Source organism: Asterias amurensis, chromosome 7 (assembly GCF_032118995.1).
Source record: "Asterias amurensis chromosome 7, ASM3211899v1".
Taxonomy (NCBI): Eukaryota; Metazoa; Echinodermata; class Asteroidea; order Forcipulatida; family Asteriidae; genus Asterias; species Asterias amurensis.
This window is the reverse complement of record NC_092654.1, coordinates 5,580,401-5,809,424: the sequence shown is the minus strand read 5'-3', so window position 1 is coordinate 5,809,424 and position 229,024 is coordinate 5,580,401. Positions and strand designations below refer to the sequence as shown.

General features: G+C 39.7%; 3 protein-coding genes, 1 long non-coding RNA gene, 1 other non-coding gene and 1 pseudogene across 7 annotated transcripts; 4 read left to right on the top strand and 2 right to left on the bottom strand.

Annotated features, from left to right (window-relative positions):
• Positions 1-440: 440 nt before the first annotated feature.
• Positions 441-116,498, bottom strand: LOC139939454 (tubulin delta chain-like). Of its 3 annotated transcripts, none has more exons than XM_071935384.1 (12): positions 116,084-116,498; positions 99,111-99,231; positions 96,623-96,718; positions 79,600-79,658; positions 67,250-67,384; positions 62,318-62,459; positions 57,878-58,048; positions 56,382-56,480; positions 23,490-23,562; positions 20,059-20,200; positions 15,728-15,891; positions 441-4,419 (listed from the first exon to the last, which is right to left on the bottom strand). In XM_071935384.1, exons 2-12 carry the CDS (start codon positions 99,197-99,199, stop codon positions 4,336-4,338), a joined length of 1,254 nt encoding a protein of 417 aa, XP_071791485.1. In that variant the 5' UTR covers positions 99,200-99,231; positions 116,084-116,498; the 3' UTR covers positions 441-4,335. The 3 variants fall into 3 exon arrangements, with proteins under 3 accessions (XP_071791485.1, XP_071791484.1, XP_071791486.1); XM_071935383.1 differs by lacking the exon at positions 441-4,419 and adding an exon at positions 7,171-9,575; XM_071935385.1 differs by lacking the exon at positions 441-4,419 and adding an exon at positions 9,584-10,059.
• On the top strand, positions 81,065-81,559 carry LOC139939510 (uncharacterized; annotated as a pseudogene).
• Positions 116,499-116,662: 164 nt separating the features above from the next.
• Positions 116,663-195,382, top strand: LOC139939500 (sialidase-3-like). Its single transcript, XM_071935465.1, has 11 exons — positions 116,663-117,215; positions 121,239-121,440; positions 144,520-144,660; positions 147,835-147,889; positions 156,994-157,164; positions 168,605-168,743; positions 175,691-175,784; positions 184,304-184,381; positions 190,049-190,194; positions 190,814-191,005; positions 192,815-195,382. The coding sequence occupies exons 2-11, from the start codon at positions 121,251-121,253 to the stop codon at positions 193,163-193,165; spliced, it is 1,557 nt and encodes a 518-aa protein (XP_071791566.1). The 5' UTR covers positions 116,663-117,215; positions 121,239-121,250; the 3' UTR covers positions 193,166-195,382.
• A 1,003-nt stretch (positions 195,383-196,385) lies between these two features.
• On the top strand, positions 196,386-202,243 carry LOC139939501 (uncharacterized). Its single transcript, XR_011786316.1, has 4 exons — positions 196,386-196,967; positions 197,823-197,878; positions 198,769-198,829; positions 201,396-202,243. It is a non-coding gene; the product is annotated as an uncharacterized lncRNA (long non-coding RNA).
• A 6,398-nt stretch (positions 202,244-208,641) lies between these two features.
• Positions 208,642-213,213, top strand: LOC139940127 (uncharacterized). The gene has a single exon (XM_071936373.1). The coding sequence runs from the start codon at positions 210,114-210,116 to the stop codon at positions 211,368-211,370; it is 1,257 nt and encodes a 418-aa protein (XP_071792474.1). The 5' UTR covers positions 208,642-210,113; the 3' UTR covers positions 211,371-213,213.
• Positions 213,214-226,074: 12,861 nt separating this feature from the next.
• On the bottom strand, positions 226,075-226,191 carry LOC139940212 (U5 spliceosomal RNA). The gene has a single exon (XR_011786429.1). It is a non-coding gene; the product is annotated as a U5 spliceosomal RNA (small nuclear RNA).
• Positions 226,192-229,024: the final 2,833 nt, after the last annotated feature.

The window sequence follows — 229,024 nt, the reverse complement described above, 5'->3', positions numbered from 1 at the left end:
CATCTGTTTGTCGCAGTCCAAAGACTGAATTAAAATACAGATTTACATTTTTTATATAAAAATTTTAAACACTAACATACATATAAAATATTTATACACTAGAACTATTAGAAATTTAAAAGCGAACGACAAAAGAGATGTTATGAGAACTAAAATTAGATAAAACAAAGAATCAACTTTAACAAGCACACTCAACTAACAAACCCAACTGAGACCAACCAAAGATCCTCAAACACCCAAACAAAACAAAGGAAAAAAGAAAAATTAAACCCGGCATAAAACAAACAAACAAAACAAACAAACAAAAAAACAAACAAACAAACAAACAAACAAACAAACAATAAACAAACAAACAAACAAACAAAACAAAACAAACGCCCCAACATTCCAACAAACAAACCAAAAAACAACCACCCCAACAAACGACCCCCCCCCCCCCCCCTGCCCACAACCACCACGACAAACAAACAACCAAACACTTACATGTAACACACACTTACAAAAACCAAACACACATACAAAAAAAGGTAAGGAAGACAAATCAAACAAACAAACATGAATAAACTGGGAATAAAAAACGGTGGTAAAAACTGGAGGCCTGTTAAAATGTGTTACATGTTCAAAATACTGGTGAGGTATGGAATGGGGCTAGACCTGTATCGGTTGGTTCTGCACCTGATACTAGACAAAGAGTCAGAATTCCTTGCAGGTGGCAGCCACTTTCTATGCTTGGTTGAAGACAGGAGCGAGTTACCAAAATTCAAAGAGAGCTGGGCCCAATTTCATGGCTCTGTTTACCGCCGAATTCTGCGCTTACGATCACAATTCCCCGCTTACGTGCAAGCGCCGAATTTCTGCGCTAGCCTTGTAAGCATAGAATGCTTGGTAACGTGGAGTACGCATGCGCAGAAGCCAAATTTTGCCGCTAACCCGTGAAATACGCTTGCCGTAAGCACAGAATTCCCTGCTTCCGTAAGCCCCGATTCTGTAAGCAGAGCCATGAAATTGGGCCCCATTCAAGCCTTCATCAGCCTTTATATTTGTTTACATTCTTTCAACAACTTTGAACATGGGGTCATGTATCCAAGCAGTCGCATATGAGGGCGTAGTTTAAGTTTTCATGAAATCAAAAGCATTCGTGTTTAAACTAAAATTACACTTACAATGTACAATGTTAAAAATACGGTTTTTCCAACCACATACTTACACTTTACCAGAGCCATTGTGTTTGTGCACATATACTAAATGTGCAATAAATGATGTCTAAAGCAAACTTAACCCCATTACAAAAAACAGGGCCTAGCTTTATGGCTCTGCTTACCACCAAACTCTGCGCTTACCACCACACATTCTTTGCTTACTGTGCGAGCCCTGAATATCTGCGCAGGCTTTCAAGCAAAGAATACAAAGTAACAATAAGTTTGCAAATAAGCAAACAATTCCCTGCTAAGCTGTGAAATACACCTCATGTAAGCGCAGGTTTCCCCGCTAAAGGTAAGCAGAGCCTTTGCTAAAAGTAAGCAGAGCCATGAAATTTGGCCCAGGGGTTGATTTAAATCATTCACAAACAGCCAATATCGATGGATCGCAAATCACAAAATCAGTTGCAAGTTTGCAACCGAAATTTGGCCCAGGGGTTGATTTAAATCATTCACAAACAGCCAATATCGATGGATCGCAAATCACAAAATCAGTTGCAAGTTTGCAACCGATTTAAAAATCTGAATTCACTTAAGTGATACGATTTGAAATCCAACGAAGCCTGTCGCCAGCCTGTAGCAAATTGGCGATTGATTTTTGCGAGGCGCTCTTGAGTGGACACAAAACTAAAATCTATCGTAAAAACGACGTTGCACCCGCTGTATGTGAATATTGCTCATGGAACGTGGATAGGCCTACTTATTGTAATGCAGGCTCATTTTGTGTAGTTGTTTATGATGGCCCAGTTAATTATTGAACTTCAGTGGTTTGCTTATTAGATTAGATTAGATTTATTGTCCACGTTAAAAAACATAGAAATTTGGCATCCACTGGCCAAATACAAGTATACACAATCAATTTCAAAACTATATAAATTACAAAATAAGATATTAGAAATACAAACAACAAAAGACCCGCAAACTTAAATAACTGCACCAGCCAAAACAACACCAACCGGTCACATGGGACATCATGACATCATAGGCTTGAAGACACACCAAGCCTTCCTACTTGAATGTAAAACAATTGAATGTAAAACAACTGTTAAGTGGATGAGAGATGTCTTGCATTATTTTGTGTACATTACTTTAAGCATGAGTCTTTTTCATACAGTGAACCAATTGAATCCAGATCAGTTCCAATTAACAATGAGCGATTTTCCTTGGTCTCTCCAGTTTCTTTGCATTTTGTTTAGACAGATTACCAAAGTTACAGATCAAACAAAAAGTGAGAATACTTTGAATCAGTGACTGGTAAAAAAGATTTGAGATCCTATTGTCAACGTGGAACTCTTTTAGTTTTCTCAAGAAGTGCAACCTTTGGTTACATGTAGCTTTACTAGAAAGTAATTGTGAATTAGTGTTCCAATTGAGTTTATTGTCAATAACTGTGCCTAAATACTTGTACTCTAAAACCTGCTCAATAGGATGATTAAAGAGCCAATAAAGGATGATCTCGATATTTCAACTATTACCTTTTTATGGTTAAATAGACATCGTAGATACGGGTTAATAACTATTTTACTCTCAAATTTGCATTTAGTAATGAATAACTCAAGTCAAAAATGCACACGGCCGCGTGGCTTTTTCAGCCGAGAGTCAAAAACAGCTTATCTATTATAATGACCTTTGACGCCAGTGACGATATTCCCCTAATAGGGTTTGAACACAGTCTCCAGCTTTGGCAAACTGAGGGCGCTATTTTTCACACCAAATAGCCGCCACTGATGTCACGATTCCTTTGTCACGCAGGTTTGTTTGACCCCGCGTTTTTCAGAAATTTGGCTAGAAGCGTTCTGTAGAAAAAACAGTTTTACCATGTTTGAACGTGCAGCTATTAGAAAACTGTAATATCTACATGTATATATTTGAGATAATCCTTTATTGGCTGTTTAAGAATGACCAGGGATTCATCGACTGCAGCTGAGCGACGGAAGTCGAAGATCATTTCCTTGGTTTTCTTGACGTTAAAGACAGTGGACACTATTGGTAATTGTCAAAGACCAGTCTTCTCACTTGGTGTACAGTATCTCAACATATGCATAAAATAACAAACCTGTGAAAACTTTAGCGCGATCGGTCGTCGGTTGTCACACGAAGTTGTGTGCTTTCAGATGCTTGATTTCGAGACCTCAAGTTCTAAACTTGAGGTCTTGAAATCAAATTCGTGGAAAATTACTTCTTTCTCGAAAACTACGTCACTTCAGAGGGTGCCATTTCTCACAATGTTTTATACTATCAACCTCTCCCCATTACTCTTTACCAAGTAAGGTTTTATGCCAATAATTATTTTGAGTAATTACCAATAGTGTCCACTGACTTTAAGCACTAAATGGTGGCGCTCACACCAGTCGACAAACTTTTTGGCAGCACTAATGTATTCAGTGGAACCATTGGTCCAGTAACCGCTAATACTTTATGATCGCAAAAGAAAGTTAAGTGAAATCGGCCCCAGGTCTCACAACATTTGTACACATAAAGCTAACTTCCCCTTCACTATCAACAAGAAATTTCATAAGTTCATAAGTAGAGGCTAAACTAAACCAACTTACCATCAATGGGTGACAACACAACACCTACACAATTTTACTACAATTTTTACAAGGCTCACATAATCATGGTAGTTCACCTTCACCCACCTACACTGTACACTGTGCCTGATTTGTCATCCATTTCAATTGTTTCATAGAACTTACAGTATTTATTTGATAAATATCGATATGGATGGATACGCACATTCCCCCAAAAGTATCATGTTGAGACATATTTTGTTCTTTCCTGTGTCCATGCACTTAAATATTTTCCAGAGACTTTTTACACAAACAATTCATGTGGAGCACCCCAGTCTTTAGAATTCCCCAAATGGAGACCTTTTACTTCTTCTTTTTGTTTTGTCACTGATCTCCATGCTACCAATTAGAAGAAAGGACAGAAGTACATGTACATGTAGTACAATGTATGTATGCTCAAACACATTGCATACATGTTTCCTTGAAAACAGTGCAACTTCTAAGTAAAGATAACGTCTGTTCTGGTCATTACCACGAAGTGAAGACCGGGACCGAACACTGCTTTGCTTTCCCTAGTTAATTACCAATCATCTTACATCCTTGCATAATAAAGTGCTGCAGCGTACTTAACTGTGGTAAAGCTGCAGTGATGCTGCTGAATAATCTTCAATAACATTACTCATGTTTTCGAATGACTCCAAAAACAAGCTCTGCAGTGGATAAAAAGAAGTGTGTAAAACAAACTATTTTATATTTCACAAGGTCTGTACAAAATCAATGGAGAGGTTGTCAATTTGCTATTAAGTTGCTATAAAACTTTTAACCGTCATTCAACAGTAAAACTTGTTTTTTTTACACAGTAACTTGATTAGACTGATGCTTCTAAGAAATTCATATTTGGTCAGAAAGGACGAACCCCTTGGTGCATATATTAATTTTTTTTAAAGCAAAAAAAGGAGATGTTCAACCATGTTTTTATCAAAGAATTTCATTAGAGGGCGGTATATTTGGGAATTATAGATTTTAAGTTACACTAGGGGTACAGGGGAGGGCTACTTGGCAGGGTCACAATACAAATCACTGTGGCAAACAACCCATCCTAAGTTAAGACGAATCTTAATGCTTTGTGAAATCGTACACTTGTCCGTCTTTTTTCCGTTTCGGCATTGTCGATCCCATCCATATTTTCCAGTTTCCAGAGAACCCAATAGTGACTCTTTCCCAGTCCCGTTTATATCCCGTTTTGTTTATTTTGTTCCCGTTCAGTTTATTATTTTCTGTTCTGTATAGTTTTCAAACCCCTTTGCTTCCCCCCCCCCTCACCAGCCTCGTTCATTTCCCCCCCCCCAACTCCCTGTCCAACCGTGTGCCCCATAACCCTATGATCCCGTCCCATATCTAACCCACGCCTCCGTGCCTCTCCCGTCCCCGCGATCCCCTGCATTGGCATTGTTCTTTGCTTGCCACTGTTTGCCCATAACTCATATTTTCCAGTTTCGGGCGGGTTCCGTTTTGTTTCCCGTTTAATGGGCTTGATTTCCCCCCACTCAGTTTAATATTTTCCTGTCCCATGTCCCATATCATGATAGTCCCTTTTAATTTTGTTCAATCCCTACCTCAGCCCTGTTCATTTTCCCCGTCATTTCTATTTTTGCCGTTTCCCCATCCCTCGTTCCACAGACGTACTACTTTGTGCCCCTACATCCTTTCCCCGTCCAGAATCTAACCCGTGCCTCCTTCCCGTCATCCCGCCCGTGAATTGTTCTTTGCACTTTTTGCCGTACCATAACTTTCTTGTTCCCCGCGCGCGGGTCTCGCCAGTCAGGTGGTTCTCCGTTTCGTGTATTTTTCTCTGTCCAGTTTTTTTTCTTCCCTGTGTCCAATGTCATCATTAGTCCCTTTTTCTTTTTCCTCTTTCCGTATTATTTTTCCAGCCCCTTTACTAATGTTCCCTACAATTTTTGCCGTTCCCCCGCCCTCTTCCAACAGACAGACCACACTACATGCCACATCCATCTCCCTGTCCCCACAACGTGCTCTAATAACCCCCACCAGCCTTCGTCACAAAGGACGCTTGCCCTCAACCACAAAGTTATACACGCTCGCGCTTTGACTGTGACGTCACAAACAACACATGCCCCAACCCACGGGTACCCCGAAATTTACCCAGGACGCATCATTTCAGCAGGGTGCGGGCACCACTTGCCAAACAACAATGGCGGCGCCCATGCGATTTAAGCGCTTTTATAATATAGATGTATGACTGTTTATATAGTTCCAAATTTGACATGTTTTTGGTGGTCCTAGCTACCGCCTTGTGCACCAATGGGTTAATGCACTCAATATTGTAAATTTAAAGTAATTCAATACACAATACATAAAAATTGTATTGTTTTTCAAAGAGGTCAACAAAATTTAAATATTTCCTGAATTTAAAACATTTTCTGAACAACAGAAACATTTACAATGCAAGCCCCACATGAGAACAGCTGATACAAAATGTGAAATGGCATGAAATGGATTATTAAATCAATCGAGTGTCTTTGTGAAAGGTATACTTTTATAAAAGCCTTCACTGATATTTATTCTGAGAAAATTGTCATTGGCTGTAAATGCTTATATCTTACAACAAGATAATTTAAAGGAACGTTACAGAATTGGTAAGAAACAAAATTCCCTTTTTTTTTTTAGGTGATTAAGCTAGCAACCGCTTGTGAAATAGGTTTACTCTTAAGCAAATGTTTTTGCTACGTCATAAGCAAACAAATTTTGACCTAGGTGTCCGTCGCAAAATAATGCCATGGATCGTAAACTTCCTGACGGCACGCCGCCACAGAGTTTGATACCCTTCTGCCCTATCAGAATGGGAAACCATCTCCTGTGGAGTACCACAGGGTACGAAGTTTGGACCCATCGCATTCATTGGCGTTATAAATGATGCTTCTGAAAGTACCGACTCTTCTAGTTTTAAGTATGTCGATGATCTAAGCCTTGCTGAGGTCCGTCCTGCCAATATGCCTACTCGGATTGACTTAGACCTTCAGGACCTTGAAGATTGGGCTGACAGTAACCACCTTAAAGGAACACGTTGCCTTGGACCGGTCGAGTTGGTCTTTGAAAAGCGTTTGTAACAGTTTGTTATAAAAATTGATATGGTTAGAAAGATGTTGTAAGTATAATACAAAGATCTACACAAATATGCCTCAAAATTGCGTGGTTTTCGTTTTACCTCGTCGACTATTACGGTCGGCCATTTATGGGAGTCAAAAAGTTGACTTCCATAAATGGCTGACTGTGTTAATTCACGACGTAAAATGAAAACCAGGCAACTTTGAGTGATACTTGTGTGGATCATTATATTCTACTTTTAAAACATCTTTCCAACCATATACACTTCATAACAAACGGTTTCAAACGCTTTTTTATAGACCAACTCGTCCGATCCAAGGCAACGTGTCCCTTTAAGCTCAATCCCTCTAAATGTAGGGTTATGCAAGTGTGATTCAATAGAAACCCTCCATGTCCTCCTGATATGAAGATTGCTGACAAGGGGCTTGAGCTGGTTACTGAAACCAAGCTTCTCGGTCTTACTGTTCAATCAGATCTTAAATGGGACTCTCAGGTCAATGATATGGTGTGTAAGAGCAGTCGCAGACTTTACATGCTTGGTCGTCTCAAGCGTTTTGGTGTACCCATTGAGGACTTGGTATCTGTGTATGTTGGCTATATGTGCGTCCTTCAGTTGAGTATGCGTCCCCTGTGTGGCATGGTTGCATCAGTAAACAGCAAACTCATCAAATTGAAAGAATTCAAAAAGAGCGTGTCACGTGATCCTTGGGAACAACTATACTACATACACAGATGCTCTTGACCTCATGGGTCTCCAGACGCTTGAAGATAGACGTGATCAATTATGTAATAACTTTGCTGTAAAATGTAGTACCTCTGAAAGATATGCTGGTTCCCTCATAACAACAACACTCACAGTATGGGACTTCGCAATGCTACTAAATATATGGTGCCTAAACATAGGACTAAGCGTTATGGCAATAGTGCAATCCCATTCCTTACTCAACTTTTAAACCAATCTTCTTAGACTGGAGCTTCCACATTGGCTTTTGTTTTAGTGGTGTAACTGTGGGCTGTAAATTTTATTTTCAATGCTATAGTATGCCCTCATAAATGAGGGTCTCCCACATCTTGTACTTGTTTGTTTATATAATTTTTTTTAATCAAATTTGTCTTCCCATTTTTGCCATCATTGTTTTTGTCCTCTGTTCAGTTTTTAACTGCTGGGGTTACCCTTTTTTAACTGGTTTATTCCATAGTGGGGTTTCAATGTACATGTATAAGAGGGTTCCCACAACACCCTGTGCATCTGTTTATAGTGTCTTTTAGTGGTTTATCTAATATATATTTTTATTTATTGTTGTCTTCTTTTATAATGTTCCTATGTACCCCGTGGTGGTGCAATTTTATGTCTTTTATCTGTGCAATTTTATCAATATTTTTACCTTGTAATGCCACATTATTCAGCTTCGTGTTGCCAGTTGGTTCTTTAATAAAAATGAATGAATGAATGAATGAATGAATGAAAATTTGCTTACCGTTAAGCAGCCCTATGAAATTGGGCAATGCACACAGTGCAACATCATTGCAATACGTTGTAAGTGTGACGGCGCAGCTGTGTGTATTTTACGTGTGTGCTTGTGTGTGCGGTAGGTGTAACGAAGTATACGAGTGTCTAAAATGCTTCAGAAATGTTGAACAATGTATCTTCTTCTTCTTAACTCTCAAGTTAGTGCATAACCTATTAAAGCCATTGGACCCTTTCGGTAAACAGTATTGTCCAAGGCCCACACTTCGTGTATCACAACTTCTATATCAAATAACAAACCTGTGAAAATTTAGGTTCAATCGGTCATCGGAGTCGGGAGAAAATAACGGGAAAACCCACCCTTGTATCCGCGCGTTTCGCCGTGTTATGACATGTGTTTAAAATAAATCCGTAATTCGATATTGTTTTACTGTTTTCTCAAAAAGTAAAGCATTTCATGGAATAATATTTAAAGAGAAGTATTTCACCACTACCTTCTGTAAACCCTGTAAGTTATTTGTAAATCTGTGAACTTTTTTTTTTTCTTTCTGTACCGAAAGGTTCCAATGGCTTTAAGGGGCGCTTTGAACCATTACAAATAGGAAATATCAGACAGACAAGGTGATGATTTTTTTTATTGCCAATCTGCATTTATATCGCCCGCCATTTTATCGGTACCTTCTTCTTTTTTGCTTCAGCGCAAACAATCTAAAATGTTGCAATGTGATGTACATACATGTGCTAAATAATAATAATAAGACTTGTATAATGCGCACATATCCACCCTGCTGGGTGTTCAAGGCGCAGTAAAACCAAAAACAAAACAAAGAAAAACAGACACAACAAAATTAGTCCTTAAATACCTGTGACATAAGATAAGTTTTGAGAAGAGATTTGAATTTTGTGGTACAAAGACAAGATCTAAGATTAAGTGGTAGAGAGTTCCAGATGCGTGGCGCAGCTGAAGAAAAAGACCCGTCACCCCACGAGTGTTGAGACTTGGGTTCAATGAGGAGAAGCATGGAACTTGATCGAAGATTTCTTGATGAAGTGTAGACTTGAAGCAGTTCAGAAATAAAGTGGGGAGCCTTGCCATTAAGAGCTTTGTGGACAATGAGCATCAGCTTGAAGATGATTCGTTGAGAGATAGGGAGCCAGTGTAGTTGTTTCAGAATGGGGGTGATAGAACAGGATTTTCTTGACAGTGTCACAATGCGGGCAGCAGTATTTTGGAGCCGTTGAAGTCGGGAAATCTGGTTGTAAGGAAGACTGTAGAGAAGAGCATTGCCGTTTTCAAGACCAGAAGTAACAAATGCATGAATGACCTTTTCAGTGGCACTTTTGTCCAAGTACTTGCGAATCTTACCTATATTCTTGAGTGATGTGATATGATGATAGACGAACAATGTTGTTCATGTGTGGCTGAAGTGTCATCGTTCATACAAAATTAACCCCTAAGTTCCGAGCTTTCAGCGAGGGAGCTATCCGAGCATCACCGATGGAAATGTATGGCAGTGAAACCTTTGTTGACGTGACCCAAATAGAAGGAACTCTGTCTTATCATCATTTAACTTCAGGAAGTTTTGTTGTGTCCAACGTTGAATCTTTTGGATGCATTTGTCAAGTCTTGCAATAGATGCGTTGGCGTTTTCTTGAGAAGATTTATCAGTGGTGTATAGCTGAGAGTTGTCTGCGTACACATGGTAATTCAGATTAAATTTCAGGATGATTACTCGAATCGGTAATCTGTGTGCTGTGAGAGATCATGTCAAGAGATTAAGTCATTGAATCTTCTTGCGCCAAGGTAAGGAGATTACTAAAAGCCATTAAATAATGCCTTTTCAAAGCATTTTACAGTCACTTCCAGTTTAGACAGATCAAAAGGTCAAAAAAGGGTCACCAACATATCCATTTTTGTGAAGTTAGTAAAGCCCTTTCATAATGTATAGATTGTCAATATAGCTTATGTGGTTGAGGAAATATGAGCTAATGAAATATTTATGACTGTAGAAGAGACTAACTACATGTAACAGTAAGGGACATATATGGTTTAAACGGCTTGAACGAAGACTATTGTGCGCGCTCTAGGGATGATCACTGAAGCGTGACTCTGCTGCGCTGCTAATACTACAGGTGGTGTAGGCCTAGGTGTAAAATGGTTATGCACATACCAATGGGGGATTTACGTAGTTCTTTAGACATGAATTTTGAAATTTGCAACCTCTCTTTTGAGCCGGAAGACAAAATCAAAATGGGGTCATGTCTGTGAGGCGTTTACGTAGTTTTTAATGCCCTTTCCTATGATGTATTGATTGTAAAAAACCCTCATGAAGATCAAAAGTTATGATTTTTTGAAATAAAAACTTTGAATTAGTGTATCTCGTCAATTGATGACGTCATCGTGACGTAACAACTTTTGTATCATCTACTGGTTATTGTCTACCTGTGTGCAAAGTTTCAACTTAATGCAAGCTTCGCATCTATGCTTTTTCTTGCGGACAATCGACAGCGAGAAGAATAAGAAAAACAAACTAGATATAGTGTTTGTAAAAACAAACACTAGGTGTTCGGCTATTGTTGGGTCAGTGTTTGAATAAATGAAACGAGTATTGTAAGTATCCCGTCAAATTACAAAGAAATCAAAACCAAACAGTTTTCTTGATGTGTAATAATTTTATGGAAAAAGCATCAAAAAGTGTACAGTTCAACCTAAAAGCCTTAAAATAATGCCTTTTCAAAGCATTGTACAGGCTCTTCCAGTTTAAAAAGGTCAAAAAGTCAAGAGAAGGTCACCAACATACCCATTTTTGTGGAATACGTGAGGCCCTTTCATATGATGCATAGATTGTCAAAATAGCTTTTGTGTTGGAGGAAAAGTGAACTGATGAATAATGACGACTGGAGAAGAGACTAACTAACCAGAAGGGAAATGTTTGTTGAAAACGCCTTGAAAACAGACTACGTACGTAAAGCCCTTTCATATGATGTATAGATTGTCAAAATAGCTTTTGTGGTTGAGGAAATGTGAACTGATGAATAATGACGACTGGAGAAGAGACTAACTAACCGGAAGGGAAATGTTTGTTGAAAACGCCTTGAAAACAGACTACGTACGTAAAGCCCTTTCATATGATGTATAGATTGTCAAAATAGCTTTTGTGGTTGAGGAAATGTGAACTGATGAATAATGACGACTGGAGAAGAGACGTACTAACCGGAATGGAAATGTTTGTTGAAAAGCCTTGAAAACGGACTACGTACGTAGAGCCCTTTCATATCATGTACAGATTGTCAAAATAGCTTTTGTGGTTTAGGACATAGGAACTATGCATAATGACGACTGGAGAAGAGACTAACTATCCGGAAGGGAAATGTTTGTTGAAAACGCCTTGAAAACAGACTAAAAACGAGGCTATTTATAGGAGAAAACAAAATTAAATACAAAAATAAACAGTACAAATTTTGGTCGCCACGTGGTCTCCCATCGAAATACTGACTGGGCCCGATTTTGCTTAACCTCAGTGACCGGACGAGAACCGGTGTGGCGGTTTCAGTCTTCCGCCGTGTTAAGTTTTCCGGGTGACGTAGTCGGACATATCAGCATGTGGTTCGAACGGTTTTAGCTTTCCGGCGTGTTCAGTTTTCCGGGTGACTTATCAGATACCTCCGCGAGTACCCTGGCGAGTACTGTAGTTCTCTCAGCAGTGACCCCAAATTGTTTATATTACGATTCTTTTCTGTATAATCTCTTGCCGCATGGGTACAACTTTAAGCAGGTCACAGTCTGCTTGCATAAAAAACAACTCATACGATCCACGAGTTTGCCGCTAGTTGTACTCAACTCGTGGACGCCGCCATGACAGCTACTGGAGGGTAACGAATGACTCAATATGGCACTAAAAATGGACTACTTTCGCTTGCTGTGCGCAGGCATCGCATGACGTAATGCTACCGTATTTGGTCATTCGGAAAACTGAACACAGCGGAAAGTTGAAACCGCCACACCGGTGTTATCGTAGATAAAACTAATTAATTACTTTGGAAGAAACTGACATTATGTTGAGAACGCCTCGAACGCAGACTAAAACGATCAAAACGTGGTGCAGAGCATGACTATGCTCCTCAATGCACCGCATACTTACACGTGGTGACCCCAATGCACCGCATGCTTACACGTGGTGACAAAGTACGTGTACATATAATCGTAAAATCTTTACGCGCAATCAATGGGGAATTTTGTAGTTCTTTATACATGAATTTTTAAATTTTAAACCTCTCTTTTGAGCCGGAAGACAAAATCAAAATGGGGTCATGTCTGTGAGGTGTTTACAGAGTTTTTAATGCCCTTTCCGATGATGTATTGATTGTAAAAATCCCTCATGTACATCTAAAGTTATGATTATGGTTTTAAGTGAGGAAATATCATGCAGTGGTGCACAATTCAGACCGTTTCGAGACTCCTTAAGTTTTGAATTCGGTTGGTGTAATTACGCTTGTCGAAATTATCTTTGAACAAGATTTCCGCAAAACGTAAGGGATAAAGAAATAGCTTAGCTTTGGCCCATATCGTAGGAATTTGTTTTTACTGAAACAGCAACTTTTGCACATGCAGGGAAAGTGTCCGACCAAAGAGCTACAAGAGCAAACATTACGACTCGATGACACATGGTGCAGGAGATAATCTTTGGTTACCTATAAGCATTGAATTCGCGTGACCTGACATCTAATGATGTCATGATGAAAAAAATGAACGAAAATTATAATTAGGTCTCCGTTCTACAAACTGGAGTTAATTCAAATTTCATCTTGCACTGCTGTTTGACATAATTATTCCACTTACTGCAAGTACTGATTTGTACTTTTCAGATTGATATGCTTGCGAAGATAATATTATTAAAATTTCCACCTTAGTTTGTATTTGTGAATTATTCATGTTTGGAGCATTATTAAGGTTCCAACAGCCAGTGTGGATGTTTTTTATTGTCATTTATGAGCTAGCAACTATTAGTGCAACTTTCGACATGGCAACAATGTTAGCTCACCATTTAACTGTTTACATCTGTTTTCATAAATATAAAAGTCATAAAAAAACTTAGCTTAATAATTTTTTTTTAATGACTTTTATATTTATGAAAACAGATGTAAACAGTATAATGGGGAGCTAACATTGTTTGTTATGTCAAAAGTTGCACTAATAGTTGCTAGCTAATAAATGACAAAAAACAACTTCCACACCGGCTGTTGGAACCCTTAATAATGCTCCAAACATGAATAATTCACAAATACAAACTAAGGTGAAAATTTTAGCATGTGAACTTTTAGTGCACCCCAGTTAAAATCTAGGGACGAAGGCTTGAATCGTGTGGACTAATTGTTCAGACCCTACGTGATTGTTTGGGGTTTCCCTCTTTAATGGTTGCCTATACCACATCTAAAACTGAAATTTCTTAACCACTACACGAGTATCTTCAGGTATATGGTTCTTTCGAAAAAGATTTATAAAGAAAAACTTTACATGTAGTGGTTGTATATTTACAAACACTAATTGTTCGGTGTACACATCTAATTTTTTAAATCAGAACTTAACCCCTTTAATCCTAACCCAATGTGTTTTATAAAATGGGTGGGATTCGAACCTACAAGGTTTGCACTGCTGGAGCAGATCTCTTACCGCTGCTAGAGCAGGGCCCCATAGAGCTGCTTAACGGTCGATTTTGTGCTTATTGGGCGCAACTAGCAAACTTTTCATTTCATAACCTCGCTTAAGACATGTCAAAAGGTCAAGAGAAGGTCACCAACATATCCATTTTTATGAAGTACGTAAAGCTCTTTCATATGATGTAAAGATTGTCAAAATAGCTTATGTGGTTGAGGAAAACATGAACTTATTAAATACTGATGACTGTAGAAGAGACTAACTTATTGAAAGGGGGGAAATGTATTTTGAAAACTCCTTGAACGCAGACTGTACACGAAGCTGGGGTGTTTATGGATGAGCACTGGAGCGTGGCAAGCCATATGCCCAATAATTCGATAAACACTGTTTATTGCCGATAAACACTGTTTATCGCCGATAAACTATGTTTTTCGATCGATTAACACTGTTTTTTCGAGAAAAACTATGTTTATCACGTGATAAACATTGTTAATCTCGATAAACACTGTTTATCGAAAAACTATGGAGGAAGAAAAAAAAGAGAAAAAAAATAGAATTTAGTGTTTGTAGAAACAAACACTAGGTGTTCGGCTATTGTTGGGTCAGTGTTTGAATCAATAAAAAAGTGTTGTTAATAGCTCGTCAAAGTTCAAAGAAATCAAACGAAAATGTTTTCTCGATATGTGATATGGTAAAGCATCAATGTCTGGTTTAGAAAGGTCAAAAGGGCAGGAGAAGGTCACCAACATACCCATTTTTGTGAAGTACGTAAGGCACTTTCATATGATGTATAGATTGTCAAAATTGCTCTAGTGGTTGAGGAAATGTGAACTGATGAATAATGACGACTGGAGAAGAGACTAACTAACCGGAAGGGAAATTTTTGTTGAAAACGCCTTGAAAACAGACTAAAACGAAGCTATTTATATAGGAGAAGAAAAAAATTTAACAAAAAAATAAATAATACAAAATTTGGTCGCCAATTGGTCTCCCATCCAAGAACTGACCAGGCCCGATTTTGCTTAACTTTAGTAATCGGACGGGAACCGGTGTTATCAATGCAGTACGGTCGTAGATAAACCACAAAATGTACGTTTGAAGCAAATATACAATAAACTCGATTTGAACCAGAAGACAAGGTAAAAAAGGGGTCATGTCTGTGAGGCGTTTACGGAGTTTTTAATGACTCAATGACTCAAATCACTCATGTATATCAAAAGTTATGATTTTTTGAAATAATAAACTTTGAATTAGTGTACCTCGTCAACTGATGACGTCACCGTGACGTAACAACTTTATTATAATCTACTGGTCGTTGTCAACCTGCATGCAAAGTTTCAACTCTATGCAACCTTCACAACTTTGCTTTATCTGGCGGACAATCGACTCTGAGAAGAAGACAATAAACTAAAAAAAAAAAAAAAACGAACAATAACAAAGAGTTGTTCGGGCTGTTGCCCGAACACCTAATAAGAGGTGTTCTGGGCTTTTGGCCCAAACACCTAAAAACCAAACAATAACAATGAGTTGTTCGGGCTGTTGCCTGAACACCTAAGAAGAAGAAGTATCAATAAAATAAAATAAAACGAACAAAAATAAGAGGTGTTCCTGGCTGTTGCCCGAACACCTAATTATGTGGTGAAAAGCATAACACATCATACAAGATATAACTTCAGTACAGAAACACATTTAAAGAAGAGCAGTTATTAGAGGGCAAGCCTGAAGTGCACACGTCTTGGCAAAAGCATTTAATTTACATACATACCTCATCACAACCCCATCGTTGGTACCAGTGTAGATATGCTTTCGCACCAAACATCACTTTTGCTTTAGACAATACATTCTGGGCAAACTGAGAAAAGCTGCTGCTGTTGGCACATACAGTCAGGGAATTTTCATCTGCTGCAGGACCATTGGGGTTTTCTGTCCCTAAGAAAAACAAAATGAACATTATTGGGATTAAGTACAACAAATAACAGAATAAATCACATCCTACAATACACAAAGTTAGATTGTTATCCTTTTGAGTTGCTGTATGGACCACAAGGAAAAGTCAAAGTGGGTTGAGTTTATAGAGCGCACCAAATGTGTAAGATTATCATGTTCTAGATAAGTTTACTTAATAATAATAATAACAATAATAATCATGACTAGAAATTTAGAGTTTGTTTTAAAACAAACTCTAGGTGATCGGTTTTCGGGAGTAAAAACCTGGTGTAAAACAATATTCCACTTTGCTTTGTTCTCAAGATTTGCACTCAAGTTTCACCTCAGTCGAACATTGGTTTGGCATACACACAGCTTTGAAAAGTGCACCTTTAAAGCAGTACCACCTGACACATGATAACCCCATCAAGCTAAGATTGCACGGATACGTTGCCATTATGAAGGAGATTATGTATACCAATTTTGAAACAATTGTCATAAACTCTGACACAAACATCTAGTAAAAACGTATTTTTAGATGTTTATAATCTGCCGCTAGAGGGCGCACTTATTTTTGGTGACATCATCAGTAGTGTTTTTTTAAACCTGACCTTTGCCAGACTTGTTTGCTGTGATGGTAAAGCAACAAAGGATGTATATTTCAACCTAATAGCCCTTAAATAACGCCCTTTCAAATCATTTTTACAGTAATTTCCGGTTTGACAAGGTCAAAAGGTCAAGAAAAATTCACCAACATGTCCATTTTTGTTAAGTACGTAAAGCCCTTTCATATGATGTATAGATTGTCAAAATGGCTGATGTGGTTGAGGAAATATGAACTTACGAAAAATTTATGACTGTAGAAGAGACTAAATAACCGAAAGGCAAATGTACCTGACATTATGTTGAAAACCCCTTTGAACGCAGACTAAAACGATCAACACGTGGCCCAGAGCGTGACTATGCTCCTCAATGCACCGCATACTTACACGTGGTGACCGCAATGCACCGCATACTTACACGTGGTGACAAAGTACATGTACATGTAATTGTAAAATCTTTACGCGCAATCAATGGGGGAATTTTGTAGCTGTTTATACATGAATTTTAGAATGTTCAACCTCGATTTTGAACCGGAAGACAAGATCCAAATGAGGTCACGTCTGCGGGGCGTTTACGGAGTTTTTAACGACCTTTCCGTTGATGTGTCGATTGTAGGAATCCATCATGTAGATCAAAAGTTATGATTTTTTGAAATAATAAACTTTGAATATTTATAACTCAAGAACGGATGACGTCATCATGACGTAACCAACACAGTATTCCACTCCTAATGCATATCTAACTAAAAAAAAAACTAACAATAACAAAAGGTGTTCGGAGCTATGCTCTGCTCCGAACACCTAAGAAGAAGAAGTATGAAGAAAAAGAAGAAAACAAAAACGAACAAAAATAAGAGGTGTTCCGGGCCGTTGCCCCGAACACCTAATTATATTAAAGACTTGTAATGCGCACATACATGTATCCACCCTGTTGGGTGTTCAAGTAAGGCGCAGTTAAACCAAACACAAAACCAAAACAGGCACAACTGTTTAGTTGAGAAGAGATTTGAATTTTGTGGTACAAAGAAAAGATCTACATGTAAGACCAAGTGGTAGATAATTCCAGATGCGTGGCGCAGCTGAACAAAACGACCCGTCACCCCAGGAGTGTCGAGACTTGGGTTAACTGAGGAGAAGCATGGAACTGGATTGAAGATTCCTTGATGGAGTGTAAACCTGTAGAACTTCCAAGATATAGTTAGGAGCCTTGCCATTGAGTGCTTTGTGGACAACGGGCATGAGTTTGAAGTTGATTCGTTGTGAGATAGGGAGTCAGTGAAGTTAGTTGATAGAACAGGATTTTCTAGACAGTGTCTCGATGCCGGCTGCTGTGTTTTGGAGACGTTGGAAATCTGGTTGTTTAGAAGAAATACTGATGATGGTTGGAACAGAATTTCAGGTCTTTGGGGTACTATTTCCGGGCGGGCTACTAGCAGTTACTCTTGCAAGAGTTGTCAAGCCAAAAGGGGCTATCAGCACAACCTTGCAGTCATCGCCTTCTCTCTCTGATAGCACTCTCGACAACAGGGAAAATGGGGTATTAAAGGCATATGCCAGCAATATACATGTATCCCAAGCCATCGACAATGCATCGATGTGCCATGAAGGCGGGTAGGGTCCCTGGAGCAGTATACCAGGAGTTCCACGTTTGCTGTTGATGAAAATAGTTTTCTGTGCGGACAGTCCATCTGGTTGAACAGCAGCTAGACGACGCTGGGGAGTAAGGTCCACTCCATATAGGTACAATTCTTCCCCGTGACAGTGCGTCAACGAGGATCGCTAAGACCACTATCCTGTTTGTCTGGCACCACTCGAAAATTTTCACACAAGGAGACACAGGCTTGCGAACCGAGTGCCCCCCTGGTGGCTGATGTACATGTATGCAACTACGATCTTGTTGTTACATCTGATGGGGACATGGCGTACCCTGAACAGTCGACATTCTAGGGCCTTCTAAACTGTCCACATCTCCAACAGGATGATGTGAAATCCCTGCGATTTGGCAGGGAGGGGGGTCAATGATGCACCCCAGCCAGTCAGTGAGGCATCGGTTGTGATCGTGGTCATGGGTTGGTGCTGTATAAAAAACATGCCCTAGGCCATATTTACCTCTAGTAGCCACCAGCGGACTCATGGGAGTGTATGGTGGCCGATACAAACCCGATGGCTTATTGGTTGCCGTTTGGGTGGATGGAAGACTAGGAGGTGAAGCTGAATCAGGCACATATGGACCCTGCAAAAGGGTATTAAATCCACCATACTGGCGATAAGTCCAAGTAATCCTAGCCACGCCACTGCTGGTTTCGTCGACTCCAGTAAGAAGAGACAAACACATACGACAGACACTCTTTGGAGGTCGATCCAAATTAAGTCAGACATTGTGTCGTGACTTGTCCTTGATGATAACGAACCCTATGGCTTTAAGTGCGCTGCATGCCTCCATTTGAGACAAACTTACAGTGAGCCAGTTGTCGAGGTACAGGAAAATTGTATAACCTTGTCTATGGAGCCTTGCCCCCAGTTGAAAACCAAAGGGAAGGGTTACAAACTCATAAGCCCTTTGCGCGTTTGATAGGGGTGGACCGTTGCGTGAAGTTTAAACATCCTTTAGATTTACATGTATAGATGCTGCCCATGAAGGTGTTGGTACCTAGACGGTGTGTCCATTCGAAAGATTCAAAATGGGCGGCCATGAGCCGGTCTCCTACTTTGGTATCAGAAAGAAACTTGACATGAAGTCTGAAAATTATTGACTCGGGAGTGCTACGCGGATGGCTTGCTTTTGTAAGAGGGATTGGATCTCTCCCTCAAGGGCTTTGCATTGTGCCCCAAGTGTGGGAACAGGTTTCTGGCGGATAAGTTTGCCTGACGTGGGGGTGGGCAGGTGGGTGGTGCTTGCGAATTCTAGGAGGTAGTCTTCACTGACTGTTCTAAGCACACGGGATAAGTTTCGTCCGAGACCCCTAAAAAATGATCAGGAGGGGGCCACATCAAATGTTTGGACTAGCTCGCTTATGCCAACCTTCAAAATGAAATACTGGCGGCCTGGCCACCTGGGCTGTCGGCTGCTGTGGCCTGCTGGTCTGAAAGGCAGCTTGTGCTTCGCAGGTCACTGTCTGAGACGCAGTTCGTCCTCAATGGCCACGAATAGCTTTAACGGGCAGCGTTTGGGGATACGAAACCCTGTTCCAGGTGTCTGGGGTTTGCTCCCACTCTGTGGTGTCTTTTTTTACAGAGATTAATTTTCTCTGTGGTATCAAGACGTTTTGCTTTGCCCATGGCCTCCTTGAATTTCTTTTTTGATACTGGAGGTGCGACACCAAGAGGACTCTAAGCAGGTCACTGTGGCACCCTGGCGTCTCCACCTGACAAACCCCAGAACAATTTCAAGAGGCTTTTGAGCACTTGATGCACGAACACCAACAAAATGATGTTCAAAAAAGAAAGTAATACACCCTTGAGTAGTAACATGGTTATAGTCTTACTTTGAGAGGGATACTCAGTAAAAACAAGATATGTTGAAATCAAAGATCTTTAGGTTTATAACAAGTCTTTTCATAATACCTACCTGTCCAAAAATCTACCGGAAATGGATTCCATTTGACGCAGTTGTAGGCAACCTTCAGCTGGTTTTCTACTGCTTGAAGAGTATGTGGAAAAGTATTACTTGCATTACCTCGTATCACAGCTAAGCAAGCCAATGACGAGAACTATGCAAAAAAAATTAAGGACCAATAAATGATTAATAGGAACTACAATTGTGCACTGTGACAAAGCCTATGCAACAAGTTGTCACAATGTTTATTGGATACGTACATGCATGTACATGTAGCTGAAATAGGCATTCCTAATGCAAACAACTACATGTAGTATATACATGTACTACATGTAGGTCAGCAGCCGATTTCACGAAACTTTACTCAACTGCGTAAGTCCACGTTCGAACGTTTATGGAACAACTTGCGCCAAAAAAGTTGTGCAAGTGGACTTACATGTACGCAGTTGTGTAAAGTTTTGTGAAATCGGCTGCAGGACTTTATAAAATGTGAATGGTAAAAACTATGTAAACTGCGCCAATAAAGTATCTAAACACTTACAAATGGTCAGATTTATCGGAACCTGAAATAGTATACAAAAAAATAATTATTCATTTCTATTCACCGTTAACTTCTGCACATTTTGACACATCTTGTATTGCGCTACGATGTTGTTGGGTGGATTTATGGGCACTTGAGTGGCTTAAGGTCGAATTTCGAAAGTTGCAAAAGCCCCTATTCACCACAATTCCAGAAGGGAACTCGCACAAGCACCACACACAGACAAAATCAAAAGACACAAACTCATTTCGTTTACTTGACCATGAAATTTATTGCCGTATCTTTAACTTTAAAACTGCTGATATCCTGTCCTCAGTTCTTAGTGTGTCCTCCATCACTGTCCTGAACGCCAAGGAGTCGTCTTCTCATACTCCCAATGAGACCTCTGATCTGTACCTGGTCAATCCCCTGCCATTTCCTGATCAGGATGCGTCGCAATGCCTCGAGAGTGGTGTCAGGCTTTATGGACTTGTTCACTTTCTCACTTTCTTCTGCTGCAGAAGTCACCCTCGGACGGCCACTCCTTGACAGGTCGTCCCCATTTCCCTGAGCTTGGTAGCCATTTCATCATTTACTGACCGTTGCTGGTGACGTTGTAACCATGAGCTGCAGCTCGCATCGACGTACCGGCTTCTATCAAACCAACGATCCGTCCTCTTTCCTGTTTGGTCATTTGAGCCATCTTTCCTGTTATCTTGAACCACCTTTCCCTATCTCATCATAATCAGGGATTCTGGCTCTTAACCCGTATTGTTGTATGCCTCCCATCTTTGACCCCTTTGCTTGGTTACTGACAATTATTGCTGATGTTCATCACAACCGATTTATCAAACAAGCGACCAAAAAAATCGTTTATAAAAGGTGGGCAAAAGAAACGCTGATCTTACTCGTCACAATACAACGATTTAGCTTGAATAGGGGCTTTTACAACTTTTGAAATTCGACCTTAAGCCACTCAAGTGTCCATAAATCCACTAAACAACATCAGAGCGTAACACAAGATGTGTCAAAATGTGCAGAAATTAACGGTGACTCGAAATGAATAGTTATTTTTTGGCATACTATTTCAGGTTCCGATATATCTGACAATTTGCAAGTGTTTAGATACTTTATTGGCGCAGTTTATATTGATGTCACAAACTCTTCTCTCAAAGCTAAAAATTCCCAGAAATTATTTGTGTATTTGGTTTATCGGGTAAGTATTGAGTATACGGTGCTAAAACACATCGGTGTATATATGGGTAAAACCAAAATGATATGCTTTATCCATGATGCAAATTTAACATCTTTAAATCGTTTGCAGTACCTGCTGCTAAAACATAGGATTCGAACTGTATCTAGCCACCGGGCAATCTCTGTGGTCTAGTTGGTATTACACTGATCTAGAGTTGCAAAGGTTGCAGGGTCGAATCCAACCCGAGTAATTATATGCCTGTGATTTTTTTCCCGCCGAACTCGGGTAAGTACTCAGTATATACAGTGCTATCACACATCGATGTATATGGGTAAAAGTCAAAATGATATGGTTTATTTTAAAGCAAAATGCGATTTTTTGCATTTGTGTCAATGTTAACAAGCACATTTCTCAATTACATATGTACACTGACCATGTTAGCACTACTGACAGTCTTGTTGAGCAGTTTAGGCAAAGTAATGGTTCACCTAAAATCTGGCTATGCTTAGCTGTGATTCAGTGATCTGCATGGCCTTTTGTAGTTGACATTTGGGTTGTGTCCATGAATATCAATGAACAGTTCATCATTGTTCATTAACATCAGTTCATGAACTGACCAGCAAAGTTCTTCACGATGATCATGAACAGTTCATGAATGACATGAAGAGTATGATGAAAAATTCAAATGACAATTTCTTGATTCTGCCCAGTGGCAGGCAGTTAATAACTTATAATTCAGATTGGTAGGCTCATAAACATGTGTATGTCAACATTAACAATCATTACTTTTCAATATTGTTGTACCAAGATCATGCTATATGCACACATAAACACGGCTTTGGTATACAATATATAGTAACATCAGTTTCCTATTTAAGTGCTTAATCCATTTATTTTTTATTTTTTGGGTAATTTTTGTAATTTTACTCTTGACTCAAAAAGTTAAGCACAATTAAAGTGGACTGACCAAAAAACCTTATACTTTTTGGACATCAAATTAAACCCAAGTTTTGGCAGTCATACATTTATGAATTAAAAAAAGTGTTGATGAACCTCGTTCACGATCATTATCATTAAAACCATGAACGTCCATCAAACATTCTTGATTAGTTCAATAACCTGTTTATCTGCAGTTGAGTTGAGCTGCAAAATAAGTTTAGATGGACTTTCTTTAAAATTCATGAAGTTCATAAAAGTCCACTTAATGTTCATTAATTTAATGGGTGAACAGTTCATGAATTTGGTTCATTAACTTCTGTGATGGTCAGTGGACTGATCATGAACGTTCTTTAAGTTCATTCTTGAAATGTATGCATATACACCAGGGTGCATACAACCTTATCAAATCAAACCTGTCGGTTAGGGGAAATGCTTTAGTAGTAGCTCGACAGATAAATATAGTGAAGTAGACAACAACAAAGTAAAAATAAAAATAGTACTAATAAAACTACGGTTTAGTCATGCGTGTTTGTAACATAACTAAAAACTGGGGTTTTGGTTGTTGGAACAAGAATAGAAAATGGCATGGATAATCAATCATTTTGTCATGTTTGGTCGTAATACCTGAAGGAACTCTGTGAAATTGCTGTACAACTGTAAGGAAAGATCAAAGAGGGGTCATATCTTGACTTAAACGTCAAACGTGTAGTAAGGTATAAGACGCTAAAAGGAATTATAATTTTTTGAAATTATACTATTAAATTCTGTTTGCCAATTAAAAAAGGATACCAAGTTTCCATGCTGATCATGTCTCTTGAGTGAGTTGACTAAACCACTTGCAACTGTGCTCCAAGAAGGAGATCTGTAAAATAATGTGTAAAAGTAGAGCAGAAAAAGGCAGTGAATAAATTTCATCTGACCATGGAAAACTCAAATCTAGAGAACGTTGGCCCATTGTATTTGGAAGACTTCAGAGATATTCATCACATGTTTGCTTCTGGCCAGAGACAAACAATGTGTTGTTCAGCATTTTTATAACCCTATAAACTAAATAGTCCAAAAAACATTCTCTTTTAACAAATGTCACTCTCCATCATGTCCATCATTCACTCTTTCAGATTGATCCACCTGAAAATTCAGATGTTCTGAATTTGAACAAAGATCAAATACAGAACTAATTAATGTTCACACCAAGTATTACATGTAATTAAAACACTCAGGTTTCCTAAATGATAACGATTTATATGACCAGCATCAATCTGACTTCTGTGACAACCATAACAACGATTTTGCTATCCAAAATGACCAACTGAAAGGGATGGACAACCACATTTTGATGTTTACTATTTTTGATTGTCGGCAGCATTTGATACAGTTGACCATGCCACATTCAATTGCTTCCAAATTACGATTGTGCTGCTTTAAACTGGTTCAAGTCCTACCTGATTGAGTCAGTTTTCCCACATCAAAGATTCAACCTCTTCCACTGTCTCTCTTTATTTCTCTGTCTCACCTTGCTGTATGCAACACCACTTTGAGAAATAATTCAGCTAGTCTATCAAAATTTTGTTGTGTAGAAGACATCCAACTATTTGTCTGTACATGTATATCTACATGTACGTCACTCTTGGCAAAATAAATTAAGCTATGCACAGATCCAGTAAAGTGGTGGATGATACAAAACTGGCTCCCATATTCAACAGACCACAAAACCGTTGTGTACATAAGAGTGACCATGACATTCCAGGACCTTTTCTGGCAGGCAAGATACTAACTGGCCATCTGTAAAAGAACTACATGTACCTTGACAGTTGTGCCTACATGTACTTCTTCTAGATGTTTCCCCAGTGCATTTGGAATGGTGGCAAGTGCTTCAATCACCAGAAGCATGACCAGACAGGGATTGCTTTTACTTTTACTGCTAGATCTTTTCCTTCTCCTTGCAAGCCACCCTTATATCACGCGGCACAGCCGTGTCAATGAGATAACACATCTTAAATGGTGTTTGAAGCTTTGCATGGTGTGGAGAATAAGAGTAACTATAAATACTAGCGGGATAAGCGCGGCAACCCCGCTAGAAAGCTCAACGTAAAAATGCTGCAAGTGTAGCGTTGTGTACAGGGGAGGGCTAAAGTGGCTGGGCAGGGTCACAATACAAATCACTGTGGCAAACAACCCATCCTAAGTTAAGACGAATCTTAGTGCTTTGTGAAATTGTACACTTGTCCGTCTTTTTTCCTCGGCATTGTCGATCCCATCCATATTTTCCAGTTTCCAGCGGATCCCGATAGTGGTTCTTTCCCAGTCTATATCCCGTTTCGTTTATTTTGTTCCCGTTCAGTTGGTAATTTTCTGTCCTGTTTAGTTTTCAAACCCCTTTGCTTTCCCCCCCCCCCCTCACCAGCCTGGTTCATCCCCCCCTCCCAACTCCCTGTCCCACCGTGTGCCCCTTCCCTATCCCGTCCCATATCTAACCCACGCCTCCGTGCCTCTCCCGTCCCTGCGATCCCCTGCATTGGCATTGTTCTTTGCTTGCTTGCCACTGTTTGCCCATAACTCATATTTTCCAGTTTCGCGCGGGTCCCGTGTGGGTTTTTCCCGTTTTATGGGCTTGATTCCCCCCCCATTCAGTTTAATATTTTCCTGTCCCATGTCCCATATCACGATAGTCCCTTTTAATTTTGTTCAATCCCTACCCCAGCCCTGTTCATTTTCCCCCTCATTTCTATTTTTGCCGTTCCCCGTCCCCCGTTCCACAGACGTACCACTATGTGCCCCTACCTCCTACCCCCGTCCAAAATCTAACCCGTGCCTCCTTCCCGTCATCCCGCCCGTGAATTGTTCTTTGCACTTTTTGCCGTCCCATAACTTTCCCTGTTCCCCGCGGGTCCCGCCAGTCCGCCAGTCAGGTGGTTCTCCGTTTCGTGTATTTTTCCATGTCCAATTTATTTTTTCCCTGTCCAATGTCATCATTAGTCCCTTTTTCTTTTTCCCCTTTCCGTATTATTTTTCCAGCCCTTTTACTAATGTTCCCTACATTTTTTGCTGTTCCCCCGCCCTCTTCCAACAGACGTTCCACACTACATGCCCCTTCCATCTCCCTGTCCCCACAACGTGCTCTAATAACCCCCACCAGTCTTCGTCCTGTCGTAGTGCCCCCCCCCCCCATGCATTGTTCTGTACTGTATGTACGCGCGAAGTTACTGGACGCTCGCGCCGTGCTGTGACATCACAAAGGACGCCTGCACTCAACCCCAAAGTTACTACACGCTCACGCTTTGACTGTGACGTCACAAACAACACATGCCCCAACCCACGGGTACCCCGAAATTTACCCCACGAGGCATCATTTTAGCAGGGTGCGGGTACCACTTGCCAAACAACAATGGCGGTGCCCATGCGATTTAAGCGCTTTTATAATATAGATAACTAATAATAGTAAACTTGCTGGTACAACCATAAGTAAAATCTCTTCTGAAGGAGTGGTGGCTCTGAAAAGAGCCAGTTTGGTCTCGACGTTTCAAACCGTATACTCTGCTCGTCTTCAGAAGAATGCTGGACTACTGGTGGTGGTGGAGCTTGTGTAAGGCTGGAGGGATGCACTTTAGGGCGGGAAGGATCGAAGCTGCTCTTGTCTGGTGAAGCGTGCGAGTTGGTTGTTTGCTGGATGTGTGTGCGTTGGAGTGTGTCAGTGTTGTGGTGAGCTGCTGCTGGAAGTGTGGGCTTGAGAAGTGGTGACCAGATGTCATTGATGAAGAATCCGATGTCTTGTGGAACTGTGTTGTGAGCCTTGATTTCGATTGCCTCCCTCACTCTGTGATGATGACAGAACTTGACTGGTGCGATGAGCTTGGCTTGTTTCCATTTGATGTGTCTAGGTGTCCTAGTCTGCCGTAATTGCTTGATGTTCCTTGATTCTGGTGGATATGTTGCGGCCGGTCTCCACGATGTAGACTTTACCACATTCGTAGGGAATGTGGTAAACGCGTAAAGACGAGCAGAGTATACTGTTCGAAACGTCAATTGACCAAACCGGCTCTTTTCAGAGCCACCACTCCTTCAAAAGAGATTTTACTCATGGTTGTACCCGCAAGTTTATTATTCATATTTATATTTATATTTATAGTTACTCTTATAGCACATCTTGTTTGTCTTATCTAAGACTACAACATCTGGAAGCCTATGTTCTTTATCTTCCAGTACGCGCTAATTCTCCCTAAGGCGCCTTGTCAAAACCTCCAGAGCGTTCCTCTGCTGACAAGCTGCGGACTGGACAGCAAATAGCGCCGTTAATTAAGGACCTCAGACAGTCCGTTGAAGAATGGCCATGTGCGTTGAAGCACGGCAAAGTTTAATCAGCTGCCCATGTCAGGCGCTATTGTTGGTGTAACAATAAGTTTCATGAATAAACAGGTTGTATTTTCAGGTCATGAATATCAGCAGCTTAGACACGGACATGCCGTCAGCTCATAAATACCATCGTCCTGGAAGCGGACATGACATCCTTGTTCGAGCTTTTGTACGAAGTAGCAACCAGTTGAGGGGGTGTGTTCCTTGCCTAGGTACTAGGGACACCTGTGGTTTGGCCGAGTGTGAACCTGGGGGGCTATTAAGTGCTCCCGTCAACAGTTCACCTGGTAAATCTGGTTGAACTGCAGAACCAGGCAGAGACCCCCGTTGCTGGGCAGTAGAGATTGTAGCTGGTAGTATAACTTTAACAATCCACCCAGAAACAGTACCAGTTGAGGTTGGGTTGAACGGTCAAAGCGTTGTGTGTTCCCGTGTAGCTCCTTGGTGTGTAAAATTCAAGTATGCTATAACAAGGCACAACAATTTTACTTCTTGGCAGTTGAGAAAGAAGTCAAGCTCAGGACAAAATATTTCTGGAAGGGAAAAACCTCAGTGGTTGATTCTAGGTTTGGGAAGTTGATAAGTGCGGCAAAACGAACACCTTCATGTTCCCACGAAAAGAGACCAGGTTCGGTTGAAAGAGCATGGACCTCAGATTCTGTGGTGAGCTGTGGAGGCTGCTAAAGGAAGACTGTCTTGACCAAGAGATCAAGTAGATATGGAGAATAAGAAGATCCAGCCAGTTCGGAGGGAGGCTTCATCAACATGCGAAGGACAGTGCTGATATCCCAAGAAGAAGTGAGTATCTTAATAGGTGGCCCCTCTAAGAACAATCCTTTTGGTCAGTAGAGGTATAGCAGTATTATGGAACAGAGTAGAATCATCATCGTACCTATGATGTACTGCTGATGAGGTTGATCTGTAGTCTGGAGGCCAGAATTAAAGGGGGAGAGTAAACAATCCCCTATGACAGTTACAGATGCAGAAGAGGGAACAAAAACCTTCCTTGGTACACCATCAGGAAAAGAGTGGTAGGTGATTGTCATACTTTGTTCTACAGGACAGTCGTCTATAGTTTGCTGCAAGGGAAGCAGCGTCTTAAGCAAGGCCAGCCGTTTGGAGGGAAGACCTGAAAGCATCTGCACACAAGGATGAAGACAGATTAGATCATGGTGAAGAAGCTTGAACACGGTCTGAGTGCGATGATATGGTTGCTTTGGTAAAGTAAGGGGGATCGAAAGAGGAGATCCAGGATGTCTATAGGGCTGAAGATCTGTTCGGCCACCAGACGATAAAGGGACCATTTCGTGGGGGTTGTTCTCCCTAGCAAAAAGGGCATCCTACAAGATGATCTTCTTCCCGGAGAGGAGGCTTTTCTGTAGAGATAATTGATGGAGAAGGCACCAAGTGAGTAGGCTCTAGGTTAGCAAAGGGAAGAGGAGAAAGTCCCTCCCCAAAGTTTTATGTAGGACACAAAGGTGGAGCTGCTGACTTCACAAGGACTAAGTGATTCTTCACCCGGCTGGAGGGCCTTTTGAACGGTCAGGAGTTCCGTAGATAGATGTGATGATACTGAACTGAGAAAGATCAAGAACCCCTAAATCCGAAGCATCAATAAGAAAAATATCACTGAAGGGAAAGGGCAGGGAAAGTTGTTCTGCAGGAAAAGGTTCCATACATAATGGAGTACCCTGGAACCAGACTTGAAAAGGGGATCCTTTCTCCAGCAGTAGTGTTAAAAACAGGAGAAATTGAAGAGGTCGTAAGTTTGATCTGCACCGTGGCAAAAGATCCGTAAGGCGTGCCATGAATCCCTGGAGACCAAGCCAAGCTCCAGCTGGTAGCAATGCTGAAGAGAGGGAGAGTTATACCTTCCTCCAAAACTTTGTGACGCTTCAGTGAAGGAGAGGCTCTTTCCTAGTCAAGTTGAGGGAGGCACAGAGGAGCATCGGAATCTGAGAAGGGGCTAGGGAAGACTAGCCCTGGAAGATGATGAAACCCATTTTGGGGTGGGAAAATGTCCTAGACAAGAATAGAAGGGACCACACTGAGAGAGAGTCTAAAGTCATTGATATTTAATAATATTAAGAAGGACGTACCTCAATTATTTCTGGGAATGAATGAAGTAAAGACTTCATAATAAGTAACTCAAACGAATGGAAATAAAGGAAAGAGAGCCACAGGCCCAGAAATTAAGCCAATTTGTTCTATAAGGTCAAGGTTAGTCCAGTAGTCCAAAAACATTGATATAAGTAAGATAGAATAAGGTTATGGGAAAGAACCTACAACATAGATTTCTGCAGAAGAATGATGTAAAGACTTCATAAAATAACCATAGAAAGGAAAATAGCAGAAAAACAAGTATAAGGTGAACAATAGACCTTGGAAATGAGTCATTTTCCTCCAAAAAAGCCACGTAAAGGCTGTGAAAGGTGGAAAAACTAATAAAGGCAACTGAAGAGTTGCTTCAAAGAGCTCTTAACCACTTGTAAAGGCTAAAGGGTAGGGTAAGAGACATAAAGAATTACGAAGACCCTGGTTTCTCTAAGCTGTAGATCAAGTAAAGGAAGGAGAAGCTGACTCGATGAAGGGGCGTAGAAAGTAAAAAACTTTCCTCAGGAAAATTACACAGCAGAAGCACAAGCAGGACGGATGTATTCAAGTCCAAGGGTATTGGTGATGGTGATGGTTATAAAGGATTTGGTTTTAGCCATATCGTGTCGGAAATAGGATCTTAAGGCCCTACCACACCTTGACATTTAAGCCAGCGTATGACGACTTATGAAACTTTGCGAAAACATTGGCATACGTCAAATAAGTTATGGGTAAGTTTTGTATAAGTTATGAGCACGCTGAAACACGCTGAGATACGTCGTTGCATACACAAAAATTCTCAATGTATGCCAGCCAGCGTGTGGCTCATAAGTTCTGCATAAGTTGTAGGTAAGTTATACGATCGTTGACACACGTTCATACACATTACATTTTAGTAAAAAATACATGAACTGTACGTTGAGATAGTGCCTAGCGTACGAAAAAATTATTTCTAACCTATGTGTAACGTGCTTTGAACCGATGTTGAACGTCTTTGTCATGTTCCGAACGACCACAGAACTTACTGAACGTGTTTCTAACTTACAGCTACCGTATAAGCATAGTGGCAGCGTTTATGGGAATCAGTGTGTACAAATTGGGTTCGCAGGAGGATAGTATGATGTCAAGTGTAGTTACTATTTCAATTGTCGAGAGGCACCCTCTTTATAGGCAACTACATGTTGACAAACTAGTTCCCTCGGCTTCGCCTCGTGAACTAGTTAGTCAACTTCCAATACCTCGGGGAGCTAAAATCAGCTAGTCACCCTCAAACCATGTTTATATTGGTATAATAAAACAAAATAGGTGTATATAACGGGTGTCTCCAAAAAATAAAAACTTTTGAAATGGCTGCCGAATAAAGAAATATACAATTATGGGGCAAAATGTTGATGTGTATGTATAGCTAAATGTCTCAACTTTCATATGACACCAACAAGTCAGGAAAAAAGTTTATGCCTGGATGAGCACTGCTCACTTTTGTGAAGGGTATGAAAACAGGCTGCACAGGAATTAGCCTTCCTTGATAAATTCATGATCAAATGCGATCAGTTTGGGTTTGCTGAGTGAATTTTATGGTTTATTAAACCTTTTTTGTTATAATTCATGAGTGAACAGGACTTGTATTTTTGTTGTTGTAGCATTGTAACTTTCCGTGGTAGACTCAGTGGTGTAATCACGGGATTCAGGATGGGGTGATGGTACATGTTGCAACTTCCATGTTACAAACTGTGTTTTTTTTCTTCACATCTGTGACTTTGAATAAAAACCTTCACCCCACATTTCAGTTATTGTAAGATGAGTTGGACATTTCATTGTTTTTTCTTAATGACCAGATGGGGATTTAAGTTAATTGATTATTCAAATACAGCTTGTTGAAAACAGGAATGTCACAGATGTTGGCTACTTATTCTTCAGGTTACCCATTGACCTGAAGTAGCCGAAATCTTGGATTGAATTTTGTAAGCTACAAAAGACTATCTCTCACAGAGGTAAGGCTAATTCCTGCGCAGCCTAATTTTCAACCCTTCACAAAAGTGAGCAGTGTTTACCAAATAATCAATTACTTTCGGACTTTTTGGTGTCATGTGAAATTTGAGACCATTAGCTATCTATACACCTAAACCTTTTCCTCCAGAATCATATACTTTTTATTTGGCAGCCATTTCAAAAGTGTATAGGTTTTTTTGAGACACACGGTATAAAATGAAATAATAAATATACTTAGACATAGAATTTTTGTTTATTACAAAAACACGGTGTTCGGTTGAACGTAACATGATGACGTAGTGCAAAAACATTGAACCATAAAGATTACTTTTTCTACAGTGTGTCATTATTTTATAGTTAAACTTGTATTACATTTTTTAACAACTCCTTCTTTCTTCACAAATGCAATATTTTTGTGTGAGATTGGCATCAGGTTTTATTTTGTAACTTATGGAAACCCCTTCACCCTGCACGGGATGCTGAGCACAGATTTGATAATCAACAGCGCCCTCTTTTGTTGGACAAAAACGTTTGCACCATTTGATTTTTACAAATTTTAAACGTTGTTTTATTTATTATTTAATACCCAATGACATCATTATGACGTAATTAGACCTGGGGTTTCTTGATACTAAGGTTCAACTATCTGTTGAGTTTCAAGTTTCAAATCGATCTTAATCTTGAGTTATGCCGTAGATAAGCTCAAATGTTGTTTTTTGATGAAAAATCATGAAGGGGATGCGACTTTTTATATCAGATATCAAATAATAAACCACAAGGGAAACTGACTGGGTACATTTTATAAATGATTTTGGGTTGAACAAAGAAAAATTTACTAGAGCGGGATATGAACCAACGACCTCCAGTTTAACGTGTCGGCGCTCTACCAACTGAGCTATCTAGCCCTATGTTGGCGGTCTCCCTATTTAGTCAATATCTTTGTTTGGGGGGTGCCTGTCAGAAGCCATTCAACCGCAAACTGCCGTGTAACCAGGGATCACACCCAGGGTAACGATATTGATTAAATAGGGAGACAGCCAACATAGGGCTAGATAGCTCAGTTGGAAGAGCGCCGACACGTTAAACCGGAGGTCGTTGGTTCAAATCCCGCTCTAGTCAATTTTTCTTTGTTCAACCCAAAATCATTCATTAAATGTACCCAGTCAGTTTCCCTTGTGGTTTATTGTTTGATATCTGATAAAAAAAGTCGCATCCCCTTAAGGTGATCCCCTGTCTGCCGCTTCCCAGGTTGTATCGTTACCTGGGTATGATCCCTGGCTACACGGCAGTTTGCGGTTGAATGGCTTCTGACAGGCACCCCCCGAACAAAGATATTGACTAAAAAGGGAGATGGCCAACACAGGGCTAGATAGCTCAGTTGGTAGAGCGCCGACACGTTAAACCGGAGGTCGTTGGTTCAAATCCCGCTCTAGTCAATTTTTCTTTGTTCAACCCAAAATCATTTATAAAATGTACCCAGTCAGTTTCCCTTGTGGTTTATTATTTGATATATATAATATACATAGAACTAAACCGAAATATATAGAACGAAACAGAAATATATTGAACGAAGAGCCCCCTTTGACGAATAAGGGCCAGGCTGCACTTTAGAACCACGGAGCTATATAACATTAGCATAATAGCACGCACACTAGAATAATGGCACAAACATTAGCGTAATTGCAGGAAGCGTCGCTCATGACGGACCAGTATGCTAGAATTGAAATCAAGTCGTTAGATAAAAGAGACGTTGTGCGCATTACTGCATAAACGTTGAACTATCGATCGCATTGCCACACGACTGGACACCTTAACTTTCTTTCCCGGTCACCACGGCATGCAGCATACGTTAAGCACACAACTGTGTAGTATGGGAATCCAACTTTCAGAGTATTATGTAACCTTTTCAATAATGATTTAAATACAACTAACACTACATGTAGTGGAACTCACTTGCAGCCAGCAAAATCTAGACCAATATTACTATATGAATACTAAACCATGACCCAAACACCTAACTATTAACTAAACCGAGAACACAGTGCCAATGTTTTTTTTAACAGATCACAAATCAAAAGCCATAATACCTCGAAGCAGGCAATACTTTCTGCTACATGTAGGGCCGGGGTTGACAAATAAACATGCAAGAGGTTCATTAAATAGTATTCATAAATACCTCAGACAGTTTCGCTATTCCTATTGGTGGAGAGCGCGTCACGTGGGTGTGCATAAACCTTTATTCATAAATACCTCAGACAGTTTCGCTATTCCTATTGGTGGAGAGCGCGTCACGTGAGTGTGTTTAAACTGTTGATAATGACCAGTGTTTATAACCGGTTGTCCGCGCTAGTCTTGATACAAGATGTTTCTTGTTACGGGCGATGCAGGCGCTGTCGGTGAGTTGGCCGCGCTGTGTGTGAAAGGAAAACCAGCGAATATGCACCAAGACTATACACGCATGCGCACGAACAGAACCGGAAAACACACGGGTACGGACTCCGTACATGTACATTCAACATGTATACTGAACATACCATGGAATGGAATTATACAAAGCTCAAGCACTCGGAAACGGACAAGTTTTACAGAGTTTCTTACTTTATTACGCCTTTTAACCAAACAGGTATTTATGAAAGGGAATCAAAGTGTGTTGAATCGGTTTTTAACTAGTGGTTTAAACCCGCCGAGGCCTGGTTCTTGATAATTTACCTCGACTTCGTCTCGGTAAAATTATCAAAAACCAGGCCTCGTTGGGATTAAACCACTAGTTGAAAACCTCTTCAACACACATTGATTCCCTTGTTTATGACCAGTAAAAAGTATTGAAACATGGGCGTGACATGGGAGCTTGAAGACAGTTTCTTCATTCCTATTGGTCGAGAGCAACGGCTGAAACCAGTGTGCCACATCACGCGATACGCGCGATGCGCACAGCATTCCCTTATAAGGAGTTGTTTACCCGAGGGCCTTAGCATTTCATAGCTGGAGGGGTGTTGTGTTGAAAGAAATCATTGAACTATTATATTATAATTTGTGCATTTATTTTACTTTTTGACCAAAAAGTGTTGATGTTTTTTGGCTGAAAAGGTATTTATGAATGGGAATCAAAGTGTGTTGAATTGGTTTTTTAATTAGTGGCTTAAACCCGCACTTTAACTGGTGGGCCCTGGTATGTGAACAATTTTTTAAAGCATCTTGGGGGGAGGGAATCTTAAAGGGATTCAAAAGTGTCCTTGAGAGTGTATCTTGAAATATAAACGTACAATATCTGCGTAACTTGAAACGTAACGTAGCTTGACTCAGGATTGAAAGCGTACTTATTTTATGGAATTAAAGTGTAACTTGAAGAAATATAAGTGATCTTGGAATGTAAGCGTAGCTTTGTATCTTGAAACGTAAGCGTACCTACATATCTTGAAACGTAAGCCTCGCTGCGTATCTTGAAACGTAAGCGTACATGTAGCTTGACTCAGGATTGAAAGCGCACCTTTTGAGAAAATTAAGCGTACTTGAAGAAACGTAAATGATCTTGGAACGTAGTGTAGCTTCGTATCTTGGAACGTAAGCGTAGCTTGACTTGGGATAGAAAGCGTACCTTTTGATTGAAAAGGTACCTGGACGAAACGTTAGCGCATCTTCGGACGTAAGCGTAGCTTTGTATCTTGGAACATAAGTGTAGCTTGACCCGCAATTGAAAGTGTACCTTTTGGTGAAATTATAGCGTAACTGCCAGTTATTAACTGGAAGGACTTAAGCGTATCTTGGAATGTAAGTCTAGCTTGAAACGTAGCCATATCTTTTGGAATAACTCATGGGAAACTGCGACTTTTGATTGCTTAGTCGAGTCGCGACTATCACTATTCAACTCACTTATTAACCATGCTGCTACGACTACGTACTAAGATAAAAGTAGTCGCGATCAAATTCCTGCTCACAAATATTCCCGACAATTTGAAATTTTGAAACACAACCAGACATCGGTGACCGTCCTTCAGCACAAGTTTTACTTTATTGCGCTTCGCAAACAATTGTTTTGATGCATATTGGGCAATGGGAGTTAAAGTTTTGCGACTAGTATCAAAGTCGCAGCTATTTGAGAACGACTAGTAGACATTACGTGTCCGGCCCTCTAAAACCCGACCCGACCAAACCTTGTATCTGGTCGGGTCAGGACGCATTCTTTTGGAGGTTTTTAAAGTGAGAAAAATCAGCTGGGAGTTGGGGGATTAAGATCGTTATCACCACTAATCCGATAAGGTTTGACAAAGCCATCCTGCCTGAAGGAGTCCATGTGGATTTATTTCAATTGAAGACTAAGATATTGATTGTTACAATATTTAAAATGATTAAAATTGTAAAAAGTTAATTGGTTTTCTTTTTTGAATGGTAAAAATCCATCCATGAATAGCAAAGAACGGTTATTGTTTGTGTCGACTTTCATTCCGCCGGCTGCGCCGTACGTGCACACTAATACTGTTTATAGATAAAGTAGTGCTGCTAGGCCCTGTCCGTGACAAACATGCATGCGAACGTTTTTTAAAGGCAAACTTGTTCTTTCAATTAATTTTACAAAACAAAACATCTGGAAGAAGTTCTATGAGTGACAAATAACTTGTCTTTTTAACCGCTGCACTGGCCCTCGAACGTCAGCAAACATGCATAGAAATAGCACCAGATTTCACGCACAACAGCAGATTTCAAGCCCACTAGTCGTTGTTCTTTGCGTGCGACACAAAAATACAAGAAACTTTGAACGCTAGAGGGCGCTTCAGAACAATGCGATAGCATAGACCTTTTCGCAAATACTGGGGCGCGCGCGTAAAGCTTGGAATTAGGTGCATTGTGGTCCAGCTGGTATCCAAATTTGATCCATATCTATCCCACAATGCACCTCATTCAACAGTCTGCGCTTGCGCATTGGTATTTGCGATAAGGTCTATGAGATTAAACGCCCTCTATTGGTAAAATTACGCGAACTAGAAACACACACGCCTTGAGAAAACGACTTGACGTGTCTATGCTCCCCCACGATGCATGCATAATAGTATACCGTACATAACGTACATACATACATCATGTACAGCATAGTCGTCGCGCACATGGATATACATGTATATCTTTCTGTCAACATCGCCCAAAACCGAGCAGTTGCGTGGGAATTTTAGCGTCTCTACGACAAACTACACAACCAGCATGACCAATAGTAGCCGTATGAACAAAAATATTATTTCATTGTGTATTGTAAGATTTGTTCTTTATTTTGTTTATTTTGTTCAGTTAGATGAATGCTTTCTTTTTCTGTGGGTTAGTTTTTAGTGCATATTGGGTATAATAAATACCATAGTTAGGAGGCAATCAATTGAAAATTGAAATGGACAAATTGGAAGAACTGATTTTTGTCTTTTTTTTCCAAATAGCCGTCAGGCCCTTCGCAACTTTTTTTATGATTGCCTTGATGCCCTTTGAAATTTTTGAAAATTGCCTTGGTGCCCTAAATTTTTACACACAAAAAAGGCAAAAAAACGACTAAAGTTACTATAGGCTGTACTGTATTTGCCCTAACACTTTAGCCCGCTTCGCAAATTTATGTGTCTGCAGTTTAAGCGATTTTTAAAATTTTGCTGTTAGATACAAAATTTATGGACTGCTATGCAAAATTTTGATTTTGCCATACAAAAAAAAATTGCGTAACGGTCCATGCAGAAATACTGGACGAAATCGTTCCCTGGTAAACTTAGAATGCTTTTAATAAAAGCTGGCCAAGAGCGCATGGATCTTGTAACGTTGTTTTGCGTCATTTCCCTTTGAATATTAAATACTGTAAGTACAAAGTAGTCACAGTTTGCAAAGAAAGCTGCAATTATAGCTTCCATACTGGGCTTTGAACTGCTTACAATATCTTTTGCCAAAAAAGAAAAGAAAAAAAAAACACTTTTGTTCATGTATATAATGTATAATGCCTGATCAAAATCTAGAAGCAATGTACAATAAGCTTAATTTACCCATTAATGACAGAATTACGTAAAAAGTACTAATTTTAAAATACACATACTGCTCAGTTATTGCCATTGCCATTGCCAATGGCCATTTCATGTAGCTTTTAAAAGTAGTTCCAGAAATCATCCATCCAAAGCAGGTTGTTTGTTTAAGGGATTAGAGGGATTATCACAGTTGGATGTCAGGACAGTGTGTTTACTTAAGGATCCTCCAAAAGTAAGTGTGAAACCAGCAATATTTTTTAAAGGGCTTGACACGTCATGAGTAATAAATTACATTATAACACACCTCTTGCTTGTTCTGTATTCTGGTTAGCTGAAATTCGGTCACGTACGATTTACTAATTAGTCTATAGTGATCGTGCGCGCATGTTTTGCGGGAATAGTACCCAGTAAGCACTGCCACTAATCTTTGAAAATAGTGCCTGGTTACAGCGCCCTCTCTTTACTTGAACCGTAAACAGCAACTACAAAACTTCCTTTCTTATCCAGATTTCTGTTCTTATTTCACAAAAGACCAAGGTGTGTTATAAAACACATATTGACTGGCATAATTCGGTAACTAGTGTAAGTCTATTCCCAGGAGAGGGCCTTACATGTATATTTCCCTCGGCCTTTGGCTTCGGGAAATAGATCCCTCTTCGCCTAGTCACTCAAAGTCCCTCAGGGGAATAGACGTACTAGTTACCTCATTGCCAGTCAATATTGTAATAGTATTTTCTCTAACTACATGTAAATACTATCAGAAATAACTCACTAGGAAACCCCGGGCTTCTCAAATCGTGTTGTCATAAACTCTCCGTGTGTAAGTAACATAACCATAACATGTGAGACTGTGTACAGCTAGCTAGAAACCATCCAGTTGCAGGAGCTGCCAACTGAGGGCGCTAGACATAGACAAGATGATTCACTTGTCAAATCTTTCCTCCAATAAAGAAATAAGAGTCATACAGTTCAAATAATATTGTTCATCCAATAGAATCTTAAAGAAATAGATCCAGTTCCAATGTTAGGTCCATCCATAGAATATTGTGGCTCCATTGTGGTTCAGTTTCAAATAATGTTGTGTCTTCAAATCAAACAATCCACGAGTAGCCTTTTCAATGCATAACTAAATAAACACTAACTCTACTTTCTAACTTTTGTTATTTTCACAAGCCTGTTCTTTTCTCAGTCCTGTACTTTTAGTAGGTTACAAAGTCAGTGAGATGTGTGGGTTGTTTCACTGTGCGTCCTGATCTAGTTGTGACCAAAGGTTGTCGTTGTCCTGCGTCTTGTGGTGGTTCTATGTTCGCGTCAATGGTTGTTTCCTTTGTTGTGACATTGGCATCAAAGTTTGGGTTGATTGGACTGTAATCCTCTTTGGTGCTGCGGAGATCTCTGCGATTTCTTCGGTATGTTTTGCCGGTTTGGGTCATTACTTCATATGATCGCAGTTAGGTTTTCTTGCGGGTTACAATCGCTTTCTTCCACTCTACCTCGTCTTTCATTGGTTTGACTCGAACTGTTTCACCGACTGTCAGTGGAGGGAGGTCTTTCGCTCTTTTGTCATAGTGATATGCCTGTCGTTTCTTGTTGTCAGCGAGTTGTTGGGGAACCTTTGTGATAATCTTTGGCTTGAGCAGCTTGTTTGTTGAAGGCAGCAGTGTCTTGGTTCTGCGATTCATCAGTCGTTGAACAGGACTGCTGGACAGTCCTTGAGATGGCTTGTTACAAAAATCAAGTACCGCCAGGTACAGGTCAGCTTTGGCTTTTGAGGCTTGAGCATTGTTTAAGCCATCTTTACTGCTTGCTCTCCTTTTCCATTGCTTTGCGGATAGTATGGAGATATTGTTGTATGGGTAAACTCCCAGGTTGAAGTGAATGCTTTAAATTGATTGAATGTAAACTGTGGTCCATTGTCTGTGATTAAATTATCAGGGATACCATGTCGAGCGAAGTTAGCTTTGAGCTTCCTGATGACTGAGTTAGCCTTGGTATCTTCTAGGTAGTCGATTTCCCAGAAGTTGGAGTAGTAGTCGACTGTGATGAGGTAATTCTTTTCCCCTTGAAAAGAATGTACAGACATTCTCGTGCACGACGGAGACACCCTTCAATTCTGAAGACAAGTGTATGCGTTGAAGCATACTACTACGGAGGGATTTTGGTAAGATTACTCTTTCCCCTTTGAAGAGAAGTCCATTCTGGATGCTTAGCTCATCTCTGATGTCAAAGTACGGGTTGAGCAAGTTGGGGACGTCACGTTTCATTTCAGTCCATCCATTTAATATGGAATCTTTGAGCAACATCAGCGTTTGATCATTTGCTGTGTGCTGTTGTATGTCATTTAATCTCTGTGGAGTGATAGGCAGATGTTGACTGTTTCTAATCCCTTTGGAAGCAATCTTGCAGTTTCTCGAGTAGGTATGCTCTGCTAAGTGTATCCGCCAGATACACTTCTTTACCCTGGTGGTACGAGACCTTTACATCATAGGTCTGTAGTCTCATCAGCATCCTCTGCAGACGCTTAGGTGCACGATGTAGAGGTTTATAAGAACAATCATATCAAGTGGCTTGTGATCTGTCTGCACATTAACTTGGCGTCCATATGTGAACTGATGAAATCGTTCCAGGCCAAAGATGACTGAAAGTAGCTCTTTCTCAATTTGAGCATATCTAGTTTCACAGTCAGTGAGGGCTCTGCTTGCATATGTAACAGGCTGACCTTTCTGCATCAACGCTGCCCCTAGCCCGGTCTGTGATGCATCGGACTGCAGAGTGAGCTCCTCCTTTGGATCATAGTACTTCAGTACTGGTGCCGTGGTTACCATCTTAGTAATGGCATCTACTGCTTTGTCATGGCTATCTAGCCAGTCTGCGTCCTTCTATGTCAACTTTCTCAGTGGCTCACAGGTAGCGCTCAGCTGTGAAAGAAACTTGCTAAGATAATTGACAAAGCCAATGAATCTTTGTAGCTCTGTCTTGTTGGATGGCTTAGGCATCTCTTGCACAGCTTTCACCTTTGCTGGGTCAGGTTTCAGTCCATCTACTGTGATGAGATGTCCCATGAATGGCACCTGCTTCATTGTGAGCTTCAATTTGGCTTTGTTTAGCTTCCCATTTCTCTGAGGGCATCTTTCTAGCAGAGCTTTAAGCTTCATGTCATGGTCGGCTGTTGCTTCAGCCACTGTATCCCCTTTTCCGAATACAAGTATATCATCAGCTTTGGTTTGAACTCCCTCAAGATCTTCTATAACTTGGTCTTGTCGTCGTTGGAATTCCTCTGGCGCCGTGCTGATTCCAAATGGCATACGCAGCCATCTGTATCTGCCAAATGGTGTGTTGAACGTTGTCAGGTATGAGCTTTCTTCATCTAGCTCAACATGCCAGTAACCATTCTTCGCATCTAGAACGGAGAACACTTTGGCATTGTTCAAGTCGGGAAGGATATCATCAATCGTCTTCATTGGGTAGTGACTTCTGTTGAGTGCTTCGTTCAGATCTTTGGGATCAAGACAAATTCGCAGTTTGTGTGGTTTGATCAGACTTGATACCCATGGAGTAGATGTATTAACTGGTTTGACAATTTGTGTTTCAGTCAGTTTGTCTAACTCTCCCTTCAGCTTCTGCTTCAAAGCGATTGGTACACGTCTCGGTGGATGCACCACGGGTGTGACGGTTGAATCCACATCAAGGTGATATTTGTTCTCGAGGCATCCTGTTCCTTCAAAAACATCTGCAAACTGGGTGATCAGTTGCTCTGATGACTTCACCGTCTGCATTGGTGGGGCAACATAGGCAATATTCTTATAATGAACTTCTATCATGCCCATCTGTTGTGCTGCTTTACTCCCCAGTATCGGTGTCACTCCTTCATCTTGTACAACAACAAAATCTACCTTGTACTTCTTCTGGTTCTTGAGGTTGATCATCTTTAGTTTGCATCGCCCAAGTGGAATCAGTGTTGTCTTGTTGTACATGGACAACCCTTGCTTAGTCTCTGTGAGCTGTGCATCTCCTATCAGATGTTTAGGGATCACATTACAAGTTGCTCCTGAGTCGATTTGAAGAAGAACTTGTTTTTTCGCTATCATCATTTTTCGCGAATGATTTCTCCACTGTGTGGATTGTCTCTGGTACGAGCTCCATGGTCATGAGTTCCTCGTACGATGAGTCATCGGAACTGTCGTCATCTGCAACTGCATAAACTCTGGTGCCTTTCGAAAGGCATTGTTTGGCAAAGTGGTTCGCATCTTGTGACACTTTGTGCATTCCTTTCCATATGCCGGGCAATTCTCTTTCACAAATTCGTGCTGTAGCCCACAGAATTTGCAGACTCTTCCATGTGTGGCCGCTTTCTGTCGTGCCCCATCACTGCGTGCTGGTTTTCGTTGCCTTTGTTTGTATACAGCATGTACTTCTGTGGCTACAGGTTCTTCCAAGGTTTTAACTCTTTCCTTGGATAGCTCTGATGCTCGACTTATGACTAGACATTTCACAAGGTCAAGGCTACTTTCTCGTAAGAGCCTTTCACGTAGATTGGAATCTTGTATTCCACATATTATACGATCTCTCAGAAGCGAGTCACGAAGTGTTTCGAAGTTGCAAGTCTCGGCCAGTAGTTTCAGCTCAGTAAGATATTTCTCTATGGACTCTCCACCCTCTTGATTTCTAGTGAAAAATCTGTATCTCTCTACTGTTTCGCTCTTTTTCGGATCACAGTGTGCATCAAAAGCCTCCAGGACATCGGCAAGCTTTGATTCATTTGTTAGCCCAAGTGTCTTGAACAACTCTCGTCCTATAGTACCAACAAGATACTGAAACATCTTCACTGTGATTTGGTCTTCTCGACTCCACCTTTTCCATGTACGAGAAAGGTCTCTGACCTCCATGTCAAGGTTTGCGGGTGGCCTGATTCTGTCCATTTTCTTTCTTTGCCATTTCATTTGTTTAACCATTTTAAGTTAATGGGAATGCTACATATATTTAAACAAGTTTAAGACTGGGTTGCTGTAAAAATCAAAGATATTTTTAAAATGTTGGCAGACTTCAAAAAATGGATTTTGGCAAAACTCCATGTATGAGTAGGTATGGGTACACAATACACAAAAATAAGCCAAAATAAGTTTTTCAGCAAATTTTCCAAGTTTTTACCTTTTTTAAGAGTTAAAATATAGGTAAATTGAAAGCACTGGTACGTCTAAAGGGGAAAACGTTGAAGTTTTTCTTTCACACATGTTGCACAACCATGTTTACTCTTTTTAGAAAATGTTTTTAAAAATTAAGTGTGCGATCAACTTTGGATCAAACCACTATTTCAAATAGGGGTGTTTTTGTCATATTTTCTTATAGCGAAAAATAGGGGTATCGAATGAGGCCATAAGTCCGAAAGTGGCACTTTGTTGATTGTGACACTTTTATAGTTGGAAGATAAGGTACCAACCTACATAAAAATGCAATAAAATGATTTGGTATTTTAAGTGCGCGAACACAGTTTTGCAGGAAAGTTAGCACTTTGTCAGGGCAAAAACGCAACAAATGGCAAAAAATTATACATTATTATTGGGTAAAAATATCAGGATTTTTTTGTTTTTGTTTTAAACCTTATGGGTTAAAGGGACTTGAGGTGCATTCAAACAAACTAAACTTTTGAAATCACTATATAGCCCGTTGCCATGGTAACAGCTCATTTGTGTTTTGGCTATTTTTGCCAATTTTGGGGTCTAAAAAAATGTATTTTAGCATACATTTGCAACTCCACCTAGCCAATGTGCATTCTTTTTTTCATAAAACCTTTCACATCAATACATTGAGTCGTCCTATGCTTAACTTGAGACAAAAAAATTATTGCTTTAACTTTTACCCTAATGCTATTTTTAGAACATCATTAGCGCATGTTTTTAGAAATTTGCAAAATCAACATTTTTACCCTATTTTTGGCCCTCAAAATTACAATTTGCCAGGGGTCTCAGAATGTTTTCCTTTCGGTTGTATTTTGGGCCAACATTGGTCCTTCCATTTTGATAAAAACGTTTGAGAAAAACTTGGGCAATTGTATCCTGTTGTAACAGTACTGCCTAAAAAAAAATGCATTTTTAACTTGTTTTCTTTAGATTGAATAAATAACATTAATAAAATAATACTTTTAAGTCTCCCATCAATCCGGCACCTTTCATGAGCACCCTGTAGCCTTGTGGACTACCCAACATTGATCAAGAATATTTTTAATGACCTAAGTTTTGGATTTTATACTTTTTTTCAATCAACATCATTGTTCAGCGTGTAAAAAGTAATTAGAGAGCATTATTTTTTCATGTGATTATGAAATTTGCAAAATACACCCTTTTTTGTTAAAGGCATGAAGTTTCTGGCAACACTGCTCCACAGTTCAAAAAATACAAAAACTTTCTTTTTTAATTATGTGATGCCTGTTTATACAACTGGGAGTTATGTTGTCATAAGATGCTTTATTATATTTTGTCATGATATTTTGTCAGTCTTCATCATTGTTAAGCATGTAGAAAGTCATAAAAAGAGCATTATTTTATAACTTTAAATCTATACAATCGCCAAAAAGCATGAAGCTTCTGACAACACTGCTCACCAGTTCAACAAATACCAAAACATTTTTTTGAAATTCCTACACACCAGTATCTTATCTTTCAAGCCTGGTAACCCAACTTTCCTAAATATGCTACTTTCGGACTTCTGACAAACTTAGCAACCCCCTCTATTTCCCAAATTGAACTTTGTTCAAAACACCCCTTTTTGGAAATAATGGATTATTCCATTCACAATTGACTGTACCTGTGTCAGGTGCACTTTTGGAAAGACCAAGGGTGTATATTTACCATATTCAGTTGAAAGGCAGGTAATATATTTGGTCTTTAACAGTGAAGCCTTCAACTTTGGGTAATTTTCAGAAAAGAGCTAAATTAGGTGAAATATGGCAAATTTCTTATTTTTAACCGTTGTCATGGCAACCAAAGTGCAATGCAAAAACTATGCTTTCTTTTTACACTTTGGTCGAAGGAATTAACATGTGCAAAGAGTAAACAAAATCCATTAAAACAAAAATTCATATTTTTTTGTTTTTTTTTCAAAAAAAGGACGAAGTTTATTGCAGCACTGCTCCCCACCACAACAAATACCAAAACTTTTTTTTTGAAATTCTTACAGACCAGTATCTTATCTTTCATGCCTGGAAGCAAAACTTTCCTAAATATGCCACTTTGGGACTTCTGACAATTTTAGCAACCCCCTGTATTTCCCAAATTGACTTTTCCTCAAAACACCCCTTTTTGAAATAATGGAATCTTCCATTCACCATTCACAATTAACTGTACTTTTGTCAAACACATTTTTGGAAAGATTAAGGATGCATATTAATCATATCCAGCTGAGAGGTAGGTCCACTATTTGGTTTTTACACAGTGGAGCCCTCAACTTTGGGTAATTTTTACTCATGAAAAGAGCTACATTATGTGAAATATGGTAATTTTCTACTTTTGACTGTTGCCATGGCAACGAAGGTGTAAATGCAAAACTTATGCTTTATTTTGACATTTTGGTTGATGGCCTTCACTTGTGCAAAGTTTAAACGAAATCCATTTTTGAAAGTCTGCCACCACTTCTTTGATTTTTAGAGCAACCCAGTCTTAAAGGCCTAATGTTTTGTTTATCATTTAAATGTAACTTTTTTCGTAATTATTGATTACAAAAATAGGCCCCCAATTCAATGTTTTGAAAAACTTCCTATACTTCTGCCGCTTGTTTTCATGAAAAAGCGGGATATCGGTAAAATGCTTTCAATAAATATTATTGATTGAAAGCATTTTTTTCATTCAATCATTCATTTCTTTACTTTCTACCACACACAAGGAAAGTGATATAATTTACATGATATTACAATGATTAAGGAAAACATAAGTACAATAGGATTTTGTGTGGGGATGGAGGTCTCCAAGAGCATCAGCTTGTTGAGTAGAGACCCCACTCATACAATAACAAAACAAAGAACAATACAATGTCGGGAAATGGAATTACCCTCAAAATATTTTATAGAACTACAAAATCTTTTCTTTCTAGATGAAGTTCATTACAGAACTTCACCCAAAATCCTCACAAAAAGAGTATCAAAACTGATAACCAAAAGTTATTTTATCCACTTGTTTCCACTAGGGTAACATAAATATATAATATTGTAATACAAAGTGACCACCTAAAGGCAAGTTAATCATAATGATTTCTATACAAACCCACTGCTTAGAGACTTTTTCCATATGTTCCCACCACGGTGACTTAAATGTATGGAAATACAGAGTGACAAGCTACATGTAATTATAACAATTTCTATCAATTTCTATTTAAACTCATTGTTTTAAGGGAGTTTCAGAGAAAACGCACTTCCTTATTGCTATATATTCTCTTGGTCGACTGGAAGGGTTTAGTGTCCCTCAAGGACTGCTAGTCCTGAGCCATGGCCTTTACAGTGACTTTGTGGGTCAAGTTGAGGTAAATTGATACAAGGAGAAATTCCTTTGTCAGCGATTAGTTGACCAATAGCAAACATCAAATTCAAACTTAATTGTATACATATTCAGTGAACTTTTAAACTAACCAATCGGAAATTGGTCTGGCGTCAGTGACTAGTAAAGTTAGGGGTTAAAAGGTGATGCACAGAGGATCATGAGTCATTCCGAATTGATAAGCACAGTGGTGAATTGAAACCTGTGAGATGGAAGATTTTGGTTATCATAGCCATAGATCAGGGTGAGTTTTTGATCTTAGATGTTTTAAGTTGTAGTTTTAACAGTTAGTAATTTTGGAGTCGATATTTTATTGTACTGATTTTGTTGTATTTCTTGTGGTTAAATGCGAGTTAATTCTAGTACAAATGTATAACTCTTCCTCAAGAAACTTGTGTTCAATCCAAATATCTAGAATATTGTGACTGTGATTACGTTAACTTTTCTTACAATAAGGAGAAACAATGTTAGGTTTTACTGAGATGGAACTGATTGTTTTTGTTGTCTCACGCTTCAATTGTACCGAGAGTTACTCCATTTTATTCTTATATAGCTTCCATATCAGCCTGAGTATGGTCGTGCTGATGATGATGTGTTAAAAGAGAAGCATTGGCTGAAAGTGTTCAGGTTAGCTTCTAACTTCTTGTATTAACTTGATTATTCATATTTTTGTCTTGCATTTCTGCTAATTTAAAGTGGTTTACAGTCAAACTCTACTTTTAGAGAAATGGTTTTGATTGAGATACATGTATGTCAAACCAAATTACTTTATTTTGTGGTTATAGTGTTGTTAACGTTTATTGTATCACACTGCACCATAGTTCAAAGAGTTGTCACCATTAACATCACAATGTCCCGCTACTGCCAGGCCAGGCAGGGCACTTGTTTTTTGTACATCCCCGGCTATACACTTGCCCTGTTATGCAGGGCATATTATCACATCTTCAGCACGATCCCGGCGGGAAATTTATAACAAACCCCGCACGATCCCGGCCTCGACATGCGGGGCATTTGTTACAAACCTTGCACTATCCCGGCCCTGATATATGGGGCATTTGTTACAAACCTTGCACTATCCCGGCCCTGACATGCGGGGCATTTGTTACAAACCTTGCACTATCCCGGCCCCGACATACGGGGCATTTGTTACAAACCTTGCACTATCCCGGCCCTGGCATACGGGGCATTTGTTACAAACCTTGCACTATCCCGGTCCCGACATACGGGGCATTTGTTACCAATCCTTGCACTATCCCGGCCCCGACATACGGGGCATTTGTTACAAACCTTGCACTATCCCGGCCCCGACATACAAGGCATTTGTTACAAACCTTGCACTATCCCGGCCCGACATGCGGGGCATTTGTTACAAACCTTGCACTATCCCGGCCCTGACATGCGGGGCATTTGTTACAAACCTTGCACTATCCCGGTCCTGACATGCGGGGCATTTGTTACAAACCTTGCACTATCCCGGCCCTGACATGCGGGGCATTTGTTACAAACCTTGCACTATCCCGGCCCCGACATACGGGGCATTTGTTACAAACCTTGCACTATCCCGGTCCCGACATACGGGGCATTTGTTACAAATCCTTGCACTATCCCGGCCCCGACATACGGGGCATTTGTTACAAACCTTGCACTATCCCGGCCCCGACATACAAGGCATTTGTTACAAACCTTGCACTATCCCGACCCTGACATGCGGGGCATTTGTTACAAACCTTGCACTATCCCGGCCCTGGCATACGGGGCATTTGTTACAAACCTTGCACTATCCCGGCCCTGACATGGGGGGCATTTGTTACAAACCTTGCACTATCCCGGTCCCGACATGCGGGGCATTTGTTACAAACCTTGCACTATCCCGGCCCTGACATGCGGGGCATTTGTTACAAACCTTGCACTATCCCGACCCTGACATGCGGGGCATTTGTTACAAACCTTGCACTATCCCGGCCCTGACATGGGGGGCATTTGTTACAAACCTTGCACTATCCCGGTCCCGACATGCGGGGCATTTGTTACAAACCTTGCACTATCCCGGCCCTGGCATACGGGGCATTTGTTACAAACCTTGCACTATCCCGGCCCTGACATGCGGGGCATTTGTTACAAACCTTGCACTATCCCGACCCTGACATGCGGGGCATTTGTTACAAACCTTGCACTATCCCGGCCCTGACATGCGGGGCATTTGTTACAAACCTTGCACTATCCCGGTCCTGACATGCGGGGCATTTGTTACAAACCTTGCACTATCCCGACCCTGACATGGGGGGCATTTGTTACAAACCTTGCACTATCCCGGTCCCGACATGCGGGGCATTTGTTACAAACCTTGCACTATCCCGGCCCTGACATGCGGGGCATTTGTTACAAACCTTGCACTATCCCGACCCTGACATGCGGGGCATTTGTTACAAACCTTGCACTATCCCGGCCCTGACATGGGGGGCATTTGTTACAAACCTTGCACTATCCCGGTCCCGACATGCGGGGCATTTGTTACAAACCTTGCACTTTCCCGGCCCTGGCATACGGGGCATTTGTTACAAACCTTGCACTATCCCGGCCCTGACATGCGGGGCATTTGTTACAAACCTTGCACTATCCCGACCCTGACATGGGGGGCATTTGTTACAAACCTTGCACTATCCCGGTCCTGACATGCGGGGCATTTGTTACAAACCTTGCACTATCCCGGCCCTGACATGCGGGGCATTTGTTACAAACCTTGCACTATCCCGACCCTGACATGCGGGGCATTTGTTACAAACCTTGCACTATCCCGGCCCTGACATGGGGGGCATTTGTTACAAACCTTGCACTATCCCGGTCCCGACATGCGGGGCATTTGTTACAAACCTTGCACTATCCCGGCCCTGACATGCGGGGCATTTGTTACAAACCTTGCACTATCCCGGCCCTGACATGCGGGGCATTTGTTACAAACCTTGCACTATCCCGGCCCTGACATACAGGGCATTTGTTACAAACCTTGCACTATCCTGGCCCCAACATGCGGGGCATTTGTTCTGACTGATGTCTATTTACCCCTTGCTTGCAGCAGATAGCCGCTGATCAGAACGCTCAGCTGCAAATTATTGTGTGTCTACCATTTCCACTGTTTTTTAGGTCGTTGGTTCGAATCCCACTTTAGTCAATTCTTTGTTCAACCCCAAAAATCATTTCAAAATTTACCCAGCCAGTTTCCCTTGTGGTTTATATTGATATCTGAAACAAAAAGTCGGATCCCCTTAAGGTGATCCCCCTGGCTGCCGCTTCCCAGGTTGTATTGTAGTTTACAATTTAATTTATAATTTAACAAATTATACAGCCTCGCCAAAGACCCGCTATTGTCCCGGCAGGGCGGGGAAACAAATTATACAACCTCGCCAAAGACCCCGCTAATGTCCCTGTAGGGCGGGGAAACAAATTATACAACCTCGCCAAAGACCCCGCTATTTCCCCTGTAGGGCGGGGAAACAAATTATACAACCTCGCCAAAGACCCCGCTATTGTCCTGGTAGGGCGGGGAAACAAATTATACAACCTCGCCAAAGACCCCCCTATTGTCCCGGTAGGGCGGGGAAACAAATTATACAACCTCGCCAAAGACCCCGCTATTGTCCCGATAGGGCGGGGAAACAAATTATACAACCTCGCCAAAGACCCCGCTAATGTCCCTGTAGGACGGGGAAACAAATTATACAACCTCGCCAAAGACCCCGCTATTGTCCCGGTAGGGCGGGGAAACAAATTATACAGCCGATTGCCAAAGACCCCGCTATTGTCCTGGTAGGGCGGGGAAACAAATTATACAACCTCGCCAAAGACCCCGCTATTGTCCCGGTAGGGCGGGGAAACAAATTATACAGCCGATCGCCAAAGACCCCGCTATTGTCCTGGTAGGGCGGGGAAACAAATTATACAACCTGGCCAAAGACCCCGCTATTGTCCCAGTAGGGCGGGGAAACAAATTATACAACCTCGCCAAAGACCCCGCTATTGTCCCGGTAGGGCGGGGCACGGTTTTTGCACATCCCCGTTTATGTCCCGGCTACCTCTGCCAAAATCCCGGGTCCCCCGGGCTGGGACTACAATTGATACGTGCATAATTTATCATGTATAAGTAAAAGTGACTGTTTTATGGTTTGTTTTGGTTTTCAGTGAAGAATGTTCTCAAAGTGACCTTTGAACTACTGGTGTACTGTGTTTAGCTCAGTTTATAATAATGTAATAATGATATGTATTCTAAACCCTTTTTTATTATTTTTTTTTACTCTCTATTTACAGGGGTCTGTTTTTAAGGTCTGTTTTTACACTAAGGTCTGTTTTTACACTAAGGTTTGTTTTCTGTTTGAGTTTGTAAAAGTGACTGTTTTATGGTTTGTTTTGGTTTTCAGTGAAGAATATTCTCAAAGTGACCTTTGAACTACTGGTGTACTGTGTTTAGCTCAGTTTATAATAATGTAATAATGATATGTATTCTAAACCCTTTTTTATTATTTTGTTTTACTCTCTATTTACAGGGGTCTGTTTTTAAGGTCTGTTTTTACACTAAGGTCTGTTTTTACACTAAGGTTTGTTTTCTGTTTGAGTTTGTGTTCTTTATTAAGTTGTTTTGAATATCGTTTTCGAATCTAGTTCAGATCCAAGTTTAGGTCTGTATATCAGTTTAAGTCTATTTGAATAAAGTCTTTGAACAGTTGTAAATCAGAACAACTCTTTTGTGTGCATCTGTAGAGTCGTATTGAGTTTACCCATTGAAACCCTGTGTGAAACCACACTAAACCAATAATCTGAGGTTTGATTATTATACGACAACAACAATATGAAAACACTATTACAACTAAATTACAACTTAGATAATGGTATACCTAGTAATAAATAAGTATTGTTTGAAGCTTTGCATGGTGTGGAGACATAAGAAGAACCTATAAACATATAGTGTTAGGCAGTTTTTTTTATTGTGAAGCTGATGCATGAAGGTCCCAAGCTGCACAAGATAAATGTCATTGACTTGAAGTGTTTTGTGTTTATGAAATAAAGGATTGCTGTGAGCCCGGTAATCAGCATGGTTGATAATTTTAATAAATTTCATTTTTGTTGTTACTGTTTTCGTTAAAACTGGTTATATATTCAACATCATTATATCATGTTTTCCTGTCAGAGACATTGTGTCAATCGTTGAGGATGCATCAAAAGTGTAAAAAAAAAAGAAAAAAGGTTTTCTCATGCGCTGCCAGCGTTTAGGGCGGCGCGGCGTACAGCACTTTTGTGTATTTTTTATAAAAAGACTGATCGATTCCGCAGTTAGTAATCTTCAGTTATTGAAGCAGTGACTTGAAAAGGATGAAGAAGATATCATGTTTTATTCTTCAGTCACGGTATTGCTAACAACGTTACGTATTTTCGTTTTAAAAAATGACAGTAAATCACCCAGTCGAAATAGTAAATCACCCGCGCAATGAAACCGTGAATTTGTTGCAGCAATGTCCTAAAAAATTGGGAAAATTCTCTATGGCTGTGTGATGATCTAAGATCATTGAAGAATTTTGAGTTAACATGTTCAGTCATGTAGCCGTCCTTACAGCGATCGATAATTCGACGTTAATAATCAGCAGTAAGTAAGTGTGCACGACAACTCCGTTATCTAACGACTTGATTTCAAGTCTAGCATACTGGTCCGCCGCGCGGGCGGTGCTTCCTGCTATTATGCTAATGTATGTGCTATTATTTCATTCTATATAAACTGCTCACAAAAAGTAAGGAAACTTTTTTCAATCCAGTATATTTGTTATTATTTAATACTCTCTTTGTATATGGTATATATCATTGCAAAGCTGAACTGTTCCTCTTCAAAATGATACCACAATTGCAATGATTACATGTTGCTGGACTTGACCACGTTAATGAGAATGAGACAAAGTCACAAATCAAATGTGCCAAAATTAGCAATTTTGTGTTACCGTGTGAACAATCAAATTGACACTGTAATTCAAACAAGCAAGACTACTTACTGATCTTAATCCACTTTATTGATACAAGAAGTTTAGTAACGTGTGGATGATCCGAAGGCGTTGATGACAGCCTGGCACCTTCTCCTCAAGGCCAGTTTAAAGTCGGTCGCGCGACGGTCGCGCGATGGAAATCGTCGGTCGCTGAGGATCGCTGGACGCTGGCATTTTTTGCACAGTTTATAGTCATCGCGCGATGGGATGCAGTTTGTACAGTATACACATACCCAATTAATTATGTTAAAAAGAAAACCATCTTTCTCAAATTGTTATCCTTTAGACTGGACTCACTCGGGGTTAAACAAAAACACATCATTTTCACTTTGTTTTCCATGTTTTTACATTCAACCAATTTAATAAAATTAAAAAAAACTCATTAAGTTAAGTTTGTGAAAAAAAATCTCAATAATGTCACTTAACCAGATCAGATATCAAATTATTAAGTCTGCGAGCATACAAAGAGTTGTTTTCGAAGTTGTATCAATGAATTTTGAAATTAAGTGTTTACTTAATATTCTGGAAACAGCATAGTATTATTTGAAAAACATGTTTGGGTTCCTTTCTCTGAAAGAGAACATCGATGGGAAGCGTTATATATTGTAAAGCAACAATTCCGTTACTTTTTCTCAACCATTGCTGTTCTGAAGTGTACCAAACATAATGACAGGCATTCAATCGTTCGGTTTTAAAAATACAATTCCCACACTTCGAATCAGCAGGGCAATCAGCAGGGAGGGGGGGGGGAGTGGCTACCCCAAACAAATAAAATACACCCCCCCCCCCCCTCTAAAAAAAAAAGGGAAAATGGACACGCAGCCACAAAATGCCATAAGCACCCCCCTCCGCACAGCATACTCCTTCCCGACTAACAAAGCAACCCCTGCCTACATGTTAAAACTACTAACCCCTAGCCCTCCCCATGAAAAGTCATAGCCATACCACTGCTTCCGAATCACTTTGTGTCAATATTGGTATGAAAAAGATACAAGCCACACAAATCAATAAAGTGTCCAGAATTTAACTAGTTTGAACTTTGTGAACTCAACAAGAGAAAAGAAACAGACTACTGTTTTTTGACTTGTTCATTTATTTATTTCAAATCAACTTATAATGAAATTAAAGGTACAATTTACTTATAAAACATAGCGAGCAAGAGAGTGATCAGTATGTACAGAAGAGGACAACGAACATTAAGCTATAATTTTGCATAATTAATGCAGCGGCAAATTTATCAATTTTTACCGATTATATTTTAAATAATGTTTTTTTTTTTAGAAAAGCAAGTGCATAAATCATCAGGAATGACTTGAGTAGCTGTAGAATGTTTGTAGTAAATACAATGCAAAGGAAATTTAAATTGATGGGCTATCATTGTTAAAGTAAAGTTTTAAAGTTAAGGATTTCATCGCAGCTTTTCTTCAACATTATTATCATTGATGTATCAGATGTCTGTGTCAAAGGATTTCCTTCTTGTGTCCATTTGTTTTTATCACAGATGCTGCAAGTGTAGCTGGCAAACTGGAGGTTTTGTTTTGTGTAGAAAGTATGCCCACTGTTCTAATACAGGGAGACAAAAAAACAAACAAAAACATTGTAACAAAATCCTTCAATTGTTAACATAATACTCTTTTTCAATTTGACCTAAGATTTGGACTTTAACAAAATACAAACTTCACCTGCAAACCTGCAAAAAAAAAAATTCATTATGTTACATAGCCCTATCTTCATGAAGAGTTTTCCAACAGTTTGTTTACATGGTTAATACAACCAGGGCTCGATTTGGGGGAAAAAAATCACAAGACTTTTACTGGACCAGAGAATTTGACAAGACTGGGATCGATATGAGGAGAACACTTTCTACACACTACATTGAAACTGCTGTTGGAACAAGCACTAAAAGAAGATATATTGGCATTCAATAGATATGTGTACTAAAATGCAATGAGGTGTTACTATTCAAATTAAAAAACACAATACCACTGGACTTGTACGGTCGTAAGTTTACTGGCCCAACGCTATAACCACTGGACTTGGCCTGTGGTCCAGTGTTGATTTCGAGCCCTGAAAACCGACACAATCATGATTTGGAATTGTTTTATGCATATTCTACTAATTGTGTGTCAAGAATACATCAAGCAATGCCATTGTCCCTGGATGTAACCATCATACCTGTTTCTATATGATGCTGATCAGTTGGCAACTCAATACTTGTTGGTTTTCCCTGAACCTCTGATGGCCTGCTCCTTTTCACAAAGGGATGTGTACATCAATCTCCCATAGCATTTGCCACTTTATGCTGTTCAAAATACAAAAGTTAACAATTGAACATGTAAAATTTAGCTTTATATTAATTTGAAAAATACAAGTATCCATAATACCTAACAATCTGCAAACGAACTAGAATCGGTAAACATGAGATCCAAGTCATATTCAGTATAACAAACTTTATAAAAACAGCCCACTGTTTTTTGTTCCACTGTTGGGGACCTTTTAACTTTCTAAAAACACTAGTTTTTCCTCACTAAACTGAGAAAATAATAATAATAATAATAATGTGCAGTTTCACTCCAAAAAGGGCTCTAGTCTTGGTATGGGCAACAAGAAGAAAACAGTTCAAGAGTCTGACGAAAGTTATTCGGGGGAGTTGCGGTGAGGAATTAAATTAGTAAAATTTATTCATACAATCAAACTGGGTACTACCCTAAGTAGACCAATGGACCGAAAAACCAGTATATCAAATGTATGTAGCATTTTTAATAAACATTTACCTGTTTACTAAAATCTTACTACTACTTAGCAGTAAAGTACCAAGAGTTGTTTTGACTTGGGTTGGAACGGAACAATTTTTTTTATGTAACATAACATTTTGCAGCATATGTATTTGTCTTCGTCTGCTTACACTTCTACAGGAAATAAAATGGTGCACCGATTGTAAAGATAACAACTTGCCGTTAGCCTCTCTATCCTTTACGACTCTTAGTATTTGAGAGGGTCACATATATATATATAAATGTTTCAAAATACCGTCCGACCGTCTGTGTGTTCAATTGTAAATTTGGATTACATGACTGTTTCTCCTATGTTAAAAAACAACCTACTCGTGTTTATTATCAAAAAACTAAGTTGTACTGCTGTTGCTAAGTTAAAGTAATGTCAAGTGATGAGTCGTGAGATCAGTCAAGTCAACTCGACCCAAGAAAGTTTAATTAAGCTAAGATACTAAGAAGGGTAAAACAAGAACATGCAGCATGCAGCTGTCATATGACATACAGTAACACCCAGTTTTGTTCGATGAAAAACAATGTATTACAATACATTTTAATAGTAGTAGTGGGGGTACGTGTGTGTTTGTATCAAGGTATTTTGTTTTTGGTGTGATCTGTATTCTTTGTGCATACATACGGCTACGCATTCACAAAAAAACTGCCCCACTCGGTAGACGTTTTTTCGTTAATTTTACTGTTTAAAATACTCACACATTGACTGCAATGTTACTGTAATGATTTCCCATGCAGTTTCCTTCCTGTCGACATGTTCATAACTTTTACCAGCTCCAAAAATCGAACGTAAACAAGAAAAAACTAACTTTTTAGGACACCGCTCAGCGAACAAAGTTACGGTCGTTCATTTTGTTTTATTTGTAAGCGGCCTCTTGATAAATTTGCATATTCATCGTTTCTCGGTAATCCAACGATTCTATTGGTTCACGGATGAAAAGTGAGGTCAGCGATCGTGTCAAAGTTCAATTAGTTGAACTCTGTAGCGACGTCGCCAGCGCCTTTCAGCGACGCATCGCTGAGCATCGCTGAGGTCTCGACGATGACTATAAACTGTGTTTTTTAGGATCGCGCGTCAAGATTTCCATCGCGCGACCGTCGCGCGACCGACTATAAACCGGCCTTCATGCTGCACAAAAGTCTTGTGATGCGCTGATGATGAGGGATGGCGTTCCATTCTTCATTAAGGAACCTGGTTAGGTCAGCCACAGTTATGTGTTGGTGGTTCTGGCGCGGACAGCGAGGCCAAGCTGGTCCCACAGATGTTCCATGGGATTCAGGTCTGGACTGTTGGCGGGCCAATCCATCCGGTGCACCCCAACATTGTTCAGGTAGTCAGTCACCAGTCGGGGCTCGATGGGGGCGAGCGTTGTCATCTTGAAAGATGGCATTTTGGTCCAAGAGTCTGCAAGTATGGGACTGCAATCTGCTGTAGAATATCGTCTTGCAAATACCCATCAAACAAGGTGTTTTTCAAGAGATGAGGGTTAATGGTGTAAACCATTAACGGTTCTGAAAATCTTGATCGGTTTGATTATTGAGCATTACCTATTGACCATTTAGCACAGACAACGGTAATTTTGGCACATTTGATTTGTGACTTTGCTTCATTGTTATTCGTGTAGCCAAGTTCAGCAACATGTAATCATTGCAAATGTGGTATCATTTTAAACAGGAACAATTCAGCTTTGCATTGATATATATATACCATGTACAAACAGAGTATTAAATAATAACAAATATACCGGATTGAAAAAAGTTTCCTTACTTTTTGTGAGCAGTTTATATTGGTTTCGTTCTATTGGTTTCATAAAAAAGGCATAAACGTTGCCCCATAGAACACCATATTTTTGTAATAAACAAAACTCTACATGTGTTTGTCTAGTTTTTAGTAATATTATTTTTCTCAGGAATGTAATGTTTATATGATAACAGACTGTACCTTTTCTTGAAACAGCTGGTATGTGCAAACTTATAGGCTGGCATTGGAAAAATGGACCGCAGTATCTCCCATGGTTCACTTCCAGGCAAAATTACAACACTGCAACAACAAACAAACAGACAAAACATTGTTATACATGTACCTCTGTACAAATTGTGAAGTATGATTGGTCGAGAACCAATCACGTGCCGTGCAACAAATAATTAGAAATATACTGCAATATGTATCATGTCATGACTTAGTTTGCAGGACCTATTGTAGCTGTACAAATTTATTGCATCAACAACCTTACTAGTCAAGTACACATTTCATAAATAGCTTAAATTTGTGTTTTTATTATGCAGCTAAGTGTCAAAACCTCCCGACCGTTCCTCGGCAGACAGGCTGCGGACTGGTCGGCAAATACTGTGTTGCTAAGAACCTTAGACAGTCTGCAGGAGAACGACCATGTGCGTGAACAAGCAAGTTGTATTTTCTGGTCATTAATGTTAGTGGCTTGGATATGAACCGGCCGTATGATAATAAAATTCATGTCTCTGCCTTAAGATTCTGTATTAAACACATTCCCGATTTTATCCCGGCCCGTCAGATATTCCCATAAATAAAAACATTTCAGCTAAATTGGCAACGATTATGATTTTTTAAATTAAGAGAGATTCGTATCAAGAAATGTATTTTGTTTTATTCACTAAATACACTGCGTCTGATCCAGGTCATATTAAACAATTTTGTACCAAGTAGTGTGTGAGATGTCACAGTATCGCAGCCAGGCAGTGCATGTTTATAGGAAGGAGGATGCTTGATCAATTCATGGGTCAGCTGCGAGAAACGTTTTCAGATCGTTTTGATTATGTTCTCAAACAATCCAAAAGTGGCCGATTATTACGTCTTCAAATAGACATACTATGTTATAAGTATGATGTTACTATCACAAGGAATAAAGACGATGTTAACCTAATTGTAAAACTTGAAGATGTTGGCGCGAGTGAGGAGAAAAGTATATACATGGAGGCCTACGTGCAACTTCACCATCAGAGTAAAAATGAATGGCGACTTGTAACATTGAGCTAAATCGCTGTTTTACAGAGCTGAGGTCAGTTGAATTCCACACAAAAAAATGCTTTTTGCCCTGCAAAAGTGAAACCTTTGTTTACCACCTGCATTCCTCCGCAGTTCTGCTAGTCAGCGAATCCACAGAGCCGCCGTGGCAATCACGAATAATAGTCAGATAAGCTGGACCTCACAGCAGCTGACTGGTCTCTCCGCAGAGCCACCAGAATATTAATGTTTATCGACATGTAAATGAGCCGTTCTGGTCGCATACCTGCCTGGTTGCTACGAATCCTTTCGTTATCAAATTCTGCAGAATCCTGCAGAAAGGATGCGGAAATGGCACAGCTTGGAGGTTTTGACAAGGCGCCTTACATGGTCATGGAATGGTGTATGGAGAACTATTTTAAGATTAATGTGCATAAAATTTTCATATGGCAACATACCTGTTTTCCTTCTTCCGTTGTGAATTATTCCCGAGAGGCAGAAGTAGTCCGGCAAGGCAATCACTAATGTAACCGTTCATCTTCCCGAAAGATACATCTTTAGAATTTTTAATGGCAATCATTCGTTGTAATACTTCATCATTTTGAAAGAGAAGAGTTCCATCTGAAAACCTGTGAGATATAAATGAGTGTAGTTTAGGCATCTTCTTTGAAAAACGGACCATTTTGCAACCTCAAAGTGTCATTTTTCAAAAATTTTTTTTTGACCTTTTCAGATATTTTAAATAATTGTATACATATTAAGGTTTACTAAATTAATGTTCATAGAGGGATAATTCAGTTAGCTTTGATCTTGCTGTGGTCATTTTTAAAAAGTAGAGTCTCCAGCAGTGAAACATGTGGTCATATATTTAATTTAAAAATAACACAAGTAAATCACAAGGAACATTCATTGTTTACTATGATGAGGCCCAACCGATGTACATGTACTTTCAAATAAAATCTGTAAAAAATCAACAAACACCAAACACAGAAAATATAAGCCTGACAGAGGAGGGCAAAAAGTTGACAGAAAAACAAAGCAAATGTTGTCTGTAGTTAATTTTTTTCGGGCACAGCACTACTGTAAATTCTCTGATTGTTGGAGCCTCTTATATACCTAAAATCTTTTTAAAATAAAAACTTTGTCAGGCGTCCATATTTTTCTTTTTAGGTCAAAAGCGTTCGTTACGTAGTAATTTTTGCCGGATTTTAAATGACAAAATTTACAGCTTTGCGTGATGTTCCACAAAATAGACAGACTTTTTCGCAAAATGATGTGTCAGACTTTATTACCTTCCACAATCCACATCAAACGTACTTGAACAGAAGTTGATTTAGTTTCCAAAACCTAGCATTCGGAAGAAAGTATTTCCATTGTAAATCATCTGAAAGACATTTTGGTTTTTCATCTGGAGCTATCCAATGGATTCTCGAACATTAGTAAATGCCTCACGTTATTTTCTTGACAGGTATATTTTGTACGAGTATATAAGGTTGCGCAGAAAAACATGTGCTCATAGCGGATTCCGTGAAAACACCGAGGGTGTCTGACTGCAAGCGGATGACTGAGGGGGTACGTCTCGTGTCGAAGGTTAGGAAAACATTAACAGCCAAGGAAAAATTACACCGCTGGAGATTTGAAACATCGATTACTCTGGTAGTTTACCAGGTATCGCAGCAATCATTGTTACAAAATAATTATTATTTAAAGCCATTGGACATTTTCTGAACAGAACAAAAATTAAAAGTTCACAGATTTACAAATAACTTACAGGGTTTACAGAAGGTAATGGTGAAAGACTTCCCTTGAAATATTATTCCATGAAATGCTTTACTTTTTGAGAAATTATTAAACAATTATCAATTCTCGATATCGAGAATAGCGGATTTATTTTAAACACATGTCATGACACGGCGAAACGTGCGGAAACAAGGGTGGGTTTTCCCGTTATTTTCTCCCAACTCCGATGACCGATTGAGCCTAAATTTTCACAGGTTTGTTATTTCATATATAAGTAAGTTGTGATACACAAAGTGTGGGACGGTGGACAGTACTGTTTACCGATGTTGTGCGATTGCTTTAAACATGTTTCACTGTATTTTTTTCTAACTTATTGAAGGTTTAACAATTTGTTAGTTCATGTGTTTCTTCTTGTTGATATTTTTGACAGAGAAAAATAAAGAAAGAAAAATTACAGATTTTTTTAAATTTTTTAATTTTGTTTTAATTGTTAGACTTTGATTGTCTTTTGCTGTTAAATTATTTGTCAACATCACCAACCACCTGTCAATATTGTTTAGAATTGTTTGTAAATGTATAAGTTATTTCCCGTTGCTTCACATTACTACATGTAAGGGAATAAATGTGTAGCGACGAGTTCTTTCACAGCCGTTTAAAACAGGCAGGGTCCAATTGCCGTGTGATAAAGGCCCGAGCTGAAGGCAATTGCATTTATCACATGGCAATTCGACCCTACAAGGTTTTTTAAACGGCCGTTAAAGAACTAGTCGCTTTTATTCCCATTCATAAATATCTTTTTGGTTAAAAGGCGTAATAAAGTAAGAAACTCTGTAAAACTTATCTGTTTCCGATGTGCTTGATCTCTGTATGTTTCTACCTCCATGGTACATGTACGACCTCCGTGTGTTGCATGCCTATTTCCGATAGTTTCTGGTTCCGTTCGTGCGCATGCGCATATAGTCTTGGTGCAACATGTTCTGGTTTTCCTTTCACACACAGTGCGGCCAACTCACCGACAGCGCCTGCATCGCACTAAACAAGAAACGTCTTGCATCAAGACTAGCGCGGAGTATCCGCTCACAACCGGTTATAAACACTGGTCATTGTCAAAGGTTTAAACACCCCCGTGTGACGCGCTCTCCAACAATAGGAATAGCAAAACTGTCTGAGGTATTTATGAATGTTGGTTTATGGAATGTCCATACAGCACCCCAAGAACCCCGCAGTAGCCATAGAATGCCACATTAAAGACAGTGGACACTATTGGTAATTGTCAAAGACCAGTCTTCTCTTCTCACTGCGAGATAACTATAAAAGAAAAAAACACCCTTGTCACACGAAGTTGTGTGCGTTTAGATGCTTGATTTCGAGACCTCAAATTCTGAACTTGAGGTCTCAAAATCAAATTCGTGGAAAATTACTTCTTTCTCGAAAACTATGTCACTTCAGAGGGAGCTGTTTCTCACATTGTTTTATACTATCAACCTCTCCCCATTACTCTTTACCAAGTAAGATTTTATGCTAATAATTATTTTGAGTAATTACCAATAGTGTCCACTGCCTTTAAGCCCCAGAATGCTGCAGAATGATGCTAATGTGTTTGAACAAAGTATAATGAGTTCTCCCGGCAACTATTGTCACTTTATTACATTAGTAATTTCCCTGATGTGATCTAATGCTGGATTTGTCATGAAGTGTTTAATGTTTAAGTTTCACCCTTTCAGTTTTCAATAATTACTCTGTATCTCGCTTTGCATTTAAAGCTATTTTATTTGATTGATGCGTTTCACTTTTGTCTCCCCCCCCCATGAGTGTTTAATAATGTGTATTTTTTAGTATTTAATGAGGTATCTACAAGTTTGTTATTCATAAATACCTCAGACAGTTTTGCTATTCCTATTGGTGGAAAGCGCGTCACGTGGGGATGTTTAACGGTTGATAATGACCAGCTGGAGCTGTGTTTATAACCGGTTGTTTTTGGAAAGTACGCGCTAGTCTTGGTGCAAGACGTTTCTGTTACGGGTGATGCGGGCGCTGTCAGTGAGTTGGCCGCTCTGTGTGTGAAAGGAAAACGAGAACGTCTTGCTCCAAGACTATACGCACAAGAACGGATCCGGAAACTGTCGTCTCAGTCATAACAATGAAACACAAACGGTTGTACAGAGCTCAAGCACGTCCCAAACGGATAAGTTTTACAGAGTTTCTTACTTTATTACGCTTTTAACCAAAAAGGCATTTATGAATGGGAATAAAGGAGTAGTGACTCGTTCTGAAAACGGACGTTTTAAACCTTGCAGGGTCCTATAAATAAGTAGATACCTTTTCTTGTACTTGTTTGCTGTTTCTCCTTTTTTTTCTGAACTTTCTCCAAAATGATGAAAGAAGTAACTTTCTGGGAAAAAATGGTTTTCTTCACACACTTTACAAAAACGTAAAAGTTTTCATTAAAAAAAATTAATAAACAATCGGCCTGATCGAAAATGTAAACCTTTAAGATCCACAAAACTAACTAGTTTATTAAAAAAAAATTGAGGTTTAGATATTATTTAATTTTAAAAAGGGACACCCAAATCTATTAAAAACAAATTTTGATGCGTGCGTACCATGAATATTTGCAAAGAAACTAAAGCACTTTTGAGAAGTTGCGCACGGACTGCCTTAGTGCGTGTACAATGGGATGTTAGCGCTCTAGTCAAAATATAGAGCTCTATGGAAATAATGCAGACCCCCTGACAACCCAAGGGTAGCCCCAACCCTGAAGTTACTACACGCACGCGCTTTGACTACGACGTCACCCAAAACCCACGGGTACCCCAAAATTGACCCCAGGACGCATCAATTCAGTAGGGTATGCACCACTTGACGTGAAAACAACATGGCGGCGCCCGTACTATTAAGATATCATTACTGTATAGGTAACCAAGTATAATTTGTACATTTCATAACATTAATGATTGTGGTAAAACCCCAGAAAGCCAGGGTTCTTTGAAAGTACAATGTATGTGTTCTACAGTTTAATCATGCATATTGGGTCATGTGCAGTTTCCCCATTTACATTTTCCTTTTCCAAAATTATCACCAAAAGCCAGACACATGAGTGCTTGTATTTTATAGCCGTGTTATGTATATGTTTCTGTGTTTAAAAAAAATTAACTTACTTCTGCATCCAAGTCAAAGATAGCAGTGAGTTGTAATGCTGAAGAGGACTTTCTCCTGAAGCATGAGGACCAACAGCTACCGACAGAATATAAGTCATGGGATACTCATCTCTTATCTTCTCATACAGATACGAACCTAATCCTTAAAAAAAAAAAACGAAAAACCATAGACATACAATTTTGTTATATATAACAAAAATAATATGATCAGCATGACATTCAAATTATGGATGTTACACATCCCAGCTTGAATACAAGCTAAAGGTTTCAGTTGACTACATAAATCAAGAAAGAAACTAGAACTAGATGGTTCCATGTACAAGTTAATGTAGCCATTTTTGCCGGGGGGGGGGGGGGGGGGGGTTACATGTAAATGTTATGAGCAAAACTCAGGTCTCAGATTCTTTACAAGTTTTTCTGCATGTAGGATATCTTGTTTATCAAACCTGGTTCATGCAAGGGTTACTTTTACTTGTGGGTTGCTATGTAACAGCCCCAAATCTTGTAAACTGCATGTTAGATTCTCTGACATTCCACACAAATAAACTTCCCAACAGCAGTGTGGAAGGGGTCTACGAATAAATACTTACCTTGTAGAGTAACAACTAGTGCACATTTTCCTTTTGAGGCAGAACAAAATGCTAAGAATTGCACACATACCATCCTCTCTGCCCAGACTACCCCCCGGACACGTGGTTCTTCCTCTTTTTCTTCATTGCCCCATAGAAATCCCCAAATCAAGGTTGATTTGGGAGTGTGCGAAAAGTGACACTTTCTATTATAAACCTCGAATGCACAATTCCCTAGCCTCACTTGAATTTTGAATTTAGTTTACCACATAGCCTGCATTAGCGCCCTCAAGCATCCGCACCTTCCTTCATGCCACCTCATGTAAGACATCTCGTCCCCTTTTTCTCCAGTGTGAGTAAACAAAAAGGAGAAACAGAGCCCAAGTGAGGAAGGAGGGTGGGAGGTTTAACCGGTAAGTATCGTCTTTCATGGACTCCCAAATCACCTTGATTTGGGAGAGTACTTCACAAACTCATGTACCTGTTGAACATACGAATGCACAAATTAGCACCGAAAAACAGAGGAGGGCAGGGCGAGGCATTTAGCTAAGGAGACATTAAAGGGATCAAACTAAAGACGCTGTAAGCTCGTCTCTTGATGTCCTTCCATATCATGAAAATTTAAACATCAAAAGGAACAAAAAGTTGGTACTAAGGACAGAGTTCCAAGGGCCTTGAGGTCTGACATATTATCACTGCTGAGGGGTACAATCACTGATGAGGTGTAACTAAACTTAAAGAGACCTGAGCAACCTCCCCATGTGTTCGTATGACGCAAGAAGTGAAGGTTGTGGGAGACTTTGAAGCTGCATGCTGCTTGGAGAATGTCCTGCAGTGGGACTCCTTTCGTGAAGGACAAGGAAGATGATACAGACCTAGTCTCATGGGCATGGATACGACTGTCAGGATTGGTGGGCCAGTCAGAGCTAGATGACTTGATTGCTTTCATAATCCAGAGTGAGATGGTGTCTGGTTAGACTAGACCACGTTGTTGGAGAAACCATTTGAGTGCCCGAACTGTACACCACAATTTATCCTCTGACACGGTAAAAACTGATTTGATAAAAATATCTGGTGGCTGATAGGATGGCAATTGGTTTTTCGTAAGAAAGGATATATGAGGGATCAGACGTATCTGATTCAGTTCCCACCTGATGTGACCTTGGTCAAGAGTTAATGCCCTGAGTTCACTACAACGTCTTGCTGTAGCTACAGCCACCAGAAAAAAACGTCTTAACAGAAAGGTTAAGCAAAGAACTGTGACCCATAGGCTCAAAGGGTGCTTGTGAAAGTGATTGCAAGACCTGACTGAGATCACAAGAGGGAAATAGTTTCCAGCGGGCAGGACGTGCTATGATCATATTTGCAGTTGCTGGACCAAGGCCTTAATTACTGAATAGATGGTTGACCCATCCCATCCTGGAAACTATCATGAACAGCCCAAAAAGCTGCTCAATATCCCTAAGCAGTAGCCACAATTAGGCCTTGTTGGAACAGTTTGCAGAGAAAATCACCTATCTGTCAAACAGATGCTTGGCAGGGATCAATAGATCTGTCCTGGCACCTATTGTGATTATGTCGTAATTGGCTGTAATACGTATGCCGGGTTGACAATCGCCGAACCTTTGCTGCCAAGAATGCAGCGATTGTTGAAAGGCCAGCTGAGCAGGGAGATTGCTCAACAGCAAACGTTCTGCCCAAATAGTCCCTGCAATATTTAGTTTTTAATCGTGCACCAGCGCGCTGGTATAGAGTAAAAGTTAAAGGCTTGTAGTTCCTTGCAACAGAGGACAGGCTTTTCTTTTCTTTTTTTGCCACTTTAGAAACAATAAAAGAGAGCATCATTCTACTATTCTCGAGGCACTTTCTTTGACCAATGCAGAAAGAGACAAAATGCATCGGCAATAGGGAAATCTAAAACAAAACTCCTGCCGCATTAGTATTAACCATACTTTCTCTGTAGATTGACATACGATGAGCCAGTGGGATGGCATCTTTTATTTAACTGTTGCTATGACGGGATCATGGAGAACGGAGTCAGACATTAGAGCACGTGGGACGGGGATAGGGAAGAGGCAGGGGGATGAGGGAACGGCACCTTTTATTTAACTGTCGCTATGGGACTGGATCATGGAGAACGGAGGCAGGCTTTAGAGCACGTGGGACGGGGAGAGGGAAGGGGCAGGGGGATGGGGGAACGGCACCTTTTATTTAACTGTCGCTATGGGACTGGATCATGGAGAACGGAGGCAGACTTTAGAGCACGTGGGACGGGGAGAGGGAAGGGGCAGGGGGACAGGGGGACAGGGGGACGGGGGAACGGCACCTTTTATTTAACTGTCGCTGTGGGACTGGATCATGGAGAACGGAGGCAGGCTTTAGAGCATGTGGGACGGGGAGAGGGAAGGGGCAGGGGGACGAGGGAACGGCACCTTTTATTTAACTTTTGCTGTGGGTGTGTGTGCAATTGTGTGTGTATGTTATTGGATCTCCTCTTTGGATTCCGCATAAAACCTCGCCAAATTTACACGGAAGAAAGGAGCTGACTTTGTCTGGACACTCATCTATTTTTGTAACAAAATCCGTTTAGAATTGAGTCCGGTATAGTATTATCATCCTGACGAGAAAAATAATGGCCTTATTACCACTCCCGTTTCAATCCAGTAGCAGATCGAGTCTTTATTTAATAAATAAAGGCTTAAATAACTTAGTGGTATTCCTAGGCCTAAAACATGGGGGTTTAACATTGAAAGTAAGCATTTGGCCCGTTTTCTTTTGGCCCGTTGAGGCCGAGTATGGCGCGGCTAGGTGAGCAGGGACACACTCGCATCGCACAACAAACCAGCGCACTGCTGACCTGCCGGTCTTGCACTATACAGCGGGCTGGTGTCTGGAGATGGCAATTAACGCGCCTACGACTAGCAAAATTGCTGGAGTTTTTTGTTATATAAAAAAGATTATTTTGAGAAATATAAAGGTGTGATTATAATTAAAGAACAGGTTGTCAGCAAAGCCTTGTTACTTTTGGTTTTTTTAAGCTCAAAAGTGTGGGGGGGGGGGTAAAATCTACACTTTTCAAAAGTGGGAGAAGGGGAACGTGTGATGGGCTAAAGTAGAAGCTTGGCCCACAAGCGTAATTCCTTTTTGGACGATCTTTCCCCTTAGTTTTTGCCCTAAATAAATGTCTTTTTATCAACAGCACATTAATTGCTTAGTAATTTGAGGATTGGCTTAATGGCCAGGCATGAGAATCTTCCGGTTTAAACTGGAACTCCTGTGTTTTCTCTTTCAAATTTGTGGTCTTCAAGTCCAGTCAGAATTTGATATCAAACAAAATTGGGGGGGGGGAGGGGGGTTGGTTGTATTGAATTTGTAAGTCTGCCCCAAACAAATTCTGATGTCGATGAAATTTAACCTAACAATGCTGTTTTTATTGGAAACTATTCGGGAAGTGGATAAGCTGTTGAAATTTAGGAGTTAGTGTTGATAATAATAGTAAAATTGTTCTATAAACCTGATGATTACATGTGCGAATTTGAAAGATACTGTAAAAAGAATAAATTTGTATTAACACTCATCTAAACAGATACATGTAATTCCTCTATCGTAGAAGAGAAAACGTTTGATTGAACTGAGTGAACACTTATTTTCTGTCGGTATTATAGGTACACTGCATTTGTTAAAGTTGGACTGTGATGCAAATACTAATAGTGGTACATTTGTACTTGTAATTTGACCTAACAATGCTGTTTTTATTGTCAAATTACTTTTGGCACTGTTTTGGAATGTCTGCTCTAGTGCTACTAAGATCTCTGATGTCTCTAGAATGATTCTCTTTCTTCGGCAATAGTCTCAGGACAAAAACATGGATTTCACAAAGCACTCTTAACTTAAGATCATCAGTTGCTTGCCACAGTTATTTGTATTGTACTATTATTGCATCCCTCAACTTATCCCCCCCCCCCCCTCCCTTCACCCCTTTACACCACGCTGTAGCAAATATAGCATGCAGCAAACCTAGCCTGAATATCTGACTTCAAGGCGCGTGTTCTATTGTGGACTTAACAGATTGTACTAATTGGGCATATCCTTCAAAAAAAGGGCGCAAAATAATTCAAATTTTGAAATACGAAGAAACTATTAAAAAAAATTGAAACCCATTAGTATGATCACCGGACCTTACAAATGCCACAAGAAAATTTAAAAAATTAAAAATCTTTTTGTTTTCACCCTCCCATCACTAAACAGCTCTATTATATACTAGAAAATGGGTTGTGCGACAAGCGACTCATTTTTGTAGAGCCCATCACATTTGCTTGCTAACATTAGAATGCATGCCAATTATACTCAAACATACAAATACCTGATCCTGTCCCGCCACTTAAACTATGGACCATGACAGCACCACAATAGCAATCACAGAGTTCCACTTCCCTTCGCAGAGCCTCAATTGTTTGTGTCATCATCTCACTTTCACGATCTCCATAGCCATGGTAACCTTTAAAAACAGAGACAATCATTTGACCTCTTAGTTAATGCAATGAAGGATATTTGCACTGATAAAATAAGTGTTGGGGCATTTTTTTTTTACTCCACTTGGCTCGTATTCACCATCATATAAATTTTGGAGCAGTGTACATTTTGGATGGTGTTCCCAACATCAAGTTGTCAAACTGAGTCTGGAAACACAGCCAAAGCCAAGTCATGGGGGTTGTTCTAAGAACCCCTACAACCAACGACTTTTCGACATCCGCCCCATAATCGAAACCTGTCCCAATTCCAAATTCATAAAACATGGCTTTACGGCCAAGTAAAAATAAAGTCCCCAATTCAGAACTCACAGCGTGCGATCAAGCACAGAGCAGGGCGACCAATAGGTTACACACCTATATTCCGACACCCCTATGTTCCGACAACTCAGCCTATATTCCGACATCCCTATGTTCCGACACCCCTATATTCCGACACCTCTATATTTCGACACCCCTATATTCCGACAACTGAACCTATATTCCGACACCCCTATCTTCCCACACCCCTATACATGTATTCCGACACCCCTACATGTATGTTCCGACACCCCTATGTTCCGAAAAGTTATTTTCGCAAATTATTACTCTGTTGACTATTAACAAAAACACAACTTGTATTACGGGTTTCCTGGCGAATTTCAGCCAGTAATAAGTTTGAACATTCATAAGTTGAATTTGTACTATTTTTAAAAAGTAATTGAATCAAATTAAGAAGATCGAATCACTCATGAATTTGGTGCTTGTGTTTCATTTGCTTTGTGGTTATAATTCATTTTATCAACTAAATGATCAAATGCTTTATACTCAGCATAAGGCTGGCTGGTGCATGTTGTTGTGCATAAATGGTGGGGTGACTGGTGGCCAGTCTATGTGAGTTAAGCAATGCTGAGCATTAACAGGTCATGTGACTGGTTGGGTGTCCTCTGAGGGCTATTCGCATGGATACAAGGGATCCACCAGTGTGGGTTGTTAACCAATCAGCAAGCAGCTGTGGTCAGTATCGGGTTTTTGATTGGGTAAGGGCATTGGCCAATGATAGGTTTAGATTTCAACTTCTAACCAACGGGGTTAAATTATCTAAGAGGGTCTTTTTGGAGGGAAAAGGGTTAAACATCACTTTTGTCACAGTTTTTGTTAGGGATAAAAAAAAAATTCCCACCACCTCCCCTTTGCTCCGCCAGTTTGGTATGGAATTTTTTGGCTGAAAAATGACAGGAATATCAGTGATGGGGGATAAATAGGCTGTCGGGGGAAAGTTACTTGTCATTCTAATCATAAACCAAATATTATAATATTCATTATTAATAGTGCCTTTCAGTTCCCAAAGGCTATTTTACATTTCCCCTCGGGCGTTCCAACTTGGGGAATTAGAATTATGCCATGGGTACAATACAGTAGGTAATTCATCAATTGGCATTTTATTAGTAAATAGCGCCTTTCGTTTTTGTTAGGGCTAGTTTATCCCCTCGGGCGTTCCAACGTGGGGAAACTTTTAATTGTTAACTTTGTATAGTTAATAGGGGTGCAATCTGTACCAACTTACATGTAGATTGATAATAAGTCAAGTTTATCCCCTCAGGCGTTCCACATTGGGGGAATTTAGGGTATATATATATTTGAATTGTTTGTTGGTACTTTTAGGCAAGGTGCGTTATGTGTGTGTGGTTTTCTGTGGAGGTCATGTAATGTTCAGTCTAATATGGTCATGTGACCTATCGTGGTATGTTTTGTTAATGGGATATGGAAAATTAAATCCATATTGGAAGGACAAGGTTTGTCCTTTGGATGGCCACAATTTTGGGTGGTTGGATGGGCGAAGGCATCCATTTTAAATGTTTTTCTTGAAAAAATGGCTAACACAAAATGTTGGTGCAGGTTGTCGGAACATAGGGGTGTCGGAATATAGGGGTGTCGGAATATAGGGGTGTCGGAACATAGGGGTGTCGGAACAATAGGTTGAGTTGTCGGAACAAAGGGGTGTCGGAACATAGGCGTGTCGGAATATAGGGGTGTCGGAACATAGGGATGTCGGAATATAGAGCAGTCACCGACCAACAGACATCGCGTTTCTGTCAGATGTACAAACATGTACAGTAGCAATTTTGTGTTTCGTTGTCAATGAGTTATGTGCCAGTCTGTGTAGATTTTTATAATAATAATAGTATTTGGTTTTTACATAGCGCTTTATACAACATGTCTCAAAGCGCTTCCAACATTATTACCCTGATCACTGGGGCATTTCATTCCTTAAATGGTCTCATCTCCCTGGGGAGTTTACAGCCTGTGCCCTACCCTGATCACTGGGGCATTTCATTCCTTGAACCATCTCAGCTCCTTTGGGAGTATCAGCCTGTGCCGCCAAATAGGTAGCGTCGTAAGCTAAACCAACCACAAGAACAATCTCTGCCCTCACTGGTACCCATTTACCCCTGGGTGGAGCGAAAGCAATTACAGTAAAGTGTCTTGCTCAGGGACACGACCGGGATTTGAACCCACACTCTGCTGAACAGAAACACCAGAGCTTGAGTTCAGTGCTCTTATCCGTTTGATTTTTGTCCTTTATAGGGTCCAATAAAAACTACAAACAACATTATAGTGCAGTTGCACTTGGAAACGGGGCATGCAGTTGCACTTGGAAACGGGGCTGCCTCGTTATCATGTTGAGTTGGCCATAATCTAGTCGGGCGATTTGCACATTATCTTATTGCACATTATCTTATTGCACATTATTTTGTTGCACATTATCTTATTGCACATTATCTTATTGCACATTATCTTATTGCACATTATCTTATTCTTATTGGGTCGGCTTAAAGATATGCGCGGATATGCCACAATTTTTTCTGTGCACCAAACTTGCCACAGGACCTGTTCTCAGCAAATCAACCGTAGTTTGCTTTGTGATGTATAGGAGGCGCAACAAGCAATTGGGTACACTAGGGGAAGATGTGACACGGGGTAAGATGGGACATTGCCTATTTAAAGCGTTATTAAAATGAACCAGATCATGTCTGGCAAACCCATCCTATGCATAATTGTTTTGTCCATATCTGGCCTGTCTCTACAGAGGTTGCCCTTTTGCCGTTTTCTTTTTATATTACATTAGCAAACATATGCAGCAAACATATGACTAGTCCGTTTTCAAGCACAAGATTATAAGTGGGGGTTAAAATTGTCCATTGGTATATTTTAAAGACTGTCATGATCTACTTACAACATGAATTAAACCCATTATCAGGGCAAAATTTTATTCAGAAATGTTACCAGTGTTGGTTAAAAGCAACACGGATCAACTGCATGAGTGCAGAAATATTTTATATCTAGGTGTTTCTTGTGATCTGTCCCATTTCACCCCAGGCGGTTAATTTGCGAGGGTAAAACGTGACAATTTTTCAACAGGTTATTTAATATGAATAATGAACAGTTGGGGTAAATTGGGACGCTTTCACTATTAAAGGAACATTATACAGACTTGGTTTTGCTTGCACTGTAAGCACTTTATGTAATCCACCATATACATTAACTGACAAACCTGTAGAAGTTTGAGATCGATCAGCCATCTGGGTCACGAGAGAATAATGAGAGAATTACAAATTTTGCATTGCATCGATGCCAAAACCAAAATGATTAAATAACGCTCCCTGAGCGACGCGAAATTAGATTATTTATTTTTAATAAAAAATGAAATTTCAAAAAGAAATATTTCAGGGGGTGTTTTCTACTATCATCTTTGTAAGACTGTCTAAGTTGTATGTAAATCTGTGATCTTCGCGATTTTTGTTTCTTACCAATTATGTAACGTTCCTTTAAAATACAATTGTTAAAATGGCTATTTCCAAAAAATTTAAAACTGCAAACGAAATTGTGAGTAATAAACTTAGGTTTAAAACCAATTTTGATTCCCTATCTCTTCACACTTAAGATTGACGGTTTTGGTAATGGTCATACATTTCTTGTCCCATCTTGCCCCAATTCGCTGACCCGTCATTGGTACAATGAATGCGTCCCATCTCGCCCCAAGTAGTGGGGGGAAATGGGACATCATTTTTTTCTATAAAGTCAAGTTTTAGTATCTGAAAAGTGTCCAAAACCATTGAAACTTCATTAAAAAGTGAAAATAACATGTATTAACCATGGAGGAAGGAAATACAAGGAGTTTGAATGGCCCACTACGCCCCCACAGGGTGATTACCGATCGATGGACTGCTGTTGTCACCATGGATGATTAAGTTCCCTTTGTGCACACAGGGTCTGTTATTGCTTCAGACTGCACAGTGGAGAAATTACTCGTTTGTGTTTTTTAATAGTACATATAATTCTGAATAAACGAACAAGTAATTGCATAAACAGTAGCTCTATACCACATGTACATGTTAGCTTTATTGTCCGTCCGATGTGCAGTGAGATTCTGATTCTGCTGATGTTTCCTTCTTTAAAATCCGACTGTCAGAAGGAAAATTATGTTGATATTCCGGTAATACAATTATTGACATATGAATGAAATAATGCTTAAATATTTCTGTGATTTTGATAACTTTTGGCCGAGTTTGGCCGGTTAAATGACGGTCTTTTCTCAGTAAACCCTTGTCTATGCATTCATGCAGACCTTTACGTGTTGCGTTGTGGTGCCTTTTGGGGGGGGAAGGAATGGAAATCTGACTTTTTCAAAAACATTGTACAACGCCGCTATCTGATGCACGCAATGCATGACATAATCTTTTTTTACCTCGGGTCCATACTGCAAGCGCACACAGAGAGACAGCTTTTGTCGCGTGTGGTTAAGAAATCTGTGGCGGTACCAGACCTGGGACGTTTGATCTCCTGTTCGTTGTAACTCCTTGTATTCCTTCCTCCATGATATAACCAAACTTTAGCATCAGTTAGCCCATGTAAAAAAAAATTTGTATACTTTTACTGTACCCTATACATGCAATTTAAACCTGCATTCATTCAACTTAAACCTGCATTCATAAATACCTCAGACAGTTTAGCTATTCCTATTGGTGGAGAGCGCGTCACGTGGGTGTGTATAAACCTTTGTTTGTGACCGGTAAAAAGTGTTAATTCATGGGCGTTACACGCGAGCTTGCACCTGTTCTTTTAAGACAGTTTCTTCATTCCTATTGGTCGAGAACAACGGCTGAAACAGTTGTGCAACAGCACAAGATATTCGCGACGCGCACAGCATTCCCTTATAAAGAGTTGTTTACCCGATGGCGGTGGAGGGCTTTACCATTTCATAGCTGGAGGGGTGTTGCGTTGAAAGAAATCATTTAACAATTATAATTTTTGCATTTATTTTTACTTTTTTACCAAAAAGTGATGATGGTTTTGACCGAAAAGGTATTTATAAATGGGAATCAAAGTGTGTTGAATCGGTTTTCAACTAGTGGTTTAAACCCGCCGAGGCCTGGTTCTTGATAATTTACCTCGACATCGTCTCGGTAAAGTTATCAAGAACAAGGCCTCGTTGGGTTTAAACCACTAGTTGAAAACCTCTTCACCACAAATTGATTCCCTTGTTTTTTTAATCCATTTTAACGATTAAACATGACTTTTAAAACCTGAAATATTTTTTTATCTTTTTTATTAAATGCGCAAGTATTTTAAAAATGGTTTTCAATGGCTGTGTGCATATAGAGACGTGTGCACTGTGTGGCCTGGTACCTAGGCGCGTGTAGTTAGGGACCAGACTCTTTTTGCCGACGATATGTTTGAATTCCTGATGTGAAGTTGATGGTAGGGGGCGGTAACAATCCACAAAAGAGGGGGCATGACTTATTCGCTAACTATGCAAGTCAGATATGTCGGGAATAAACAAAAAACATTTTCTTGATGTTCAATACATATGTCAGAAATAAATGACAGCAAAATTAACTATTTTATTTTAAAACTTGCACGGTCGATGGTACAAAACTATTCTTTAAACGGTTAATTTTGGCACAAATTGATCTGATCCTTCTTCCTGGAAGGCATTAACAAAAATAAAAATAATAATAATAACTAGACATGATTGCATTTGTGCACAAATGCATAGCTGTTTCGTTTATAACATTTGAAATTCAACTAAATTTGAAATTCTTTTTGTATTCAAAGCAGTTATGACCAATTACTCTTTTAAAATAAGAAAATTGAAGTTATACCATGTTCGGTTAGCAATGTATGACTTAAAGGTGCAAAAATTGAAAAAATCATAACAAATCATGCGATGACGCCAACATAACGTCATTTGCCAATATCTGACAACCTACCAAGTTTCAACATGATTACATCATTACTTCGGGAGTTATGAGAGTTTAAAAAGTGCACCTTTCATGCCATGTCACGTGACCCCCAATGACGTCATCGATCTGAAACTTCACACATATGATGGATGCCTGACAATCAACATGTGTGTAAATTTTGAAGTGATTACAAAAAACTTCACCACACACATCTTCAAAAAGTCCATTTTGAAGAGTTTTCAACCTGCCGCTAGAGGGCGCTGTTGTAATTTGTGACATCATCAATATTTTTTTGAATTGCCCACCCTTTCTAGACACTAGCATCGTTGATAAAGCAACTTCATAACATTTGCCACTTTTGAATTAGAGGTTCTTCCGGTTTCGACAGGAAGTAGAGGTCATGTGAGGTCACGCACACAAAACAAAATGAAGACCTAATTTATCCCTACCCGATCCCCAAAACAGAAACCTACGGTCTCTTATGGCTGATTTGATATAGATTTTCAAACATTTAAAATAAAACACCTTTAAGATGACATCACGTGACAGCTGATGACGTCATCATGACATCATTGCTTTAGGATCATTATAGGACCAATACCTTTCATCCCAGAAAGTTTAATTGCAATTGCTCTTTAGGAACTATGCAAAACATTGCGAGTACTTAAGATGACAAATAAATAAAAAAATAATAATAATAAATACAACTTTAACAAAAACAAGATTGTTTCGCTGCGCTGCGCTACAAAACAGCTAATAATAAGCTGTTTTGTAATAAGATCAATATGAACAAGATTTTCTCCACTCACCACTGTGTGACACTGACAGTTACACAATGACTTGCACACAGTTGCAAACGTTTGGTTGTTTCATGGTATTGCTCTAGTTTATTCACACCAGGACACACAGTCCAACTGCATGCAGAGGCACACGAAGAACTGACAGAGTTTATCGCAACACAGACCGTCAGCAGGGGCACTAACTGGTATATTTTGACATACATGTAGTCGTCATTGCCTTCTAGATAGCAGATCAATATAGCTTCAGCTTACTTTTTCATCTTTAGCACTCACAACTGTGAACATAAAAATTCCTATTTTTCCAATGATTCTTCCTCCACGACAAACACGGAGCTGCCAATGCTGTGTAATCATAACATGAATGACCCTGGGTCACAGAACACATTATGCTAATTCATTACTACGATCGCACGCTGATTGGTTCGATTGGTTCCGTCGGAAAGCTGAAGCAGAAAACAGTGAAAAAGTTAACACAGCGCTGCAGAATGTACAAGACGATATAGCTTGCCAGACTACGCTGGAGACTAGTCTTGCCCGACAAACCAGTCATAGGAGGGTACGGTTTAGCGAGTTACAACTGAACCCACAATGACAAACATGTACTTTGATGTCTGGCTCCCAACCCCTACCAACCTCACAGCGTGACCCGCAAGCTGGGAGTTCATAGCACCCGGGATTACACCTCAAGCCCCCACGAGACACGGCATGGGCGGTACGTAAAATGCCCCACGGCTTACATTCCGATTGCTCCATGCCGTGGGGCCATATAACAAGCTTCCGTTACACACTCTCTGAATGGTAATGTTACGTTTGATTTTTGACCATTATGTACCATTTGTATCCCTAATCTGAATATGTAGTCTTTTTTGTCATATACTCATGAATAATTGTAAACAAAAATATTAAAATTTGGTTCAGCGAATTAGCTTTTCTACGGCTGGAAGGAAAACTACCTCAAAAAGATCACGTGAATTTGATGATTTTTTATTAGGGACTGCTCTTCTCCATTCCTGGAAGACCTTTGAACCTTTGAAGTCCATGAACTCCTTTTTTTCTTTTTTTCTTTCTTTTTCAACCTTTTGGGAGGGCAGGTATAAGAGGTGGGTATTTTCTTATAATATAAAAAGTTAGGAAACTTTTTTCAATCAAGTAAATTTTTATAATTTATTACTCTGTTTGTATTAAGTTATATATCAAAGCAAAGCTGAGGTGTTTCTCTTTAGAATGATACGCGACATTTGCAATGATGACATGTTGCTGAAATTGGCTACATGAATGACAATCAGGCAAAGTCAGGAATCAGATGTGCCAAAATTACTGGTCCTATGTCAGAGGCAGGAAACAATCGCCCCCGCCTCCTTCATTTTATCATAATAACTGTAAAATAACCAGCCCTGACATAATTTCATCTGCATTCAGTGGTTACTTCTGTTCTGTTTGTAAACAATCAGGTCCTGTTCGCAACCTCCACCCGCCTTGCTCACTGCATATTCCTGAGTTGTCTCACATTTCAGTTTCTGCCAACCAAATTGCTGCGTTGCTTAAAAAGCTCCCCACTAATAAATCTCCTGGACCTGATTGTATCTTGCCTAGTGTTCTGAACAAAATCTCCTCCGAAATAGCTCATCCTCTTGGCTTATTGTGTAACGCATCGCTGAGCATCGGTCAACTGACACCAGTTCACAAGAAAGCGGATAAGGTATTGTTAACTAATTATAGGCCTGTTGCTCTGACTTCTGTGTTTATGTAACGTTCTTGAATGCATTATAACTGTTGCCTTAAATAATCACTTAAACACCTTTGCTCTCCTAAATCCCCATCAGCACGGCTTTGTAAAACACAGGAGTTGTGTTACCCAACTGGTGAACATTATTCAACATTGGTCATCCACCCTTGATAGACGCCGCCCCCCCCCCCCCCCAAGAGTTTTCTTGGACATGACAAAAGCCTTTGACACAATGCCACACCACATCCTACTTGAAAAACTTGCTACCTCTTTCAATGTTCGCGGCAAGTTGTGGTGTTGGGTTCGGTCTTTCCTGACATACCGCAAGCAACGGGTTCTCTTTAGGGGCGGAGTCTTCTCATGGGTTAACATTACTTCTGGTGTACCTCAAGGCAGTGTATTAGGGCCGTTACTATTCAATCTTTTTGTTAATGACATATCTCATTCAACTTCATCCAGTTGTGTGTTATTTGCCGATGATATTCTTCTGTACCGCACAATAGAAAACGCCGATGACAACTTGTGCTCCAATCTGACTTAGATAAGCTTGCTAACTGGTCCAATGTCAATGAAATGACATTCAACATTAGTAAAACCAAGGTCATGCATGTCACAAGATGCAGGAACCTTGACCCAATATTGTACAACCTAGGTACTCTTCCAATAGAATCTACCAAGTCGTTTCAGTACCTAGGGCTTACACTTGATTCCAAACTTTCATGGGCTACTCATACCTCCTCAGTAGTTGCCAGAGCCAACCGCATGTTAGGTTTCATCAGAACAGTTGCTATAGGGTCCTCCACTAACGCAATTTTCTCACTGTACAAATCTCTTGTTCTCCCAATTTTAGAGTATGGTCTCCCAGCATGGCATCCGTTTACATTATCACAACAAAATCAGCTTGAAAGGGTCCAAAGAACTGCTACCCGGCTTGCTCTTAAACAAAGGCGTGGAGAATGTCTTATGAGGACAGATTGCAGCATCTTCACTGGTGTCCTCTAACTAACAGGCGTAATTACTTGCTCAGTGCCTTTGTGTTCAAGGTTTTACATGGCACTGCTCATACACTGCGAATCTATTCTTACTGGAGTTTTCATTAATCCTCGTCATCTTGACTCACTCACATTCCGCCATCTTTCAGCTCGTACCGACTGATTGTTCCATTCACCCTCCCATAGATTTCCCAGATTGTGGGACACGATACCACCCGTCATTCGTGAAGCTGCTGTAATTTGTCCTCTTATGACATTTCTTCGCCTCCTTAAGGATCATTGTTTAAACCACACAGCGTAATAGATGTTCAATTTGTTTGCATGTAGGTCGTGAACAATCCCCTGTTTGGTTTCCCTTCCCTATTGTTGTTTCTGAGTTCATTGTGTTTGTTGGTCATGCGTGGGGCAGCATGCTTCCGAGCAACAGTAATTTTGGTTTACTTTTGTTACCCCTGACCCGCATGATTTGTCCTTGGTTTTTTATCCCTTCTGGTTGTCGTCCCATTTGGTTTTGTTTTCCTCCTGCATGCTCCGCCCTCAGCCACCCTCTTAATGTGTTTATTTTTTGCTTTTGTTTTCTTTTTCAAATAATTTATTTAAGTTATTTTAATTTATTTTAACCTTATTTATTCTTTTGTTTAATTCTGTATTTATTTTCCTTATTTCTTGCTTTTTTATAATTGTTCTTCCGTTAATGTTCTGTCTTGTGTTATTGTAACTTGGCTGTTGTAACTTGTATTGGTCGAATAAATAATAATAATAATAATAATAAAAGCAATTATAGTAAAGTATCTTGCTCAAAGACACAAGTGTCACGACCAGGATTCGAACCCACACTCCGGTGACTTAGCATCAGAACTTGAATTCGATGCTCTTAACCACTCGGCTGTGATCTTAACTTGTCACTGCGGTATGGCGTTTTTTTACGGGATTCACACAGTGTTTCTGTTTTAGGGGGTTATAGTTGCAAGTAAATGTACTTTGTCAAAATGTTTCTTAAACTTTGTACACCTTGTTCAAGGAACTTACACGCCCATTCTTCATATTAAGATAAAGTATTGTAACAATAAGTTGTGTAAGCGCTCTGAGGTTCTGTTTTGTTTTTCACAAATAATCTTAGCCAGTGTTTTGCTGATACTCTGCCATGTAGGTGGGAAAGACCAATGGGTGAAAACACTCATACACACTACAACTACCCCCCCCCCCCCCCCGCAAAGTTAAGCTTACAATTGTCCGAAACAATTTCATGTTTTAGTTGATAATTTACTGAAGGTTTTAGTACACCATTCGCTTGCAAGACGTAATATGTAAGACGCATGAATTCTTGGTCACCGTATCTTGACACGCAAACACAACGCAATATTTGCGCATTGTGCGTTTTGCGTCTTGCGTACACACGGCATCCTGTGAGAATACAAACAAAAATGGGAATTTCTTAACGTTGGGAGCTGCATTATTTCATGAAAATGACGGATTTGTGAAGAATATATAGGGACCAAAACCCACTGCAGAAATATATATATGCTGCCATGGAATGTGAATCTGTTGAAATTAGTGGTTTCTTGCAGGTAAGATTTGAGTTATAACGCTTTGAAAACTTTCCGCCCCAGGAATGGACCCTGATATCCAGGACGTCACTGTAGTATAATACGAAAGTGTAAGGCCACCAGGGCTAGCTTGCCGTATGACAATTTTTCATTTCTGGTAATACATGTAGGATCCCATTCATTGCTTTTACATCAACACATACGGAGGTCACAGAGATGCCAAGTCCAGAGGCCAGCTTTGCGTGAGATCTTTCAAGCTAATTTTGTTATCACGATGTTAAATAAAACATCACTTCCATTGTCTAATTTTGAACTTTTTCATTTTCTTTTTAAAGATTTTTTTCTAAAAACAAGCTGTTAGCTAAAAGAGACAAGATCGCTAGAGGGCGCTTTGCGCAATCTTTAAAGATGGACTCAATATGGGCATTTTTGAATTTGATAAACAATTTGCGGCGTAAAAAAATGGCAGCTTGCGCAAAAGAGTAAATCTTTTCAAAGATTGCGGCCACCACTTATTTTGTATAACTAGTGGGTAGCAGTCAGCATGGCAGTGATTTAGTTTTTTTGGTCGGTACTTTCGTCCATGGTTCATCTAAGCTTGTTAAAACTACATAACGATGTTCGATGCAGGTTTTATTTGAAGAAAAATTATATCAAGTAGATTTACAATGTACCCTGGTCCCTGGACAAAGTAAAGGTGTTTATTTACAGTATAAACATAGACTTCACGCAGTGATCATCAAAATAACATCAAACAATAGTAGACGAGGCACCCCGGAAGATAAGACGCAACAATGTTTTGGGGGTCTAAAAGGTCAGATAAGATGCGTCTTAACCGCAGGAAATTCACAACAAAATATCAATACATACATCTGTATCCCCACTTACTCACCCATAGCCCAGTTTGTTCCTCTTCCATGTTTTCCAGTAATAACATTGGACTCCCGTAAACTGCAAATAAAAGGAAACATTTTTTAAGGTTTGTGAATGATTCAGGAAGCACTGATGAGTATACATTTGCTTTACACATCAATGTAAGGGTAAAATCATAATATCTTATCTAGTATGTCTACATCGGAGTGAAGGGAAAAAAACACAATTATTTCTCAACCCTGATAGAAAATTTACATACTAAAAAAAATTGTTGATTTTACGCTGGTGTGACTTTAGCAGGTTCGACTGTCACCATAATGATACTAGTCCAGGAGCTAAACCCCAAATTTAGGTAAAGCGTGACATTGAGTACAATTAAGATTTTTTTTTGCAGAAATATGTTTTTCAAGGTGTCTACATGTAGTATGCAATTCCAATGCATGTCCAGCTGGCAGGGTTGAGCATTTTTTGTTATTGCAAAAAAATCACTTTTCCCATATGTTTGTGTACAAACGCTCATCAATGTGTTTTATATGATAGCGACAAAACTCTTCACATGTTTTCTCGACAAGGAATACTTTTAGAAGTGTACTAACCAGATATTTCACGTAGATATTAGTTCAGACATGTGGTTAATAATATTATTTGTTTACTTTTACCTTTGGTGAAATTACGTACTCAATAGTTTGTTTCTGATCTGACCTTTGGCCTGGTGCCACATTTCGCCACATTTCTATAAATTTATAACAAACGCTCATCAGAATGTCCTCTGACCATGGCATCAATATCTCATCGGTGAGGAACAGTCACAGTTGAATGGTAATTTTGGCTAGAGTTGATGGCATTTGGTTGAGACTAAATTTGTTTATTGAGATAGTTGCATCACTGTATAATCATAGTTAAATATGACACCACAACACTTTGTTTTAGGTACACACACCCCAAAAACGGCAAGTAATGGTTTGATACATTGGCATGTATCTTGTTTTACTGAGAAGCAGGACACCTGGTATATTATGAAGGTCAATTATAACATGATTTTGTCCCCTTTAGAATTTATTTTATTTTAAGGGTAAACCACTCATGTTGGCCTATTTCTTTTAGTTTACTCATGTTATAAATACATAGAAATGTTGCGAAATGTTGCACCCAGGTCATAGGTTAGATCAGAAACAAAGTAACCTATTGATTACGAAATTTCACCAAAGTAAGGTAAAAGTAAATTAACAATAGAAAAAACATGTGAAGAGTTCTGTCGTTATCATATAAAACACATTTATGAGCGTTTGAACACAAACAAATATGGGAAAAGTGATTTTTTGCAATAACAAAAAATGCTCAACCCTGCCAGCTGGGCATGCATCAGATTCTTAAAAGGGACCCCCTGGAGTACTCATTTCAGCAAAAAAATTATAGTTGTACTCAATGTCACGGTTCATGCTCAGTTCTCCTGGACTATACGCACAAGCTTAGTAACCAGCTAGATGAACAGGAACAGGAGAAATAACATTGTCATCCATGGTGTCCCAGAGGGATCTGAGAAAGATCAAAAGTCCTGCGAGGAGCTTGTGGCGGGCTTTCTAGATTTCCACATGAAGCTGGAGGGAGGTTAAGATTTTGAAATCCAACGGGCCCACCGCACTCCAAGAAACCAACTATCTCGCTCCGGGTCCGGTGGTCAGACTCGCCCACATCTTATTCACGTCAAGCTACTCAGATACGGACAGAAAGTTCATTCTCAAAAACGCCGCCCGAACAATCCCTACAGAGGAGCTAACATTTACATCACCAATGACGTCACCTCAAGGATTCGGGCAGGCAGAAAATGTCTCAGAGATGATCATCTCCAATCCATGCGTGATGACTCAAGGGTCCAGTTTGCCTACATCCCCATGTCCGTCCCAGCAGTAATTTCATACAAACTGAAAAGCGGTCCGTTCAAGACCTTTCGGCTCCGGGAAGCAACCCCCATCTCCTAGCTTGTTATCTTCATAGTGCTACTAGCGTCAGCTGAGTATTTTTTTCTTCCGAGTGTTATCATAAGATTTCTTTCAATTTAATTGTGTATTTCACAAATCAATCTTATTGGAATGTACCTGTGTTGTTTTCTTGTAAATCAAGTTACCCCATGTTGCTATATATTGTGGTGCAATTTTGTTCCCTTTGCATTCATCAGTATGTACACAGTGCATCTTCTTATTCTTAGCTTGATACATGTAATCACCTCATTGTACTTAATCAGTCTGCTTGTCCGTCGTCACCAATTTGAATTCCTTTCACACAATGAGTGATAACAATAGCACAAGTCACGACAATAGCTCTGAACCATTGAATGACACTACTCTTCATTTCAATGATTGTGTTTTTAACCCGACAATTCTGAATTCAACGGATCCTAGTCAGCTTTTATTTAATTCGTGTGGTGCTCAATACCTTTCAGAAAGATAACTCAGAGACAAAACAAAGGAATTTGAAAATGACTCCTTTTCAATCTTCCGCGCCAATATCAGAAGTGTAAACTAAAATTTTGAAGATCTCACTTTTACTCTAAATAAAATACAACAAAAGTCCCACATTATCGGTCATACTGAAAAACAAATGGCTCAAAAGCACCCCGCATTCAATGTTATCCATTCCTGGAGATAAATGTGAGCACAAAAATAGACCTACATGTATGCAAAAAATTGTGGTGGTGTCATGTTATATGTAAAAGACTCATTGCAGTACACGATTCGGCCCGACATTGTTTGTGCTTCAGGATGTTTTATATCCATTTTTGTTAGAAATCCGTACAAATACAAAGAAAACTATCATCATAGGTTTAATTTACAGACCTCCTGGTCATGCTGTTTCTAACTTTTCCGAAGAAATGGATGAAACTCTTAACAAATTAACGACTGAAAACAAAGTCTGCTATATTTTAGGGGATCTCAATATAAACTTTCTTAAAAGTGATTCCCATAACCCAACTCGCGAGTTTTTGGATATCTTATATTCACACTCCTTTCGCCCAACTGTAGACAAACCAACAAGAATAATGTGTAATACAGCTACTCTTATTGACAACATTTTCACCAACAGCGTAGATTCTCATCAGGCAAAAATTATTACTTCAGGTCTTAGTGATCATTTGCCAATTGTATTGTTTGGTCCCAGTTTTGTTAAAGCTAAAAACTCAAATAATTTGAAACGGGATACCAGAGATCGAACGTCTCTTTAATGAAACGTGAACTGGACACGGGATATATAATGATGCGATAACGTGTGGACGCACTTACATTGAGCTCTCAGAAATTTCATGTTTTAAGCTCAAAATCCTACCTTCCGACCTGCTGAACCCATCCAATCTTGTTAAATATCATCATCGAACAGCAGTGAGCCTACATCCAGAACCAATAATGCCTGGTGGACGAAGAAAATTGCCAAAGTCTACATCACCGGATCGGGAGACACCCATTTTGTCACCCCAGTCGGGCCCCTCCACTGAGCCCCTGGAACCCCATGGGGACTTCCAGCAGTTTGTCCGGGGTGCCCTGCAAGAGATCCGTCGGGGACAAGTCGACCTTAACAGGCGCATCGACACCATTGAGGCAAGCTTCAATACAGCCATTGAGTACCAAACTAAACGCGTGGATGAACTTGAAGTAAAGATCAACGAGCTTGAGAAAATGGCTACCAAGTGGGCTCAAGCTGAAGAACAGTTAGCTGAACATGCTGAAAAATTTAACAAGTTGGAGCGGTTTAGCCGTCGGAGCAACATTCGAGTAATTGGTTTCCCTCAAAACAAGGATGAAGACTGCCTGGACATCTGCAAGCAAATGCTCAAGGACAAGTTTGGCCTCCATGACGTCAAGCTTGAAAGAGCCCATCGGGATGGCCCCAAAACACCGGGTCGTCCACAACATCTCTTGTTTAAACTTAACTGTTACCAGGACAAAGTTACCATTCTTCGTCAACAGCGACAGGTCTTGGCCGACACCCCCTACTTTTGCACCGAGGATCTGAACCGGCAAGATCTGCAAGAGGAACGCAGTTGGAGTTTGGAGGTGTCCAAGGCCTACAAGGAAGGACACAAGTACAGGTTTGTTGCTGGCAAGTGGTAGAACAACACAGGGGATCTCGCTGCATTCTACCAAGTTTGATACTCCCCCTGCCCGCACCAGTAGCAACGCCATACTCTTTTCATCACGCTTCCATCGCATTACACCTTCATCAACATTTCATATCTTTGCTGTCGTCACCTGCTGGAGAGCACTGTGCTTGCTACCTCCATGTTGCTAGTAATTATCACTTTCATTTGGTTCTCCATTGGACACTTTTGTTTAAACTCAGTTGTTTGTTTGAGGTTCCATTGCCAGAATTGTACTCATTTATTTGAGTGTGATTTAACATGTATATGTTTTGCTTTTCTTGCTTGCATTTGCTCGATTTCATTTCTGCTTTTTATTTTATTTTATTTTGAGCTTTATAGTTATTTATTTAGTTAATTGTCTTCATTTCTTATATATTCTATTATTTTTATATAGGTTCTTATGGTTGGAGGGAGATGTGTGGATTCATGAAATAATGTCTTATTGAATGAATTTACTTGTGTGTTTCCCTGTAATTATGAGAATTTATATTTGTTCATTTTTTTTCTTTCTGTGCTCCATGTAATTTGATGTACGTTCCTTGATACTCCATCTCCTTTGATCGTACTTCATTTGCGACTAAGTTTTCTGTTGTTTCTGTTTATATTTGTTTGCATTTATGTTTGCTAATTTAACCACTGATAACTCATTTGTTGCTGATGGTGCTAGCTACAATACCTGTTCTTACTTTGATCGCAATGATTTTTGTAATCTAAATGTTTCTACCCCTGATAATTTCTCAATTTTTTATATGAACTCCAGGAGCCTCTGTAGACATTTTTACGATATTCATGACTTTGTGCTCTCACTCAATCATTCTTTTTCTATCTACGGCTTTTCAGAAACATGGTTTAAAGAAGCTCCTCCTCAATATGTCCACATGGACAATTACCAACTCATTCATTCCTCTCGTTCCGTTAAAACAGGGGGAGGAGCTGCCATGTTTGTGAAAAACTCGCTCAATTTCCACGTTCGTGAGGACCTCATGTCATCTTGTGAAGATTTTGAATGTGTCTTCATAGAAATTGAACGAGTCCACGCTGTTAATTTGATTGTCGGTAATGTCTACACGGCTCCTGGGGCTTCCCCGGATAACTTTATCAGGTCGTTTGATTCTTGTCTCAATACTGTCACCAACGAAAACAAGCTTGGTTACATAATGGGAGACTTCAATCTAAATTTGCTTAATTGCTCTAACCATCGACCTACAGATGATTTTGTAAATACCTTTTATACGCTTATGGCTTCCGCCCTTTGTTTGACAAACCGACCCGTATCACCCCTCACAGTGCCACTCTAATAGACAACATCCTTACTAACAATGATAAAGATATGTCTGCAGGGATCCTTTATTCGGATATCACCGATCACCTACCACTTTTCAGGTGACTCCCTTTTGTCTTGACAACTCAGCCTCTGCTCGAAATACCTATGTCACACGGGACATTAATGCAGCTACAATCCGTTCTTTCACTGCAGACATTGTCAATTTGAACTGGGGCGAAGTCTATGCGGCGGACCAAGCCGATTCTGCCTACAATGCTTTTCTTTCTACCTTTAACTCTCTTTACAATCTTCATTTCCCCTCTTCAGTAAAATCTAGGGGTCATTCTGTAAGAAATCAGCCTTGGATAAATCACTCTATTGCCAACTCTGCTGATCACAAAAACAGGTTGTACCGGCGTTTCTTACGTAATCCAAGTGCTGCTAACGAGCGTCTGTATAAGGATTACCGTAATCGTCTCACCTCAGTCATTCGTGCTGCTAAAAAGAATTACTTTGCCCAGAAGCTGGATCACAACAAAACAAGCTTAAAAAATATCTTGCGTGAAATTAACAGCATTCTGGCAAAAATAAAAGGGCTGACCTCCCTTGTGAATTCACCAACGGCGAAGAAACTCTTCGAGACCCTCCTGAAATCGCTAACTCGTTTAACACACATTTCTCTAACATTGGTGCTTCATTGGCTAATAACATCCCTAGTACTAATTCACACTATACAGACTTTTCTTCATAACCCGAACAGCTTTTCTTTTTTTCTGACTCCTACTAACTTTCTTGAAGTCATTAAAATAAGCAATGATTTAAAAAGCAGCTCCAGCTGCGGATTCAATGGCATAAATTCTTCTGTGATTAAATCTGTCATTTCCTTTATATCTCGCCCTCTTGCTTACATATTCAACCTTACTTTTACTACTGGTTCCTTTTCTTCTAATCTAAAGGTTGCTAAAGTCATTCCCGTCTTCAAAAACGGTGATAAACATAACATCAGCAATTACAGACCTATCTCCAGTCTTCCTTGCTTTTCCAAAATTCTTGAGAGACTTTTCTACAACAGACTCAATACTTTTATTTCTCGCTTCCATCTTCTTTCTGACTCTCAGTACGGGTTTCGAGCTAAACACTCTACAGACATGGCGTTTATTCAATTTGTTGATAAAGTGTCCACTGCTTTAAATAATAAATTGAGCACTGTCGGTGTCTTTGTTGATCTTTCGAAAGCATTTGACACCATTGATCACTCCATTCTCCCTGACAAACTTAATTTCTACGGCATAAGAGGTGTTGCTCTCAAATGGCTTTCTTCGTATCTTGACAATAGACAACAGTTCACTTCTTTTAAAAATCACAACTCTCCTTGGCAAGAAATTCATCATGGCGTTCCACAGGGTTCTATTCTTGGCCCACTCCTCTTTCTGCTCTATATTAATGATCTGCATTCTTCTTCTTCCCTTCTGTCTTTTACGCTCTTTGCAGATGACACAACTATTGCTTTCTCTGACTCCAATCCGGCTAAATCCTTAAATATTATGAATGCCGAACTTCTTAAAGTCTCTTCCTGGTTTAAAGCCAACAAACTTTCCCTCAATAATAATAATAATAATAATAAGACATTTGTAAAGCGCCTAAATGCAAAAGCCTCTAAGCGCATAAAAGAAACAATAAAATAAACAATTAGAGAAAGATACAAGATACAAATAGGCAAATTACAAAAAAGAAGCTTTAAACAAATGAGTTTTCAACAGGGACTTAAAACATTGTAAAGTATTAGCTTGGCGAACATGCACAGGAAGACTATTCCAAAGAAACGGTGCGGCGTAAGAAAAAGATCTGTGGCCATAAAAAATGGAAGAAGCTCTAGTAGCAGAAAGCAATGACTGTTGAGATGATCGTAAAGTCCGAGTAGGGGAATAATGATGAACAAGTTCAGATAAATAAGCAGGAGATTGACATGTTTGAGCCTTGAAAGTTAACAGAAGAATTTTGTAAACTGTTCGAAACTTAACTGGGAGCCAATGCAACTGCATTAGTACAGGTGTAATATGGTGAGAATGAGGTAGACAAGTAACGAGGCGAGCAGCAGTGTTCTGTACACGATGAATTTTAGCAAGATCTTTATCGGGGAGTCCATACAGAAGTGAATTGCAGGAATCAAGTCTAGTAGTGACGAAGGCATGAACAAGACGAAATGAACACAAAACTAAGTTCATGCTCTTCAGTAAATCCTTTCATCTCTCAGAAGATATTCCTATTCTTCGTATCGACAATAATCCTATCCTTCAAGTTCACTCCACTAATTTTCTAGGTGTCATTATTGATGATCAACTCTCCTGGTCTGAACACATCTCTTCCATTACTAAAACCATTTCCCGCAACACTGGTGTTATGTCTAGACTTCGTGCTTTTCTTCCTCCCAAATCTTTGGTATTACTTTATAATGTAATACCCTCATTCTGCCATATCTTAACTATTGTAATATCATCTGGGCACAAGTTTCTAAAAACAAACTCCATTCACTATTAACCACTCAAAAAAGGGCCATCAGGATATGCACCTTATCGCATCCCCGGGACCACACCGCACCTCTTTTCGCACAGTTACACTCACTAGCACTTGCAGACAGTAATAAACTTCATACGGGTATCTTCATGTACAAATTCACCCACAACCTTTTACCCACCTCCTTTCGTTCATTCTTTACCTTTGTCCGTGACACTCATGGGTACTCTACCAGAACACATAACAAATCACACCTTTATGTGCCATTCACCCGCTCATCATTCCACTTAAAAACACCAGTTTGTTACATATGTAGTAATGTACATTATTATGTTGTAGACATTACGTATTGAATATAATAAAGTCACCCAAGCGTGTCAGTGGCTGGACTGTGCGAGCGGGCCAGCCACGAGGCAGTCTTGAGTCAGCTGTTAACCGAGTAAGACGTCTGCCTCTACACCTTTATTCAGCCTAGACTCAGGACCCAACCCATAGCCAAGCGCTATACTACATTGGTGACGATGATAAATTTCCAGATTAAAGTATTCTACCAAATTGAGGTATTTATAGGTTTTATTGAAAAGAGCCGAACCGTCACCTTTTGCAGTTGACATAAAATGTAAAAAAAACATCAGCTTGTATCATTATACAAGCTAATTATGACAAGTTTTCTGAATTTGTCAAAATTTATTTAGTGTACTTATTAAATTTGCTCTTTTCAATTAATATATTAGTGACATTTTCCACAAAATATTTGTCTATTAACAGTGGGGTGGGGACAGCTTTACTTTATATGCACATTCTCGGTTCTGCTGAATTTGTCGATGCCAAAATCTGTATATCGACATCCTCTGTTGTGCTGAATTTGTTGATGCCAAGATTTCAAGTAGAGCAAGTAATTCAGTTGCCCCCTAGACTTAAATATAATATTGTGCCAATATTAAGCTTATTTGTGAATGAATTTGTCCTAATTTGTGCTTGTTGCTTGTATTGCTTTGCGTGGTGCGTTTTATGCCGAAAAGAAAAAGGCAGAACGGCAACGTTCATTTTTGGCTAAATATAAAATTTAACTACTGTTATCCTGGTCAAACTGCTGAGCGTCACTCCCAGCAGAAGGCATTAACAGTGGAAGCAAGTGACTGCCGCAAATATTTATTTATTTGTCATAGTGTAGCTGACTTTCAGCTTAGCCACGCTATACTTTAATTATTATCACAATTAAATAATTGAATAATTGAACAAATTTGCTTGAAGGTACTTGAGCAAATTTTCAAAATTTACACTTATTTTTGTTGTTACGCCTAATAATTTAGCTTCCTACCAATCCGGTCAAACTGTTGAGCGACACTTCAACAGGGGCGTTGGTAGAAAGATTCCAATCAGTGACTATCACAATTGTAGCGATACTAAAACAGCTTTCAGTGTTTGATCTGTAATCGTAAATATAAAAAATAATGCCCCGGTGAAAGAACTCACCGCCCTTCCTGGGATCGGTGTAAAATTTGCCCAGGCAATTGTAGCAGTCAGGGAAATCAAGGGCGTGGTCAAATTAGGGGATTTTCATGAAACCCCCAGTTGCAAACAAAATTAAATGAGTTGTTGGACAAGAACTTAATAACAATGGACACCCCCATACCTCAAAATGAACCGGTAGAAACAGACAAACTAGATAAAATAATAACTTCATTGGATGTCCTATCACAGCATATTGGTAACATGACAAGTTACGCATTCCGTTCATTCAAGCATAGGGGGAATGGCCGCAATTGTTGAAAAAATGTACGACAATAATGCTGCGTTCCAGAAGACAAATGCAGATCTGTTTTTACAACAGGGAAACCTGTAGAAAAAACGGGGGATAAATTGATTGATGCAACGTTGAAAGTAATCGATGATAAAGCGCCACCTTTGCCAACACACATAATGGGGTCTATTCAAAGTGACAAAGGAGCAAGTGCATTTCGTCCTTTAAAATGCCGAATCTCTGGGTGCCCAAATTCCATTCGCTGACACAATAGAACAAAAACCTTAGGTCCTTGGCCTAGAAGTAGAACTTAGCCACAATTAATTACACAAAAGCAAGCTCCCCCACAAAAGGCGAGCGCAGACAAAGCCTACATGTATGTAGAACAAAAAGCCAAGCATTCCGTTAGCCCGCCCCAACACGTGACCTCGCCAGTAATACCAAAACAATCAAACTCAACCCACCCTCTGTCATCCTGGCCTAAAATTTCATAGTACGATGGGTCCAGTGATTTACATGCACTCCTGACTAAATTTGAAATTATAGCTGGTTGTTGTAATTGGGATGATGATATTAGAACTCTTGCAGTTAGTCGGGGCACTGACAGGCAAGGCACTTGGTGCTTTTGCTTGGTTGAAAGCGGACATTAAGGGAATCTACGACCAAAGTAGGGAACACCTTCTAACAATGTTTGGGAAAACAAAAGACCCTATAATAAGCCGTTCAGAACTGTCGTCCATAAGACAAAGAGATGAAGAATCCCTTGAAGCATTTGGGCAGCGAGTGCGTCAGTTAACAATGCGGGCGTTCCCCACAGCGCAAACAGACGTATTCGAAACATCAGCTAGGGAAGCATTTTTGCAGGGATGTTTAGACGCCGACGTTGCTGAAATATCTCTCTTTAGGGACCCCAAAACACTCAATCAGGCGGTCCAATATACTCAAACTGCGACCCATAACCATAAACTGCTAGCCCGTCAGGGAAGGTCAAGAGTAAGACATGTCTCTTTCGGCCCGACAGAACCACCTGCGGTTAAACAAATTCAAGTAAAACAAACCGGGCCGGATCAATTGGATGTTCATCTTGATTGGTCAGATCTTTTTTGAATATCGTAGAATGCCCTTTGGCTTATGCAATGCCCCTGCTACTTTTCAACGTGCCATGTCCCCAATATTGAGAGGTTTGGAATGGGGAGAGGTTTTGGCCTATTTAGATGATATTATCATTCTCGGCAAGAGTTTTGAAGACTCTATGAAAAATCTCATGACTGTTTTTGAGCGGTTTCGTTCACATAACCTAAAGTTGAAATCAAAAAAGTGTCAGCTTTTCAAACGAAAGGTGATATTTCTTGAAAAACAAATTAGCAGTGAGGGCGTTTCCCCAAACCCAAATAGCATAGAGACCCTGCGAAATTGGCCTGTACCCACCTGTCGTAAAGATGTTGAGAGGTTCTTAGGAATTGTTAATTACCATCGTGCACATGTTGTCAGTCCACTTTATGACTTAACTAAGAAAAACTCGAGATGGGTGTGGCATGAAGGACATATGAAAGTTTTTCATAAGCTTATTAATATACTCACCACTAGTCCAGTGTTAGCATTCCCTCGTAGTAATTATGGTGAACCATTCATTCTAGACACAGATGCGTCAGACATAGCTACATGTATTGGAGCAGAACTGCTCCAGGTACAGGTTGGGACAGAACGTGTGATTGGTTATGGCAGTTATGTGCTTTCCCCCGCGCAACGAAAATACTGCACAACGCACAAGGAATTGTTAGCTACTGTTCGCTTTATCAGACAGTTTCGTCATTATCTGCTTGGTAAAAAGTTTTACATTAGTACAGATCACGGAAGCCTTGCATGGCTGATGCGCTTCAAACTTACAATGTATATCAGGCATGTTAGCGCGATGGATTGAAGAACTCAGCCAGTACGATATGGTGATTTTGCATAGAAGAGGGAAAACACATACTAATGCTGACGCACTGTCACGAATCCCCTCAAATGACGCATTCTGCGATTGCTACTTTGCTGGGTGTGAACCAGTCTCCCATGTGGAGGTTGTAAATTCTGCACCAAAATTCACACTCAATGGGCACAATTTAACGAAGAAGTAGATAATGTCCTCCCGCTAGCTGTACGAACAGTTCAAGTAAATCAACCAATAAGCAATGATAACACGGCAATCATAGACAATTGTCCCCCTGACCGGCCTGTGTCGGTCGAGGACAACCGTTTGTGTTCTCAATCAACAGCAGTCAATGAATGTAAAAGCGAAACCAATCGAGAGGAATGCTGTTCGATGATCCGGCGTGTGCTAGACAACGACAGTATTTCTCTCGCCACCAAATATGACAAAACAGAATAAAGTCAACTACAACTCGATGATCCAGATTTGAAAAATGTAAACTTATGGCTAGAGACTGGTAACAAACCCCCACAGGATATGATTAAAATACTCTCCCCTGCAGCTAAATACTTCTGGGCAAATGCTTCCATTTTGGACATTAAACATTTGTTAAAGATGGTGTATTGTATTATAAATGGGACAAGGGTTACATTTAATTAGAACACTTTTTGTTGTACCTAGAGCAATACGTAAAGATGTTTTGTGGTTTAATCATGATTCTACCCTTGCTGGCCCACCCGGGGATAACCCGAACGATTCAGGAAGTAAGAAAGACTTGCTATTGGCATAAAATGACCGAGGACGTCACATTGTATGTTAAATCTTGCAAAGAATGTAACACCAATAAAAAGGCATCTAGGAAGGCTAAAGCCCCCTTGACAAAATACCATGCAGGGGCCTCGATGGAATGCATTCATCTTGACATCCTAGGACCATTTACGCCAAGCAAGTCTGGTAACAAATATATCCTACTGCTTATATGTCAGTTCACAAAATGGTTAGAGGCTTATCCACTTCCACACCAGAGGGCCGAATCAGTAGCCAGAGCCACTGTAGACAATTTCATTACACGTTTTAGTTGTCTAACCCACATTCACACAGACCAAGGAACAAATTTCATAAGTTCGTTATTCTAAGCTATATGCGTGTCCTTGACATTGTATAAACCTGTACAACCCTCTACCACCCAAGCTCAAATGGTCAGATCGAACGCTACAATAGCACCATTTTGCAAATTATTAGGTGTTACATTAAAGGTAACGTTACTGAGTGGGATGAGGATTTGCCTTTGATTACCTCAGCCATTAGGGCCCTTCCAAACCGCCATACCGGCATGACCCCTAACTTTATGATGCGTGGGAGAGAGGTTATGCAACCTTTTAGATTTAGTTTATGGCATAGTAGGAAATAAGGTACAAAGCGAGGCTCCTCACCAGTATGTACAAAACCTAAATGAACGGATGCACCGGGCCTACATATACCATTGCAAGAGAGAATGTAGGGGCCGCACAAGTGTATCAAAAGAAATACTATGACCAGAAGCAAAACTTCTCATCCCACGAAGAGGGAGATATCGTCTATAAGATGAATAAAACTCCTAAAACCGGACAATCCTGTAAACTACAACCAATATGGATTGGGCCGCTTTTGGTTGTGAAATCTCTCTGCCCAACATTTTATAAAGTAAGAAGTAGAAAAACAACAGAGGTTCTACACTATGACCTTCTAAAAAAACTGCAATGACCGTGAAATCCCATTGTGGCTTAGAAGGCTACGGAACAAGTTGTTAGGCTCAGGTCTGGAGGAGGTTGCTCCTCAGGAAACATGCGACTTGGGAGACATTTTTTAATCGATGTCTCCCATATCGGATATGAGTCCAACTGAGAATCGCAGCCCTCACCCGGTATAGTTACACAACGAAACGGGGGAGGGTAGTGAAACCGCCCAAACGTTATCAATGTGAGGCATAAAAGCCAAGTTGGACAAATGTCAACGTATAATGTTTGTATAGTCCAATCTACATAAAGAAATAAGTAGAGTGATGTCAGCGACATGACCGACCCCGACATGCCCCTCTTGGTAACGATGGCTCCATCCGAAGAGCACCCACTTCAGTAAGAAAGCAGAGTTTTTGATTCGGCTTGTGCTGGACAAATCAAAGGTCTTGCGCTCTTGTTCAAGAGGGTGCATCAAATCATTTCCAAAAGGGCAGTCGATCTTAATTTGCCGGCTACCATGCATTGTGGAGATTCTGAGGCTGACCACTGACAGCCAACCCCCCCCCCCCCCAGACCGGCTTGTATTTGGAACGGATGCATCATATCTTCCTGGAAGCATTCGTATTCGGCATCCCTGCTAGCTACAATGCCAACACTTCAATATCATCAGAGGGATCATCACCAGTAGATCTACTTAGGACATGGAAGAACACCAAGCTACGTATCCTCTAATCAATAGTTTTTACATTAAAAAAGTTTGGACAGTTTTGGTGACCAAAATCTACAAGTTTAAACTCTATGCAAGACTTTCTTTTAAAAACTGTATTTTCCGATATAAAAGCTTTAAGCCAAAGTGAGATTCACCTCAGTGTTTAAAGAAAAACATAATTTTGATGTAAAGTAGGCTTGCATTAACGTAACGCATTTTGGACGCTTACATGCTTTTAAAACATTAAATTAGCATGTGGGGAAATGGAAAAGATAAACGTTTTCCCTTTATTTTGCTCTGTCCTCAAGGTGGACAGACCGACTGATCTATATAAAGTGATGTGTTATAAACTGTATATATACATGTATGTTGCATAAGACATTATATTTTGTTGCACTATTTTGTTTCATTAGATCTATTCTTGTCAGATGAAAACGAGGTCAAGTCATGACCCCAAGCCAATTTCAAAGATATTTTATTTTGATTTCCTGTGTTCTCTCTCTAACCAAGTTGTTAGAAAAGAGAAGAAGTAGACATGTTTTTTCAGTAGGTGTTCCGCAAAATTTTCTCTCTCTAACCAGGTTGTTAGAAAAGTAGGAACACAATAGAAGAGGAAGACATGTTTTTCAGTAGGTGTTCCGCAAAATTTGTATTTATTGTCATTCTTTTTCAACTTACAATGTATACAGTGTATTGTGCGAGCGGGCCAGCCACGAGGCAGTCTTGAGTCAGCTGTTAACCGAGTAAGACGTTCGTCCTCTACACCTTTATTCAGCCTAGACTCGGGACCCAACCCATAGCCAAGAGCTATACTACACAAAATTAAATGAAGTGTTTGATAGACATGTTCCATATAAACGATTCAAATGTAAGAAATCAGTACGCAATTTCTGGATGACCAAGGGTCTGTTGAAATCAATCTGGCGACCCAAGACACATTGCTGCGCATGTTAACGGTTTCTTTACAAATATTGGTCCTAACCTGGCATCCAAGATTCCGGATTCAAGACATAACCCTACTGATTTTATCGAAGGTGATTATCCTAATTCTCTTGTTATTACCCCAATAACTAAAAGTGAACTTCTGAAATGTATTGATGAAATTGTATTGATGGTTTATCATCTAACAAAAGTCCTGGCCATGATAAATTAGACAGCTATCTTATTAAAATGACTGGTACCAACATTGCTGGCCGAAAATATTTAACCTATCCCTGGTGTCAGGAATTGTGGCACATGATTTTAAGAAGGCTAAGGTAATTCCTTTGTGTAAAAACGGTGACCCTAAATTAATATGCACATACCGCCCTACCTCTATACTACCATGCCTCTCCAAACTGCTCGAGCGCTTGGTTGCTAATCGTCTTGAAACCTTTATAACTAAGTATAATATTCTGCATAACTCCCAGTATGGTTTTCGTTCTAATTTCTCAACCCAAATGGCACTTATAGACTTTGTTGACAAATCACTTGTCTATTGATAAATCTAACCACACTATAGGATTGGTCTTTACCTTTCAAAGACATTCGACACTATTGATCATGTTATCTTACTTTCAAAGCTTGAGAGGTATGGAATTAGGGGAAGGCCCTGGACTGGTTCAAAAGCTAACTCTCTGATAGGAAACAGTTCGTTCAATGGAAAGATTATGACTCTACACCTAAAACTATTAAATGTGGCGTACCTCAAGGCTCAATTCTAGGTCCAATACTCTTTCTTTTATATATAAACGATATCTGTAATTCTTTGAAACTGTTATCCTTTATTCTTTTTGCTGATGACACCAATGTTTTCTTTAGTCATAGTAACTTAAAGGAGGCAGTTTCAGTAATGAACTCAGAATTGCAAAAGGTTTCATTGTGGCTTAATTAATGTAACAAACTATCAATTAATGAAAAGAAAACTTGCTTTATGTTATTTTCAAATATATGTAAAGATGACAACATCAATATTTTTATAAACAACTCTAAAATAAGCCAAGTTAATTCTTTTAGATTTCTAGGTGTTATAATCGACAGCAACCTTACTTGGAAGTCTCACTGCCAAAAGATTCACACATCTGTTTCCCAATTTTTGGGTGTTCTACGTAAACTTAAACATATTCTGCCTAGGAATGTGCTATCCTCTATTCATAATACGCTGGCATTGCCCCACTTTCAATACGGAATTCTAGCTTGGGGAAATACTCATGCTTCTTTCCTGAACAATTTATTAAACATACAGAAGAAATCCTTGAGAGTAATAACCAATTCTAGCTTGAGAGAGCACACCGCACCCATTTTCAAGCAATTTAAAACACTCAATATTTTTAAATCTTATAAATATCATCTTGGGGTCCTTATGTTTAAGTTGGAATCTAACTTGTTACCAGGTAACATAAGACTCATCTTTTCACGAAATATGGACATCTGTTCACATAACACTAGATCAGCTACTAAAATTCATATTGGAAAGGCTCGGACCACTAAGGCCCCCTACTCTGGAATCAGCTCATCCCAATACCTTCATTTAGAACAGTTCACAGCTTTAAAAAATACTTGAAAAACCTACTTATAACCAGTAGCGTTTAAAATGAAACCACCTGTAACTACACGTGTACCATGATTATCCATTCCAAATTATCTAGTCCTGTAATTTCCCAAGTAATTATGTTCTGTTAATTTTCCTTTTTGTTATCAACTCTCAATATAAGGCTGCATAGCAAAAAAAAATGTTAAAAACAGTTTAATTACAAACAAATATTGTTTTGTGCTATTTTTGCTGTATAATATGCGTTATACCTTTCACTGTACTTTTATTTCATCAATCAACATTGTTATAATTGTTATAAAGTAAAACCAATTAATTTATATTTTAAAGGGTCCAGGCTCTGAATAAGCTTAGGCTTTTTCCTGGTGCCCTCCTTGTATTACCCTTTTGTTCTTTTATCTTGTATGTTTTATGATTATTTATTGTGATATTTGGAAATAAAAAACAAACAAACAAACAAACACTGATGTGTTTAAAAAAGAGAGTTAACAACAGAAGTATCGATTTTGAACAACTTACCATCTTTTATTGGTTTGATAGAAGTTATTTACGACCTTTGCTTCACTATCAATATTGATACATCTCCACTTTCCATCTTCACTTGCAAAGGTAGGTCTAAAATAAAAATTTAAAAAATAGATATTTTGTGTTTGTCCTTTTTGAAACTGTTCCGGTTTGTTAGTTACTACATGTATGGTTGATATTTACGATCCAGACCCTGAGATTGAGGCAGTAGACCATGGGAGATTTCTAACGAAGGGGTAAGGATGCCTTTAAAAACCTCAATGAATGACATTACTGTCATTACAACAACCTTTTGCTTGTGTTATTCAGCAAATGCTTGCAATGTTACAAGATCCTTACATGGTAGCTTGGCCTCTCACTTGTATTGTTCGTGATTTTACAAACAATTTACAGAGAAGATTTCATCATGTTTATTCCCGTTAGAGATGACCAGGCTTGGCCTAAGGAGAAGAAATCTTCAATCAAATCTATCTTAAATTGTTTCGTTTCAACAAACAAAATGGTCGATCTCTTTTTATTGTCAGTGCCTGTACCACGTTAATACTACAGCCATAAAGTTTGTCCTAAAAGATTATTCCACAGCATAAATACCATGACATAAACTGCTCACAAAAAGGAAGGAAACTTTTTTCAATCCAGTATATTTGTTATTATTTATTACTCTCTTTGTATATGGTATATATCAATGCAAAGCTGAACTGTTCCTCTTTAAAATGATACCACATTTGCAATGATTACATGTTGCTGAACTTGGCTACACGAATAACAATGAGGCAAAGTCACAAATCAAATGTGCCAATATACCGTGGTCTGTGCTAAATGGTCAATAGGTAATGCTCAATAACCAAACCGGTCAAGCTTTTCAGAACCATTAATGATTTACACAAAGATTTGCACCAGTGAGCTCATCAGAAACAATTAACCCTCATCTCTTGAAAAACACCTTGTTTGATGGGTATTTGCAAGACGATGTTCTACAGCCGATTGCAGTCCCATACTTGCAGACTCTTGGACCAAAATGCCATCTTTCAAGATGACAACGTTGGCCCCCATCGAGCCCGACTGGTGACTGACTACCTGAACAATGTTGGTGCACCGGATGGATTGGCCCGCTAACAGTCCAGACCTGAATCTCATTGAACATCTGTGGGACCAGCTTGGCCGCGCTGTCCGCGCCAGAACCACCAACACATCAACTGTGGCTGACCTAACCAGGTTCCTTTATGAAGAATTGAACGCCATCCCTCATCATCAGCGCATCACAAGACTTTTGTGCAGCATGAGAAGAAGGTGCCAGGCTGTCATCAACGCCTTCGGATCATCCACTCGTGACTGAACTTCTTGTATCAATAAAGTGGATTAAGATCAGTAAGTTGTCTTGCTTAATTGTTTGAATTAGTGTCAATTTGATTGTTCACACAGTAACACAAAATTGCTAATTTTAGCACATTTGATTTGTGACTTTGTCTCATTCTCATTAGCGTGGTCAAGTCCAGCAACATGTAATCATTGCAATTGTGGTATCATTTTGAAGAGGAACATTTCAGCTTTGCAATGATATACATGTATTCCATATACAAATAGAGTATTAAATAATAACAAATATACTGGATTGAAAAAAGTTTCCTTACTTTTTGTGAGCAGTTTATTTCGACTTGTAAGGTGCCAAAAATACTGTCTGAATTTTAATGAGCACAAAGTTACAAACTCAAGGGTTTCAGAGTCCATTGATAAAAGACATGATAAAACACAGCTTTTATGGCGGTAAGACTAAAAGACATGAATTAGCCATAGTCTCATTATACATGTAATCACTTTTTAAAGGTTGTACCTTGGGGAATATTATTCACAGCCAACAAAATGCTGCGGCTTAGGTTTTTCAATGTGGCATTCATGCAGCAACATGTTAGGTAAGCTTCAGCAGTTGTGAATAAAATTGCTTTGAAAATTGTGATTTAATTGCTTAATATGGGGTTTGATATGGAAATGTCTGCGGTAACACCATGTAATGACTATCTCTATGAGTTGGGGTGGTTCTGAAAAGAACCGTTAGGGTTTAAAAGACAAATTTGTTAGAGCAGGATTTGAACCTGTGACTTTTTCCGGGATGGATTAGGTTTTGGGCCATTACATGTAATAAGTGTTGGAGATTTGTCACCCTATATTAAATGTAGTCTACAAACAAGTCAGGCATGTCAGGCCCCAAACTATATTTTGATTAAAAATGTGATTTTATCTTTCACATTGGAAGTATCGGTCCAGGCAAGAATGCATCTTTTTGAAAATAATTGACGATCAATATACCTGTACACCCCATGCTCCCCATAGCTCTTATATATAAAGCCACATCTACAACAAAATGGCAACAATCTGAGATTAGCGATTTTAAAACAATAGCCCCTAGAAACAGCCATTTAAGATACTTGTAACTTAAGTTCACCAACTTAGTACTTGTCCTCTTATCGTCACTACTAATACTCACCTCTGACTTTGCAGATGACTGACTGTTTTGTAAAACTCTTTGACAATCTGGTTACCACACTGTCCAACTGGCAAAAAGACTGAAGACATGCCGGGCAAAGTAAGCTACACTGTATGTGTACCTGTATCAAAGACAAAACCATTTTCAAATACTGGTATATTTTCATCTTTGCTACATGTAAGCATAAGCAGGGATGCACAGAAAACACATTTCACATTATTGTTTTGATTTGTTTTCACTAACTGGGGCAGAACATTTTCAAAGGTTCATAACTCAAACCTATTCTGCAAAAAGCCACTTTTTTCAACAGATTCACATTCCATGGCAGCATACATTTTTCTGCAGTGGGTTTGGTCGTCATATATTCCTCACAATTTAAATCCGGCATTTTTGTGTGAAAGCTCCCTACAAAATTCCTGTTTTGATCGTATCTTCACAGTGTTGTCTGCTGCCGTGCGTAAGCATATATTCAGGTGTTCAACGCAATACATAAATTTATGTACTTCTTGGTCTCCGCATTAACACAATGCAAGATATGCACGTCGTGCGTCTTACATGCACACGGCAGACTGCACCTGTGTGCAAGTTTTGACCCCGAACATGGTGGACAGGAAATGTGCATTCCCTTTCAGTTGGCTGGACCCCACACACTTCTTGGAGGTGGAGGGACTGTAGTGTCCCTCGCTCGAATAATGGGAGTAAGGTCAAATGGATATGTACATGTAGAGTAAACACACGTGCAAAGTGCAGTACGATCCAAATCCTGAGTTTGTACTGCATTTTTCCGGCAATGCCGACCAAGTGTATTGCTGCTGGATGCAACTAATTATGGGGTCAGGTTGCATGTTTTTTCTGCAGATCCCAAGTATGGGCGGTTGTGGGCTGCGAAAGTCAGACTCATTAGAGCAATATTGGTCCGGTCCGACAGCTTTTTCAGCGATGTGCAGCGAACACTTCACGCCGTTGTGTTTCAAAACCGTAATACACCACACATGTGACATGAAGACAAAAATTATTCTAAAACATGACGCCATCCCAACAACTTTTCCAGAGTGGGAAGTCAAAGAAGGTACCTAAAAGACGTGACAAACCTAGAGGAGCGTATGCCAAACGGGGTAGTTTGAACTTTGAGGGCATGTTATTAGCTTGCGATTCACCGTGCAGGGTAATCAGAGTGGACCATTCGCACAGCAGCCCTCCGTAGTGCGTGCAGTCTGCTCCGCGACCATAGTTCTGTACGTAGGCATCATACCGATCAGATACCCAGACGTAGTGTTCAGGGCAAGACTATACATTTTTTCTTCAAATATCGCGCCTCGATTGATGTCGTGAGCAAGGCCCTCTCGGGTCGAGGCCTACTCTTAAATTTGTAAATAAAATGAGAACCAATTTTTTAGAGCCTTAGTTAACTGATTATTCACATTCCACTCATCCAAACACATATCTTAGTGACAAAAGCTTTATTTTGAAAAAAATACCACTTCCAGGTGACTTTAAATTTAATGTGTCTAACGAGCTTACCCAAATTATCTATGCGCAGTAGACACTTTATAGACATCACTGGACACCTTTGGTAATTGTCAAAGACCAGTCTTCTCACTTTGTGTATCTCAACATAGGCACAAAATAACAAACCTGTGAAAATTTGAACTCAATTGGTCATCAAAGTTGCGAGAAAATGTTCGAATAAAAAACACCCTTGTCACACAAAGTTGTGTGCTTTCAGATGCTTAAATCTAGTTCTGAGGTCTCGACCGATTTTATTTGCGATGGATTTATATAAAAACCTTCACCTTGAACGAGGCTCTCGCAGGATTATTTGACCCTTCATCGCAGCAGTTTTGCATGAAAACTAGAGAGATCGTCCGCCATTTTTTCAAGAAAACACGTTGAAATCGGCCTCGTTGGTTGGGACGCAGGAAAGCGCTATAATAGCTTTATATAGGTTTAATCTGAAAAGAACAGCCACACAGAATTATGTGCCACAAAAACCATCGAACAAAGTTTAGCAAAGAGCAAATACAGCCAATTCGTAACGTGTAGTAAGACAATCAAATGAAGAATCATAAATATTAAATAAAGGAAAACTTACGACTTTGCCTGGGCTGTGAGTGATGTAAACACAATGGTAGAAATACGTCAGAAAAATAATAAAAACGCAGCTACATGTATCTTGCAGTTTATCATGACCACACAATGTGCATGCGATCAAAATACTCAAAAATAAAAGTGTTACAATAAGCAAACCACTAAAAATCAATAATTTAACTGTGCCAACGACGAGTGCACCTGCAATGTATCGGATGGGTTTGTTCTCTGTCACAGAAAATACGTTCTCTTTTTTATGCATGCAAAGAACACGAGCGTTATTCACGTACAGCAGATGCATTGCCGTTGAATTTTACGATGGATTTGAGTTTTGCGTCTACTCAAGAGCGCCCGCAAAAATCAATCGCAAATTCGCCCATTTGCGATGGGCTTGCGACGGGCCTGCGAAGGATTTCAAAACGTCCGACTTTAGTGAAATCAGTTTTTTAAATCCGTCGCAAACTTGCGACTGATTTCACGATTTGCGATGGATATTGGCTGTTTGCGACTGATTTAAAGTTTAGTGAAATCGGCCCCTGGTTTTCACACCATGGGTAGCAGTACACACACAAAATGTATACCTCAAATGAATTTATTGGATATTTAAAATATATTCTAGCTTCTTGAGATGTTGGAATTTGGAAATAAGTTGCAATATCATCCAGTATCGCGATATTTTGTTGACGATACATCGTGGGTTAGAAAAAGCAATATCGCCAAAGCTTTTGAGACACTTCACAAATAATAGAGTCTCACACTATTAACAAGTTTTACAAGAGAGATAGGAGAACACTACAAGACAGCAGCAGAGATGGGCTATGCGCAGGAAAACGAAACAAGCGTAGGTCAAAAAACAAAAAGAGGAATCAAAGAATCTCTGAACAGAGAGATGTCATCAACACAAAGAGAGGGTATCCAGATGCCCTAATCTTAAGAAGCATGAGAGCAGCACAATCAGCTGATCCATCTCCTTCAAAATATCTCCCACATTCACTAAATGGACTTGATGAATACAGGTGGAAACAGAGTTCTGTTTTGATGGGAAGGTTAAGACGGTTTTGTGGAATATTGTATGTGTGCAAAGTAAATGTGAACTGATGTCGTAAACATGGTAAAGGACTCACACTCACATGTTAACTCTTTGACAGATTTGCTCCCAAAGTTTGTGTCGTAGATTCCCACCTGCAGATGCTGTTAGTTAACCCAAACGGTTCTACTGCTGGTCACATTTTAAAGACTTTATGTTCTGTTCCATTCATTATGCCTCTTAGTGGCCCGAAGATTGAACCACAAAGCATCTAGAATGCAAACATTTTCTCAAGCCCTACCTGTAAAAGGCTTCTTGTTCCCCACTTGCATGCTCCATCTTTAATAGATTTGCCCCCCCCCCCCAAAAAAAATAACATTAAACAAAAAATAATAACAGTTATTGTCTGGATCCACCCTTGACGATGCTGGTGGTAATTGGGATGAATTGCCGCCGTCTGAGCATTATTCAGAAATAGTATGGATCAAAAGCTATAATTTAGTTTGTTTTTACATTAGTACAACAACTAATAGCAAAAAAATGGTGCATCAAAGCTAATAAAGGGACACACCGGCTCACCATTTATGTAATTTTGTGGTGCAGAATCTTAGATAAAATTTGTTTGAATGGTTGATGTAAAAAAAAATCATCAAAATACAAATACCACGTAATTAGTGAAAAATTATTTAGAAACCCAAAAGCGGTCAAGGGTCAGCTTTCCCAAATACTATTCTTGCTTAGCACATAATAGTATTGCCTAGTATACTGTAACGTACTGCCAGGGTCCTTGTTTGCTCTGTAGCCAAACGCAAACAGAAAAACAAACAAACTCAAATTCCGTTCAATAGGAAACACACTGATTTATTTAATACTTCGAGGACAACTTATTCAATGCTCACTCACTGAACTCAACATTTAGTCTGGCTACACAACTTAGTCATACACAATACATTGCTAAAAAGGGCGCCAAAACAACGCATCTGGTCAGCGCACATGAATAATCTCTTATCAATATGTTATACAATGTTATAGGCCTACATCAACAATTGCGCAGATAGTTCGTCCAATCACTGAACAGTTCACCAAGAGTTCAATCCAGCTGCCTGGGAGCGTTGTCCTCCAGGATCTGGCGGAGCCACTCCAATGCACCGGCGGGTCGTACAGTTTCAGTTCATTACATTGCCCCCCTTCTTAGAATCAGCCTATTCTCCGGAATAGCTGTAACAGCTTTGATACATATAAAGCACATTCATAAAGCAAAACAATTTATGGGGTTTCCTCGGGCAATGGTGATCGATGACGATTCTAGTCCACAACTTGGGGACACAGAATCAAGCAAGGATCCACAATCGACAGGGCTTCCCGCAACAACACATTATTTACAGGTTGATTTGTTATCTACTTTCAAGCAAAAGCATCAATCAATAGTTTGTCTAGAAAACAATGATGGGTGTCCTCAAAGGATGTTGATCAATATTGTTTCTGGTCCCCAAACTGGTCACACAGAAATCAAACAAAAATACAACAGACCAATGGCGACGACCCGACTATACAAAACCAAAAAAATGTTCCGCAACAGTTCAGTGTTCCTCGAAGATTTCCTCAAAACAAAACAATGTCCATCCAAGAGAGGACTTCTCTCCAGTCATTGTTCGTCGTACACTGTTCTAGCTTCGGCGCCTTCAGCTGCGAACTTGGGCCATATAGTCGAGCACTTGAAACATTCTGTTCGGATTCCATGTGTGGTGCTGGCGGCGGGTCCTTAGTTGTTGGTGTCGGCGGCTCCTCTGTCCATGCCGGCGGGTCCGCTGTCTGTGGTACCGGCGGGTTCTCTGTTGGTGCTGGCGGGTCTTCTGTCTGTGGTGCCGGCGGGTCCTTCTCTGTCTGTGGTGCCGGCGGATCCCCTGTCTGTGGTACCGGCGGATCCCCTGTCTGTGCCGGCGGATCCCCTGTCCATGCCGACGGGTCTTCTGTCTGTGGTACCGGCGGGTTCTCTGTTGGTACCGGCGGATCCCCTGTCCTTGCCGGCGGATCCTCTGTCCATGCCGGCGGGTCGGCTGTCTGTGGTACCGGCAGATCCCCTGTCCTTGCCGGCGGATCCCCTGTCCATGCCGGCGGGTCCGCTGTCTGTGGTACCGGCGGATCCCCTGTCCTTGCCGGCGGATCCCCTGTCCATGCTGGCGGGTTCTCTGTCTGTGCCGGTGGGTCCTCTACTGTCTGTGGCGCAGGCGGATCCCCAATCTGTGTGCCGGCGGATGATCTGTCCGGGGTGGTGCCAACTGGTCCCATGTCTGTGACACTCCCGTCAATGGTAGTTGCTATGTCTGTTGTGCATCCAGCACCAACGGATCCCCTGTCTTCTGTTGTGCTCCCTGCACCTTCGGATACTCTGTCTTCAGTGGCCTTCTTCAGTGGTGCTCCCTGCACCGGCGGATACCAAGCCGTTGACGCTCCCCGCACCAAAAGGTATCCTGTGTTCGGTAGTACTTCCTGTACTCTCTGCCTTGTCTTCTGCATTCGCATTAACAGGAAGTATGAACCGGGCTTTAAGCGTAACTAGAAGGAACATTAGAATCTTCTTTAGAACTAAAGCGTAACTCATGGGAAATTGCAACTTTTGATTGCTTATAGTCGAGTCGCGACTATCGCTATTCAACTCACTCGGTTAATCGTGCTGCCTCAACTACTACAAAAGTAGTCATGACTTCCTGCTTGATTAACCACTTTAATCGCTCACGACTATTCACGACAACATAATTACAAAACACAACCAGACATCAGTGACACAATCCTTCAATCCTTTCAGCACGAATTTTACTTTATTGCGCCTGTGGCAACAATATGTCCCGATGCATCTTGGGCAATGGGAGTTAAAGAGTTGCGACTAGTATCAATGTCACAGCTAATTGAGTTGCGACTAGTCAAGCAATAAATTCTACTAATTCCTCACATAATCATTACCTAAAAAAGTACAAAATATTTCAAAAATAATATTTTGTTTGACAAAATTACCTTCTGAGGAAACTTTGTTTTATCATTATTTTTGTTTAAAGACACTGGACACTATTGGTAATTGTCAAATACCAGTCTTCTCACTTAGTGTATCTTAACATGCATAACATAACAAACCTGTGAAAATTTTAGCTCAATTGGTCGTCGAAGTTGCACATAATAATGAAAGAAAAAACACCCTTGTCACACGAAGTTGTGTGCTTTCAGATGCTTGATTTCTAGACCTAAAAAAAACTGAGGGCTCAAAATCAAATTCATGGAAAATTACTTCTTTCTTGAAAACTACGTTACTTCAGAGGGAGCCGCTTCTTACAATGTTTTATACTATCAACAGCTCTCGAGCCATTCTCTGGAATGTGAAACTTTTTTGAAAAAAAATAAGTTGATGATATTAACTTTTTGTCATTTGTTTTTAAAGCACTACCTGAAGTTTCTTGAACAAATTTTTTTTTTTACAACCACCATCCCTAATTTGCATAAGTTAACATGAAGTTGATTTTAATTTAGAAAAATTGTTTTTTATCCCTAAATTGACTGGGGAATTATTAGCAGTGACTTTTATCAAACAACTGTTTATAAATCTGGTTTACTGAGTGTCTTTGATTTGAATTAGATAAGTTTTAAAACCAAATGTGAAAAAAAAATTCTAAGAATTAGTTAGTAATTTAACAAAGAAATTAGCGATTTTCCATGTCACACGCGTAACTGAAATATGGATGGAGTTTGTATCCCCAGGATTGATGAGAGAGGGGTACTCGGAGAAGGTTTGTGTCAGAGGAGCCAAGGCGTCGGTTTAGTTCATGTTGTTGTAGCAGCTCTTGTAGGTAGGTTGGTGCTGTACCATGGAGAGTGCAAAAACCCAGAACCAACACCTTGAAGACTATTCGCTGATGTACAGGAAGCCAGTGAAGTGCATTGAGGACAGGGGATATGTGCCAAGATTTCTTTGGTAAGTGTAACTAATCTGGCGGCGGAGTTCTGAAGGCGATGGATTTGATAATCTGGTAGGTGAATCAGGATAGCGTTCGCAAAGTCCAGTCAACTTGCGAGTGAGGTACTTGTGGATGTGTGACAGATTATGCCGCTGAAAACGAACACCTTTGCATAAAATGGAAGAAATATGGCTATTGAAGGTCATCCCTGAATCAATGACAGCACCCAGGTTATGGCACTTCTCCTTGGGGTGATCTCCGAATCTCCAATATTGATGGGTTGGTTAGAAGAGATTTTCCTCTGGGTGGACTTGGAACCAAGGAGCATGAATTCGGTTTTGTCGTCGTTTAGTTTGAGGTTATTATGTGACGTCCATTGTTTGACATCTGACACACATTGCTACAAGCGGTTTAGTGCTGAAACCAGGATGTCATCGGTTGGGGAGAATGAGATGAATAACTGAAAGTCATCCGCGTATGAGTGGAAGTTGATTCCATGCGAAACGGATGACAGCTCCAAGTGGTTGTGTGTAAACAGAAAACAAGAGCGGTCCTCCGACAGAGCCTTGGGGGACGCCATGTGTTAGAGGAGTTTGAGGGGATCTTGTGCCATTGACAGAGATACACTGATGACGGTCGCTAAGGTAAGAACTAAACCATTTCAGTGCCAGTGATGTGATATAAAGGTCTCCAGCCGTTCAGCCAAGACAGGATGCTTCACGGTGTCAAATGCCGCTGAAACATCGAGAAGAACCAGTGCAGTCACCCTACCATGGTCCATCTCTCGCAAGATGTTATCAGTCAAACCCACTAAGACAGTCTTGACGCTGTGGTTACTTCGATATGCTGATTGGTGGTTATCGATAACTGGTTGTCATCAAGATGATCAGTGAGTTAAGAGAAATCGACACGTTCCAAAACCTTGGAGAGAAAAGGTAGATTCGATATGGGCATGAAGTTTTGAAAAGAGTTACGATCTAAGCCAGGTTTCTTAAGCACTGGATGTACATTGGCTATCTTCAAAGAGGCAGGGACAACACCACACTTCAAGCTTGCATTAATGATGGAAGTGATGGCGGGCACAACGGCTGGGAGACACTTTTTCAAGAGGTCAGTAAGCATGGGATCGAGGTTAACGTCTTTGTAGGAGATTTGTCAATAATGGACTTAACTTCCTCAACAGTAACAGGTCGAAGGTGGTCAAGGGTTGTTGAGAGTGATGGCAATGGTGATAAGGGGACACCGTTGGTAGCTGATGTCAGTCCATCACAGATAGCTGAAACTTGCTGTGATAGTGTTTCACAGCGTGCGTGTAGTATCCATGATGCAGAAAACCACATGATAATACTCACATGGTCGCCCACTGCATGGTCCACGCAGCATGCACAGCACATAACACACACAGTCCGAAGTCCATTTTAACCAAGATTCCGCACGCTGTGATTGGCCGTTGATGGCTAGCCTGTTAATAAATCCATATTCATAATCTTCTTGGATAGTCTTCTTCACAGTACACGCTCACGAAAAGAGTAGAGAACTGGTACGTTTTGCATTAGGCCTGCAGACTGTGTGCACAATGCACAGCCTTGGAGGAATTCCAATAACACAGACAACTTCTGCCAACAGAGGGCGTTATTATTATTTCCCAATGTGTGCTGTTGACCATGGAGGTAGAATGTGTTGACCGATCATTGATACACGAAGATTTGTTGCAAACAGAGATAAGAACATGTTTAAAACAACCGATTCTCAAACAACAAGTTCATTCAAATGGTTGTTGATGGAAAATGGATAATTTTTGGCATAAATTAAGAGATAAAGTCGTCAAATTTTAGGGACTTCACTTCCGTGTTTTTTTTAATGTCTTTTTTAGTTTCATTTTTTAATTTTTTAAAATCATTCATGCAGCAGGCTAGTGAAAAAACCTGCGGGCGATCGAGAATTTAGGTTGACTCGCCCGGCGGCGGCGGGCGATTGAAAGAAAAAGTTAATCTGATGGGTGGACAAGGTTGGTGGTATCATCCAAGTTACATGAAATTTTTGATTTAGAATTTTCAGAGTAAGGGTAGGGTTGATGATTTTCCTGTCTATTTTTACTTGTGCAAAAGAAATTGAAAACACAAAAAATGAAATGACAAGGTACACGTTTGGTAGTTACTCAAAACAAATTTTAACTTAACAAGAATGGTGTGTTAACAATACAAATGCCCCGCTGAGATAGGAGTTGCTACACAAAGTCCTTTTTGAGTTATTGTTTTAGCCAAAATGAGCAAAATATTTATCTGAGGAGGCCCAAAAACAATAGGCTTCTGGGGGATCCCATGACCAATCTACAAACCAAGTTTGGGGTTGATATGCCAAGTCCTTCTTGAGATATCGCTCGGACAACATTTCTTTTGTTTAAGCCATAACGAGCTTAATATTTATCTGAGGGGATCCAAAAACAATAGGCGTCTAGGGGTTCCCATGACCAATCTACAAACCAAGTTTGGAGTTGATACGCCAAGTCTTTCTTGAGATGTCGCTCGGACAACATTTCTTTTGTTTTAGCCATAATGAGCTTACCGGTAATATTTATCTGAGGGAGTCCAAAACCAATAGGCCATGTGTAGGCTTCTGGTGGATCCCATGACCAATCCACGAACCAAGTTTGGAGTTGATATGCCAAGTCCTTCTTGAGATATCGCTCGGACAACATTTCTTTTGTTTTAGCCATATATGAGCTTAATATTTATCTGAGGGAGTCCAAAAACAATAGGCTTCTGGGGGATCCCATGACCAATGCACAAACCAAGTTTGGAGTTAATACACTAAGTCCTTCTTGAGATATCGCTCGGACAAGGATGATGTGCACACACACACACACTGTGTAAACACCTGCAATCGGGGACCCTCCTTTTTTCAACTCTTTGTGATAGCAACCTGGGACCACAATGATTTCCTTTATGATAGCAACCGTGGACCTATTGTCCCTTTTGTTATAGGTCCCCGGTTTGAATGTGGATACCTACCCACACACGCATGCACACGGAAGGACAAAGCAAACACTATATATGCCCCTTCGGCTGGCTTCGCCGGCGGGGCATAAAAATTGACTTGGTAGCGAGCATTGGAGAGCTGTTGATAGTATAAAACATTGTGGGAAACGACTCCCTCTGAAGTAACGTAGTTTTTGAGAACGAGGTAATTTCTCACTAAAATAATAAAAGACTTCTAGCTAGAAATATTTTATTCCTATCTGAAAGCACACAAATTCGTCCAACAAGGGTGTTTTTTCTTTCATCATTTTCTTGCAACTTCGGTGACCGATTGAGCCCAAATTTTCACAGGCTTAATAATAATAATAATAGTAATAATAGGCCTAATATTTAAAATTTATATTGCGCCCCTTACATACAAAATGATCAGAGGCGCAGAACACATGTTAACAAGCACAGAGTGGAAGAAAAAGACAAAGAAAAAAGACTGGTCACCAGGCAAGTGCCCAAACAGAAGTATGGGGATACGTCTTTCCCGCCAACAGAGAACTAATTAGTTACTTATTACATAGGCCTATCTCTGCTGGCATGGGTAATGTTTTGACCTTTTCAGGAGACAGATGCCTCTAACCCTATCTATGCTAAAATTCTAAACTAACTGGCAAGGTGACAATAAAATAAGACATTAAAAAGCTAAAAAGCGGTTTTAAAAAGATAGGTTTTTATATTACATTTAAAAGAGATGAGTTTCTGGTGACAGGCCGCTACGTATGTGAAGCGGTAGCGCATTCAAAAGCTAAAGGGGCTGTCACAGAAAAAGCCCTATCACAAAATGTAGTCAACATTTTACCAGAAGGATACTCCAACAAAATACCATCATTCCCTAACCTAAGTTTATAAGAAGATACTTTCCGGATGGAAACAAGATTGGAGAAAGACCATAAGAGCTTTAAATGTCCACAACAGGATTTTAAAATGAATCCTGTACAAAACAGGCAGCCAATGTAATTGACGAAGTATAGGTGTGATGTGATCAAATCGATGTGTGTTCGTAACAATTCTGGCAGCTGCGTTTTGAACCCTTTGTCGTTTAGCTATTTGTGACTTTGGCAGACCATACAAAAGGCTATTACAATAATCAAGACGACTGGTCACAAATGCATGAATGAGTGTTAAAAGAGAGTCTTGTGTAAGGAACTGACTAATGCATTTGATGTTGTGAAGATGAAAAAAGGCTGCAGAGCAAGATTTATTGATGTGGGTGTTCATTGCAATTTCAGAATCGAAACCAAGACCCCAAGTTACAAACACATGTTGTAGGAAAAACAGTAGCTTCACCTATCATTATATTGGAAGTATTAATTTTCTTCAATTGCTGCTTTGATCCGATGATCAAAAATTCACTTTTAGCATCATTAATTAAAAGCCGGTCATGTATCATCCATTGCCTGATGTTCCTAATGCAATCTTCGATTATAGTCACAGCAGCTTGACAAGATTTGTCGTCGTCGGGTCTAAAAGATAGATACAGCTGAGTGTCATCGGCATAGCAATGGACATCAGGCAGATGATGCTCAGCGATGTCAAACAATTTAGAGACAATAAATAAAAATGGTCCTAAGCAGGATCCCTGAGGAACACCACAGTTGATGTTAAACTTCTCTGATAAGGTACTGTTGCGTGCGCCTAATTCATTACAATGTCAAAAAGGAACTAAGGCACGACAGAGACATTTATTTGACAAGGAAGAGTGATACCTAACCAGCGATTATATTCACGATGATAAAGTTTTGACTGACTGTCTCTGTGCAAGAACTGGTTGGTTCAAACCATCAACTTGAAGGAGAAAGAGCACAGTTGTGACTGACTGTCTCTATAACTGGAATATGGCTGAAACACCAATACTGGACAATGGTGTGGCCGACGGTTGGAGTGGTGACACCCATCAATGTTTGAGTTGGGCAGAGCCCCTGGCTGACTCAGTGGTGGCGGAGTGATGAGTGTAACCCAGCAAGAGGCATAGCCAGTATTTTATAGGCTAGAAACATCACACAATGCAGTGGGCAATTATACTAAACATTATGTCCACTGCACATTAACAATAAGTTTGGAGTGTCAACACATTTAGGACACAATGTTACATTATGACCGTTGCATAACATCTAAACACATTGTGAAACAGACTGACCTGTTTTGCCAAATACCACAGATGTTCTTAAAGACCAACAAATATGTCATAACAAAAGGAATAGGATAAGGGGGAGAGAAAGCCCATCTGTAACAGTACCTTGAATGGACATATGTGTAGTAAATAGGACGAGAACCAATCAAGGGCCTTGCCAGTGACTCCACATTTAGACTGAAGACGTTTCAGCAAAATTACCTGATCAACAGTATCAAACGCTGCACTAAGGTCTAAAAAGGACAAGCAGAATAACATGTTGGGAATTCATCCTCATCAGTGAATCAGTTTTAACCTTAATAAGAGCCGTCTCAGTACTGTGATGCTTCCGGTAAGATGATTGGAGAAGCGGAAACATGGAGTGCTTTGACATGTGACTACAAAGTTGGTCACAAACAGCTCTCTCAGTTAATTTGGAAATAAATTGTAAGTTACTGATTGGATGGTAGTTTTTTAATTTCATGTCAAGATTGGGTTTCTTTTTAATAAAGGACATATTAAAGCTTCTTTCCAGTCAGTAGGAAATGTACCAGAAACTAATGATGAGTTTATAATGTTGGTAATTACTGGAAGCAAAACATCAAGGCACTCACCCACAAGGTTAGTAGGCATGGGATCCAGAGCGCATGATCCCTTAGAAGAATTGACAACAAGCTGTTTTACCTGTGACTCGGTTAATGGTATGAAACTATCAAACAGGATATTACTGGACATTGTTTCAGGTGTAAAATATAACGGCCTGTCCACAGAGGTTGAAACTTCCAAGTCATCAAGTTTAGCATGAATATTATATATTTTTCTTACCAAAAAAACTACCCATATCATTGGCAAGAGACAGTTTATCTTTAAAAGGTGGATAGAGGACGTTAAATACTATAATAATAATAATGATAACGATAACGATAACGATAACGATAACGATAACGATAACGAGAACGAGAATAATAATAATAATAATAATAAAAATAATAATAATAATAATAATCTAAGGACAAATGTAATATAGGCAAGGATAATAATAATAATAATAAGACTTGTAATGCGCACGTATCCACCCTTCTGGGTGTTCAAGGCGCAGTAAAACCAACAAACAAAACAAAATACAAAGAAAACAGACACAACAAAATTAATCTTTGAAAACCTGTGACATAAGATAAGTTTTGAGAAGAGATTTGAATTTTGTGGTACAAAGAGAAGATCTAAGATTTAGTGGTAGAGAGTTCCAGATGTGTGGGGCAGCTGAAGAAAAAGACCTGTGACTCCATGAGTGCCGAGACTTGGGTTCAATGAGGAGAAGCATGGAACTTGATTGAAGATTCCTTGATGGAGTGTAAACTTGAAGCAGTTCAGATATATAGTGGGGAGGCTTGCCATTGAGAGCTTTGTGAACAATGAGCATCAGCTTGAAGATGATTCGTTGAGATATCGAGAGCCAGTGAAGTTGTTTCAGAATGGGGGTGATAGAACAGGATTTTCTAGACAGTGTCACAATGCGGGCAGCAGTATTTTGGAGGCGTTGAAGTCTGGAAATCTGGTTGTTAGGAAGACTATAGAGAAGAGTATTGCCGTTGTCAAGACGAGAAGTAACAAATGCATGAATGACCTTTTCAGTGGTACTTTTGTCCAAGTACTTGCGAAAATTACCTATATTCCTGATGTGATATGATGACAGACGAACAATGTTGTTGATGTGTGGCTGAAGAGTCATCGATGAATCAACAATAACCCCTAAGTTCCGAGCTTTCAGCGAGGGAGCTATCCGAGCACCACCGATGGAAATGTATGGCACTGAATACAAGTATATGTTTTGCTTCATCATGGATGTTGACAATGGATCCAGCTCACAGGATTTTGAAGGAGATTTCATAACAACCCTTTGAATCTCAGCAACAGTGGCAGGCTCAAACACAGATAGTCTACACTCTGGTTGAAGTTGTGGCAAGTTGAAGGACAGGGGTTTTGGGTTTGAGCAACAACTTACCAATTATCTTGAAAAGCTTCTTTTCATCTCCTGAGAATTCTTGTACTTGAGATGAGTAATGGGTGATCTTTGCCTGGTTGATCAAATTCCTAACTACTTAACATTGGTTGTGATATTCTTGTCGTTGTATTTCCAATTTGCCATTTTTCCGCCACTTTCGCTCCAGTTGACGACAGATCTTTCTTGCTGTACGAATATCATCATTGAACCAGGAGACTTCAGTTCGGACCTTGACTGATCTTGTTTTCCAAGGTGCGTATTTATCCAAGATGCAACTGACAGTACTCTCATATTGGCTGACATAGGAATCCAAGCAGTCATGATCAACTTCTAGCTTTGCTAAATGAGTTTCTATGTCGCGGAACACTTCAGGAGAATTCACATGTTTCCATTGTCGGCTCTTTACAGTAACGGTTGGGACTTTGGGCTTGCACAGACTCAAGCTACACATGACTGCATAATGGTCTGATAATCCAGGTAGAATAACAGAGACAAGTTTGAGACAATCGGTGGGGTGATGTCACGAGTAATGACAAAAAGTTATGACTATGTCCAAGCAACCTAAAAGCCATTTATTAAATAGCACCTTTTCATAGTATTTTACAGTCACTTCCGGAATAGAGAGGTCAAAAAGTCAAGATAAGTTCACAAACATACCCGCTTTTGTGAAGAACGTAGATCCCCTTCATATGGTGTATAGATTGTCAAAATGGCTGATGTAGTTGAGGAAATAAACTTATGATATATTGACAACTGTAGAAGAGACTAACTAACCGAAAGGAAAATGTATGCTGAAACCGCCTTGAACACAGACTATACACGAAGAACACATGGCCCAATCACTCGAGCGTGACTCTGCACTGCATACTACACGTGTTGTAAGTGTAAAATCTTTATGCATGACCAACGGGGGAATTACGTAGTTCTTTATATGAATTTTCTAATTTTCAACCTTCATTTTGAAACAGAAGACTTGGGTAATAATTCTTGGCTTGCAAATCTGGTTTTTATTTAGTTTTGCGTCTTTTTATGTTTCTTAACATTTATAGTAATTATAAAGAAACACAAAAGAACACACAAAACAGATTTCACTTGATATTTTATTTTTTCTTTATTTTAGTTTTTGTGTAAATAAACAGTGATCTTTGAATCTCCAATCCGATGTTTAAATTTTAATATTTATAAGAATGACATTTTGATATGAGGGTTACAAAACAAAATTTCTCCAGACTAATCACAAAATGATACGATAGGCCTACATGGCTTCTTTAACTTGCCTCTGTACTTTGCTCAGCAGAATGTTCTTTGAGTCACATGATTTTATCATCAGGAATTGTGAATTGACAACAAGTGTTTGATGAAACTTTTTCGCCGGGCAAATTGTCAGACATGGCCCCAACATTATGACATTTTTGTACCTTGCAAATGCTTAAAATACCAAAACTTTTTGCATTATAAATATACAAGTCACAGTGCAGCTTGCCAGTGAAGCCGTACATGTTTCTAAGTTTTGGTTAATGAGGAGGAGATTTTTGCTTGGTAAGTCAAACCACAAAAATTGTTTCTAGTGACTGTTAACGGATGTCATACAACTTGTCCGTCGGACAACCCGATGAGTTACCCTAAAACTAACCCCTAAACCCTTATCCTATCCCACCCTAACTTTGGGGGCCCAAATTTTTACGAAAGTTTGGAATTCTATCTTGAAACTCCCACTAGTATTTTGCCATTAAAAGCGTTTACAACAATTTTGTATTGTGTTAAGTACACATACGTTACTTTATTTTTAACCACTTGACTCTTCAGGGTGATATTGCTTGGTGCCGAGTTTGTTAGTCAATAGAAGGCCAGTGCCGAGTTTATATGGTGCCGACATTCTTGGTGCCGAGTGGGTGCTGAGTGTGCAAGATGCCAAGTTGCAGGTGCCGAGTTTGCGAGGTGCCGAAGTGTCCAGTTTTGATAACCCTGTTTACAATACAACTCGTGCAGAGAGGAAAAAGATTTGCATCGATTTCAGGGACACCTAGCCCACCTTGTTGAGCTGTAAATGGCTCATGAGACCGATGTTAAAAGAGAGCCAATTTATTACAGCTCAACAAGGTGGGCTGGCTATAACTTAAATAAGGGACACCTCGAACATGTTGAATACATTATTATACAATATTCATAAATACCTCAGACAGTTTCGCTTTTCCTACTGGTGGAGAGCACGTCACGTGGGTGTGTATAAACCTTTGTTTATGACCAGTAAAAAGTGTTGAAACATGGGCTTGACACACGAACTTGCACCACATGTGCTTATATAAGACAGTTTCTTCATTCCTATTGGTTGAGAGCAACTGCCGGGACAGTTGTGCCACATCAGGCGATACACGCGACGCGCACAGCATTCCCATATAAGGAGTTGTTTATACCCAAGGGCGGCGGAGGGCCTAACCATTTCATAGCTGAAGGGAACCATTTTGTTGAAAGAAATCACTGAAAATTATAATTTTTGCATTTATTTTACTTTTGACCAAAAGTGTTGATGTTTTTTGACCGAAAATGTATTTATGAATGGGAATCAAAGTGTGTTGAATTGGTTTTCAACTAGTGGTTTAAACCTGCCGAGGCATGGTTCTTGATAATTTACCTCGACTCGTCTCGGTAAAATTATCAAGAACCATGCCTCGTTGGGATTAAACCACTAGTTGAAAACCTCTTGGATAATCTTCACCACACATTGATTCCCTTATTAATAGTAACAAAAAAACAAAAGAAAATTTAGGCTTACCTGCCGAGTACACCTAGCACTAGCAGTTTACACAGTTAAACACTGCCGTCGGGAGGGAGGAGGGTAACGACTACGTTGTCGCTACTGTCCGCTACTGTCCAATGCTACTATACTATTTTGCCTCCACGCTCATCTTTCGTGAGTGACAGATTGATTTGACAAACTCTTGGTACCCAGCAACTTTTTTTAGTGAACAACTTGAAAACAATATAAACAAAAAACAGCCCCCTCAAGTGATGAATTTCATTCGCACGTCGTCATGCACGTCACTAATCACACCTTTTTGTACTGGAATTTATGTCAAACAGAAAATCAATGTCACGACATTCAACTTTATTAAAAGGGCTTTTATTCGTTTTGTTTGTTTATCGAAAAATACTGCCGATTATGGTCCATCTACGAGTCTTGTCGCTGTGTTTTTCTAGTCTCATACTTGAAATCAAGTCTAATCAGCATCTCTGACTTCACAGCTGCACGCGTAGCCTTTAGTCAGGGCGCATGCTGCACCCCCAGATGTCATTTTAAGCACGACCCCAAACATCACACACGAACCCCACCACCAGCGCTGGTCTTTATTCGTGCGTTTATATCTGGAGGTACCGCCACGCCTTGAAAAATAAGGCTACGCGTGCAGCTATGAAGTCAGATGCTGGTTGTTAGACTTGATTTCAAGTATCAGACAAATTCAACTCCTGTGGTGGCATGGCGTCTGACAACTCGACCGTTTTTGGACAACTCACTCGATCGCACGTTGAATTTTTTTAGGACTAAGACAAGTCGACGGATGGCCGTCCCAACTTGCGTGCTTCTTCTCAACTACTTTTTTTTTACCGGTGCCGTCTTTTAAGTTTTAATAATCGATTTTTTGGGGGGTTCAAGAAAAAACGTCCTTTAAGGCTTTCTCTCATATGTGTGTCGCACCACAACCATGACAACATGGAAAAAGTAAAAAATAAGGACTAGGCCTAGCTAGTGGGTAGGCCTAGTGGTTGTTTGCATTCCACGATTCTTCTCTTTTTCTCAATTCAATTCAAAAAGAAACAAACCTGAACTTGTTGAAGAAGGCGATCGTACATTCAGACATTTCAGAAATATAAAACGGGACACTCAAGCGAACACTATTTCAATTTTGGTGAGTTGGATTTTTGTGGTAATTTCAATGTTGTTTGCAATTTTATTATTTTGTTAGGCCTATAAAAGTATAAATATCTAAAATATGGTTTTTATAAAATATAGCGTTTATAACGCTTTATAACTTATAATATTTATAGTTATATAACAGTAACACCCATGGCAAGCAGATCCTTTCCATTTGATTGGAGGATTTTCAGTCATGTGATAGCAAATTGCACGCTGAGTCACTCACCACCATGCATTTTTCGTTCCATCCGAAAAGTACTATTGCACGTAGTTGCAATTACGTAACCCTCCTGCTGACAGCAGGAGTGTTTACGTTATCGCAACTTTATTGCACGCTGAGCAAAAAACATCAAACTGTGTGCGCGTGTCTTTGGCAACGCAGCAGTGTTTCTGCAAGGCACATCATTCGGCGTCTGTTTATATGCGTGTCTCAAAAAGCTGTACAGAACGCACAGTGATGACTGCTCTATTGTTCCGCATAGACTAGAGCTATATATTGACTAGAGCGCTAACTTGCTCTGCGTTTTGAGGCCACCCTAGGCGCAGACATGTTTTATGTGTTGCGTGACTTGATAAGAGAACACACATTGCCGCGATTTTTTTTAATTCGGCGTGTGCGCTTCCGTACGCGACTGCCCATTCGCGTACGTCCGCGCTACGAAAACCGTAAGTTTGACTTGATTGACGTACTGAAAAAAAAAGTATACGCGCCCTATAAACATGACGCACATGACGCTCGCAATTTGCACGCTCCTCAGCAGATTGTGCGTTCACATTCGCTGCATTTTTTGGTTCGATGACACAAAGAAAAGAGCAAACGCACTATCATGCAAATAGCCGTACAATTGTCGTACAAAATTTCAAGCTTTTGTATTGGTTTGTACATTAAACATGGATGCGCCCACACGGCTTCAAAACATTAGTGCGTGTATAACGGGGTGTTAGCGCTCTAGTCAATAGGCCTATATAGCTCTATGATATTCAAACATCTCTATGTTCCGCAACCCTATGTTCCGACGCCCCTATATTCCGACAATTCAACCTATATTCCGACACCCCATAGATGTTCCGACACCCCTATGTTCCGACACCCCTATGTTCCAACACCCTTATATTCCAACCACCCAAACACCCCTATGTTCTGACAACCTGCACCAATATTTTGTGTTAGCCATTTTTTTTAAGAAAAAAGGTGTGACCTGAAGAAACTACACATGACCGCAATTTAGTCCATGAATGTACCGGTAACCTATCTTTATGTACATGTAGTCCCACAAAGGAGTTTAATTTGTAAAACAAGTGTTATTCTGCTATTAAAAATTAGCAACTTTGGTTTAAAAGAGGACTGAGTAATGGAGGGGGGTGGTAGGACTTAATTATTTAGTATTATTATTTTTTTTTGGGGGGGGGCAAAAGAAAGAAATTACACATCGTCACAATAAACGCAGGAGAGGGTTGCCATTTTTATCAATTGAAGGCTCATGAAATGTTATCAACACGGACACGCATCTAACAATAGCAAAGTACCAAGTATTTTATTGCCAGCTACCTCGTGGTACTCGTGTGTAACCACAAAAAGTGAATAATGCATGCGTGATTCTATCACTTTTTAAAACAGTACAAATTCATCTTATGAGTGTTCAAACCTAATCCTGGCCGAAATTTACTGGGAAACCTGGCGTAATACAAGTTGTGTTTTTGTTATTGATCAACAGAGTAATAATGTGCAAAAACAACTTGTAGGAACAATAGGGGTGTCGGAATATAGGTTCAGTTGTCAGAACAATAGGGGTGTTGGAATATAGGGGTGTCGGAATATACCGGTAGGCTGAATTGTCGGAACATCTATAGGGGTGTCGGACCATAGGGGTGTCGGAATATAGGTAAGTAACCGAACGCACATTGTCACTGTTGAATCCAACAGGCCGACCCAAAAGAAACGGTGTTGAAGTGATATGTGTCTAGGAAGTAATTAAGGCGATTACGATGGTTGATTGCCTAGCTCCTGACCAACGGTCTTTATTCTTTCATACCACTTAATAGAAGGGAAGATAACACTGGTGTACGATACACATGGGCAGGATAAAGTAGTCCCATATCACATCAGGTGTAATTTCACAATTAAAAGTTGTAGGCCTTTAGAAGCTTTGTTTGTTTTGAAAGTTGTATCCTCCAATCAAAATGACATCTATAGTGCTATAGTGCACCGCCTCGTTGAATAGAACATTCCATCTTTCAACTCATGAACATATTCGCACCATTGCACTGATAAACATTCGTTATTTGTATACTATTTAACGGCGTTATAACGCTCTAATAGGGCGCTATAACGCCCTTATACGGCATTATAACACCCTAATTTTACGGCATCATAACACCCTAATATGGCGTTATAACGCCCTAATTTTACGGTGTTATAATATTGGCTTTCAAATCCGTATGAATGAAGAACAGTGATAATTGAATCACCAAGCCAATGTTTAAATTTTAATATTAATAACAATAATGAATGAGGGTTACAACAAACAATTCTCCAGATTTATAAAACTATATTTGGCACATGGCTGTACAAGGAACACAGAACATAAGCTGGAGTCAAAGCCTTAAAGGCAGTGGACACTATTGGTAATGACTCAAAATCATTATTAGCATAAAACCTTACTTGGTATGAGTAATGGAGAGCTGTTGATAGTATAAAACACTGTGAGAAACGGCTCCCTCTAAAGTAACAGAGTTTTTGAGAAAGAAGTAATTTTCCTTAAATTTGATTTTGAGACCTCACATAAAGAATCTGAGGTCTCGAAATCAAGCGTCTGAAAGCAGGCATGCAATTCTTCCGCGTTTTAAAAAAAATGATCGGAGCAACAACAAAAAACTACAAAAATGTAAAATAAGCCTAGCATGCTAACAATGCACCTTAGAGCATAATAAACCTCAACATTTTCTCGGGTACCATTGTTGGTCTCAAGTCCCGTGGCGTTTCGGTTGCCTCGCTCTGCACTTGCGTTGTGCCTTCGTCAACGGGCAGTTGCATGCCTGTGAAAGCACACAACTTTGTGTGACAAGGGTGTTTTTCTTTCATTATCTTGCAACTTCAACGACCAATTGAGCACAAATTTTCACAGGTTTGTTATTTTATGCATGTTGAGATATCCACCAAGTGAGGAGACCGGTCTTTGACAATTACCAGTAGTGTCCCGTGTCTATAAGCCTGTATGTTTTTTTAGAATGCTCTGCAGAATGTTCAGTCACATGGTTTGGTCATAATGAATTGTGAATTGAAAAAGTGTTTGATGAAACTTTTTCGTCGGGCAATTTTTTTGATATGGCCCAAACATTATGACATTCTTTTGTACCTTGTAGAAAGCCCTAAAATATATTTAAAAATTGCATAATTTACAAGTGCAAATAACCAGTGGAGCCTCATGTGTTTCTAAGTTTTGGTCAAGGGAGAGGAGAATCTTTGCTTGGCAAGTCAAACCACAAAATGTTTATCTAGGGACTGTAAAAGATTTTCCTACGATATATCAGAGTATGTGCGAAAATAATGTGCTGGAACAACATGTAGAGGTGTCGGAATACCCTGGGTGTCGGAATATTAGGAGTCAAATAGTAGGGGTTTGGGAATAACTACAGGGGTGTCGGAACACGGGTGTGGCAACATAGGTGTGCGGAACATAGGGATGTTGGAACATATTAGAGGTGTCGGAATGTAGGGGTGTCAGAAAATAGGGGTGTCAAACCTGGGTGTTGGAATACGGGTGTCGCAACATAGGTGTGTTGGAACATAGGGATGTTGGAACATATAGAGGAATGGGAAAATACATTAGTTTAGTGATAGCTATGTTATGGTCCATTCGATCAAAGGCTTTGCTTTTACAACTATAGGCCTATAGATGTGTGAGGTTTTTTTAATTATCAGCTCGTTGAAACATGTTGTAAAGGAGTTTGACTATGTGTGATAAAATAGTGTACTCATTGAATTGTAGTGACGTTAAACCTTTTGTTTTCACAGTTCAGTATCAAAATGAGGCTGCATCGATTGACACACTGTATACTCCTGGGTTTGTCCTTTGGAACAATCATACTGCTGTATATGTTCTTGACCACTCACCTTGGCATCACAACATTTCTACCGATGCTGAAGAATGCTCCTATTCACAGTGGAGTTAAGATGCTTCAAGCCAGATGGAATGATATTAGTGGCTTCAGAATTGGTGAGAGGATTAAGATTTTGTTTTGGACCTTGGGTACTAGCCTATAAGGGTATGGGGAAAATCACAACAGTGGATGATGCTGCATGTAGGCCTAATTATGAATGTATTGTATGAGATCGGGATGTGAAATGTACAATTGTACACTTTTCAACGTTGTCTTTCAAATGACATTGTTGGATGAGTGATCTCGTGCACCCAACTTGACCTCTGGTATTTTCTACCTGGAGAGTTCTTAAAGGGTCTCTTGGCTTTGTTGGGCTGTTTGGGCTACATGTATAAACAAAATTATGTTGTAACGGGGCAGGAAAAAATAGGGCTCTCTAACTCTGAAAATTAAAGGTTGGTGCTTGGGGTAGGGCTAAAGCATGGGGTTTGTACAATGCGAGCGCGTAGCACGAAGCCCCCTACAGCGTTGGGTCCGGAAATTTTTTAATCATAGATGCTCTGTGGTGCATTCTAAGGTGAATCCTGGCTACTTTCCTTTAGACTTTTTTGAGGAAATATTAGGTAAGTTTTTATAACATAAGTACAATACTTGTTTTCAAAATAAAAAAATGATTTCTTTATATTAATTTTGGTTTTTACCCATACACCGATGTGTGTTTGCACTGTATACTCAGTATTTTCCCGAGTCCTGTGAAAAAATATCACAGGCATGTTACTCGGGTGGGATTCGAACCCACGACCCTTGCAATTCTAGAGCAGTGTCTTACCAACCAGTCTGCCTCTAGCTACCGGGCAACCTCATATACATTAGGAAAATTGAAGTGCCCCTTCAAGAGCAATGTTCAAGGCCTGGTAACAATGTAGCCAATACCTTGGAACCTGACCACCCTCTGACAATGTTAGTGTTCAATTTATTTGTGCTTTCATATGGTATCTATTTTGATCTAAGTACATTTTATAGATCTTGTTAACTACACAATATTTTCTTGGCAATAGTTAAAGTACTGTAAATTAAGGTATTGCAAATTGAACAAATAAAACATGTAAATGTTTTGATTACAATATAGTAGCAGTGTATTTTTAGCAGACTTGTTAAATATATCCCAATGCTTGAAAATTCTGAAATAGCTGAAATTTTTACACTTTTCAGTCTTTTCAGTCTTTCTTCTCTCAGTTTTTTCCTGCATGTGAAAAGCTACATTTACACAATTGTTATTAAACTTATAGAGTTAATTTCACTAAAAAAGGGAGCACCCATCTCTTCCTTCATGTGTCATTTTTTTTTTCTTCAATAAAAACTTCATCCCAATTCCCAAATTCCAAATAGCAGCTTATGTTTTAGCTCTTTTATAATACATTTTATCACAATTAATGCATGTTTCAACCTTTAAACATCTAAAAAAATATAGTTATTCCCTTAATATAGAATTAAACAGTTCATTGATACTCTCTTGTGGACAGAATTTTTAATTTTGTTTTGCTAAATTGTTGTTACTGTTATTCCAGCAGATGTTATGAACGCATAATGTCAGTCACTGTAATGTCAGTCACGAAGGTTAGTTTGCATAATTATCAAAAAATTCATGAACAATTTTTCCCATCTAACTACAAGTTTTGGTTACCCTATCAGATAAAATGTTAATATGGATTTAAATCTGTAGCACTTTTAACTTGAAGAGAAATTTTAAAAACATATCAACACTTTTTGGTTGCGTCGCTTTTTGTAATGTCAGTCACGGCAGTTAACGACCCCCCTAGTCGGAAAAGCTGAACATGAAATTTAAAAGTTTCAATACTGTATTATGTATTCAGGTCCTAGTATCCCCCATGCCAAACATGGTTAAGATGGCTGTCATTGTTTAGACATGAGAGCTGATTAGATATTCAAAATTAGTAAAAAATGTATTATGTCAGTCACGCTGGAATTGCCCAAAAGTACTTCTTGCCAGCTCGGATAATAATGCATCTACTCCATAATGTGCTGTTTATTTTTAAACTGTATGTGAAAACATCAATTACTAACATACTATTTTTGTTCAAAGAAAACTAGCAAAATCACTAACGTCAAAATCTGAAGACATCTGAAGAATAGGAAAATTTCACATAAATATAATTATCTCAAACATCATGGGGTTGTTTACATATCGTAAATATATTATTTAGAGAGAATGCAAAAACAAACCAGCGCCAAAACAAACAGAAGTTTGAGATGCAATGAAAAGAGTCCGACTATGAATCCCACTGGAGACAGCGGTTTTTACGAAAGTAAAACGGGCAAAGCATAGTTTCTTGAGATATAAAAGCTGATACAATGAATGAAAAATAAAATGCAGGGGTTTCCCTCAAAAAAAATTTCCAATCGCCCGCCGGGCGAGTCAACCAATAATTTTGGATCGCCCGCAGGTTTTTTTCACTAGCCCACAAACAAAATTGTATTTATAAATTTTAAAAGAACACAAAGCGAAGTTCGAAAAAATTGTGTTTTTGGACAGTTTTGTCTCTTAATTTCTGCCCTAAATTATACCTTATTCATCAAAACCATTTTAATGAATTCGTGATTTGAGGATCGGTTGTTTTTAACATGTTTTGAACTTCGTTTGCAACAAAATTTTTGTGAATCGACGCTCAGTCGACAACGCACGTTGAGAAATAATTCAATGAACTTTGCCCCGCAACGCCCTCTGCCGGCAAAAGATGCCATGTTATTAGAATTTGTCCAAGGCTGTGATGTATTCACAATCTGCAGGCGTAATGCACAATGTGTCTAGCCAAGCTCTTATGAATAGGTCATTATTAACGGCCAATCACAGCGTGCGGAACGTTTGTTAGCTTTGGACTTTGGACGTTGTGTGTATGGGCCCATGCACGATGTGTGTGTGGGGGGCCAGATGCACCAGCACCATGTGGTTATGTGCATCGTTTGACATCGTATTTTTGTGATGATTGTGTATTAAAGGGAAGGTACACGTTTTGTAATTGTCAAAGACCAGTCTTCTCACTTTAACCATAAAATAACAAGCCTGTGAAAATTTGGGCTCAATTGGTCATCGAAGGTGCAAGAAAATGATGAAAGAAAAAACACTCGTGTTGGACATATTTGTGAGATAAGAATAAAAGACTTCTACCTACAAGTCTTTTATTATTTTAGTGAGAAATTACCTCTTTTTCAAAAACTACGTTATTTCAGAGAGAGTCGTTTCCCACAATGTTTTAACAGCTCTCCAATGCTCGTTTCCAATTCAGTTTTTAAGTTAATAGGCCTATTTGTTTTGAGTAATTACCAAACAGGTACCTTCCCTTTAGCGAACGAATCTTTCCCATTACTGAACTCATTTCTGTTGTAAGTTAACATACAACGCAGAGTCAAAAGATTTAAACCTGACGGCAACATTTTAAAGCTTGGTGGCGATTATAAAGCGCGGCGCTCACCGCAGAAAACGTGGCGGGGCGCCACGTCCTTTTTATAGGTAGGGATTTTCTGTCATTTTTTAAATTGTCACATTCTTCTGAGTCATACTTCGATTTAATTCAATTTGTTTCTCTCTTTGTTTCCTTGTCAGTAAGGAAGGGTTTGTTGTACACATGAAATTCTTTCCAACTCAAACATAGCATTTGGATGTCAAAAAGTTAACCTTCGTAATCATTCTAAATGGCTGTCTGTTAATGTTATAATGATACATTAATATTCCCTAAATTGATTTATGTTGTACTCTAAGGTTCAGATTCCTAAAAAGGTTAGGCCTAAACAAAACTTGTGTTTTCAAGTTTACTGTTTAAACAGCCAATGAAGGATGATCTCAAGTATATAGATATTACAGTTTTCTAATAGCTCCAGTCCATAGGAGACATAAACAAATATATTTAGGAGTCTCTTACCTCACGTTAAAACATGGTAAAAATGGGTTTTTCTCCAGAACGCTCCAAGCCAAATTTCTGAAAACACGGGGTCAAACAAACCCGCGTGACAAAGGAATCGTGACGTCAGTGGCGGCTATTTGATGTGGAAAATAGCGCCCTCAAGTTTGCCAAAGCTGGAGAACTGTGTTCAAACCCAATTAGAGGAAAATTGTCACTGGCGTCAAGGGGTCATTATAATAGATAAGCCGTTTTTGACTCTCGGCTGAGAGGTGCATTTTTGACTCGAGTTATTTATTACTAAATGCAAATTTTGAGAGTAAAATGGTTGTTGGAACAGTCTTCCTGCAGACTTGAGAAATGTCAACTCCATAGCTGTTTTTAAATCTAGACTTAAGACTTATTTTTTTAATTCTGAATATAGGGTAAACTGGGGTAAAAACGTCCGTTTTAAAGTTTTTGCAAGAAGTTTTTGCTAGCATTGCTAGGAGAAACTAGTAATAATAATAATAATAATAACTGGATTTATAAAGCGCCAAATAACCAAAGGATGCAAGGCGCTTAACAGGGAGACAGACAAAAGAATGGGGAAACCAGCTACGAGTTGGAGAACAAGTGCGTCTTAGACCCTTTTTGAAGGACAACACAGTCTCAGCGTTTTTAATGGGGGCAGGAAGACCATTCCATAGTCGGGAGGCAGCAGTGCAAAAAGCTCTCTCACCGGTTTGTTTGCGTGACTTGTTCACCACGAGGGAGATCGCATCATAGCTTCGAAGGGAGTACGGACAGTCATGGATTTCAAAAAGTGAAGAGAGATTTATAATCTGGAGCACTGTGATTTCATGATTTGTAGGTATGGACCAGCGTGCGGAACTCAATACGTTGGGCTATTGGGAGCCAGTGTAGTTGTCTAAGAAGTGGTGAGGTATGGGAGTGTTTTGGCATCTGGAAGATTAGCCTAGCACATCTGTTTTGAAGTCGTTGGAGGCGAGATATGTCTTTCGTAGAGACACCATTCAACAAACAACAGCCGTAGTCCAGCTTGGACAGGATCAGGGAACAGACTGCATTGTGACACGCATTGAAGTCAAGAAATCTCCTGATCCGACTAAGGTTCCGGATGTGCCAGTTGAGATGAGAAAATGACAGAGGTGTGTGACATGATCACACATATTCATGTCGGAATTGAAGACAACACCCAAATTCCTAATGGAGGGAGAGTGACGAATAACAAGATTATCGATATTGAAAGTCAGGTGTTGAAGATGTTTTAAGTGAGAGGGAGAAGATGCAATAAAGAACTCAGTTTTGTCTTGATTCATCTTGAGTTTATTGGCGACCAACCAGGATTGAAGCTCTTTTAGCACTGGGACAGTCTAAACAAGGCGCAGGTTGCATCTCCTGGCTTGGTGGGGTCGAAAGCCAAGAATAGCTGAACATCATCGGCATAAATGTGGAACTGGAGAGAATGACGACGGATAATTTGACCAATGAAGTGGGAGTAGTAGGTGAAGACCTGTGGACCAATGACGGATCCTTGTGGAACACCATGTTTCAGTGGCGCCTCAGTCGAGAGAGCTTCTTTGACACGCACCTGACTAACTCTGTCACTCAGGTATGACTGGAACCAGTGATTGACAGCTCCGTCAAGACCAAATGCATTTTTGAGACGCTGCAGCAGTACACAAATGCAAATGCTTGGATGTTATATGAATATTCATTCCTTTCCCTCAGAGATACTGCCTAAATTTATTCAAGTTTTTTAACTTTGTGTAAATATTTTTATGAAGGGCTTGGTGCCAGGACCCAATTGGCCATGGTTGTTTGGGGTCAATATTAATTATTCATTATTCAGTAACCCATCAAGTATTAAGATTGACGATCTTTAATGTGGTGTATATTGGAGTATAAACTCAAACTGAAGTTATTTATGAAGGATTGTGTATTATTATCAAATGGCCGAAATTATGGCAAAGTGTGTTTCATATGAATTTTCAGATGGCCTTTATGGGGCGGGCGAAGGGCGGGCGCAAGAAGGCGCACCCAAGTGTAATTTTCAGTGGTGTTACATGAACATCCCACCCCTGCACGGAGTGGAAGTGAGACGACGCGAGTTAGATTTGTACGGCGAGGGGGAACGTACGCCCACCATCGTGGAGAGAGAATACGCTGGATGGGCAAGTTTTGAGTATACAGCACAAGAGTGAACTGTGAACAATAGTAATATAATTCCCCTCGGCCAAGTAATTTATTGTGAGTAAAGTGGGCGTCCCAAGGCATGGGGACAGACGACAAAAGGAAGTCAACGAGAAGACATTTTAGTTTTGGGGAAGTGACAAATGATATATTTTGAAGAACGGTGGTGGGGGATATTCATCCTCAGTTTGGAATTTATTTAATGCACTTAAGTTTGTATTGAGAATACTGCTGTGTTTTCAGGTCAGATGGTCTGTTCAGGTTCAACATGCATTTGACAACAAGGTGATCTGAGGTATGAGGTTGATCAATGGTGTTCGAGTCAATTAGAGTATCATTGTCTTTGATAAGAATCAAGTCAAGTGTATGACCAGCTGAGTGAGTTGGGCCCTGGATTACCTGACGATAATTCAGTGAAGTGATAATGGTAGGGAAGCTTTTGTAATGTGTGCAAATATAAACTTTTTGTAATCATGCTGATCAGGGGAAATTGTCCACCCTTTTGGGAAGGAAGTTTGGCGGTCGTTTTTACCCGGGTCTTGGGGTAAAAATGCTCAAATACAAACAACTTTTAAAATGCAGAATAATAGTTATAACTACTAACTTTATCAATCGTAACAGTTATTCTATGTAGCTTGGAAGTCAAACATTTGCGTACATAATCTGCACAACAAATTTGTAGGCTTATGACTGACCAATATTGCTAAGTTAAAATATGAACACCCATACATTGTAGCTCCAGCTTAGGGTCTACTGGTCCAGGGACATTACCCCCAGAAGCTCCATGGTCACTGAAATGTCTCCAATAATCAAGGGAGACTAATTTCATTCTGAAGCTAGACCTGTTTTGTTGTTATTTCTGCAATATTGACCACCAACTCACCTTGGTGCTGACTTTGAAGAGGTCTGACTCAGATTGTGTTCTTATCTTGTCTTTAAAGAATCCTCTATTGGTACAATGAACACTTACACACAATTTGTTCTACCTAAAACTGATGGGTCTACCCTACATGTATTCAAATGAGATGATTTAAATAAATAAAATACAAATAATAAATAAGTGTATATAACAAAAAATAGGTATGACCCTTGACCCTTGAGCATGACCTCTGTTTCATCCCTTATGGTATTGGTGAGTTTGGGGCAATTTCAAAGGCCCATATATCTCAAAGTCTAGAAATAAATAATGTCTCTATTGATAATTAACAGAATCTGTTTTCAAAATTGATTCTAAGACTGATTTTTTAGGGGGTAATATATTCACTTAAGCTTTAAAAACTTTTCAAATCTACTGATGTGAGGGACTTTTTATAATTTTGAACCCCCTTTTGCCCACATGAAATGTCAGTTAGCTTGTTCTGAGATTTTTATATTAGGTTAGTGTCGTATCTGAGTGCCCCAACTAAGAAAAGTCTTATAAAAACTTCATTGGATGTTTGGCACGGGTAGGAATGGACCAATAAAAGTCCAGTATTGAATGCGCTGTAATTGATCAAACCTGAACAATAAATCGTCAAAAATACATTGTTATTCTAAATATAGTGGACTTCCGGTAGCTAAAAGTTACCAATGTCAAAGAATACAGCTGAAGAAAATCCTAACCTTGAGGTTTATAGAGATAAATGAGGCTGCAATCAAGTTTTACATCAAAGATGCTACCGGGCGTTTTACCCCGAGGCGTCTGATTTTGCTTGGGGTAAAAATGCCCACTCAAAAAACATTACTGAGCAATTCTTTATAACACAAATCTAGAATTTTGATGATGTTGTATTGTGTAATTAACCCTTGTCAATATATATCAACCAAAAAATTAAACGTTTTGTTCCTTTATAAAATCATGTGAAGTATTACATGCTAAAGCTACGATGGTCAATTTTTAAAACTGAAAAAAAAAAATTGTTTTCAACTTCACTTAGGCACCCTGTCAAAACTATCCCTGTGAATATTCAGGGATGTCTGTCCCGGTTGTGGTTTTCTAGGCGGGATGAATTATTATTTAGTTTCTCTCTCGGTCTGCCGTCTCTCCCGGTGTTTGGTTATACTCCCCTGCTGAGCTTTTTGCTGTTTGGCGCTGATAAGATCTCACACCCTCCAGGGCTTTTCAGGCACACAGAGCTTGGAATCTATCAACCATTATTTTTAAATAACCTTTGCCAAAACAATAATGTTCCAAACATCCATCTGTGCTGCTAGTTTTTGAAATGGTAGGACGGTGGTTAAATAATCAATGATTATGCAAAGGTAATTACCTGCAGTATAATCAAGATTATACGAGTCCTCCGGAGGTGAGAATCAACTTGCGTCTGCTGCCTGTTAGGGCGCCATCACCAGTCTTGAAAGAATTAGCTCCACTTCCCGCTCAACTCTCTGACCTTTGACCTTTTTGAAAGTACTGTTAGGAAACTATGGGTAGGGTCTCCTAATGAAGATTACAGTGTAATGACAACACTATCAATATAAAAACGGGTGGGCTAAACTCAGAACAGTAAAAACATACCTGATGAACAACCTGTTATAACAATGGCTCTAAACAAAGAGCAACATGAAAACACTAATACAAGTAGTCATAACAAACAACTGATAAGTTGGGACTGCCAACCTAAGAACTGGATGCAGTATCAGAACAGTAAGAACATAACTTAAATAGAAAAACTGTACTAAAATAAGAATCGGAAGAAACTCATCTCCGATCCACCACAAACACGATTCAAGTGTTCCGTCTAATAGAAGTAACTATAAGCAATTACAAGAAAAAAAACCTGTTTAAAGGTTAAATGAGAATCATGGGCCAGGGTTGTCTGGCATGAGAACATGACTGGGTGGGAGTTGATTCGAAAACCGAAGGAGGCGAAGTATAATCATTGATTATGCAAAGGTAATTACCTGCAGTATAATCGAGATTATACGATAACTTTTGCCATTACAGAATTTGCTGATGGCTTGTTATAAAACCTGCTAAACATCGACTCAGATGCCCAGTCAGCCGACTCCACAATATCCTTCATTGACACTCCCAATCTGAATGAAGCAGATGTGGCTGCCCCACGAGTGGAGTGGGCTTTAAACTTTTGCGTGTCAACGCCAGCACTCTGTAAAAGTGCGACGATCCATCGACTCACAGTAGAAGACACAACTTTCCCATGTGGCTTCAGATAACTTATAAGAAGCTGCGTCTCAGTACCCCGCACAGCTGCTGTGCGATCCCGATAACACGAGACAGCTTGAACCGGACAAATGGATTTGTCTTCAAAGGCCTTAATCTCAACCACTCTCATTGTATGGCCTAGTCGACTTTGTTTCAGTAACTGACAGGGAACAAATTTCAGTGAATGAGGTGTCACCACCAAGTGGTTTATATTTAAATGAACCAGCTAAGACACCCTTCCTGCTGTGACCAAGGCTAACAGAAGGACCATTTTCAGTGTCAACATTCTCAAGGAAAGGGAAGACCACGACCCTAGTTGTGAGAGAAAAACAAGATGACACCTTTTCAAACATTGTGTATGTAGCTTTTTCTGTAAGTTTTTGTAATTGTTTAATTGTGCTTTTATTTTTCAGTTTTTGTAATCGCTGTGATATAGTTTTCTATGGGGAGCGTTTCTAAATACCTGTTATTAAGAACTGACTCCACATCCGAAGTAACCATATACTTTGGCTTGGGTGGATTACGGTAAAAAAAAACCTTTCATAAGCTGGACCACTGCTTCACAGCGTCCCACGTGAATACCACCAACTGGGTCATGGTACCTTGAGATTGCTGACCTGTAAACACCGAGAGTTCTGTAACTCAACCCTTTCTTCTCGCATGTGACCAATAATTCAAGTATATCCGTCAAAGGTGCTGAAAGTGTATTAAGTGATCGTTCATGACACCAGCTATCCCAAACTTTCCAGGATGATTGGTATTGTTTGTGAGTTGAAACTCTGCAGCTTGCAAGCATAACTTGGGCAACATTGCTTGAAAACATTGGGTCGTCCAAGTTGGGGCAACTACTAGCAAATCTATCTTCTCCAGTTGTACCTTCTGCAAAACCTGAACCAAGAGACAGAAGGGCGGAAACGCATACCCTAGTTCGCTCTTCCAAGTTATCGAGAATGCATCGATTGCTATTGCTCCCGGGTCGGGTTTCCATGCTATGTACCGGGGCAGTTGATGGTTTATCCGGGAGGCAAATAAGTCCACTGTCAGGCATAGGCATAGGCCAAATCTTCTGCACACCTGTGCAAGGAGACTTGGATCTAACCTCCATTCTAGTCTGTCCATAAACACCCGAGAGTGATGATCCGCAAGGACATTGTCGACTCCTGGTACATGACAAGCTGTTATGGTTATGTTCCTCATCATGCACCATTTCCACATGGACACCGCCAACTTGGACAGGCTGTCGGTATGCGTGCCCCCTTTGTGCTTTATGTACGACAGGGCTGTCGTATTGTCCACCTTCAACATTATGTGACAGTCCTTTTTGCCCTTTACAAATGTCTGTAGGGCCAGGAAGGAAGCCAGAAGTTCTAGGTAGTTGATATGTTGGGTTTGCTCTGACCGAGACCAACGACCTCCTGTCTGACCGAGCGGACAATGATCCCCCCAGCCTTGCATTGATGCATCTGACGTTATCGTCAATTGCGGGTGTGGTAAAACTAAGGGTTTGCCATTCCACTGTTTGAGGCAATGTTTCCACCACTGAAGTTCCTGGATGCTGTCTTGGGAGAGGGACACCAGGCCTTGATAAGAGGGGTCCCTGTGAATTGACTGGATCAGATTCGACTGTAATGCCCTGAGAAAGACTGGGGCAGGAACTACATCGTCTGAAGTTGCTGTCATTTTCCCAATGACACTCGCCAATTTCTCCGCAGTTAGGCGCGGGGTCAAGGCCACCTGACTGCAAAGCTTCTCCAAACTGCTGACTTTTTCGTCTGGGAGACTCAAAGTCATTTGCTGGGAATTGATAATATGACCTAGATATCTGATTCGAGTTGTCGGTTTGAGTTTGGACTTGTCCCTGTTTACTAACAACCCAAGGCTGTGGAACATGTTGAGAATGTAGTTCATCTGCCTGTAGCATTCTGCTTCGGATTGTGCTACCAAAAGTAAATCGTCCAGATAAATGACCACCTTCATTGATCTGTGTCTCAGGTGGGACATCACCGGTTTCATTAGCTTTGTGAATACCCGTGGTGCTGTGGACAATCCGAAGGGGAGTACTTGTAACTCAAATAGGGTCTTCTCCCACTGAAAACGCAGGAACTTCCTGCTGTCCTGCTGGATAGGAACCATGAAATATGCATCTTTTAAATCTATCGAAATCATGGAGTTCCCTTTCTGAACAGTATTCTTTGCATGTTGTATTGACTCCATTTTGAAACGCTCTGTCTTGATGAACCAATTTAGTTTCTTGAGATTGAATACTGGTCGGAAGCCCCCTGAGGCTTTTGGAACAACAAAAAGTGTTGAGATGAATTGACCCGGTGAGTTGTGAACTTTGATGATCGCTCCTTTGTTGAGCATCTTTTGTATTTCGTCGGAACATGTCCGATGTTGTTGCTTGTCCATATGTATCGGGCTTGGAATTTTGAGTTGAACTGGCTGTCTGAAGAAAGGGATTCTGTACCCAACCACAATCTGTAGTATCCATGGGTCGCTTGTCAATCTTTCCCATGCCTGTAAATGCCATTGTATTTGTCCGGCATAACAAAGACCATAATCTGGTACAGAATCGAACTCTCCCCCGAGATGAATTAGTTTTTTGAGAAACTTTGGGGGGTTTTCTTTTCGTGACGAAAAGAACTCCTCTTAGCTGTCCCCTGTGCACTTTGGTAGCGGCTTCGTCCGCTAAAGGATCGGTCGTTTGATCGGTACTGGTAGGGCTGATACCGAGACTTATATTTCTGACTCTTGTCCTTGCGAGACCAGGATTGGGAGTATGACCCTTTGTCTTTGGCTTTGTTTTTCAATGCTGACGAAGAGTCTTTACCAGTGGATGTGACAACTTTCTGGGTGACTTTATTCATTTTATCATCTTCATCCACTTTCTGAGCCCATTCTTCGCCATATAGGCAAGTCATAGAAGGCTTCACGTCTTGAAGGTAGCCGTCTTTGATGAAGGGTTCAGCTCGGCGAAGCCGATGGACAGACAAGCGCTGGATGGCTGAACCAAGTAGACTACCCGCTGAGGTGAGAAGAGGTTTCAGCTCTTGGTTTTGGATTGACTGATTCAACTCTATGGCCTTAATCAAGGGTAGAGCCGCTCGGAGGCAATCTTCTTGTATGGACCACATCGAATTATCATTCTTCCATGCGTCCACCTTTATCTTCTTCATTGAAGCACGGATAGGCTTGGGCATGTCCGGAGCCTTAAAATATTGCCCGACCGAGGCATCGGGAACTAAGTTCTCCACCAGTTCATCCCTTTTGGCCTGATCAAGTGTGTGAGTCCTTTGTAGTAGGCCAGCCAAAGTGTGAAATTACACTTTGGACGGCATAGTTTGTTAATGGCTGGCATCCATGCTAGATGTATGGATCATGGGCTCGGGAAGACGATTAGGGTGGATGCCCAGCTTGATTTTGAATTTCAAAGTCATTTTGGGGTAAAAAGGTCAAAAAAGGTCAAAAAACAATATTTTCAAAATTTGTGTCAAATTTAATCACATTTGATAGATCTATCCATAAAATGTCTTTTTAACTTTATGTTGATACTACAAATCTATGTAGATAACGTATAAACTCTGACCTTGTGCACAAATGTATAGCAAAACGAAGTGTAAAAGTGTGATTATCTTGAAAAGGGTACATTTTGAGTACACCAATTGTTTTTGCACTCCCCATCCTCATTGGTGCATATATTGGTTTCAAACAACTTGTTTTGAAAGGTAAATATACCCAGGCAGTTTTTGAGAAAAAAAAAATAATTCAAATACCACCTTAATGTGGGGGTCTTAACGACTCATTTTAAGGTCAAAATTTCAAAAAAGGCAAACATTTTGCATTTTTTAAATTTTCACAAAATTTGACCCCAAGTGATAGATCTATCAATAAAACGTATTTTTACGTTAATATTGATATGGCAAACGTATGTAATTAACGGGTAAACTTTGACCTTGTACACAAACGTATAGTAAAGCAAAACGTAAAAGTGTGATTATCTTGAAAAGTGAACATTTTTAGTATACCAACACTTTTTGAAATCCCCAGCTCAATGGTGCATATATATGTTTCAAACAACTTTTTTTTGAAAGGTTAATAAACCCAGGCAGTTTTTGAAAAAAAAAATAAAAAATCAAATATCACCTTCGTGTAAGGTCATATTGAGGTCAAAAAGTGCCAAAAATGTCAAAATTAAATTTTTATGATTTTTTCGCCTAATTTTACCCCAGGCGGCATATCTATCCATTAAATATAGTTTCATCAAGAAATTGACATGCCAAGTCTGTGAAATTATGAGTTAATCTTTTGTCTTGTACACAAACGTGTAGGAAAATTAAATCTTAAATTGCAATTTTCTCAAAAAAAGCGTATCTTGAGCATAATACGGTGTTTTGCACTTCCTATCCCAGCAATGCATATAATTGTTTTAAAACAACTTTTATTTGAAAGGTCAATATACCAAGGCATTAAAAAAATCATATCAAACTTTCTTATGTGGTAAATTGAAACAAAAAGGTACTTGTATGCTATTCACGCAGAACAGTTTGACATAGTTTTACAGTTTGACATGGTGCCCTTTGATTTGCATCCTTATAGAACTAGCTCAAATCAACCATCTGAGATAGGGGTAGTCTTCCAGGTAACCCCACTCTTTCTTTTAAGCTCATGTGTGTATGTATCAGTGTGAGAGATGAGACGTCCATGTATTCCTAGTTTATGCTGTGTGAAGTTTCAGTGCATCTCTTGTTGGCGGTAACATCTCCAGACACTTCTTCGCCTTATTTACAAAAGAGTTGGAGCCTGACAAGGTTGATGATTTTATACCAAGGTACACAAGTGATACCAAACTGCTCAATGAGAGCAAGTTTTCCATTACGGCCGATTCCCTTGGCACATATTAACTTTGCTTTTCAGAGACTTTCTTTTTCCAATGGTCATGTAGGAGAGGCTGTGTCGCATCATGTAAAAGCATGTAAGCTGCCTTACAGGTTGGCAAGTCTCTCACTGCACGTATCGGGTAATTAATGTGCATTTCTTTCCAAGTTTCTGACGCTTTTGAACACACTAAGTTCACCAGAGGTGACATTTTTCCACCTGCAAATCACTCTTATCCTTCATTGACTGCCTCTATGCATGGAGCATAAACCGGGTGTCAGCCTGCTAAGGTGTCCTAAAAACGTCATCTCTCCTAAAGGACCATGGCTTCCGTAACATAAAGGAACCCCCGCCTGTACTATTCTTCATCTTTCCAGTAGACCCTTGCCCTTCTCTACAAAAACGTCTGACAAGAACTTGAGATTAGGTTTGTTCAATAGCCCATACCTGACGTGTAGGGGTGGAACCCCGGTCTATCGATGAACTTTCGAATTGGCTTTTTCTTTCCCATTCTCTTTGGCTGTGTCACTGCCTTGGTGGAGCCCTCTCCAATCAAGCGATCAAGACCACGTTGTAGGTTCCAGTGGCAGCATTGAGCAATTGTTGCAGTAATTTCTGTCCGTTATTGATAGGCTTTTGTGCCGTACATAATTCGTTTGGTTGAAACATTTGTGTTGTACAGATCAGAGAAAGTTTTTGCGCAATGTTTTTTTCAGGGCGTCACTAAAACCATCAGTTTCTTGAAGCAGACGGTGCTTCCAAATGGTTATTATATACTGCGTTCCATGATCTGGAGTTGTTAGAAGGTCACTTACCACATCAACTGGTGCAAAGTCTTTTGTTGTCAAAGATACATGTACCAGTGGTATCTCTCTAACAATATCAGAGTCTGTGTCATCTTCTTCGCCAAGGTTGGTTTTAGTTGGAACACATCAAATCTTACTGTTTGTTATGAAAGCTTCTAAACATCATCAACAACTCTGTCTTCTTGAGGAGTTTCATATCTGCCAGATGAACAAATCCCTATCGATCAAAGTTACTGTGGTCATAGATGATGGGGACGGCAGCATTGCGGAAAAAGCTCCCAGATTGGTGATCAAGTATCTGTCTTTCCGAGTCCTGGGTCTCCATCTCAACCATCTCAATGAGACCACAGTTGGGAGTTTGGATTTCTAGAGTGCTTGTTGAATTTGTTTAAGCAGACGTCCTCCCTTGAAAAAGATTTAAATCCCAAACTTTGGACTTGCCCGTTTAAGTTCATTTCTTCCTGAAGTGTATAGTGGCCGGGCAACTGTGATGATGGAATGTTTCTGACCTGTGTTTTGTCCACAAACTGATTGATCAAAGTGATGAGATTGTCATTGCTGTCTGCTAGTGCCTGAAGAGTAGTGAGAATTCTTTCATCAAAGAAACTTGGCATAAAAGCATGTCAAGCTGAAGTGGTTTTGGTGTGCCTGGTTACATGTAGCTCTGGAGTTAGCTTTGAATAATGGCACTCCAGATAAGAAAGTATACAATGTATCACTGCACGATACCCCCTACCCCCATCGTAGCTACAATGTATAGGCCTACCTACGAAAAAAACAACATTTTACTGCAAAAAGAATGTTCAACTTTGTTAATTCACTAATAAAAGTTGAGTATTTAACTGCGTACATGTACTTGGAAAGATTGGGAGTGTTAAAATAACTTTGATACAAACATGCATTTTTGAGCATGTCAAAATATACAACTACTATATCAAACTAATTGCATGAATCAGCATACGCATTTTTTGTTTCAATTTACCATTGAGGAAGGTGTAATATGAATTTTGTTTAAACTAAAAACTGCCTTGGTATATTGACCTTTCAAAAAACAGTTGTTTTCAAACAATTATATGCATTGCTGGGATAGGATGTGCAAAAACACTGTATTATGCTCAAGATACGCACTTTTTGAGAAAATTGCAATTTAAGATTTAATTTTCCTATACGTTTGTGTACAAGACAAAGGATTAACTCATAATTTCACAGACTTGGCACGTCATTTTGATGATGAAACTATTTTTTATGGATAGATCTGCTGCCTGGGGCAAAATTAGGCGAAAAAAACCCAAAAAACTTTTTGACCTCAATATGACCTTACACGAAGGTGGTATTTGATTTTTTTTTTTCAAAAACTGTCTGGGTACATTAACCTTTCAAAAAAAAGTTGTTTGAAACATATATATGCACCATTAAGCTGGGGAGTTCAAAAAATGCTGGTATACTAAAAATGTACACTTTTCAAGATAATCACACTTTTACGTTTTGCTTTGCTATACGTTTGTGTACAAGGTCAAAGTTTATCCGTTCATTACATACGTTTGTCATATCAACATTAACTTAAAAATACATTTTATGGATAGATCTATCACTTGGAGTCAAATTTTGTGAAAATTTCAAAAATGCAAAATTTTTGCCTTATTTGAAACTTTGACCTTAAAATGAGTCGTTAAGACCCCACATGAAGGTGGTATTAGAATTATTATTTTTTCTCAAAAACTGCCTGGGTTTAACACTCTGCACTGCACCTTTAACACTCCACAATACTCAACCCGGTAAGAGGACAATGAGAAGTATTTTATGATTATAAGAAAACTTAACATTTATCATTTACTTAAACTGAATGCGATTGGTAATGGAATAAATTATAGACCATTTTTTGAATATAATCCAAGCATCTCAAAACTAAATAATTTATAGGGTAGGCCAAACTTAAATATTTTCTAGAGAAAACCTTGGTTGAGCGTCAACTGCCTTCTAGGTGGGATCAGATGCTTAAGGCCTTCTGTGATGGGGTTCACCTTGCCGTGTGTAGCTTTCCGACTCCATGCCCCGTGGGCCCTGGAGGTAGCTCAAACCCAAATTCCCAAACCCTACAATTTTGAAATGAATTAACTCGCTCACTCACTCAGTTGACCCAAGTTGTAGCGTTGCCGCATGTTTGAGTCAGGCTTGATGTCTGACACGCCACACAACTCTATCCTGCATACAGCTGATTAGCTCCTCCTTGTTGTTTACTCCTGCGTCTTCAATCAGGGTCTTAAGCATGGTCTTGGTGGGTCTTCCGGGGCCATGCCTGCCGTGAGTGGGCTCTCCACATGATGACTTTATTGGCTGGTACACGTACATGTACATGTAGCTCAGAGATGCCAAGTCCAGAGGCCAGCTATGCGTGAGATTTTTCAAAGCTCAACCCCTTGAAAATCGGACCTTGAAAACTCAAAAAGTCATATCCGAAGAACTACGTCAATACACAGTTGTTCGTGCATAAAGATTTTACACAAACAACACGTGTAGTGTGTCACGCTCCAGTGCTCATCCATAGAGTACCCTTTGTAACTATAGTCTGTGTTCAAGGCGCTTTCAAAATACATTTCCCCTTTCGGTTAGTTAGTCTCTTCTACAATCGTCAGTATTTCATAAGTTCATATTTCCTCAACCACAAGCTATTTAGACAATCTATACATCAAAAGCGCTGTCAAAAGCGCAAGTGCCTGCAAAATGCTGTGAAAATGCGTTATTTAAAAGCTTTTAGGTTTAAATGTACACCTTTAGATGCTTTAATATTACACATCGAGAAAACGTAGTGTTGATGTCTTTGCATTTTAGAAAGCTATTAACACCACTCTTTTCATTGATTAAAACACTGACCCAACGATAGCAGAACACCTAGTGTTTGTTTCTACTAACACTAAACACCAACACTAAACTTGTTTGCGGGTACCCGTATCAGTAATTTTGTTTGGATTTTGATTTAGATGGTCAGAATTTATTGCAGCTCTATGATGTATGGATTTGTTAAGTTAGAATAGGAGTGCAGCCATTCTGCGCTCCTCGAGAGTTCTCCAGCCCAGAGTTCTCCAGCCCAGAGTTGAGATGATTGAGGAAACACTATCGGCCTTAGTGTATTGTTTGAAACAAATCAAACAAATCTTGCCTCAAGTGGGGAAATGTTATTTTGTGTGAAATGGGTCCAAGATGCTATAGCACAATACATGTACTTCAGGCGGCGTAGTCTGGTGGCTTAGTGTAATATATCAAGGTTACCGTTACACGACCGACAAAAGCACAATTTTTGGCACAGGGTTTCCTATGGGTCTATTAATCAAAAGTTGATCTCAAATTCTTGTCAGACCTCTTCCTGGTGAAGGGCAAGCGTCAACTGGAAAGATGAGGAATAGTAACAGGCAGGGATTGATGTTACGGATGTACGGATGCCTTGGTCCTCGAGGAGAGATAACAGTTTGAGGAAACCTTAGCAGGCTGACACCAGGTTGATGCTCCATGCATAGAGGCAGTCAATGAAGGATGTAAAAGAGTGATTTGAAGGTGGAGAAATGTCACTTCTTGTGAACTTAATGTGTTCAAAAGCAAAGAAGTGCAAATTTTACCTGATCTGTGCAGATCTATGTCAGCTTCACTGCTCTGACATGATGCGACATAGCCTCCTATCCATGACCATTGAAAAAAGAAGTTTTTGAGAAGCAACTACTATGTCAAGGGAATTGGTCGTGATGGAGAACTTGCTCTCATTGAGCAGTTTGTGTATCACTTGTGCACCTTTGTAAAAATTATCAACCATGCCAGGCTCCAACTTTGGTAAATAATGCGAAGAAGGGTCTGGAGATGTTACTGCCAGCAAGAGATGCACGGAAACTTCACACAGCATAAACCAGGAATACATGGACATCTCATCTCCCATTGACACAGACACACAGCAGCTTAAGAAAGAGTGAGGTTTACCTGGAAGCTGCCTGCGCACTGGTTTTGAATTTGTTGAGGGAAAGCTCCCTCGTTGCCGTCGTTGTACCTTCCGATTGCCGCGATGCCCTTCAAAAACCCAATTTTTCACTTCAATTTTTGCAGTGTCCTTTTCTCATCATTGCCGCCGTGCCCTTCCTCCTGCATTTTATTTTATATTCAACGATGTCCAAGATTGATGTTCTCTAAAAATGGCGCAGAAAATAAGCCAGAAAAAGCAACCATTATGATGTCTGTATAAATTTCACGAAAACAAATAGAACCCAATTTCACGCACGTAATACACAGCAGCAATCATTGCTCTTTGGGTGCGATTAAAAATACAAGAAACATTGAACGCTAGAGGGCATTACGTAGCGTGAGATTTAACGCCCTCTATTGGTAAAATTACGCAAACCAGTAACAAACGCCTCGAAACAAAGACTCAACGTGTCTGCGCATGCTCGAGAAAGTGTTTTTTCCCAAAAAATGCATGCAATGTATATCATGTACAGCATAGTAAGTCGTCTTCTAAAGCCCTGTTCGCATTGGACTTAATTTGGGTAAACTAACCAAGCCAATGGGTAACTTACCCGTTTTAAGTCCAATGCGAACAGCCCAGCAAGTTTTTCCTCCCAGGTAACTTACCCGACCCGAATGGGTAGTTTAACCGAGCCAAAGGTGCCCAGGAAGATTGACCAGGTCAGTTTAACCGAGCCAGAAAGTCCAATGCGGACGCGACGACTCGTTTAAATCTCCCATCCGTCTAAGACCCAAAGGAGCCGACATGTTATGTCATTGAAGAATAAGATTTTTGTGATTATCGAACTATTCAATGTTACGCAGGGGCAGCGGCGTAACTAGACATTTTCATTTGGTGGGGCAAGTGGGGGCAAAGATTAAATTTGGGGGGGGGGGGGGGCAAAAGAAGTGCACGATTATTATTAAATATGTTAACTGATATATAGTTGATACACACCAATGCAGTTCTAAAACAGTCTACATAGTCAGCAGGTAACAAAAGATTGCGAAAACAACAAAATCTTAGAGAACTTGTCATTTTGTATAAGATAAAACTTTTCGACTGTATAAAAGGATTAAATTACCAACTGTGATCACCAAGTACCAATTTAGAGTTGTACACGGCATTCTCAAATAGGCTCTGTGGGTGTGTAAATACCCAAAACGTAATAATATTAGGCCAAGTAAAAATAGAATATAATCCAAGGAATGTTTAGCGTCCCCGCGCGCTTCCTTTTTACAGGACACCTCCTTTTTTTTTTTTGCTTAAGTATTTTTATGCACATTTTTTTTTTTTTTTTTTTGAAAAAGGGTTATTTTAAATGATCTCAGCAAAACAGAACAAAATCTGAATGTCTTGTCTGAATGCCTTGACCAAACTAATTCATTAATGTTTTGTGTATTTCAGCAGCAGAAAAAACATATTTGACATTCATGGCGGCCATCTTGAAATAAAAAATAAAAAGCCCCTCTTCCTTCCTTTTTTTGAGAAACCCAGACACTAAACATGTTTCTTTTTTTTTACTTGGCCTTATTGTAACAATAAAAAAAAATACAGGATATTTAAAATAGGCCTACATGTACCTCCTCTCAATTGCACCGCTTGTATCAAAGGAGAAGAAATTAATGGTCTAAGCAACCTTTTTTGCTGGCCATTTTGCTGCACTAAATTTCTCTGTAGTGCATCTGACCATGGAGGTAGAAAATCTGACTAAGTTGTGTTAACGGAGCTATTGGTCTGCGTTCAGACCACCACGTATTTAACAGAACTTTGTCACATCCTGCACTCTCTGTAACCGCAAAACCACAACAAACATTTACCGCCAATACGATTGCGCGCGCGTTTCCATGCATTTTTCATGTTATAGTCCACATACTGATATGAATAAAAAAATTCCTTTATGGCAGCATTTTATGCAGCCTTAAACGATTTATATATTAGGCCTATAAGAATATACTTTTTTCTGATTTCATATGAGGGGGGGGGGGCAACAGGGGGGGGGCAAGGGTTCTGAGCAGAGGGGGGGGGGGGGCCGGCCCCCCTGCCCCCCCTCTGGTTACGCCACTGAGCAGGGGGCCAGCTCGGTTAGTTTACCCATGATCTAGGTAAGTTTAGCCGAGTCAAATAAGTCCAAGTGTGGACGGTGGGAAAGTTAACCCGTCAGAATGTTACCCAGCGTCATGGTTAAGTTACCCAAAATATTAGTCCAGTGCGAACACGGCTTTAGTCGTCGCGCACTGCATGCACTCATTCTGTCAACATCGAGTGGAGCAGTTACGTGGGAATTTTAGCCTCTCTATGAAAAAACTATACAACGGTTATGACCAATTAGTAGGATTTCGTATGAACACAAATATTATGTTATTGTGTAATTTAAGATTTTTTTTTTTTGGAGTTAGATGGATGCTTTCTTTTTTTCAGTGGGTTAGTTAGTGGGTATATGAAGCTATCTATTGAAATGGGAGAACTTTTTACAGGCAACTCCGAGTTGTGTTCGTGTCCTTCGCAACTTTTTATGATTGCCTTGATGCCCTTTGAAATTTTTTTTAATTGCCTCGGTGCCCTAAATTTTCTACAAAAAAGTCAAGGCAAAACTGCCTTATCCCTTAAAAGCTGAAGTATCAGGGCTGAGGAAGTAGTATCACATTTGAGGAGAGCGTGTATGAAGAAGGTAAAAAATGGCCGCCATGACACTTTCCCCCACTCGGATTGCTTAAGAGTTTTGATATGTTATAGAGGACGTAATTCTGGGTATGAAACAGTTTACAGACTTTCTGTTGCAATTTGTCCAGAGGTTGACCCATTTTTTTTGCATGAAATGCCTGGACTATATTTAAATGAATGTTAAATACGTAGAAATGGAATCTGACATCAAACTGAAAAACTTCAAAATGTTGCTTGGTTTCATACAAGTGTTTTTAACTCACTTGGTGTATCTCGACATATATGCATAAAGTAATAAACCTGTGAAAATTTGGACTCAATTGGTTGTCGAATTTAGAGAAAAAAAAACCTTTTCGCACAAATAGTGTGCTTTCAGATACAATGTACCTTGATTGCGAGACCTTAGCAGAGGTCTCTTATTCAATTCAAATATTTATGTGAGAAATTACCTTTTTCTCAAAAACTACATGTACGCTACTTCAGAGGAAGCCGTTTCACACAATGTTTTATACTACCAACAGCTCTCCATTGCTTGTTACTAAGTAAGTTTTTATGCACTTACTTCAAGTAATTACCAATAGCATCCCATGCCAGTTATATCAAAATTTGGCTGGCACATGTATCCACAATATTGGATTCAGCACCCAAAAACTAGGTGCATGGGTGGGTTACCAACTTTTACTCAACAATGCTGCTCACCTCTTTGAAAAGAGCCCCAAAGGTTCTTTATATCAATTTTCTACAGAAAAGCAATACCTCCAACCCCATCCATGCCGAGTTTTCCTTCTTTTTACGCCCCGCCGGCGAAGCCAGCCGAAGGGGCATATAGTGTTTGCCTTGTCCTTCCGTGTGTGTGTGTGCGTGCGTGGGCATGTCTACTATTGCTAACCGAGGACATTAACAAAAGGGATCCGGGAAAAAGTCACACCGGGGACAGTCCTTGGTAGATTTTGTGTACAAAACCAATGGGATGTCTGAAAAATATATGTCCAAACAATGGGAGAACAAAGAGAAGTCCTCGGTTTACACCATAAACACAGCCGTGCGTGTGTGTGTGTGTGTGTGCACATCATCCTTGTCCGAGCGATATCTCAAGAAGGACTTTTGGACCCCCTCAGATAAATATAAAGCTCATTACAGCTAAAACAAAAGAAATGTTGTCCGAGCAATAACTCGCAAAGGACTTGGCGTATCAACTCCAAACTTGGTTTGTGCATTGGTCATGGGATCTTCCAGAAGCCTATTGTTTTTGGACTCCCTCAGATAAATATTAAGCTCATTATGGCTAAAACAAAAGAAATGTTGTCCGAGCAATAACTCGCAAAGGACTTGGCGTATCAACTTCAAACTTGGTTTGGGCATTGGTCATGAGATCCCCTAGTCGCCTATTGTTTTTGGACCCCCTCAGATAAATATTAAGCTCATTTTGGCTAAAACAATAACTCAAAAAGGACTTGGTGTAGCAACTCCTATCTCAGCGGGGCATTTGTGTTGTCAACACACCATTCTTGTTTTTGGCATCAAACTACAGTTCATGAAACACATAATACAAATTCACCCTTTTAAAATGGTGTAACCATTGTTTTTTATGTGATTCAATTTACTGATAGATCATTGTGTGTCTGACCAACTACGCAACGCTTCCAGACTAACTGAGGGATCATCCTATGTTGTTAACAGCCAACACTCTCAAGATCTTGCAGAAAGCCTCAACCTTAATCTTCAAACAGCGTGGACATCGCCTTCTCCATGTAAGTAGTGTCCACAAGTATGCTTTTGGACAATTAAATCATGAATGTTTTATGCTATAAAATGTTTGTGTTTGTAGATAATCAAATAGGCCGAAATAGCAAAAGAAAATCTTTTTCAGAGTTGAAACCAACGTTTCTTTTCAGAACCAGCCCAACTCAATTAGAGTTTATCATAACATGGTGTAACCACATACCTTTCTATTTAAAGTTTTTCTTAGTTGTGAATTGCTCATTAATGGTGTAATTTTTGCAGTCTTGACTGTTAAACCTATTTAAACGAACACAAATCTTTTGATACTTAACTCCAGAATCACCATGTACACAGTCTATGAAATGATAACAGGCGTATAAATAATTTATGCTCATGAACTAATTTGAAAGTTATGAAAAATCAACCAAAGCCCCTTTGAAAAAAATAGCATAGCTGCCAACTGTTTCAAATTGTTCGTAATTATTACGAATTTGAATTACGAAAATGCAAATTGCGTGTTAAAAATTTTAACTTTCCCGCCATAGAAAAAACCCGCCCTATTTCACACAAAAATAGTTTAAAATATTTGATTTTGATTTTCTTTTAAAAATAGGTATTGACTCGATGCCATTTTAAAAAGGGAATAAAAGAGTAGGCGACGAGTTCTTAATCAGCTGTTTAAAACTGGCAGGATCGTCGCCATGCAATACTTTATTCAACGGCCATGACCATGCAAGGTTTTAAACAGTTGCGAATCACTACTCTTTTATTCCCATTCATAAATGCCTTTTTGTGAAAAAGTGACACAGGTCCAGTGTAGACAATCTGTGACAAAAATCTTTAGCGAATTTTCAAAGTGTGTAAATTTTCAAAAACCTTTGTAAAAATGTTTTGAGTGCGTTGGGTTGTGTATACATGCATGCATGTATGGGAAACATAGATCATGTGCTGGTACTAACAGCTATAAATTGTCTTTGGCGTCTAAAAGACCTTGCATGCCAAACAAGCAAAGCCAGCCGGTCTTAAACAGCTCCAGCTATGTCTTTATCATTCGTTAAAAAAAAAAACATGACGCGCTCTCCAGCAATAGGAATAGCGAAACTGTCTGGGGTATTCATGAATGCCGTTTATATACACTGTATCACAACCCTCTGAAAGAATACTGAAGACATTCTGTTTTTATAGTACCAATATTTAAGTGCGTTGTAGGATACCAGCAACAGGTAAAAGTATAGGAAACGCGTGGAAACCAGCGACAGCATGCACACGTGTGGGGTAGACATATCTGTTTTCGGCGACCTGTCAAAATGCAGCACAACACACCGCGAGTCTGTTTTGTCTTCTACCCTACTTCGTACATGTACAAGTAACATTGTCAGAATAGTTGGAAAAATGATCGTTTCCAAAGGCTTCCAAAGGTAAACAGACAAGGTACAACTTGTCATGATAAATGAGGGGTACAGTGGTAAAATCCCAAAAAGAGAAGTCACCCTCATTGGGTGGGTAGGATCGCTGCTTGCAATCTCTGGCGATGTGTCCTTTCTTGTGACAGATATAGCATGTCCGCTCTGAGATAGGTTGAAATGCTGGTCGCTGATCCCGCTGACAGTTACTGGTTGGCTTTTGGTTGAACGGTTGATACATGTATGTGTTCGTTGCTTGAGGTTTGTCCTGCGTTGGCTGGGATGCATGCCTCTTGTCACTAAACTGCGTCCGGTTGTTGACTCTACCAAATGTTGAGCCTCTTGCTTCGACGAACTTCTCTGCAAGCGCCGACATACTCTCGATGGTCTCTGGTTTCCTTTCCTTTAAAAAAATAGCAAGGTCTGGTCCACAACCATTAATGAGTTGTTCTTTCAATATAAGATGTCTCAAACAGTTATACAGTAGTTCCTTTTTATTCCGGCTAAATGTATCCATCGGTCAAAATAATTTTCAAGTCGTGCAGAATACTGAATGACTGATTCTACCTGATCTGGTCTTGCTGTCCTGAATTTAGCACGAAACCCATCTTCAGTAAGATTGTATTGCTTGAACAAAGCTAGAATAGCTAAACAAGGCCTGACCAGTCAAAAGGGCACTCAAGTTCACTGCCAAGTCTCTTTGTCCCATCCTACAGATATAGCATACCGTTCAAATCTCTGAATGTAGGCATCAAGATCGTCTTTATCATCATTAAACATAGGTAATTTAGGAGTTCTACAAGGTTTTTTTATGTTTCTTTCCGCCACTTACCTCACTTACCTCACTTTTTCACCTGCATTTCTCTCTCTTGTTTCCTAAGTTATAATGCTTGTACTCTATCTTCTCTTGCTGCGTTCTCTCTCTCTCTCTCACAAAATCATGCAAATCTTGACCACTCAACCCAATCTCTTTACACAAATCAAGCCACTTATCCATCTTGAATACCTGTGTGGACACACGGGGCTCGCCTATGCGCACAAACGCAAGTAGAAAAAGCAGCACGCTACTTTGTACCAGCTTAGGGTGTAAGTCGAGACAGGTTGGAGACATCGATCTGCAAAATACAAATGTTTCTAAAACACGGAATTACATAAATCTCTAATTCAATATGAACAACACTATAAACAGTATTCACTGAATGATGGAACACTTGGTACATGGAATTGTTCTCTTTGGTCCTTTTGTTGACTCCCAGACAGGCCCCCATAAATGTCAGAACAATCCTATTTGTTTATTAAATAAAACAATCCTCTAGTTACACACAAAAACTCCCCATATAAATTAGGTCTCAAGCTCGGGGTCAGTATGACCAGTACTTATAATTGCAATTCAAAGTACTACTTTCACCTGGTCAAAAAAACTGAGATCTCCTTCTACGTATGCAGGAATAGTGATTCAGTAATCGTTGAAAAAACCTAACCACTTCCAGAACAAAAAGCAACAATGAATTATTATTTGTATTTCTAGGTCTTCGGTTCCACTTCAAAACCAAAGCCAACAGTTCGTCACTCAAAAGAGATTTTATGGTTGTACCCACAAGTTGGCCCTTTTTTTGAACTCCTGCGGTTGGTAACATTAAATCTCAGGCCTAGCTGGTCTCTGAACATCTCTGGATAAATATATTTCAATTTTTGGTTAGAAGCTGTCACTTATTATTTTGTTAACACTAACAGTGTACATGTATGTCTTCACAGAAAATGGTATTCTTTGAAACATTGTATTTTTTCTTTTTATCTTAGCATTGTTTTCGAAGGAAGCTTTTGAGAATACTGAGTTTCCACAGTTCAAAGCCAGGTAAGTTTTTTTTTTTTTTTTGGGGGGGGGGTGTTTCAGTTTGTTGTGGTTCTTTAGTTTTAAAGTTTTTTTTAAACCCTTTTTCACAAAATAACACTTAGAAAATAGAATTTCCCTGATGCAAACTGCTTACCGTAATTTTTGGCTTATGAACCCGTATTTTTCGGCTTATAAACCGTGCTTTATACGATGATTTTGTTCCTTTTTTGAAGTCCTGCAAGAAATTATTGCTACTTTGACGACTCCACCAACCTTGTCCACCGTTTCAATGCCATGCTTCGTATTCCTTGATGAATTAGTGATTAGGGGTTCTGTCCTCAAGAACTTCATTTGCAATAAAATCATCGAGATGCAACGATCGATAAACGCACAGAATTTAGGAACTTTGAACATTATTTATCAATGCACTTTGGGCTGCATCGCGCACGCCCTCAATCGATGAAAGTTATACATGTTTAAACATTATGCTTCAAGGCTGTACATTAATAACAATAATAATAAGACTTGTAATGCACACATATCCATCCTGCTGGGTGTTCAAAGCGCAGTAAAACCAAAAACAAAACAAAGAAAAACAGACGGAACAAAATTAGTCCTTGAGAACCTGTGACATAAGAAGAAGGGAAGTGATTTGAATTTTGTGGTACAAAGACATGATCTAAGATTAAGTGGTAGAGAGTTCCAGATGCGTGGCGCAGCTGAAAAAAAAGACCTACCACCCTATGAGTGTCGAGACTTGGGTTAATTGAGGAGAAGCATGGAACTTGATTGAAGATTCCTTGATGGAGTGTTAACTTGAAGCAGTTCAGAAATATAGTTTTAATTATGGGAATAAAAGTGTAGCGACGAGTTCTTTCACGGTCGTTTAAAACAGGCTGGGTTAAAACAGGCAGGGTCGTTGGGTCACTACTCTTTTATTCCCATTCATAAATGCCTTTTTGGTTAAAAGGCGTAATAAAGTAAGAAACTCTGTAAAACTTATCCGTTTCCGACTTGCTTGAGCTCTGTATGTACATGTACGACGTCCATGTGTTGCATTGTTATGACTGAGATGCCTGTTTCTGACAGTTTCTGGTTCCGTTCGTGCGCGTATAGTCTTGGTACAACACACTCTCTTTTTCCTGTAAAACACAGCGCTGCCAGCTCACCGACAGCGCCCGCATCGCCCGTAACAAGAAACGTCTTGCACCAAGATTAGCGCAGAGTATCCGCTCACAACTGGTTATAAACACTGGTCATTATCAAAGGTTTAAACACACTCTTTGCTAAGCAAAGAAAAATATTGCTCACTAGAAACACGTTACCAGCCAAAATAACAATAAGTTTACACTGTTTTGACTGAGCCTCACTCAATTTTTGCCGAGAAAATTTATCGAGCAGTATTTTCTGCTTAACAGCTTTATGTTTGGGCCTAATTTCTGATTGTGCGTGTGCGTACTCCATGTTACGAGCATTCTTTGCTTATACAGCCAGCGCAGACATTCAGCGCTTGCACTGTAGGTGGCAAATAGTGATTTAAAGCCGTTGGACACTTTTGGAACAGAAACAAAAAAAAGTTTATAGATTTACAAATAACTTACAGGGTCTGCAGAAGGTAATGGTGAAAGACTTCTCTTGAAATATTATACCATGAAATGCTTTACTTTTTGAAACAACATAATTAAAACAATTATCAATTCTCAATATCGAGAATTACGGATTTATTTTAAACACATGTCATGACATGGCGAAACTTGCGGAAACAAGGGTGGGTTTCCCGTTATTTTCTCCCAGCTCCAATGACTGATTGAGCCTAAATTGTCACAGGTTTGTTATTTTATATATAAGTTGTGATACACGAAGTGTGGGCCTTTGGACAACACTGTACCGAAAGTGTCCAACGGCTTTAAAGTGAACACAAAAATTACGATTGATACTTTTTAACTGGCATACTGAACACTTATACACCATTTGCTTGTGGTCAAATAAACTAGCCCCTTCCCTCCAATCCCCCCCCCCCATCACAGCGTTTACGCTAGATCAGGAAAGGTGGATTGAGATCCGACTATGGATCTGAGGCGCTAAAGGGGTGATATTATTTAATGGACAGTATTCTACGTAGGATGTTGGCTGTGCCGCTCGATGAGCTCTGATGACCACTCGGTCTTCATACTCTACATTCTGCTAATCTCAATCTCAAGGTCTTTGTACTTCGACAGCTTCTCTGTAACTTTAATTGAGGTGTTACGTTTGGAAGGTATGGACACATCAATTAGTATACACCTCTGGTCCTTCTTGTCCTTGATGATGATGTCGGGTCTATTGGCTTTAATCTCTCTGTGAGTGTGGATTGGCATGTCCCAGAGGATGGTGACTACATCATTCTCTGTGACCGTTGTCGGCTGGTGTTTGTATCACTCCCCTGTCGTGTCTATGTTGTAATGCCTGCATATCTTCCAGTGAAGGTATGCCGCTGCCTTATTGTGTCGATGAATATATTCCGTCTTCGCCAGCTCTGGGCATCTGGAGACAATGTGGTCTACGGTTTCTTCATATTTTCCGCAGATCCTACATTGTGGGTTCATTCCATCCTTGATGATGCGATGGTGAAATGATCTGGTGGCGAGACTCTGGTCTTGGGCGGCAATGATAAGGCCCTCCGTCTCTGCTTTCAGCCCAGTGTTTTTGAGCCATTGGTGTGTCTTCTGTTGGTCAACATCTGCTTCTTTCGTCCTTTTTGGATATTTCTCGTGCATTACCTTGTCTCCCAGGTTTTCTGTAGTTGTTTATGACCCTTGGTTTTTGCTGTCTTCTTAACTCCTTTTGCATAGATAGTTGTTGCTTCATTATCTGATGGTGTGATTTCTGAGTAGTCAAGTTCTCTTTTGAGTTTTACTGCTTCTTTTTCGATGGAGTAGAGCTTTTTTCTTGTTATCATGTTGTTTCACTATTTGGAGGAGTGGGTCTTTGTGTTCGTCAGATAAGCATCTAGACCGATTGTGGAGGTTTTGAAGGTCAGTTCAAGGTGGATCAGGCAACGTCTTTTTCCGTGTCTTTGCATCCATTCTCTTAATCTCCGACAGTTTCCAGTTGATGATATTGAAACTGTACGATACTACAGGTATTGCAATGGTGTTGATAGCTTCAAATCGATTGGCTGCATTAAGTTCACTCTTCAGTATCATCCGCACTCTTCTACATGTATAATACTCTTTTCGGACCTTCTCCTTCATGGCTGAGTGTTGTATGCCGTCACCTTCATTTATTCCAAGGTACTTGTATATTCCCTCTTGGCCCATCTCCTTGATTTTAGTGACAGTGTCAATGTCAAGGTCTGTTGTTTTGGTGAGTTTTCCCCTCTTGAAGGTGGCTTTGGCACGCTTATCGAGTCCGAACTCCATCCTGATGTCGTCACTGAAGGTCTTCACAATGGTGAGCAGACCCTTTTGCTGGTTGTCATTCTTTGAAAATGTCTTAAGGTCATCCATGTAGACAAGGTGGTTAAGTTTGCCATTTTCTGATGTGTATCCGTAACTACTGTTGTTCAGCAGGTTGCTAAGTGGTGCTAGCGCTAAACAGAAAAGTAGTGGTGGTAGAGAATCCCCTTGAAAAATCCCGCATCTGATGTTAATCGGTCTAGATGTTAATGACCCTTCTGCATGGTGGAGATTCAAGGTGGTTTTCCAGTTCACCATGCTTGCTGTGATGAAGTTGACAGTAGTTGGACATATTTTGTAGATTTCAAGGCATTTTCTTATCCAGGAATGAGGTACACTATCAAATGCCTTCTTGTAGTCAATCCACGCTGTTGATAAGTTTTTCTTCTTAGATTTGGCTTCTTCCAATATGGTTGTGTTGATCAGTAGCTGGTCTTTGCAGCCATAGCTTCCTTTTCTACATCCTTTCTGTTCTACTGGTAGCAAATTGTTTTTATCAAGAAAGCTATACATGTGTAGGTCCTCTCTGTTATGATGGAGGTGAGGATTTTGTACATTGTGGGCAGGCAGGTGATTGGTCTATAGTTCTTAGGGTTACGAGTCTCTTCCGACTTAGGGAGCAGGTATGTAGTTCCTCTTGTCAGCCATTCGGGGCATTTCTCTTGGTGTTTGACTATGTCGTTGTAGGCCAATGCAAGATCTTCGTGGATGCTAGGCAAGTTCTTGATCCAGAAATTCGCAATTCCGTCTAATCCCGGTGCCTTCCAGTTACTGGTTTTATTGATAGCTGCAGTGGTCTCAATGGTGTTTATATCTGACCATTCTTGGCTCGTTATATCTGTGTATTGGTCCTGTTGCTGTTGGATCCAGGTAGCTCGCACAATATGCATTTTGTTGTTTTCAAGGATCTTACTCCAAAACCCCTCAACTTCTTCTATAGTTGGTGGCTCGGTGACATTTATCTTCTTATTGCTTAGCTCACGGTATAATTTCTTTGCATCTTCTTTAAAGATCTTGTTTTGCCAAAAGAACTTGCTCCTTTTGTTGAATCTTTTGAGTCTCTGTGCCTTTGCTTAGATCTGTTGTTTCAGTATTTCTTTGGCAGTTGATACGTATGTCTTCCTGACATTTGATTTTAAATTTTCGTTCCAGATGTTTTCTTTTCCTGTCTTTGATGTTGGAATGCTTTTCAACTTCGCTCAGGAGTGATATACATGTAGCTGCCACGTAGTTTCCTAATCTCCTTCTCTATTTTCTCCTTCTCTTCCGCTTCATTTCTTGCCTAGGTTTCTCTCCCACTGTGTGTGCAATGGTTGAAGCGGTTGCGTAATGAGTTGGTTTATCTCTGTTAGGTTCAAAGGTCTCATCATCTCAGCTGTGATATTTTGGATGGCTTCATTGGCAAGTCTAAGGACTTCTATGGACAGGTTTTTCTTTATTTTGGGGATTCGTGGTCGTTTTTCGAAAGACATTTCCATCAGTGTTTCAAATTTCTGCTTGATGCTGTTTATCATTTCGTTTAACTTTACATTATCTCCTTCTTGGGTAGTCTCTGTTTGGTGCTGTGTCATTGGGGGGTCAGCAGTGGCATTTCTTGTTGGTTCTTCTTCCTCAGCAGCGGTAGCTATCTCATCTGGATTGTCACTAACTATATCGATGTGGTTGATGATGCTCACCCTTATCTTTCCTCTGATGTTTTCAAGTTCCATTGCTGTTGGACGTTGTTTGCATACAATGTCACGTCTAACGTTGGAGAGTTTGTTGGCATCCAGATTCAGTCTGTCTGCTGCGTGTTGTTTTTGCCAGATATTATAGGCGGCTTTGGTTGTTGATGTCTGAGTCGGGTTTAGAGAAGCGGTGTAGAATGCTTCCATAGCATCTTTATACTCTTCCTGGGACCATTTGTGTCTTGTTCCATTTTTCGGGTTTTCAGTTGTTGCACATAGAGGGCCACTTTGAGGTGCGTCCTCTGCATGGGGTTCCTCTAGTACTGGGCAGCATACTTTTCGATCCCAATCTGGTTCCTCACTGGAGATCGCGGTCCATGTTGACCCACGTGACGACCGATGCGATTTGATGATCTGGTAAGTTGGAGTGGCGTAGTGTTACTAGCTGTCGGCATGGTCTTTCGGTAGATGGTGGTAGAGCTCGGTTGCCAAACATGCATTGCCTGGTCTGTGACATGGGCGAAGGGGGTTGAACTTCTACGCTCATCATTACTTTGAAAGTTACGTCAACAAAGGCGAGACTACAAATCATTGCGCGTAGTTCTTTGCTACTGCGTCGTTATGAGAGTTCTAAGGCGATGCGTTAAAGGCGTGGGCGTTGTGTTTTCCCGCAACGAACAAAGTTGCACCACTGAATTCAAATTTGAAGTGTATTTTATCGATGAAAAACTACTTTTCTCACCTCCATTTTGCAGAAATTTGATGTCGTAGTAGTTCCTAACTATGTCACATGAATTTTACTTACTCCAAACTTGGCGATTTTCTGATTAGGGGATCTCCAAATTTTATGGCAAAATTTCGGAGCACGATGTTCGCCCTGTTTATTATTATTATTTCATTTTATCACAGCATGCAAAAGAAAGATCTCATTTTCCTTTGTGCCGGTAACTCCTCGAGTTGGGCTACGTCCCGTAGCCTTAGATCTCAAGGGTCTTTCTCAGGATCCTCGCTGTTCCCAAAAGCGCTGCCTTCTGTAACAGATCTACCCTCACTTTTGTCCCTATTTCATCTAGATGTTTCCCCAGTGCTTTGGGAATGGTGCCAAGTGCTCCAACCACCACGGGGACTACTTTTACCTTTACCTGCCAAATCTTACGAAGTTCCCTGGCCAGGTCCTGGTACTTCTCGATCTTTTCCATCTCCTTCGAAGCTACCCTTATGTCACCTGGCACAGCTATGTCAATGAGATGACACATCTTCTTCGTCTTATCTAATAGCACAACATCCGGACGCCTATGTTGTATAACATGATCGGTCTGAATGTTAAAGTCCCATAGGATCTTGACCTGGTCGGTCTCTACAACTTTCTCCGGAACATGGTCGTACCATTTCGCAAGCACTTTGACACCATACTTGTTACACAGATCCCAGTGAATCACCTTGGCCAGCTTGTCATGTCTTCCTTTGTACTCCGTCTGGGCCATCTTACTGCATCTGCTAACAATATGAAATACAGTCTCCTCTGCTTTATTGCACATTCTACACATAGGAGAGACGTTTGCTTTCTCTATCCTTGCCTTCATTACATTTGTCCTTAGAGACTGGTCTTGCGCCGCAGTAATCAAGCCCTCTGTTTCCTTCTTTAGTTCTCCACTCTTTAACCAATTCCATGACTTGCTGCTGGCCACTTCCTCAGTACACCTCAAGAACAGGCCATGAAGTGGTTTGTTCCTCCAATCTTGATGTCTTTCCTCCTTCCTTTCCCTCTTGTACTCCTTCGGCCCAACTTCGTCTGCCCTCGTGTACCTTTGTGCAACTTTCAACAAGCTCTCCTCGGTCCTCCTGACATGACAATGCAAGCTTCTGCGCTCGATGTTAACACTGTCCGCCACGCTAAGCAAACCCTCTTCCTTTCGGAAGATAGAGTCTACTAACATTTGACCGCGGATGTAGCATGCCATGCATGGTCATTAGTTTTCTTGTCCTCCTGTCAGTGACATCTAGATCTTCCTTAGTCCACTCGACAATACCCGCACTGTACCTCATCAAAGACACGGCCCATGTGTTAATCGCCTTAATCATGTTCCCCCTGTTTAGTTTAGACTTCAAACATTTCTTTACACGCCTGATGTATTCTGCCTTCAGCCTTACCTTTGATTCCTTGTGAAGGACATGGTCCGATTCAAGTACACCAAGATACCGATAACTCTCCTCCTCACCCAAAGCCCTCAACTGTGCACCATCTGGCAGAGCAATGCCATCGGAATGTACCCTCTTCCCCCTCTTCATGGTCATTGAAGCACATTTCTCCAGACCGAACTGCATCCCAATGTCATCACTGAAAATCCTGACGGTCTGCACCAAAGAGTCGATCTCGGCCTCATTCTTCGCAAACAACTTCAAATCGTCCATAAAAAGCAGATGATTGATCTTACATCCGTCCTTCTTCATTACATAACCTGCACTCACCTTCCTTAGAATCATCGACAGGGGCATCAGTGCAAGAACAAACAGCAGCGGAGACAGAGAGTCACCTTGGAAAATACCTCTTCTTATGCATACCTTGCCCAGATTATCATTGTTGGCTGTCAGATTTGTTCGCCACGTCTTCATGCTCTCACCTAAAAGACGTTTTACTGCATCAGCCACTCCAACCATATCCAGACATTCCATTATCCATGTGTGCGATACCATGTCATACGCCTTCTTGTAGTCAATCCACGCCATTGCCAAATTAGTCTTTCTGCTCCTGCAGTCCTTCAGTACAGCCTTATCGATGATAAGTTGATACTTCGTACCTCTGGACCGCTTCTTACAGCCTTTCTGCTCCTCCGGAAACAACTGCTGGTCATCCATATGGCGATATAGGTCTTCTGCAATCATACTGGTCAAGAGTTTATACATCACAGGTAAGCACGTGATTGGTCTATAATTACTGGCAATGTTACCTTTCTTGACATCCTTCATGATCAGCACTGTTTTTGCCTCAGTCATCCAAGATGGGACCTTACCCTGTACTAGACAGTCTTGCAATTGTAGGGCCATTCGCTCATGCAAACTACGGAAGTTCTTCACCCAGTACCCATGCACATGGTCCAGACCCAGGGCTTTCCAATTTGGCACCCTTCTTGCTGTTGTACCCCTCTCAATTCATCTTTCACATCTGTTAGCCATTCCGCTTGTCAGTTGTGTTTTACTGGTTTGTCCCAAATACCACCCCAGAAAGTTTTTGCCTCTGTTGGTCTCGGGCCCGCTTGCGTGCTGTCAGCCTTCCCATCCAATTCCTTAAACAACTGACGCTGATTGGTGTTAAATAATCTATTCTGGTGAAATTGCCTAACCCTGTCGTCATACCTCTTCACTTTTGCAGCCTTAGCCTTAACCCTTTGCTTAATCTCCTCTATTACAACACTCACACTCTTACGTTTGACGTTGTACTTTGTCATAATTGTATTCTTTAAGTCTGAACTATTCAATAAACCCTTATTCATTTGTTCTATTCTACTGAGATCTCTTCGCAAATCTTTAATTTGACCCTCCAGCCGACGTTTCCACCATGGTGTACTGTTCCCTTGTTGAGACACCTTTACCCCTAACTTTTCCCCTACTACAACTGCCCCTGCAAAAATAAGATGGTTAGTTTCCGATAAATTATCCGTACTTACCGACCCAAGGACTTTACTTACCACGGCTGACATTTCTGTCAGCCTTTTCCTTGGGAAAATAATAATATTATAATATTATAATATTATTATTATTATTATTATTATTATTATTATTATTATTATTATTATTATTATTATTATTGTTGTTGTTGTTGTTGTTGTTGCTGCTGCTGCTGCTGCTGCTGCTGCTGCTGCTGCTGTTAATTACTACTACTGCTGCTGCTGCTGCTGCCGCTGCCGCTGCCGCCGCCGCCTGCTGCTGCTGCTATTATTATTTTTACCCCACATTGATGATGTGTTCCTATTAATTAAAAAAAAAGTCATTTGTGGATCTTGTTAATTTTGATTGACCATAGGATTCCGGCATTGATACATTACAAGAACACATTTCTGGTATTCTGTGAGGCAAGATTTGATGGCGTGGAAGACTGGGGTAACATGATGCTGAGCATGCGACGTGGACTGCAAAAAGGAAGGGAGGTCACATGGGAAAGAATACGACTTCTTGCTAGTATAAGTGGTTTCAGGTAAGAAAGCTCCAGACAGCTCAAATTCAATGATAGAAACAGAGTGGGCAGATTTGTGTTTTATCTTCTAACAATATTGTTTTGAGTTTCACCATACTGGATGGGTGCTGTTATTGGTCCTTTCTAGGTCCTACCGAAGAGTATGATTTCAAGATGGAAGAGTTTTGGTCTTTGCTTAAGGAATCTATATCTGAAAAAAAGTTTGTGAATTGGTAGTGTAGTTCTTGAGATTTCCCACTTCCAGTTGACCCTGAAGAAGAGATCAACAGGGGGTCATGGTATTTCAAGATTAATATTTAATGTTTGATCCCTAAGGTGTCTAAAACAGGTGTCTCAAAAAGAACTGCATGTATACACTTTTGAAATGGCTACCGAGTACAAAATATATGAAAGGGGTAATATATGTATGGATAGCTTGTGAGCTCAACTTTCATAGGAGACCAAAGGGCCTGAAAATATTTCATGCTTGGGTGAGCACTGCTCAGGGTGAGCACTGCTCATTTTTATAAAGGGTGTGAAAATTAGGTTTCGCAGGAATTACATTAGCCTTCCTATTTGTGAGAGGTAGCTTACATACATGTAAGTCCTTTAGAGCTTACAAAATTGAGGCTGAATGAGTTTTATGGTTTTTTAAACCAAACTTTTATGCCTGAGTGAATTGGAATTCCTTTTTTTTATTGTAGCATTGTATATTTCCCAAGTAGACTCAGTGGTGTGTTTATGGGAGTCAGGATGGGGGGATGGTACATATTGTAATTTCCATGTTATTACAAACAGTTATTTTTAGGTGTTCGGGCCAACAGCCCGGAAGACCTGTTATTTTTGTGTGTTTTTTTATTTTTATTTTTATTAGGTGTTCAGACAGTTTCGCTTTTCCTATTGGTGGAGAGCGCGTCACGTGGGTGTGTATAAACCTTTGTTTATGACCAGTAAAAAGTGTTGAAACATGGGCGTGACCCGCGAGCTTGCACCTGTGCTTATAAGACAGTTTCTTCATTCCTATTGGTCGAGAGCAACGGCCGGGACAGTTGTGCCACATCACGCGATATGGGCGACGCGCACAGCATTCCCTTATAAGGAGTTGTTTACCCAAAGGCCTTACCATTTCATAGCTGGAGGGGTGTTGTGTTAAAAGAAATCATTGAACAATTATATTTTTGCATTTATTTTACTTTTTGACCAAAAAGTGTGATGTTTTTGACCAAAAAAGGTATTTATGAATGGGAACCAAAGTGTGTTGAATCGGTTTTCAACTAGTGGTTTAAACCCGCCGAGGCCTGGTTCTTGATAATTTACATGGACTTAGTCTCGGTAAAATTATCAAGAACCAGGCCTCGTTGGGTTTAAACCACTAATTGAAACCTCTTCACCACACATTGATTCCCTTAGTCCACCATCTGGTGTATTACGTACTGTGGTTGTTGTGTGCATGCGAGGGTGTGGATATATACAGTGCAGGTGGGTGAACAGTGAACGTGCGGCTAAAAACAGCTCAGGCTGACCTAGTGGAGCTGGACTGACTGTAGACCCTGCTTAAAACTAGCAAGAGTTGTACAGTTGATCAGGTCTACCGGGAGATTGTTCCATATCCTAATGCTATTGGGAAAAAATGACTGTGTGTAGACCCCTGTCCTGGTGAATGGTATCATGCATTTGTAAGAATGACCCCTCAAGGAAACAGTGCATGGTGCCAGAACTGTGTGTGGGACGTCAACCAGGTTGTTCACGATCCTGTACATCATAACTGCCCCGTGGCCTGTGCATGCCGTTCTTGATGTGTGGTCCACTGAAGTTGGCTGATCATGGCAGTTACACTACTTGTTCTGTAGTCTCCAAGCACAAAGCGTGCATAGCGTCGCTGCACCATTTCTAATTTTTGAGTGTAGCTAGTTGTCTGGGGTCCCATATCATGCTGGAGTACTCTACAATGGGGCGCACTAGGGTCTTGTAGCACAGCTCCTTTGTTTTCCCGGGACAGTAATGTATGTTGCGCTGCAAAAAAGCCCTTATGGAGTTTGCTTTGTTGGTGATACTGTTGATGTGATGATTCCAGCTTAGGGTTTTGTGAATGTTAACCCCCAAGATTTTTTGCAGAGTCGACTTCTTCCAGAGTGTGGTTGTGAATTGTGTATGTTTGCTTGATGAACTTCCTTTTGTTGGTGACATGGATAACCTGGCACTTCTTGGGGTGGAACTCCATTTTCCAATCACTCTCCCATTGCTGTACATGTAGTTGGTCTGGGTCCTGTTGCAGTATAGATGCATCTACCTCTGTCTTGATGTTACAATACAGGATACAGTCATCTGCAAATAATCTGGCTGTTGTGCCCTGTGAAACACAGTCAGGAAGGTCAAAGAACAGTAATAGTCCAAGAACACTTCCTTGTGGCATTCCAGATAGTACTGGTGCAGGGATTGAAGTAGCTCCATCTAAGGTGACTTGTTGAGTGCAGTTTTCTAGGAAATTGCTGACCCACTGGCTTATGTTGCCATAATTTCCATAGTAGTTGAGCTTGTGTAGCAACCTTTGATGCGGCACCTTGTCAAAGGCTTTTGAAAAATCTTACAGGATGACATCTATTTGGCCTTTGGCATCAATAGAGCTAGCAAGATCTTGGATAGTCAACAGTAGTTGTGTATCACATGAGCGCTGTTTCCTGAATCCAAACTGAGCATTGGTGGGAATGTGGTTTCTGTCGCAGTGGCTCAGGATCTGGCTACATAACACATGCTCCAGCATAATACAGGTTATCTAAGTCAGTGACACAGGTCTGTAGCTCTCTGGCTTATTCCTTCTCCCTTTTTGAAGATGGGGGTGACGTTGGCTTCCTTCCATTCCTCCAGTAAGACACCTTGATTGATAGAAGCTTGGAAGAATAAAGCAAGAACTGGAGCAAGTTCATTTGACAACTCCTTCAATACCCTGGATGGTATACCGTCCGGACAAGCCGCTCTAAGGATGTTAAGACCATCAGGTAACTTTTTAACTCCTTTGGATGACGCAGTAAAAGAACCCATGGAGGGAAATGGACTTGGGCCTTTGTTTTTGATGGTTTCCTTGTCCTCGTCGTGGTCGAAAACTGAGGAGAACTGTTCATTCAATATATTTGCTTTTGTCAAATTGTCCGAGTACCTCACGCTGTTTCTTGCTTTAAGCGGAGAGACACCAGAATTGTCACATTTTTTGCTTTTGATGAAACCCCAGAATCATTTGGGGTTAGTTGTCGACTCAGGGCTGATAGTGTTGTTGAGGTACTCACTGTACGCATGTCTACAGGCAGACCTTGTAGCCTTCTTTAAGTGTTGGTAGCACTGGAAATCCTTTGGCTTTTTGGTCTTCCTGGCTTTGGTAAAACTCCGCTTTTTACGTCGGGTTAATCGTTGCAGTGAGGTTGTGATCCAGGGTTGATTGAACCTTTATGATGACATTTTAGAAGGAACGTTATCCAGGATGGTAAGCAATGCTGACTTGATGTCAAACCACATCTGGGAAATTGGACTGGTAACATTGTGCTTATCAACAAACTCTTTCTGGAACTTGCAGCATTCCTCCTTCATTCTCTCTGTACTGGCTCTTTTCCACAGATGGATTTTACGCTTCACTGGCTTGCACCGTTGGGGTGTGATACCCGAGTCAGTGAAAACAATTTCATGATCTCCAATTGCTGGTAGGGGAGTACACTTATTCACCAAGGAAGGACGGTTAGTAAGAAACAAGTCCAATGTGTTTTCACCTCTTGTTGGAAAAGTGACCATCTGTTGTAAGCCACAGTTTTGAAGAAATTCAAGGAAGCGCTCATTCAACTGTTTAGGATATTGTCTGCCAGCAATTGTCGAGCTCTCCCAATTGATATCATGATGTTCGTGACGTCAATCGAGGTGCGATATTTGAAGAGAAAATGAGTAGTCTGGCCCCGTACACTATGTCTGGATACCTGATCGGTATGATGCCTACGTACAGAACTACGGTCACAGTTCAGACTGCACGCACTGTATGGCTGCTGTGCGGACGGTCCACCCGGATTACTCAGCACGGTTAATCGCATGCAGTGACGCTTAGCGCAAGCTAAAACATGCTCTTAAAGTTGAAACAATACCTGATTGTTTTCACGTTAGGCAAATGCTCGTCACGTCAGGTTTCAGGTACCTTCTTCGACTTCCCACTAGCTGGAAAAATTGTTGGGATGGCGCCATGTTTTAGAAAAGAACTTTTCTCTTCATGTCAAAATGTGTGGTGTATTCCAGATTCTCGAAGCACGATGGCTCGTAGTGTTTGTTACACTTAGCGCTGGAAAATACTAGACCCGACCACTTTGCAAAATGACCCCATCTTTAGTTGTTTTGCTGCATCCAGCAGCAATACACCTGGTCGACATTGCCAGAAAAATGCAAGAAGTAAACGTTTTTTTCGAAACGTACAAACTCAAGACTAGGACTTTCATGTACTTGCACGTACATGTGTTCGATGTTCATTCGAGGCAAAGTCTGCCTCAATTGACGCCACAAAAGGGGTAGGCGGAGTCACCCCCCAAATAACTTTATCTATTTTTTAAACCACACAAGCTGTATACAAAAATGGATACATTGGTGACCTTCTCGTGACCTTTTGACCTGTCTAAACTGGAAGTACCTGTAACATACTTTGACAAGGCGTTATTTAATGGCTTTTAGGTTGATATAAGGGTCGTCTTAACCTTTTGATGCTTTACCATTACATAATACAACTCTGGCAAAGGTCTAGTTTAAAAAAATAATACCAATTACGTCACCAAATGTAAGAGCGCCCTCTAGCGGCAGATTGAACTCATCTTAAAATACACTTCTACTACCGTATTTTCCTGCGGATAAGACGCGTCTTATCTGACTTTTTATACCCCAAAAACATTGGTGCGTCTTATCTTTCGGTGCGCCTTGTCTGCTGACGATTGATTTTGTTTTTTGATGATCACTGCGTGAAATAAAAAATACCTTCTTGTCCAGTTCAAATCAACGGTCTTTGTGTGAAGAATCCTTACTCAATAATGCGGTCAAACAAGGCTTCTTAGACACTGAGACCGTATTTTTGGTCGAACAATGCCGCAATCCCCCAGACGGTTGTTTTATTCCAACAATGCCGCAACGTGTTTATTCCCCATGACCGTGCTTTCATCAATGCGTATAGCTTTCAGTCCAACACACGTCGGCGTTGAACAAACGTTTTTCTGTGTGAGCGGGTATTCGTTCCGAAAACGATAGGCAGTCAATAACTTCATACAAACGTCATTCACCAAACCGCTATTGTGTGGTAAACTTTTAGGGTTTTTATTGTAGAGAATTTTAATGATCTCTGAAGTGTGCTTCAGGCTTAACGTATTAAAAGTACGGGGTAATAATTTATTTTGTTGTTGCCTCTTTTTAGACCTTTGTGATTGATAAGTGCTTTAAGAACTTAAATGTCATCTTTGGTAGGACAAGAGTTTTTATATTATTGTTACTATAAACGTTCAAATCGTATATTTATTTGTTGCCTCTTTTTAGACGCTTGCTTTAAAAAGTATTATGGGAACGTAGCATTATCCTACTATAACAGAAGGATATGACTTGTATTTGTTTGTAAGGCCAAAGTAAAATAATATGTGTGCTTACACTGGCCAACAAAATTAGAGGGTCGGTCAGTAGGGACGCAACACATTTTATTTTATTGAATTATTTTATTGCTTCAAAACTTCGGGTAGGAACAATTGTTAAAATCATGTTTGCCCTTGCATGTAAATTGCCTGTAAAATCAACGATGTCCAAGTTTGACTCGAAAATCTCTTAAAATGACACAGAAAATAAGCCCCAAAACGCAACCGTTCCGAGGTCTGTAAATTTCATTACGCAACACAAAAGCAGATCACGCCTGTAGTCGTTACTTTGCGTGTGACAATAAATACAAGAAACATTGAACGCTAGAGGGCGTTTTGGAACAATGTAATAGACCTTTTCGCAAATACCGGGGCGCGCGCGTAAAGCTTGGAATTAGGTGCATTGTGGTCTTGCTGGTATCCAAATTTGATCCATATCTATCCCACAATGCAGCTCATTCAACAGTCTGCGCTTGCGCATTGGTATTTGTGATAAGGTCTATAGCGTGAGATTAAACGCCCTCTAATGGTAAAACCACCAATAAACGCATTGAGACAAGACTCGACGTGTTTGGGCATGCTTGGGATCCGCACGGTCATGTGGGAATTTTAGCACATTTCCAGGCGGCACAAATGCGAGGGCGTAGCGCAACCCGTCGGCGAACATCGCTCAATACGGTGCCAACATGCCTGGCCCCCAGCATCTGTTGTGCAATCTCGAGATTGAGCAGTGCAATCAACAGATTGCTAGCTTTACGAACTCACACGTGTACATGTGCATAATGTGCATGATACATTACTACACACAAGCTACGTCCGTCTGTCGTTGCAATGTTATCTGTATCAGCAAGGATCCTCGTTGTGGGACGTACAGGTAGGGCCTGGGTTCATGTTGCAAATAAAATTTACTTCAGACAGTGCGTGGACCATGGTTTCTGCCCGCTGATTGGGCCAGACTTTATGTTATTAACTAGACAGCGTTGGCTGATTAGATGAAGGTCGGTATACTTAGGTTCTAAAAGGCAACAAAATTACGTCTTTGTGTCAATGTACCGACACCGGGTGGCGCCCGGTGTTCTTTTGTGTGCTGTTAAACATGCGCCTTGTGCGGCGGAGCGCCTTGTCTGCTGACGTTTGAATTTTTTGGGGGTCATTTTAGGGTCCTGCGCTTTGTCCGCCAAGCGTCTTATCCGCAGGAAAATACGGTATATGTCTGTGGCAGAGTTTATGATAATTGTTTCAAAATTGGTATATAATCTCCTTCATAATAGTAATTTACATGTATCTGTGGCGTCTTAGCTTGATGACGTCATCATGTGTCATGTGGTATTGCTTTGAAGGTGCACTTTTCAAAGTTGTATTTCTGCCAAACCATAAGTTTGACTGAGGTGAAACTTGGTGTATTGTTAGTCGAGGACACTAACTTCTTGAACTCGAAATGACGTTATAATGACGCCATCATGTTGTTTTGAAAAGAAAAAAAATGCAATATTGATCATTCGTTACAAGTTTTGAGAACAAAGCAAGATGCAATATTTGTTTTTCACACCAGGCTTTTACTTCCGGAAACCGAACACCTAGAGTTTGTTCACAAACTGTCAATGGCTATTTTTCTTTGTTTTGTTTGTTTTTGGTTTTTACTGCGCCTTGAACACCCAGCAGGGTGGATACATGCGCATTACAATTGTCTTTTTATTATTATTATTATTATTATTATCTATACTATTAAAAGCGTAACCCGCGCCATCTTGGATTGAAAATTAGAAGGTCTAGTGGCATGGCATCCTTGTAGAATCCAACACGGTTGTGTCGTTACAGACGTCGGGTTGCAAGTCTACAAAACCCTGAAACGAACTCCCTCTTACGAGTTGTCTGATTGGCTGGAGTCACGACCGATATCTCCTTACATGTGTGGTTGTCTAGATTTGATATGGGCCACCTGTTTGTCGAAGGGGGAAGCCGTACATAGGCTGCACACAGAGTCACCTCTGTGGTTGTCTGGTTTTGATATGGGCCACCTGTTGGTCTAAGGGGGGGGGGAGCTGTAGGCTGCACACAGAGCCACCTCTTTAGGTTCGAAGTGGGTGGCAACCTCGGACTCCCATTAACACTCCAGAGTGACTCATTGATGTTTCGCAGAGGGGTAAATGGCATTGTGTATATACCATTTTGTACAGGGGGGTTTAATTTCGCGTGTTAAATAAAATAAAAAAGGCTTTAATACATGCATCTGTTACATATGTGTGTATTACAATTAAGTCACTCATGTAGGCCTACCCAACTTTCCAGCATTTTTTAAATGCATCAAACAGCAACCCATTGTTGTGAAACTTGATTTGTTCCATTTAACTCTGCACCATTAGTGGTACAGTCCATATGTCATCCCCCACACACAGAACGTATACACGCGAAACATTTTCAAAAAGAAAGTAAATACATTACTGATTCTTTTCATATACATTGTATAGGTTTTGCCAGTTAAACCTACAAAAGAGTACATGAAATCACCGTTTAAGAATAGTATGCTTTCATAGTTACGAACTTTGTGAAACATCAAGGGCTGTTTTGAAGCTGTAAACGAACATTCCATTCAAAGTTCTGAAGCAACAAAATTGTTAGAACGCAGTTTGGTCAGGACTCAGGATGTAGATTTTGCCAAATCCGTTTTGTATTAAGCAATCGGCCGTCGGGTTTTGTTATCGAAAGAGCCCTCATGTGCAGTTGAATAGGGTACTTTTTACGAACTTCTTCATACAAAATTAACCAAACTGGCCTACAAACCCTTAAAACAACAAGGCAAATGAAAGTGAATTAAGTGAGAGGATGTAGAGGTAGCTGGCATACAAACCCTCAAAATAACTAGGCAAATGTTTTTTGAAAGTGAATTAAGTGAGAGAATGTAGGAGTAGTTATTAAAGACCAATAAAATTACCATTTCTATTATTTTAGTTTGTATAGGGTTCCACAGATATTTATGATAACATATAAAATTGGATGTTTTATCAGGGGACTTCGTCACGCGGGGCGCGCGCCCCGGCGGATGTTGACCAGAAAGTTTACATGAGAATTAATTGATATGAGAGAGGTCGACGCTCTGTTACTCCCCAAAAGCGGTGGTAAAAACAGTAGATTAGATGTTGCACAGCATACGCTCTGTTACTCCCCAAAAGCGGTGGTAAAAACAGTAGATTAGATGTTGCACAGCATGTTCCGAAAACTCGCTTTATTTGGTGCTCAGACAACTTTGTATTCGTCGTTTGACGTACGCTCAATAAGTCACGATGAATGGGGCCTTAGATTCTAAAATCGTACACGTCATTGGAAACAAAGCAAAAATCATTCAACAGTTATAACCAATCATTAAATATATTTATTTTCAATACAATTTTGCAGAAATTGACTTTGTCATTAAAGTCCATACCAACTGACGCGTTTTTTTAAATCTGCTGTATACCAGAACTTCTTCGAAGCTTCCTTTTCAGTCAGATAAACTCCGCGGCTATTAGTGGTTGTGATTATGAGTTTGTTTTAAAAGAGGGTACCACTTTCATACAAGCCTTTTTAGTCGGATATCTCCTCTGCTATTAGCAGCGGTGATTATTGTTGAGGGGGGAGACCATCAGACTTAGACTTATCGGTGACTATGGATTTGTTGCTAAGGGAACCAAATACCACTGCTGATTCCAAATTCAACGTGTTATACATTGTCCGATTGGCTCATCTCCATATAAATTAACCAAACTGGACGTACAGACCCTCAAAATAACAAGGCAAATGTTTCACAAAGTTCGTAACTATAATGAAAGCAGTTTGGGCGGGACTCAGGATGTACATTTTGCCAAGTGTAACTGAATTATACCAAATGTGCTCAACACAATAAAATAAGTGTGTCATTTGAGCAGTGTACGTGCTATAGTTTTAGTCGACTAAGCATTATTACCCTTACAGTCATCTTAACTGGGAAATACTCAGTGCAGTGGATAAAATTGACACAATGACAAAAGCCGATTGAATTAAAACTATGCGTAAAAGAGGCGAAACATAATCCACATTACGGATAATGCGTTGGCTCGCTCGATCAACACTAAAATATTACGAAATACCCTACATATCATGCCAAGTACCATCATTGCCAAGTATACCCATCCCCAATATTAAAGCTCAATTTCAGAAACAAACACCAATTCCTTTAGTTGGAGAACGCAAGAGAGAAGGTGAGGAGGGGAGGCGACGCGTCGCGACGTTTCACAACTAAGTTGTGCACGCTCAACGATTAATTTTTATCAAAATACAACATTAATGACAAATTTCCATACCGATCATAAATACAATTTCTAATCCAACCCTACGAAATGATTATTACCTGTAAGAATACCTCCTTGCCCCCACATTACCTTTTACAACATTTGTATACTAGAATCCTCCTCATCTAGCGCGCGGCACCCCGCTAGTTATTATTATTAAATGTCACTAATGAACCACGTGTAATTGTTGGCTGAAGTTAAGAAAGGTAAAAAAAGGAGCACTTTTCACGAGCACAAGCATGACACGTCCAGACCCCAGCATGCACAAAAACCTCTGAGACCTGGTAAAATCCCCAATCCATTCCAATGTCAAGGAACAGTTCTCATATAGTTAATTTCATAAATAATGTATACTAACCTCTTGAGACCTGGTAAAATCCCCAATCCATTCCAATGTCAAGGAAGAGGTCCCATGATATATACTGTACAAGTGCTGTTTTCAAATCCCTATCCCCATGACGAGGACAGGTCTGGGAGGTTGGTACATTAAATGTACCAACCTATGAGACCTGGTGGTTTATATAAAACAATTTGAATCTTATGAACAAATATCCTTGGACAGGCACACAAAGTGAACTAACCTCTAAGACATGGTAGTTGATCCAACCAAATGTTTGGATTGGTTGCTTAATGTACCCTCTTGTATGAAGCATGTTGGACCTTAGAGCACAAGAATAAATTCAATCTTTAAACTACAATGTGTGTCTCTTAAATTTACTTTTATATTGGTATCATGTCTACTTTATAATAAGGGAATCAATGTGTGGTGAAGAGGTTTTTAACTAGTGGTTTAAACTCACCGAGACCTGGTTCTTGATAATTTTACCGAGACGAAGTCGAGGTACGACAAAGTCGATGTAAATATATTAAGAACCAGGCCTCGACGGGTTTAAACCTCTAGTTGAAAATCGATTCAAAACACTTTGATTCCCATTCATAAATACCTCTTTCGGCCAAAAAACATCAACACTTTTTGTCAAAAAATAAAATAAATGCAAAAATTATAATTGTTCAATGATTTCTTTCAACACAACACCCCTTCATCTATGAAATGGTAAGGTCGTTCGGGTAAACAACTCTACAAAGGAGATTACTGTGCGCGTCGCGTGTATCGTGTGATGTGGCACAACTGTCCTGGCCGTTGCTCTCGACCAATAGGAACGAAGAAACTGTCTTATAAGCACAGGTGCCAGCTCGCGTGTCACGCCCATGTTTCAACACTTTTTACTGGTCATTATCAAAGGTTTACACACCCCCCCCCTTCTAGTGCTCTTCACCAATAGGAATAGCGGAACTGTCTGAGGCATTTATGAATGTCCCTTACAAGTTGTACTTTTTCCATTTTAAGGATGAAAAAGCCACATTTTTGTCACGATAATCTTTTAGAAAAAAATAGTTAATGGCCTGACGTTTCGACCTTAGCAGAGTCTTTCTCGAAGGCTAAAATCTTTCGGTTCCATTTTCAGAATTGTTTTAGTTGACTTTTGTTTATTCCTAGTTGCTAATAATGACGCTTTTTGGTATTTTTAGGACCATGAATCCGAGTCCCGTTGTTGATAGACAAAGTGGTGCTATTGTGTTGGTATTTTCAGCTTTTCCAACACACATGAACTTTCAAGACATGCTGATGTACGCTGGTCATCCATTGTCTCGAGTTTATGTTATGAAGGTAAGAATTACAGGAGGGTGTTTCGACCTGGTTGCCACAAGTAATTTTGTTTTTTGATGAGATTTTGGCTAGCTGTCGAAGCAGTTTGTAAACAGATGGCCAGCCATCCACATTCAGTATTGCTTTTTAGGTAAGTTTTAGCATTTATCTTTTACCTTTAGGTGGCTTAGGCACTACTTTGCCCAGTAAGTCTTAACAAATTAGCGATGTGTTCATGGAAATGTAAAGCAATTTCCATTTACAACTAGCCATTAAAATGCCATAACAAACAATCACATGACCTTCCGGGCTAGTTTTACTTCCAGCCGTCTAAATGTAACTTACCAAACCAAATTTAAATCTTTTTTTTACAAAATTATTAACGAGTAATTGACGAAAAAGATCATGTATTCAAATTATCGCTACCAAATGTAATTAATGGTGAAAAATATATTATGGCCCCAAGGCGTGGTATTACTTGGTTACGTCCAATCTACGCAGCTACTCAGCTACCCTTACGTTCCTTCAAGATACGCTATAATATCAAAAGGTACGTTTTCAAGCCCGAGTCAAGCTACGCTTACGTTCCATACGCAGCTACGTTTATGTTCCAAGATACCCAGCTACGCTTACCTTCCAAGATATGCTTATGTTCCAATCTACGCTTACAACCCAAAGTTTTGCTTACGTTCCTTCAAGTTACGCTATAATTACAAAAGGTACGCTTTCAATCCTGAGTCAAGTTACGCTTACGTTCCATACACAGCTACGTTTACATTCCAAGATACCCAGCTATGCTTACGTTCCAAGATATGCTTACATTCCAAAGGAAAAGGTTACGTTCTAAGCTACACAGCTACTCAGCTACGCTTACATTACAAGATACTCTTACGTTCCTTCAGTTAAGCTATAATAACAAAAGGTACGTTTTCAAGCCCGAGTCAAGCTTCGCTTACGTTCCATACGCAGCTACGTTTACGTTCCAAGATACCCAGCTACGCTTACCTTCCAAGATATGCTTATGTTCCAAGCTACGCTTACAACCCAAAGTTTTGCTTACGTTCCTTCAAGTTACGCTATAATTACAAAAGGTACGCTTTCAATCCTGAGTCAAGTTACGCTTACGTTCCATACGCAGCACTACATTTACTTTCCAAGATACCCAGCTATGCTTACATTCCAAGAAATCATTACGTTCCAAGATATTCTTACGTTCCAAAAGATATGGTTACGTTCCTAGCTACGCAGCTACTCAGCTATGCTTAAACAATCCAAGATACGTTTAGGTTCCAGTTTCGCTATAATTAAAAGGTCACTTTCAATCCCGAGTCAACCTAGGCTTACATTTCAACATTTGCAGTTACGCTTACGTTTCAAAATACATTCTCACAAGGACGCTTTAGACTCCCTCAAGATTCCCTTCCCCCGAGATTAACAAATCTTTTAATTGATCAGTTTCATCTCACTGTTTAGCAGAAAATACTGCTTACAAATATTATTTACTATTTTAGAATTTAATCGGGCACCAGCCACAAGTTCACAACATTTCAAATTTAATACAAAAATTGCTGGTAATCAGTTTCTGATATGCAATACTATTTTGTGCTGAGCAAATTGTTGTGCCACTATACCATATACAGGCATTATGAAATTGGGTCCTGGCACGTCGGGAGCATGAAACGCCACGATCGCATTCCAAATTGCATGTATACGCTGGCCTTTTACCGCTCTTTGGTTTTTAATTTTTTTTTTTCGCTAATTACATGACATTTTGATGATTTTTTTTTACAGCAACCATCTCAAAAAAACATTATTTATGATTCTTCACCCCTAAAATGCGTAAACAGTGAGCCGGTGTGCCCCTTTAAGGACACAGGTGTCACGACTGGGGATAAAACAGATGCAGAAGCCCTCGTGAAGGGAAGCTCAGATGGAATCAAAATGGAAAGGAAAGGCTGGAGCACTGTTGGACACATCCTAGCTCTGAGGCGCATAATTAATGGCCAGAAGCAGTTATTCATAATCTTCCCTTCATGGTAACATTTGTTGACTTTTGCAAGGCTTTCACACGAGCGCTGCAAACACGGGTCCCTGGTTAAGGGCGCCAGCCGTCTGTCACCTTTACCGCGTGCGATTTTTTAGCGAGCATTCACACAACACGCACACACACATGTAAACATACATCCGTCGTTTGGGTAGGCCTACTGCATGGACAAAAGTCTACAAGCAAGAGGTTTGAGTTAAAACAAAAACCTTACAGTTAAAAGGAATAAAATAAATCAACTTCATTGAAATCAATTAAGTCACATAAAATGTAGAATATTAAAAACATTTGCGATAACGTAACTCTCATCCCAGCGGCCGGCGGGAAGGGGGTTATGTTTTCGAAGCTAAAAAAAGAAAAACACAAAATTCCACGATTCAAATAGCTTTTTGGAAGTTAAAAATGCTACATTGTTGAATGGAAATGCTTTTTAGATATGAAGTTATTGATGAGACATACCAAATAATGAATTAAAACATCGAAAAGCTTAGCCAAATGACGTATTCTGCTTGTGATTGAACGATGTTTTTGCTTCAAGGTTTGAGCTTGTCTTGAAATGCAGCGATCCAGCAACGTCGAGTCATGTTCGAGTCGAAGAAAAACACAAAATTCCACGATTCAAATAGATTTTTGGACTTTAAAAACGCTACATTGTTGAATGAAAATGTTTTTTTTATGGAATTATTGATGAGACATAACAAATGGTGAATTAAAACATCGAAAAGCTTTGCCAAATGACGTATTCTGCTTCCGATTGAACGATGTTTTTGCTTCAAGGTTTGGGCTGGTCTAGCATCCGGCCACAAAACCCACCAGCCAAACGGATCGTAGTCCAGAGTTGAGCAGTAATACATGTACATGTACATGTATGTACATGTACATGTATAGATGCATGCTATAGTTCGCCCATTTCTTCCTCCATAGTTCTTCATGTGTCAACGCAGCGGTCCCTCGTTACGATCGCAGGCATTCGGTTCAGACGATGGCTCCCCGTGATTATAACATCGATGCGATTTTTTGAAGCAGGTCTCGATCTGTGTTATGAACAACACGGGACCCAGGTAATTTCGTAACATAGATAGCATTCACACGACGTGGATTTGCGATTTCATAACATCGATGTTATGAAATCGCACGGGACCCTCGTTTGCAGCGCTCGTGTGAATGGGCCTTTATACACACACTGACAAAACCTTCCTACCAATTTGTTGCATTGGTATTGTTATACACACACTGACAAAACCTTCCTACCAATTTGTTGAATTTGTTGAATTGGTACTTTACACACAGTGACAAAACCTGAGTTAGCATGACTGTCTGTTTTTTCTTCTGCAAATTTTGAAGGTCAAATCATATGTTCCTCTCATTTAATGTAAAGTTGCAAGATTGTTTTTGGACACTGGACACCTTTGGTAATTGTCATATTGTCATAGACCAGTCTTCTCACTTGGTGAATCCCAACATATATGCACAAAATAACAAACCTGTGAAAATTTGAACTCAAAATGTCGTCAAAGTTGAGAGATAATAATGGAACAAAAAAAACATTGTCACACGTAGTTGTGTGCTTTCAGATGCTGGAATTTGCGACCTTAAAATCAAATTTAGGTCTCAAAATCAAACTCAACTAGACATTAGGTGTTTGTGAACAAACACAAAGCTGTTCCGTGTTCTTTTGCTTGGATTATGTGCTAAAATGACCAAGGAGCCTATAACTGAAAAAAAGTTTGAAAATTGTTGAATAGTGTCTTGAGTTATGGTGCCACTTCCGGTTGACCCCAAAGTAGAGGTCGACATGGGGTCACGGTAACCTAAGGCTAATCTCCAATGCCCAAGGGGTCTAAAACTGAAAAAAAGTTTTAAAATCGGTTGAATAGTACTTGAGATATGGTCCCACTTCCAGTTGACACGGAAGAAGAGGTCAAAATGAGGTCACGGTTTTTCCTAACAAATTTTAAGTCCTAAGGAGTCTATAACTGAAGAATTTTTTTTTAATCGGTTGTGTAACTCTTGAGATATGGTCCCACTTCCGGTTGACCTGGAAGTAGAGGTCAACTTGATGTCACAGTTTTTCAAAATTAATGTCCATGCCCCACGGAGTCTTCACTACAGTGTAAAAATTGGTCCTGCACTCCTTGAGATATGGTGTTGCAAGGATTTTCAGTCACTTGTCAATAGAGGGCGGTATATAAGATAAGTGGTCCCTAGTTGAATAATGTAAAAACTTGCATTTGACTCAGGATTGTTTAATTTGGTTGGTTTCTTGAGTTCATGCCAGTATCTTTAGAGTCCATTGCCATGTGACAAACTACTTAAGGATAAAATCCTTGTATTTGGTTGGTGGTTTGATGTTTGATCTTGTTCGAGTGGATTTTACTGAACTCGTAACCACCAAACTCTGCACCTACGATCACCATTTTCGGCTTAATGTGCATGCGCGGAATAAAATGTGCGAGCTTGGAAGCACACAAACAAAAGAAATCCCTGCTAAGCAGTGTATTTTGCTTGACGTAAGCGCAGAATTCACTGCTTCTGCTAAGCACTGAATCTTTGCTTCCAGAGCAGAGCACGACATTGGGCCCATTTGCACAAGATTTTTCATAAGGTTTATTGCGATTCAGAACCGCAATGCATTTTGGGAAGGAATATGGGGCGGTTACTATGCAGTTTGTATGACTCGCGCTCGCAACGCCCTCTCTTGAAATTTTGCAATTCGCGATAAAACCTTAATAGGCAAGTTCCCATCATGATAGGCCTGGGTGACTAGTGAAATTTACAAACTCGACTAATCGCCCCTCAAACCCAACTTGGACGCTTGCCGCGATAAATTACGGATTCTCAAGACTTGTGCCGCAAAGTGTTGCAAGCGCACGTTATATTATATGTTGCGAATAGTAAGAAGCAACACAACCAGTATTTCACTGGACAGGTAGTCGGGACAATTTTTGTAGTCAACGTTTGAGCACGATTATAACAGAGTAGAGAAAAATAGTAGTCGCGACTCAAATAATAATTTGTAGTCGTAACTCAAATAATAATTTGTAGTCGCGACTTTAACACTAAAGCACACTAGTCGCCCCGGCCTACTTTTGCACGTAAGTAAACCACTGGTATTATCCTGAGATTGCAAATCAAATTTTTAAGTCACTGTTGTTTTCAGTTTTACAGGACTTGAGCACATAGGCAACTGTAGCTTTTTTTATTGCGAATTGTGACGCTCAAGAACACATTCCCTGCTAAGCTGTTAAATACGCTTAGCGTAAGCACAATTCCATGATTACGCAAGCGCTGCGATTCTTTCCTTTAAAAGCCATTGGCCCTGGACCAAACTACACTAAAGATTTTTAAACACAAAAAGCAGCTAAACACAGCAAATACAAGTACAAGTTGTGAATCAAGGTATTCTGCTGATCTGCAATTTATTTTAAAGCAAAATGTTTTGCCTATTGATTATATAAGCAGCTCTATAACATTAAGCCACTATTCTGCTCAATTTATGCATTTTTATAAAGCAAAATGTTTTGCCTATTTATTATAAGCAGCTTTATACAAATGACCCACTCAACCACAAGAGAAACGTCAGCATAATAAAATCGCTGCTTTTGTATTCCTGCCAAAGAGTTTTTGTATGTCATGGTATAATTTCCGAAAAGAAAGCGAAATACTTGAATTAGTTTAGACAAATGGTCCCCGGCGCAAACAAGGTGACTTCACCCGTAAATGATTCAAAATCCCTGGCGTTCTATTTTCGTCGTCCACGCTCGTCGCCTGAAACGAAGCCGGTCAACTCGGTCCCAAACCAACTCGGTCCCAGTCATACGCTGACATTTTTTTCACTAATTTCTCAAAAACTACAACACCACAGCAAGTAATATGTTAAGGGAAGCTTTCAACTATCATTATCTTCAAACTGTTTAAGTTTAGTGTAAACATGGAGGTAGAATGTGTGGACACGATGGTGTGTCGTCGTCGTCAAAAACCCCTATTCAATTGCGCACGTTCGTTAAACGAAAACCCTATGCCTTCGTGTACGTCCAGAACTCGGTTAGGAAACGAATAAAAAGAGAATTCGCTGTGGTCCAGAACGTAAGTAGAAAAACAACAAAAGGAGACTTGAGTAGACTTCTCTCAAGAAGTCACAACTCATGATAGGTACATACTGAATTGCATTTACCATAGAGAATGTTTAACAATAACATGGAAGCGACGGCATCCAGTTATATTCAAATGCGTATACTCATCTCAAGAAGTCACAACTCATGATAGGTACATACTGTATGGCATTTACCAAAGAGAATATTAACAATAACATTGAAGCGACTGCATCCAGTTATATTCAAATGAAGATTACGTGGTTAATTAATTAAGATTTTCATTTTTTTTTACATTTAGAGTAAAGCTTATGTTCTAAGCTACAATATGGTATAATAAACTCACTCTTTCGTATTATGGTTTGGGAGATTAGGCTTAAAGAAAAAACGTGTACAAATGCAATGGGGTTTTGGCGAGAAACAAAGAATAATAATAATAAAAATAATAAAAATCTCGACGAAAACAATACCTGTTCCGACGGTAGGTCGGGACAGCTAAATATTTAAGTGAGAAATAACTTCTTTCTCAAAAACGGCGTAAGGCCCTACATGTACTTCAGAGGGAGCCGTTTCTCACAATGTTTTATACTATCAACATCTCTCCATTGATCGGTAACAACTTTGTTTGAACAATTAGCATTAGTACCCAGTGTCTTTAACATCTGAAATATGTGCTTGAGCCGCTGTTTAATGTTTTTAAATTTAGTGTTTCTGCCCATTTTTTAAATTTTTATGTCAGTTTCTTGTTTGAGATGGGGAAGGAGGTACATGTAGTTTTTTTTTTTAATGTACTGTGATACGTTATCTTTTTGATTTGTTTCCCTCTTTTTTAGAGTTATGATGTTGGCTTCACCTGGACAGATCCCATAGATATCACAGGAAGCACCATTGGAAAAATGGACCCATTTCCAGTTTTGTATGTCCCAGGTAAGTTAGATTCTACTTTATGAAACACATCTCTGAAGTTATTATGGTATTACCAAAAAACACAATTCAAAACAAAAAGTATCTTTTAAAAAGCAAACTGAGAAATGGCCCTTTTCAAAACTACAGCTTCAGCTCCGGCCTAAAGACACTGTCATGTTGCTTCTGGTATGAGAGGGGCTTTCTATGCAAGCTTAAAGTTGAAGCTAGGGTTTTAAAAAAGGAGGCTGTAATGATGGCAGTTTTCAAAACTTATGGATTATGCTGAGACTCTGGTTAGGTACCTTCTGTTGTAACTACCGTGTTAAACGCGTAGTAAATTTGCAAAGTTACCAAAAGAGCCCAAGCGGGGAACATGGTTGTAAGCAGTGGTTTCAAAAGGGATTTGTAATGCCTGCTGCCCACTTCAATACACACCATCAAAGGTGGCTGAGAAGTTTCTCTTCCATGCTGACACTTAAATGAGTCATTGGACATCTTAAATATTCAACAGACAACATTAGTCTGGGAAAACACTCTTGTCAAGATAAACCAAATTAGAGTCAAAAACAGCTACATGTTGAACCATTGGTTGCCAAGACACTACAGGCAATGAGAGGTTACCAGGTATTGGATAGGTCAAAAAGTAGTTTGCCAAGGTCTTGTGCATGGCAACCTGAAAATAGCTGGTATGGTATAATGCATTGCAAAACTGGTTGCTCCTAGAAAATAGCTGGTATGGTATAATGCATTGCAAAACTGGTTGCTCCTAGAAAATAGCTGGTATGGTATAATGCATTGCAAAACTGGTTGCTCCTAGAAAATAGCTGGTATGGTATAATGCATTGCAAAACTGGTTGCTCCTAGAAAATAGCTGGTATGGTATAATGCATTGCAAAACTGGTTGCTCCTAGTATTCTATTTTTAACCCTTAGCACGCTACGAGGCTGTACACACAGTATTCCCCTGGTGCTGAATTTCCTGTGTGGGGCTACTAAAATGCACATACATTTTTCCTCAAGACCTTCACTCTGTGAAGAAAGTGTTTTGGGCTAAATTGAAAAATAAGTTTTAAACTCAGTATTTTATTTCCCATCTAATGCAGTAAACATTATGTTTTTTGGATAAAGAATAACCGAGATACGCTTGTTTCATTACCACTATTTTATCATTGGCCGCCAAGCCTAGTTGCTGTCGATTTTTATCGGGGCCATCGTCCGATCCAGACCCATCGCTGCTGCCATCCGACCCATTGTCGTGTTCATGTACATCGTTATCGTTGACACATACACAGTACACGTACACAGTACACGTACAGCATTCTCAACACATCAGAATCTCTCGAAAAAAGCTCTTCAAAGTCTGATTCTCCGGAGTCTGAGTCCTGAAAATTTTCCAGAAATGCTGCATGGACGTCCATTGTGTCCCCATTTTGTCTTAGCGTACAGCTTTTTGATCGGAAATTGTGAGAAAATTTGGGACAAATGAAATATCGTTGCATACATGTATAGCTAGATACATGCAGCTGGATGAGGGTCAGGGGTCAATAGTTTCCCAGAATTCCTCATCTATTTACTTGCAGTACTGCTGGGCGACTGGAGTCGCCGACAGCGCGCAGGGAATAAACACGCTCGGCGACTGTGGTCGCCGATAGCAGGCAAAGGGTTAAAGTATGAAAAGAATTAAGTCTGTTTTGAGCTGTTCTGATAAGACAGGTCAGAACAGCTATTGTTATTGTTTAGTTAGATTTTTATTTTACAGATGGAGTTGGTTTTTTTTAGTCCTTCAAAACCCCATTGCCATAACTCAGGGATTTTGTTATCACAAAAACTCTTATACTGAAAACAAAAGACCAGACAAATTGTATACCATATGGAAGCTTAAGCTTTGACATAGCAGCTAAATTGTAATTATAAATAAATTTAATTAATTAAACATGTTTGATCAAGGTGTTTACTTAATAAGCCAACTTTGTTTTCACCGAAACTCTAAAAGTATACAGCCAAACTGTTTTCATGTATACCTTTGTTGGATACTGTAGATTTGGTTTTTTGGCCTAAAGCGTCAGACGACGTCACAATGAAATCATTTATTGGGCGTTTTCACCGGTGTAGAAAACAAATGGACTAAAGTGAAAGACCCCCAAACATCATTATTTAATTAAGCTTAAATGACATGTTTTGTACTGCAAAAAAACTTTCCACAATCAAGTTTATTTTATTGACAACCATTTTAGAGGCATCAAAATTTATTAAAACAGTGTAAGTAGAAAAAACTGTATTCCCAGGCAAATTTTACAATGATGGTTAAGGTGTAAACTTCATTTGAATTGTCGAAATTTCTAAACTTGATCAAGTCCTAGTCCCATATGTGATTGTTATTGTGATTTTGTACAATATACGTACATGTACAGCTCTCACGGTTGTGACTTACACAAGTCTAAACCTATTAATTTTATTTCGTTCATTTCATTTATTAATTTCACAGGTAAAAAGTACAGACAATAAGAACAGTAAGAAAACAAAAACATGTACTGTATACAATTAGGAGAGAGAAACAAAAATAGAAGAAAAAAGGAGCACCCCTGATTGATTTTTAACAAGTAAACTAAATTATTATTGAGTTAATCTCCTGATGCCTCAATTTAAGAAGATACAATATTATAGTAAAAGGACATTAGAGAGACATTATTTTAACATGGCTATTTGAATGGGCAAGGCAATTTGAAAGTAAACAATTTTGGTCAAGGGGAACCCCTGGCCAGGGACTAATAAATTATTTCTGAGAGAATTTGTAAGGAGGATAAACTATGGATAATTGTATCTTTAATGCGGACCGGTAGTTTATCACATAATCTAGGGAATCTGTGAAAAAGAGAATGCTGGGCAGCGTTGGAATAAGCCCGTTCATGGACACATTTAACAGATTCCATATGTCTACAATTAATGGGAATTAGAGTGTCTGTGTCAATGTCAAATTTGTTACACAAACATTTAATAACAAACGCAATTGAAAGGAAATGAACCCTGTTGATTAAAAGAGGCAGGACCCAGCTTGACACACCTGTCTAAATACTCGATTTCATTATCAGAATCAACTAAAACCCTTTTTTTTTGCTGAGTCGAAAGAACAGGGCACCAGACTGGAGCTGCGTATTCAAGTATGGGTCTGCTAATTGAACGATAAAGTGAAGTCAGAATTTTCGGGTTTCTAGTTTTACTCTACCAATAAATAATCCGTTTAGAGGCTTTGTAGTGAGTTTATTAACGTGTTTAATAGCACCCAAGTATTTGTAACTATCCACGTTTACCAAAGCGTTTTCAGCAATTTTTTTACAGTGGTTTAGCAGGGTTTCTAGACCTGGTCACAGTCATTAATTTACACTTTTTGGGGTTTAAAGACATACATCGGATTTGAGGCATTGCATGGTGAGGTAATAATGTATATTTGATTTGCGGTACCACCATGTGTGTATCAACTTGCCATGTAGAGTTTGTTTTTAGAAAACTGTCTTCCTATATTCTACTGCCGCGGAGTAGATAATCGGAGGTTTGAGAGACTTCTCAGTTCTGAAAAGAACTGTCCTGCTTTTAACCATTACCAGGACGGATGGTATAGAAAATAGACTTGGACTACTACTTTAGCTTATCGGATCGTAATTAACTGTACTGCCGTGGAGTCAGTTCTGAATTGGTCAACGTTTCGACTAGCTTGCTTCATTTGTTGCTGTTGTGCAAGTATCAGGGCTGGATAAACCCACCCACCAAACGAACAATATTTTTAAGTATGCGCCTCAACGCTTTGGCAATACAGGAAAAAACTAAAGCGGTTTTAATTTGATGCTGTTAAATCAATCTTCATGCTTGAGTGGCTAAAAGTAGTACCAGAACAGCTGCAGCTTGCCTTTTGCTGAGATAAAGTGTGTACTCATGAGATTACTAGTAGATAAGGAGTGTGAGTTGGTAAAGATGAAAAGGCTTTTTTCTTCTGAATGTTTTAATGGAAGAATCCCGTCATGAAGGTGAATGGCCTTTTATCTGGAAATCCAACCATCTTTAAACATTTGAAGCTCTTAATCCAAGCATAGCAACTCACACATCAACTTCTATTAAGTATCATTAAGAAGAAAACTATCAGGCACAATGTTTTACTGAAATACCTATTATAAAAATTTACAATGGCTAAAAAGATTGAGTTATGGGTGGTTTTGTGTAAAGAACACCACGTATAGTATTAAGACACCTCACTGGGGAAGTTCCTAGGCACAAATTCTGAACATCAGTAGGAAGTGTATCCCAAAATCTTTGGGAAAAAAAGGAAACAAGAGTACTTTAGAGAGTTCGTTCGGGCAAGTCTGTGTTTAAAAACCAGTTTATCAATTTTAAGTGTATTAGGTTGCGGTAAAAGATGAGTATACCACTGAAACTTTCAACGTTCAACTTGACAACAAAAGAAACACTTAAAAACAGAAAACGGTTATACAAGGGGGGCAAGTGAAGTTGAGTGAGATGTTGTTCATAAGTAAGGGACCTGGCAACTCTATATGTGAAACAGGAGCAAGTGAACCTTCTTTGCACTGCTTCAAGGGACTGTATGTGTTTTTTTCTGGTTCGGTAGCCACAAAGGAATACCGTACTCCAGAACAGGTCTACAAAGGGAACAAAAGAGTTTCATTACCTAAGTTATATGTACAAGAAATATCTCTTCTAGACCTGGTAACATGCATTACTTTACATTTTCATCACACCACCTAGAGATAGTATCAAGATCATTTTGTAACACTAAACAATCATTTTGGTTGCTCACTGTACGGTACAAAACTGTGTCATCTGCATACTGTGGGAGAAATGACTGAACAATTCTAGGCAGATCAGCAGTGAATAAATTGAAAAGAACTGGTCCGATAACCGACCCCTGAGGGACCCCTTAAGTTACCTGAGCCCAGTCAGAATTAGTGCCTGAAAAAATTACGCGCTGTTTGTGCCCAGAAAGAAATGAGTTAATCCAGGATAGAGTCTTACCACAGATGCCATAATGATGCAGTTTCTTCAAGAGAACTGAATGATTAATTCGGTCAAAGGCTTTGGACCAGTCCAAAAATATTGCATCAACTCGTTGAGGTTGTCCAAAGCCTTAGCCCAAGTATCAAACAATGTAACAGCTTGTGTGACACATGAATGTTCTGGAAAGAAACCATGTTGCGATTCAAGAATAATATTATAACTTTTAGAATGCACAATAAGATGACTAGAAATGATGCATTCAAGCATCTTACATGGTACTGAACAAAGAGAAATTGGCCGGTAGTAAGCAATATGAGATTTATTACCGTTTTTGTGAAGAGGAATGACATTTGCCAGCCTCCAATCTCCAGGTACTCTGCCCAATTTGATGCTGAGGTTGAATATTTTGGTAAGTATGCCAACCAGAGACGAATCAGCAAGCTTAAATATGCCATGTGAAATTCCATCTGGACCAGGAGGTTTGGATGAGTTATGTACATGTAAGCTTACGAACCGCCTGTAACACCTCGTCTTGCCTGATTTGTACAGTTTGAAGAGGGCAGACACCAGGGTGGCCGTTGCATCGGGCAGGGATACCTGGGAGATTAGAGGCTGAATCCTGTACAGAAAAATTACTACTAAAGAAATCATTAAAAGCATTAACAATGGAAGACGGTGTGCTAAAATGCGTCTCATCCTTAAATACACTAGCAGGTTGAGACTTCCTTGTAGCATTAACAAACGACCAAAAACGTTTAGGGTTACATTTCAAATCATTGGCAACATTCTTAAGGAAGTCATTATAAGCATTCTTAGCAGATATTTTAACTTGATGACGAAGAAGTTTGTATTTAGTCCACAAGTTATTATTGTTTTTGCGAGCAACTGCTTGTTGATAGGCTCTGTTTTTTCTACGAGACAAAGCAATAATTTCCTGGGTTATCCAGGGTGGACGACAACGACCTCTTGAAATGGCCACAGGAATCACATCCTTGACAGCAGCTTGGATGAGAAGGGTAAAGTTGTCCCAAGTATCTTCTATGTTGGATTCATCGTAGAACAGGTGCCAGGGGATGCACTCTAGAGTCCGCTTAAAATCTACAGAATCGGCCTTGTGAAACTGTTGATCAGGCATTGAGATGTTAAGTTGAAAATAAACAGAATCATGATCACTGTTCCCCAGACCAGCACCTCTGCTTATGTCGCTGACCAAGTTAGATCCAACATGGAGTCCTGACCGTTGTTGTTACATCGAGTCGGAAAAGTCACTAACTGCCACATGTTGAGCGATTCAGTTAAGCTGATGATATCGGTAGCACATTTGTTCAAAGTAGGAGGAAATTCCGGGTCGATGGTGAGCAGCAAATTTAAGTTGAAGTCTCCGGTGAGAAAGATGGATTTGAATTGGTTACAGTGTGGCAAAATGCGATCAAAAGAGAAGGCAAGAGCATCAGCAAAACGAGAGTTTGATGACGACAATCTATGACATGTACCAAACAGAAGTTAACCTTTGTTGTTAGGCAGTAAAAGCTGTACCCAGAGTACGTAGCTCACATTGTTTAAAATCTTTACGAAGTTCTGGAGGTTCAAAATCTGCCCTACGAACTTGCTGAAGAACAGATTTGCAAGCAAGTAGAACTCCTCCACTGTTACGGTTTCTATCTCTTCAAATTATTTGGAAGGAGGGGTCGAGTAATTCGCCATCTGAAATTGTGTCATTTAACCAGGTTTCTGTTACAGCAATTATGTCCAAGTTGTCTGTGGAACACAATACCTGCACATCATTTCCCAAACTCCTTGTGTTCAATAAAATGCCCCGAATCTTAGGTTTTTGCTGAGTTGTGGTGTTTACAGGACCGGGATTTTCCTGAATATCTCCAAAAACAGTGATGTCGATATGAAATGTTGATGTGGAGTTACAATAGTCACAACAGGTGCACTGATGAACTTACGTTTTGACCATCGAGTCAATGAGTTACGCCATATTGGAAACACAGCAGGTATGTAGCTTGATGGAATGGTCAGTCCTTGTTTGATGAGAACAATGAAACTTGGGCTCCGGACAACAGCTTGAATAAAGGACTCGATCAAGTGTGTGGTCATTGTTGCAAATGGTTTTAGTCCTTGGTTGGATAAGGTGAAAAACTGACCAAAAATGCGTCCAAACCTCGAAACTAGAAGTCTCCACATCGCAGAACAAACTCCTAGGAGAATCAGCACTCAGTTTTGTAACATTTGGAGCGGAACTCACATCATAAAACTGCTCATTGCCACTTAAAATCGACAAAAATGTCAGAGCAGTCTAAAACATGACTGTCGTGGTCGCCATACTACAAAGGATAGAATTGTGTTCTAGTTAATAAAACAATTGTCAGAGTTCAAAATAGTAAAACAATATAGCCAAGATGAAGTAATATAGTCTGCTTCGTCATATGCATGGTTTGTATAACAAGACTCTCATTGTTGCAAAGTCCATCTGCCAGACGCTTCTCGCCTTAATTACCAAAGAGTTGGAGCCTGACATGGTTGATGATTTGACTACATGTAAGGTGCACAAGTGATACACCTGCTAAATGAGAGCAAGTTCTCCATTATGATCAATTCCCTTGATGTATTGACATAGTAGTTGCTTCCCAAGGACTTTCCTTTTCCAATGGTCATTTTAGAGGTTGGGTCGCTTCATGTATAAGAGCATGGAAGCTGAGCAGGTAATCCCTTTAATACAGGTTATGCAAGTCTCTCAGATACGGCACGTATTGGGAAACATTTGCACTTCTTTCCAAACTTTTGACGCTTTTGAACACATAAAGTGCACTAGAAGTGACATTTCTTTATCCCTGCAAATCACTCTCTTACATCCTTTATTGACTGCCTCTATGCATGGAGCATCAACCTGGTGTCAGCCTGCTAAGGTTTCCTCAAATCATCATCTCTCTTTGAGGACCATGGCATCCGTAACATCAAGGAACCCTGGCCTGTTACTATTCCGCATCCTGACCAGATTTTTTTTTTTTCCAGTTACTGATCATGTGAGCATTGACGATTGATTTGGGGCTACCGTGACCCCATGTTGACCTTTACTTCCGGCGCAACCAGAAGTTGAACCATAATCTCAAGAACTATGCAACCGATTTTTCAAAGTTTTGTCAATTATAGACTCCTTGGAGCTTTTGAGGTTAGCCTTGGATACATGAATCCATGTTGACTTTTATTTCTGGTTTAAAATTATCTTTAGATTCATTATCAGAATGAAGACCAATTTTTATTTTTTTATTTTATTTATTTTAGTGAAAAAGGGCCTTTCAAAGATCAAGAGTCTTTTATCTTGATCAGACCAATGTTAAAGTTTTTGGCACTAAATCAAAGTAAAACAACAGGGTGCAGCTTTTTGTGTGTCTACAAAAACTAAATGTCTAGTTGTTTTTGATTTTACATATTGAATTGATGTAATTTTAGATGCAATGCAATCTGCAGATTGTGATATCAATAAATCATTCATTCAATCTTCATAATTGTTCACAATTGTTTTTTTCGATGCAGGTCCTGGTCATTCCGTACAGATGAAATGTGGCAGATTAGTAGTTCCTGGAAATATGTTCACCTTGGACAGGACGGGAAGTAAGTACATCGCTTTTTATCAACCAGATGTCAGGCATGTCTGGATTCTAGATTGTTTTAAATGTAGTGACATGATTGATATTGTAACAGAACCCCCCCCCCAGAAGTTTTGCCAGTCATGGGATTTATTTAAGAAATTGCCAGATAAATTACCACAAAAAAAATGAACGAGCCAATATTTTTTGGACTCGCAAACAATTTGAAAGTTTCAGTTGCCATCACTGTAATTTCTTAGCGACTTTTTATTCAACTAACAAAATAACTTCAAAATCTCAATTCACATAAAAACGGGGGAGGCAGTTTGACTAAAAATCAATGATTGTCGCTATTTTGACCAAACCATCGAACCGTACACTTATTTCACCAGAATAAACAAGAAAGGAACCCCAAATTTCGCCCAGTGTGTCAGCTACAGCAATGTTTGAAGCATTAAATTTGGGTTAAAACTAGGCTGATTGGCTGTTGAATTTGGAGGGCTAAATAGCCTGCAATACCAACTTCCCCCAAATATAAAACCAAAAAATGTTACCCTGTCGCATTCACTCAGAAAAACGCTTTTGAAACCAAGGGCCCGTATAACTCTACAAAAACCATAAGTATAGGCATGAAAGCACTAGGAAAAGAAATGGAATTGATGAAACGGACCTGGGTATCAAGAAATACAAATGTAAACTTATATAGAACCATGGTGTGGCTACATTGTATCATTACCAAGTAGAGGCAAGCATACATGTACATGTACATGTACATGTACATGTTTGTCGCCACATGAAAACCCAGCCATAAAAACACTGACTTTGAATTCAGACATGATGCTCACACTCCAGTGCCCCAGTCACAAGTCCTCAATGTGAAACTGAACACATACTAAAGTCAGCTGATAGTGGATTCAAAAGCACTAAATTAAACCACAAAGCATGGGAAGTAAAACCCAGTTAGACCCAGGTAAACACAATGTGCATGTATAAAGAAATAACACTAAAGCTACATGTAGACTCATATTTAACGAAGCATACTCCCTGTGGAGCATGGCATGCTACATTCTTGCACACAACCAATGTTTTACATGTATCGGCCCAATGATACCAGCTCCACAGCTCAACATAACCAGCTCATAACCAGTAACCAGCTCCAGCTCAACATAACCAGCTCATAACCAGCTCCAGCTCAACATAACCAACTCATAACCAACTCATAACCAGCTCCAGCTCAACATAACCAGCTCATAACCAGCTCCAGCTCAACATAACCAGCTCATAACCAGCTCCAGCTCAACATAACCAGCTCATAACCAGCTCCAGCTCAACATAACCAGCTCATAACCAGCTCCAGCTCAACATAACCAGCTCATAACCAGCTCCAGCTCAACATAACCAGCTCATAACCATCTTCAGCTCAGCTCAACATAACCAACTCATAACCAGCTCCAGCCCAATATAACCAGCTCATAACCTGCAGCTCCAGCTCAACATAACCAGCTCATAACCAGCTCCAGCTCAACATTACCAGCTCATAACCAGCTCCAGCTCAACATAACCAGCTCATAACCTGCAGCTCCAGCTCAACTTAACCAACTCGTAACCAGCTCCAGCCCAACATAACCAGCTCATAACCTGCAGCTCCAGCTCAACATAACCAGCTCATAACCAGCTCCAGCTCAACATAACCAACTCATAACCAGCTCCAGCTCAACATAACCAGCTCATAACCAGCTCCAGCTCAACATAACCAGCTCATAACCAGCTCCAGCTCAACACAACCTTCTCATATTTTTTTTATCTTCTACATCTTGAGAAAATATCCTCAGCCAAGAAATAATAAAGGCCAGGCCCACAATAAAGAAAATACCTTCAGCCCAGTAATAGAGTAAACTTCAGGCTCATGTAATAATAATAATAATAATTAAAATTTATATTGCGCCCCTTACATACAAAATGATCAGAGGCTCAGAACACTTGTAAAAAAGCACAGAGTGGAAGAAAAAGACAAAGAAAAAAGACTGGTCACCAGGCCAGTGCCCAAACAAAAGTATGGAGATACGTCTGTCCCGCCAACAGAGAACTAATTAATTACTTATTACATAGGCCTATCTCTGCTGGCATCGGTAATGTTTTTACCTTTTCAGGAGACAGACGCCTCTAACCCTAACTATGCTAAAATTCTAAACTAACTGGCAAGGTGACCATAGAAGAAGACATAAAAAAGTAAAAGAGGGATTAAAAAGATACCACAGTTGATGTTAAACTTCTCTGATAAGGTACCTTGAATGGATACACGTTGACTTCTATCTGACAAATAGGACGAAAACCAATCAAGGGCCTTGCCAGTGACTCCACATTTAGACTGAAGACGTTTCAGCAAAACTACATGATCAACAGTATCGAACGCTGCACTAAGGTCTAAAAGGACAAGCAGAATAACATGTTGGGAATTCATCCTCATCAGTAAATCATTTTTAACCTTAATAAGAATCGTTTCTGTACTATGATGCTTCCGGTAAGATGATTGGAGAACCGGAAACATGGAGTGTTTTGACATGTGACTATAAAGTTGGTCACAAACAGCTCTCTCAGTTAATTTAGAAATAAATTGCAAGTTACTGATTGGACGGTAGTTTTCTAATTTTATGTCAAGATTGGGTTTCTTTAACAAAGGACATATTAAAGCTTCTTTCCAGTGAGTAGGAAATGTTCCAGAAACTAATGATGAGTTTATAATGTTGGTAATTACTGGAAGCAAAACATCAAGGCACTCACCCACAAGGTTAGTAGGCATAAGATCCAGAGCGCATGATCCCTTAGAAGAATTGACAACAAGCTGTTTTACCTGTGACTCGGTTAATGGTATGAAACTATCAAACAGGATATTACTGGACATTGTTTCAGGTGTAAAATATAACGGCCTGTCCACAGAGGTTGAAACTTCCAAGTCATCAAGTTTAGCATGAATATTATATATTTTCTTTACAAAAAAGCTACCCATATCATTGGCAAGAGACAGTTTATCTTTAAAAGGTGGGTAGAGGACGTCAACACTATGCCCAAGCAGCTTTTTAGATGCTCTAAATAATTTCCTCTGGTCGGAACTATTACTTTTGATAAAGTCTTTGTAAAAACTGCAGCGAGCTTAGTTAAGAAGAAAGGTAACCCTATTTCTAATAAGCTTATATTCTGAAAGATCAGAGACCATGTTTGTTTGTCGCCACTTCTTTTCTGCACGTCTCCTCATCCTCAAGGCAGAGTTGATTTCTTGACTAAACCAAGGAAGATGGGGCCTAGCGGTGACCAACTTAGGCTTTAATGGGGCATGTGTATTGAAGGCACCAGCTAGTGTAGAATTATAGCACTTGGTAAGCTCCTCAAGACTTTGAGGTGTGTCTCTGCACAGCCTAGAAGAGACTAAGTCACCTTTCAAGCAATTAATGTCAATGCATTTAATATCCCTATAAACAATGTTTAGCTGGAAAAGCAGACTTGTTTTGTTGCAAATTGCAAATAACAGAAAAATGATCAGAAAAGAGGTGGTGAGGTGTCGGGGGGGCTGTTAAGAACCATGTCTGATTTCCTGGTAATAACAAGATCTAGTGTGTGACCCATCTCATGAGTAGGTTTGTCAACATGTTGATGGAGACCCATGGATTCAAGAAGTGACAAAAAACGTTTAGTGTTTGGATCATCAGAGATGTCAACATGAATGTTAAAATCCCCAGTTGTTAAAACTGGTTTAGAAGATAAAACAATGGATTCTAAATAATCAGCAAAATCATTGATAAACCGATTAACTGTACAAGGATGGCTAGCAGAGTAAGGAGGCCTATAAATAATTACAAGTCGTAATTTACACGAATTAATCCCTACAGACCATTCTGAAAACTCAAATGAGTCTAGTTCATCTCCAGCAATTTTCTTGACATTCAAATGGTCACGAAACAACAAAGCAGTGCCTCCCCCCACACGTTTTTTCCGGGGATGATTAAGCAATCTAAAACCAGGTGGGGTTGCTTCAACCTTGTGGGCAACATCCATATCTGTAAACCAAGTCTCGGTAAGGGCAAACAAATCAGCCTTACTATTAATAGCATAAGAAACAAAACTAGCAGCTTTATTTTTAAGAGATCTGGTATTTAAGCAACAGAGTTTAAAAAGATCATCAGAGGGATCGGCAGGATTTACAACAATGTGTTTAAAGACAGGAGGGCGGTTTTCCAAAGCTCTCTCATTATGAACATAATCAAGTCGGTGACCAATTTGAACAGGAATTTTACACTTATAGTTACAATGACCCGCTCTACTGTATTACCCCTGAACCGAAGAATTCCATTTGCTTTCAGAATAGAAAGCAATCCAGGCTGAATGGAATGACAAGAAGTCTTACGGATATTAAAAAGCTGACCACGGGAATACATTATAGTAGAATTACTAGACATGATAGAATGAGAACTATCGGAATGTATAAAATGCAACTCGTCATTACTAGTGGATCCAATACGAGGGCCTGGGTTAACAGCAATATCCATAAATATTGTTATGTCATGTGGAGGGTCATGACCAGGAATAACAAGAGTAGTTTGGCCATGTTTGGACCATTTTACTAATGGAACTTTAGAGAAATTAAACCAGTACGCCACAGCTGTAATGTTACCCCATAACAGGGTGAAAATGAAACAACAAAATTAGTCAGACACATGTATTGGTCTGGAGACACAAAATACTAATTTCTGACAGTCTCAGCATCAGAAAAGGTTTGAACCCGTGACTTATGTATGATAAAAATCAGATGTAAAAACACCAAGAGACGAGAACGGGCACTAAAGGCAACAACCATGATGAGCACACGTTAAATAGTGAACTCGACCGGAGATAAAAAAACACATCAAAAACATCAAAATAACAAGCAATACAAATCGGAAAAAGCACCAAAATATATCATACAAAAGCACATAAAGCTTACCAAACACGTCAACAATAAATATAAAGACGATGCCAAAAACTCAGCAAAGATTAAACGGATAAAAATAAGCAAAAACTGGAGAGCAAAATAAACAGTGGCGGCTACAGAACAGCGCCCTCGAGTACTAACAAATGTTCAGGCCAAATAGTTTGCTAGACAAATTTGCCGAAAAAAACATTTCCTGGCCTACACTGGACTCAAATATCATCAGCTGAAAAGACCAAACGCTGCATGAGCCATCAATGGACATTGATAACAATGAGTGAGGCCCATCACATATGGAACCGGACATTATATACCACAAAAGAGCAGTAAAACACAGATGTCAAATTAAAGTCAACCAAAGTAGCTCAGCTTCCAAATTTGTTTCCTTATGGCCTACAAGTCATGTACACTCCCAGGAAACCAAATTCTATTACAGAAAATATGTTGCCTCCGATACCTACAAATGTATTTGCAAGCAACTCCACTGAACAAAAACAAAGCACCCCACCTTGCACTGCATGTCCAAAGCGTACACGCAAAGAATTTTCACCAATTGGTCATTCCTACCTACATGTACATGGCAGATCAACAGCACAACATTGCACAACACTGGCTAAGATTATTTGTGGGGAAAAAAACACTCTGTTCTACATGTGTCAAATGTCAAAATACTGACTGGCGTGTCGGGCACTTGTGTTAAACACGAGTTTTCTTGTTTTTATTTGTTTGTAGAGGGCATTATCAATATTTGCTCCAATTGTACCAACCTCTCGAACGTGATATACAGTGACGATGGAGGTACAACGTGGCACCTTGGAGCTGAAACATCCTCATCTGAAGATTCTAGTGGTTTTCCTATTCACCCTAATGAAGTCCAGGTAAGCAGCACTAAATGTGTATGTCAGACTTGTAATAAAGGTAGCCCTGATACTTGCACAACAGCAACGAGGGCAATTGCCGTCAATGCCCATACCAATTACCGCAAAGCCCTATCAAAAATCCCACTTTTCACGCCAATTTTTGCCGTGCCCTTTTCTCATCATCATTTTGCTGCCGTCCCCTTTCTCCTGAAAAAAAATATATATTCAACGATGTCCAAGTTCCACATTCTCTAAAAATGACACGGAAAATAAGCCAAAAAGCATCCGGTTCATAAACACTCTTAGCCATAGGCCATTTGTATCGCATCTCTGGTTGCTAAGGGTTGACCAATCAGAATCAACGATTCAAGTTATAGAAATTAAAATATAATTTTTGTAGAAATTTGTAAGGAAGCAGGATGAACACAGTGTATGAGGTTCAATATTTAAACGAAATTTAAACGAACTGTCCCATCCAGTCCCCTTAACTCTTTAGGTTAGGTGCAGAGCTACCTTAACATTCCTAAATTTACTTTTAACAACTGATTTTCAAATATAAAGAAGAACTATGTCTTTTGTCTGAGTTTTGTGCGACAATTTGTTTAATTTTAAATCCTTGCCTTTAATGCATTTTCAGGTTGCAGAGCTTGAAGATGGCACTCTGTACATGAATTCTCGCACATTAAATCCTCTCCATCCAAGGGCTCATTGCTATAGTTTTGATGGTGGTCGGACACTTTCAGCTATTCAGCTTGACATGACTCTTATTGAACCAGGGTTCAAGCGAAGAAATGGGGCATGGGTGCCTAGTTCAACAGGTGGCTGTGCTGTGAGTATACTGTTTGCTATGTTCATATCATTATTAGGTGTTTTAGCCAGATTCACCTTGTTTTTGTTCATTAGCTGTTTCATAGCCGGTGCAGCAAAACAGCTCTTGTTTTCGTTAAACTTTTTTTATTACTTTTTTAATTTGTATTTTTCAGCCTACTGCAAGTCATTGAAATAATGTAAGATTTGTTCTACGCGGCTTTTTGCATGGTTCCTTAAGAGCAATTGCAACAAAACATTCAGTGATGAAAGGCAATTTGATGTTCTCATAAAGCTACACTATTTTTAGTATTTAAAAATCTGTATAAAATCAGCCACAAGAGACTGTAGGTTTCTGTTTGTGGGATTGGGTAGGGATAAATTGAGTCTTCATTGTGTTCCGTGTGCTTGACCTCACATGACATCTACTTCCGGTCAAAACCGGAAGTGCCTTGTAATTCAAAAGTGGCAAAAGTTATGAAGTTGCTTTCAACGATGTTAGTGTCTGGCAAGGGTGGGCAGTGCAAATTCGACACCACATTATGCAGCGGCGCCCTCTAGCCCCAGGTTGAAAACTCTTCAAAACAGATTTTTTTGTGTGTGGTAAAGCTTGTGTAATCACTTCAAAATTTACACACATGTTGACTGTCGGGCAGGTGTCATATGTGTGAAGTTTCATATCAATTTATTTATTTATTTATTTATTTTATTATTTATTTATTTCCTTTATTTACCCAGGGTAAGCCAAATCAGTGTAAAAAAAATTGGTTTCCATTTTGGCCCTGCAAACAATATAACACATTAAAAGTAAACATAAAATCACATGATAAAATTGCGATATAAAAATTACGTAAATATTTAAGAATGTTACGGAAAATTAAAATCAATATAAACAAAAAAATAAGAGTAAAATATATCACAGGAGTAAATTTTATAAACTGTCACAGTAAGAGGAGGTTAAAAAAACAAAATAACCGGTCCCTTTATAGATATTCAGGAACTTAAATAGAATTTGATTTATATGAATGAACAATAATAAAAAGGCGGGAAAACTGCCAATAAGTACAGATAAAAGCGACTCACAATATGTACAGAGTATAAATTAAGCGATCAATGACGTCATCGAAGGTCATGTGACGTGGCATTAAAGGTGCACTTTTTGAAGTCGTATAACTCACAGAGTAATATTGGGATTGTATTGAAACTTTGTAGGTATTTACATACTGGCAAGTTCTTAAAAATTATGAAGTGGTGTCAAACGCCTTTATGAGATACCATGCACAGGTCTTGATTTTGCTCCTGACATTTCTCTTGTATTTGTCTGACTGCAAATGTCATGTCTTTGGTGCCTCGGCCTGGTCTAAACCCACACTGGGATTCAGGGTAGATGGTGCTTACTAGTTGCTCTGTCAATCTATTCAGTACGACCCTTGCCAGTATATTTCCAGGGATTGAGAGAAGGGAGATGCCCTGGTGGTTGTCGCAGTGGGTGCCGTCACCCTTGCGCTTGTATAGGTGTAATATTGATGGGTCTTTTTAACTCCTGGGGGACTGAGCCCTTAATCCAGATAAGCCTAAACAGATGGGCAAGTTTCCTCTTCATGCAATCACCTCCATGTTTGAAAATCTCTGCAGGGATTCCATCTACGCCAGGGGACTTGCCTGATGAAGTCTGTTTGACTGCCTTTGAACTCTTTAATAAACTATTCAAACTTGCTAACACACTTGCTAACACAACACACTTGCTAACACCGATGAAAACAATTTGTATATTTGATATTTTAATACCAAATGATATTATTTCTTTCCCCTCTTTATTCTCTTTATTTAGGGAAGTGTCATCTCTTTTGGTATCGGCCATCACAAAGTTTTAACTCCCCATCGCAACTGGCTTGTATTTTCAAACCCAGTGGACTCTGTTGAGCGTGTTAATCTTGGAATGCGTCTTTCTGTGGATGGTGGTCTCTCCTGGAGTAAACCTTGGATACTCTTTCCACACAAGTCTGGTTATTCAGACTTAGTTTACTTTGAGACTCATTATGGTGGAAAACTTGAGCATAACTTTGCTGTTTTGTTTGAAGGTGGAAGCTTAAACTTTTTTGATCACATTAAGTTTCAAATGTTCAATCTGCAAGCTTTATTAAAAAATATTTATGAACAAAAAGAAAAAGAAAGTAGTTGAAACAAATCATATTTTGAAACGCTTCATAGACAAATTTTAACTATGATTTGTTCAAGACAAAAGAAAAGGCATTTGTTTTGAATTATTATTAATCATTTGAAAATAACCAAAGTTGGCAAAATTTTGCATTACTACATCAGCACAAACAGAGAAAATCACACAAAAGATGATGCTCATCTTAAAGGCAGCGGACACTATTGGTAATTACTCAAAATAATTACTAGCATAAAACCTTACTTGGTAACGAGTAATGGGGAGAGGTTGATAGTATAAAACTTTGTGAGAAGCGGCTCCCTCTGAAGTAATGTAGTTTTCGAGAAAGAAGTAATTTTCCATGAATTTGATTTTGAGACCTCAGATTAAGAAGTTGAGGTCACGAAATCAAGCATCTGAAAGCACAGAAGGGTGTTTTTGTTTCTTTCATTATTATCTCACAACTTCGACGACCGATTGAGCTCAAATTTTCACAGGTTTGTTATTTTATGCATATGATGTTGAGATACACCAATTGGAAGGCTAGTCTTTGACAATTACCAATAGTGTCCACTGCCTTTAAAGGAACATTACAGAATTGGTAAGAAAGATGAGAAAAAAATAGTCTAAGTTCACGTTTGGAGTTTAGCGCTTAGTGAGCGTTTTATTCATTTTTATTTTGGCATCGATGCAATGCAAAATGTGTAATCGTTTTTTCACTATTTTATTGTGACCCAGAAACTTCTACAGGTTTGTCAGTTTATGTGTATGGTGGATTACATAAAGTGCAACTGTTTTGTTAGCAAAAACCAATTCTGTAATGTTCCTTTGACTTTGATAGATGATGGTGTCAGGTACAGAGGCGGATGTTGGCTCATATTTTGCTTCTCAGAATTCTTGTTATGTTTGCCCATCAATCACTTAATCATTGAACATACTGTACATTTAAATATGTAAATATAATGAGATACTTTCTATAAAACATTGACAAAATGCATTGAATTTAACATTGCTCAAAAAAGGAGAAAAACTAGAAAACTTCTCAAATGTTTTTATTTTTATTGACTTTACACTGACTTTACTATTTTGAAGTTCATTGTTTATTTGCTACTGACTATTCTGTGCATTATTTTGTATTCATAAATACCTCAGTTTCGCTATTCCTATTGGTGGAGAGCGCGTCACGTTGGTGTGTATAAACCTTTGTTTATGACCAGTAAAAAGTGTTGGAACATGGGCGTGACACGCGAGCTTGCACCTGTGCTTATAAGACAGTTTCTTCATTCCTCTTGGTCGAGAGCAACGGCTGTAACAGTTGTGCCACATCAGTTGTGCCGCCCTCGGGTAAACAACTCCTTATTAGGGAATGCTGTGCGCGTCGCGCGTATCGCGTGATGTGCACAACAGTTTCAGTCGTTGCTCTCGAACAATAGGAATGAAGAAACTGTCTTCAAAGAACAGGTGCAAGGTCGCGTGTTATGCCATGAATTAACACTTTTTAATCGGTCATAAACAAAGGTTTATACACACCCACGTGACGTGCTCTCCACCAATAGGAATAGTGAAACTGTCTGAGGTATTTATGAATTTTGCATTTATTTTACTTTTTGACCAAGAAGTGTTGATGTTTTTTGTGTATTGAATCGGTTTTCAACTAGTGGTTTAAACCCGCCGAGGCCTGGTTCTTGATAATTTACCTCGACTTCGTCTTGGTAAAATTATCAAGAACCAGGCCTCATTGGGTTTAAACCATTAGTTCAAAACCTCTTCACCACACATTGATTTCCTTATTATAACACACCTCTTGCGTGTTCTGTATTCTGGTTGGCTGAAACACAGTCATGTGGAATGAGCTAATATACGTAGGCTAGTGATCGCGCGTTTGTGGGCACTAGTCTTTGAAAATAGTGCCTGGTTACAGCGCCCTCTCTTGACTTGAATCGTGAACAGCAACTACAAAACTTCCTTTCTTTTCCAGATTTCTTATTTCACATTTAAGACCGAGCTGTGTTATAAAACACATATTTACTGGCATAATTCGGGAACCAGTGTACATGTGAGTGACCAAAAGAAGGACCTATTCCCCTCAGCCTTCTGCCTCGGGAAATACGTCACTCTTCTGGTCACTCAAAGTCCCTTGGGGGAATAGACGCACACTTGTTACCTCATCCATGTCAATGTGTGTATATTTTTTAATGATTGACTGAATTAAAAAACAAGTAATGGTGTTAAGATTGTGCTTTGGCTGTGATTTTCCTATTTATAGCCGGATTTCTCCTTTTTTCGCAATTCAAATTCTGGGGTCCGCAACCCCCCCCCCCAACGAAAAAAAAAAAAAATCAAGATGAAACGGGTGTGATTTATTCCATTTTTTTTTTTTAGATCAAATTCATAAGGAAAAGAAAATGTGATTTCTCTTTTTTTGTACGGAAGCTTAAAGTGACAATCCACGGTTTTGAGTTTCGAAAGGTATAAGGATGGCTTAAACCAAACATTGTCAAATGTATCACACAACAACCAGATTATCACTTTTAAACAATTAAGGTTATCAGACAACAGTAGTGTGATCACATGTGAGGCATATGTTCCATCTGGTTTGCGAGCGAATACGTGTCAGTATTTTGATCGATTCGGTAGAGTCTTCTGCAGATGGGGGAGAAAATACCTGATGAAAAAAACAATGAGGATGAGCAATGAGTAAAAGGTTTAGTGGAATTATTCACCCTCGTGGTAAATGACCAACAAGCGAATCAAAAAGCAATATGTCCAGAATAATGCTTTGGACCTCTGACAGTGGACACTATTGGTAATTGTCAAAGACTAGTCTTCTCACTTGGTGTATCTAAACATATGCATAAAATAACAAACCTGTGAAAATTTTAGCTCAATCGGTCGTCGAAGTTGCAAGATAATAATGAAAGAAAAAAACACCCTTGTCACACGAAGTTGTGTGCTTTCTGATGCTTGATTTCGGACCTCAAATTCTAAACTTGAGGTCTCGAAATCAAATTCGTGGAAACTTCTTTCTCGAAAACTACGTCACTTCAGAGGGAGCCGTTTCTCACATTGTTTTATACTATCAACCTCTCCCCATTACTCATTACCAAGTGAGGTTTTATGATGATAATTATTTTGAGTAATTACCAATAGTGTCCACTGCCTTTAAGGCAACGGACACTATTATTATTAATAATTATTAGCATAAAACCTTTCTTGGTAATGGGGAGAGGTTGATAGTATAAAACATTGTGAGAAACGGCTCCCTCTGAAGTAATGTAGTCGAAAAAGAAGTAGTTTTCCACGAAATTGATTTCGAGACCTCAGATTTAGAATTTGAGGTCTCGAAATCACATATGGTGCCCGATATGGGACGAGATTTCAACCGCACGTATCGTGTAGGGTCTACACAGCCCTACTCAATGTACTCGCGTGTAGTTCCGTAATGTGTTGTTATGCATTGTGTGTACATACATACGTGTGTGCAGGGGGAAATCCTACATCATACACAACTGGTATTCGTCATGTCGCTGTGTGTTTAGCCAATTACGGGGGGAAGACCGAGTACCAGCGCACCAATCATACTCCATGTACTCGTTTGTTAGTTAAACCATACACACGAACATGATGGTGGTGTTAAATCTTACATTTTACCGGAAAGTTTGAACCAAAATTCATTAATATTTGTGAACTACACTTTTTCAATTCGCTACTTACCTCGAAGTGAACAAAATTATTTCAGGGGGAAAGAAAACATGCTGTTTCAATGGCTGAACGTCTAGACCTTAAAGTTTAAGTGTTCAATCTACCAGTAAGTTAATTAAACAAACTGGTAAATTGTTACTCCTAGAACTATTTCGGTTTCGTCCGGCTATCGTCTCCCGTAACCTCATAGGTTTATATCTCTCACGCGTTCAACGACCCATGGTTCAATGAATTTCGGCATCAGGAATCTCTCTTTTTTTTTTTTTTAATCTCGCCAAAATTAGGCTCTATGTGTCCTTTGATGTATCAATGTGTATTCTTTTGACCAGAGAATCCACTCCACAATCTCAAAAATTGTTAAAAATGATAAATTCTTACCGTAATTTCAGATTCCCTATCTACTGTACGTGTTACTCCTCTGCCAACAATAATTGAAAATTACCCGATCTCGTTTTGCGAAAATGCGTCACGAGAGGGCGGGTACGATCCGTGATTTGTGTACAAAACATACACGGAACCACGAAGCTCGCACAGGGTACCAGTATGTAAACGGCTGTGTGCAAAAAGTGTACATACTGGTACCCTGTGCGAGCTTCGTGGTTCCGTGTATGTTTTGTACACAAATCACGGATCGTACCCGCCCTCTCGTGACGCATTTTCGCAAAACGAGGTCGGGTAATTTTCAATTATTGTTGGCAGAGGAGTAACACGTACAGTAGATAGGGAATCTGAAATTACGGTAAGAATTTATCATTTTTAACAATTTTTGAGATTGTGGAGTGGATTCTCTGGTCAAAAGAATACACATTGATACATCAAAGGACACATAGAGCCTAATTTTGGCGAGATTGAAAAAAAAAAAAAGAGAGATTCCTGATGCCGAAATTCATTGAACCATGGGTCGTTGAACGCGTGAGAGATATAAACCTATGAGGTTACGGGAGACGATAGCCGGACGAAACCGAAATAGTTCTAGGAGTAGGTAAATTGTCTTGTCTACAACAAAGAACATAAACATTTTGGTGGAAATCTTGCTCGGTAAGTTGTTTGTTTCACTGTCTGTATTAACTAAAGTGACTGGTCACTGTACATAATAATGATTAACGTGAATTATTTAATATAATAGTAATGCTAATAGGCCTAATGTATTTGATTGGCCCTAATTTTTGAGTGAGTGTACTGTAAAATAAAGTGTTGTTATATGTAGCAAAGTACAAACACAAACAGGGAGGAAGGAAATAATTGTTGTGGTTATAATAAAAATCAACTTCAATGTAACTTACATTGTAAGATAAAACAAGAATAAATCCATTGACAACTCCTTATCAAGCATTGTCGAGTGATGACAGTCATTTTTCACTTTGGTAAAGATTTCTGTATCCTGCAACACTGTACAGTGTAGAGTAACATTAACAGTGGTTGCAGTGATAAACTTGCACTCAACAGGAATCTCATTTTTATTGCAACAGGAATCTCATATTCCGAAAATGAAAAAGAGAAAGGATACATAAATGTTTTCTGATTAATTAATGTACAAACATTATGTTCGTGTATGAATGGGGGTGATTTTTTTTCTCTGTGTTTATACTTCTAATCCCGGACAACTAATATGATCTCTCAAGACTACTAGACCCAGTCACTCTGGCACTGTGCTTCTTTTTTTAGACTATGGTAGTATGACCAAAGATGTCAATAACAATTTAAAAGTATTACGGCGCCCCCTACTTTTAGAAACTATAACTTAAAGGCTCCCCTTTGAGCCGGGAGCTTTATAGTTTCTAGAAGTAAGCGCCCCCCCCCCCCCTCAGTTAATGGGTTTATCTCAAAACAAAGCACAGACACATTCTGTATAGTACACGTAACTTTCCTATACAATTCAATTTACTCACTTGACAAATACATTGTACATTTTTTGGCATGGTACGCAGCTGGAGTGATGAACAGAGAAAAACAAAGGATTGGATTCTTATGTGACATCTAAACAGAAAGGTAAATACAAAAAAAGCACTGGGAAAGCGAAACAGGTCAACTCGTACCCAAGTCAACTCGTACCCAAAATATTGTACCCAAGTCAACTCGTACCAAAGTCAACTCGTACCTAGGTCAACTCGTACCCAGGTCAACTCGTACCCAAGTCAACTCGTACCGTACAACGTACGTTGTATGCCGAAACGGAGAATTATCGTGCGGCGTGATTTTGTAAGCGATAGGAAATAAAAATGATGTTCTACCTTCATATGGAGCTCACTTTAATTGATAATAATCTCACGAATTTCGTTTTTAATAATGTTTGTTTATCTCATTTCTGCCTTTTTTCCGCAAGGATATTCACTCAGATCCATTGTGGTTTCTTTTAAATTTCCGTGTTGAAGGGTCACCGTGAAAGGCGTTGAGCAGATCAGATGCACACTAGTTCTAGGAGGTATAAAGATGTTCATATGAGACCAATTATTTTCAATGAAAAAATATACTATGTATAAGACGCAACCCTTCATGTTTACCTTGGTGTTTTTCCTGTTAAAGTGTTCACAAAAGAAAATTTCATGGTAAGAATTCATTCAATTCATTCATTTGCGTTATGTTCTTATTATCTTTTTCCGAATAAAAAAAACAAAAAAAATCATTCTAACAAGCCTATATTAAAAAAAAAAGTTCTCTGATTAATTTCCCCCACTGATAGGGCCTAACTAAGTAAAAAAACAACTGCAACATGAAAAAAAATAAGAAAACAAAATCATTGCAACAATGAATAGCTAAATGTATGATTAACAATATAAATAAATAAATTAAACTACAATATTTATCAGTACGAGTAAACATTTATGTGGGTGCGAGTTGACTTGGGTATGAGTTGACTTGGGTACGAGTTGACTTGGGTACGAGTTGACTTGGGTACGAGTTGACTTGGGTACGAGTTGACTTGGGTACGAGACGACCCGAATTCTGGGAAAGTATTTATTAGAGGCAGTGGACACTATTGGTAATAACTCAAAATAATTATCAGCATAAAAGTAAAAACCTCACTTGGTAACAAGTAATGGGGAGAGGTTGATAGTATAAAACATTGTGAGAAACAGGCTTAACGGGCTCCCTCTCTGAACTCTCTGAAGTGACTTAGTTTTCGAGAAAGAAGTAATTTTCCTTGAATTTGATTTCGTGACCTCAAGTTTAGATATTGAGGTCTCGAAATCAAGCATCTCAAAGTACCCAACTTCGTGTGGCAAGGGTATTTTTTCGTTTTTTTTTTCTTTCATAGTTATCTTGCAACTTTGCCGACCAATTGAGCTCAAATTTTCACTGGTTTGTTATTTTATGCATACGTTGATGTACACCAAGTGAGAAGACTGGTCTTTGACAATTATCAATAGTGTCCACCGGTTTAAATGATAACAGACAACATTTCAAATGTTGTTGAGGGATTAAAATAAAAGGCAATTACATAGCCTGCTGTTTTTTCATTTTTATTATTTTTTTATTATTTATGATTTGAACCCATTTTTGGGTTGTTGGTTGACGAGCAAGCTAGAGCACCAAACCCAAGCTCTAGTGTTTCAGCGATGTGTGGGATCAAGTCCTGATCATGACACTTGTGTTGCAAGACATCAAGTACCATTGTTGCTTCATTCTTCAGATGTGATGTAAAGCTGTACATCCTGTTTATCTTAAGTGTCCTGTATTTTTCTTACTTGCTGAAGTTTTGAAAAGCATTGAAGTCATTGGGTGTTTGTATTTTGCTTAATCCTTCCAAATTTGTTTATCTTAAATTGTTCTGTATTTTCTTAATTTGTTTATTTTTAACCTCTTTCAGGATCCTCGGGACCATTTGGGGCTTAAGGGTGCTTTATAAAAGCCGTTTCATTACTATTATTATTAGTGTGTAGTATACATAAAACAACACACTGCACTTTTACTTGCTCCGGTGTTCATGGTTCAATAGTACACCACGCACCTTGTGAACCATTATATAGGTGCTATGTAATTAGGCGTACGATGTCACACTGTTAAAAAATACCCTCACTGAGGCCAAAAGATGGCAGATTGTGGGACAATACATGTACACTGTAGCTGTGTTCTTTGTGCATAAAAACGTGCGTGTGACCTCAGCGTGCCTGCAGCATTGGTATAATGCAAGGGGTCTGTAGGCCTTATACTTCAACATGTAAATATCTCTATAGCCACCGGGCTAGCTCGGTGGTCGAGTGACAAGACATCTGCTCTAGCAACGCAAAGGTCACAGGTTTCATCCCTTGCAAGTGATTTGCCCATGGTTTTTTTTCTCATAGAGCTCTTGGAAGTTCTGATTATACAGTGCTTAAAACACATTATGTGTAAGGGAAAATTATTTTTGTTCCAATGATTTTTACCTGTTACTTTAGGGGCTCCAGATATTTCTAATTTCTTTCAGTGAAAAAGGGGAATTTTCTAACAGTTCTTTCCTCTGTTTATGTGTAAACGCCACATTAACCGAGTTTATTTGTCAGAACATCATTGCTTGAAAGTATTGCACTATTATTATATTTTTTTTAATTGTCTTTGTGTTTTTATCCACCTGCAGGTAAAAATGTAGAAATCAACCTTCAAGCAGTACTGGACTAAAAAAAAGTAACTTAATGTACATCGTCAGTCCCGCTAGCCTTTTGTCAAGACGTTCATGGATTGTGCAGTTTTGTACAGCTGACATCCCAAGCGACTGGAAAGGTGGACCACACCCACGAGTCAAACTGGGAAGCCACAAAGGCCTTTTACAACTTGTTTGCATTTTTGTTAAGGAATTGTTTATATAGAATTAAACATGCATTATGCAGATTTTGTATGGAAAGTGCTTTCAAAAAGTAGACTTTCCCTTTTAAGTCTATTTGTTCGGAATGAGTTGAGTTAACAGAAAATACTCAAAAGAAATAAAATACATCATGGCAGTGATTTTATGGTGAAATAAATTTGGAATAATATAAGAGAATGAAGTATAAATTAGTTTGCCATAATCTGGAAAAAGGTACTAATGCAATAGACATTTGTTTCAAATATGCTGACCCTGTCACATCTAGTTGTAGCAAAAGTTGAGATTTATAAAGAACAACATAAGAAACCGCAACTAATTTGTAAAAAGGCCCTCGTGCTCGCCACTCGCAGGCTGGTATCTCCTTCCAGTTGCTTGGGGTAGCGGCTGTACAAAGGAGTCCAAGCCACAAAGGCCTTGACAAAATGCTTCAGTCCAACTGATGGTAAGAGTATTGGTCATACCAGTTAGCAGTAAAACATTCTCATGTCGGTCTCTTATATAATATATAATAATAATAATAATAAGATTATTCGTCATTCGTCATTCAGAAAGGTTTCTCGTGATTGTTCTCATTATTCAAATATGGTATGAAATTCACATTGAATGTTTTACTTTCAATTTAAGTTAAATGAAAGGAAATCATTCCCGGCATTGTTTCAGTGCTTATTTATGTCACTATAGCCTTGCCAATACTAATCAGTCAGCTCTTTGTACAGACTGTCTATATAATATAGGATTTGAGGCATTGCATGGTGAGGTATCAATGTTTATTTGGTGTAGAAAATAGACTGGACTACAGTCTCCTGACGATGACTAGAGCAAGCTAGTCAAAACGTTGAGACCAATTCAGAACTGACTCCGTGGCAGTACAGTTAATTACGATTCTATGAGCTAAAGTCAGAGTCCAGTCTATTTTCTATACCATTCGCCCTGGTAATGGTTAATAAGCAGGACAGTTCTTTTCAGAACTGAGAAGTCTCCCGAACCTCCGATTATCTACTCCACGGCAGGAGAATAAAGCAAGACAGTTCTCTAAGAACAAACTCTACCTGGCAAGTAGATCCACACATGGTGTTACCGCAAACCAAATACAATGTAAACACTGTCTATATAACAAACAAGAAAGTACTACTTGATCCAAATCTAAACAATTTAGTTCAGGCTTTTGTTAGATTTCAAACTATGTTGAAATTAAGTCAATTTGTTTTACTGTAAATAAATTAACTCTAATTAACCGTTTTACTCTCTGAAATAGCCTCAAAAAAAAAAAAATCAACCTTGTACAACTGTAGTTGGTAATTACCATAAATTTATATTTAAATGATTTTGAGTTCCCACTTCAATTGGAATGGGCCTTGTAACACTCGCATATCTATTTACAATGCATTGAACAGGTAAACCAAAAGCTTTTTTAAATGAGATCATTGGTATTGACAGAAATTTTATTGCCAACATTGAAGGTTTGTTTGTTTTCCAAGCTTTCTGAATGAATTTTATTACGATGCAGTTGAAACTTTGAAATGATTATTTTCTTTTAACAGAAAAATGTATTAATCTATACTGTTTGAACTGACTTTTTGAGTTCTCTCATAATAAAAAGAGTGTTTAACGTACTTTTGCATCTGTTTCCTTGTAGTTTCTAAGTACATGTATTGAATAAGTATTTGTATAAGTATTACCCAAATTAATTAACTCCCAAAATATTTGTGCCATTTAAATCCTTGATCCCCCCCCCCAAAAAAAAAAACCCCACAGTTTTATACCAACCTATACGCTGCCACTGCATGCACTTGAACCACTAGGGGATGAAAACTAAATCTACAGCACAATTAGCATCACAATAAATCTAATATAGCCATAAATCACTTTGGAAGTTGCACTTCCAGTGGAAAAGTTCCACATCCCAACGGAGAACTTTCAATGAGCCGGATTTTGGAACGCTAGGTGGCAGCAGATTCCATAGAAAAGCAAGTCCCTGTAAACGTGTAATGATGCTCTCTCTCTTGCAAAAATGAATAAAAAAATGAATTCGCGATGAATTCGCCCAAAAATTGCGGTAGGCTAGTAAATATTTTCTTCGGCCATCCCTCGACCTCCCTTACTAATAGTTTTTACAACAATTTTTCAACTCCAAGCAGTAACTACCGCCCTCTTCTGGCGGGTGGGGATGACACAGTTTTCAAGAGTTACAGAGAGCAGTTGTTGAGTTTTTCACGAATTTTTAGCAGCAAGCATTGGTTGGAATGGGAGTTTTTTTAAGTGAGCTGTACGCCTGCACCCGCCCCCCCCCCCCCCCTCCGACCAACCTAACAGAAAATCATACTATGAAGCTTCGTGGGCGGATTCACTGGCTCGTGGAAACGCTGACGATAAACATTTGGGAAATTTATTTTCCTGGGTCCACTGTTGGCCATGTACAGTTTACGGGACTCATATGGATTTTGTTACGGGCTTGTTTTTGAATGATTTATTTATTTAGGAATACTTATTTATTTATTTTTGAGAAAGAGAGAGATATAAATTGTAGGTTACGGTGTCATTTAGTGGTTGGAAATTGCCAAATTTACCGTTGGACTGAAATGAAATTCCACAAAGCACTGACGATACCGATAACGACCATGACGCAAAGAGGACGCAAAGAGAACGCAAGTTCTATAAAAAAATCGGCGCCGTGCGTATTCTGCGTGGAGCAATTCAACCAATAGAAAGCGTTCTCTTGGCGTCCTGATCGTTATCGTTATCGCTGCAGTGGGGTCGGGCCTTAAATGCAGTGTACACTATTGGTAATTGTCAAAGACTAGCCTTCACAGTTGGTGTATCTCAACATATGCCCAAAATAACCAAACTGTGAAAATTTGAGCTCAATCGGTCATCGAAGTTGCGAGATAATGATGAAAGAAAAATAACCCTTGCCACGCGAAGTTGTGTGCGATTAGATGGTTGATTTCGAGACCCCAAGTTCTAAATCTGGACTGAGGTCTCGAAATCAAATTTGTGAAAAATTACTCCTTTCTCGAAAACTATGGCACTTCAGAGGAAGCCGTTTCTCACAATGTATTATGCCATCAACCTCTCCCCATTACTCGTCACCAAGAAAGGTTTTATGCAAATAATTATTTTTGAGTAATTACCAATAGTGCCTTTAAAGCCATTTGACCCTTTCGGTACAGGAAGAAAAAAAAAGTTCACAGATTTACAAATAACTTACAGGGTTTACAGAAGGTAGTGGTGAAAGACTTCTCTTGAAATATTATTCCGTAAAATGCTTTACTTTTTGAGAAAACAGTAATCAATATCAATTCTCGTTAACGAGAATTACGGATTTATAGTAAACACATGTCATGACACGGCGAAATGCGCGGATACAAGGGTGGGTTTTCCCGTTGTTTTCTCCCGACTCCGATGACCGATTAAGCCCAAATTTTCACAGGTTTTTTATTTGATAAAGAAGTTGTGATACACGAAGTGTGGACCCTGGACAATACTGTTTACCGAAAGGTTACAATGGCTTTAAGGCAGGCAGTAAACAAGAAAACCGTGGACAGATTGAAGACAAACAAAAAGGGACAACAAAAAGACCAGATATAAAAACCAGGCACAACATTCTATCTACCACAGTTTAGTTCTTTCCCATTACCGTTTGTATCCCGTTTCGTTATTTTGTTTCCTGAATTTTACTAGCAGGCCTACAAGGCCTACCTTTTTTCCTTCCCGTAATATTTTCCCAGCCCCATTAATTTTTCCCCGTATTGTTCATTAATTTGTGTTGTCCCATTTCCCCACTTTTCTTATTATTTTGTCAGCTGTTCTCGTCCAGTTTATTACACCCGGCCGTCTGCGCGCTTGTACGCGTTTTGTTTTTATTCGGGTTGTCCAAATTTCGGTATAGGCCTTCTACAAGTCACTGATGTAAGCGTGTTATGATGCTCTCACTTGGCAAACAATTCTTCCGAATATGACTATTTGAAATATGCTATTCTCACACTTTGGTGAATATTCTTCCGAATATAAATATTGAAATTCGGTCTCAACCCTCGATCGTCCTCGGTCGGCCCTCTCATTATACCAAAATCCTTCGAATATTATATTTTACGAATGCTTTACCAATCCCTTTACGAATGTTGCCAACGCTTACGCACGCTTTACCAACGTTACCAATCTTACGAAAATCGACGGCTAATGACTGTCTTCACAACATTTGCTGACATTTAGAAACGATCTTCGTAAGGAGGTGGGGAATAATTTGTGAACGTTCCGAATTTGTTACCAACATAATATATACGAAGACACGGCGAATGTTGCGAAGTTTGAGCGAGTGTCAAATAATTTTCTTTCCGTTAGCATATTCACTAGCATATGGTGCCGTGTAAGAGCAGCATAAAGTGACCGATCTTCGTAAGAGGAGGTAGAGAATGACTTGTGAACGTAGTGAATTTGTGGCGAATGTTGCTTGAGCAATTGTCATATTTCCATTCGTAAGCACATTCGCTAGCATATTAGTCACACACAGGCGCGTTTTATTCAGTTCTTGCGTGACCAACAACAACCTAATAATAAAACATTCAATCAAAAACCAATGGAATAAACTAAAAAATTAACACAGTCGTAGGTAGTAGGGTCTTGATCTTGTACTGCCCAAATCGCCTCAGATGCGGCTCTTGACGTGCGGTCCTACAAGCATTGCTAAATAATTTTGCACTTTTCTAGCATGATCTTAAACCCTGGGACCTCTGGGACAATTGCTTCTGGTGGGAGTTCCATGTTCCATTGGGGGATAGTGCGTGGGGATTTGAAAACTTGGTTTATGAGATGAGCGTGTGAGTTTATGTTGATGTACTTGCAGATGACTGATGTTGTTTGGAGTGAGACCATGAACTTCCTTGTAGATTGTAATTAGTCGGCATTTATTTCTGCGAATAGACAGTTTGTCTAAGTTTAACTCAGCATGTTTGACACACTATTGTTGAGCAGTTCCAAAAATTCCTTTTATTAAGACCCAGAGGGTTGTAGTAGAAGTCGTAGGGTCCACAAAATGGCAGGGGGTAAGAAAAGGCCTTTTTCATTTACGTACAGTAGATGCGTGTAGGGTTTTCTTGACGAGTAGGAGTGTGTGTAGGGTTTCTTTAGCACTGTGTCTTATGGAGTAGGGTTGTAGGGTCTACAAAATGAGAGGGGTAGGAAAATGCCAATTTTCATTTACGTACAGTAGATGCGTGTAGGGTTTTCTTGACGAGTAGGAGTGTGTGTAGGGTTTCTTTAGCACTGTGTCTTATGGAGTAGGGTTGTAGGGTCTACAAAATGAGAGGGGTAGGAAAATGCCGATTTTCATTTACGTACAGTAGATGCGTGTAGGGTTTTCTTGACGAGTAGGAGTGTGTGTAGGGTTTCTTTAGCACTGTGTCTTATGGAGTAGGGTTGTAGGGTCTACAAAATGACAGGGGTAGGAAAATGCCAATTTTCATTTACGTATAGTAGATGCGTGTAGGGTTTTCTTGATGAGTAGGAGTGTGTGTAGGGTTTCTTTAGCACTGTGTCTTATGGAGTAGGGTTGTAGGGTCTACAAAATGACAGGGGTAGGAAAATGCCAATTTTCATTTACGTATAGTAGATGCGTGTAGGGTTTTCTTGATGAGTAGGAGTGTGTGTAGGGTTTCTTTAGCACTGTGTCTTATGGAGTAGGGTTGTAGGGTCTACAAAATGAGAGGGGTAGGAAAATGCCGATTTTCATTTACGTACAGTAGATGCGTGTAGGGTTTTCTTGACGAGTAGGAGTGTGTGTAGGGTTTCTTTAGCACTGTGTCTTATGGAGTAGGGTTGTAGGGTCTACAAAATGAGAGGGGTAGGAAAATGCCGATTTTCATGTACGTACAGTAGATGCGTGTAGGGTTTTCTTGGCGAGTAGGAGTGTGTGTAGGGTTTCTTTAACACTGTGTCTTATGGAGTAGGGTTGTAGGGTCTACAAAATGAGAGGGGTAGGAAAATGCCGATTTTCATTTACGTACAGTAGATGCGTGTAGGGTTTTCTTGACGAGTAGGAGTGTGTGTAGGGTTTCTTTAACACTGTGTCTTATGGAGTAGGGTTGTAGGGTCTACAAAATGACAGGGGTAGGAAAATGCCGATTTTCAGTTACGTACAGTAGATGCGTGTAGGGTTTTCTTGGCGAGTAGGAGTGTGTGTAGGGTTTCTTTAGCACTGTGTCTTATGGAGTAGGGTTGTAGGGTCTACAAAATGAGAGGGGTAGGAAAATGCCGATTTTCATTTACGTACAGTAGATGCGTGTAGGGTTTTCTTGACGAGTAGGAGTGTGTGTAGGGTTTCTTTAGCACTGTGTCTTATGGAGTAGGGTTGTAGGGTCTACAAAATGAGAGGGGTAGGAAAATGCCGATTTTCATGTACGTACAGTAGATGCGTGTAGGGTTTTCTTGGCGAGTAGGAGTGTGTGTAGGGTTTCTTTAACACTGTGTCTTATGGAGTAGGGTTGTAGGGTCTACAAAATGAGAGGGGTAGGAAAATGCCGATTTTCATTTACGTACAGTAGATGCGTGTAGGGTTTTCTTGACGAGTAGGAGTGTGTGTAGGGTTTCTTTAGCACTGTGCCTTATGGAGTAGGGTTGTAGGGTCTACAAAATGAGAGGGGTAGGAAAATGCCAATTTTCATTTACGTACAGTAGATGCGTGTAGGGTTTTCTTGACGAGTAGGAGTGTGTGTAGGGTTTCTTTAGCACTGTGTCTTATGGAGTAGGGTTGTAGGGTCTACAAAATGACAGGGGTAGGAAAATGCCAATTTTCATTTACGTACAGTAGATGCGTGTAGGGTTTTCTTGACGAGTAGGAGTGTGTGTAGGGTTTCTTTAGCACTGTGTCTTATGGAGTAGGGTTGTAGGGTCTACAAAATGAGAGGGGTAGGAAAATGCCAATTTTCATTTACGTACAGTAGATGCGTGTAGGGTTTTCTTGACGAGTAGGAGTGTGTGTAGGGTTTCTTTAACACTGTGTGTTATGGAGTAGGGTTGTAGGGTCTACAAAATGAGAGGGGTAGGAAAATGCCGATTTTCATGTACGTACAGTAGATGCGTGTAGGGTTTTCTTGACGAGTAGGAGTGTGTGTAGGGTTTCTTTAACACTGTGTCTTATGGAGTAGGGTTGTAGGGTCTACAAAATGACAGGGGTAGGAAAATGCCGATTTTCAGTTACGTACAGTAGATGCGTGTAGGGTTTTCTTGGCGAGTAGGAGTGTGTGTAGGGTTTCTTTAGCACTGTGTCTTATGGAGTAGGGTTGTAGGGTCTACAACAAAGAAGGGTTAAAATTGTATTGTGCAACGTTCCTTCGCACGCGTCGGGATATGCAGGCAATACATTTCCAATAGTGTTATCAATAGAGGTCGCTGTATAATGTATAAGCATACAGTGTACAGGTATGTATTGGGGTGTTATGGATGTACCACACTGAAGGCGTTTAGTACACTGCCTATGGAGTAGTGAGTAGGAATCCTACACAGAGCATGCCTCTGAGTTTATGACCCATATCGGGCATGGTATACGAAATCAAGCATCTGAAAGCAATCAAGCATTCTTATCTCGCAAAATTCGACGACCGATTGAGCTGAAATTTTCACAGGTTTGTTATTCTATGCATATGTTGAGATACACCAACTGTGAAGGCTAGTCTTTGACAATTACCAATAGTGTCCAGAGTCTTTAGGAGGAAGGAAATGAGCCCCGGTGCATTTTTTTTTAACCAAACACGTTGTTTCGACTACATAAACACCAACCCGGATGGCCGGATGCAATCTCTGGCACCACAACCTTGCTCTTCTGTTCACGTCCTGTCATGTTAGTACTGAAAGTGTGTGTAGTATTAACAACAGCTATATACACACAGAGGAAGTTACAAAAGGTTGCCTTCACGGTGTCAGCTTGATAATTATAATATATTGGAGAACACTAATACCTCTAACGAATGTTCGTTGTAAGAACGGAAATAGACACTGAGATAACTGTGATCTCCTGTGGATTTTAGTTGATAATGCGTGTGTAACTACTCACAACCACCAGCCGGCTACTTGATCGAAGCCATAGCAATCATCAAACGATCGATGCTTTGTTACACAGATTTGGCAATCACAGAAGACCATGCGAATGAAGCACCTATCATGAACACACCCGCGCACGAAATCAATGGATAATCTGAAGAGACATTCGACTCCAACGTGTCCAATTAAATATCTGGAATAAAAAATTGTTGTGCACAGAAATTCAGTTGAATTCTCAACATTGGTCGATCTGTTTCTTTGCAACACACGTTTCTTGAGAGCAACACTTGGCTAAAAAGAATATTTTGTGTTCGTCACCACCTTAACATCAAGCGTTTGCTTTAGAAACAGGAAAACTGTCTGGTATCTACGTCTAGAAAAAAACTTTCGGACAGAAGTGAAAAGTTAACTTGGAACCCTTATTCCCTGTATAGGCCATTAGAGCAAAATCCACCTAAAATGTGTTGGCTACAGTACGGTGCACTCGTTGTGTTTGCCTTTCTATGTAGGACATGTGTTTCCAACAACTTAATGTGCTCCATTGAAAACAAACGTGGCCATGGGATAGTCCCTAAACAATTTGTCTCATTAAATTGCAGCTTAATTGGCAGGTTTGCTAATTTAAGTGAGGTCGACTGGTACCGCGTTAGCTCTAGCGAAGGACCTATGGACATCATATCATCTGAGCAAGGAGTAGCAATTTGGCGTCTGCACGAAGACGACAATGGTGTTGAGTTTGTATGCAAAGGTCGACATATAGATTCCAATTGCTCAATAATTCCACTTCAGATTGGTGTTAATGTTTCGATAGAAAGCTCAACATTTTCTACTGGATATACTGTTGGGATGGAAGCTTCGTTCATCTGCAAGGCAGAGGGCATTCCACACATTGCTGGTTACAACTGGTATAAGGATGGCTTAAAGCAAACATTGTCAAATGTATCACACAACAACAAGATTATCACTTTTAAACAATTAAGGTTATCAGACAACAGTAGTGTGATCACATGTGAGGCATATGTTCCATCTGGTTTGCGAGCGAATGCAAGTATTGTGATCGATTTGGTAGATGGGGGAGAAAATACTGACATCTCCACGAGTGGGCTCAAGATCGTGAACCTGTGGATTTTGATTGCCTGTGCTGCAGCTGGAGGAATTCCGGTTTTTGTGTTTATGGTAGTTTGTTTGGCATGGTGTTGTAATAAAAGCAGAGCAAGAAACCCCCGTTCTACCAAAAAACGCAGCCAGTCTAGAAGGCACATCGTTCTAAACGAAGAGCAGCATGAATCGCAGCCTGCTGGAGCCGTTTCTGAAACAGCACTGAGCGAAAGTATGGATAACGGCTTGAATAGGGGACGTATACGTGAGGATGATGGCACAAACCCACCTTGTTTTAAACCAGCACCACCACCACCACCGGACTCGGACTCAATTAACGCCGTATACATCAATACTCCCACCGCCACTGTCTCCACGCTTCCAAACAACAGTAGCCGCCCAACATCACCGCATTACTTAGCTCCAAGACCGACACACCAGCGTAAGAAAACAGAATATGAGAATGTGGCCTACAACGACGGCATAATAATAAATGTTGGTGAATCATCACGTGAAAATGATCTTTACGAGAATGTAGCACCAAACCTCGTAACACCAAGGCTAATTACACTCTCCCACACGTCGTCACTTCCAAATTGTGTTCAATATAATAACTGAACACTCTTTGCAAAAGACAAATCATCGATCAGTTTCTGCTAATTTATAACAGCTTAGGCCTATGTCTCAAAACTCTGAATATTTGAAAATAATTACAAATACACAGCCCGTTTCATATGATCTTTTTATCAGAAAATGTTCTATCATAATTGTCTACACAATGTCTACAACTTGCTCACAATTTGTTATAGGAACGACAAACTATACTGCACTCTTGAAATGCAGGCAATATATACTGAAGTTATTCTGTCTCCAAGGTGTCGCATAACCAAAATACATGCAGTTACAATGCATCAGACTTCTTGGTTTTGCACTATACACTTCATCAACTTACTTATGTAATTCTGTTTTCTCCTTTCGAGATAAGAGAGAATTGTATACCTTTTTGAGAGCATTTAAGCAGATTCACTTTGCTTATATCGCTTGCGAGAATCCAAATGTGAGCTATATTCTGAACTGTAGGTAACAATATGAACACGAGCGCGGGGAAGGGGGAGGCCGGGGAAACACGTTGCCATAAAATGCTTTAGCATCACAAGAAGTGTAGGCCTATAACAGCAATAGTTGTTGTCACAAATTGTCACTTCTTGTTGTATCTTAAGGAATGACATAGAAACAATTAAACTCCAATTATTAAGCGCGACGTCAAAATAGTTTTGAGTCTTTCAATCTTTTTCGGCGGATCACATAAATGGGCGAATCCAACCGGCGGCCGAATTGTATTTAAAATAATTTACAGCCAAAATTACTGAGCCATCGGGAGCAGGGAAAACATATCAAACATAATATTTCGAAAGCGTTACATTTTGATGGTTGTGATTTTATTTATAAAACATGCCTTGCTTTTCCCAGCGTTGACCACAAAACTGGTCAACGCCTTTTCACTGTCGCCATCAAAAACCCAAACGACACGACAGTAATCAAGATCATAAAAGATATAACCCAAACGCAAAGAGAGTAAAAAAATACTCTGATATAGCACAAATATATAGCGCTAAACTATTATGGGTTTTTAGGGAAAATTTCATTAAAACCTTTTAATTATGTCCATCTGAACGTCTTGTCGGATACATTAAAATGTCACATGGGTTATTTCCTTTGACACCAGGCAGTGGGACGCTGGATGGACGACTCCACTTATATTAGGGGCGGTAAAACTATAATTGTTGCAATTTACACTTAATCATGAAAAGGGGGAATTTTCGTCATTGCTTTTTGTTTACATTGCTAACTGTTTCAGTAATTCTATAAAAGTTAAACAACATATTTAAATATAGCGTAAACGATGATATATATCTTTTGTTAAGTGTACAATGAGTGCACCGCGCGTACTGTATCCAGCACATTTTTTTTTTTTTTGGGGGGGGGATTTTGGATCTTAATAAATATTACTTATGGCAAATGCTCCCATCCGTCAAAAGACGGAAAATGTGTCGTTCGTGACATGCAACAATAGGCAGAAACCGGTTTTTTTAAACCTACAAAACGTCAAATGTATAAATGTCATACAAATTTACATGTTTGAAACTTTCAAGAGCGAAAGATGCAGGTGACAGGGCAGACTACCCACCCAAACCAGAAACTCCATCAGTGCCAAAGCCTTCAAACGGTAAAATCAAGACCCACCGTTTTCCCCTAGTATGTACCTGGTCGACAGCGTCTTTACCCCCCTAAGCCTGTATTGTAAACAATACTTTGCAAACAATTTTTTTGTTCAAAAGCTGACCTTACAATGGGTGCATTCGTTTAGCTTCCCTGGGTCGACCCCGATGTGGCGTATTTTATTTTTTTCCAGGACGAACGTGGGCACACAATTACCCCACGTTCGTCCTCGAACCTGGAAACCCCCCCCCCCCCCCCGGTACGTCACTACGTGAGCCTTCCCGTGGTGACGTCGGTGCACCTCGGGCCAGCCCCTAGAGCCCCACTTGTGGATAGGGTCACTTGGGGCTGACCCGAGGTGCACTGACGTCACGACGAGAAGGCTCACGTGATGATGCTTCTGGGTTTTTTCCAGGTGGAGTGTGGGTAAACATTTACACACGTTCTTACTGGAAAACAAAATAGGCGACTTTTCCAGGACGAACGTGGGGTAATAGACCCTTCCCATGAAATATGTAAATTGCACATAGCGCGTGCGCACTAATGTTTTGGTTGGCAAAATGAGGGAACATCGCGCTGTTTTGTACACGGCTAATGGGTGCATGACGCAAACGCGATTGCGCGTCTGCTTAGTGCAAAACTCTATGGCGTTTGCCAACCAACAGGGTATGTACGCATGCGTGAATGTGATTAGCATATTTCATGGGAGGGGTCCATTGTGTGCCCACGTGCGTCCTGGAAAAAAATAAAATACGCCACATCGGGGTCGACCCAGGGAAGTTAAACGAATGCACCCTATGCTACATCGTTTGATCATAAACGGGCACTCGTTGTGATCCGTGACGCACATGTGGGCCTAGCCTACACACATGCAAATTAGAGCGAAACTAGGACTACGTCGTTAGTTTTTTTGTAAATCCATCAACATGGTCAAGTTCAAGCGAAGTACTGATGTCAACCATTGGGTGATTTGCCTGGTTCCCAAGATGTATTCAAATGCCTACGCATTGATTATTGAAAGTATTGACTAGGTGGTTGACAAAATGGTCGCTACTCAAACTTTCCACTTATTTTTGGGGTAGTTGAACAAAATGATGTGAGAGAAATGAGAAATGTTTTTGTTACTCCCTACGTGAAATCTTTTGGAGTTTGATGTTAGTGTTGTAAAATATTCTTGCCTTGCCTTTAATAAAAGATTGGTCTGGGGGATTAAAGTTGGAGACCGGTCCATTTTTAGATTTAGGGGTAAACATCTTTTTTTTAGTGCCACTGTTTTATTTTTGGTGCATGAAGTGGATTGGTCCCTGACTGCGGTCCTTTGGATTGACTTTAAATCCCTCCCATTGAGAGTGAACTGTTTTCTAAATAATCTCCGTTTTTGAGTGTAATAGTTTTTACGCCATTTTAATTTTGATTGTAATGTTTTACTCATTTGTTTAATAAATTAATTTTAAGTAACTGTTCTCCTCCCTATAGGAGTGACAGTATTTCTCCCTCTCGGTTTTTCTGTGTAAGATTTAGGCAATTTTAAATAGTAATGTCATGTTTTACTCCAAACTTTTAACTATGTAACTGTTCATGTAATTCTGCTGCTAGCAGCGAATTGAATAGAATTTTAATAAACCATTGAATGAAAAATGAAATGTAACGAAATCGACGCTAAAGTCTACCCAAAGCTGATGATGGCTGTGAGTGCCCGGAAGCTGACCTTTGGTCGCTAGACTCAAACGGACCGGGTTAGCCACCAACCCTAGACCGGGTCAGCCACCAACCCTAGACCGGGTCAGCCACCAACCTAGACCGGGTCAGCCACCAACCCTAGACCGGGTCAGCCACCAACCCTAGACCGGGTCAGCCACCAACCCTAGACCGGGTCAGCCACCAACCCTAGACCGGGTCAGCCACCAACCCTAGACCGGGTCAGCCACCCACCCTAGACCGGGTCCTCGCATTGTTAATTCCTAGGTATATACTGACTTACGAACCTGTCCAAACACATTTCGTAACAATTGGGATGTTTCGCACGCGAACGGATACGCATTAAGCCCGGTTCTACTTCATGCGAATGCGAAGCGAATGTGACGTGAATTTGACGTGAATTTTACGTCATTACCCTCCTTTCGTAGCGATATTCGCAAGTGAGTAGGGGGTTGCCCTGCGAGTTATTCGTTGCGAATTTGTGACGTAAACTTCGCTTGGCTTTCGCATTCGCAGGAAGTATGAACCGGGCTTTACGCATACGTTTAGCTGTCCGCAACCGACTTACGTGTAGCAAGCAGGACATCAGTGTCCTCTGCACGTATAGCGGATAGCGAGTTGCATACGACGTCATAAGATGACTTGGCCATTGCACTTACCGTATCCGTTCACATGCGAAACCTCCCTATTGTTACAAACATATTCAAACTTTGTGTTGATTTCGTTGAAAACAAATTAACTAATTATGGGAGGTATTTTATTTAATTGAAAGTTGGCAGAAATCGTGAATTTGGTTAAAAACATGTTAATCAAGGCGGTTTGTTTATCAACAAATGAAAGACCTTTCTTTGATTGTACTTGTGTATGTATTGTTAATTGGTATTATTTCTAATAAGAAAAGGGGTTTCAATAAACCTATCCTTGTCCCAGAGTTTTACCTTTGTTGACACAATATATAACCCATACGTGTCTTTAGTGTTTTAAAAAGTAAAGCAAATATATACAAGTTGTAAATGAGAATTGTTGTTGTTCAGATGTGTCATTAAAATCAATTTAAAGCAAAGATTTACGGTTTTCGTTTAAAGACACTTGACTGTCCAGTGGACACTATTGGTAATTTTCAAAGACCAGTCTTCTCACTTGGTGTATCTCAACATATGCATAAAATAACGAACCTGTGAAAACTTGAGCTCAATCGGTCATCGAAGTTGCGAGATAATAATTAGCCTTGCTCAAGGCAGTCGAATTATTCACTCCGAAAAAAGACCGCCGTTGTATAAAACCCACCCGTATTCACTCTGCGTAACATCGCACGACACGATCCGCATGCGTCGGCCTCCGCATGCGGTTAGTGGTACGAGTGCGATGACTTGTGTGAACAGTATTCGTACGATCTGACAGTGTGTATACGGGTGGGTCATGCGGTGTGATCGCACGCACCACGAACAGGGTATACGGGTGGGTTTACAGCGGCGTCTTTTCGGAGCGAATAATGCGACTGTTTTGAGCAAGGCTAGATAATAATGAAAGAAAAAAACACCCTTGTCACACGAAGTCGTGTGCTTTCAGATGCTTGATTTCGGGACCTCAAAATTTAATTATGAGATCTCGAAATCAAACTCGTGGAAAGTTACTTCTTTCTCAAAAACTACGTTACTTCAGAGGGAGCCGTCTTTTATGTCCAGTCCCATCGACTAAACATCAGGGAATTTTTGCGAGACCCCAACAATTGCCTGGCCATTCTCGGGACCACAATAGCTACATTTTGACGTCGAATATGATTAGGGCCTAAGTACCTTTCGCACGAGACAACGTTTAAAAACGACAACCTCCGTTAATTCCTAGGTATATACTGACTTACGAACCTGTCCAAACACATTTCGTAACAATTGGGATGTTTCGCACGCGAACGGATACGCATTAAGCCCGGTTCTACTTCATGCGAATGCGAAGCGAATGTGACGTGAATTTGACGTGAATTTTACGTCATTACCCTCCTTTCGTAGCGATATTCGCAAGTGAGTAGGGGGTTGCCCTGCGAGTTATTCGTTGCGAATTTGTGACGTAAACTTCGCTTGGCTTTCGCATTCGCAGGAAGTATGAACCGGGCTTTACGCATACGTTTAGCTGTCCGCAACCGACTTACGTGTAGCAAGCAGGACATCAGTGTCCTCTGCACGTATAGCGGATAGCGAGTTGCATACGACGTCATAAGATGACTTGGCCATTGCACTTACCGTATCCGTTCACATGCGAAACCTCCCTAATGTTACAAACATATTCAAACTTTGTGTTGATTTCGTTGAAAACAAATTAACTAATTATGGGAGGTATTTTATTTAATTGAAAGTTGGCAGAAATCGTGAATTTGGTTAAAAACATGTTAATCAAGGCGGTTTGTTTATCAACAAATGAAAGACCTTTCTTTGATTGTACTTGTGTATGTATTGTTAATTGGTATTATTTCTAATAAGAAAAGGGGTTTCAATAAACCTATCCTTGTCCCAGAGTTTTACCTTTGTTGACACAATATATAACCCATACGTGTCTTTAGTGTTTTAAAAAGTAAAGCAAATATATACAAGTTGTAAATGAGAATTGTTGTTGTTCAGATGTGTCATTAAAATCAATTTAAAGCAAAGATTTACGGTTTTCGTTTAAAGACACTTGACTGTCCAGTGGACACTATTGGTAATTTTCAAAGACCAGTCTTCTCACTTGGTGTATCTCAACATATGCATAAAATAACGAACCTGTGAAAACTTGAGCTCAATCGGTCATCGAAGTTGCGAGATAATAATTAGCCTTGCTCAAGGCAGTCGAATTATTCACTCCGAAAAAAGACCGCCGTTGTATAAAACCCACCCGTATTCACTCTGCGTAACATCGCACGACACGATCCGCATGCGTCGGCCTCCGCATGCGGTTAGTGGTACGAGTGCGATGACTTGTGTGAACAGTATTCGTACGATCTGACAGTGTGTATACGGGTGGGTCATGCGGTGTGATCGCACGCACCACGAACAGGGTATACGGGTGGGTTTACAGCGGCGTCTTTTCGGAGCGAATAATGCGACTGTTTTGAGCAAGGCTAGATAATAATGAAAGAAAAAAACACCCTTGTCACACGAAGTCGTGTGCTTTCAGATGCTTGATTTCGGGACCTCAAAATTTAATTATGAGATCTCGAAATCAAACTCGTGGAAAGTTACTTCTTTCTCAAAAACTACGTTACTTCAGAGGGAGCCGTCTTTTATGTCCAGTCCCATCGACTAAACATCAGGGAATTTTTGCGAGACCCCAACAATTGCCTGGCCATTCTCGGGACCACAATAGCTACATTTTGACGTCGAATATGATTAGGGCCTAAGTACCTTTCGCACGAGACAACGTTTAAAAACGACAACCTCCGTTACAGGGAATTCTGCCCCCCCCCCCCCCGCACAACGGTCCGGTGGGGGGGGGGTGGGGGGGGGGACAGAATCTCCTTGGGAATCTGTCCCCCCCCCCCGCACAACGGTCCGGTGGAGACCGAATTAAATGTACTTATGTCTTTAAAACGTTTGTTTTAACCTGTGCGACCCTTGTAATCTTTTTACACAATAAAATAAGACATTTGTTTTAAGATAAGACCTTTATTACGGTAAAAATGCTCAACTTTGAGGAATAATGTGCAGCGTAGGCTGCCTGCAAATGCGCGCAGTAGTATTATTTCGTGTCAAACTACAAAACTTGATTTCAAAACTGGAAAGTAGCCATAGTATTAGTATATAGGGGGGGGGGGGCAATGTACTCCCGTGGAAATTTAATGTTAAATTATGGCAACCATTATAAATTCCCTATGATGTTGCCATTTTTTCAATTGACCTTTAATGACCTAGACCTGAGGTCAAAGGTCATGGGTCATTTGCACCTAAAAATCTCCACCCTGGCCGGTTTTTCAAAGAGTTTGATGGCAATTGAGCACATTTATAATTAATTTTGAGCATCTCCATAATAGTTAATACAAAATTTGGGGAAAATTTAAGGAAAACGGGTGCCTATTTTCTGTGATTTTGAGGACCTTTAATTAAATGTAAAAGAAGTATAAGCATTTGAACCTTCCTTTACAAAAAGTGTTTCAATTACTTTTTCACGTGACATTTTTGTTGGAACATCACAGTGTTGTTTTTATCTAGAACTTCAGCATTTTGAGGTTGGTTACTTAGAACAACAAATGCTACAAAGGCCGACAGTGAACAACAACTTTCAAAAGTTAGAGCGAACTCATGATCATATCCACATAATGATTCTGATTGTGTTCACTTTTCATGACCTTCCAAATCAACATTAAAACCAGATTGCATCAGAGACAGAACTAAATCGAAGGATCCTCCTCGTCCTCCTCGAGTCCAAAAGTATGTCAAAGACTGATATTGTTGCAATACTCCTCGTCTGACCCGCACATGCCAATTAGGAGCAATTGAAGTTCTATTACCTGCATGAGTTTTGGGACTGTCATTGTGTACTTCTAATCCACATTTGATCAGATGTGTCACAGCAGTTTGACCGGGGGTTCCATTGTTGGGATTGGCACATCTCCCTCCACCTTCCATCTATACTTACATGCCGGTGGTAGATTTTGCTCAGGGACAGCTTCCTGGTAAAAAGCTCCTCGTGATGGTGGAAACTTTTGTGATACTGACTGCTTCTTTGAGAAAAGCCCCAATCTAAGCTCTGCAATATGTGTTATGGCAGTATACCGCGCTCTCAAAGTTGGCATACAAATACCTCAATGCCTCATTCAGTTGCAGCTGTCAGCTTTCTCGAGGCTCCCAGTGCAGCAAATGCAGACGCCACCTCAGCAGTAGATTTATTGAGTGCATGTCAACAGTTCTCGCCCTTCCCTGCAATTTTGCCCGTCTGATCAGCACCAGTGGAAGAATGGAACCCTGGTTAAGGCCGCAGCTTTGACGGCACCAAGTGCATAGGCTCTAGATGCCAATGAAATTTCCTGTTTCTTGGTCCCATTGCCATTGACAAAGATGGTTTGCTTGCAAATTTAGTGGTATCGCCGAATTGTAAAGGACAATCTTGTTGGTGTCTGGTTACTGGATGTACAGTGTCTGTGGCTCCTCTTCGAATAGCTTCTATGCTGTGCATAACAATTTTAGTTATGGTCCCTTCTTGTGAACTTCGAAGGTGCTGCACATCTAAATAGCTCGAAAAGACATCCTTTCTTGAGTTAGCGATGAAGGTCTAGACCTCTGCTTAAAATGGTGAAGGGCTTTCTGAGCAAGGTAGACAGTCAGCTCGTCCTTGGTGCTGGTAGTAGACAAAATGTGTTAAACAGATACCTTCCATGTTGGTGGGTTATCCTCCCACACGGTATGCAGTGGGTGGTTTGCCACATGGGCCTCTCTCTCATTGCGGCCTGCTTTAGTGAAGTAGAGACATCATAGGGGTCAAACACAAGATGCACCTCATCGCAATCTTTGGTCATGCTATCCAGTGTGATGTTGAAGTGGTCCGCCCATTCGGCACAAGTCGTAATTCACGCTGGTTTCCCATCCCCATTGCCTGTATACAACAGCCATTCCGCCGATGACAGACACCTTCCTGATTGGCAGTGGACAACCATCAGTTTTGATGCTGTCTGGCTGCAGACCATCCACAGTTTCAGTTTACATGGGCAACACTTCAAAGTATAGACATCAACTTACTTTTATCTGTAGATGGTAGAAGCTGCCCAGTCACAGCAAAAGGAGCCTTTGGCATTGAGCTTACTCAAGCTTCATCCAGGCTGCTGTCTTCTATGAAACTGCTAGCTGTCCTCGGTGCAGCCGTTACAGTGTGCATTTCACTCGGTCTTAACCCCCACTTCTCTTTGAAGTCATTCCTGCTCATCTCATGCTGCTTGGCTTTCTCTTGCATGGCCATGTCCAAGATGATCACCGTCACGGTCTTCTTGTCAAACCCACAACCATGCAGTAGATCTGGTGTGTCCACTTCTAGATGTCAACAGTGTTTGCCACTCGTGGGCAGGTGCTGCTACTAAAGAAAGGGCAGCGACTTCCATTAAAGTTTTTTCAGAGGCTAGGAGTGAGTTGTAGGAATAACAAGTAGGAATGTTGTGCATAAGGTCACAATGCACCAACATTGTCAAAGGTAAAATTGGTTGGCTTGTTGATTGCGCATTGTATGTATCAGACACACCAGCTGGTGTTCTTACTCTTCTGGGGTGTGATGTCCATAGATTGTATGGCATCTGCTGTTTGAATTGAACCCTGGCCTGCTGAATCATCACTGTCAGTGTGCTGCAGAGGTTGACCAGCGTGCAGTCGGTCTTGTCATTTCTAGGGGTGTGATGTCCAAGGACTGGATGTCATCGAGATGATTTGTGCGCACTGTGGTGCATGAAAGCAGCCTCACAGAGTTAATATATGCATGCATTTAGCCTCAGAACACCCTTCGCCGATCAGGTCTTGTACCCAGCAAAGGTGGAACCTTTTATTTGCCAACTTTGGTGTTTTGTGCAGAACAGGCAACAAGACTTGCCACCAGCAAGCCTCAGTTTGTGTTTGTTGTTTTGACTGTCTCCAGTCTGTTGAAGCCGTTGATAGAGAGCAGTGGCAGTGGCATGTAGTGTCCATTTCCCATCTGGTGTGTCTTCATTGAAGTCACTATAATTGGTAAGTGTGCTCCATGTGCTCAGTGGGCCTCTACAACCAAGCATGCCAACTGTGTTTCTCGCCTCAGGATCGCAACTAAAATATTGCTACATTCATCATATAAACATGCAGTAAAAAGTAAAGATTGCAGAAGTATGACCTCGTTTCACAGTAAACACAATTGTTCAAGAATTTTTAATTTACAAAGCAGACTAATTGCAATCACCAACTGTACATTGTCAGAACAATCCTATGTGATCCATAATACAATGAATAAAACTCAGAGAGAATTTCTCACTTTATACAATTTGTTTATTAAATAAAACAATCCTCTAGTTACACACAAAAACTTCCCATATAAATTAGGTCTCAAGCTCGGGGTCAGTATGACCAGTACTTATAATTGCAATTCAAAGTACTACTTTCACCTGGTCAAAAAAACTGAGATCTCCTTCTACGTATGCAGGAATAGTGATTCAGTAATCGTTGAAACAACCTCACCACTTCCAGAACAAAAAGCAACAATGAATTATTATTTGTATTTCTAGGTCTTCGGTTCCACTTCACACCCAAACCAAAATCAAACCAAAATCACTCCAATCAATATTTAACAATGAACTATATGTACTCCACCACCAACTTCAAGAACATTCCACTCTCGAGGATTCACCTCATACTATATACCAATTTGAGAGGTTTTACATTACGCTACACTTAGCTCTGTCTCTTGTGACTGCCTTGCAGTAATAGTTCATTCATAAATACCTCAGACAGTTTCGCTAATCCTATTGGTGGAGAGCGCGTCACGTGGGTGTGTATAAACCTTTGTTTGTGACCGGTAAAAAAAGGTGTTAATTCATGGGCGTGACACGCGACCTTGCACCTGTTCTTATAAGACAGTTTCTTCATTCATATTTGTCTAGAGCAACAGCTGAAACAGTCGTGCCACATCAGGCGATACGCGCGACGCCCACAGCATTCCCTTATAAGGAGTTGTTTACCCAAGGGCGGCGGAGGGCTTTACCATTTCACAGCTGGAGGGGTGTTGTGTTGAAAGAAATCATTGAACAGTTATAATTTTTGCATTTATTTTACTTTTTGACCAAGTGTTGATGTGTTTTGACCGAAAAGGTATTTTTGAATGGGAATCAAAGTGTGTTGAATCGGTTTTCAACTAGTGGTTTAAACCCGCCGAGGCCTGGTTCTTGATAATTTACCTCGACTTCGTCTCGGTAAAATTATCAATAACCAGGCCTCGTTGGAATTAAACCACTATTTGAAAACCTCTTCACCACACATTGATTCCCTTAGTTAAAGTTCACTGTAATGGTCCAACGCTCTTGATACAACGAGTTCCAGTGTGGATCTTCTCACACTTGTCTTTTGCACTTCTTACACATCAATCCGAACCAGCGGTTCCCGGACGAACTTTTAGCGCCAACTCCACACTTCACATAAAAAATTATGGGCCATGGTTGTAGATGTCTATCCTCCAACCTGTCTGTCTTCCTTTCCAAAGCTGGCAAAATTATTAGGCTAAAAGCCTGCAACAGCTATTAAATTATTAAGCTTGCAAAAAGCTAACCACGCAAAATTTTTGTTGGTTTTCCAATAGATATATACTTGAAAAACTGTGGTCTCATCAAAAGACCATCCAACCGCACAGCAAAAACAGGGTGTGTGCGTCCATCACAAATTCTCAGAAGGCCTGTGTTCATATCCCACCAAACTCAATTGCTCTTCCTCCTTTTGCTACCCATTAGCATCACTGTATTCCCACACACATCACACCAGCACAAATCTCTTTGTTCATTGAAACTTACTTTGAATATGCAATGAAGTTAAACCTGAGACCATACAAATCAAGGCGCGGTACTACACAATAGACATGGGTTATATACAATCATGGCCACTGGGTTCTGGACAATTTACAATATCTACAAGGGGATTAGGTAAACAGCAAATAAGAAAATGAATGTTCATACTAAATCAAAATACTGGATTTTTTGTGACATACATGTAGCTTGTTTTATGGAAGCTGCCACTTTTAAGTTAAAATTTCGCCCGAGAGTTTCCAGGATTTCTCATATAGCTGTCCTTTCGAATTTCAAATAGTTTCAGAGGAGTAACAAAATCTTGGCATAATTAATGATTCAAAACATAAAGCATATTCATGTTACATACCAGTCACTTACTGTCATATCTGCATTTAATAAATAAAGGTCCTCGAAATCAACGTACGGTAACATTTTGCCACTTTTCCTACAGCAAAACCCATTAGTACATTAACATTTTATGTTTAAATAACCATGGGAAGACTCAAAATTAACTATAACTATGCTCAATTACCTTGAAACTCTCTGAAAACCTGTCCAAAAAGAAAAAAACTAGGTTAAAATTACCCATGACCTTTGACCTAAATTTAAGGTCACTATAAGGTCTTTGGAAAAAATGGCAACATCATATTACTTATTATTTCTTGGGACTCAGAAGAATGCATTTATAATGGTTGCCATAAATTAACATGAAATTTCAACGGGACCCGAAATCTGTACATTGGCCCCCCAACTATAAATCATTATTGAGTGATGCACCCACCTCACCATGAGAAGCAAGAATATAAGGTTCGAATCACAACCAAATAATAAGCTTGTTTTTTCCCAATAGAACTCAGTAAAATTATACAGTGTTTTTAATACAAATGTCAGCCTCTTGCATAGGTTGTTTTTTTCTTAATAAAAAAACCCTGGTTAAAGTGGAATTATACCATTATTTAGACTAAACAAAACTGTCAAAGGAGTTATTATTAAAGTAGGTTTTAATATAATTATGAATATTCATGAAATGTGGTTAAGTAGTCGGAGCCTGGACTCTAGATGTGCACTCGAGCAATGGCAAGAATATAAGGTTCAAATCCCACCAAATAACATTGTTTTCTTTTAAGAACTCGGTAAAAAACTCGGAAAAAAACTTCTGGGAAAATTTCATCGGCCTAAGGTGCAAAAACCCAAGAATGAATTGAGAAGAAATATCCAATCCACCTATCGTAAATTAATTCAAAATGTTTGATCTCTTTTTTTAGAGTGCCTGTTGCCACATTCATACTACGCAACCATAAGTGTTTTTATAACGAGGGTTATGTTTGGACAGTTTTCCAATAGACATTGGAAACAGGAAACAAATGTTAAAAAAACTTAATATTCTTTTATAAAAACATGGGCAAATATCCGGCATCCGCGTTTTTGTTTAAAGAATTCTATTTACAGAAACATGTTATTTGTAATCCCATGGTGATTTATAGTTACTCAAGTTATTAAGTGATGCGACTGCTGTTTATTTCTGTGGAATACAGATTTTACTGCATATGTTGAATGGGACTTAAATATCCTGTAAGATAGAATGGAAAAACCAACAATACTTGATCAAATCATTTCTAACGAGTGCAGCTCTGTACTACTACTTTCATGTTGGCAACCTCAGTTTTCTTCACATTTTGTTTGTCATCCATGTTTTCCCGGTGTTTTTAGCAGTTGTTGCTTGGCACCCTGAAGTGCCTTGTTACTCGGTAGTTACTTGGTTACTCGGTTGTTACTCGGTTACTCGGTTGTTACTCGGTTGTTACTCCTTGTTACTCGGTAGTTACTCGGTTACTCGGTTGTTACTCGGTTACTCTGTTGTTACTCGGTTGTTACTCCTTGTTACTCGGTAGTTACTCGGTTACTCGGTTGTTACTCGGTTACTCTGTTGTTACTCGGTTGTTACGCGGTTACTCGGTTGTTACTCGGTTGTTACTCGGTTACTCGGTTGTTACTCAGTGTTGTTACTCCTTGTTACTCGGTAGTTGAAACTTGTCTAATAGCACAGAATGTATTTGGACCAAAGCGCATTCTCTTGTTGATCCCATTTGACAACCTTTTGATCACAACTCTATAGATGCAGCCTTTACAAAACTGCTTCTCTCAAGCTCCAGATTAACGCATGCTTCATCGCAAGTGTCTTAATAAGAACCTTTATTACATGGTGTACTGCAAACTCTTCTATATAAGAACCTTCAAGCAATTGCACGGCTAGCTTGAGAAAAAAAACAAAGCAAAAGGTTATGTATATATACATTTTTAATCAATTGCCTTGCTTCAACTTCTGCTGATGAACTTATGCTTTTGCTCGGTGCCTGTGCTTATAAGCAATGGCTAGTTTTTATGAATTCGGCCCATTGCTTATAATACAACTCGGTGGAATGGTAAAACCAATTATTCCCGATGCAAATAGTGCGGTACCCGCTGCTAAAACATCGGATTTGAATTGCCTCTAGCTGTACCGGGCAATCTCGGTGGTCTAGTTGGTAAGACACTGCTTAAGAGTTACAAAAGTCGTGGGTTAGAATCCCACCCGAGTATATTACCTCTTTTTTAAGCAATTCGTTTAACACCGCTCAGAAAATACCTTGGCTTAGCAAAAAATGTTTGCGTTACAAGCATGGAAGCGGCAGCCAGGGGATCGTCTTCAGGGGAAGTGACACCTTTTTTTCAAATACAATGTAATAAACCACAAGGGAAACCGTGCTATGGCAATGTTTTTTAAAATATGACTGAACAAAGGAAAGTTACTCTTGCGGGATTTGAACCAACGACCTCCGGATAAACGTGCCGGCGCTCTACCAACTGAGCTACACAGCCCTATATTGGTGGTCTTTAATAGAGAGCTCAATATTTAAATGTTGCTATCATACGTATTCTATCTTTGTTTATTTATTAGCCCAATCTTTCGACTGGGCGGTAAAAATTAGTCAATAGACTCATCGAGTTGTTCCTCTGCACGGAAATCTTTAGTAAAAGGCGAAAGATTTATGCAATGCAGTGAAACCAGAGTGCAGAAAAAGTGTTTCACCATGGTAGTCATTCTGTACATGTGTAATTAACTTCATGGCGTTAAACGAAAACAGTAAGATCAAATTATTCATAAATGTATATAAATGTTAGCCTCTTGCAGAGGTTGTATTTTTCTCAATAAAAAAAAACGTTTAAAGTGGATGTATATAATTAATTAGATTAAACAAAACTGTCAAAAGAATTTTTTTTTAAAGTAGGTTTGAATATATTAGTCAGAACATTGAATATTCATGACAATGTGGTCAAGTAGTCGGAGCCTGGACTCTAGATGTGCACTCGAGCAATGGCAAGAATATAAGGTTCCAATCCCACCCAAGTAATAACATTGTATCTTTTTATTTTATTTAAAGAATTCGGTAAAATACTGAGTATACAGTGTTTATAATACAAGTCATTGTAAGGGTTCAACCAAATGATAAATGCTTTATCCCCGATGCAAATTTAGCGCAAGTTATCAAAAAGTGCGATAACCGCTTCTAAAATATAGGATTCGAACTGCCTCTAGCTACAAAGCAATCTCGGTGGTCTATAGTTGGTATGATGCTGCTCTAGAATTGCAAAAGTCGTGGGTTCGAGTCCCACCTGAGTAAAATGCCTGTGATTTTGTTTCCCCCCCGCCGAACTCGTTAAAGTACCGAGTATACAGTGCTTATAAACCAAATCGATGGAAAGGTAAAACCAAATTATAAATTTTGTATTCAGTGATAATATAACGTTTATCAAATAGTGCGGGACCCGCTGCTAAAACATCGGATTTGAATTGCCTCTAGCTGTACCGGGCAATCTCGGTGGTGTAGTTGGTAAGACACTGCTTAAGAGTTACAAAGGTCGTGGGTTAGAATCCCACCCGAGAATATTACCTATTGTTTAAGCACTTCGTTTTAACACACATCGGTGTAACGGTAAACCCAATTTTTAATTCTTTATTGCACGATACAAATTTAATTAACTGCTAAGAAAATACCTTGGCTTAATATTAGCAAAACGTATTTGCGATACAGCCATGGAAGTGACCCCTTTTTCAAATATCAAGTAATAGGCCTAAACTACTACGGAAGTGTATAGTTAGGACACATTTAATACCCACTATAGGTCACATGACGCACGGGACGCAATCGGTCTATTAAACAAAAATTAGTTAAATTATACTGGAACCCCTATGAACGGGCTTAGGGATAATAATTTTTGTAAAGTTTGGAATCTCCTTAACATATTTCGTTCTAGTGTAGACCGGTCAGTAGTATCAAACATATATAAAATGACAATAAAGGCAATGCATACTATTTCATTTCAGTTCATTTCATTTTATTTGCCAGCAAATAAACATGAAAAATCACATTAAAAAACTGCAAATCAAAGATATACAAGAACAAGCAAAACAATAGTTTTAAAAATAATACAAACATGTTAAACCACTAAGCTAAGTACTGAGGAACCTGGCTTGACCGCGGGCAGATACATGAACTGTAGGAAACAACCTCCAGTGGAGGTGGTACACAAATCGCATGAGACAAAAAAAAGACAATAACCCTGGCAGGGAAAGCCATTACCGACAGAAAGTTACTTTCAAAGTGGCTGACCTTTAGGTTCCAGACAATAACAAGACCAAACACACCCTCCCCAGGAGTATTATAGTATTATATTGTTTTACCCATTATCCAGCCAAGCTGAGCAACTCAACAAAAAAAGACAAGTAAAAAATACCAAATACACAATACAAAAAAACAAAAGATAACATTTAAAAAAAGTTAAATTTGGACCTGCCAGCTGATTTCTTTAAAATGCTTTTTGATTCCTCTAGCAAACCCAGGAAGACTAGTCAAAAGTTGGTGTCTTACATGGGAGAGTAAATTGTCAAAGTAGACAGGAAACTTGTTAAAAACAGTTAATTTCAAAGCATCGGTTCTAGAATATGTGTAATGGAATTTAAGAGTTTCAGAATTGAAAGCAGTAACAACAACATCCCCCTTCTTTAAAGGAAGAGTACCTCAAAATAATTACAAGCATAAAACCTCACTTGGTAACGAGTAATGGGAGTTGTTGATAATACAAAACATTGTGAGAAACGGCTCCCTCTGAAGTAGTTTTCGAGAAAGAAGTAATTTTCCACAAATTTGATTTTGAAACCTCAGTAGTCAGAATTAGATTTTGAGGTCTCAAAATCAAGCATATGAAAGCAGACAACTTAGTGTGACGGGGTGTTTTTCTTTCAACCAATTGGGCTCAAATTTTCACAGGTTCGTTATTTTGTGCATTTGTTGAGATACACCAAACGAGAAGATTGGTCTTTGACAATTACCAAAGGTGTCCAGTGTCTTGTTCTGATGTTGCTGTTCATTTGTCTGATGAGATATACATGTAAGGTTCAATGTAATTGCCTTGTTTTCATCATAATACAGAAGAGTTTGAAGAGATGCAACAGTGATTTTGAAACATAATGGTTTTTATGAGACCCTGTAAATGTGCTTTTGTGTATATGCAAAGCTGGACCTTTTACTTTTACAAACTTTTCTTGTGTAACAATCCATTTTGTTTGAACTTCACATTTAGGCCTTTATTGATAGTATAAAGTAGTAAAAACATTGATGAAAATTTTTTGTAATTTTGAAATTAAAAATGTACACAATTTCAAACTTCTTCTAACGCGCAGGTAAATGCAACTATTATTATTATCATTATCATTATCATTATCATTATCATTATCATTATCATTATCATTATCATTATCATTATCATTATCATTATCATTATCATTATCATTATCATTATCATTATCATTATCATTATCATTATCATTATCATTATCATTATCATT

Excerpts from the sequence above, each read along its gene's own strand:
- LOC139939454 (XM_071935383.1), bottom strand. The coding sequence starts at position 99,199 with ATGTCTTCAGTCTTTTTGCCAGTTGGACAGTGTGGTAACCAGATTGTC. Across the intron at positions 67,385-79,599 it reads AGGAACAAACTGGGCTATGG|GTTACCATGGCTATGGAGAT; the intron begins GTGAGTAAGTGG and ends CTGTTTTTAAAG. Across the intron at positions 15,892-20,058 it reads TCCGGTAGATTTTTGGACAG|GGACAGAAAACCCCAATGGT; the intron begins GTAGGTATTATG and ends TGTTTTTCTTAG.
- LOC139939500 (XM_071935465.1), top strand. The coding sequence starts at position 121,251 with ATGAGGCTGCATCGATTGACACACTGTATACTCCTGGGTTTGTCCTTT. Across the intron at positions 121,441-144,519 it reads TATTAGTGGCTTCAGAATTG|ATCATTGTGTGTCTGACCAA; the intron begins GTGAGAGGATTA and ends ATTTACTGATAG. Across the intron at positions 144,661-147,834 it reads GTGGACATCGCCTTCTCCAT|CATTGTTTTCGAAGGAAGCT; the intron begins GTAAGTAGTGTC and ends TTTTTATCTTAG.
- LOC139940127 (XM_071936373.1), top strand. The coding sequence starts at position 210,114 with ATGTGTTGGCTACAGTACGGTGCACTCGTTGTGTTTGCCTTTCTATGT.